At 37.6% G+C, this 288,358-nt stretch overlaps 2 protein-coding genes, 2 long non-coding RNA genes and 1 pseudogene across 10 annotated transcripts; 3 read left to right on the top strand and 2 right to left on the bottom strand.

Moving 5' to 3' along the window:
- The first annotated feature begins 26,680 nt into the window (after positions 1 to 26,680).
- Positions 26,681 to 27,585, top strand: LOC131693359 (uncharacterized). Of its 2 annotated transcripts, XR_009306226.1 has the most exons (4): positions 26,681 to 26,820; positions 26,879 to 26,991; positions 27,061 to 27,360; positions 27,418 to 27,585. It is a non-coding gene; the product is annotated as an uncharacterized LOC131693359 (long non-coding RNA). The 2 variants fall into 2 exon arrangements; XR_009306225.1 differs by having other exon boundaries at positions 26,879 to 27,360.
- A 46,148-nt stretch (positions 27,586 to 73,733) lies between these two features.
- On the top strand, positions 73,734 to 75,877 carry LOC131687417 (uncharacterized; annotated as a pseudogene).
- Positions 75,878 to 83,106: 7,229 nt separating this feature from the next.
- Positions 83,107 to 124,523, bottom strand: LOC131693351 (arylalkylamine N-acetyltransferase 1-like). 3 transcript variants are annotated; one of them, XM_058981107.1, is made up of 5 exons: positions 123,544 to 124,523; positions 120,247 to 120,486; positions 119,870 to 120,069; positions 119,743 to 119,815; positions 83,107 to 84,450 (listed from the first exon to the last, which is right to left on the bottom strand). In XM_058981107.1, exons 2-5 carry the CDS (start codon positions 120,466 to 120,468, stop codon positions 84,277 to 84,279), a joined length of 669 nt encoding a protein of 222 aa, XP_058837090.1. In that variant the 5' UTR covers positions 120,469 to 120,486; positions 123,544 to 124,523; the 3' UTR covers positions 83,107 to 84,276. The 3 variants fall into 3 exon arrangements, with proteins under 3 accessions (XP_058837090.1, XP_058837089.1, XP_058837088.1); XM_058981106.1 differs by lacking the exon at positions 123,544 to 124,523 and adding an exon at positions 123,340 to 123,523 and having other exon boundaries at positions 120,247 to 120,494; XM_058981105.1 differs by lacking the exon at positions 123,544 to 124,523 and adding an exon at positions 123,340 to 123,522 and having other exon boundaries at positions 83,109 to 84,450.
- A 10,404-nt stretch (positions 124,524 to 134,927) lies between these two features.
- On the bottom strand, positions 134,928 to 285,187 carry LOC131693348 (tubulin-specific chaperone cofactor E-like protein). Of its 4 annotated transcripts, none has more exons than XM_058981100.1 (10): positions 213,673 to 214,023; positions 213,182 to 213,545; positions 203,211 to 203,327; positions 188,751 to 188,880; positions 188,194 to 188,693; positions 188,030 to 188,113; positions 163,376 to 163,475; positions 163,118 to 163,302; positions 162,796 to 162,927; positions 134,928 to 140,170 (listed from the first exon to the last, which is right to left on the bottom strand). In XM_058981100.1, exons 3-10 carry the CDS (start codon positions 203,321 to 203,323, stop codon positions 139,981 to 139,983), a joined length of 1,434 nt encoding a protein of 477 aa, XP_058837083.1. In that variant the 5' UTR covers positions 203,324 to 203,327; positions 213,182 to 213,545; positions 213,673 to 214,023; the 3' UTR covers positions 134,928 to 139,980. The 4 variants fall into 4 exon arrangements, with proteins under 4 accessions (XP_058837083.1, XP_058837084.1, XP_058837085.1 ...); XM_058981101.1 differs by having other exon boundaries at positions 213,851 to 214,023; XM_058981102.1 differs by having other exon boundaries at positions 213,182 to 213,386; positions 213,851 to 214,023.
- On the top strand, positions 235,835 to 238,209 carry LOC131693360 (uncharacterized). Its single transcript, XR_009306227.1, has 4 exons — positions 235,835 to 235,910; positions 236,218 to 237,200; positions 237,263 to 237,373; positions 237,433 to 238,209. It is a non-coding gene; the product is annotated as an uncharacterized LOC131693360 (long non-coding RNA).
- Positions 285,188 to 288,358: the final 3,171 nt, after the last annotated feature.

The raw sequence follows: 288,358 nt of genomic DNA, 5'->3' as shown, positions 1-288,358 counted from the left end.
ATTTGGTAGGACCAATAAAAAGAATGCGCTTTTGGCCAAGGTTTGTGGCTGCTCGAATGCGTTGCAAGTTACTATTTCGACGTGTTGAACGAGAATGTGTTAAAGTTGTAAAATGTATATTATGCTGCGCTATGGAGTTATGTAGATTGTCGTGTATGAATAATAGTGTTTGTACGTCACGTAAGTGGGCTATGGGTAAAATATTGTGGGCACTTTCAGAGTATAACAACAAAGTCGAATATAAAAGTGGTTTATTAAATATAATTTTCAGGGATCTGTTTTGTAGTGTTTGTAGCTTTTTAAGGTGAGAGCTCGCTGCTCGCCCCCATACCGATACTAAGTAGTTAAGTTGTGAATGAATGTATGCAAAGTAGTAGTTTAACAGAGCTCGTTGGAGAACAAACGCTTCAACTCTCCACAAAATACCACAAGAGGATGCCACACGCTTTTCGACAAATTTTATATGGTGTGTCCAGGATAACGTAGGATCTAAGTGTATACCCAAATATTTGAAACAGTCCACATTTTCAATTGTACAATCTCTAAGTTTGGGATGATGATGTGTTGGTAAAGTTTTCCTTATGGATCGGAAGATCATGTACTTAGTTTTGGAAAAGTTTAGTGATAATAAATTTGCTTTGAGATATTGGTCGAGGACACTTAGATCGCTATCGATCGAGTTAATAATAGTATTGACATCATTGTTGGGATAAAACAGAGCTGTGTCATCAGCAAACAGTCTAGGAGTTCCAGTAAGCCTCAAGTTACCTAGGTCATTAATATACAACAGAAATAACAAAGGTCCTATATTACTACCTTGAAGGACACCGATTCCAATGGGAGCAAGGCTACTACGTTCACCATCCACAGATACAAATTGCTTTCTATTCGTAAGGTAACTATGAATAACAGAATGAGAAATGCCCCTGATACCGTAACATTCAAGCTTGGCCAGCAGTATTGTGTGGTCCAAAGTGTCAAATGCTTTTTTAAGGTCTAGGAATAGAGCACCAACAATGTTTTTACGATCCACTTCGCTCATTATTAGATCAACTAATTCAATTATAGCAGTTTGGGTGCTAGAGCCTTGTCTAAACCCATACTGAAATCGATAGAGGACGCTGTGTTTGTTCAAAAATTCTAATAATCTAGCAACAAATAGTTTTTCGAGGACTTTGTTGAAAACGGACAGTGTAGATATAAGACGATAATTATTTCAATCACAACAGTTACCTGATTTGAAAACAGGGATGACTTTAGCCACTTTGAGACAGTCAGGGTTATGTTGAAACATTGAGAAAGGATTCTAGAAAAAGCGCAAGAATTTCCTTTTAACATATTGACAGGAATGTTATCAGGGCCACTACTCTTCTTATTATCTAGGCTATGTATCAGCATAATTACTTCTTTGTTGATGAAGGACGCAAAAGTATTGACTCACGGACGCGACGAACATTACTTAAAGGACAAATGTTTGAGGTGGTGGGGATATCATTTGACAGTTTTTGCCCTATACTAGAGAAGAAGACATTAAAAGTCTCACAGACTTCTGCATTATTGTTGGTTTTTTACCATCGACAATTAGATTTATCTGGTCGCTTTTCTTTGCTAAACCAAAAGTGCTTTTTAGGTTTTTCCATAGTTTTGAATGTGGTGTGTTAGTAAGAAGGTTCTCATAGAAAGATTTTTTTACCCGTCGTTTTGTTTTTCTACCTTTTTGGATACATGCAGTAGCATTTGCTTTAGATGTTGATCCGCGGGATTACTTTTGAGACGTTGAAGGTAATTGCTCTTTATTTTTACTAGAGTAGAGTCCATAAATCCAAAGTCATCCAGGGACAGTGAGTGCCTTTCACTTTAACTGTTTTAGTTATTGTTTTCGTATGACGTTGAAGTAATGAGTTGTATGTGGATGCGATAGATTGAATAGTAGATTCCGCGTCGACAATGACAACAATTTTAACAATTTTTTTTGGTAAGTAACATTGGTAGCATTTTCATTGTTTTTTAGCAATAATCGGACTTTGGCTTCAAAGTGCTACGAAAAGTTCGAAAATCGACCAAGAAATAAAAGCTCCATTAGTTACTTGTGGAGTAATGTGAAAAACAACTATGTAAATGTATCAACGATTGGTCCAGCAGATTTTGAGTTATGATGTACACCGCAAAACCAGTTTTCGACGTGGCACCTGACTGAATAGACAAACAATCTTTGCATCGAAAAAAAATTAAGCAATCAGATTTTTTGCCGATAATACCTTACACAAACCCCTTAAGTTCCGATCTTCCGACACGATTTAGGCGATTCTTCCGAATTCAACTTTATGTGTCATTTTACCAAGTTTAGTCTCAACTTTCACAACTTCTTTCATACCCTGTGCATTTCTGTTCTATCATTAAGAATTAAACGACAATTTCTTCTACAGTGGAAATGATAATCGTCCAAGAACTGATGGAAAATTATGAATGGTCAAACAATATAAGCTTCGATATTATTTAAATAACGATCAAAATGAGAATATTTGTAGCAGATTGTTTGCCGTCATATTAAAAAGTGTTACTTAGGTTGTATGGCTTTATTATTTTATTATTATTAACAATCTTTTATTTAAGTTTGGACTCTTTCGAAAACAGTAAAAATGTAGGTAAACTTCCACTTGCTTATTGTGTTCTTTGTGAGAAAATATAAGTAGAAAAGGGTACAAATTGTAATTATATATTCTTTTCTTTTCCTCTTGTTAAACTAAATAAAAAATTGTGGTCAAATTAAACAGCTTCGCTCGTTTTGATAGCTAAGAAACTAAATCAATTTTTATTTAATGCATCTCTCTCTCTCTCATTCTACAGTTTGTTTCAAAATGATTCGACTTCTGCTAACCTGCAATACTCTTCGACGTGGCGTTTTGAAATGGGCGTGTAGCACCTTATAGATAGGACGATAAAGAATATTAAAAAAAACATTTAAACTCGGTTATACCTGTTTTTCATACGGGATTAAACTTGCTTACTTGCCCTCATATAGTTTGTGTGAAATGTCGGTCATAATATTGCACATAAAGGTCGAAAAGTTGATTCAAATTTTTGAGATGTATGCAAGAGGAACATGGTGGTCTTTTACGCTGTTTTCATTTGGCTTCAGGATGCAGCCATCTCTGCAATGACAGGTACTAACGTCTTAGACCGGACTAAACTCAGGCCTAAAATCAAAGATAGCACCGTGTGGCGGTATCAACTAGCTTCAAGCTTACCGCTATGAAAGATGTTTCGCTACTCCCAAGCATAATTATCTACTGATTCCCTGTGCAACTTCAGCTGGTTCATATCGATAACGGAGTAACAGCTAGGGGTGGTCGCACAAGCTCAAGCTCAAACGAAAATTAAAGATATCCAATAAGAATAATTAAACAAAAAATTATGATTAATCTACAAATTCTGTTCACAGTGTTTCAAAATTGTCTAATACTCGATTGTCAACAGCTTTACGTGAATGTGTGACAGTTTCTTCGACGAATGGTTGCGTCTACGTCACCAAAACCACGTTTTATAGGCTTTCATTTCTTGGCTGAATATTTCAAGAAATTTATGTGTTTTTAGGCATCCAGATTTTGTCGCGAACAAGCCTTATAAACTTCTCCGTGAGATACAGATGAAGCTATGAAGTTTTGTGACCGGAGCACTGAGAATTGACTTTTCATAAGGTGATTCATCAACAGTGCTATCTTTGAAAATCAATTAAGCAATTTTTCATTAGGAAGTAAGTAGTAGCCTTCATTTTATTATTTCCAAGTGCGTATATTTAGTCGCATTTCGTTATAAATGTTCGTTGATTTGCTGGCATTGTAAGAGAACACTTATCCACCGAGTTATGCTAATCGAGATAACATTTCTTTGGGTTGAGCAAATTAATTGGTTTGTATACTATTTGATTTGACCAACGAGAGAACTAATCTGCAGGGCATCTAATGTTTGTGCGAATACGAATGGTTTTGTCTAAGTGGCATGGTGACTGTCAAATCATGTATGAGGACAATTCGTGAGAAGGTTCAAAAAGCAGATATTTCAAGCAGTTTTATCCCCAAGTTTATTTTCTGGAGGCTGTCGTTGTCCCAATGGACTTACACAAGAAACATGGTAGATTTCATTTTGAATAAAAAAACTTAGAATAAAATAAACTGATGTGGAATTGAAGTGACGGAAAACTGTGGGTTTAAACCAACACAAAAAATGGAAAAAATGGACCCAATACGCGACTTTTTTGAAAAAGCTGGATGACGTTTACCAGGAAAGGTTTTTCTTATGTAAAATGATCTGAAAAATTGATTGCTAGTATTTACAACGACCACACGGTACGCCATCATGCCCGTTTTGCCCCAATTCCCCCTTTCGATTGAGTTTATGTTCAAAAGTGAATATATAACCTGGAAGAAAATTGAATACGGCTGACAAAAATTAGTATTTCTTATGTAATAAACTCCAGAGAATTGATTGAAGGTAATTAGAATAGTCTCACGAAACGTATACATCCATTCTACCCCAATTCTCCGCAAAACTAAAATTTGAAGTTAATCCTGGTTTTATATTTCGGTAAAAAGCTACATGCGACTAATCAAAAGCAGTAATTCATATGTGTAAAAGTCCAGTTTATCATTTGAATATAGATAGAGTGGCCGCCTGAAACGTGTGTACCCGTTTTACCCCAAGTCCTCCCATAACTCAAGTATAAAATTAAACCTGGCTCTACATTTCAGAAAGAGGCTGAAAACGGTTAATCAAAAGTAGAATTTCTTATGCAAAAAATTCTGGGGAATAGATTGAAGATAGTTTGAATGGCCGCACGAAACGTGTGTACCCGTTTTACTCCAACTCTTTCCATATCTGGAAAGTTAAACCTGGCTGTGGTTCTCGAAAAAGGGCTGAAGATGGCTGATGAAAAGTAATAATTCTTATGTTGAAAAATCCGGGGAATCAGATAAAGATAGTTATATTGACCGCACGAAGCGTTTGGATCCTTTTTTACCCAAATTCTTCACAAAACACAAGTGTGGAGATATACCCAATATTCCAGAAAGAGGCAGAAAACGGCTGATCAAAAGTATTTTTTTATGTTAAATAGTCCAGGAAATTGTTTGAAGATAGCTCGAATGATCAGACATAATATGTGTACGCGTTTCCCCCCTAATTCCTCCGATAACTCAAGTGTGAAATTAAGCCTGTCTGTACTTCTATGAAAAAGGCTGAATGTGGCTGATGAAAAGTAGTAATTCTTATGTACAAAATACCGGGAAATCGATTGAAGATAGTTAGAATAACCGCATGAAACGTGTGTATCCGTTTTACCCCAATTCTTTCCATTGCTCAAACGTGAAGTTAATTTGGCTGTGTTTCTCGGAAAGAGGCTGAATGTGGCTGATAAAAAATAATAATTTTTATGTTCAATAATCTGGGGAATCGATCAAGGATAGTAAGAATGATCGCAGGAAAAAATTGTATCCGTTTTACCTCAATTCTTACCATTACTCAAGCATGTTGTAACAAGTGGTTTAGTTCCGTCCAAGACTGTTGATATTTTCGCGTTTCGTAATTATTGTGTTTATTTATGTGTAGTAAGTGTCAAGAAAATAAATGTGAGATCTGACGGTAAATCGCCCACCATACACCCACATAGCACGCAGCCATCCATCACATGCAGCAGTTTCCACCACCCACCACGGGTAGCGCATATCGAAGGAAGTAGGCGGCTATGGAGGGTAGTGATAACCACACACCTATAAGAGCAGAATGGGGCGGAATATGTGGACACTGAGGGGTCAACGGTCGAAGTTCGAGGTGAACGACCAGGACTAAAAACGCCATTAGCCTGGTAACCACCTAGCAAAGCGGTACAGGAAAGTTGAAGTGGAAGGCAAAGTCTTAAGTTGAATATTAAAAAAGTTTTGAGCAGTGATTGCATCTAAGTGACGAAAGAGGAAGCGAATAAGGAGAAGACAACCAGGACCCTTCGGTTTACCCTTGGAAACCTCCGGAGTGTGCTAGGGCCAGACCCGCAAACCGCTATAAAACGCGCGGTATAGTTGCGACCGCCATCGCGAAGTCAGCGCCGACGCCATTCCAATCGGCATCCTTTAAGCTGCCTGGATTCGTTACCACATTCAGGCCAGCACAGCAGGGTTACCGAGGTCCATCTGCGGGCAACGAGTCCTTTACCAGTCGCCAAGACCCCGTGGCCGCCAGCGAGTTACGAGAAAACCGGCCATCAACGAGTACGACAACGAGACGCAGTAGCAGAAGGGGCCCCGAATCAACAGTAGCTGTAGTGCCGCCATCGGCACCCGAGATAGGAGTGTCTTAAGAAAGTGTGTGGAAAAGTTCACTATACAACCAGAAAAAAAGGGACATCGATATCCTGAATAAAGTGGGTTATTTTAAGGTTAAACAAGTGTTTTCTTGACAATAGTTCCCAGAGAAGTGTAGAGGGGGGTCTCATAAGTTCTGGGAGTGACGAGCCCGCCAGTTACAACGTAGTTAAACCCAGCTGTGCTTCTCCGAATAAGGCTGAATGCGGCTGATGAAACGTTGCAACCTCCGGGAAATCGACTGAAGATAGTTAGAATGACAGCACTAAACTTATATACCCGTTTTACACAAATTCTCTACATAATAAATTGTGAAGTTATACCTTACTCATTATTTCAGCAAGAGGCTGAAAGCGACTAACCAAAGTAGTTTTTCTTATGTAAAACAGTTCAAGAAATCGATTGAACATACCATAACATATTAAATGACCGCACGAAGCGTGTTTACCAGTTTCACCCCACTTCTTTTCCTTATACAAGTGTAAAATTATACTTACCCAACATTTCAGAAAGAGGCTGATAATAAGTAATATTTTATGTCAGATACTTCAGGGAATCAATTAAAGGTAGCTAAAATATCCGCACGAAACATGTGTAACCGTTTTACCCTAAGTTCCTCTCATAACTCAAGTGTGAAGTTAAACCTAGCTGTTCTGCAGCTGATGAAAATTATTAACTCTTGTATACAAAAAATCGCGTTCAGCCTGTTTCTGAAATGATCTGGAAGTTGTAACATTGTATATACATTATGTGAATAATTAGTGTAAAACGTAGCTTCGTGCGGTCATTCTTACTATTTTCAACCGATTCCCCGGAATTTTCAACATAAAAACTACTATTTTTCATCAGCCGCCTTCAGCCTCTTTTCGAGAAGCACATCCAGGTTTAACTTCCCACTTGAGATACACGTTTCGTGCGGCCATTCCAACTATCTTCAATCGATTCTCCAGATTTTTTTGCATGAGAAATACTACTTTTGATCAACCGCATTTAGCCTCTTTTTGAAATGTAGAGCCAGGTCTAATTTTATACTTGAGTTGTGGGAGGAATTGGAGTAAAACGGGTACACACGTTTCAGGTGGCCAGTCTAACTATATTCAAGCGATAACCTGGTATTTTATACATAAGAATTACTGCCGCATAAAGCTTTTCACTGAAATATAAAGCCAGGATTAACTTCAAACTTTAGTTTTGTGGAGAATTGGGGTAAAATGGGTGTAAACGTTTCGTGAGACTATTCTAATTATCTTCAATCCATTCTCTGGACTTTTTACATTTCTTATAAAAGAAATGTATAGAATTCGCTCAAACTATCAAGAATTTTTCCGAGGCCCAGAGGGCTGAGTCTTATATACCAATCGACTCAGCTCGACGATTTGGGACAATGTCTGTGTGTGTCTGTGTGTGTATGTTACGGACAAACTCTCATTCGTGTTTCTCAGCAATGGCTGAACCGATCTTATTCAAACTAATTGAAAATGAAAGGCCTTACAGTCAGACATTATTAATTTGTTTTTGATGCTGAAGTTTCCTAAGATTTCTAAGATATAAGTAATTGAATGTCAAAAAAGACACTTTTTGCAGTTTTTTTTAAATTACTGTTGAAATTGACAACATAGATAAACACTTCATACATCTTTATACGAATACCTTTCGAACGAGCTATAGTTTGTTGAAATCGGACCATTACTGAAGGAGATATTTCACGTTAAATACGGGTGACGGATTCTTGCCGTATCCCAATATCTAGAAATAAGACCAAAAACATGAAATTGACTATTACCGCCAAAACGGCTAAGTTGGGGCCAATAGCATCTTCGGAGAAGTTATTGGATTTAATATGCTCTTTCTTTTGACATTATGTTTTCACTGATTAATCCCCCTATAAGAGAGATATTTTCATTAATTATATATGATTATATTGAGATGATGTCTTCAGCAAATTTATTGCTCTTTCTTTTGTGAACAACTTTGCTGAAGACACGAAGTGCCTGTCTTGTATGCTTTAAAAGTTGTGGCATGTTATTTATCGTTCAATATAGTAATGATCCGTTTTATTTTACCAGCCGAATTTTATTTCTATGAAACGGTAAAGGATGATATCAGGATATATTTAAGTTGTCTGATTGTGTCTTGATCACTTATCAATTTGCTAGTACCTTCTGACAGCTAATTTTTTAACTTTGACCGTTTGATTGATCTAAAATATATCTCTGAAAACGAGAATCGAAATAAATGATTTCAAGTAAGAGGCAACAAAGACATTATATACTCGTCCATAAGAAACTTCTTCGAATACTGTCTACTGGAGGATTATTTATGAGGAAATCTTTTTTCTATTGCATCGAACTACACAAACTACACCATTTTTGGTAGTTTGTTGAAAGAATAATTTCACGGTTTCTTTCAAAATTTGGCGAGCTTTCTCCCATTCGTTCATTTGTTTGGGTAGTTTATGCTAAAAAAGTGTCCCAAATTAATAAGTAAAATGAAGGGGGGGGGGGGGGGGGCTGCTATGGGTGGACTGCTATGGGAGACAAAAAAGAGGCTTGTTTTCGTGATTTTTTGAAAAGGGAAAGAAACGTCCTAACTTTTTGAAAATTCATGTATACTCGTACACACATTTGGGAAGTTAAAACAAAAATTTTCCTTGGAAAACTTCGCAATATGGCGGAATAAAGGAATATTTCCTTACTGGAAAAGTGCAGCTGGTAGCTATGGATGAAATCAATGAAACAACAAAATTTCCAATTTACATAAGTATACCTTCTGTTTGTTTTTTCTGTACCCGTTTTTCCGCTATCTTCTAGAAATAATATTTTTTAACATGAATTTTTGATGCTAACGTACCACAGAAATGGTTAAAATGTTTGTTCAGTATGTTTTCTGACTTCGCACAAAGCAGAAGCAAAAAATCGCTACACTATAGCAGGCTGTAGGCACCAGTGAAGCAAACCAGCCTTTTGTGCTATATCAGTGCAAAAACAATATTATATCATTGCTCCCGGTTGCGGAGTAAAATGAGCTTGCCAAATGAAACAAAAGTGCCCATGCTACGGGATAACACGATTTCGATCGATTTTAATAAAACTCGTGTTAAACCCACAGTTCAGGAAGTGGAACAATTAGTTAAAGTTAAAATGGAGCATAATCTCACTGAAGTTACATACATTCAGCTAGACCACGTCAATAACTGTGTTTTAATCACGTTTAGAAGTTTAGCACAGGCAGGAAACTTAATAGGAATCTTTAATTTGGAAAAATTGTGCCACTTTTTCATATTTATTGATAGCAGGTGTCCTTACGAGTGCACTCATATCATTCTTAAACCTTAAACCTAAACCTAAATTCAACCAACAAACTGACAGTTGTCCGACTAAATGACGTATCTGCAAATATCTCGTTCGCCTCATTGTTAACCGGGACAGCACCCCACACAGCATGATCTGGTACTTTGTCAATCCGCTAACAGCCTGCCATCCTAAGTTTCATCTGCAAACTATGGTAGATCTGATAAGGCAACCTATAGAGTCGTGCAACTCGCATGGGTTTGGATGTGTTATTGTCCTAAAAGGAAACACACTAAAAAATGTTTTTTTCAATAGTTTCGGGCCAAAAAATTGGAAAAGGACTGAGATATAAACTCACGGTACTAATCTGCATCAGAATATGCCTTAACCCGCACATCCCTAAAGATCCCTATTGCAAAGAACAACATGCAACACGAGGTCGAATTTAATAACACCAGATTCAAGATCCGCGTGCATATAGAAAACGACATGGTGGACGTGCGTATCCATGAATTGGCACCGCGCACTAGTGAACATTACATCAAACAAATCATGTCGCAATACGGAGAAGTGGAATCTATTACGAATGACACTTGGAGATATCTTTTCACCGGCATTCCCAACGGCGTTCGTATTGTGAGCATGCGAGTGACTAAACCGATACCTTCTTACATAAATCTCGTATGCAAATCAGAGAAGGAAGGCGTAACCTATAAGCAAACAACACTAATCATATATCCCGGGCAGACTCCAACATGCCAATTCTGTAACCCTACAGCCCACTACGGGAAAACATGCGCCGAATCAACTAGTCATAACTCATCTACCACAGACAACTCTAACAAGCAGCCACTGACACTCACAGATAAATCAAAAACAACGATCCAATTAACCAATAATGCAGGTACAACGACCACGACAACCGCTCCCAAACCAACTAGCATCACCAATAAAGAAGCAAATACCGATGAAGACGGATTTACAACAGCGACCCGTAAGAACAATAAACAAAACACAAAACTCTGATCGTCAACAGCAAGAAAGCAGACCCGATGATGACATGGACGGGAACGATAACCATACAGCCCACTACGGGAAAACATGCTGTAACCATACAGCCCGCTACGGGAAAACATGCGCCGAATCAACTAGTCATAACTCATCTACCACAGACAACTCTAACAAGCAGCCACTAACACTCACAGATAAATCAAAAACAACGATCCAATTAACCAATAATGCAGGTACAACGACCACGACAACAGCTCCCAAACCAACTAGCATCACCAATAAAGAAGCAAATACCGATGAAGACGGATTTACAACAGCGACCCGTAAGAACAATAAACAAAACACAAAACTCTGATCGTCAACAGCAAGAAAGCAGACCCGATGATGACATGGACGGGAACGATAACGCGAGAGAGGGCAGACTGAATGACCACCCAAGCGGCTTCACCGCCAAGGAAAAGGATCTCAACACGGACAGGACAGGTCAACAGGATCTGTCAGGTGGACATTCTTAGACTTTTTATTTTAACCTATATTAAAAACTTAAAAGATCCACGGCTCAGTCGTGGTAACGCATTGAGCCTTGTCAAATGTCAAAATGTTTGTTAGAATCGTAAAAAAATTACATATATTGTTGTGATATATTCTTCGTTTTAGCTACCGCCATAAGTAAAAAAACTCGATTTTTCGATCTTGTCTAGCAGGTCACCTCGTTAAGGATTTGTATAAGTAGCGGATCGACTAAGATTAGACAGGACAGGTCAACAGGATCTGTCAGGTGGACATTCTTAGACTTTTTTATTTTTACCTATATTAAAAACTTAAAAGATCCACGGCTCAGTCGTGGTAACGCATTGAGCCTTGTCAAATGTCAAAATGTTTGTTAGAATCGTAAAAAATTACATATATTGTTGTGATATATTCTTCGTTTTATCTACCGCCATAAGTAAAAAAACTCGATTTTTCGATCTTGTCTAGCAGGTCACCTCGTTAAGGATTTGTATAAGTAGCGGATCGACTAAGATTAGAAAATTGTATTATTTTCTCTAAACAAGATTGAAACTAAAAGTGTCAAGTGTTTTCAACATAAGATTTCGGCTGGAAAACATTTTTGCACAGGCAAGTTCTTTTGGAAAAGGTCCACTGCCGAAAATATATCTTCCCTAATTTTTTACCTAGAGCCAAAAACAAAAGTTTTTTCGTTTCCTTGGAACGATAGAAAGCGACGTTATTTGGATTTTTCGCAAAATGGCATCGCTGAACATTTCATAAAAATCGATAAAAAAAATGCTTATTTAAAAAAAAGTGCAATAAAAAATAAAATCCTATGTACACACTAAATTTTGATTGCCGAATATCAGCAAAATTTTGCTGAATTCTGCCTTGCTGAAACAACAGCAATACTTCCAGCAAAAAATATTTCGCTGAAATTACAGCAATTCAAAACTGTCAAAATTCGCTGAACTGTCAGTTTGATTTGCTGGAACTCAAATTCTATAGATTTGCTGGTTTTCGTCAAAATAATGGGCTTTACTAAAAATCAGCGAAACAAAAATTGCAAAGCTGATCTCTTAGCAAATCCAGTTTTGCTGAAAAGTTTCAGCAAAATATTTTGCTGAAATAAAATACAAAAAAAGGTGGGTACTTCGCAGAAGAAAGCAATTTCGAAAACACTGAAAATTTCAGAACGATAAAAAAGTATTTGTTTGAGTTATATTTTCGGCCACCGTAAAAAAATGTGGTTTAGAGAAAAACACAATTAAAGTTTTAAGTACACTCAGGTTTAAAGAACAAGCGTTGCGGCAAAATTAAGAAGTGGAATATTCATATATTTTTGCCGCCTTCCATATTTGGATATATTACCCTAATGCATATTTTAGACAAATGAATAAAAATTAGATTCTTTTCAAAATTCCATTTTTATTAATAAGGGTGTGAATATTACAAAGTGCTTGGGTAAATATTATCAAATCTAAATCCTTTTTTTCCAACCACTAGCTATTGTGAGTCGAAATATGTTGCTCACTATGAGGTCTGTTTCAGAAAAAATCGATATCAAAATAATCTTTAAATTTAAATAAACGCTATTAATGATATGTACTTCAAGTATACGCAATATTCTTTCCATTTTTTAGTCCAGCACAGTCTCTGAAATTGAGTTTTTCCATACATAATGCATTGAATGAAGAACTTATATATTTTATTCACAAAGCAGTAGTATTAAGTGGATTGTCGGCTTATTTTAAAGGGTATTTTTTAACTTTTATTTTGATTTGACTTTCGACATTTTTCGTCCAATGCTAATTTGATCGATATAATATCCGAATATGTTGATTTGAGCGTTTCTCTGAGGCCTACCACTGTCCCATGTAGTATGTGTTATCAAAAACTCAATCAGCCGTATTCAATTTTCTTCCATGTTATATAATTAGTTTTGAACATAAAGTCTAATGAAAAGGTGAATTGAGGCAAAACGGGCATGATAGCGTGCTTTATGGTCATTTTAAATACCTGCAATCGATTCCCTAAACATTTTTACATAAGAAGTTTATATTTTCGATAACATCGCTTAGCCTCCTATCAAGCTATTGAGTAAAGTCGCGTTTTTGATACTTTTTCCCACTGTGCAACATCTCACCAGGCACCATCTGGAACCTTTCCGCCGGTTTTCTGTCTGTCATTGTTTTAGCTATGGTTCGAAAATTGGCTGAGAGCAAATGAAGGACGCGTTTAATAATCCAATCCACGATGACGTCATCAGTTTCAACTTTGACAGTAGCTGCGGGTGGAACTGTGTTCGATGTTTTTCTTCTTCTTGTGTTGTGTTTATTTTTGTTTGAAAATTGACCATCAATGCTATTGTTTACCAAATTTTTTGAATTGTTATTGTCTAGGTTGTTGTGATTTTTATTTAAAATGACTCATGACTGTGTAGTAGGTAACTGTGAGTCGACTGAAAAGACGTTGGAAGTTCGTTTCTTCCGTTTTCCAGCTGTGAAATGCCTGCTTCCAGCATAAGTTAGAAACCGACGAGAAAATGAAAACGTAGCCTTACATTGTAAATTGGACCATTACAATCCAACGAATACGTACATATGTAGTTTGCATTTCGTTACCGGTTGTTACCGTTCTGGTACTTTTGCCCTATAAACCGATCACGAGCAAGCAAGAGTGGTGAGAGATAGAGAGAACTTATTTACTCTCTATCGTGGTTACCAATATTATGGCTAGCTAAATGGAATAAATATATAGATATGTATCTACTTATCGTCTAAAATCACGTCAATTTTCTCTGCTATGATTAAACGTTAAATTGTATAGCATATTTTGTTTGTATCTAAATTATTTTAAAATATGAAGCACTAAAAATAAAACTAAACGGTCTACTAGGATAAAATAAATAAATATTATAACAACACATACACAAAACACACAAATTCTAAAAATCGCGGTAACAGGAAACGGATGGGAAAGCCGCGGAAAAAGAGCACTGGAAGGTGAAAGGGTTGGGAAAATGAAAGAGAGAGAGAGAGAGAGTGAGACTACTGGGCCTCTACAGCAAATATTAAAATCACTTTCGATTATACCATCAACGAGTTCAGATAGACAAACGGAAAAAGTTATAGATAAAAATTTAAAGTTTTAAAAGCAAGAAGTAGCATTGGTAGAAACTACTACACCATAGGAAAGGTAAAGGAAGACAATCTAAGTAAGCCCAGTAGTCCGTAGCCAGTTCTCTCGTTCATTCCCAGGATCAAGACCCAGCAAGTGTTACCCAGCAGCCATTGGAGTGGCTTATTGTCCGGGATCAGCGATTCCCCACAGGGTCCACGGCGTATCCTCAATCAGCGAAAAGCCATTATACGTGGCGATCATCTCATCGAGAAACCGAGAGATACCTCGACGGTTTGCGAAAACCCCACGAACGCGCGGTAGCACCGCGAGGAGAAACCCCAGCAAGCGAGGTCGCCCAGCACGCGGGGCCAGCCAGGCCCGAGTAACCCACCTTAGGGGGCAGCAACGACGAGTCCGTTACGAGTCCCCCGACAACGAGTCAACCGTCAACGAGTCACCGCCCACGAGTTTCCCACCCACGAGTCCACCGTTTCCAACCGCAATCCCGCATTCGCCGGCCGGCCCGTAGTTTACTATTCTACACACCCACACATACACACGATTGTAAGTAGATTAAAATAAAAAAGTGTAAAAGATAAGACCGTGCATTTTGATCCTTTGATTGGTGTCCATGTCCGTGAGCCGACCTTGAGCCTCCGAACCTCAAGCTCGTGCTAGCCAGCAAAAGAGACCTTTGGAGTCCACCCCAGACGGTCCCCGTGGCTCTGACCAGGGACTAGGGGCAACGTAATAGCGGGTCCTTCTGATCCGCCAAGTAACAAATGGCGCCCAACTAAAAGACATACCAATCAAGAGGTCAAAACCAAGTGCTTTAGTCAGGGAAAATTAGATTCTTGTGTTAGAGAACACTCAAATTGCTCAAATCGGTGGAAGGCAAAGTGATCGAGGGGGAACACGTGCACACTAATTTTTGGGGGAATAGCTTGTGGTTTTCCGTGTTTACTAGTGCGCGTACACTCACAAAAGGTACCATTCGTAATTGTGAATTTACCATTTAGCGGGTTTTCAATATACTTACCGATAAAAACAAAATTTCTTTAGTGGGTCTTGATTCTGCATAATAATCGAAACACAGCGAAAGAGTTCAGTTAAACGAAGCTTTATTCATTATTTATTAAAATAATACTTACCATTGACGTGAACTGTTTTTCAAAACACTCAATGAACGAAAGCTCATTCAACATGGATTTGCATTCAATGTACAAGAACTTAAATGTCGCTCATCTATCGCTTGATGAAGTAGAGCATGAATTATTGATCAGGAACATAGTTTGCGCACCCAATGAACACGAGAGTATAAAGAGAAGAAAGCTTAAAGATCGAATGAAGGAAGAGAAGAATTTAGACGCCTTTACGGTAACTTACTCGCCGACTTGGAGAGAAGTTGCGGGGGAAGTTTCCATTATATATTCAAAATCAATTATAATCAACGGATTACTAGATAATCCGAAGACTGATGCTCGTCAGAGAGAAAAGCTCAAAACGAGATTAATACACTACAGGGTAAGAATTTTTCTACTCTCTCGTGCTCCCGAAGCTCGTAGACATACGCTCGAGATTATGAATATTAGCAAGCACATTACACAGACTTTTGAAAATCATTTCTCAGACAGTGCGGTTCGTCATAAGGATGAAAATGAGAAACCAGAGCAGCTAGAACACGACATTAGCCAAGCCTTGGAAGAGGTTAGGACAGAGATTGAAATTTTGAACGAAACCGTTTGTGGAAAGGAATCTGAAGTAGAAGAGGAAGCTAGAGGGGGAGTACAAAAGAAATCGATGGAAGATAGAAAATCTGAAATGGAATCATCTGTTCACAGATCCAAACTAATAATGGAAGAATTATCTAAATATGAACAGGGAAATAAGGAAATAGCAACAGATCTGATTACACACTTCAAAGCCTTTGTAGCTCAAACTACAGAGCAAGAAAAACAGCAAAGGGAAAGGGAAATAGCCATAGAAGAGAGAATTATAAGGGAGGCAAAAGAGAATTCCGAAAGGAAGAAAAAGCTTGAAAAATTACTTTTGGATTTAAACGAAAAATTGAAAATTACACCAGAACCAAAATCACTGGACTTTCCCGACCCCCTTAAGCCGGTCGAGGATAGCAAGGATACAAAGGTTACTGGAAACACAGGCGTGAACAAAGTTAGCGACAGGGATAAACCGACTAAGAAGGAGAAACATAAGGTTTCGTTTCCTTCAGTTTCGGACGAGACTAGTAGTAATTCGGAGGAAAGCTTTAACGAAAATGAACACTATACAAACATTAAACCAAAAAAAGTGCATAGAAAAGTAGACAGAGATAGAGCAAAATCATCTTTCCATACGAAAAATAAATCTCTTACGAAAAGCTCTTCTTCGGATACGTTCGATGAACACTCATCGACCGAAAGCTCAGAATCATATAGTTCTTCCGGACGGTCATTAGAAAAAGAGAGAAGGAATCGGAGAAAGTATAGGAATACGCATCTGAAATCGTTAAAGCGAGTGCCAATTTCAGACTGGCGACTGAAATACGATGGCAAAGACAATGGACGTAAACTAGCAGAGTTTCTCAAAGAAGTCAGAATGAGATGTAGGGCTGAGGAAATTTCAGAGCGAGAACTTTTTCGGGGAGCAATCCACTTATTTGCTGGAAGAGCAAAGGATTGGTTTATTGAAGGGATGGAAAACCGAGAGTTTCATAACTGGTCTAAATTGAAAAGAGAACTGAAGCGAGAGTTTCTCCCTCCAGATCTAGATTTTCAGTTAGAGATCCAGGCCACCAATCGGAGACAAACGAGGGGAGAAAGGTTTGTCGATTATTTCCACGACATGATCAAATTGTTCCAATCAATGACACGTCCGATTTCTGAAAGGCGTAAATTTGAAATCATATGGAGAAACATGCGTTTCGATTATAAGAACGCCATGACGGGAGCAGGAATTAAATCGTTGTCCAAATTGAAGCGATTTGGTAGAATTGTCGATGAAAATAATTGGAACAGCTTCCAACGACCCTCAGATAATATTAACAAACCTCGATTTAGTCAAGTTAATGAAATTAACACAGACGCACCTACAGGTAGTGCTGGGAAAAATTTCAAAAATTGTGCAAAGAAAGACAAGTTCAAAAACGAGCAGAATCCACCTCCAAAAACAAATAAATGTCAGGACGAAGGGAAGGGGAAACAAGAAGGTAGCATCCATCCTATGGAAGGATCGAGCCAAAGTACACTCGATAAACTTGCAGAGCAGTACAAACGTCCACCAATTGGCGTCTGTTACAACTGCAGAGATAAGGGTCATCACTATGGGGAATGCTCTCAAAAACGGCAAAAGTTTTGCCGTCTTTGTGGGTTCCCAGATGTACTCACAAAAACATGCCCTCTTTGTCAAAAAAACGAGGAGAGCTCAGCTTAAGGGAGGGAGCTGGCAATGAATCCTCAAACCCTCTCAATTTAAACGACATGTCAAACAATCTACTGCAAAATGGTTTTGAACCAGTAGCAGATGATGATTACTTAACCGATCATGACGTAGAAGAACTTTTTATTAAGTTTGATGGAGACGCTAGGCCTTTTGTAAAAGTCAGCATACTAGGCAAAGATATTATCGGTCTTTTGGACAGTGGTGCTCAGAGAACCGTACTCGGTGTGGGCTCAGAAAAATTGATCAAAGATCTTAAATTAAAAATATACCCATCTGAGATTTCCGTAAAGACAGCCTCCGGAATGCCCATTGAGGTAAAGGGATATGTTAATTTACCTGTCTCATTCAATGAGCAGTGTCACATAATTTCAGCTTTAGTAGTGCCAAAGCTCAAGAGACGACTAATCTTAGGATACGAAGATTTTTGGCGAGCTTTTAATCTCCATCCTTCGTTGTCCGTAGAGGAGTTAGAGCTGAGTGAGATAATGGAAGAGAGTAGCCTAGAAGAGAATGGAGAGACAGTTCTCACCGAAGAACAGAGAAGGAAGCTAGAAGAGGTAAAGAGGATGTTTAAAGTTCAGGTGAAAGGGGGAATGCTCGATATCACTCCTGTGATATCTCACAAAATTGAGATCAAAGAAGAGTTCATGAAAGCCGCGCCAGTGAGAATTAACCCATACCCGACTTCCCCAGATATGCAACGAAAAATTAATCTAGAATTAGATAAGATGCTAGAACTGAAAGTAATAGAGAAGAGTAAAAGTGACTGGGCTTTGAGTACAGTTCCCATTTTGAAGCCTACTGGGGAGGTACGCTTATGTTTGGACGCAAGGCGTTTGAACGAACGGACGAAAAGGGATGCCTATCCCCTCCCACACCAGGATCGTATTCTGGGCAGGTTAGGATCAAGTAAATATTTGTCGACTATTGACCTTACTAAGACGTTTTTACAAATTCCACTTGATTCTGACTCGCGCAGGTATACGGCATTCTCGGTGCTTGGGAGAGGATTGTTCCAGTTCACCAGGCTACCCTTTGGACTCGTCAATAGTCCGGCTACCCTGGCCAGGCTGATGGACGAGGTCTTGGGATATGGTGAACTGGAACCAAAGGTATTGGTTTACCTCGATGATATTGTTGTGGTGAGCAATACATTTGAGGCACACCTTGAAAGTCTTCGTGAAGTCGCGAAGCGGCTAAAAAGGGCAAACCTTTCGATTAACATTGAAAAATCAAAGTTTTGTTTAAATGAGCTTCCATATTTAGGCTATATTCTCTCACCCGACGGCCTCCGACCAAACCCGGAGAGAGTTGAGGCGATTGTCAACTATGAACGTCCGTCGTCGATACGCTCTCTTCGTAGGTTTTTGGGCATGGCCAATTACTACAGGAGATTTATACTTCACTTTAGTGAGTTCACTTCTCCATTAACAGATCTCCTTAAGAAAAAACCTAAAACGATTAAATGGAATGATTTAGCGGAGCAAGCATTCATTCGTATTAAAGAATGTTTAATAAGCGCTCCTGTTCTATGCAATCCTAACTTTGACTTACCGTTTCAAATTCAAAGTGATGCGAGCGATACCGCCATAGCTGCGATTTTAGTTCAGGATCATAGTGATGGTGAGAGGGTGGTGGCATACTTTTCCCAAAAGCTCTCTCCTGCTCAGCAAGCCTATGCTGCGTCGGAGAAGGAAGGGCTTGCGGTGATTTCAGCCATCAACAAGTTTCGTGCTTACATTGAAGGATCCCATTTTGTTGTCGTGACCGATGCTTCGGCTCTCACACACATTATGAGAGGAAAGTGGAGAACTTCTTCAAGGCTTAGTCGCTGGAGTATCGAGCTGCAAGCTTATGATTTAGAAATACGACATCGGCGCGGGAGGGATAACATTATCCCTGATGCTCTCTCGCGTGCGGTCGACGCACTGGACGCAGTGGAGACGCAAGATAGCTGGTACTCCACTTTCCTACAGAAGGTGCAAGACTCGCCTGATGAAAACCTAGATTTTAAAGTAGAGAATGGGAGTCTTTATAAATTTGTTCCTTCCAAAACGGAATCGCTCGATTATCAGTTTGAATGGAAACTCTGTCTGCCAAAGGAATCACAGGAGCGAGTTTTGAAAACCGAACATGAACGGTCCCTTCATATCGGATACGAGAAGATGTTAGACAAGATCAGGAAAAAATATTTTTGGCCGAGAATGGCCACCACAGTTCGAGAGTTTGTTGAAAAATGTACGGTTTGTAGGGAGTGCAAGCCTGCAACTACGTCACAGCATCCCGTGATGGGAAAGCAAAGAATTTCCACAAAACCTTTTCAAATCTTAGCCATTGATTTTATCCAATCGCTTCCTCGTTCCAAATCAGGCAATATGCATTTGCTCGTCCTGATGGACATATTTTCGAAGTGGACTTTACTGTTCCCGGTGAAAAAGATTAGTGCTGATCTAGTTATCAAGACATTAAAAGAACAGTGGTTTCGGCGGTATTCTGTACCCGAAATCCTAATAACGGACAATGCTAGCAGTTTTTTGAGTAAAAATTTCAAAGATTTCTTGAGAGAATATAACGTGGTGCACTGGGCCAATGCTCGCCACCACAGCCAAGCAAACCCAGTAGAGCGGTTGAACAGAACCATAAATGCTTGCATCCGGACTTACGTTAAGTCGGACCAACGAACATGGGACTCAAAAATCTCCGAAGTTGAGTGTACATTAAACAATACACTGCATTCATCCACAGGGTTCTCACCATATCGAATACTCTTTGGTCACGAGATCGTTGCTAGTGGGGACGAACATCGGCTAGATGTGATCACCACTGAGATCTCTGAGCAAGACAGGCTGGAAAAAAAATTACAAATCGATCAAGATGTCTACGGCACCGTGATCAAGAATTTAAAGAGAGCCCACGAGAAAAGCACAAAAACTTACAACCTTCGCTTTCGGAAGCCAGCGCCAGTTTACACGGTTGGCCAGAAGGTATATAGAAAAAGCTTTTCACAGTCTTCGGCCGGGGAAAACTTTAACGCAAAGTTAGGGCCATCGTACATTTTATGCAAAATCATCTCTAAGCGAGGAACGAATTCCTACGAGCTTGAAGATGCAACCGGGAAGAATATAGGCATTTTTTCTGCTGCGGATCTAAAACCGGGAATCCCGGAATAGGAATAATAAACAGCATCACTCTCATTGTTAAATATGTTCATTATGGTTTTCTGATCAATATTCAATGTTATTTGTCAAGCAATGTTTTTTTTGTAAATTATAATTGTCTCAAGGTCAAAGTCAAAGTCGATGAAACAAATGAAGTTCAAATGTACTGTTGTGGTCCGTCAATTTTAAGTATCAATGTCTTAATCCTGTTTTCCGTAAACTCTAAAAGCAATCTATTCCAAAAGGTAATAGCGAGATTAAAATCACACCGATCAATGCAGACTAAACCAACAATGCAAAATTATAATCTTCGCGAAGCAGACTTTTTCTTAAACCGGTTATGCCTGCGTTACCCTCTCGGAAATCGATTTGCCTATTTACGATAGCAGCTACAACCACTTATATTCACTATGGTTGTTTTTCCACAATTTAATTTGCCAATCTTCGCAACTAAATTCACTCTAGCTCAGGACAATAGATCCCAAGCCACCGTACATCAGCCATTACAGTTCACGTTTGAGTAGCAGCTTCATTTAGTACATCTCTTGCCAGTGGATCAAAGAGAGATCGAGTCTCTTTCTCTGAACAGAAGCAGTTTAGATTATGGGGAGAAGACAAGATCAATTAAAGAGATCCGCGATAGAGTAAATGTCGCAAAATGGTTTATTTATGAACACAATAAACTATTTTGGTAAATTGACATACGAATGTCTCCTTTTGGAGATAATTTCAAAAGCTTTCAAAGAAGCGGCTCAACCCTGGGCAGGGTTAACCACAAGAAAAAAAAATAAATAAATATGATTGATTCATTTTTTTAGAGGGAGTGTGGGGTGGTGTTACCGTTCTGGTACTTTTGCCCTATAAACCGATCACGAGCAAGCAAGAGTGGTGAGAGATAGAGAGAACTTATTTACTCTCTATCGTGGTTACCAATATTATGGCTAGCTAAATGGAATAAATATATAGATATGTATCTACTTATCGTCTAAAATCACGTCAATTTTCTCTGCTATGATTAAACGTTAAATTGTATAGCATATTTTGTTTGTATCTAAATTATTTTAAAATATGAAGCACTAAAAATAAAACTAAACGGTCTACTAGGATAAAATAAATAAATATTATAACAACACATACACAAAACACACAAATTCTAAAAATCGCGGTAACAGGAAACGGATGGGAAAGCCGCGGAAAAAGAGCACTGGAAGGTGAAAGGGTTGGGAAAATGAAAGAGAGAGAGAGAGAGTGAGACTACTGGGCCTCTACAGCAAATATTAAAATCACTTTCGATTATACCATCAACGAGTTCAGATAGACAAACGGAAAAAGTTATAGATAAAAATTTAAAGTTTTAAAAGCAAGAAGTAGCATTGGTAGAAACTACTACACCATAGGAAAGGTAAAGGAAGACAATCTAAGTAAGCCCAGTAGTCCGTAGCCAGTTCTCTCGTTCATTCCCAGGATCAAGACCCAGCAAGTGTTACCCAGCAGCCATTGGAGTGGCTTATTGTCCGGGATCAGCGATTCCCCACAGGGTCCACGGCGTATCCTCAATCAGCGAAAAGCCATTATACGTGGCGATCATCTCATCGAGAAACCGAGAGATACCTCGACGGTTTGCGAAAACCCCACGAACGCGCGGTAGCACCGCGAGGAGAAACCCCAGCAAGCGAGGTCGCCCAGCACGCGGGGCCAGCCAGGCCCGAGTAACCCACCTTAGGGGGCAGCAACGACGAGTCCGTTACGAGTCCACCGACAACGAGTCAACCGTCAACGAGTCACCGCCCACGAGTTTCCCACCCACGAGTCCACCGTTTCCAACCGCAATCCCGCATTCGCCGGCCGGCCCGTAGTTTACTATTCTACACACCCACACATACACACGATTGTAAGTAGATTAAAATAAAAAAGTGTAAAAGATAAGACCGTGCATTTTGATCCTTTGATTGGTGTCCATGTCCGTGAGCCGACCTTGAGCCTCCGAACCTCAAGCTCGTGCTAGCCAGCAAAAGAGACCTTTGGAGTCCACCCCAGACGGTCCCCGTGGCTCTGACCAGGGACTAGGGGCAACGTAATAGCGGGTCCTTCTGATCCGACAAGTAACACGGTAAGTTATATATGTAATTAAACCATGAATTTGAAAGAAAGTAGTGTTAATTCCAGCTGTAGGTAAAGCAGCGGAACTCGCGGATGTGAGACACATCGATTGGGTACCCTCACATAAGCTGTTTAGATTCTGAGAACAACGATGTCCCTGAAAACATGAAAATGTACAATCTTCATATAGAAGGAAATCAAATCATCAAAGACCGCTCTGAGTTGCGTTGCTAGCAGAAAGTACATGGTAATTTTAGCAGTACATAATGAAAATGTTTATGAAAATTGTGTATGGATAGAAAAAAGCGGATTTAATGATAATGCAATACATGCCAGCTCTAAGAGCAGTACACATTATTATTCTGATAACGGCTATGAACACTTTATAAATTGTCTAAAAAATCAACATCACAGAGAACCTAGGATCAAACTAAACAGTAACCCGAGGAAATCCGAAGAAATTTTCTCTTTCGAAGATCTGAAAAAATCATCACGATCATGATCATGATGCATGAAAATCGCAGCTCTCCACCAAATTATCAAAAAATTATTTCAGACAGATTCACGGTCCGGTCAACTGCATTTACTTTATGTAAATAGTTGTACCTGTATGAAAATTTCTACTGAAAGTATCGCCCACATATATTGTCTCGTGTGACCCTTACAGTGGAAATATGAAAAGTAACTGATTTAGTGCCGATTTCTGAAGTGGGTGAAGAAACCCACACTGAACTTTTAAAAATAATGCATGGATAAAGAAATCGGACCTTAGTTTATTTAGTCACTATTTTTGAGTAATTATCCTCTGGCAAGAATCTGAGCTTGTTTAACAAGATTTATTTTCATTTCAGATGAAACACCAAGTGCAGAATGCTAAAAAGGGAACATTCCAAGTCCCTTGCGAATTATTCCTATGAAAATCGCGAGTGTCGATTATTAAAACGATATCGTTTGCAATTGGCAAGGCTACAACAACGCGTTGACTTTCTAGAAACGATACTACAAAAACCAACAAAAACGGTTTGATTGGCTGAAAAATGACCGTCGGTGGAATCGATATACTGCTATTAGCAAATATTCAACGTTGAAAAGTATATACAATTTTGTAGAAAGCAGCCAAACCTTACTATGCAATGACAAAGAATGAAGTCTTCGTAATGATATTGCAAAATCTTCTAAGTAACGTTTCATTTGATGGATATTACTCAGTGTGTGCTACAACAATTTCGAAGTATTTTTACCAAACAGTATTCGCAATGTACGAGTGCTTAAAGTATGCAATCGAAATCGTATCAAAAGATACAATCGTTAAACATACACCTCGATCGTTCAAATAACAGTTTGGGGATAGAAAGATATTTGTTATTGGTTGTTTCGAAATTAGTACAGAGATAGGTCTAATCCTAAAGCTGAATGTTCATCAAAGCGCTTACAAACTTATGCAAACAACAAAATTTCTAATCGGCCTGGCAGCAAATGGAACGGTTGTGTTCATCTCGTTCATCTCCACTACTTAGACGGGACGATGCTCTGATCGGTTTATCGTCAAAAAATATCGATTTTCTCGATATTCTCGAATGCAGCTGATGTAGTTCTTGCTGACAAAGGATTTGATATGCCCGATATAATCACATCTAAGGAAGCTACGCTAAACATTCAAACATTCCTTAGTAAAAAGATTCAATTGAAACCGTTAAATATCGATAGAGGAAAAATCACGCCGCTTAGAGTTCACGTGAATAATTGGTGTTCTGAAATTGAAATTTACTTCTCTTAAAGGAATAATTCAAGTCGACTCTTGGAGATGGAATTAATGCCGTTGATTTGATTGTACGTTTCGCTTGTATTTAAGATATTTTTTATCCAATGAACATTGCCATCGCAATAAAGCGTCGAAGATTCATTCTAAGTTGAGCAAGTACGTTTCGATAACAACCCAGTAAAGTTCAGCCGGAATCCTGCCTGATTCTAACTCGCACTCCGGATCCAGTGTCACTGAAGCCGGAATACTATTTAGAACCAGCCAGCATTCCGATTCATTTTTCGACTAAAATTACTGGGAAATACTATGAAGCTGCTTCATCAAACCATTCGGAATCCCAAATGGAGTCAGTATGGCATCCAGCTCAAAGGCAACAATCGACTCCGAAACTGGGATAAATCCTCAAGAAAATACATGAAATGTCTATTGCCGCCTGGTAAGGCGATTCAGAGGTCCTTTTTTCGCTATCCAGAAAACCTTGACTTACTGGACACAACCGGAGACGGAGACACTATATTCCAAAATATTCAGTCTCGCATCAAGTCAAACCATTTTAACCCGTAGGGCTTAGATTGTTGCAATGTAGCTGAAAACCATACGAGACCCATTCAGGATTCCGATCTCAAACCCGTCTGTCCGTCGACTATGCATGCAAATTTGCCAAAGAGCAGATTATGGCATTCACATGGGAGCAAGCAACACCATGGCAGTGTGAGGACGGGATTGCCCCTCATCCACTATAATTCATGGTCGCAACATTTTTTCGTTCATCCGCATTGAATAGATCACATGAACAAAGAATTTTCAAATGTTTTCTATAACTATAGAAATAGCAACATTGCCAGTATACGACAAAAGTTCATTAAAAAGTCAAGACAAATCAATCGTCACGGATGTTGGTAGCTCGCACAGTCGAAATACAACATAGTACAGATCAATGTTTCCAATTCCAATAACTTTTTTTATCGATGTTCCATGATGTATCAATCGATAAAATTTAATTTATTTAATAAACTTCCGGTTAGCTATTGTTAGATTTTACACATCGGAGGACAAAGAGGTACCAAGAACAGTAATATTAATTTCACCCACAAATAACAAAATGCTCTAGATAAAAACTCTAACCAGAGCTACTCTTCGTTGACCTAATATTCAGTGCAAGCTAGCAGATTGTCGCATTTAATAAAAAAAAACAAAATTATATTTATTTGCAAAAAATAACTACTACAAATCGTATTAACTAAATGCAAACAATCGAACAAAACATTGGTCGCAGTCTAGGGGCAGATCACTTTAGAAATATATAACAAATTTTCATCAAATTAGAAAAAATGCATTTAATTTCCATTTTTGCATCAACTTTGCACTCCCTCGCAAAAAATTTTGTTTAACAAACGTCCTACGCTGATTCACTTTGTTCGACGTTTTGTTGAATGTGGGGCTGATTTTTTGTAGGGTTTTGACGTCTTACACGCAACGCAAAATACATTGCACGCAACGCAAAATACATTACGAATTTCTATTTTGATGGAAAGAAATGCATTTAATTTAGCTGATTTTTAAAAATGCATCACAAGTGATCTGCCCCTAGGTCGCAGTGCAAAATGTACCCAACAATCAAAAACAACAGCTGTCATTCCACCCGCAGCAAACGGCCGGGAAGTTGAAATCGTGGATTGGACTACCTCTACCGGCGCTATATGCACCGACGGCGTTCATAACATACGTCATAAAACACCCTTTTTACTTGAAACTGTTACGTTTCGTTGTTCATGGCACTCATATGGAGATGGTATACTAGTGCCAAATACAAATATGTTAATACGGAATGCTCTGACGATTTTTCGAGTACACATTTTATAACCCAGGTACACCGATAAAGGTACAGTGTCAAAGTGACAGCATAACTTGATAAATTTTTCTGTAAACTGGCACCACTAAATCTGAAAACGTTTGAACGTATGGTTACCATAGATTCTGTTTATTATGCCGAAAATCGCAGAGAAATCAATTTCAATATTATTCGGAGAAAATATATTTTAAAGAAGTTTCAAAAATTACTTTGTAGGTAGGAATAGATGGTTGGACTGTTGGTAAGCACAGATCGTTTCCTAATTTATAAAATATACTAATGTCCACATTTCATTCTAGGCAGTTTGTTTTCGAGCTTGTAACTATTTCTGAAAGTATTCTCTTCGTAAAATCGAATTTCGTGATTGACGGAATAAGTAGCTCTTTCACAGGCGCTGTTTTACTGACAAGCGGTCACGCATGCCGAAATATGTGGAAATGTAATCTTGACAATTAAGAATTATTTCGCTTATCTGTTACAGATTCTATTCTCAACCGCTGGAAGTTTTTTGGTTTCCAAAAAAACAGCTTCACACTAGATTGTGCAGCTTAAGCATACATTGCCCATTGTCGAAGAAAATGCGTTTCTTGAGCCTTGGCCCTCTTCAGCTTGCTAGGCATGCTCTTCGGATCCTGTAGACCGCCTCCCCAGTATTTGCGGTTTTCCTCGTAGTGATCGATGAAGATAGTCTCCACCAGTTTGGAAAGATTCGTCACCTTTGAATTGTCGACCTGGGTGAATTTTATCACACTGGTAATCTCAACCTTCTTGGCAGCCAGAGGTGCAGCGGTGAATTTCTCGTCCACTATCTTTTTAGATGGCTTTTGTTCATTTTCAGTGGTATCAAAACGAGCTATGATTTTGTGTTGTGTAAAACCGTGATGGAGAAATTTGACGCAGAACCTAATTAGTATCGGTTGTGTCCTTGGAACTAGAGCCAGCCAGAATTCCAGTTCATTTCCCGGCTGGATGGGTTGGTCATTCAGCATATCGAATGTCGAGACAAATAAAGTGAAAATAGTATTATGTTTAGAATAATCTCTAATTGGTAATACCAACCGCTTACATATTCAATGTTGCATTTACTTTCGTTTTGATACTCTTACATCGATCATTGGCATTTGAAAGCCCAATTGGCTTTGATTCAGAAAATCTTTGTTATACTTGATTTTTTGAAGAATATATTTCTGGATTAGAATTGCCTACATTTACGTTCTTCATATTAATCTGTGTCCAGAATTGTAATCGTGCTAATTCCACATGAAAGCATAACTGAATTCTGGTTAATTTACGACGATTGACCAGATGATTCTGCGGCTAGGGGCAAATCACTTGTGATGCATTTTTAAAAATCAGCGAAATTAAATGCATTTACTTCCCTCAAAATGGAAATTTATATTGTATTTTGCGTTGCGTGCAATGTCTTTTGCGTTGCGTGTAAGACGTCAAAACCCTATAAAAAACTAGCCCTACATTCCACGAAACGTCGAGCAAAGTCGATCAGCGTAGGACGTTTGTTGAACAAACTTTTCTGCGAGGGAGTGCAAAGTTGATGCAAAAATGGAAATAAAATGCATTTTTTCTAATTTGATGCACATTTTTTATACATTCCCAGAGTGATCTGCCCCTAGTACTGCGGAGATTAGGTCTCGCTCCCCATGACATTTTTTTCTACGTCCGCCCCTATCGTGTACAGAAACATGTATAAGTAGACATGTTACAATATATTTAGATCTATCAAAATACTTTAATTTTGATTACGTAAATGCTTTCCTGAAATATTACAAGCCGCACGCACTATATCGTTCGACATTTCATCCCAAAGCTTAACCAAATGAGTCAAACACAAACACTTTACGTGGCTCAACTTTCTTTGCATGTACAATGCCAGCAATTCAGAGAAACTAATGTAACTTGGAAGTTTTGCTTTGCACCACTAGTGAACACGTAATATCTTCTTTACAAATCAGTCTTCCTACATCAGGACCGCTAAGGCACTTCGAGTATCGTTCGACTTCTTTCTTAACGGCCCGTATTGCATGAAAGCTAGGTTCGTATACAAGATCAATTGCCTTGTTTTAAATTGCCCTCAAAAGAAACAACCGTTCAAATGCAAAAAAAAATGGTGGTGAGCACCGTGCGTTTGGAGTAGTAACCCACGACTGTAAAACCTGTTGAAAACATTATTCTGGGATAATCCATGCATTTTTGGTTACTTAAAGGCTGCTTACCCTGCCAATAAACCAGTTTTTCGCAACATGCACAACAGTTCTGCATGGTGTGGCAGCAATTGCAATGAGGGCTTCTTCATATGAGTGTATCACTTTAACACCGCCACCCTGTATATTGAATATCTCCTGATCCAGTTTGTCTATACAATAAATTTGAAGTGAATATTATGCGTTTTTCATTTTAAAATATATTTATTTATTTTATTTTCCAGTCGTAATCATTCAAAATTCTGTTTAAATTATAATTACGGAAGTCTATTCCGCATAGTCGTTATGCGGACGTTTTTTTCTGGATCCCTACTCGAACTTCCAAACAATTTCAATCGTTATCATCGATTTGCGAAGCAATGAAGAAGGACTCTCCAATGTTGTCGGGAGAGGTTATGCTCCTACATGCACATGATGTACTTCGAAAAAAAACCATTTCAGCAGATTCCGTAGTTAGAATCCGCACCCGCATTTCCATTAAACTTTCTAAGGTATATGAAGGTGAGTCTTGACTTCGTGCCTTCCGATTTTGCGCTGCCTTTGCCCGAATCTTGAATTTGCTTTTATCCGTTTACATCGAACATCCTTTATTGAACTGTTTTGCATTTTCATCCGCGCGTCGATGGGTCTTTCTCTAGCATACCCAGACTTCTGGGCAAAACGAACGATATGCGATCCAATTCGAATAGGGCTCATTGTACGACCTGCTTCAGGTGTTTGTTATATACCTACGTACAAAAAGTACTTAATTGTAAATAGGCTTTTGGCATGTTCATATATTATCAAGTGTTGCCACAAGCACATAACTGATTGAAAAAAACGTTTACATGAAATTTCGCTCAAGGAGCATGAAAAATAATAAAATAAACTTTACTTACCATATCCACTAAAACCTGTCGCTATGTTGAAATAGTTGTTTTCGTCGAATTGCGCAATATTGCCGAGTCAGATTTTGCCACATCCGGTTGTCGAAGTACAACTCGTCTGCATCCTAAATTTTTAGACTGTTTTTTTCTTTGGAGAAATTTTTCCGTCTAATTTCGGAACGAAATAGTTTCCTCCTTGCTTAGTATTTGTTTATTAACAACTTTACGACAATTTGGCGGCATACGCCTTAACTCAGGTCAAGGAAGTAGTTAGTGTGTATGTTAGTGGAGATGGAACAATATTCTTGATGTGTTGATCCGATCCACTTTCGTTTTAACATCAAAACGATTTTTTCTCTCAACCGGTACTGCAACACTTCCCGCTTAGACTATTTTAACTATTTAGGTAGAGGTTGGATACAGATAACATTATTGCTTGTGGCACTAAAAACTGGATTCTAACCGCACTGCGCACTTACCATTCTTCCATTAAATTCTTCTCATAGACCGGTTAGTTCGACTAGTCTGTCTATGAAAGTACCATCTCTATCACTTGAAATACATGTTTTTTGACAGCTCGCAGTTTTGAGATCACTCGCACTTTAAAAGTGCGGAGTCCAGGTTGGTGGGAAGTGCGCAATATTTGCTCCAAACCAATTCTTCGCTAATTAGGTTTTACACCAACCGACATAACCCTACAAAATGAGCCGGATGAACTTCGTTTGACAATTCTCGGTGGTTTGTTTACATGGAAGTTACGTGAGTTCGAATGTAACAGATGAGCACCCGTTGCACTCGCACTCACGCAACTGACAAAGTAAACAAACCACCGAGAATTGTCAAACATGAACTTCATTCATCATGAGTTCATTCGTGTCGTCATCTTGTAGAACTCAATTATATAAACGAACTGGAAAAAATATTAAAAACAAAAGGCTCACTTTGATTAGGTAGCGATGCCAGTTTCGTTTTTTCCGACGGTTTTTACTTGTCAAGACGAATTGGGTTGTTTAATTCGCCTCCTTGGTGAGCCAAGAAACGAAAACACTTTTATATGGGACCTCGGCGTATTCAATTTGTATTTGCTAGTGCCAATATCAAATCAGTGGTGCATATATGAAACAAGCACTTTCTGTCAGATTCTCTCCGGGCTTGGCTACTTGGTCCGGATTCTTTCATTAACCTTCAAGCAATCGCACTAGTGCGCTAAATGCACTCTGCTCTGAAAATCTAGCGAAATCGTCTTAGGACACCAGCGGCTGCTCGTTCAGTGAGCCATAAGCGCGACTTCTGGAGGGTTAAAATACATTAATTTCCACGATCTTAGTACATTAATCACAAAAATACGGTGTGTTTTGTTCAAGGCATTAGCGGATTGTAGAAGTTTGGAATCGCTCCGTAAACACCATGTTGAAGCATCTCTACTGGCTCGCATTCCGTACTATCTGAAGCAGAGCTGCAAATTTTCACCAGGTTGTTTTGAACTTGAAGGAAGATCAAATCTCAAAGCATGCCCTACTATGTTCAATTCGCAGTTATTCGTTTACATCATTCATTCAAACAGCCGAGCTGTTCAATCATTTTCCATTCATTTTCGATTTCATTTACCTTGTTTCTCTGTACTGGGATATTGACTAGGTTTTTCAAGCAAAACTACTCTGAACATACTTCTTGCTGTTCATGTAAGCTTGAAAACGCAAAATATGTCAACATTTAACCTAAACTGGCCTCTACAGAGCAGATGACAACTTTGGTTGGTGAATGAAAAAGCATCAATTTGAAATGAAGACGTACGCTTCGGTTATGAAAATCCCGCCAACTTGAAAGTGAATGATTAAGGGAGGTTTTGAATTTGAATCATGGTTGGGTTTGATTGAGCTGAAAGTTGGCATTTGAAAATGAAAATTTGCACCACTGATCTGAAGCATAAAAGAAATCATATACTCCATCGAAGACGATCATCGTAACGCTAATGATGTGACATCCAGTAGGAGTCAGAAAATCTTGAATCTCTTCGACACACGTTTGGCCGTACCAATTCGAAAAGCAGGTGAGTTCGTGTAAACTGTCGAATACAAATTGACATAGCTTAATTTAATACATGTATTAAACTATACAAAACTCCTCTTGAAGGAATGGTTTTCGATAAATTTTTTTTTTGGTTTAATACGACGGGCAAGGTTATTTGAAACAATCATCATTAAGCTTATTGTTTCACCATGATTAGCCGCCGATTTATTTTTCTTTCCGGTTAAGATATCGACAATTTAGAAGTAGGTATCTCAGAAAATTTCAAATTCAATGTTTAATAATAGGCGAATTCCACTCGCCAGTAATTCGTCAGTAACTGGACGCGTTGGGTGCTTCAGCTTCGAGTCATTGGGGTTCTCAATTTTAAAATTTTCAGGATCCGGGTTCAAATGTTATAATTTTGGATTTGGGGTGCGCGGTTTTTTTTATTTTCAAGCTATTGGGTACGGGTCGGGATCGGGTTCGATAAAATTGAAACCTGACCATCTCTAGTACTTGATACGGTAACCTTATTTGTATGATGGTTCAAAAAATATCACGCATACGGTACACTAATAGACAAAATCCCGAAAATAGCTCAAACATGAATGATTTTTTCACCAATGATGCCGTTTTTCATAAATGGCAGTGTCATGACAGTCAATTTTTCACATGTATTGTATACTAAACGAATCTATATCACAGAGGACACAATTTGAATATTTTACCTCCTTCACTCCATTGCTCCTTTCTACCTTAACCCTTTGAACCGCTGGTTGATTCGATGTTTAACGAAACGCCAAAAATTGGGTGGTAACATAAATAACACTATAAATCAAACATTCAAATTACGACTCATATGTTGTGTTGTTCCATTTCAGTACTCTTAATCACACTACACCACGAAGTTGTAGACAGATGCCGAGATTCCCATAATTATGCAATTCATCGTATAACTCACCGTAACCTTAGTGTGGTATGAGCAAATGTACACATATGACATATCAGTTGTAATGAAATTTGTTTTCAATTATCACATTAAATTTAGTTTAACTTATTTATTCCGTTTTAAACTTCTTAGTTTGTTGGTAAAAGAAAATTAAAATCTAATGGTACAATCATTGTGAAAAATCGAACCATGATGCAATTTAAGTTGTAGGTACATACCTAACATATTTCATGAAGTGTACGTATTGCAAAAGAATGTAATGATAGACAGACAACTTCTACAAAACAAATGCAACATTAAGCAACACATGATTCTACATGAGCTTACAGTTTACCCTATTGACCTGTGAAAACAAGGGATCATGCGAAGTTTTGATGTCTTCACCTGTTACTTTCACACAATTATTACTGTAATCGTGATTGACCGACATAAAGGGTTGCTTGGGGGTGTTGTTCATAGTGCGGTTAAAATGCTTTTACTAATTATTTATTCAACAGATGAAATAACTTTATATCGCTATCACTGAAAGTTTATTAGAGAGTGCATTCGAGAATCACATATGTTGAATTCAACGTTTAATCAATGTTTAACCAATATGAGCTGTTCTGTTTCGAAATTATTTTATTATTTTTATTGTAGCCGATGAGACCTATGTTTCGTATATAGTATTTGCGCCAAAGTATAGAGCTCCTCTTGGAGAGCGAATATTTGCGATTTCAGTATTGCATTTTCCCGCTCCAACAGAGTAGCTTTGAGGGCAGTCTGTAATATACTTTTGTTAATGATCTGCATTACATGTCATATGAAGCATAATACTTACTCTATCTTCTCTTAGTTTTCTAGCATCGCGGGACTTTTTTGCTGCTTCATTATTACGTTTTCGTTTTTCAAAATACCTGTCATCCTTTTGTTCAATTGGAATTGGATTTTTTTCATTTCGTTGCTTACGGTTAAGACTTTTAGAAGGTATTATCAATGTGCTCGGAGCGGTTGACAACAAACCGTGTTGATGCATTATGACAGGTATGGGATGCGGCGTCAGTTGTCCTTGGAAGGTAGGGCCGAGTAACGGATGTTTTATGCCAGAAGAATTCAGGAAGATATGTTTTCCTGTACAAAGACATATAATTGTGATAATATTAGGGTGGCTTCGGGAAGACTGGCGTAATCCTTTTTCTGGGTGTAGAAAAACAAGAAAAACACAAAAGCCAAAACAACGGCGCTAAATTCTGTGAAATGCTTTACTAATGCAAACTTTTACACATACTTAATCATCTTAAAAATACGAAAATATCAGAACAAGATTGTATAAATACTGTTGATTAAACGAATTGAAAATCGTTGGTTTTTTGAAAATGCTAAAATTTAATATGAGTTTGATGAATTATTCAAAATTTAGAACCATAAGTCGTCTAACAAATGTCATTCTAGTCTACAAACAAGGAGGATCAAGATGAAACAGTTTCTAAACCTCTATAGATTATTTTCTTGTATAATATGTCAATGAAGTCAAAGAATGTGAACTTTTAAAGTGGAATAAATATTTGAAGGCTTTTTAATTTTGAAATCATCAATCAACTTCAATGAAGTGTTCCAACATAAAATAGCGCATCACTTGACATAAAAATAATAATAAACTTGGTGCCTTCAGCATAGTTGTTGATAATGTCATTTTAAAAAAAGTTGTTGAACATATGAAGGCTACATGAGCACAGCATATCGAGATATAAAACAATATTAATGAAAAAAAATATGCCAGTTCTCTTCAATATAACTTCTTTGGTAAGCTTCAGAGACTCATACCTTGAAAGCAATGTGAATTTTATTGTTTATAATCCGCAGAAGTAATTTATCAAATACAGTAATATCAGAATAACTTTGTAAAGGTTTTCTTTTACATATAGTCTACTATATTTCCTCTGAATATATGGAGTATACATGTGTTCAACAAAGTTTTTGGAAACAGCATTTTCATAAACTTTGCTGAAGACATTGAGCCTTGAGCTAAATTCACATGAAAAGTAAATTCGCTATAATTACTGCTCGGAGGATCCACCGCCAAAATTATTTTATCATGATGATGATGATGATACTCATACACCTACAAAGGTGTGAGCTGAACGATTTATCTAATAGATAATTGATATTTTTACACATGACTAAACCAGTGAACAAAACAAATACCCTAACCCCTTACGAACTGGTTAACGGTTCAGACATAGATTTTGCTTCAAAAGACCGCAACCAAATAGGCTTCAAATATTTCGCAAACAACCAGAGTCCATCAAGCAAATTTCCATCCCGGGAAGATGCTTGGTGGAATCGGGAATTGAACCCAATATCCTCAATTTTAGACAATAACAAGCAAGACTCCTCCAGCCTGACCAATATATCGCTACTACCACATACAAAGATGAAAAGTATCGAGTATGGTGGCAGTGCAGAGCCTAGCCGATTTACATCATCAACGTCAGACCTCAAACTAATCTACTACTAACCCAAGGCAGTCAAGAGAAACTCCCAACTGGGAAAATCCTAGATTGATCGGGATTGATCAAAAGATGTGTTGATTTGCGTTGTAAAAATCTTCAATGATAAAGTCATGGGTGCGTTTCGACTTCGTCTCATCAGAAACCGACACTAACTTTTTGTCGGAATAGATTAGCGCCGGCTTGACGTTAAATCCCTAAAACCAGGGATGCCAAGTGTTTTTCCAAAAAATCTGAAATATTTTTTTAAAAAGTCTGGAATTGTCTGGATGACCTAAATTCTTTAGGAAAAGGTGTATTCTTCACCGATGGGCTATATTTGTTACGTTTTTACTAATGAAACATGTTTGTATATTAGTAAATATATCGGCTTACTAAAAATTTGGTGATTGCGCTGCTAATCTGGAAATGTCCAATGCTTGATTTTCAGCATAGATCACATTGATTAAATTTGAATCGCAGAGTTTCCAGAATCTTGGACTGCAAAAAACGATGGTATGTTGTGTTTCCAGCTTTCTAAAAAAAGTGGTTAATGAAACTTATTTTGTTATTTTTCAAATTGTCTGGATAAATCTGGACAAATTCCCTGAAATCTGGATCAGACAAACATAAATCTTTATGTCTGGACGAGGCTTGAAAATCTTGATGAATCCAGACAAATCTGGAAGGTTGGCACCCCTGCCTAAAACTAAAACACACTTTATGTTTCAATCAAACGACTGGTCAAACGTGATGTCCCGTCCGAGCAGAAGTTCTGTTTAAGGACATGCTGAATAGAGCCACAAGGTGGCAGCTAAAATGGCTGTCGTCGTTTCTGCTTCTTCTTTTTATTTCATCGTCAAAATCAAAACATTGCATTGGCGCACAAGACAAAATCTTTTGTAACTAGAGTGTCTTATCTCAGATTGCTTAGAGATTGTATCACTGTATGCAGGCATGTTAGCACAAGCTGATGAATAGGTTATCTTCACGGAATTTTGATTCGTTTGGGAAATTTGTACCTTTTTATTTTTCAAAACAAATGAAACACGTGGTGCAAAAACCAGTCAGCTGATTGCTGAACGATACGCTTGTGTGCGTGCCATCTCATATCGGTATAGTACTTTCTAGCCGCACACAGATGCTGAACGTAACCCGAACATAGCCGAACATAACCGAACCTTTGTTGTGATTTTGGCATCGCTTCACCTTAAGCCGATAAGACACAGTGAAGCCGAAACTTGTCTTGGCTTAGCAGGCCTATGCGAAAGCACTATGCTATATTCTTCCTAAGGAGAAAAATTGGGTAAACAAAATTTCTCACCAGGGCGAAAATTTTTGGTGAAACCAGTCTTCGTACGTGAAGGGCACAAATCCTAACTTAATAAAGCCATGGGTGCGTTTCGACTTCATCTCATCTTATTTGAAACATAGAATGTGTATGCAAAGTTTGAAATAAATCGGTTAAGTAGTTTTTGAATGGCAGTTATCAATGGAAATCGTGTTTTTTCCAGAAAATTTCTACAAAAAGCTTCGACATCGAGTCGCTTGTAGATATTTTGGCAAGAAAAAATTATAGAATGTTATTGAAATGATGCATTATAATACACAAAAGTTTTGATCAATTCGCTACACCCAATGTTCTAAAAAATATCGCAGAAGTGTTTTTTCACGCTGAAACCCTTACCCGCCGCCCTTCCCTCCCCTCAACCATCTTAGAACAATTAGTCCGCATGATGCTTAAAACAATTGGTTTTTGATTCTATTAATTTTGATTTGGAATAATTTCTAAACAAACCCCCTCCTTTGGCTACGCCATTGGGCGTTGGCATTTACCAGCGGCTGATAAGCGTTTACATTATGCTGGTAGCATGCTGGCAGCCAGTACCAATGTAAACGGGCCATTACTAACTGGGTCATACTAAAGAGACTAGAATAGCAAAGAGACGCTATCTTAATTTAGTGAAAACAATTCTACTAGCAACCAAGCTACGGTTTACAAGCAACACTGCAAATGTACAAGCCTCACAAAACTTGTTTGTTATTATTCTGTTTGTTTCTTTTAGCCAAAATAAAAATCTACCGCGACTTCTGGAATTTGAGTTTCTCGACCAGCTAAAACATGGTTTTATCTGGAATGGAATTTCGCAGCAGCAAAACCACATTAGAACAAGAACAATTGCGATTTTTTTTATTGTAAGCGGAACCACAATAAAGAGAGGCGTGGTTAAAGTCTTGTACGTGTGTTCCTGTCTAGTGAGTTTGTAGAAAACAAAAGAGTTTTGCTTTGTTTTGCTGATTCAGAACAATAACGGAACGACTTTCATTTTAAATGTTTGCATCATTTGAATCCGTAACCCTCATGCTGAATTTCGGTCTCCCATCAAACCATGCCATTTTCTCGTTACCGTTTCTAAACACGATGATATTGTAACAATTTTGGTATGAGAATGTAGCTTTTATCTTTAAAACATTTAGTAATTTTAATGGATTGTATAACAATACTTCCAAAAACACAATACCGCAGAATGCTAAACATTTACGATTGACAACTCTCTTGTTCGTTTGGAATGACATTGACAGTTAAATTGGAATTCCAAACGAAACATGGCGTCTCTTTGTTATTCTAGTCTCTTTAGGCCATACCTCCCAGTTAAGCTCAGCCGGAAATGAATCGGAATTCTGGCTGGTTCCAGCTCGTATTCCGGCTCCAGTGACACAACCGATTCTAGTTAGAATCGGTTGTGTCACTGGAGCGCGTGTACGTGCTGGAACCAGCCAGAATTCCAGTTCATTTCCGACTGAACTTTACTGGGCTAAAGCGGTCGTTACATCGTTTTCTGACACCCTGTCAACAATTAACAATTTTCACCAAAGGGGTACGTGATAAGAATCAATATTCGGAAAAGGTACATGGAATGAATGAAAATCACGTTTTATGTTCCACGTGCGAGTAAAGTGGGAACAATATATACGACATGGGGGCAGAATTCAAAATCTGACCCGGTGTCGTAAATGTCAAGGCATTGGGCACGGTACAAAAAATTGTCATTTGTATTCTAAATGTATGATCTGTGGTAATAAATCGCACATAAAAGATACTTGTACGGCGAAAAAACCACAAAAAGTTACAAATGCGCTAATTTAAACGAAAACCCTAAATCTTGTCCTATTCGAGAAAAAAATATAAATTCTCGTTCAAAGCAATAAAAACAACAAATAATAAATTTTCCCACTTCTTCAGGTATACTTCAGGTAAACAAGTTTAAACGTGCTAATCCCTTCAAAAGACTAATACTATGTTCATACTACAGAGTTAAAACACGTTATAATAATTAGCAACAAGAAAAATGTCATCAAGATAGCGTTAAAACACGTTTTAACTCGTAGTGTGAACGTAGTATAACTTCTCTACCAATACAAGGAACTCCGTCACACCGTCCTGCAATGGTGTGTCATCTTATGCTTCAGTGCAGGTAACACCTAAGGGTGCTTACAGAGTGGCGGCGAGAAGCTGAGCTGGCGCTGGAACTGACATTAGAATGCGAGATGCGAGAAACCTGCTTGCTGCAAACCAAATGGGTGATGTCAGAGTGAAAACCGAGCGGATCGGCGCCGACTGCCTGCTTTTACTCTGACAGGCTCCATTTGATATGCTGCAAGCAGGTTTCTCGCATCTCGCACTCTAATGTCAGTACCAGCCCCAGCTCAGCTTCTCGCCGCCACTCTGTAAGCACCCTAAGGGTGCTTACAGAGTGGCTGCGAGAAGTTGAGCAGGGGCTGGCACTGACATTAAAATGCGAGATGCGATAAACCTGCTTGCAGTATATCAAATGGAGCCTGTCAGAGTAAAAGGGGGTAGTCGGCGCAGATCAGCTCAGCTTTCACTCTGACATCATCCCTTTGGTTTGCAGCAAGCAGGTTTCTCGCATCTCGCATTCTAATGTCAGCTCCAGCCCCAGCTCAGCTTCTCGCCGCCATTTTGTAAGCGGCCTAAGAGAAGAGACGACAACAGGCTTCTTGCTCTTCTTAATTTTATCAACCAGGCCCTGTCATAATTCCAAAGACAACAAGAATCCATCGTTGCCAGATTCCATTTGCCTGTTTTTCACAATTGCAGAAAATAATTGTACCTCAAATATCGACCCTCTGTCAACAATTCACAATACTAGCTGCATTTAAAAATTGATTTTTTGTTCATTCGTGTCTCTCTTAACAATACACGTAGTAATATCGTCATTCAGGGTATTTATTCAATTTGCATGAAATGTTCATGTGTATGAAAAATAGCTAAAATAAATTCAGCAGCACTGTTTTTCATCCCGTTTGAAAATATTATGAACGCTCTTGACTGGCAACACGACCAATCAGAAGTTGGCTCAATAATGAGGTTAGGACTGGATCAAATTGCCTACACTCAGAATTTTATTTATGCATCGATAGCATACTTTTCTATCTGCCTCTCGTTTCTTCTGCTGTAAATTTTATGCATTGAACATATTCGGTCTATCCACTCATTGAAAGTTTACAAGAAGTATATGCATGAAAATGCATAAAAATCACAGCAGAACAAAAGAGATGGGAATAGAAAGTATGCTAACTATGCATATTTTTGTTTCTCCGTGTACACGATTGTCTTCTCTTCTCTTAGGGTAACACGGTCATGAAAGAGAAAGAAGCACATCCTTCTGAAGCAGTAAAGAATGGCGAATAGCAACTGGAAAAGTATACTGAAAGTGTCTGTTTGAAAAGTACTTTTCGGTTCTCGTTTTATCCTGCGGCTTCTTTCCATTATTATATGCTGCCTCCAAAATTTGTAGCACTTTAATAGCCTTAGCCTATTTTGGATTTAATTTCCTTTAGAAATGTTCACTGTTAACGATATGCTCGAAGATTTTATGAATGCTAGAAACAGTTCTCCAAAGTGTAAATGGATTGATCGTTTCATTCTATTTGCCATTCTTCTCGCTCTCATAACGGTGAGAAAAGAACCACACTTCCGAAAGCATCTGACATGCTCGCGCTATTGCACGTTGAAAGAAACTAGTACAAGTGCGTTCTGCTGGTTGAATGAGAACTCGAAAGATGGTTCGTGGAATTTGCCAGAGGAACTTTATCATCTTTGATTTAGTCCAATGGATCTAGGTAGCATAACGGAAGAAAAATTGAATTTCTAGCAAGAATCTATGCTGCAGCTGATGATTGCTATGTTAAATTATACCTCCTTGTTTGATGCTTTTCAAACTGGGTGGGAATTTGCTAACAAAATTGTAATATTGAAATTAAAGTGTAATAATGACTTTAAATAATCATTTAAATTTATTAAATTGGAATGGTCTTTCATGAAAAACGTGCGAAGACAAATCTATCAACTTTTTGGGGATACATAATGTGCATACATTTTTAAAACCAAATATTAAATTGAAGAGTAAGTAATTTTATTATTCATCGATTTGATCGAATTGTTGGATTCGGTGGGGGAATCGCAATAGAGGTTAATCGCTGGATCAAACATTCCGTTATACCGTCTCTTGACACCAAGGTGATCGAGAGATTGGGTATCGAAGTTGAAACCGATCTTGGTATCATTTTTATTGCTGCAGCGTATTATATATTTGCACTGGCGAGAAAATTTCTTGAAAAGAGACTTACAAAAACTTGCAAGAAATTGGTCGAAATTCTTCATAATCGGTGATTTTAACGCCAAACACCGAACCTGGAATAATGTACAAAGCAATTCCAACGGTCAGCTACTTTTTAATGATTACTCTGCTGGTTATTATTCAATTTTGTTCCCAAATAGACCTACGTGCTATTCGTATGTAAGGAATCCATCAACAATTGATTAGGTTTTGCAAGATTTTGATTACACATGCTGACTTTGATTCTGATCACCTTCCAGTAAATTTTCACTTTCTCAAGAAGCTGTTTCCAATCCCATTACCTCTGTGTTTAATTATCACAAAGCGAATTGGAAAAGGTACAAAACTTACATTGAGAACAATTTTAATCATGGTTTACAAAATAAAGCTGACATTGAATCGGCATTACAAAATTTAAGTGATTCTATAGTTGATGCTAGAAATTTATCAGTACCTACAACACAGATAAAATTTAATACTCCTATTATTGACGACGATCTTCAACTTCTGATTCGCTTGAAGAATGTTCGAAGACGTCAATATCAACGTTCTCGTGATCCTGCTATAAAATGTATCTATCAGGATCACCAAAAACAAATTAAGCACTGATTCACACTCATAAGAAATGAAAATTTTGCGAAAGAAGTTGAACAAATCCATATTCTAAACCTTTCTTGAAAATTTATATGGTTCTTAAGAAACCTCAGAACCCAATTCCAGCTTTGAAGCAAGGTGACCAGATACTTCTTACAAACGAAGAAAATGCTCGAAAACTTGCTCAGCAGTTTGAAAGCGTCCATAATTTTAATCTCAACGTTGTGGTCCTATTCAAAACGAAGTCTTACAAAAATATGAAAACGTTTCAAATCAAGTATTGTCTCTAGACGATATTGTTGAAACAAACTATGATGAGATCAAATCCATCATGAACAAGTTTAAAAATATGAAAGCTCCAGATTAGGATGGAATTTTCAACATTCTTCTTAAAAACATAAAAATACATGGTCAAAATATTTAACAAATGTTTTGAAATAGCATACTGCCCTGAAATATGAAAAAAGCCAAGGTTATTCCAATTCAGAAGCTAAATAAAAATCCAGCAGAAGCATCTAGCTATCGACTAATTAGTTTACTCTCTTCTATTAGTATATTATTTGAAAAAAAATCATCCTAGCTAGAATGATGTCACATATCAATGAATTTCGTATTGGAGATTCACCTACCATCTCAGACGGCTATTCCACTGGAGTTGCTGTTCTAGACATCGAAAAAGCTTTCGACAGTGTTTGGCACAAAGGATTAATTGCCAAAATGTGGGATTTCAATTTCCCAATTTACATTATGAAAATAATTAAAAATTATCGTACTAACCGTAGCCTACATGTATCTTATCAGGATTGTAAATCTAATAAGCTACCCGCTAAAGCAGGCGTCCCTTAAGGGTCAAGCGTCTCACCAATACTATCACATTATTTTTACCTCTCGCTTTTCTATGATGACACTACCATTTCAGCCACAGGTAGGAGTCTTCGTATTAACTGCAGTCGACTGCAACGAAGCTTGAATATTTTCAATAAAATATTTCCACTAATGAGGCAAAAATAGAATTGATTGTGTTTCCGCATGAGCCAAGAGCTTCTTCTCTTAAACCAAATCATAACCATATTATTAAATTTAATGGTTTGATTTTAACGTGGTCAGATCAAGTTAAATACTTGGGTTTGATTTACGCTAAAGGGCTCACTTTTAAGGATCATATTGTAGAAATCCAAACAAAATTCAACAAATATATAAAATGTTTACCCTTTTATAAACAGGGATTCTAGACTCTGCCTTAAGAACAAACAATTAATTTATAAACAAATGTTTAGACTGCCAATACTATGTGCAGTGCCAATCTGGGCAAGTTGTTGTGCTACTAGCAAGAAAACGCTTCAAAGGATTCAGCATAAAATTCTGAAAATATTTTGAAGCGTCCTCCCTGGTTTAGCACAAACGAGTAGAACAGACTCGCAAACATAGAAACATTAGAAATTATGACGAACAGTATTATAAGCAATTTTCGACAAAAATAGTTTTAATCACCGATTGCACACTATATTTATTATAGTGCTGATATCCTGCTTCTCTACTCTTCCTGTTAGCTGTGTTGGAGGGTAATGCTCGTTAGGCCTATCTTTCACAGCGAGAGTTGTGCTTTTGTATTCTTTGAGATTGGCCGGGAAGTGAACTTCTATACCAAACTACAAAACCGTTACAAATGTGAAAATTTTTAACTTACCTAATGTAAACCGCTCTAAATAGCGGTGCGCATTATACTTTTCAAATGTGAGTTTATTTTGGAAATATTCCAATCAACCAGCGCTGAATTGGTATCCTGACTAGTTTCAAAAGGAAGGAATGAGGGCATACTTATCACTTTTAACTCATTGGGTAATAATAAGCGATAAATGTCGAGCGATCGCTTTGATTTACATTTCTGTTTGATTCCGGCGAATACTCATATGTTCCTTGAAGTCTACTACCAGGTCAATAACAATCTCCGGGTCAAAGCCTTGTCAGAGGTGGTAATCCTACTCATGTATAAAATTACATAAGCATAAATATGATTAACAAATTTTTATGTTATCTCTTCGGATTTTCTGATAGACTGCACTCCTTTTATACCTGTGGTCATTTTTGGTCACATTATTAGCAATAATTTCAACAATAAATTATGTTGCTTATTTTTCAGTCGTCATTTGCCAACTATACACGGTTCAAAAATATAAATAAAACGACAACAGTGAGTTTTGTAGTTTCCCATACATTATGAGTGGTCTTTCCCAGTGCATTCGGAGAATCATCCGGTTTTAACGGTATATCCATAGATTGTTTGGCACGAAAATGCTCAGATCGTGATCTATCTGCGTGGTGAATTATTTCGCATTGTATTTCGTCGCTGTTCTGCTATCTTATGACAAGCGCTTATCAAGAAAAACGATATTTAAAGTTTAAGATTGAATATCTTGATATTTATAGATATCGGAAGCTTATCAGAGAGAGCATTCGATGTTTATATGTTTTATGTAGTAATCTCTCGATTTTTGAGAAGATCGGTTGACTATATTGAAAGTTTTTACTTAAAATGTAAACCAAAGTCCCTCGCTTGCGTGTCATAAGTGTGTATTGATGATAAAATATGTATAACGTGTTACAAATGTGCACAGAAGATTTCATATAAAAAGAATGATAAATGTTTCGTAAAATTATGCGTTGTAGATCACTTTACCCAATGGTATGCTTTTCCATGCGGTAGCAGCAAAATAAGGTTACAAAATGATGATATTGGAACACAAAATTTTCACAATATTCCTCCTTCATTCGGGAAAAACAATAAATAAAAGTTGGTTTCTTTAACAATTTAGAAACAAAACAATATATATATATATATATATATATATATATATATATATATATATATATATATATATATATATATATATATATATATATATATATATATATATATATATATATATATATATATATATATATATATATATATATATATATATATATATATATATATATATATATATATATATATATATATATATATATATATATATATATATATATATATATATATATATATATATATATATATATATATATATATATATATATATATATTTTAATAGCCCGCCTCTTACCCCCACACCAAAAAGCTCACAAACGGAGCCCCCTGGTAGTGGACACATCAGTTCTCAGCGTACAAAAAAAAGGTCAGCACAACAAAACAAAGTTACGAATCGCGGAAACGCTGAGAACAAAAAAAACAATACGAGACCGACAAAACACAAAATTTGACAAGAAGCTACGGCGAGTACCCAGCGGAAAAGAATCCTTTTAAGGGTCCCATCGTAGCTTTGCAGGAAGCTCATAATAATTTAAATTTATTTATTTCTCAGCGGATTTTCACAAACCTACAATGTTTCACGGATGTGTTCAGTAGAAGAATACCTTTAGGTGGGGCAAATCCGACCGTTGGGTAAACCCGACCCCCCTCTGTTACCGAAAATCAGAAGCACTACGCGAACTAATATCAATGGTGTCGTGTAGAGCATCGAAAATAATCATAATGGTGGCATGACAGCATTTTATTAATCTACATTGAGATGTTCGAACGACAAAAAGTGTGTTTTTAAAACTTTTGATTTGACTTTTGTGCATTATTGCCTACATGATATTTCTGATTGTTAAAGTGATTGCATAAAAAATGTAAGTGGATTTAAATTCTTTGATTAAAGTCCTACAAAGTGCGTAGATGAAATTGGTTCAACCTTTTTCATAACTTTTTTTAATTGCATCGTAATGAAAAATGACGCGGTGGGGTAAATCCGACCTCTAAATAGTGGGGTAAATCCGACCGCTTTTTTGCTAAGAAAATGTTTATTTATCAAATTGAAATAGATTTTTATTGTCATTTTTTATTATTTTTATGATAAATGGTTCATAATTACAAACGAAAGATACAAAAACGTGATGATTATAGTATTCGTCAAGCAATTGCTGCGATGAAAATGGAATTATCATTACGTGCTATTGTTCGTGATTTTAGCATTCCAAGATTGACATTGAACTCCATTTTCTTCATGTTACAATTCGATAACACAACATTCATTAATTTATCATTGAAAAACGCTTTTAATCCACCTAACAGTGTGATGAGACATTTCTTATAACTCTTATCACTCTCTTCGGATATTATATCGTTTGAGAACATTTAGAACTTGATGCTTCGCGATGTTTTTGATAACACATACTACATGGGATTGTGGCAGGACACAGAGAATCGCTCAAATCAGCATAGGACAACATCAGTGCTAGAAATCTCAAACCAAATCAATGGGAAAGCGAAAAAGTGGCCCATAAAATAGACATACAAACGAATTATTGCTAATGCTCTGTTAATAAAATATCTAAATTCCTCAATCAATGCATTGTGGTGGGAAAACTGATTTTTCCTAAAGGGGTTATGTATATTGTACTGAGCCAAAAAATCGAATTTTTTTTGAATCGGAATGAAGTTTATACTTTACTCAAATTTTCAACGCGACTGAGACCTAAATATCAACGCTTTTTCTGGAAAAAAGCGATACTAGCAGTGACACCATTCAAAGAAAATCAACAGTGAATATTTCCAGACTTGGTTTTATTTCCTATTTAAGAAATATTGTGTTTTTTACATCCTAGATTGCATGATTCAGTAATCGAAACCGAAAACTTCATAAAGTATTTGAAATTATTAAATTAAAATTTGTGTTTGCTATTGAAATTGACAAAATGATAGTATCGCCCCTTTGACGATTGTTTACTTTTTCGGTCCCACCTATCAGCATTGAAGTATCACCCTTACATTTTGTTTACAATACCAATTTTACAATTGGTGGGGGTTTGGTAAAAATCGATCTTACTGCCCAAACGGCATAATTCCGAAATCGTAATTTTTGAAGTTTTAAAATTATGCAGAATCAATTATTCAAAAAATAGTAACAGAGTTCGTGTTTTTAGCGAATTTGTTGAGACTTTATTGTAGTCATGAATATTAACCTGAGAAAATTCACCATAAACACTTCTTGGACGATATACCGTCAAAATTATTTTATCAAATGATGCGCTGTTTAACGTTTGTAAAACTCATCGATGATACTAACCCTCCGAAATTGGCGGTTTCAAAATGATGTTATCTTGACCTTAAACTACTGTTTTTGAACATTTGACCTATACATATAATTGGTCATACAACAAAAATCAAATTCTCATCAAAATCGATCAGAACCTGCTAGAGTCGAATGGAAATCGTAATTTTTCATAAATTTCTCTCTTCATTCGGAAAGTGTTATCCTCGTTATTAATCATATTACGTTTTCGTCTCAACTCGACGCATTCCCAAAATGAAAACCTGTTTTAATCCATCTAGTAGTGCAATAGTGCTTTTCTCATTTGTCCAGACTACGATTCCATGGCTGGTTATGTTCAATACAATGGTGGAATTAAATATTACATGTTCAGTTCGATTTGCACATACGTACAATGGATCGACAGCCACGATCTTGAGATACTGACCGCCGCTGGTTTCAAGCGATGTTTCAGTATCACATAGTAAGATCCGGGAGGTTCGGGTCCTGCCGAAAATTTTCAACTTGTTAAGAAATTTTAAACTAGTTTTAATTTTAAAGTAGCAACCACTTACTGCATACTCCCTCCGGGCCGGTATGATTGACGATTTTTAGAGTGATTGGATAACCTTTCTATATGAGAAAGGCAAAAATGTCCCAAAAAAATCAATTTTTGTCAAACATTTTTTTTTTCGAGTTTACATCAAATCTCGATGTTTCATGCATTATAAAGTCATTTGGCATCAAAAATACAAATTTGATTTTGAAAATTTTTCATTTCAGTTTATATGGGAATTTGCTGTGTGATTGCACTCTTCAACTCGTAACTCCGGAACCGGAAGTCCAATCAATAAAAAAAATCAATTGCAGCCGATGGTAAGGTTGTACCTTTCATTTGAGACTAACTTTGTGCAAATCGATCCAGCCATCTCTGATTAACAGAGGTCACATTTTTTTCCACATACACACATACACACACATACATACATACACATACAGACATTTTCCGATCTCGACGAACTGAGTCGATTGGCATATGACACTCGGCCCTCCCGGTCGGGATTAGATTGACGAATTTTAGAGTGAATGAGAAAGGCAAAAACATTTTAGCAAATGTTGAAAGTTATGCATTTTTTTTGGTGAGCTGTTCTATGTTTCATAGACATTAAATCAATTTTAACTTCGCTTCCTATTAAATAAAGACCCTTATTACAGTACATCTCTACAAAAACGAGCTCAATTTGAAAAGAAATCTGAGGATTATGATTGATTACCCGATCAGAAAACCATATCAAGAATATATCAAAATTATTTCTCGATTTGATATTTATATCAAATAATCATATAATTTTGACATAGGTCGTTTGGAACGAATTAAGATTAAATTAAAATTATATCATGTTTTGATTCGTCAATAATGATATCAAATAATATATCATATTTATATCAACCATATCGTGTCTTTTCAACATAATATGTACAATAAAATATTATCTTTCCAAGACAGTTTGGCAGAGCTATAACAATGCCTCCAGTGATGGATCCTCCCAAGAACTGGCTCCAAATGGCATTACTAGTGGTCTTGTCTTGTAATATGTTTGAATGTAAATACATAAGAAAATGTACGTTTTGTAAAGTTACTCGCTGATTATAAATCACAACAGAGAAAATGTTTTGCTGGAGGGCCACGAAGCAACAAGTAGTTTTAAAGATTTGATTAGATGGGTTTCGGCATATGACAAGCCGAAAGAGCAACACTCGGTCAGCCTTGAAGAGGAATGGAAGCAAAACCTATATCAACTGCAGGTAAACCATTAAAGAAGATTAAAAGAGAGAAGAGCATACGAAAGAATAGAAACAGGCATTTTAAAACTGTAAAGGATGTGATGTGAAAAACAGGAACACCTTCAGAAAAAAACCAATGAAATTTTTTTTAAATTATATGCTGAGCTAACTGCGAGTTCTAACAAGTAAATTCGATGGTAATAAAAAATAATAAAATTAGTAACACAGCGAATATAAATGCATACGTTCGGGATATAAATAAAAACATATTTTTGTCATAACTCTTGCTTATTGTTACATATTTCAAATCTGTAAAAAGTCTTCAGCTAAAAAATTCTTTATACACTGCTATCATTATCTCATTTTTTGATGTTTTGCGACTTAGTTCGGTCGAACTTAACACCGACCACTTGTACTAATAAGAATAATGAATTATTTTTCACAAGAAATATTTGATTTATTAATTAAAAACAATTAAAAAAAACAGATTTTTGTGATATAATTCTGATATTTTCGGATATATTTACTCATTTAGATATAAAATATCTTAAATATCCGTCTGTGTGATACAATTATTTTATCAAACCAAGACATAACTAACATACTTTATACTAAAATAGATTGAGATATAATATGATATAACCGATACGTTTTCTTGGTATAAAAACTTGATATTTTAACAACTATCCAGCTATATTTTATATCAAACTTAGATATAGATTTTGCCGTGATATAATATCTTATTTTGATATAATTTTGATGTGAATTTCTGATCGGGTACAGAACTCTGGAATTTTCTATTGGAATGTTTTCAGGCAGGATTTTGATATTGATGCAATTAGACAACTGTGAAATCAAGACCAATAGATCAGTTACATATCAGGACCCCATTCCGACAATTTATCAAAAGTCCTCATGATGTTTACAACAAGAGGATATCAATGTACGGATCAGATAATTGTTATTGTAATATTGAATTGAATCAGTCTGCATCAATAAATTTTCAACTTCAATCCATTTTTTTTTTGGGCGTGGTGGGGGGGGGGGCGTTGTATGGTGTTAAACCCCAAAACCTTCTCTTGGCAACGCCATTGCTTGGAGTTATTTATTTCGCTTTTCATTTTCCGATGTGTTTCAGATCGATCCAAAGGTCATGAGTTAGAAAAATTGCAGTCAGAAGGTTCGCACAAATGAACATTTTTGCACTGATAAGTTATCAAGTTCCTTCCAGACAACTTGGAAGTGTTCGGTGATTATTTCTAGCGGTTGTAGATAGAAAAATGAAATACAAAATTCGTTTTATCGAAATAATGTTTGGCTTATTTCAATGGATTATTACTATATTGAACAATAAATAGGCGACAAAGAGTAATCCACAAACAACAAGCCATAACTTTTAAAGTATTCAAAATAGATATTTGAAGTCTTCAGTAAAGTTATTCGCAAAAGTAAGAGCTACAAATTTGCTGAAGGCATCATTTCGATATAATCACTTCCAAGAAAATTTGTGAAAATATCTCACTCATAGGGGGATGAATCAGCAAAAGCACAATACCAAAAGAAAGGGCATAATGCCTTCATTAAATTCTCCGAAGATACTATTGACCTAAAATAAGCCGTTTTGGCGTTAAAAATAGATTACATGTTTTTGGTCATATTTCTGGCAATGGGAAATGATAAAAATCTTTCGGCCGCATTTAATGTTAAATATCTCTTTTGATAATAGTCCGATTTCAACAATCTATAGCTTGTTCGAAAGGTATTTGTTAAAGCTATCTAAAAACATATAAATTGTTAATCTATATTGTCAACTTCGGCAAATAATTCCAAGAAACTGCAAAAAATGCCATTTTTACACATTCAAACATTCATATCTTGGAAACTAAACATCAGAATCAAAAACAAATTAATAGCGTTCATACTGTTTTTTAGTTCTTTCATTTAAAATTGGTTTGGATAAGATCGGTTCAGCCATTGCTGAGAAACACGAATGAGAATTTGTCCGTTACATACACACACACACAGACACACACACACACACACACAGACATTGTCCCAAATCGTCGAGCTGAGTCGATTGGTATATAAGACTCGGCCCTCCGGGCCTCGGAAAAAATCTTGAAAGTTTGAGCGAATTCTATACATTTCTTTTATAAGAAATGTAAAACCATGAAATTTCGATAATATCTGCACTAAATCAACCAGAAACATAGGGGGTCGGGTTTACCCCACCATTTTTAAAAACAGCAAAAATGAACATTTTCGTAAAACGCTTGTATCTCAAAATATTTCCAAGATCCGAATAAAATGCTATATATAGAAAGTTGCCCAGGAGTTTCACTTTTAATTTGGTATATAAAACGACTTGATTCGATGTAAAATGAGCATTTTACAGCCAAAACCATTTACTAGGTCGGATTTACCCCACCTTACCCTAGTGTTCTGATAAATTGATTGATGAGGTGTTTTTTAAGAATTTATTTTTAATTTTAACCGATTTTCCATACTAATTCCCATATAAACTTTTAAAATTTTGGAGGGTCCGTAGACACAACCGATCGGTACCAAAATTTGCACAATTACTAAGGGCCATAAAGGAATCAGTAAAGCCTGGTGGAGCTAAAAGTCAAAAAATGAACCAGTCTAATATACACACACACACACACATATATATATATATATATATATATATATATATATATATATATATATATATATATATATATATATATATATATATATATATATATATATATATATATATATATATATATATATATATATATATATATATATATATATATATATATATATATATATATATATATATATATATATATATATATATATATATATAGGAACCAATTCGTATCTATTGGAGACTCGTGTAGCTCTTATAGACCAATAGAAATAGGAGTGCCCCAAGGCAGTAATATTGGGCCACTGTTATTTTTATTGTATATCAATGACCTAGGTAGACTCGGGTTAAAAGGGACTCCTCGTCTTTTCGCGGATGACACAGCGTTGTTCTACCCGAACAACAACTGCCTGGATATTGTACGCGACATTGAATCGGATTTAAAAACACTAACGACGTATTTCAACGAAAACCTTCTTTCCTTGAACCTATCAAAAACTAAATATATGCTGTTTCGTTCATCTAGAAGAGCTATAGGCGTGCATCCAGACCCAAGAATGGGACAGTCTGTAATTCAGGAAACTAACTGCTTCAAATATTTAGGACTTCACTTAGACCCCACACTCTCCTGGATTGAGCATATAACATCTATAGAGAGAAAAGTTGCATCGTTATGTGGGGCTATGCGTAAAGTATGCTCTTTTGTTCCCCAGCATGTACTTCTAAAATTTTATTATGAGCCATCCACTCATTGCTGAACTACCTTGTATCTGTGTGGGGCCGTGCCAGAATCTCGAATCTGAAAAAGCTACAAACGCTTCAAAACAGATGTCTCAAAATTATTTATAAAAAACCATTTATGTACCCTACTATTTTGTTATACAATAATAATGCCCATAACATTTTACTTTTGCTTGGGTTGACTAACTACCAAACAATAATATACATCCACAATGCTTTGCATAATACTATTGCTCATAATAATCTAGAATTTACAACAGGCATTCGAGTTCACAGCACTAGACAAGCCAATCATTTATTATACTCCAGAGTATCCACGAACCTTGGTCAAAGACGCATTTCTTTCATCGGACCTAAGTTATTCAACCAGCTTCCTACTGATTTAAAGCAAATAACATGTCGCACTCGTTTCCAAGCAAAATTGAAACTAATTTTAAAAAATAAAATAGGAGAATTTTTAATATAAACTTCGTTCACCACCAATCGAGCTTATTCCTTTAGCTTTAATTGGTTAACATTTTTTTAATAAAAACAATTGATAAATGCATTTTTCTAGCAATAAGTAATAAATAAATTTAAATTATTATGAGCTTCCTGCAAAGCTACGATGGGACCCTTAAAAGGATTCTTTTCCGCTGGGTACTCGCCGTAGCTTCTTGTCAAATTTTGTGTTTTGTCGGTCTCGTATTGTTTTTTTTTGTTCTCAGCGTTTCCGCGATTCGTAACTTTGTTTTGTTGTGCTGACCTTTTTTTGTACGCTAAGAACTGATGTGTCCACTACCAGGGGGCTCCGTTTGTGAGCTTTTTGGTGTGGGGGTAAGAGGCGGGCTATTAAATATATATATATATATATATATATATATATATATATATATATATATATATATATATATATATATATATATATATATATATATATATATATATATATATATATATATATATATATATATATATATATATATATATATATATATATATATATATATATATATATATATATATATATATATATATATATATATAGATTAATAAAATGCTGTCATGCCACCATTATGATTATTTTCGATGCTCTACACGACACCATTGATATTAGTTCGCGTAGTGCTTCTGATTTTCGGTAACAGAGGGGGGTCGGGTTTACCCAACGGTCGGATTTGCCCCACCTTACCCTATATATTTCTAAAGGTATTCTTCTACTGAACACATCCGTGAAACATTGTGAAACAGGTTTGTGAAAATCCGCTGAGAAAAGTTATTAACTAATGAAACAGCATGGCTTCAAAACAAGTGGATTTTATTATTTATCATAGCAACCCTAAAGTCAAAAATTGAACCAGCCTATAATATATATATATATATATATATATATATATATATATATATATATATATATATATATATATATATATATATATATATATATATATATATATATATATATATATATATATATATATATATATATATATATATATATATATATATATATATATATATATATATATATATATATATATATATATATATATATGTACCAAACAATGTTATTGATCACAGGTGACAAGACGAAAAAATACTCTTCTTGCATTGCACATTTCGGCATACTTTCCATACTTTTTAATTTTTTTTAACATTAACAACACGTGGTGAATGTTGTTTTCCAGATAGTCAAGTCTCTATAGGAGGTCTGTTAGCAATACAAACTCAGAAAGCATTTACAGAAAAATGAAAAAATATTTGAATATTACCTTCAAATTTAAATGTTAATTTAATTTCAGCTTAGGATTGACATATAAGATATCAAAGCTTGTTCTCATTTTGTTGCGCTTTTTTTATTTTTCCTCTGCAAAACATCAAACTGAATATTGATTTTGTTATCAATAAGAAATTTCACCATCTCAATGAATTTTCCATTTACTTTCACTGATTACACATATAGAAATTCTGTTTGATGTCATGGGGCAATTTTTCTGACCAACATCGTCCCAGCATTCATATTGGAGTTAGTAATTTCAGAATATCCGCAGAAAACGATATCAGGGACCAACTAGCACAAGTCCAAGTACAAGTGTTGATTCAACCACATTCAAGAAAGGTCAGTCTGGTGAGTTGAGAAGCGTCGTTTCTCACTCGTTGACCATAACGGATTAAAATCTAGTATCTTAATGCGGCCTTTGAAGGGTTAGAGTAACTCGGTCAATCTCAGTTGAAATGCAAATAGGTTTCACACAAGGACAATTTATTTTTGGTTTATTCGTTAAAAATCTATGCCATTATGGCGAAAAAACTGAACACTGAACTGTGCAGCAAATCCGTCTTCGAGGAGGCTGTAAATGTCACCGAGCAAATAAACAACCTAACAGTAGCCTCAATCAACACAAACTGGCCAGAACCCGGGTGCTGTACGGCCAGGTGTTGACTAAATTTGACGGATGTGTCTTGATCAACGATGAAATTTATGCGATAACCCCAGGGCTCGAATTTTACAAGGCTGCTTACGTTTTCTATCAGATAAAAATTTGTTCTCGAAACAGATAGTTTAACAAGGGAACTGTTCCTGTGGCAAGAAAATCAGCATCAGCAGTTCCATGATGGCCAAATTACGTAATGGCCTAATCTAGCCAGTTGTCATAACAGCAAGGACTGGTCGACAATGGGATCCAGTTATGTGTGTGTGTGCTTTTTTGCTTCGTGGTAAAGCTTTTACGCTGACCCAGCACACGTTCAATAGTTAGACCATACTACCGATTTCGTCCATTGTGTGCCAGAGTGAGTGAACAGAAAAGGAACCGTACTCCTCGAACCACCACCATGGAGTCCAACATTTGCCCGATTCCCCGAATTCCATTTGAAATTACTACTTCGGGGAGAGGCTGTGCTCATGCACTTCACTGGATTCCAGGTCTAGTTGTTCGTGCTAGTTCGCTGGTCTCATGACCGCCATATCAGTCCTACACGGCATGATATTAATCATGCGCTCTTCTCTGCGTTGACCAGTTGGATACCGTGGTCGATCCAGTGATTCCAATTGAAGGGTGGCTTCCGGTTCACTTGTACCCTGACGACCCACACTGGTGACTTGTCGTGTTCGGTGTGGAGGTAGCTAGCCTCGACGGAGAGTTCCCCTCAAACCTTTGACGGATGCGTTATTCTTGCTTCGAGGCAGTCCGAAAAAATGCCGATGTCTGTCCGGTGATTCTGGGTGGAGGATTGCGTCCGGTTCACTGGTGCCTCGCCGATTCAAGCCGGCGATTCGCTACGGACTACTCAGAATAGTCGCCGACGGTGAATATTTTTTACTCCGACGAACAGTTCCCCGGCAGTGGAAGATTTTCCGAAACCGATGCTACCCAGGCATATGCCGAGGCCGAGGCGATTCTTGGTGGAGGATTGATTTCCAGTTCACAGGCGCACCGACGACCTTTCGCCATTGCTACTTCACGATCTACTCGAGCTAATCCCCGGCGGTGGGCCTAGCCTACTCCGACGGAAAAATTTCCGACGTCGAAAGTCCTCTCGACACTATTACCTCGATGCTGTTCGGTTAGGTGCCAAGGTCAGTCCTGCGATTCCGGGGAAGGATGACTTCCGGTTCTCTTGTACCCCGACGATCTATCGTCGACGATGCGTGTGCTCAGTCTAGTCCCCAGCGGTGGATCTAGCCAATCCCAGTCGCGCCTGCTGGTCTACCTTCTCTCTCTTCAGCAGACTGACTTGTCGAGTGCCAAGGTTGGCCCGGCGATTCCGGTTGAAGTGTAACTTTCAGTTCATCGGTGCCTCGATGACCCGAAGCTGTGTACTGCTACATTGCTGGTCGTTGCTCCTGTGACCATCTTCATTCTAACGCTGACATGATCTGAACTGTTCTGTTCATTGCATCCCATTCTTCTTTGTTCACGCACATTCTTTAGACAATATGGTTCATGTTAACATCCTCATCGACAATGGTTCTCATTTCGTTTTGCTCTTGCTTAAATCGCGGGCATTCGAAGACCACGTGCTCAGGTGTTTCCACTGCATCACTGCACGCGATGCAGTACGGCGATCTCGCGTGGCAGAACCTATTTCTTGAAACAGCCATGCCCAGACAAGAACTGTGTCATGTGGCAGTTCACTTCACCATGCGCTCTGTTCATCCACATCGACAGGCATGGATTTAGTCGATGTGTCCATCTACCGTTTACTGCGTTATCCCACTGAAGTTGCCACTTGCTTAAGGTATCAGCTCGGGCTTGTTTACGGACTCCTCTCGTGCCTCGATCCCTATAATACTAGCTGTCTTCTTCGAATAGAAGTTTTATGGGAATCGTTCCAGTTATTACGTAAGCTGCCTCTGGCGTGATAGTTCGATACGCGCTAGACACTCGCATGGCCAGTAGCCTGAACGTGCTGTTCAGCCGAGATGTATTCCTCTTCGTCTGCAGTACCGTCATCCATGCAGGTCCTGCCAGTAGTCGCCTTTTACTGCTGTTGACCGCCCAATTTATAGGCATGATCCGAGATAGTGCCGAAATCACTTTTATGCCCCTTCCACATGCTTAGTCGTTGTGGCTATTGAAGCTTAGCCGGTCGTCTATCATTACTCCCACTTGTCTAACTTCCCGCGTTGAGTTGATGATACACTCTCCGACCGAAGCTTGCTGCACTGCCCTGCGGTTGCTTATCAACACCATCTCGGTTTTGTGGTGAGCTAACGTCAGCTTCTCGCGCATCCAATCTTCCACAACATCTATCGCCTACTTCCTTTAGTGATTAGCCGATTACTTGGAGCACCACGCCGTCCGCAAAACCGACAATCTTCACGCCCCTGGGGAGGCTCAGCTTCAGCACTCCGTTGTACATAGCATTCCAATGAGCTGGGCAGGGTATTGAACCCTGTGAAACGCCCGCTGTTTCGGTTACACTACTTTTTCCGCCATCAATTTCGTAGATCAGTTGCCGATTCTGAAACTAGCTCCTCATAATCCTACAGAGGTACTCGGGAACTCCCAGTCTGTGCAGCGAATCAGCGATTGTAGCCGAACTAGCACTGTTAAAGGCGTTTTCTACGTCCAGTGTAACCACTGTTTACTTATACTGCATCATTCTACTGATTAGTGCTTCATTTAACTTCAGTTATCACCGGATAGATTTCTGGAACCAATGGCATTTTGATTCTCATCAAGTTTTAACTCTACGTTAGTAATTTTCTACATATAGAATCGCGACTCGAGCGAACCCGATCAGAATGAAATAACAAAATTACAACAGAATGCAATTTTCGAAACTTTTTGTTTTATAAATTTGGTCTCGTTAGTAGTTAAAATAACAGAAAATTTTAAAAGTAACAACTGGAGATATAGTTCTGAAACATTCGTGTTATGTGTTTCTGATCGGGAAGCGGGACACAACGTCCTATAGATGTACAACAACGAGCTCGTCGGGATTCCCAGATTTTCGTTACCGGTATCAATGGAACCACAACCCTAGAACTATACTTTGCTTGTTACTAGCAAACAATCGTAATTACGTTTGCTACCAAATTTATTTGTCTTTTACTTGGTTAAAAGAGTGTTACAAAGAACAAACCAAACTGATCAACTTGTTGATCACTTCTAAAATATTAGCTTCACACCTAGAAAAAACAGTGTAAATTTACGTCTCCTGACCCTGACATATACGAGCATCAAAAATGACTTAGTTTTACGTTTGATTTTAATTTTACATGACGTTTAATTTCGTAAACCATGTAATTTTACTCCACATACAGCGTTTGTTCTGAATGATAGGAAGTGTAATTTTATGTTATTGCGCATGTAAAGTATATGTTTCATGTAAAATTAAACGGAACACGGTAATGTTCCGTCATTTCGTAAATTACGGTTTGTTGAATTGTGTCATGTTTGCAATTACGTCAACGATAAAATTGAGATTTTTTTGGTGTGTTGTTGAAGTAGGAAAATGCAAATATCTTTTCACCAAAACAATTTATGGTCGAATAGGGGGGAGCACCTGCCCCTCTGTGCCCCTCCCTGGAGCCGCCAGTGGTCATGATCGTTTTTCGCTATATCTCAGTAATACTACGTTCACACTACGAGTTAAACGAGTTAACGCTATCTTGGTGACATTTTTATATTGTTAATTATTAAAACATGTTTTAACTCTGTAATGTTAACATAGTACAACTCAGCTAAATTTAAAAATTCTAAAACCGCCACTTCGAAGAGATTTCAAAATTCAATAACATGGCATATCTAATTCAGTTCACCCCAAAATGGTGTTTGTCATAAGATAGCACAACAACGACGATTTGTCTTAAATATTTGTTGTTATAATTTAACTCAAGAAGTAATCGTATCGTAATCGGTGGTCAAAACCAATGTTATTACTTGATGTCCAAGTAATGTACATTAGACTGGTTTAATTTTTGACTTTTAGCTCCACCAGGCTTTATTGATTCATTTTATGACCCTTAGTAATTGTGCAAATTTTGGTACCGATCGGTTGTGTCTACGGACGCTCCAAAAATTTCAAAGTTTATATGGAAATTAGTATGAAAAATCGGTTAAAATTGAAAATAAATTCTTAAAAAAATCACCTCATCAATCAATTCATGAGAACATTATATATTTCTAAATGTATTCTTCAACTGAACACATTCATAAAACATTTTAAGTTTGTAAAAATTCGCTGAAAAAAGTTATTAACTAAAGAAGCAGCATGACTTCAAAACAAGTGGATTTTATTATCAATCATAGCAACCCTGTTTTAATAGCTCCATCGTTATACAAGTGTAAACTAGGCTTATAAGCCATATTATACCACCAACCGCTCCCGTATGGCAGATGCAGCTATTCAAACAGGGTTGCTATGATTAATAATAAAATCCACTTGTTTTGATGTCATGCTGCTTCTTTAGTTAATAACTTTTCTCAGCGAATTTTCACAAACTTACAATGTTCCACGAATGTGTTTAGGAATATATAGTGTTCTCATGAATTGATTGATGAAGTGATTTTGTAAGAATTTATTTTTAATTTTAATAGATTTTCCATACTAATTTCCATATAAACTTTGAAATTTTTGGAGGGTCCGATTGGTATCAAAATTTGCACAATTTCTATGGGCCATAAAAGGAATCAGTAGAGCCTGGTGGAGCTAAAAGTCAAAAATTGAACCAATGTACATATTTGCCGTTTTCAAGAAATTGTTTGTAATATTCACCTTGCAACACGTAACACTTTTATTGTGAAACGCCATCTTGTCTGTTTTTTGCCCCTCTCATATAGCAAATAATGTCGGCATCGAGGGACGTGTGCCATATACCATTCGACTCAGTTCGTCGAGATCGGAAAATGTATGTATGTTTATGTATGTATGTGTATGTGTGTACGTGGAAAAAATGTTACTTTCTCAGAGATGGCTGGATCGATTTGCACAAATTAAGTCTCAGATGAAAGGTACAACCTTCCCATCGGCTGCAATTGAATTTGGACTTCCGGTTCCGGAGTTACGAATTGAAGAGTGCGGCCACACAGTGAATTCCCATAAAAACTGGTGCCACCAGAATATCCAAATGATGCAAAACCTATTAAAATGGGCGCAAAATTACTTTGATTAACCAGTCTAGATCAATAATGACTAACCAAAGTCGGTTCTTGCTTCCATATCAGCAGGAACAAAAAAAACCGCAAAAGGGAGGAATAAAGGAAAATTTCAAAATCGAATTTCTATTGTTGATACCAAATGTCTTCAAAATGCATGAAATGTCGAGATGAGTAAAAATTTCTGAAGTGGCCCCCCATTTTTCACAAAGTGGTGAATTTTGCAAAATATGTTGTTATTGTTTAGGTACCCCTAAACATCTTCGTGAAATATTTTGTCGATATTCGCAATATTTATAGCAGTTTTAGTTAATTCAAAATTTATGCACCTTTTTCTTATAATATTTTTCACAGCCAAAGCTTAATTTCGAATTGCACCAAACTTCACTGGTGGTTTAACAAATATTTAGTCTAGAAAATGTCGAAAAAAGGTTTAACAAATGTTAACTATTTCTACTATTTTTAAACAATTTTTCAAAAAAAATGCTGTTTTAAGTGGTTTCTTCACGCGATATTCATACCGTTTCAGTTGTAAAATGTTGCATATATTATCAGCTTTGAATTCCAAGAAAAAAAATTTGAGCAAGCATAAGGTTTTTAAAATATTTGATTTTTTGTGTTACCCGGCATTCGAAAAACAACGCGCGAGCGAAACAGTCGCTGGTCGCCACGGCTCGCTTGGACCAACATTGCACCAGCGAACCTGCCGTACTTTCCGCGACACGTTTGGACAAGTATAAAAGTTGGCAATGATGAGTTTCGTTTGACAAATGGCATGTGTCGGTCTCAATCAATCAGTTTTAGGAGACCAGGTGGTGCGATTATACTTGATACATACATACTATTTATTACTTCATCGTTTTCGTGTGTTGAAATATAGTTCTGTGGTTGATAGGTCATCCGGAAGAGTACTGTAATTCTTTGCATAAAATAAAAAAAAAACATAACCAATGTGCGAGGGAAAATCTTTTCGTTGATACGCACAAATTAAAATAAATAAAATTTGGATTGTAAATATGCAATCTAATTGATATTTACAAATTTGAAAGAAATGGTTTTACTCCACGCGAACAAGAACAGATCTTCAATGAAGCGATAAATAAACTATCGCGTATAGAGCTAGTATGTACTGATTATACATTATACATTATACTGTTTGTACAATTATAATAAAATTACAATGGTTTGATTGGACGAAGAGTGATTTCAAAAAAAAAATTCTCTATTTTGCACTATGAAATTCACGCTTCTCAGCAAAAACTTGTCCTGGAAATAGAATAACAATTGATGAAGGTAAATTAGATGGTAAATTTTCGGATGACACAGGATGTGTTACAAATGTTGTTTTCAAAAATATGTAATGAATAAACTGTTATATTAAAAGCACTGGGTATTATCGATAAGACTATCGCAACGAAACTCATTCTCTAACTTTGCATTTGATGTAGTCAGAGTCGTGGCGAGCTCCCACCAACTCGCTCATGCGAGATTGGTCTAAGCGTGCCGTGGCGACCAGCGACTGTTTCGCTCGCGCGTTGTTTTTCGCATACCGGGTAACACAAAAAATCAAATATTTTAAAAACCTTATGTTTGCTCAAATCTTTTTTTATGGAATTAAAAGCTGATAATATATGAAACATTTTACAACTTAAACGGAATGAATATCGCGTGAAGAAACCATTTAAAACTGCATTTAATTGTTTAAAAAATAGTAGAAATAGTTAACATTTGTTAAAACTTTTTTCGACATTTTCAAGACTAAACATTTGTTAAACCACCAGTGAAGTTTGGTGCAATTCGAAATTAAGCTTTGGCTGTAAAAAATATTATAATAAAATGGTGCATAAATATTCATTTAACTGAAACTATTATAAATATTTCGAATATCGACAAAATATTTCACGAAGATATTTAGGGGTACCTAAACAATAAAATAAAAACATGTTTTGCAAAATTCACCACTTTGTGAAAAATGGGGGGGGGGGGCAGTTCAAAACTTTTTACTCAGATGCGAAGTGATGTAAATTGACTTTTTTGGACTTGATTTTCGTAATTTCTCATCAAGTTACCGTGATATATTATTCCTCAGTTCACTGTCAGATTTTTCTGTCTGAGCAGCGCGATTTATGTTCATGATTTCAGGCCCTTAGTCACGATATCCATAATTTCTATTCAGGTTATCGTGATATTTTAGTCGCAAGTAGAGTGATTTGTGTTCATGATTTCAGAATCCTAATCATGATTTTTGACATTTTATTCACGAGTAGTGTGATATATATTCCAGATTTCAGGATCTTGTCCACGATTTTCGTAATTTATATGCACTCGTGATATATTCTTGAGCTCACTTTCGAATTTTCAAGTGGAATAATGTAACTCATGTTCTTGATATTCGTAAACTTTGTGAAAGTTCACGTGAAAATCTCATGACCATGTGCAGAATTGCATGAAATTGAAAATGATTTGTAATATCTTTTACATACCTCAAACACTCAATACGTGATCGTGAATCATGTACTAGGCATCATAAACCAGTTTACGAATACATGAACAATATATTATGATTTTGTGTACTATTTCACGGGAACGTATGATGAGACAAGACTTATATTGAAATCATGACATAGTGCACGTTTCCATGATTTTATAAACTATTTCACGGGCACGCACGGTCAGTCGTGACTGATTCGAAAGGAATCATGAATCAGTTCATGTATACACGAAAAATATTATCCTATTTTGTGAACAATTTCACGAGCACGAATGTTCAGTCATGACCATTTTTTAGGAATCATGTATCAGTTCACACATACATGATTTTTTTTTGTTTTGATTATAGGGGTTTTAACCTTTTATTCGCCTCTTTTCGGGTTAGCGAAATCTCTTTTGGAAAAATCTCTAACCCTATTTTTTTTATTCATTTCGTTTATTTGATAGGCACAAATGGGTTAGCTTGGCGGTGCCAAATTCTTTTGTTTTTACATTTTGGATATTTTAAAACTAGGAGGTTACAATGTTGAAATATTTTTTTTATAAAAGAGAAAAATTTTACAGCTATCTTAAGACTAGAAATAAGATTCTATATACAAGAGAGGGGGCAAAAATTTGTTTTAATGAAAAAATTTAAAACAAGGAATTCAATAGTAATAGTTTTTTAGGAAATATTTACAGTTATCTTAAAACTAACAATATAGTTTGGTACACAAAAGGGGGAACAATTATTTATGAAAAATTTCACCGGTGTTTTAAAACTAGGGATACAATTCTATTTACAAGATGGGGGACAATAGTTTTAACAAAGAGGTAAAATTACAAATATCTTAAAACTAGGAATACGGAATACAAATTTGATTTTTTATCGGATACTTATGCTTGGTCAAGATATTCAGAGGGGGGATTATTTCCAAAATCGGTGTAGAAGCAGTTGTATCAAGGACAGGGGAGAGAAGGCGTAGATGGTGACCGGGAGAGAAGAGCAAAACTTGCAACTTTCGGACAAACGGGAGATCGGCGAAACCAATTAGCGCCTCAGTCTAGTAGGTCGGATTGGCGGATGGTATTCTTCGGACCCGCGGGGAATCCTTCAAAAGTCATCGGACCTCGAGTCGCTCTCGGTTCAGTTTCCGTAGTGGTAAGGGCGACGGCGGTTACATAGTGGCAGTCTGGAGCTGATCGGTTCCACACGGCAGGAGGAAACTTCTAGAAACGAGAAATAAAAAGAGAGTGGCTAAATTGGGATATTTATCGTTTTTATGAAAGTATAAATAAGGGACATATAGGAGAAATCACGATTTGTCAGCATATATCGGACTGGGACATTGGGTGGTCTACCTCGGGCCCGAAGGGAATCCTTTAACTGAGACCTGGCGTCCAAATACCCGGCGCATACCCAGACAACGTGCTCGATGTCGTGATAGCCCTCGTCACAAGCGCACAGACTACTCTCCGCAAGCCCAATACGCCGCAAATGCGCATCTATGGTGTAGTGGTTGGACATAAGTCGGGACATTACACGAATAAAATCCCGACCCACATCCATCCCCCTGAACCAAGGCTTCGTTGATACCTTTGGGATAATCGAATGTAGCCATCGTCCAAGTTCACCATTGCTCCACGAGGTTTGCCAGCTGTTGAGTGTCCTCTGACGACAAATACTAAAAAATTCGTTGAAGCAGATTGGTCGTTCGTATATGTCACCATTTAATGCGCCCACCTTTGCTAATGAGTCGGCCTTTTCATTGCCCGGGATAGAGCAATGAGAGGGGACCGAATCAAAGGTAATCTGGTAAGATTTTTCAGATAACGTACACAAGGACTCCCGTATCTTCCCCAGGAAATATGGGAATTGCTTTTTGGGCTTCATCGAACGAAGAGCCTCGATAGAGCTGAGGCTGTCCGAAATGATGAAATAGTGATCTGTGGGCAGAGTGTCGATGATCCCAAGGGTGTACTTAATTGCAGCTAACTCTCCGACGTAAACTGAAGCGGGATCATTGAGCTTGAACGAAGCGGTGATAGTATTGTTGAAGATACCGAAGCCAGTGGACCCATCGAGATTTGATCCGTCAGTGTAGAACATTTTGTCACAGTCGACTTCTCGGAATTCATTATAAAATATATTGGGGATCACTTGCAGGCATATATTGTCCGGGATTCCATGAATCTCTTCCTTCATGGATGTGTCGAAGAATACAGTAGAATCAGAAGTATTTAGGAAACGAACACGGTTGGGAGTATATGAAGAAGGATTAATGTTCTGTGCCATGTAGTCGAAGTACAAGGACATAAATCGGGTTTGAGAATTTAGCTCGACGAGCCTCTCGAAGTTTTCAATCACCAACGGGTTCAGAATGTCGCATCGGATGAGCAATCGATATGAGAGTTCCCAAAATCGATTTTTTAACGGAAGAACGCCCGCCAGCACTTCGAGACTCATCGTATAGGTCGAGTGCATGCAACCCAAGGCAATGCGCAAGCAACGATACTGGATTCTCTCCAGTTTGATGAAGTGTATGTTCGCAGCGGAACGGAAACAGAAACACCCGTACTCCATCACGGACAATATCGTTGTTTGGTATAACCTGATCAGGTCTCCTGGGTGGGCACCCCACCATGTTCCAGTTATTGTCCGGAGAAAATGGATCCTTTGTTGGCATTTCTGTTTCAAATACGTAATGTGACATCCCCAGGTACCTTTAGAGTCGAACCAGACCCCGAGATATTTAAATGTGAAAACCTGATTGATCGTTGCACCCATTAATAGAAGCTGGAGTTGCGCCGGTTCACGCTTCCTAGAAAAAATAACCAACTCAGTTTTCTCTGTGAAGAACTCGATACCCAGCTGAAGAGCCCAAGCAGAAAAATTGTCCAAGGTATTTTGTAATGGTCCTTACAAGTCGGCAGCTTTAGGCCCTGTAACAGAGACCACCCCGTCGTCTGCAAGTTGCCTTAACGTGCATGATTTGGCAAGACAATCTTCAATGTCATTCACGTAAAAATTGTAGAGAAGGGTACTTAGACATGAGCCCTGTGGAAGACCCATGTAGCTAAATCGCGATGTTGTTAAATCGCCATGCGAAAAGTGCATGTGTTTTTCAGACAACAGGTTTAGCAAAAAGTTATTTAAAATTGGTGAAAGACCATGCTGGTGTAGCTTCCCTGACAGAATATTGATAGAAACTGAGTCAAACGCCCCTTTAATAACCAAGAAGACTGATGCCATCTGCTCTTTGTTAGCATAGGCCATTTGTATTTCTGTAGAAAGCAACGCAAGGCAATCGTTCGCCCCTTTGCCTTTGCGGAACCCAAATTGTGTATCTGACAGTAAGGCATTTGCTTCAACCCAATTGTCGAGGCGAAACAAGATCATTTTGTCGAACAACTTCCGAATACAGGACAGCATTACAATCGGCCGATACAAGCTGTGGTCGGAGGCTGGTTTTCCTGGTTTTAGGATGGCGATGGCTTGCACTTAACTCCAGTCATGAGGGTCAATGTTACCCTCAAGAAACTTGTTAAATAAATTCAACAAGCACCTTTTTGCAGTATCAGGCAGATTCTTCAGCAAGTTGAATTTGATTCTGTGTAACCCTGGGGCGTTATTGTTGCATGACAAGAGAGCAAGTGAGAACTCTACCATCGAAAAAGGTGTTTCGTTCGCGGTATCGGGAGGAGACGCGGCGCGGCACGTTTTCTGTACCGGGACAGAGTCTGGACAGATCTTCTTGGCGAAAGCGAATATCCAACGGTTTGAATATTCCACGTTCTCGTTGGTACTGTTGCGGTTACGCATACGTCGAGCCGTACCCCAAAGAGTGCTCATCGCTGTTTCTCTCATTAACCCGTCGACGAACCGGCGCCAATAACTGCGTTTTTGGCTTTCATTAGACTCTTTATTCGCCTTTCTAACGAGGCGTACTGTTGATAGCTAGCGGGTAACCCGTCTTCCCGGAAGGCCTTATATGCAGTGGACTTTTCCGCGTACAGCTCTGAACACTCTTTATCCCACCACAGGGTGGGAGACCGTCCCTGGGTATTCGCGCTTGGTACTGGTTTAGTCTGAGCTTGATTCGCACTGTCGAGAATCAAGCCAGCCAATAACCTGTACTCTTCCTCCGGAGGAAGTTCTTGAGTGGATTCGATTTTAACGGATATCGCGGTCGCGTAACTCTTCCAATCAATGTTCCGTGTGAGGTCATTCGAGACATTGATTGTTTCGAATGGTCTTGAACCGTTAGCAATTGAAATCACGATAGGCTACCGTGGGGATCAGGGATCACCTTCCACATGCAATCTAACTGTAGCGATGTCGAGCAAAGCGATGAATCCAACGCGCTTGCGCGTGCTATTGGTGTTGGAATCCACGTCATTTCTCCCGTGTTTAAGATGGTCATGTTGAAATTGTCGCAAAGATCTTGGATTAATGTTGATCTATTATCATCATGAAGACAGCCCCACACCATACCGTGCGAGTTAAAGTCTCCCAGAACTAGCCGCGGTGTCGGTAAGGATTCCGTGATATTACAAAGCGTTCGGTGTCCTACCGAGGCTCTAGGAGGAATGTATATGGAAGCAATGCAAAGGTCTTTACCTTTGATGAAAACTTGACAAGCGACAATTTAAATGCCTGGTGTCGAAGGGAGGTTAATTCGGTTGAAAGAATAGCACTTTTGATCCCCAAAAGTACTCCTCCATAGGGGCAGGTATGGGAAAAATACATTCGAAATTCATTCATCTGTATTCATCTTCTGATACATCTCATGCTACCAACCGTTGTGTTTGTCTCACGAAGTAAACGCCAGGAAGTATACACTGAGCTTGTCGCAAAGCTCATTAGCGATAGCAGCTGTGCGGCACTCAATTGACTCCCGTTCGTTCTAAGTCGGAGAGCCTCTCATTCTCTCAATATTTTCTAAGAATGATGTTTGGATGTGAGTGAATCAGATTGGAATATTATTGTCTTGGTTTGCGAGCCACTCGATGAGTCTAATCTTGATTCAATCATCATATCCAATCATTGAATCGTTCAATCGGTTCTCTATCCTTTGTAGAGGTAATATATGGGTAGAAGTGCAAAGGTAAAATAGCTCAACATGCAGGATTTTTAATTTTTACATACGCAAGCCAATCGTTTAACGGCTAGCGTGACCTACAAGTTACTGACTTTATTTCTTCTGTATCATGTTGAAGTACTTTTTACTATTTCAGTAGGGGAACCGGGGGCAAGTCCGACACCCTAACCGCAATCATTTTTCTAAAATACCACGAAGCTCCAAAAATTGTATATTCTGTGCATAATCCTTGTTTAGATGGTTCTTAACAAGATATAATTTTTTAGTGTTTCAAAAAATTGGATTCATTAAAAATTATTGGTTGCCAAAAGGAGAAAAATAACATTTTAAAAACGCTGCGGGTAAGACCGACACCCCGAAGTGGCAAGAGCGACACCCTTGTTAGCTTTCTTGTTGTCCAATTTTTTCATTAAAAATGTGTTGTGTATGTGTGATAAAGTGTAATTATGTGTATATGAGTATGTGTGATGCAAATGCATGCTTTCTGGAATATCATCGCGTAGCAAGAGGAAAAGCATACGAATTTTTGGTGTGAATAAATAATGTTCAACACTTGGTTTTCCCCATTAATCTTTTCTAGCTTTATTACCGCTTGTGAAGCCATTCTAAGAAGTAAGATCCATTCTGCAAGAAGAATTTATCCCCTGTTACTAAGATTCATTCACTTAGAAGGAACATACCCTTTTGTAGTGAGCTATCCGGTTCGTGTTATGATTTTTCGGAACTCTGTTGATCAACAATCCGGCAGAATAGATTAGAATGTGCGGCAAAATACTGGTAATTTTCAAAGCTTTTGTGCTGTTAAAACCTTAAAATGTTCCAACTAAAAATAACATCCAAGTGCGCATCAACTTTGCTTTCGCATATTTTGTTTATTTTGTGACGTTGGATGAATCTATATGGCATATATGTATCTCGAAATACTCAAAATAATCGTACTAATGATATCCTGTTATTATTGTATGATTTAAAATTTGATATCTGGGAAAAGTTATGGGGTGTCGGGCTTACCCACGGTGTCATACTTGCCCCCGATTCCCCTATTCATTAATCTGTCTATCTTTAATGCAGTTAAAATATTATCGTTACAGTTGAAAACTGGAAAATCCTATCAGCGACAATTTTTTTCTCTTTTGTTCAATGCTAATTCACGACGTGTCGGGAGTAGTGTGTTCCATTGCTAAAAACAAAAGAAAATACGATTGTGTCTGGTTGGATTTTCCAGTTTTCAACTACAACCACAATATTAAACAATGGCTTTGGATATCATGACGCACATGATATTCAAGGTTATAAAGTTCAAAAATATTGTACGAGGTGTTATAACAACCAAAGGGTAAATTTGAAAAAAAAAATGCATCAAAACATCTAAAATGATCCCAACGGAACATACCTGTAAATACTATTAAATCCTAGTCAAACCAGCAACAATCAGTTTTAAATGAAGCAATGAGCCGCGATCGGTTGTTTTATTTGATTCGAAATTCTGACAGAAACCTCAAGCCAGCCTAAATTCTGAATGTGCTTTACTGGAATGAAACCAGTTTCTTCGGTAACTACCGATCGAGCCAACCCCATATAGTTTAAAAACTCTTTAATCGCGTATAAACACCCTTAATTGCTAAATTGGACAATATCTTTTGACAAACTGAGTTTTATTGGATTCTGAGATGATTATGACTTTCATTGGTTTAGTTTTCGATAAAAATACACTAAAAAAATCAGTTTGGACAAGGAAAAGTTTGTTTCAAATAACTTTCTTTTTTTTGAAAGTGCCCAACTAATGACTAATTTTGCGAAAATAACTCCTACAACATTTTTTTGTAGGATTTATCATTTTTAGACAATAGCCATTTGAAAAAAATTGGTTAAAAAAGTTTGACCCTCTCAAAAGCTTGTCTAGATCATTTTTGGAAAAACAAAATATGCAAAGTGGCTTTTGTGACAAATTTCTCATGTACAGAAAGTTTCATTAAAATCTGAGAGGGTGCTGCCAACATTTGTTCGAGTTGGCGCGAAATTCGTCATATTATAAATGGATATGTCATGAAAGATGGATGAACTGACCTGACCATTAAAACGTTTCTGTTGGAAAAGCCTTTGCACTCCGTAACACAATTAAAACTACTTTTAGAAAAATACTAAAACAAGGTGGTCTATGTCTTAAGGCTCAATATCATCAATATCAAGTATATCATGTAGAACTTTTTTTACTCGGCTTGCTTTTTTTCATTGTAGGACTTATCGACTCTCCAAAACAAGGTTATTGGATGCGTGGTACGCAGTTTTTGAACACACTCTTTTATTTTTACGAGCACTATATTCATTTGCTTTCACACATAAATAACGAGCATAATCCATAACAATAAATCAAGGAGTTGACATGATTTTAGATTTCACGTTCAATCTTCATTTTCCAAAAATTCTTTTCAATGACTTTGGAGGTACTTGTGCCATATGTAAAACATCGAACAGTTTCAAATTTTAAGTTGCATGATCGTAGTTCTTGAGTGTAATGTATAAAACGTTCTATTTTTGGCGTAATCACCGATGACGGTATTTCAAAACCCACTCGTCAAACTCGTTCCAAAAACAAAGATAATTACAAAAATATTGATATCCGTCATTATCCCGACGAACTAGTTATGAAAAAAAGTTCAACAGACGTATTTTTGGAGTCAATACGTTTTTATGTACAACGTATCCAACACATAAATTTATTTAGTGCAGCTCTGTCTACAAATCAATATAATCTTAACAATAGCAAAACAAACTTTAATTTCGTTTTTACTCTTATTTTTCTATAATAAACAGCTGTGCGATTGCTACTACGAAGGGTGAGGAAATTACGCTCCGTAGCGGTATAATGAATTTGTTTATATAAACATCGCGTTAGCCTTTTAAAAGAATTAATTTTAAATTTAACAATTTCTATCACTTTCCAAATGCGACGATACTATCTCAAATCATTCCCAAAAGCGACGTCGAGTCCTTGCCTATGAAGCAATGATTATTATAGAAGTCATATGTCACAGACACAGTATTCAAACTGTGCTATATTTTCATGTAATTTCCCGGCTTATAATCACCAAAAGGCTTCCGAGCCGAACAAGAAGTTTAAAGAAAAATCTAATTCCTACAGCTCTGCGTAAACGATATATACAGCACCTCATACTTATTATTGGAATTACATACAATGAACCCTCTGAATGAGTCAACAAATGCATTCGATGAGTGAGCGAATTTTGATTCATCCAGAATTGAAGTCCTGCCTGTTTGCTGACGTTCGGTTCGTTTCAAGTATTTTTGCCTTTCTCATATAGAAAGGTTATGCAATCACTCTGAAAAACGTCAACCTAATCCCGGCCCGGAGGGCCGAGTGTCATATCCCATTCGACTCAGTTCGTCGAGATCGGAAAAAGTCTGTATGTGTGTGTATGTGTGTGTGTATGTGTGTGTATGTATGTGCGTATGTGTCAAATAATGTCACTCATTTTTCTCAGAGATGGCTGGACCGATTTGCCCAAACTTAATCTCAAATGAAAGGTGCAACCTTCCCATCGGCTGCTATTGAATTTTGGATCGATCGGATTTCTGGTTCCGGAATTACGGGTTTCAGAGTGCGGCCACACAGAAATTTCTCATATAAACTATAGGAAAAATTAAAAATAGAATTTTTATTTTTGATGCTAAATGTGTTCAAGGTGCATGAAACGTCGAGATTTGATGCAAACTCGAAAAAAAATTTGACGACAATTCACTTTTTTGGATTTTGGCACATTTTTGCCTTTCTCATATAGAAAGGTTATGCAATCACTCTGAAAAACGTCAACCTAATCCCGGCCCGGCCAAATTTTTTTTTTCGACTCGCATAAGGTTTCTGGATTTTAACAGGGGCGTAGTTGATGGTTTACGGAGAGGGGTTACATCCCCCTCTACTGTTCACTCCCCTCCTTTAAAAATCTCCTTAAATCACCCCTCAGACCACCACCCCATCCAGCCCTCATACCCCTCCCTTTCAACCCCATCATCTTTAAACCACCACTATATCACAAAGCATACCAATTTAAGCTGGGGAGTCGTTCGTTCATGGGACTTTCGCCCTCCTCACATACCCACCCCCGCATGACAAAATGAGTTAGCAAGCAGATAACATTTTTCTAATGCTGATTAGGCTAATGAAGTATGATATTTTTTGTTTCAAGTGTTTCACCGTCGACACGTAGCTCATCAAGTTCGTGGCTGGCATGCCATTGTGTATAAGTGCAAAGTGTACTAAGAATGTAATGGACATTTCCACAATTATGTTGAACATAAAAAGCCTTCGTTCCATAGTTTAGAGAAATGAGAAAGGCACAATTGCACCGCTAGGTGGATTAAAACAGGTTTTTAACCACTCACTTACATAGTGCGTTCGCTGACCGTTCGGAGTGCACCAACATGGTAGTGGAGAGAGGATTCATCGCATTCTCTCATGGTTCGTTGCTCCATGCTCACTATGATGATTGTGTGCGGCTGAACCAAGGATGAATGGCTATCAGATGCAATCAAACGAATGAGTGAATTTTCCCATGCCTGCATAGGGGTTTTCTCGACCCAGACGAATTATATTAAAGTCGTGGAATATGAGATTTATATCGGAAGTTAACCAAGTTTCACATTATGCGAAAGCATTACATTTTAAACTATTTAGTAAAAATTTAAAGGAATCGATTTTCGGGAGGATACTTCTGCTGTTCCACTGTAGAACAGTGATCGAATCGGTGACCTCCTTCGATGATTTAGCCATCGAAGGATTCGATCGCTGCAAGGAGAGGCATTTAGTAGTCAACTGCTTCAAAAATGTTTGCACTATAGGGAGAAAACTTATCAGAAGGCTTTTAAGAGGATCAGTAACATTGAAAGCTGTGAAAATTAAGTCCACGATGTCAGAAAATTTCATTAGTTCGCTGCTGGACTGAGTATCTGTTTGAAAAATGGGGACACTTGGGGTTTTTGATGTCCCTGGAAGTGTTGGGTACTCCTTGTTAGAATTAATATTTCCAAGTCCTGGAGCAAATTGCTTCGGCTTTAGTGCATCACTTCCGTTGGATTTATTGATTGTAGTTGGCGCACTCTGAGTGGACGACACCTTGGCACCCTTACGAGGCAATTTAGGGGAGGCTAGAGTTCTCCTCTTCCTGGATTCCCCTGGGTTAACCAACGATGTTCCCTCTTGTGGGTCGTCAGATTCTTGCTCAACGCCAGCCAAAAGAGCAAAGGAATTTTCGGAAGGGACAGATGGTGAAGCATTCTTTAGCATTTCTGCATAAGAGTGCCTCGAGCGATCCTTAAGGGAGCGCCTAATTTTATCCCAGCGCTGCTTGTACGCCGGGCATGACTTAAGAGCATGCGGAGGGCCCCCGCAGTAAATACACTTCTCAGTTTCTCCACCGCAAGCGTCATCCTCATGCTCTCTCTCGCATTTGCCGCACCGTTTTTATTGCCACAATAAGTGGCTGTGTGGCCCAGTTGCTTGCAATTGCTGCAGTTCATTACCCGCGGTACAAATAGGCGAACAGGTAGGCGAACCTTATCCAGGAGAACATAGTTGGGAAGAGCAGACCCGGAGAAAGTCACCCGAATCGAGTCTGACGGAGAATAAGTTGTCTTATCATCTTCAGTTTTTGCGGAATACAATTGCTTGCATTCCAGAATCTTCACCTTTTGAAGTGTGTTACACTTCGAGATTCGACCGACAAAATTCCGCAACATTTCTGAGAGTGTACTCGCTACATGGCACATCAGAACGCAACCAGTCTAAAATAACACTAGCTATCTTCCTCTAATGTGAAATCTTCAGTAGCAATATTCGTCTCGCTCTCGCACTGCAACGAGGATCATCATCGATCAAGCCGCGATGACCAGACAAAGTGATGAGAACAGTTGAAGTGTGTGGTTCTACTGCATGCGTCGATCGTGATACCGTGCATGTTAGAACAAACAAAAGTGGCTTGCTGAATCGCAGTTCATCCTCCGGAGAGTACAACAGGCGCCTATAAGGAAAAAAATGCAGCACATCATCACGAAATGGCTTTTAATCATACCTATTTTGCTCAGTACGAGTTACCGAGGCCAAAAGGAACCTGGTCAGCAATACGCACGGTGCTAAACGGCAATAGAGCAAGGAATCACAAAAGGCCTTCGATCAGGTATGTTTGCCTTCTTCAGACAGTTTCACGAGCCAGTGGGTAAAGGAAAATCGCCTCGCCAGAGGGCTTTTTATTTGCAGCTGTGATATTATCCTCCGATCGTGTGAAGGCGATCGCGCACATGTGCTGACCAGTGGTATCGTACTGGTGCCACCATCTTGGAAAGAACCACTTCGTCACAGCAAGCAAATTTGGTTCTTCAAAGAAAGTTACGAGTGTGTGTGAGAAGTCGCATGACACACAACGAGTGTGATATAGAGCACGGCGAGGTGCAACGGCGGTGCATGCGAGCAGTACACGTGACACTACGAAGGTGCGAGAGAGCAACGGTGCGACACACGGCATGCAGGCAGATCGCGCAACATAACTGGTGCATCGGAACGACGGCAGCGGACGCAGTGCAGTTGTTGCAGTGGGGCCCGGTAACGAGATAATTAGAGCGCTAAACAGATGTTTATAAGGAAGAACAATTGTGGAATGAAAAATAGATATAAGTATAAACCATGATCGATTAGTATATGTTTAAGTAGTTATTATCGCCTTGCCTTCGCGAGTCATGCGCACATAAGTTCAGTCTCGCTTTCTTCGTTCACTCGTCGGAGTCGAAACATATTCAAGATCTCCTCGTAGCAACAGAAATAAGAACCCTACATAGCGCGGTCGCGTAGTCCCCCTTACGAACCGTCTTTGCGTATCAGCACGAATTTGTAACATTGGCGCCCAAATAAAAAACCCACTCTCGCGTACAGTAATTTGCGAACAGTCAGGTTAGTGATCAGTGAGTAATAAATAACTTTTCGGGGGATCATCAACAAGTGCATCATCATGGAGTTGGAGCATCTCACCGCAGAAGAATTGGAATTCGAACTAATGGTGAGAACAGTTCAAGGTTTGAGAGGAAAAGATAGCAACTGGAAAATCACAAAACTATCACAACTCATCGGCAAGAAGAACAATGGAGGAGCACTTACACCTACATCGTCTTCACATGTGCTTTCGGACGTCGATAGCATATACCAGTGTCAAGCAAAATTACCACAAATTAGACAGGCTTTGGAATCAGCATTACGGAAGAAGGACGAAGGTCAGATAAAGATCTACAGGCCAAGGCTTTTACACTACAGATTCAGACTGTCTATTATATCGGATTCATTAATCACAGCAAATGCTAACAAAACGCTGGTAAAGATCGACAAAACTCTGGAAAGAATTGAAGCTTTTTTAGTGAATATGTCGGTTGTGAATTCAGAACAACAAGAGAACGACCCCGATCCAGAAGAAGTACCCGGAGATCCAGAGACTCTTCAACGGCTCAAGATCGTCCAGCTTCAATCAAGCATAAAAGAAGCTTCCCAGCAGCAACAACAATTAGAGCAGGAACTTCAGGAACAGTTACTTCAACAACAATTGCAGCAACCGACAAATCAACCCGTCCCGGACGATCAGCGTGAACAAGAAAAGCAAATGCATCAACAGCAAATGGAGCAACAGCAGCAGCAATTACAGCAGCAACAAGAGATGATATGTCAGCATCAGCAACAACTACGATAAGAACAGCAGCTTAGACTTTAACAACAACGGTAAGGACAGCAGCTTCAACAATCACTTGATCAAATGCAACAGCAACGACAGCAATTGGAACAACAATTACACCAGGAGCAGATACAGCGACAGCAAATTGAAGCGCAGCTACGAGAGCAACAAAATCAAGGTGTGTTGCGGCAAGGTTTTCAGAACAACTCCATTCCGGGACATGGGGATCCTTATCTACGAAATCAATCAGGAATGCCATAACAGCAACGTGAATTGGACAATATTCCTCCTCACTTGCGAGAGGATTTCATACGGTTTTTGGGATCGCAAGGCAGACCCAATACACCTACAATGTCGAATCTACAGGCGACTCCAAACAGATTCTCTCAACCGGTCCATAAATGGCCTTTTGAATACACTGGTCAGCCGAACATCATCCAGTTAGGTGAATTTCTCAACCAAGTAAACACTTACGCCGATACGGAAGGAATTGATGAGCAAACACTACTCCGTTCAGTTAAGCATTTACTCAAAGGGCGAGCTATTCAGTGATACACACGCTCCTACATCCACCTTACCAGTTGGGAAGTGTTCAAATCGGAAATAAAGCAGGAGTTCTTACCTCCTAACTATTCCGAGATCATCAAACAAGATCTGTACTTACGGTTTCAAGGGTCAAAGGAATCGTTTACGACGTTCTAGTAGCTGCTTTTGAAATAGTTGAACCAGCACTATCAGAGTCGGATAAACGTTTCATCATGAAATCCCATCTGAACTCGGACTACACTCCGATAGCTGCTGCATCACGAGCGATAACAGTCAAGGACTTAGTTGCTGTTTGCAAAGACTTTGAAGTGTCTCGGTCCTATTCGATTCGGGGTAGAGCTTCGACCACTCCTCGCATTCCTTGGAACAAACCTGAAACTCCGGCATTTCAGCGTCCAGTGACGAGCAGGGTGGACAATCCCAACCGGCAACTATTCAATAGACCTTTCAACACAGCGCAGGTTAAGACGCTTGAACTTAAACCAGACGGGGAAGAAGACTGGAACCCTCTTGAAATATAGGAACGCGAAGCATTCCAGCAGGGCGTGGCCATGCAGAATGAAATAACGGCAAGTGCCACGGAAGAAGTTAACGCAGTTCGCCTGCAACAAAATTGGAAGGAAAGGACAGCTACAGAGCCACAGCAACCGAGCAGTAGCGAACATCGCACAAGGAATTCGGTACCAACTATCATCTGTTGGCAGTGCGAAAATCCAGATCACACTTATCCAAACTGTCCCAACCAGAAACGATTTCTATTCTGCTACAGTTGTGGGAAAAAAGGATGCACAACACGGAACTGCGAGGCACGCATTTTAAGATGGAAGCAGTTGGAGTCAGTGAACATCTCACAGCATTCGGGAAACCGCAGCTGGGAGAACTCTCTATAAAGGACGAGAGCTCTCCCGCTACAACCAAAGTCCCTTCTATTATCGAAATTCCCGCATTCTGCAAAGCAGAATCTATCGTAATCGATCCAGACAACCAAGACAATCGCCCATATGCAGACATCAATATCCTAGGTCGTCAACTTCGAGGACTCCTGGACAGCGGTGCAACATGCAGTCTAATTGGTGGCTCACTCTCCAAAATAGCAGACGAATTAGGATTAACCAAATTTCCAGTTAACGGAGAGGTAAAAACAGCTGACAACTCTGCGCACTCAGTTTCATTTTTCGCACACGTGCCGATCATCTACAACAACAGAAACATCACCTTACCGGTGCTGTTCGTCGAATCGATGCCTTCAATTTTTATTTTGGGGATAGATTTTTGGTCTAAATTCGGCGTCAAAGCAACCATCTGTGGAATTACGACCAACCGAGATCACGAATCATCAATCTTTCGGTCCTTATCGACACACGACAAGCAACGTTTGCAAAAAGTGGTTCAGAAATTCCCAACATCACGAAACAAAGGCAGCCTAGGAAGAACAAACCTTTATTCTCACAAAATAGACACAGGGACCGCTCCTCCGTTCAAACAAAAATACTACCCGATGTCAAAATTTGTTTTGGACGATTTAAACAAAGAAGTCGACCGAATGTTGGAACTGGGAGTAATCGAGAATGCCATTTGCTGTCCTTGGAACAACGCCACAGTAGCAGTCAAAAAGAAGGATGAGTCGATGAGATTGTGTTTAGACGCCAGAAAATTAAACTCAGTCATAGTGCAGGAGGCGTACCCGATTTCCCAGATAGCATCTGTTATAAACAACCTCAGTTGGTCAAACTTTTTGTCTTCCATCGATTTAGAGTCCGCATTCTGGCAAATTCCTCTCGATGAGGAATCTAAACAGAAAACCGCCTTTACTATCCCTCAGCGCGGACACTATCAATTCACCGTGGTTCCGTTTGGCTTGTCAACAGCCAGTCAAGCACTGTCACGCGTCATGAATCACCTGTTTATTGATCTCGAGGTATTTGTCTACCTGGATGATTTGGTGTTGGCTACCGAAACGTTGCAGAAACATTTGGACCTCTTGCAGGAAATTGCGCGAAGACTGGAGCAAGCAGGACTCACAATCAATGCGGAGAAGTCAGTATTCTGCCGGGAAAGTCTGAAGTATTTGGGTTACGTGTTAGACGAAAAGGGCTGGCACGTTGACGAAGAAAAAGTAGAATCCATCAGCAAATTTCCTGCTCCAAGCACCAAGAAAGATACTCAACGATTCATTGGAATGTGTGGTTGGTATCGACGATTTATCAAAGACTTCTCGCGAACCGCCGCTCCACTTACAGAGCTCACGAAGACCAAAACAAAATTTCGATGGACGGAAGAATGTGAGAAAGCCTTCCAGACACTTAAATCCCATCTCACATCAGCGCCTGTTCTGGCGACTCCAAATTACACACAACCGTTCGCAGTTGCTTGCGATGCGAGTGACGTAGCAATAGGAGGAATTCTCACACAGGACATCGAAGGTGACGAAAAGGTGATTTGCTACTTCTCGGAGAAACTTTCTTCCTCTGAACGAAAATACTCGGTGACACAGCGAGAGTGCCTCGCAGTAACTCGATCTATAGAGAAATTCCGAGGATATCTCGAAGGAACGCACTTCACCGTCTACTGTGATCATTCGAGTTTGACTTACCTGAACACGATGAAGAACCCTACGCCTCTTCTAGCTAGATGGATTCTTCGTTTGAATGCATATTCGTTCGACATCAAATATCGGAAAGGAACTGCCAACGTTGTTCCAGACTGCCTGAGTAGAGTGGAAATTATCGACACGATAAATACTTCGTTTCCAGCATCTGCAGATCCGTGGTGTAATAACCTCATACAAGATGTTCATGCGAACCCCGGCAACTTTCCAGATTTCCGAATCGTCGAAGCACACCTGTACAAAAATTGCACGACAAAGGATGCAACTGGTGGCAGATATCATCAATGGAAGAAGGTGGTTCCTACGCATCTACGACAGGAGATAATGCACCGCAACCATGACATCCCTACGGCAGCTCACCTAGGTGGCAAACGTACGCTAAATCGGATACAACGAGACTACTATTGGCCGTTGATGGCGACGTTCTTTTGAGTTATCTCAAGCAGCGAAACATCGCACAAAAAAACTCGGAGCCAAATTCATTCCGTGCATCGTACGACAACTCCAGGGCTGCAATAACTACTTGTTGGAAGACATTAAGACATCAAAGACTGGCGTTTACCATTTGAAGGACATCAAATCAGATTGACCTTCCAAAAATCAAGCTATGTACGCAGTTGAACTGTCGACCAAGAGCGATTACGCCACAAAACCTGGTGCTGTTGACTGATTAGTGGCCCGCACTATGATTATTGAAACCCTATCGGCAGCAGTCACTACGGAATGCATACCTCTTGGATGGGGGTCGACTGTAATAACTATGAGGTTATGTGTTTCGGCTATGCAGTCTACGGTTTACAAAAACACTATTTTGTCTTTATACGACGGACGAACGACGGATAAAGACAAAATAGTGTTTTTGTAAACCGCAGACTGCATAGCCGAAACACATAACCGGAATGCATACCGTTCACGGCTTCGATCAACACATCTTTCGAGTCTATAAGTTGCTCCTGAAACACCTGGGATAAAGAAAACTCGCAAGACGGGACATGCATCGGGAGAGAAAGCAGTAGTGAATCCAGAGGCATAAAGTGTGGAATTTCAACATACCAGTCAGCCGAAACAGTTTCAGCATTCCTCACCAGAAAAAGCGTACCCGCGCTAGCCGATCGTGAGAAATCGCACCCTTCTTTGGCAATGTGATAGAGGGTAGCATAACTCACCACATCCCAGAAAAGATCACTCACTCATGTAGGGTTGCGCATATACGACAAAACGCAAGCGCAAAATGCTCTCAAAACAATTTAGTACCATTAAGCTCATACCGTACAGTATAGTATCAGTAATTGTTAGTTCAAACATTTAAATTGTATTTTCTCGGCGTAATTTCTGGCGCCCAACTCAAAACAGTAACACAGATGTTGAAGATGCGATTGGCCTAATGATTAAATAGACAGTAAGGTAGCATTAGAAATTTTCCGCTGAGATTCATAGGCGGTAACACAATAAGCTTCTTGGAAGGATCTGGCACCAGAAGGTGTAACAAGAACAATAGTTATCGTTAGCTAATAAGTCCTGTGTGAATGTACCGTGAAGTAAAGAAGCGGCAATCATCGATGTCCAGTATGGAGATTATCTGTTCGAGATTGCGTAGAGTAAGAATCAATCAGCCTCTTCAAGATCTTACGTCGACATTCACACGAAATGTTTGCGAATGCAAGCCTCCGCAAAAATTTCGTTGCCGCTTGTATGATGTTGTGTTACACTTCGAGATTCGACTGACAAAATTCCGCAACATTTCTGAGAGTGTACTCCCTACACGGCACATCAGAACGCAACCAGTCTAAAATAACACTAGCGATCTTCCTCTAATGTGAAATCTCCAGTAGCAATATTCGTCTCGCTCTCGCACTGCAACGAGGATCATCATCGCTCAAGCCGCGATGACCAGACAAAGTGATGAGAACAGTTGAAGTGTGTGGTTCTACTGCATGCGTCGATCGTGATACCGTGCATGTTAGAACAAACAAAAGTGGCTTGCTGAATCGCAGTTCATCCTCCGGAGAGTACAACAGGCGCCTATAAGGTAAAAAATGCAGCACATCATCACGAAATGGCTTTTAATCATACCTATTTTGCTCAGTACGAGTTACCGAGGCCAAAAGGAACCTGGTCAGCAATACGCACGGTGCTAAACGGCAATAGAGCAAGGAATCACAAAAGGCCTTCGATCAGGTATGTTTGCCTTCTTCAGACAGTTTCACGAGCCAGTGGGTAAAGGAAAATCGCCTCGCCAGAGGGCTTTTTATTTGCAGCTGTGATATTATCCTCCGATCGTGTGAAGGCGATCGCGCACATGTGCTGACCAGTGGTATCGTACTGGTGCCACCATCTTGGAAAGAACCACTTCGTCACAGCAAGCAAATTTGGTTCTTCATAGAAAGTTACGAGTGTGTGTGAGAAGTCGCGCGACACACAACGAGTGTGATATAGAGCACGGCGAGGTGCAACGGCGGTGCATGCGAGCAGTACACGTGACACTACGAAGGTGCGAGAGAGCAACGGTGCGACACACGGCATGCAGGCAGATCGCGCAACATAACTGGTGCATCGGAACGACGGCAGCGGACGCAGTGCAGTTGTTGCAGCGGGGTCCCCACCGGTAACGAGATAATTAGAGCGCTAAACAGATGTTTATAAGGAAGAACAATTCAATATCAATTCTTCAAAAGGGCTAATGAGATTTTTATAAACAAACTTATTTCGCTCATTACTCCGCTGTCGAGTCGAAATTCATGAAAGATACACACGAATCAACATCTTTACCCTTGGTAGAATCAATTTCAAATGTCTTCTGGGTTGAAAATATAACAAATTAAGAGAAATCAGCAAAACAAAATTTTGTTTACAAATCTTATTAGCCCTATTCTAATGTTGATATGGAATTGTGGTATGAAAAATAGATATAAGTATAAACCATGATCGATTAGTATATGTTTAAGTAGTCATTATCGCCTTGCCTTCGCGAGTCATGCGCACATAAGTTCAGTCTCGCTTTCTTCGTTCACTCGTCGGAGTCGAAACATATTCAAGATCTCCTCGTAGCAACAGAAATAAGAACCCTACATAGCACGGTTGCGTAGTCCCCCTTACGAACCGTCTTTGCGTATTAGCACGAATTTGTAACAAGTGAAGGGTCCTTAAAGCAGCCAACCCCGTACTTCAACAGGTCTTCGCACTTTAGACCCGGTTCAACGACGACCCCATCGATCTCCACAACCCTACAAGGCATATACACTTTGAATTGCTTCGTAAAACGCTCGCTGCGAGCAATCTGGTTTGCCTGGTCGAGGTCATTTACTATAACGCGTATCTTATTAGCTCGAACACGTGTTATCTGAGCTACGGACGGGTAGTTAGCAGTCAGCTTCCGTGATATTTCTAGAATATTGGGCGATTTCGTGTTGGGCCGGAAATACACCACCCAGGGTCCATTTGAACTGGCTGGGTATGTTTTAATACGGGGAGGACTGGGGGAATCAGGGGAGGGAGTAATTTCGGGTTTATCCTGTCGGGTTTATCCTGTAAATCCATGGGAATATCATTCCCATCCAATGTTACTTCGCCTTCGGCCATTTAGGCACGAGGATAACACGTGGTGTAAACGAGAGATGAAATTTATATTCAGAGGAAAGGGAAGAAGTAGAGACCGATCGGGAAAAGGGAAATGAAAGAAAAAAAAATACTTAGCTTATATAGCGGCGATTCCGGCTATTCTGGTATTCACTTCACCAGCCTGGGCACCGGCGAACAAAGACTGCCTCAAACAATGGTTGAACTTCACTGACAATATTTATTCTTATTCACTTTATGCACGGCACCAGAAAACGAACTGCTTCGATTGAGAGCTCGGAGAGTTATGATCTCTAACCCTATGTGCGGGGTTGGGAATCGAGCCCAGGTGAGCTGCGTACAAGGCAATCATACATGAATAATAATTTCCGATGTTGTGAAATAGTATTTCAACTCGATCATGTTCCAGGTGTAATAAATCATGAATCAGTTCAGGACGTATAGTCGAACTGTGAATATTGTTTCTAAATTTATGAATAAACTCACCATTCAACCTTTGGGTTTATGAATGAGAATAATAAAATTGTGAACTAGTTCTCGCACAGAAAATCGATTTGGTAATGACATGGCGAATGCTATGATTGAAGTTCACAAAACAAAAACAAATATCTCCACTAATAAAGGCGTTATGTTGGCGTTACTGATAGGAATTTGATCATAATTATAAAATGCAAGGTTTTTGTTTTGTTTTCGTAATGTTAAAACTTGATTGTTCCAATTCATGGCATTCCACTCACGATTTTGAGAACAATATTTTTCCGTGTGATGCTCTAATTTATCACTTAGGCCAGTGATTTCTCAAACCACCTTATCAGTGCAAAAGTATACAGTCAATGTAATGATTTTCAAACAAATCTATGATTGCTACTGAGCCAAATATTGAACTATAACTTACATTAAATGCATAAAATTATTAAAGAATTACATTGCGCGTTCAATGGTTAACAGAACGGATAAATAAATGTACTGGAAATTATAAGAAAGTATAAGAATCCGTTGAAGTATTATCTTAGAAGATAGTAGTATAAAGCAGAATTTGGATGCAAATAACTATCAAAAGCGAAAAATTTTTTAGGCCGCCCTTTTTTTTTAAATTTGTTTTATTTAGTATTTCAACTCGATCATGTTCTAGGTATATATATATATATATATATATATATATATATATATATATATATATATATATATATATATATATATATATATATATATATATATATATATATATATATATATATATATATATATATATATATATATATATATATATATATATATATATATATATATATATATATATATATATATATATATATATATATATATATATATATATATATATATATATATATATATATATATATATATATATATATATATATATATATATATATATATAGGTATATATATATATATATATATATATATATATATATATATATATATATATATATATATATATATATATATATATATATATATATATATATATATATATATATATATATATATATATATATATATATATATATATATATATATATAGGGGAACCCGGGGCTATTCGGACCTCCCTACGGGGCAATTTCTCTTTAATTTTTTTTACAATGCAATTATGTTTACCTATGAATTAGTTGTAAGAGACACTCCTTAAGATAGCAAAAGAAAGTAAATTGCTTTACAAAAACTTAATCTGGTATGTCACAGCTGTCGATTGGCGACCCATGTATTTTCTATGCTGTGGCGTGTGCAATGGTGTGCGCAGCCTCAAGCCGCTGAACGGTGGCTGACGGAATAGGGGGTCCGAATAGCCCCGTACGCTCATATCGCACAAAAGCGCCTCGAAAATATCTCTGTTTTCACCCAAACAAAAATCATTCCATAAAATAGGACCCTCAAACTTTCCAAAACACTATCCTTTTATTTTTTTTCTCTTTTATTTGTTGCTTTAATTACGGTTTTTCCATTATAATGTTTTTTTGTTTTGAGAATGGCAAGACAACAAAACACGTTGTATCTCCTTTCTGCATATGTACTTCCAAACACAAATTTAAAATTCCGTTTTTGAAGCTGTTGAACTTATAATTACCTGTTGATGTTATGAAACAGTTGCCAGACTTCATCAAATGCTTTGTGGTGCAGGATGGGATCTCTACTTCACTATCCATGAAATGTTAGAATTATGAATCAGATCACTAATAAAGCTCGATGTGTTTCACGTTCTTCTACTCTGAATTATATAGATTGTAAGGAAGGCTCGAAGGATTCGATGCAGCACAGTGACAACTGGTAACTAATTTTCTGAACACGCTACGGTGCTATTGCACGAATGAGGAAAACGTACATAGTTTGGCTGCTTGCATGGTTGGGTGGCAAAACATTAGCTAACATCGATTCGTCCAGCACACACGAAACATATTATTACCTTAGTTGCTAACGTTATTATCGCTCTACTGAAGTCTGATCCAGTACTGCTGATTGGTTTGTTACAGAACTTTCGAGGAAAGCACCACCCATTAGATACACATGTGCCCCTAGAAGCCACACCTTCTTATATAATTCACATTCGTATTATGTAATGCTAGCGTTGATTTTGAGGATTGTCATCTGAACTCAGAAAACATTCCATACATACTCAGATGCTTTCGAAACATGGTATAATAATATTTATGTTTTATAGTATTTTACCAATATGTATTTCTGTGCCACGATTTATATATTAGGAGTTTCAAAAAAATTTGAATATGTGTATTGTATAGCTCAACATGGATTATACTATCACTTAAAATTGGTCGGTATGTGATCTATCAATTTGTGCTTTGACGGATATCAATTAATTTTGATTTTACTCATATTATCCTGCGCGGGTAAAATTAGAATAAATTAACTTTTCCTATATTATTCTAACATTTAAAGCTTTTTAAGTTTATTGACATATTCATTGAATACTTAAAAAATCATGATCAAAATGACTTTTCTACCTAAAACATTATAAACATTAAATAATCACACGTCAACAATTTTGGCTTTTTTCCATATTGGACGACATCCTACATCCTGCTAAATACATATCATCTACTACATGTGAGATCCTCTTAGTACTTTGCTTAGTTAATCACTTTGCACATAATCTTTAGTTTCTCATGCGGTGGTTCGACAACAAAGATTTGATCTCCATTGCTGTCTAAGTAGTCGGTGTATTTAATCTCACCCTTGGTTATAAATCCAAGCGAACTCACGACGCGTTGCGAGAATGCTCCGGTGGCGTCTGTTTTCATAACCTGAAAAGATAAATTATAGACAAACAGTCGTAATAGCTCGAAAAAAATTCTAAAAAAAATCGATAAACAGGTGACATTATGCACAAAATGTGATATTGGCAGCCAAGGCAATTAAAACTATTTCAGCCGAACTTCTGGCAACAATGCCCACAGTGCTTGTCAAATGCAAAATGTAAATGAAAGGGGGAAGCCACAGTTTATAAATAACAGTTGCGCTCGCAAAGACTGAAGCAAATCTACCTATCGAACACTCAAAATGTCTACCTATCGGACACCAAGAATAACAATGCTCGAATGCGTGGGGAGTATCGTTATCATGTGATTATAATTATGAGAAAAATGCAATTATTAATATTATTCCAAACTATAGAAATATTTCACTTAAAGATATAATTATTAAAACATATATTTTGAGTTATTTTATATTTTAAATTACATAGTTTGAATGGATTGGACATAAAACTTTATTCTGCCATCGAGCGACTATCATATTTGTTCGATCGAGATTTGTACGGCTGATGAATTCGTAGTCGAAATGTCACGAAGCGGTCAATTATCTTATTTCTAATATCGTGGCAGTCTTCTTCGAAGATATTAATTCGTACTGCTCTCATGAATGTAATAAATTTTGAGGCAATATTGTCGTTGCTTTGCCTTAAGTTTGCTACATTATCTCGAAAGATTCGCTCCAGAGCAACAAAAACATATATACCGGTTCTGTCATATACAATAGCACCTCGCCGGTGTAATCTTTAAAAATAGTACTTAATAAAAAAATTTAAAAATGGATATTCACTGAAGCAAGGAGAAATACAAATCTCACACGACGCATAATTTTTCGAGACACTTTTCATGATGTATCCGGCTATATGGTAAATCAGGTTCCGTTCTGCATTATCGAATACTCGGTCGTCGAAAACTTCTTCGGTGAATTCGATAAAATCAGTCTCCTGTAAATCAAAGAAACAAGATTTTGGTAACAGTATAAAACAACTCTTGTTTAACATTGCAGATTTTTTCTGTCTTACCTCGTTAGTATCGTTTAATGTTGTTTGCGGCTTATGTTCCTTGTTTCTTCCGCTTTTTGTCAAGTCCAACAACCACTTCCTGTCATCTGTTTCATATGACGAGGAAGGTATGGCTGCCATGAACTGCGAAATTACAAGCAACTTTAGGTTGTCCTTAAATTGCAAAGCCGTGGGTAGTTTTTGCTTAAACCTCAACAGCGAGAAAATATTTTTTACACAGTTTTGTGTAAATCGTGCTGTGAATAGGTACGGATACTGCTCGTCGACCAAAAAATGTTTTTGCAGTCGTACAATTGAATTCGTGCAAAGAATAATGGATGCTTGCCACGGTTTCCACCTTTTCGCTTCACCGACCTTGCATGCGTATATGAAGCCAACATAAAATTTGAGGAAGTATATTGTTTGATTGTAAACTTCCATATCTTTTAGACTAAGAGCTAAATAAAATTTCCGTGATGTCATCACTTTGAACCATCTTCAAATACATTCGACGAACAATGCGGTCGTCAGAAGTTCAGGTTGATTCATTTCTGCGCTCATGAACCGCAGAGCTGCTGCTACGTTGTGGTTAATAAGCTTGTATGAATTGCCAACCTTCATAGCATCAAGTCGGTTACTATTAAAAAAATCCACGTCTCCGCAAGTTAGTCGAGATGCTATTTTAAGGCCTTTTCCAACTTCAAAGTCAACCAATTCCTTCAAATGAAAAATACTACATTCGAAATCAAGCCGTTTTCATTTACGATTTCTTCTGGGAGATAAATAATTTGGTTTTTAACCCATCACTGCACGCAACTTTTAAAAACGTGAGTTGTATCAGGTATCACTCTAAGGTTAGATCACTCTAAGAATGTATAACAAATTTGCATCAAATTGAAAAATGCATTTAATTTCCATTTTTGCATCAGCTCTGCACTGCCTCGCAGAAAAGTTTGTTTAACAAACGTCCTACGCTGATCCACTTTGTTCGACGTTTTGTTAAATGTAGGGCTAGTTTTTCTGTAGGGTTTTGACGTCTTACACGCAACGCAAACAATATTGCACGCAACGCAAAATACATTATGAATTTCTATTTTGATGGAAATAAATGCATTTAATTTCGCTGATTTTTAAAAATGCATCACAAGCGATCTGCCCCTAGGAGCATACCGTATATGGTTGGAACTTCAATTCAAATTTTCCCTTAATTTTCCTTGAATTGGTTTAAGAGGAGATTTGCGAGCCTTTTAGTGGTGGTGACCTGTGTATTTGATACAATACATTCATATATAATATAGGGTGATGAGCCTATTTGCACCATGTTTCTATTATCACCCTACCCATTTGAAGCCGTTGGTTAGAGCAGTGTCTGCCATCTTTGTTCAACGCATTGAGTCAAATGGTAGCGCAACAATAGGGGCACTCGATTCGAGTTTTCATTGTGGTCAAACACGAGAATTTTACTGTTTTCAACGCATTTGTGTTATTATATTGGTTCTTAACAACGAAGCAAAGCGGTTCATGTCAATTTTTACGCATTCCATTGATTGTAAGGCAAGAAATTACCGAATTAGTGAGGCACCTTGCTTAGTATCGTGAAAATAGGCTCATCACCCTATACATCAGTCTACTTTCTACTTCTGCCGCATTCAGACGTACAATCGAGCCAAGTGAACAACAGGCCTCTCGATCTAGTGTGCATTGTCTCGAGAACAAAGGAAACATCGGACTATTCTTGACATCATGAGTAAAGTTGACGAAAAAGCTCTACTCCGACCCAACGCTGCGGTCGTTGACTTTAAATTTTGTTTAAAACGACCGAGTTTTAGTGAAGTGGAATATCTTCTGAAGGTAAAAATGCAACTTAGGCTTGCGGAAGTCTTGTACCTTCAGTATCACCATCTTCGTAATGTAGTGTTAATATCATTCAACACGTTAGCAAAAGCCGAGCGTTTCGTTTTGAAGAATAACTTAAAACATGTGGTTAAAAGTGACAACGTTGGAATTAAGATTCCCGTATACATTGAGAATGATTATATAGATGTAAGGTTATATGGTCAAGGCTTCTGTCTGTCACGTTACATTTTTACGCATATTTCATAAGATAAGTCAGCAAAAACAATAAAACCATATTCTATCACAACTGCACATTATTAAGGTCACTAAACCGCACATTTTTCCTACAGAAAGTTTTTTTCTATCATGAACCGTTTTCACTTTATTGTCATTTTGATACTTCTGTCACGTTACACAATTTTCGCAGTTAGTTTGAAGGTTGCACGACTAAATAGAAAAAGTCTGTTCTGTTGGCCCCCAAATTTGCATGAAAACAGTTTTAAGTTGAAGCTTAGAAAGCAAGGAAGAGTTTGAAATATAGTTTTCCTGAAGAAAAACTTTGTTTTCGATTTTATCGAGTATTCTCAATGATCTGTCACGTTACAACCAGAATCTGTCACGTTACAGTTCTGCATTTTCATTGAAGCAAGGATATCAAGACAATCGTACACAAATCATCCTTAATTTATGAACTGAGTATTAACGGGAAATTTCATGTTTATTTTGAAAAACATATTGGTTTTGTTGAAAATAAAATTAAAAGAATTATTGAAATGTGTTAAAACTTTTGATTGTTATTTTCTCTACGATGCAATTATATTTTCAAGTTTTTTATTTGCAGCTAAATTTTAAACGTGTTATGTTTTTTGCGTTTGGTATTTGTGAGTAATTTATTAAAAGGGCGTATTTTCACTACTAGATATTTTTGTTGAAAAAAATCAAAATATTCCGAAAAAAAATTTCTTAAGAGCATTTTGCTTCGAAATTATATTTAGTATTAATATTGTATGAGAAAATAATATTTATGACTGGCATATACTAAGAAATTTAGAAGAATACTTGAAATTAAAAATGTTGTCTTACTAATAACTTCCTAATACTGCAATTATAGTTTCATCAGTTTACAGGCTTCGTTAACAAAAAAAACAATGTTTTTCTGTTATTGTACTTTCATTTTTGTTTTGTTTTTTAACAATAAATTTGTATTCTTTACATTTTTTTGCTTTTTTTTTAAATTTCACCAAAAAATATTCACAAAGAACAAATAATTCCCTAGAGCTTGCTATCATATAGTTTTGCTGCACAAATGACGATTTTCGAAAAATATATATTGAAAGTAGTGCATTCAAGATCTCATACGCCCTTTTTAAATATTACTCTTGAATAAAAATTGTTTGTTTAATATTGAAAAATACTTAGTCTCCCATACACATGAAAGGTAAAAGGTTTCATCAGAATCAAAGATGGTCACCAATATTGACACAATTGAATCAAACTTGATAGAATTGCTTTACAGCAGAAAAAATCTGTCACGTTACATAAGATAAACTGTGTTTTCTTAAAAATTAATAAAACTTTAAAGTTTTCACAATACAGTTTCAAAAAGTAGACTCAAAGTAGTAAGAAAAAAATGCAGGTTCGACATTGTATGCATGCTGTTGGTGTGGTCCACAAAACTTTTTTGAATTTTTGATCTGTCACGTTACAAGTTATTTGGTTTCCATTACTTCACAACTGAAAATAAGCAATAATCCATATTCATCAAAAATTTTCAAGAAATATCATCAGATTTAAATTAGACTACGATAGAAAAATGTGGTTGCAAGCAAAAAGTTAAAAATATGGATCTTGTTTACCTTTTTATCTCCTTACGGTCTTTTAGTCACTTTCAGGTCATGCAAGTAGCATCAACAAACTTTCATAAATGACAGACATGAAATTTATTTCTGGGATCACCATTCATATTTTTTAATATTAGAGGTTATATACATATGGAAAACAAAGAGTTTGACGCAAAAATGGATAAAAAATAATTTCGCCTGTGGTTGCCATTTTCGGAGCCTTGACCATATGACCTATTACCTCGTACCCCTCCTGAGCCAATTGCAAAATGCATGTCGCAATACGGAGAAGTAGAATCCGTTACACCTGATACTTGGAGAAACTTCTTCCCGGGTACTCCTAACGGCGTTTTTGTAGTGAGCATGCGGGTTGAAAGGCCTATACCCTCCTACTTGGCAATAAAACTCAATACTCACGGAACTACAATTATGCAAACTACGCTGTGCACCAATGAGGGGCAAACTCCTACGTGCAAGTATTGTAATCAGATAGCTCATCATGGACAACCTTGCGCGGAAGATACAGAGGAAAATGAATCTCAACCGATTGCCAACTCATCTACGGCAAACCAACCTAAAACAGAGTTTTCAATACCAATGCCTGAACCACAAGTGGTGGCCAAATTTGTGGCAGCTGTTCAGACCATAATGACAACCGCAAAAGAATCATCCAGCACCCCAAAAGCAACTGTAAGCAACTTCGGCAACGAATGCAGTAACAATGACGACGGATTTACACTGATAACAATAAGTGCAAGAAGCAGAAGCAAGGGAGAACATCTGATCCCGAACACCAAGCCAGCTTCGACCGGGACGTGAAAAACAAGAGAGAATTAAATGACCCCCCCCCCCCCCCCCCCCCCCCTGGCGCTGTTTGCCAACAGACCTCGCGAAAAAAGGTCTCCGCTCGCAATAAAAAGTTGCGCGCACGAGATCCAATTAATTAATTATTGTTTGTATTTTTATTTTTACATGTATTGTAAACGTATAAAAGATCCACGGCTCCGTTAAGCTACCGCTATGAGCCGTGTCAAATAAACGAATCAAAAAAAATAATATATACATCGTTGAATCTGGTTGGTTAGGCAAATCGAGAATCTGGATGATGCATCCGTTATTAGAATTGATAAACTCTCCTCGTCTTGACAGGTGTAGCAACTTCCGGCAGCTGTGTACTTACATTCACGGCTTACATATACTAGGCTAGCTCGTTAGAGTGTAAACATTTGACGAGAGCGCGTCATAGAAATCGTCGGCGAAAACAATTACATGAAATTCATATATTGTTTGCTGCTAACGAATGATCGGCACCTGGTAAATCACAATGCATCCAAATTCCCGATTTACGCTAATAATCACATAGATGCACTGATTATCCACTGTGTATAGTGTAATGATGGCGTAATTTACGTCAAAAATCCATTGTACACTATTTTTTCCACCGTAAGAGCTCGAATATTGTCAATTAACAACTTTCGAGAAATCCGTTTGTTTATCTCAACGATTTCTCTGACGTCACCGAAAACTGTCAATTCGCGGAATAGCAAGCCTCCATTCTGTGAGCCGTGCTTACATTGTTAAAAAGACTCGTGAAGTATACGAAAAATGTAATACATTTACATTGATCCACTTTAGAAAAAGGTATAAACTCGGGTATTAAAGGAGGATTTGAAATTCTTGAGTTGCTAGGACTGCAATACATGGTGTTAGCCCTTCTTTAGAAGTCCATCCTACATTCGTGAAGCTTCTTTCTACTAACAGAACTTCTTAAACGGCAGTGTTTCGATGTGATATAATTTGCCATATACGAAATTTGATTATGATTACACCCAAAACTCGGCTGTAATACCTTTACGGTAATAAGAAAAAAAATGCTCTAATAGCAAGACATTTCATGCTAAAACGGTCACAACAAAAAGTTCCTCAAACGGCAATACCAACACATTTAAATCTTCTCTGCGTCGCACTCATGTTTCATCAATTCTTATTCAATAAATATTATCGCGTCGGATTGTCTGGAAGTGTGTAGCACTTCGCTTGTCATTGTATTGCGCATCAAATAAAGTGAACACTATGTGGACAAAGACGAGGTTCGATTTTCTCTACACGACCTATTCCGTATTTGAAGATCGGCTCACTCTCTTCACACACTTCAAAGCACAGTCAGAAAAACGACTCGGAATAGTGGTGGGGTATTTCGGCTGGTGTTAAATTGAAATTTCTTTTCTATCACGGACGTTAACAGCAAGGTAGCGACTGCACAAAACATGAACAGTCCTTCCCGTCATGTACGGGAAGCAAGACCTATGGTTTGGATCCACGTATCCGAACCGAAGGTCCGGATCCAGACACTTGTCTGGATCTAAGCACCAGGTCTGGGTCAGATTCAGGTCCGGACTTGGTAGGGGGAAAAGGGGATGGGCTAGATCCGGGTACTGGTCCGGATCCGGGTACTGGTTCGGATCCGGGTACTGGTCCGGATCCGGGTACTGGTCCAGATGCGAGAACTGCTTCGGATCTGGGCACTGATCTGGATCCGGGAGATCCGGATTTGGGGACTGGTCCGGATCTGGCAGCTAGGCCGGATCCGGAAACCGCCTAAACTTTTTATTCCACTATCCAACCTACCCAGTAAAAAATCCATAATTCTGGCTGGTTTCGGCCAATATTGGGGCAGATTCCAGCCTGAGTTCGGTCAGAGATCCGCCAGGATTCTGGTTGGTTTGACTCGGTACTAATACTATCATAGAAATCGACCGAATTAACCTACATCCGAACAGAGCCGAGGTTGACACATACTGAAAAAGTGTTTGATTGTGTGATGCGCATACATGAACAGCAACCGAAATTCGCCATTCCACCGTTTACTACCTTTGTGGGAATATTAGTTTAATACCGCAATGCGCAATTGCGTGGTCTGTTACCGAAAAGACAATAGAATCTTACCTAAAAGTAATAGAAACATACTCGTCGGATTTTGGGTGTAGTTTTACTATTTTGCTGAATGTGCTTATAAACAAATTGTTGCTATAGATGAAATGTGAATTAATCTAATCGACCTTCTCTGAGTAAAACATTATTGACAGCCTTGTGGATTCATTTCACCTTTTACAGAAAGGTATGAAGCTTTAGATTTTATCCAAAAACGAAACCTGTATGCCAAAAATTAAATTTGGAATTTCTTTTATCCAACCTAAGGGCCCTATTCTCACAGTCACGTCACGTAGTGACTAGAGCAAAATTTTCTTCTAGTCAATGGGTGACGTGACTGTGAGAATAGGGCCCTAAATAATCTGATTTCCACTTGGTAAGAAATAATAATAATGTATTAAAGCACTTTATCCGTGGATAAATTATTATTTTTTCCCAATAAATATGTGCAATAAACAAAGATTTGTTATTTCATTTTAACAACACATTCAATTCAATATAAAGGATTACTGTAAACTGTAACCAAACGATTCGACTTGAGGTGAACATTATGGCAATCTTGTAAGGAAATTGTAACGATACACGCTTTTCTTTAAAGCAAACCTTACAGAACCATATGAAAACGACTAACATAATTGTGACTTCAATTCAAATCGTTTCGATATATTTTTTAATAATCCTGCGGAAGCACCTCAATTCTTTTCTAACTTACAATATTATATTATAACCATTCCCTATATTGTAACAATAACTCGTATCTTCATTCTATATTTTCATATAATTTTACAGGAAAATGCATTTATCGTAATATCATAAATAGACCTTAACGTATGTGGTTACCATAGCACTTATGATTTTTGTATAATCTGGAGGATTTCAGATAAAGTTTTTATTTATGCGGGATATCCAATAACAATGTAGTACCGCAAAAATTGATTATAAAATCACTATTCCCCTTATAATATGCCCTAAAATTTGTTCGAGTAAATCGGCATTTTTGAATGGTAACGTTACTTAACGACCTATTCAGCAAATGGTACAAGTGACGCTGACCATAAATGGAATAGTCAATATGATTGCCGGTAGCGTTGGTTCATCGTTTCGTTAATGATAAGAGGAAACTTCAGGGAATGGTTTTTAAGGTTGTAACCTTTCGTACCCCAAGCAAAACGCATTTCGAAACTTTCGAGCATCGATTCGTTGGTCCACTTTTGAACCCATACCAAATCACCCCGCAATAATCTAACTTGCTCGGGATTGAATATTTTCAGCTTTGGCAAGGTTTAATTCTGAGCGTTTTAGTTCTTGCCGAAGAAGCTTAATAGTTTTATTCTTTTGTTCATTTTCCATCGTAGTCGACGGATAGTTCGAAAGAGTCTGAAACTAAAACAAAAAGAAATTAACGACGTGCCACTATTTTCCGCGGAACGTCTATTGAATCCTGACTGATACGGTATCAGTGATACCGTGGATATGCCAGCTTTTGTTGTTCTTCTGACATGGACTCCACCTTCTCGACTGAACAGACAGTGGATTCAATTGGCTCTGCCCTCTATAGCAATTGGATTTGCAGCCACAAACCCCGGTACTGCTTGAGTAGCAATGTTATTGTTAGAATCCTGCAGTGGCATATAAATTGTAAAAATGTCAAATTCATTCGGCAATATGACCACACTCACAAGAAAATCATTGTCGTCATGTGAACTGATATCTAAGTTTGGTACTATTTCAAACACCGGAACAGCTGTGAGTAGTGTTAATAATCTTCCACCGACAGTGGAAATATAAAGGTCTTTCTCATAGTTAAAGTGCAGCTAAAATTTTCACAAATTTGTGTATGCATGTATAAATATTTACTTATTTAAATTTATCTTACGCTGCAAATTCGACTGTTTTCTGTCACTTCCCAATCTGAGGGTAAGTGGCAAAAATCAATCCATTTCGATCTTAGTTGCGGATCAGACGGGAACCGGAAAAAGCTTATGTTCTTTATACGATGCTTTTTATCGTATTGATTTTTACAAAATAAAACTGAATACTTCATTTTAAACTATGAAATGCACAAAATTCACTTCTAACTAAAACGTTCGGGAGAAGTCATATGAATTTTAACTAAAAATGAAAGGTTGCCAAAATTAATAAAAAACCAATGATTGATCCAGTGTTGCCAATCCTTTTTACGCAACTCTAACCTCTAAGAACGGTTGGTTTCAAAATCGTCCAATGAAGGACGTTCGTTGGACCAATTTAGACATCGTCCAAATAACCGTTCAACGAACGTCCATCGTTGGACGTTTTGAACGATTTTGAAACAATTTTTGGACGTCTCAATGGGTACTCTGGGGGAAGCATTTTTGCAGTTGTCACATTTGAAGAGGGGCGTAGAACCAATGGGGAAATTCAAGTGTACCCTCTACAAAAGTTTAGAGAAAAATCAGAAATATGTAATCAATAATCGTACATTTTATTCACATTTTTCAGCACGGGATTTGCAGCATTTACTTTATGAAAAGCTTAGTATTTTCTTAATAATGTCATTGATTAATTGGTCTTGAATCATATTTTGCAATCTATTCGTCATTTTAACACGAAACAAGCGCACAATAACTAAAACTTATCATCACCTTCACTAGAGTCGCCTAATATTTACAATTTTCGATATGGTTTTTATGAATGGTAACCGACTGTAAACAGTGGCAATTCAGATTGACAAACATTTTCGAAATATCTATTATCGGTTTCTTAAGGCTAAAATGTGGTAGGTTCTCGGAAAGTATGCAAATTAAGAAGATTTTGGTAAGGGTTTTTCCCGCGATATTTTAACCTCCACGCTCTTCTCTCGCTCGAGAATCCATATACAACTATCTCTCCCTGCACGAAACGTAACCTTTCTCATTCCGACTAACGTGCGCGCGTATGGTGCAATTCAAATGCGATTCTCGTTGGTGTGAGGAGTTACCTGATTTTTCTTTGACAGTTAAATGACGCTTTAATTCCCCTATGAGGTATATATAGGTGTGGCAGAACACAAACCAAAAATATGTAAACAATCCAGAAGCACAACGGGTCGACGTCCTAGCATTCACACGATTCAATGGGAGCAGAACGACCGGTATGACGAAAGCAAATCGATTTATTCTGTGATCACTTACACTACTCATGTAATTAATCTTACGAATACCAAAGTGGCATGTTCGCCATACCTGTATACTACATTGGCGTAGAACCACGTAGGGTGGTTCTAGCAAAAATCTACGTTTGTCTATGAGAAGGAGGGTTTTTTTTTCAAAAATCTACGTAGACTTTGATTTGATTTTTTTTCAACAGTTTTTGCAACCGACCGAGACGGTTGTGCCTCCAGGTGGAAGGTTTTGTTCTCGAGAGAGTGACGGAGTGCGAGACGCTGTATGCGTTATTGTGGGAGAGAGAGAGACCAGTTTGTTAAGTGTGAGTCGACAGTTGATACGTCGGAGGCGTGGTCAACGGCATCCTCGACAAGTGGTGTTTTGACAGCAAACCGCGGGTAGACGAATTTGCCTACCGCGGTGGCAGAAATCGACAGTGATCGTGCCTGTACACACAGAAAAAAATATAGTGTATTGGTGTCGTCGGGCAATTCTAATCGACGAGAGGGAAGCGCCACAGGTAGACCCATTTGCTCTATTTGTCTACCGCAGAAGTGGTACGACGAATAAGGAAAACAAGTGGCACCGAAAAGTGCCGCATCGACAGTGGGATTTTCGCAGCAAGCCACAGGTAGCCACATTTGTCTACCGAGGTGGTGGAAACGGAGAGAGCGCGCTTGTGGTGGTGATACCGACGAGCAGCTTAATCGGAGAGAGTTTTGAAGTGTTGCAGGTAGGACTATTTCTCTACTGAAGAAGCAACGCGACGAAGAAGAACAGCAGGTGTCACATTGTCAAACAACGGGCACCGAGTTTACAACGTAACACATGAGGTGTGTTCTACAGGTATAACAGGTATATTTTTCATTCCTTTTTGTGATAGTTTTTCTTGCTAGGTAAAATGGATGAAGAGATGGGAGAACGAGTAACAGACCCTCCCCCTAAGCCTTATGCTGAAAATGTAAATCCGACTAGAATTAAAATTTACCCAGAGTCGTCAACGGGACCATGGATTGTATTTATTAGGCGTAAAGTAAAGGCGCTAAATATTATTCAAATTTCTAAAGATTTGACTTCGCGATTCTCGGATGTAAAAGAGATCGTCAAAGTCAATAAAGATAAAATACGCATTGTCGTTGGTAGTTTCAAACAAGCCAATGCAATTGCTTCTTGCGAGCTTTTTACGCGTGAATATAGAGCGTATATTCCTTCAAAGGAAATTGAAATTGATGGGGTCATCACAGAATCGAGTTTGACTGATGATGACTTAGTTAAGCATGGGGTTGGTCGTTTCAAAGACACCATACTTAAAGACGTAAAAATACTTGAATGCAAGCAATTGCATTCAGTATCACACGAAGGAGATAAAAAAGTTTATCGACTGTCTGACTCATTTCGAGTGACTTTCGCTGGGTCTGCGCTGCCCAACTATGTCATTATCGATAAGATTCGTCTCCCTGTTCGCCTTTTTATCCCTCGTGTAATGAATTGCCTTAATTGCAAACAGCTTGGCCACACAGCCACTTACTGTTCCAATAAGGCACGGTGTGGCAAATGTGGGGGTTCTCATCAAGAGGATACATGCAATGAAAATTCAGAAAAATGTTTAATGTGCGGAGAAAACTCACATGAGCTCCCTGTATGCCCCATTTATAAATTGCGTGAGGATAAAATTAAACGATTCTTGAAGGAGAGGTCTAAGCGCTCCTATGCAGAAATGTTGAAAAATGCTACCCCTAAACCCATCTTCTTAGAAAACACTTACGCATCTCTATTTTCGGAACAGTCTGACTCTGACGGAGCGTGCGAAGGTACATCATTTGTTTTACCCGGAAATTCCAGAAAAAGAAAACAGTCTTCTTTTCCCAAGCTGCCAAGAAAGGGCCTTAAAATTTCTCCACCAATAGATAAACTGCGCCCAAAACCGAAAAATTCCGATTCAAAACCGAAATCAATTCCGCCCGGTTTTGGGAACGTACAATCCAAACAGAACACCATTACTGGAAATAATAAAATTTCGACTACCTCTGAGCCTCAGCCGGGGGTAGGATTATTGAAATTTTCTGAAATTGTTGATTGGATTTTTAAAGCATTCAATATTTCTGAACCACTAAAGAGTATACTTTCAGCTTTCCTCCCAACAATTAGAACATTTTTAGAGCAGCTGATTGCTCAATGGCCCATCCTTGCAGCGATTGTATCTTTCAATGGGTAATTCACCTCCTCCAATGAAAGATTCCATCACTGTTTTACAGTGGAATTGCAGAAGTATCATACCAAAAATTGATTCCTTAAAAATTTTGCTGCATAATTTAAAATGCGATGCTTTTGCTCTATGTGAAACATGGCTTACCTCAAACATTAATTTCAACTTAAATGATTTCAACATTATTCGCCTAGACCGAGACACCCCGTATGGAGGAGTGCTTCTAGGAATTAAAAAGTGCTATTCTTTCTATAGAATTAACATCCCCTTGTTTGCGGGCATTGAGGCTGTAGCTGTCCAAACGAACATTAAAGGCAAAGACATGTCTATCGCTTCTATATATATACCTCCCAAAGTTCAAATTGGACAACGTCAAATTTTTGAGGTAGTGGAATCCATGGCTGCTCCGCGTCTGATACTGGGAGACTTCAACTCGCACGGAGTATTGTGGGGTTCCCTCTACAATGATAATCGATCCTCTTTGATTTACAATGTTTGTGACGAATTTAATATGACAGTTTTAAATACTGGCGAAACAACACGCATCCCCAGACCTCCTGCACGTCCAAGTGCATTAGATCTATCTCTGTGCTCGACATCACTTCGGTTAGATTGCACGTGGAAGGTTGTACCTGATCCTCACGGTAGCGATCATTTGCCAATCGTTGTTTCAATTAACAGTGAATTAGGCCTTACGAATTCAATCAATGTTCCTTATGACTTAACACGAAATATTGATTGGAAAACATACGAAACATTAATTTCCACTTCTCTTGCTTCGACAGAAGAGCTACCCCCTACCGAAGAATATGAATTCCTAGCGGGTTTAATTATTGAAGCAGCAGAACAAGCCCAAACGAAATGCAATCCTGGAATGACAATAAATAGACGGCCCCCTAATCCTTGGTGGGACAAAGAGTGCTCTGATGCATATGAAGCTAAACAAGTTGCCTACAAAGAAATTATGAAACAGAAAGGGGGTATACGTGAGAACTTTGAAAATTATTTCATTTTGCAAAACAAATTTGACAGTATACGTCGTGCCAAAAAATCTAGTTATTGGAGGCACTTCGTTAATGGCTTGTCAAGAGAAACATCAATGAGTACTCTTTGGAACACAGCCAGAAGAATGAGGAATCGAAACGTGACTAATGAAAGCGAAGATTTTTCGAATCGTTGGATATTTAATTTTGCCAAGAAAATTTGTCCCGATTCTGCTCCTGCGCAGAAAATCACTCGCGATGCTCCCACAAGTAATGATTTCATAGATTCGCCTTTGACAATGATGGAATTCTCAATTGCACTCCTCTCATGCAACAATAATGCTCCGGGACTAGACAGAATTAAATTCAACTTGGTGAAGAATCTGCCTGACCTAGCAAAAAGACGCTTGTTGAATTTATTCAATAAGCTTCTTGAGCAGAACATTGTCCCGCACGACTGGAGACAAGTGAGAGTTATCGCTATTCCAAAACCGGGAAAACCAGCCTCCGATCATAACTCGTATCGACCGATTGCAATGTTATCCTGCATCAGGAAATTGTTGGAAAAAATTATCCTACGACGTCTCGACAATTGGGTTGAGGCGAACGGCTTGCTATCAGATACCCAGTTTGGTTTTCGGAGGGGAAAGAGAACGAATGATTGTCTGGCGCTACTTTCGTCAGAAATCCAACTAGCTTACGCAAAAAAAGAACAAATGGCGTCTGTGTTCTTAGACATAAAAGGAGCATTCGACTCTGTTTCCATTGATGTTCTCTCAGAGAAACTACATCAATGTGGTCTTTCACCAATATTAAATAATTATTTATACAACTTATTGTCAGAAAAGCACATGCATTTTTCATATGGCGATTTGGCAACATTCAGAATAAGTTACATGGGCCTCCCACAAGGTTCTTGTTTAAGCCCCCTTCTCTACAATTTTTACGTGAATGATATTGATAATTGTATAGTCAGCCCATGCACTCTAAGGCAACTTGCAGATGATGGCGTGGTTTCTGTTACAGGACCAAAAGCCTTAAATTTACAACAACCACTGCAAGATAGTTTGGATAATTTATCAAGTTGGGCTTTGAAGTTAGGCATCGATTTCTCTACGGAGAAAACAGAGTTGGTTGTTTTTTCAAGGAAGCGTGATCCAGGTCAGCTTCAGCTTCAGTTGGTTGGTAGAACGATAGCCCAAGTCCTGACTTTTAAATACCTTGGAATTTGGTTCGATTCTAAAGGCACATGGGGAGGCCACATTAGGTATCTAATAACGAAATGCCAACAAAGGATAAATTTTCTGCGAACAATAACTGGATCATGGTGGGGTTCTCATCCAAGTGACATGATAAGATTGTATCAAACAACAATACTTTCAGTAATGGAATATGGGTGCATCTGTTTCCGTTCAGCTGCGAACACTCACATTATTAAACTGGAACGGATACAGTATCGCTGTTTACGAATTGCCTTAGGTTGCATGCAGTCGACCCATACGATGAGTCTTGAAGTACTAGCGGGAGTTCTTCCTTTAAAAGACCGATTCTGGGATCTCTCTTCTCGTTTACTTATTCGATGTGAGGTTATGAACCCACTGGTAATTGAAAATTTTGAAAGACTTGTCGAGCTTCAACCCCAAACCAGATTCATGACAGTGTATTTCAATCACATGTCACAAGAAATAACGCCTGCTAGGTATGTTCCCACATACGTCAATATACTAGATATTCCTGAATCCACTTTATTCTTCGACACGTCCATGCAAGCAGATATTCGTGGAATTCCGGATCATCTACGCTCGCGGGAGATCCCTAAAATATTCACAAGTAAATATCAACACATAGACTGCCTTAAAATGTTTTACACTGATGGGTCACGAATCAGTGAGGCCACTGGTTTCGGTATTTTCAACAATAATTTTTCAATTTCTCTCAAACTTGCAGAACCCGCCTCTGTTTATATAGCGGAACTAGCAGCAGTTCACTATAGTTTGCAAATAATTAATACTTTACCCCCGAACCATTACTTTATCCTCACTGATAGTCTCAGCACAATTGCAGCTCTACGCTCAAAGAGGATTGATAATCACGATCCATTCTTTTTGGGGAAGATACGAGAATCTCTGAGTAACCTGACAAGAAAATGTTATAAATTTACACTAGTGTGGCTCCCCGCCCATTGCTCTATTGCGGGCAATGAGAAAGCTGATAATTTAGCCAAGATTGGTGCACTAGATGGTGAAATATATGAAAGACCCATCGCTTACAATGAATTTTATAGCGCTTCTCGACAGAGGACACTTGCTAGTTGGCAAACATCTTGGGACAATGGAGATATGGGACGATGGCTACACTCAATTACCCCTAAAGTATCAACGAAGGCGTGGTTCAAAGGATTGGATGTAAGTCGGGACTTCATCCGTGTGAGGTCTAGGCTCATGTCCATCATTATACTTTAGATGCGCATCTCCGTCGTATTGGGCTCGCTGAGGGTAATCATTGTGCTTGTGGAGAAGGTTACCATGACATTGAGCATGTTGTTTGGTCCTGCACTGAATATCGTGAAGCCAGATCACAATTAGTAGATTCTTTACAAGTCCGAGGAAGACCAATCCATGTTCCTGTTAGAGACATCCTGGCGTATCGCGATCCTCTATACATGGAACTTATCTATCATTTTCTAAAAACAGCGTCTGTCAAAATTTAATTAAATTCATCTCCTCATACTCTCATCCAAGGCTAATCATTCACCAATTAAAGGGTCCTAGAATATTTAGTTTTTAAATTTAGACAATAACAGAAAAAAAGTAAATAAATACACCCGAAAATACTAGATCAGTATGAAATACAACAATGTAAGGAAAAAAGCAAACAATAAAGTGATTTCAGTGTTAGTTTTAGACAAAGTACTAGTATAGTTAAAATTAGTCTTAAGGATTTTTGTAACGTGCTATGTAAAAAAAGAAACTGGCGTAAAAAGCTATTGCAAATGCCGTGTCAAATAAACGTATGAAAAAAATAGACTTTGATTTTTAGTTCTGATCGTATAAATGGGATTTAATGACATTTCGAAGCTAGTACACTATTGAGGTATCTACTCTTTAAGTGACCACTCAATTCGTGAAACTTTGTTTCTTGCGAATATACGAGTCAAACCCGGTCAGCGTGTCAAGCAGAAAGTTAGCAAAAGTTGAGCAAAGCGAAATTGATGCTGGCAGAGTTTCTGCGAGCATTGTTAAAATTTAGTTTAGCATTTACCCTACAAACAATCATAAAACAATAATTATTATAGTTATTACTGTTTCAACATTGTTCGATGCCAAGTTCTCACAGTAGATTTACAATAAAATTTCATGTAACAATAAATTTCACTGTTCAGCAAAAAACTGATACAGTGCATTCACATTAAACTTTACTGTTTTCGAGAAAAAAAATGTATGGAGAAAAATTGATTTTTTTAATGTTAAGATACATAACTACCCCCCTTTTTCACTGTAAAAGTCTATTTTACATTGAAATTTACTGTAAAAACGTTAAAATTTATTGTTTTTGTATTGTAGCATAACACTATAACTTACTGTAAATTATTTTAAAATTACTGTACTGTCACAGTGAAAATCATGGTTTTGTTTTGAAATTTCGTCGGGGGGCCTCGTAATTTCCAGAAAATCACCCATTTCCTCGAAAAATATTTTTTAGCATAAGGGACATGGAATGTAACTTTTAGTATAAATATTTTGCTAAAATTGATTTTTTTTCGATTTCTTTTTTCTTAAAATCTATTCTAGAAAATTGCGTGAAATTTTGTACACTTTTAGAATAATGTTTGCACCGTCATTTAAATGAATATTTAAGGAATATTTGTTTTAATAGCAGTATTTTAACAATTAACAAAGTAAACAATTTAACATATTTTCGCGTTCTCGGTGCTACAAAAATCATAAAGTATGTCAAATGACCCGAAAACGTTTACCTTTAATAATCTGAAAAGAAAATTTTGTCCTTTTGGTACTGTCCAGAGATATGAACTTTGTTGTCACGCGCCGCGCTCTTCCAACATGCGGCGCATTTCGATGGTGCCCACGATAACACACTAGCCCCAGTCCACGCGAACTCAACCAACGGGCATGCTCAAACTTGCGTTCAGCACCTTGCGGTATCTATTATTTGACACGCAACTTCCATTGTTTAAAACATCGTCAGTTCTATTGTTAAAATTTAGTTTAACATGCGGTAATTAAAATTATTATCATAGATGAGGTTTTATAATTGTAACCAATACAATACCATCAAACTTCAAAGAGGTATAACTAAAAACGCTGAAACTTTAGAATACATTGAAAAAGCACACCGTACTTTAGGTAGACTAACCATATTGTTCAGTAGATTAAATGCGGAATACAGAAAAAAAGCACACAATAGAATAAGTTGCAATTTATTCTTAGTCACCTCTGGATGGAATGAAAAGTTCGAACAGTACGTTGTCAAAGACGTTTGTACTTTGTCGTGAATATAAAACATATAAGCTTACAATAGGTGCACTAAAGCATATACGGCAAAAAACTTTACCCATTTATGTATCAAATTGCTCATTTTCGAAAGTTATTCGAGCTGTCAAAAATGGGTACTTTGTTGATTCTAACAATGGGTACTTTTTATCCGGTTCACAACCACTCAATGAGGTAATATCAATCAAGAATCAGAATATATTGGCACGATTGGCACGTTCCCCATGTAATTCGGAGATTTGATGTTATTTGTCATGTCCTCTCATCCTTTTCCTGATAAGAAAAAATAGGTGGTGAAAAAAGATAGGTTTTTGGAAAACACAAAAACCTAATTTCTTCACTCCTGTAGGAATAATGAACTCTATTGATAAAGCATATAGCATATTTTTATTAGAGCGAAAGTTTACAAGCTATACCAATGGTTTGCAAAAGCGAAATCTCGTGCTTTATCGAATTAATCGACAGTGGTAAAACTGAATCAACGAACTCAGGCGCAGTGCCTGCTTTAGCCAACTCATTCGCCCATTCATTTCCAATAATACCGGAATGACCGGGTACCCATAGAAGGTAGATAGCATTTGAAATGCTAAGTCATTTGATTTGATCTCGACATACAATTAATAATTTAGATCTCGAATACGACACACGGAGTCACGAAGATTTTTGCTTGGATTACGGTACAGTATCCACCAAGCGAATAGGATTGGTCTATTCCCATTTCACGACAGTAGAATCAGCACCGGCTCGACTCTCCACCAAAGAACCGTCAGTATGACAAACTGTCCCACCAAAGACATTCTGGCAGATCCCTGGGGAGAGTATTGACAGACACGTTCTAGCGAGACGTGAGGGGGGGACTCCCTTATAAATTACCCTGGGTTTTCACTCGCCTGATATGGGAACCATACATATATACTCATCCCAAGTAACAATTTGTGGCCATATGTGTGTGACTAGCTGCACGATCAATTGGGTTTCGGTTCAGAGCACAATATGTATAATAACTGCCCAGAAAAAAAAAAGATTTTTTGAAAACTGAATCGGCTCACCCCTAGGTCGATTTCTAGCCCCATCAAGTGTTTATATTCCAAATTTGAACCAAATCGGACATGTCTAGCTACCGGACCAACGTACTTGACGTTTGTATGGCATTTTTCAATAATTTACATGGTTAAAACCCACTAGCTCATTTTTTCACCGCAAGGTGGAACTGTATGCATCAGTTCATCACTACAAGTGAAAGAAATACAGATAGTTTTATTGCCTACAACTTTGTCGAAGACTGCTAATAAATCCAGCTTTAATTTTAACGAAGTGATTTATGAGTCAGTTTTACATGGGTTCAAACAGCGCACAGTGCTGAATCAGGCGCAGAGTAACACGAATCTTTTTGTTTGATAAATAATAATTGAGTTTAGCATTATGTGAGTCATCGTTTGGCTAGAAAATATTAGTTCTATATTTAATCGCCATCACTAACTTTAAAAAAAATATGAATATGTTCGGGAAAAATATTGAGGAATGTCTGTTCTACAACTTTGTAGAAGACTTTTAATTTCTATCTTACACTGTTAAAAAGTTAGTGTTGGCGTCCTTTATGCGGTAAAACGTAGAACTAAAATTTTGTAGCCAAGAAATGACGCACATTATGTATTAAAATTCTTCCAAATTCAGCTAAAACCAACCGTTATTCCGTAAAATAACAATGTTACCCCAACGTACTTAAATGGATTTGCGGCAATAAATTAAGAGTCAAAGTACTGCATCAGACGAGCTCCACTTGTAATCATTCGTTGCGTGAAGAGCACCAATGATGTATTAATTGGAATCATTGATTTACCAACGTGAAGACACCAGATTTGTTCTAGTACCAGGAGAAACTGGAAGTACTCCGGAGAAAATCGTTCCTGCATTCTCTTCTTCTCTTTTTCCTTCTTCTGGTAGCAAACCAGAGTAAAAAGGAGCAAGTATTTTTTGCTCCTGTTTACTCGGGAGTGACTTCCGTGTACTGGAACAAACCTACCATTAATCAAATATACATAAGGCTTGCTGTATCAAATCAAAAGCGTGCTTAATGCAAATACAGGATAATCATCGACGATACCATATGTCACATTTTGAGCAAATGTCCAAGAATCAGGATTACAACAAAAAAACTCAGGGGCAATTGTCGGTGGTGATACAGTTTTTAAAGTGTGTGTCAAAAAGACAGTTGAGTACATCATTGTTACGTCAGACGAGCATCAACCAAAAGCAGTTCTAGATAACCTGACATGAAAATCTATCGATTTCTAAAGTAGCTTATTGAATCTACTAAATTTGTTCAGTCTTGAGACATTTGTGCCAAGGCCTTTCCAACTACTTCGCTCAGAGGGTCAAATTGCATTTCTGTAAGGTTTGCGAGCCGAATTAAATGCTTCCGATCAGTCTTTGCGTCTGCAAATCCAAACTCTTCTACATGATTCTTTAAGTCTCAACCAAGGAGTTCCTTTAGATAAACGCATACCTCGGGCAGACAGCCTCTTGGTGTGCTGCTACTATGAGTGAGTTTGTTTTATCCACGACCTCATCCAAGTCACTTGGAGATTCAATCGTTGGAGAATACCCATGAAACCTAGTCGCCAAGCTCTCTTCGTAGGGGTCCTAGTTCGTAGTTATGGGATTTCAATATGTGATGATATCTATCTTGCAATACAAAAGTTATTTTCCATAGTAGTTCAGACAGAGATTTTATGGCATCAGTGAAATTGTAGCCTGTATTATTGGAACCAAAATTGCTGAAGATATTGTATATCTAGCTTCAATAGTTCTCAAATTATGGATCATCATAAAATTAGGTTTTTCTCGATAACTTTATTTCTCATCCTCTTACGCTCTTTGTATCTTCTGTAAAGTTGTTTGTTGTATTGAAACGAAACAAAGTAGGTTCCTATATGCTGAATTTAAAAAAGATATTTCAAAGTTTCAGATAATGTCGAGGTTACTTACATTTTAAATAACCCCTTAAGGATAAAAAAGGGCAAGCAACATCATAAAATATTTGTATTTTCCACTGAATTTAACACATTCCGTACTTTTGTCTAATGTGTGATGAACAGGGAAAACGTTACACTTTTAGTCTGAGTAGATAGGAAGATAATCATAGGGAGGGGATCTATTACTAGAGATTTGTCACTTTATTCAAGTACACTTGACCGTTCTGGTTATCATAAACGGGCTATTCCGCTTTCCACGTGAGCGAATTGCCTGCCAAATCATGCATTTTAGCAAACTTTGACGTCTTCTGTTTTCTAGCTTCCTCAGGAATGCCACTTATGACAAGCTGTAATCAAAAGGAAGGCGCCGGAAATCTTCTTTCGTCATCCATAACGAGGTGATAAGGTTGAGTGTAGTGCTTCCAGACACGTGATTTTCCCATTGTTCTGTCGTTTATCGCATTTTGACGCCTTTTGAATATTGTACGTGTGTTTACATCTTAAACAGAGGGGGGATCCAGGAAAAAATTTTGGGAGGGGCCTGAAATTTCGATTCTAAAATGAAAATTGTGCAATTCGTAATAAGTAATAACCTTCTTTAATCAATATCAGTTTTGTTGGTCAAGTTTGGTTTGTAATGATTTTAAGTTTGAAAATAATATAAAGCTCTAATTAAAATTTTCTCATCAGGTAAAAACATTTCAAAGAGGCCCGGACCCCCAGGACCCTCCCCCTGGATCCGCCACTGATCTTGCGCAAAAGATTTGGTTAAAGGCAGTTTTTGTACCACATTTATCACTGAATTATTGGGATTTCTATTGTAGGCTTAGACGACACACTTGAGATCCTTCTCACTGTACGGAGATCTATTTTGACAACTTTTTGCTTCGCATCGACGGTTGAACCACCCTCCTGGCACAGTGATAGCTTCCTGAAACCTCCGTTTGTTGTGGTGGTGGCGTTGTTATCAACAAATTGTTAAGCTACATTCATACTTTTCATACGTATGTCGCACAGGCATATTGCGATAAAAAATTGTTGAAATGTTTTCAATAATAAACGAACCACTATTGTTCGTTGTTCAAAATTTATAAAAGTTGCATTACGATTTGGGAATCAGTGGGTATGTGATAACCCTACTCTTGCACTGCGGTGTTGTAGGAGCTTCTGGAGTCTATAGACACATTCTTTCGTGACGTTTACAACGATTTGACGAATATGTTATAACTTGATCAAATGAACCCCTGCATTAAAACTTATTACAGATTCGGAAAGTAGACAAAATTTCGTGAAAGATTCAATCAACATAAACTGAATATAGGGTAAAGTGCCTATTTTCACCTTACTAAGCAGGGAGCCTCACTAATTCATTAATTTCTCGGCCTACAATCAATGGAATGCGTGAAAATTGTCTACCTACAATCAATGGAATGCGCTTTGCTTCGTTGTTAAGAACCAATATAATAACACAAACTGCGCTGCACTGAAAACAGTGAATTTCTCGTGTTTGATCGCATCGAAAACTCGAATCGAGTGTCCCTATTGTTGCGCTACAATTTGACTCAATGCGTTGAACAAAGACGGCAGACAATGGTCCAACCAAATGCTTCAAATGGGTAGGGTGATAAAGGAAACATGGCGAAAATGGGCTCATCACCCTACTAGAATTTGATGATAAGCCTTTTATTGAAATACGTTGGAAGATCAAATTTGTGACGCGTTGTAACGTCACGTTACCTTATCGGTCATAAAACAATCTTCTTCCAGTATATTCAGTTTATGTTGATTGAATATTTCGTGAAATTTTGTCTACTTTCTGAATCTGTAATACGTTATGATGTGGGCGTTCATTTGATAAAGTTATAACATATTTATCGAATGAAGATTCGTCAAATCGTTGTAACGTCACGAAATGTGTCTATAGGATACTGAATCATCTGATTTTAAATTCATATCATTAACTTGATATTCCAATCGACCAATATGGTACGATCGAGTGCTTAGGTGAACTTTATACTATGCAAGAGGGGATGGAGTCCTCCATAATATTATCAAATATTGTAAAAGCTTTTTCGCATAAGCAATCTAGTCTAGCATCGTTAAGATAAGATTAGAGAACTGAGTGTCTGTGCGGACGTCCTTAAGGTGTTATCATCATGTCCAAGCAATCTTGTTGCGGATGGCTATTAGAAAAAAGGATTGTGCAACTAGCCACACGATGCTGGCTCGAAAATAAGTAACAAATACTACAAATACAAACGAGATAATAATAAGAACGCTGGTGAAATAACATGATTCAATGATGAAATGCAAGCTTATACCATTTGACAGTAGTTCGTCGCTGTTGTGCTATCTTATGACAAGCGCCATTTCGCACATTTCGAGAAAAACGATTTTTAAAGTTTGAGATTGAATTTCTTGAAACTTATAAATGGTATAAACAATCCAAAGAAGACAAACGATGCTTCTATCTATTCTGTATTAATCTCTCAAATATTACGAAGATCTGTTGACTAAGTTGCGAGTTTTGACTATAAATATAAACAAAAGTCGCACTCACACGTGTCATAGGTGTGTATTGATGACAACATTTGTATGGCGTGTCATAATCGTGCATGGAAAATTTTCCATAGAAAAAAATCATCAATTATTAACTTTTATTCATATCTTTGGTTTCATTTGATCTATAGACAATCGGTGACATACATTTTGAAGTAAATGAGTCAGTAAATCTAGAAAAAATAGTTATTTTTGGTTACAGTGTTGCCAAATATGGTATATTTCCAGTTTAAAACTTAAATTGCATTTTTCTCACAATTAGTGTATTTTTGTTTTAAAAATGATGATGCCGTTGTGTTCCTCAGATAGTTTTACACATAAAAACATCTTATACATCAAGATAACTTGAGCCAATACTCAGACACGGTCATTCGAAGCAAAAATTATAAAATTTCGCAGCACGTTTTTCGCTATAGCTCAGTAATCAAGCAGAATGTCAAAATTCTGAAAACGCCACCTTCTAGAGATTTTTTAGTGATGTGACATATCTAACTCAGTTTACCCCAAAATGGCGTTTGTCATAAGATAGCACAACAGCGATGAGTTAACATATTTACTATTCACAACATGACGGATGTTAACGTAGCCACAGTTTCCTATGAAAATAAAACTGCCAATGTTTGCTGGGCACTATGAAAAGCCGATCAATTTGTACGAAAGTGTATTATTCAAACTACAAATTCAATCGAGATCACGGATAGATACTTACTGCTCTGAGTTGTCACTTTCGTATGGATTTTGTAAATATTAGAGCGAGCCTAGGGCGACTCTGATCTAAAACCGAAAACAGTATAAGACCCTCAGCAGGTGATCGTGAAATCATTTTCTTAGTGGGAGTTTGACAAAAGACCATTGAGTTCTTGTCGCTCAGTCTCACGAACACATCTGCAGCTTCCTGGTTGAAAACAATCCCATTTGATTTTGTCGTCTTTGTTTATTGTTTTCCACCAGCTAGTGAGGTAGTGTTTGTGTCATGTGACGTGTACGTTAGGGTGGGACAAAAAATAGATTCCAGCTCCGAGCAACTTTTTGGGTACCTTTTGGGTCCTAGAACATCTGTGCAAATTCTTAGCTTGATCCCTGAAACTATATTTTTGCGCCCATTGTTTAAAGTTTACATGGGATTTTATATGGGAAAATTAACTTTCACAAAAGAATTCCTCCAGGGGTCGCCCATTGCTTCCTAAAAATAAACCGTTATATGGCTTTTGTAGGAAATTTACCACAGAAACAAAGTCTCGAAAACTACGAAACGATCTGACGCTTGAGAAAAAAGTTATTAAGCTGAAACCAATTGATGCTCTAACGATTGATAAAATATTCATTTTTTCTAGCACCACTGTTGTTGGTTGTTCAATTATATGCAATTTTGTTTTGATCTTCTCTTAATGTGTCTTAATCATGTTTCTATACTCTTTGGCCACTTCGCAAAAGTTTTGAGGGATAAATTGAGTCTTCTTTTGTCAATAATAAGAGAAAATTAAAGATTTTGTATATAATTCGACCGTCAGCAGCAGTGATGCTATGAAAAGTAAAATTTTTCATAAATCTTCAGGGCATCAATCGGTTTTTGCTTAATAACTTTTTCCACAAGCATCAGATCGTTTTGTGTTCTTCTAGACTTTGTTTCCTTGACAAATTTCCTATAAAAATCAGACATCTATTGTCTTTTAGGAGGTAACGGGCGACTCTTGGAAGAATTCATTTGCAAAAGACGTTTTCCCCATACGAAATCCCATGTAAACTTTAAACCGTGGGCGCAAAAATATAGTTTCACCGATCGAACTAAAAATTTGCACAGTTGTTCTGGGAGCTAAATGGGACCCAAAAAGTTACTCGGAGCGAAATTTTATTTTTTTCATATAACCATGTCCCACTCTAGTGTACGTACATGAGCCGTAGAAAAGGCTATGTGAGCTTGCAACTTGTTGCTGTGATGCATTTTTTTCTTGAAGGGAATGAGTGTTTCACCTATTCCTTTGGTTTACCCGTCAAAAGCCTTGGCATAGTAGCAGATATTTCCTCTGCTGACGTATTCAACCTCTCAATGTTATCTACAAACTTTGATACATTTTTTAAACATTGTAATAATGGCATGATGACGTGAATAAAGTTCATCAGATGGTTCAGTGTTATCGTCATCTTGTATATATTCGAGCTGTTCTTTGTAAATCACTCTGTGGCTCCTAGAGGAAGTGACTTTTTGTTAACGTTGTGGAATTTGCACTTGACTATATCTTTCGCGCAATATATACAAGGGTCTGTTCTAAAACTACTACTCCTGGTGGAAAACTGCAAATGGGTGTTTTATTAAAGGGGAAAGTAAAAGTGTGAAAAAACACTTTTTTGCGAATTTTTTAGAACTTTGCGTGAAACAAAGTGTGTCATTTCAATAACATGGTGTAATTTTTCTATGCAAAAATATCGACAAACGACTCAGTGACGAAGCTTTTTGTACAACGTCTGTGGAAAAGACATGATTTGCGGTGTTACCTGCCATTCAAAAACTACTTAAGGTTGCACAGAGAAAGGGTAAAATTCGCAAACGAAAAAAGCAGTTTTTTTTCCACACCGTATGTCAGATCTTCATAAAAATCAATCAGCGTATGTAGAATGTTGTTACAGTACTGCTGATTCATTTTTAAGAAGATCTGACATACGGTGTAGAAAAAAACTGCTTTTTCCGTTTGCGAATTTTACCCTTTCTCTGTGCAACCTTGACCGATTTCATACTTGGCATACATTTTCTATATTAAAAATTTATCGTGAAAAATAGCAATTTTTATTTAAAATGAGTAAAAGTAAAGTAAATTTATCTCAAAAACTCAAAGTAGGGGTTAGGTATTTTTTACATAGAATGTGTATGCAAAGTTTGAATGAAATCGGTTAAGTAGTTTTGGAATGGCAGGTAACACCGCAAATCATGTTTTTGCAGAGACGTTGTACAAAAATCGTCACCGGGTCGTTTGTCGATATTTTTGCATAGAAAAATTACAGCATGTTATTGAAATGATATACTATAATGTACAAAAGTTTTGATAGATTCGTAGTGTTTTTTTCACGCTGAAACCCTTACTCACACCCCCCCTCCCACCCTTAATTAACATATTGGCATTTCTTTACCACCTATAATTTCCTCAGTTTGAACCCTTCCGTGCTAATTAAGACAGAGTCAAATTATATTTTAGAAACATTGAATGTGATCGAAGATATTTTGGAAACGGTCAAGTACGTTCAACTAAGCCGAGATGCTGACTTGTTTATATTGCTGTATATTAAATGCAATTAAAAATAAATTCAGCTTGGACAGGTACCAAAGGAAGTATGCATGGAAGAATAACAAAAGCAATTCATTGATTACAAAAAATACCATCAAAGATGGTACATTTTGAAGAATAAATAGAAGGCTAACTATAGCACATCGTTATTGTTTATATCTATTATCCCTCCGGAAGTCGCGCAAATGGCTCACTGAACGAGCAGCCGCAGCTGCTCTAAGACGATTTCGCTAGATTTCGGTTTTAGAAGCAAAGTGAATTTTGTTTTTATGCTGGCTCTGAGAGGGATTATTGAGCAAAAGTGCATCAGATATAGATTACGCAGTTCACTTATGCTCGAAAATGTAGAAGATGCCAACTTTTGCCTTCAAACTGTCGACATAATAACAAATGATTGCTTTGGTTGGTGAATGAATTTTATATTTCCTCTGCACTCAAGCATTCGATTCTGCATGAAATTTCAGTCAGTAGGAAAGTGAATGAATGAGGGAGGCGTTGAATCTGAATGTCGGTTTCGGTAAATGCAAGCAGAAATAGGTAACTGATTTTGAAATTTCGTGGCTCTGATTACCATCTTGAAGGAAATTAGTTTTCTTCCACTTCACGTTCATTTTATTATACAACTAAGGTCAATTTTCTTAAAAATGCAAAAATTATGTAAACTTTTAAAGATTTCCTACTGATCTGACAGTTTATTCGCAAAACATCCACCCCAAGCATGTAGCGCCCCCTACATATATTTTCTGTGTAAAGATGCCAATAACTTTTGTCAGCGAATTTTCACAAACTTACAGTGTTCCACGAATGTGTTCAGTAGAAGAATACATTTAGAAATATATAGTGTTCTCATGAATTGATCGATGAGGTGATTTTTAAGAATTTATTTTCAATTTCAACCGATTTTCCATACTAATTTACATATAAACTTTGAAATTTTTGGAGCGTCCGTAGACATAACCGATCGGTACCAAAATTTGCACAATTACTAAGGGTCATAAAAAGAATCAGTAGAGTCTGGTGGAGCTAAAACCAGAACTAGAACTGCTAGAACCAGTCTATTGGACAACAAACAGCAGTGGTGCTAGAAAAAATGAATATTTCATCAATCGTCAGAGCATCAATCGGTTTCAGCTTAATAACTTTTTGCTCAAGCGTCAGATCGTTTCGTGGTTTTCGAGACTTTTTTTTGTTAAATTTCCTATCAAAGACACATAACGATTTATTTTTAGGAATCAATGGGCGACTCCTGGAGGAATTATTTTGTAAAAGTTAATTTTCCTTTTTTAAATTTTCTTTGTTCCTTTATTTGGCTATGTCACTCAAATTTTCTTTTTTACATTTTAACGAATTCAATTAGCTAGAGATTACTGGGTAGGGAAAGTTATGAAAATTGGAGCCATAGTACTCAAGTGAGAGCAAGGATGTGAAGTAAACAGATCGGAAAACTAGAAGTGGCAGGGTCATTAAAACAGGCTTAATATCGTACGGGCTTAATCTTTGTCTTCTGCTAATGAGGGTCGAGCTTAGTATAGCTACGAATCACCCAAGTTCACTAGCATGTGTCCTGGTATGGATAGACGTGTCCATCTTTACCGTGACAACTGACAGTTAATTTTTCCATACAAAAACCCATGTAAACTTTAAACAGTGGGCGCAAAACTATAGTTTAAGGGATCGAGCTAAGAATTTGCACAGTTGTTCTAGTACACAAATGGTACCTAAAAAGCTGCTCGGAACTGGAATCTAATTTTTGTCCCACTCTAGTGCCCATCCGTCATACTATCCGAAACAGAGTGCGTCATATCATCCCGGACTTTATGATACAATGCGTCTCCGTCATAATAACGGCGGTGGTCAGCTATTTTTGTCCGCGTCCCTTATCACTTATTTTTATAAAGTGATTCATCAGCAGTGCTATCTTTGAAATGATCCACCTCGATTATGCAAATATTTTTTCCTATCTTCTTTTAATGCAAATAATTAAGCAGTCTTCATTTGCTATATTCTGAATTGCACATATTTTGTCGTATGTAATTTTAAATGTTCTTTGATTTGATGGCATTAGGTAACACGTATCCGCCGGTTGATGCCAATCGAGCTGACATTTCTTTAGACTGGGCAAACTAATTTCTTTCATACTATGTTGCGTTTCGGCTTCGCCTCTTCAGAAACCGACACTAACGTATTGTCGGAATAGATTAGCGCCGGCTTGACGCAAATCCCTTAAAACTAAAACACACTATGTGTTTCAATCAAACGACTGATCAAACGTGATGTCCCGTTCGAGCAGAAGTTCTGTTTATGCCCGTGATGTCCCGTTCGAGCAGAAGTTCTGTTTAATCTATTCCGACAATACGTTAGTGTCGGTTTCTGAAGAGGCGAAGCCGAAACGCAACATAGTATGAAATAAGGATTTGTGCCCTCCTGTACAAAGACTGGTTTTTACCAACAAATTTTCACCCTAGTGAGAAATTTTGGTTTTTACCAAATTTTCCTCCTTAGGGTGAAATATAGCATAGTACTAATTTCTTTGTTTGTTTAGTGTTTTATTTGGCCAACTAGGAAACTAATCCACTGGGTATTTAATGCGCGTGGGGAATACGCATGGTCTTCTCTAAGTGAATGATGACTTTTGAATTATGTGGGTTGAGGGTTGAGAATTGACAATTCGCAAGAACAATTTAAAACCAATTTGCAGCAGTCAATTCAATACGAGGAACAAATGTTTTATTGTGATATTTAATAGTTTACTTTTAGTCCATTAAATCGTCAATCAATTATATTGAACTAAGAATAAGTACTTACTATTTGGAGATGGGGGGAGTTTGATTTGTGCATGATATTAATAGCGTTTAGTAAAGCAGCATGGATATTTTTTCTGCTTCGCGTCTTCATTGTAATATCGCAACGTTTACTCGAACGAGATGGAAAATTCGAGGTTACGGGATCTCAATAAGCTTGTGATAAGACCAATAAAGGACCATTTATAAAATTTATAAATTAAGGAAAGAGCTTTGACAAATTGTGACATAAATGGGATGGGTAGCACGTCATGTGCTTTGACGAATTCGGCCGTTTTACGCACGATTGTGCCATGTATATATAAGAAATTTTATAGAACATGGACACTTTTGCATGTAGCGGCAGTAATGTGCTCCTAAAAAACCTGTTTTAATCCACCTATTGGTGCAATTGTGCCTTTCTCATTTGTCTTAACTACGATTCCATGGGTCATTATGTTCAATACAATGGTGGAAATGTGTATAACATATTCAGTACGATTTGCACATAGTACATACAATGGATCGACAGTCACGATTTTGAGATACTATTGCAGGCCACTAGACGTGTTTCATTCCCACTTCTGCTAGAAAGTGCAAAACCAATGCAATCCACCGCCCCAGTATTTTTCAATGAAAAACGACATATGTGTCGACACTGAAACACCGCTTGAAACCAGCGCCGAATCAAGGAGGAAGATCCGTTTAGAAAGTTATAATTTTAAAGTAGCAACCCCTTACTGCAAACTCCTACCTAAGCTTATACAAGCCAAAAAATTATTAGGATTAGGGATTAGGTTGACGATTTTTAGAGCGATTGCATAACCTTTATATATGAGAAAGGCAAAAATGTGCCAAAGTCAAAAAAGTCAATTTCCTTCTAAAATTTTTTTTCGAGATTGCATCAAATATCAACGTTTCATGCATTTTAAAGTCATTTGGCATCCAAAATACAAATTCGGTTTTGAAATTTTCCCTTATTCCCCCCTTTGAGAATTTTTCATTTCAGTTTATATGGGAATTTGCTGTGTTGTCGCACTCTTCAACCCGTAATTCCGGAACCAGAAGTCCCATCAACAAAAAAATCAACAGCAGCCAATGGGAAGGTTGTACCTTTCATTTGAGACTAAGTTTGTGCTAATCGGTTCAGCCATCTCTGAAAAACAGAGGTGACATTTTTTTCCACATACACACATACACATAAACACAAATACATACACACACAGACACTTTCCGATCTCGACGAACTGAGTCGAATGGCATATGACATTCGGCTCTCTGGGCCGGGATTGGCTTGTTGATTTTTAGAGCGATTGCATAACCTTTCTATATGATAAAGGCAAAAGGGGAAAAACTGAAATCATTCGGTTCGTATTAGACCACGGAGATAAAGAACGTGATAATATGAGAGAGAGTTAGCTAGTATAAGGCAATCTTTGCGTGACGTAATTTATGAATAGCCCACAATACCAATTTTCCAATTCGCTGAGATTTATACAGATTAACGCATCCCTTAAAACTCATTGTTTATGGGCCCTTTTATATCGTCGACAACACTTCCGACAGCCGACTGTCCGGAGTTCAAGTTGTTTTCAATGAAACAAACTCTCGATAAACGGTTACCCAGAGTTTAACCGCCTTAACATCTAGAACATTTATGTATCCTACAGTCAATAAACTCAAATATATTCTCAGACGCATCGCATACTTGAGGCGAATCCTGACTAAAAACCCACCCACTACCCAATCTGGGGTACTCATGGGAGTGTCACTGAGTCGGGGCCTTTCGTTAAGTAAGTACCACATCAACATTTCCTTTCTCATATCCCAAGTTACGGTAAAGATGGTCGTGGCCCAAAAGGTGGTTCTCAGGCGAAATTCTCGCTTGGACTGGATCAATTGTTATTCCCAAACAATGCTCCTCAAGTAATCTGGCTGGAAATCAGAGTCATCAGTCTACAATCTACAAAATACACCGCGCTTACGCATCGCAACGCAATGCCTCTACGTCATAATATCCCAATAGCAGTGTGCGTCATAAGATGCCCAACATTATGACGCAGCACCTCTTTTGGACGTTGGGACACAAGAAGGGTTTCGGATCTTTTGACGCATTATTGTTTTCGGATGTTATGACGCACCCTTGAATGCCACAATGTCCTGGACTTTGTGACGCACCACCCTTCAGACGTTATGACATTGGATGTTATGACATGGTGTCGGCTGTTTTAAAGACCCATCCGACAGTGAAGACTATAAACGATTGTATTCAACGTCAGTCACAGCTCGTCGCTGTTGTGCTATCTTATGACAAACGCCATTTTGGGGTAAACTGAGTTAGATATGCCACATTACTTGTCCAAAAAATCTCTACAAAGTGGCGTTTACAGAATTTTGATATTCTGCTTGGTTACTGAGATATAGCGAGAAACGTGCTGAGAAATTTTTAATTTTTTGCTTCAAATGACTGTGTCTGAGGATTCGCTCAAATTATCTTTATGTATGAGATGTTTTTTTATGTAAAACTATCTGATAAACACAATGGCATAATCATTTTCGAAAACAAAAATGCACAAACTGTGAGAAAAATGCAATTTAAGTTTTAAACTGGAAATATAGCATATTTGGCAACACTGTGACCAAAAATAACTATTTTTTCTAGATTCCCTGACTCATTTCCTTCAAAATGCATCTCACCAATTGTTTATAGACCAAATGAAGCCAAAGATATGAATAAAAGTTAATAATTGATGATTTTTTTCTATGGAAAATTTTCCATGCACGATTATGACACGCCATACAAATTTTGTCATCAATACACACCTATGACACGTGTGAGACCGACTTTTGTTTACATTTTTAAAGAAAACTCGCAATGTAGTTCACCGATTTTCGTAATATTTGAGAGATTAATGCAGAATAGATAGAAGCATCATTTGTTTTCTTTGAATTGTTTATGCCATTTATAAGTTTCAAGATATTCAATCTCAAACTTTAAAAATCGTTTTTCTCGAAATGTGCAAAATGGCGCTTGTCATAAGATAGCACAACAGCGACGAGCTAACGGACTAATAAAAACCTATGTCAGCTCAAACTCACATGGAGTGACTTTCCCTGGGTCTGTTTTACCTAACTATCTTCTCGTTGACAAGGTTTATTTATCTGTTTGACGCTTTGTGCCACGGGTGCTGGGTCACACACCCATAGTAAATAAGTGTTGGTGCCCTGTATGCGGTAAAATTTGAAGTGAGAAATCTTAGAAAATCAAAAAAAATATGTTGAAAAAATTAAACTTTTGAACGTCCTAAATCGATTGTATTTCACAAGAATCGTTCTCTATTTTTAAGACAGCCGAACTTACCACAGTGTTATTCTGACATGAACGTGAGCAGTGCAATGTTCCTGATGTGAAGAAACTAGAATAAATGGACATCTACTCACGTTTTGTTTCTCAACAAATATTTCACTTCGCTAACATAAGGCCGAATATGGCATCGCTTGAAAACAAATGATATTGTGTTAACCCCTTGCAAAGTAAATTAGATGATTTTTGTCTATTCTGGACCTTGTCCAGTGTATCCATTCGTTCCTTGGATAGAGAAATCTTGTCCGATAGCCACTAAGCAAGCAACAGTGGATGATACGACGCGTTTAGAGTTCGACATTGAACAAATTTCACCCAAAATTTTAACAGAATATACAGTTATAGAAATTTGAAAGTGATGCATTTTGATTCCGGACACCCTTTATGTGCGCGAGATACATGCGCGACAGTTTTCAAATAATCAGCTTGTTCAATATTTCGAGTGGGTAATTACCCACTCGAATAATTTCAAGTAGGTAGTATTACCCATACTACCCACGTCATTCGCCGGTCCTTGTGATAAAACTCCCAATTCCTGTTGATTGCACATAATATGTTATTGACACCCGTGGTCTATGTAATTTACCATCAAAACTTGATGCTATGTACTGCAGTGCCTGTAGATGTTCCATTTTATAACACTCGGGGAGTCTCGGCTCGACAAACAATTCTACAACCTCACATAGAAAAGTACAAAGCTAGTACTTTCTGCATCTTATGATATTGTTTGCTCCTAGAGGGTTTACTTAAGATGTATTTAGCCAAAAATATCTGAAAATTTTAGATTTGTTTTTAAATTCAACAGATAGATAGTTGCAATACGTTCATGCTGAAGATTAATGTGTGTTACCCTAACATGGTCAATCAGAGCACTACACTACACTACATACAAAATGCGTTGTCTTATAACCGCCTCTAGCGAATTGTAAATGGTAATTAGGGACTTGACCATCATTTGAATCCCACATTTAGCCAAAAACACAGGCGGTCACTGTGTCATATATTCGCTTGATACAGCAAGGGCATGACAAATGACACTCCTTGCGCGACTTGCATAATTTAGTCTGTCAGTCATTCAGTCCTTGGATCGTAGAAACACTTTGACTTGAGGACTCCTGTTTTCAATCGCCTCTTACAACTAGGGTGCAAGATCGCAGTGAATCGACTCTTGTCTGAGCCGCCGGATGCCGCACGACCTCTAGCCTGGGTTTGTCCGGAAAGAGAGTTAAAAGATTGTTATTAACCTCCTAGTGGACCACAGCCAATAATTTCTATTTTGAAGTGAATATTAGACAATACGAAATACATTAATCGTGGACAACGTGGTTATATTTGGGAACATGCATAAATTACCTATCACTTTTAGGAGTGGACAAAATGTGACTTGTTGTGACATATGGGAGAGTGGGAGTTAGAACAATACGTAACATTGTTTTACTAAAGAACAAAAAATTAAGAACTTGTTACGTTAGATGAGGAGGGAATAAAAAGATGTGTGATAATTTGTTATATGGATGTAGGGGGAGTCAATTTTGGACAATTTTTGCGTTACGTAATTTATGAATGATCCTTTTTTTGAATTGTCTTTCCCACACATGGCGTTAAAAAATACAAAAAACATGAATTTGAAACAATTCAAAACCATGAATTTAAAATTTCTCAACATGCAGAATATTTGGGGAGAGGGTGGGGGTTAGGACCCACAGGACCCCTTCCTGGTTCCGCCACTGCCTATGTTTATTAAAAAAATCTTCTATGGAGTGATGACGAAGAGAATATCGAGTGTCGAAAACTAGATAAGTTTTGAGTTGCCGGCTTATACCAATTCATGATAGTGACCAAACATTGAATTCCATAAATGTTCTTGACGTAGTATAAATGAGAAAGCATTATTACCTGAAAACCTCTTTCCAATGCAAGCTCTTCACTTTTTTTCAACAGAATCTTAGCCAACCCCTGGCCTCTGAACCTGAAATAAATTAAATTTTTATCAAAATAAAATAATTGATTGTGGACAACATACTTAGAATCGACAGACAAAATTCGTATTTCAAAAATTTTGTCGACATCGAATTGTTTGAACAGATTAATCCTATAATTTTGTTCATAGAGTAGTTTGAAGATCTTTTTGAAGTTTTCGTCATTGATGTCGTTCAGTTTATCTAATGACTTCTCTATGTCACTATTCCCATGGAGTATTCCATTCAAAGCTACACCAGCAATCTAAAAGTGGCAAGTATAAACCATTTTAAAATGTCTCTTGTTGTAACCCTACGGCACTCGCGCGAATGAGCAGCCCCTGGTGCTGAAAGAAGATTTCGCTAAAGTTTCTGAAGTTGTTGCACTAAATACAACGGCGCGAGTGCCGAAAGGTTTATAGCTTGATTGTAATCGATATACCTCGCCGTCGTGTGAAATCGCCATAATGCTAATGTTATCTTTTAGTGTAGTCAAACTGTGCAGTTCTAGCAGCCGGTGGCCTTGTCCGGGTCTAGTTAAATTTACAGCTTTATTCAGTGGCTCATCGGCGAAAAAGGTTCTTCTCAGATGATTGATCACATCATCGTAATACTTGCTGGTTATTACCTCCAAACGTAGATTTGGCTCCTTGCTACTCAGCATGATTGTGCTGCTAGTGATCTACAAAACTAATTCATGTTATTTGAACTGCATTTCTATATGATAATATTAATATCTTACATACTTCATTGAATATTTTCATTGCAACTCTAACTACGTAACGATTGACAATAACACAAGCAGCCTATTTTAGACGATTTGGTTTGGTTATGCAACAATGTTATCGTCTGCGATAACAGAATCACAATAAATCTGCCTAGGTATTCGGGAATTACTAAAAGCAAATGCAATAATAATAATATGGATATGCTAATACCTTACTTTATTAGTCAGAAAATTATTCATACTTAGTTGCGTTTCGGCTTCGTCTCATCAGAAACCGACACTAACTTATTGTCGGGTGTATATACTGGACTCCAGTATATACAATACTCCCAACGCAAGGCACTCTGTAGCGCGCCGTGGTGAATTTATTTGAAAACGCCACACATAATTGAATGACCAGTAACTGGGGTGTATATTGGAGTGTGCTCTTTAGTTAGGTTAGGTTCAATGCGGGTGCGATTGAGGATTTGATTAGTAAGGTTGTGTGAAGGAGATTATATTGGTTTATTGAAGTTTAAGCTTCTGCTGATAGTTTGATACTCGGTGCAAACTGGGTAAACGTTTCACATATCATCGTATATGCTGCCATAAACACAGTTTTATAACGATCTACAGAACCAGATTAATTGTAGGGTGATGAACCCATTTTCGCTATGTTTCTATTATCACCCTACCCATTTGAAGCAGTTGGTTAGAGCACTTGTCTTCCATCTTTGTTCAACGCATTGAGTCAAATGGTAGCGCAACAATAGGGGCACTCGATTCGAGTTTTCATTACGCTCAAACAAGAAAATTACACTATTTTCAGCGCATTTGTGTCATTATATTGGCTCTTAACAATGAAGCAAAGCTGTTGATGTCAATTTTTACGCATTCCATTGATTGTAGGCCGAGAAATTTTATGAATTATTGAGGCACCCTGCTTAGTATGGTGAAAATAGACATTTTACCCTATAACATGTGCATAACGGGATTTTCATTTTACTTATTTTGTTTGCGATATTCACATACGTGACAATTGCAGAGTTATTGCGTAAAAAATGGTTGGTTAAAGTTTGAACCTATTATAATTTAATTTATTCGTGCATGCTATGCTTAAAAGTGGCCTATTAGGTATACATATGTGTTTACTGTATCGGTTTTGTTGGCTATTTTCGGCAAAATTAAGGCTAAGAGAAAACGAAAGCAATGAAATTGAAAGACGGATATGTATTCTAGAGCAGTGATACAAATTTTCATGTTCAAATGCCAACTTTCAATTCAATCAAACTGAACCAGGATTCAAATTCAAAGCCTCCCTTAATCATTCACTTTCAAGTTGGCGGGATTTTCATAACTAAACCGTACGTCTTCATTTCAAATTGATACTTTTTCATTTACCAACCAAAGTTATCATATGTACTGTAGAGGCCAGTATAGGTTAAATGTTGACATGTTTTGCATTTTCAAGCTTGCATGAACAGTAAGAAGTATGTTCAGAGTAGTTTTGTTTGAAAAACATAGGCAATATACAGTAGAAAGATATTCACAGGGTCAATGAAATTGAAAATGAATGGAAAATGATTGAGCAACTTAGCTGTTTTAATGAACGATGCAAACAAACAACTGCTAATTGAACATAGTTGGGCATGATTTAAGATTTGTTCCAACTTCAAGTTCAAAACAACCTGTTGAAAATTTGCAGCTATGTTCTAGAGCGAATCAGTTATAAGGGACCATTCATAAATTACGTAACGCTTTTAGGAAGGGATGGGGTACGACAATGTTATGACATAGGGGGAGGGGGAGTAAGCTAGATCGTTACGTAACATGTTTTCACCGGCGAAAAAACATTTTTTTCGAGGAATTTGTTACGTAATAGAGGAGGGGGATGGAGAAATTTATGACAATTTGTTGCATGGGGGGAGGGGGAGTCAATTTCGGGCAATTTTTGCGTTACGTAATTTATGAATGGTCTCTAAACTTAGAACGGAAAACTAGGACTAGGCAGGCTCATATGGACATGATCGAGAGGAAATGTGAAGAGCCCTTTGCCTTCTGCTAAGTAGGAGTTGGGCGTTACACCCAAGTCTATAGCATGGTCTTTGATAGAACATAACTTAACATCATGCTTTACTGCCGACGGCGGCAAAAGAAACTTCACAAATCCTCGCCTAGAACGACCATGCGATCATTATTTCCTTCTTCGGAACAAATTGTGTTTTCCTCATATTTTGTTGAAAGTCGCAGCAACGCGCGATGGGTATTAGCTAGTTATTCATAAAAACAAGCAGAGAAAATCTATGAAGAAACTTAGCACCCCACTATAAGATTCACACCTTCTTTACAACCAAAGCCCCTGTGCGGTGTTTTCATCATGCTCTAATTTTATTTATTTCTCATGCTTTCATAGAAATATGTGTAAGGAGGCACGTCCGCTTGTGTTATCAGTATTGGTATACTATACCTCACTCCATAATTGCAAATTCGGAGAAAGTGAATGGGCGTGAGATGGTGTGTTCCTGCATATTGGTAATGAGTACATGGAGTGAAAATTGTAATGAAATGCGATTATCAGCATTTCGCTGTCCTGGAAAATTATCTTGAGTTATTCTTTTGTTTCCGAATCATTATTTGTGGAAACATTGCGTAAAAATCGCCATTTTTCCAATGTCGCACGTGCCTTGGAAAGTGTCGTTAGTTAAGTTCATGTTTATGGCAACTGGTCGCCAATGGTACATATTCATGATGTAAAATACATCTTAATCAAGCCTTTGATACTTCTTACCGGTAAACTTTTGTTTATTTAATTTAATTCGATCTACCTACCTTTACGAAGACCCAGTTAATGTAAATTCCTAGAATTACTATTCAGTACTACAATAGCAAATAGAACTGTCGTAGAATTGTAGATAGTGACTTCGGTAGGACTAAGACTAAACTGATAAGGGATGCTATGAGATTCGTTCTGATATCGTGAAAGTGATAGCAGCGTCACGATACAGCACCACACAGAATAATCATGACACTTACCTTGAGTTGAGCATAACATTGTTTTCCGAGATTTTAGGACTTTCGCTATATGTATATATGCAAAGCCAATCACATGTATCTTCGTTTTCTCGTTTTATTGTGAATAAACAAAACGCTTGTACTACTCTCCTATTGCGATATTTCGACCGTAGCATAGAGGACATTAGTTCTGCGGTCTTATTGGTACTTGGTTTCGATTTGAATATCATTGCTAAATTAAAGTGGCATAACAATTTCAGATGGTAGTTTACTAGAACAGTTGTTGGCATTATATCCTGTTTCAGATACACAACCAAGTATGCATGGCATATATGTAACCATTTGTACGCATGTCACGCATTTCTTGTAGTGGGATTTCGATAGCCAAACTCTTCCACCCTTGATGAGAATGATTGTATAATGTACATTCATTTGTTATACATGCACTCAATGAAATCGTATAGGACAGTCATGAACTTTCATCTACTTAGGGTAAAGTGCCTAATTTACCCTATTATGGAGTGTACCTCACTAATTTATTAATTACTCGCTTCGTTGTTAAGTACCAAGATGATAACACAAATACCCAGAAAAATGCGATATGCTCGTATTTGAGCGCAACGAAAATTCGAAACGAGTGCCCCCATTGTTGCCCTACTATTTGACTCAATGGGTTCAACAAAGATGACAGATGCTGCTCAAGTGGGTAGGGTGATAATAGAAACATGGCTAAACAAAAGGCTCATTACCCTATATACTATTCATATCTAATATGAATTACAGACATGAATATAAATTAAAACCTTTTTTCTAATATGATAATTTCCAATGACTTGTGTGTTCAAATATTTACACATACCTTTGCTTTCTTATTAGGTCTTTGATCCGCATTTCAATACTGTGTTTGTTTGTTGGCTAGATGAATTGTTTTATCTTGTAGCCCCTAGACTTGCTCAGGGTGGTGAAATAATGTTTGAGTGGATGAATTGGTAGCAGTCGCATATGCGCTAGAGGGAACTCATTCATTGAGCGGGGGGGGGGGGGGGGTTCATCCAAAACACATGCAAGCACCAATGTTGCAAACCAACATAAGGCGGGCAAAGTGGAAACGCTCACTGCAGGTTGCTCACAAGCACTACACTGAAACAAAACTCTGGTGGAATAACAATGACGAGGGCTGATAACTCCTTTTTGAGTTCGCAAGCGAATATTAAAGCTAGTGTTGTAGCTAGGTAATAAGGGCCAATACTATTTGAACTAACGCACGGTGCACTTCGGTAACATTATGGATTTATTATTAATTGCTAACATGAACTCTATAACCTACGTGACGTCACTACGTTCTACTTGCGGTTTGGGTTTTAAGTTATGCTGGTATGCTAGGGTGATCTCTGGCTAGGTTTCCGGGACTGCTGCCGACTGCTTGTAGTAGTTGAAGTCGATACTGGATATTAGCGTGTCGTTACGGGAACCAATGTAGTTGTCGTTTCTCGGAGGCAATCACGTGGATGTGATGCAAAAGCTGCCTTGTCGTGACGGAATTGACCACGTGGTGTAGGGCCGAATTTCGTCAGCAGGTGCGATATTGCTGTCGTAATAGCGTCTGAGAGCCGTGTACAATCTGTCCGCTGGTCCTTATTTGCGTTGAGTCTTCTTCACCGTGATAGATGGACTATTCAGATAGGTCTCTGATGATAATTTCTGTGAATAGAGCGACTTACGGACGTAGACCGAAGCCCGAGATAAAAAGGTTCACTGGGAACCTACCCAGCAATATTAGAAAATCGGCCACATTTCTTATCGACCCTAACCTATACCAGCATTTTATAACGTTTCATATAAATTACCTTTTTATCGTGAGTACACATTTTATTTAGCTTTTAACAAATTTCGTGCCTTTAGCTTTAGCCAATTTTACACTATTAGATATAAATTTTAATATATATTAATTTTAATTACCGAAACTGTACATATTTTAGCACTTTAACTACCTATTAAATTTTTACTTTTAACACCGTATGTATCTGTCACCTCCTTTTATTCGTAACAATTTTTATCCTTAGACTCAAAAATATTTTAAACTGTAAATAGTAAGACAATTATTAACACTGTACACCACATTTTTAAACAAATAACCTAACCAGAAAAATTTAGAACCGTCGCGCACTTCTAACTTCGTTTGTATTCATGGACAGAAAGAAGGTTCAGTATTTTGACTGAGTGTATTAAAGCGCGATCAGTGAGTCTGATTCGGAGAAATAACGAAATCACCCGAACTTTGACAATGATTGTGTTTCCGCTCAGCAGCCGTTATTTGGTCGCCTCATCCGTGGATTGCCCTCGGCGACCGATACCCTAACCCGCTGTAAACAAATACACTAAGGTTTTTTTTACACGGGGGATACGTACCGTGTAAAAAAACCGTGCAAAAAAACCGCGTTAATTGCGAAATCCGTGTAAAAAAAACCGCGTTAATTGCGAAATCCGTGTAAAAAAACCGTGTTAATTCAGAAAACCGTGCAAAAAAAACCGCGTTAATTCCGAAAATCGTGCAAATAAAAACCGCGTTACATTCAATGCAAAAGACTTAGACGATTTTAGGAAAAGGGATGATTTCGGAGTTTTATCAAAAATGTTCTAAGTCCTTTTGAAGGCAAAAGACTTAGACGATTTTTGAACAGGTTTTTTTGTACGGATTATGCAAGTAGCACGGTCTTTGCTTTTTCCAATTCCTTAGGTTTTTGGAAAAGTGGAAACGTCGGATCTTGAGGTTTCCTTTTGTCCCGCACTTTAACAATATGGTTGTTTTCGGTACAGTGTTAACGAGTAGGCACCAAATATCGATGCCTGAGGCCATTTGGAATACCAAGATGACGACTTCCGGTCTAACAGAATTTTCAATAACCCAATCAGTCTGCATATTTTCCGAGCGGGCCTAATGAGCGCATGATAGAGATGTCTGAGGCCATTTTGAAATACAACATTGAGACTATCGGCTTAGCGATATTCTGTATAACTCACAACATGGAGTGTTTTGGAACTGGATTGACAAATATGCAGTTGCCAGAGGTCTGACGTCATTGTAACACCCAAGATGGTTCTGATTATTTAGTATAAATATCCAGCGTAAAACAAAAAGATACATTTATTTTTGTATATTTTGCATTTATAAGATAAGAAAAATGTGCTCATGAATGGATTTACTCGAATTTGAGTTGGTTCGTCTGCTAGAGCTCATCGAGCAAATCTTCATGCGAGACTCAAAGTCGAATCAAAAAGCTGACATAATCAGGGGGAAATAATAAAATCAGGTCTTCGCTGTATTATTAAGGAAGGCGTCTGGTGTAAAGTGCTCAAACCGAAAGTTATTTTGTTTTACGATTTTGAAGGCAAGGAAACAATGCATCTTTTATGTAATGTTAAGCTTTAAATATGTACGTTTATTCTGTACGAAAAAAATATTTGCCTTATTCTGCGCGGCGTGTGACGTGAGACGACGAAACTCACTTTACTTTACGTGACTTTTCTCACCCGATTCTGAGAGTCGACTCGGGTGAGGTGAGATTCCTCATTGCGGTTAAATGGGAGTCTCACGTCACCCGAAGTGACTCTTCAGAATTGGGTGAAGTCACGTAGAGTGAGGTGAGATTAGTCGTCTCACGTCACACGCCGCGCAGAATAGGGTCGGCAGCCACGCAGAGCCACACATACGAGCGTTCCAAGAGTAGACGTCCAACCATTTCCACGTCGAGGAGCGCCGCGGCTAACACGATGACTCTTGATAAAATTGTTTGACACAGGAAATTAAGAAAAATTTGTAAAGCTTAGACTTGTAGTTACTCGATGAACCCAAAAAAAAGTTCGAGTTTAGGAAAATGGCTTCATGTAAACCGAAAAATCTCATATTTTTCTGTAAAATTCGTGCACTTTTCTTCAAAATAATAGAGAGAACAATTTTTTCATTCTGTTTTCTGTGGTTCACCGACAGGCTACACATATTGTGCATTTTCATAAAAAAATCAAGTCAATTTTGTGATTAGTTTTTGAGTTATCGTGTTCACCAATTTGAAAAACGCGGTTTCGAAAAAACGCTATTAAAGGATACTGCATATCAAATTGCATCACGGAAAAAATGACGTGGAAAACGATCCATTTGGTATTTTCTCTTAAAAATTTGGGTGGAAGTAGTTTAAAGTGTATTGTTCACACTGTATTTTTATCGCTGTCAGTCTTAAGAAAATTGTTGCCGATAGATTGAAATCTGCGTGTGTCACAGCAAATACGCGCGAGGAATGCATGGCTGTTTAAAACAAAAGAAGTTCAGCGTGGTCACCGAGATTGCGGGAGACTATTCTAGAGGCTCGATACTAACAATTAAGCGGATAAAAAAGAAGTCGATTTTTTGCCCACTACACCAGACGCCCCCTTAAGATGAATGAGATGTACACTAAAGCAGAGATGATGCTTATAGAGATGCGCGAAGACTGAAGCCAAAAGTTCCAATCGAACCCAAAACAACGGTTCCAAACTAGCAATGTAAACAAATATGGCAGATTTAGGAAGTAATGCGTGGGGAGTATCGAGATTGAAATGAAAAGAAATGCATGTCTGCATCCTGCATCCTCGATACATTTTGACATTGAAAATGTCTTACTGCACTATCTGGGGCAGGGTGTCATTCTAAAATCTAAAATCAAACGATGTCACGTTTTTGCGTCACTATTTTGAACGCTAATAACTTTCTTATTTATGAACGGATTTCCGTCTGGTTATCACCAAACAATTCGGAGTTAACTGAAATTATGTTTTATTGCTATAGTGTTTTTGTATTTCAATAGCACGCTATTGAAAAACAAGCAAAAATGAACAGATCTCGAAAACGTGAAAATTCCCATACATCAGTCAAACTATCCCCGGCAGCGCCGTCGATAGGGAGCAGCTTAGTGATTCAAACGAGCACGAAAAGTTATAAATAAATGTGCCGCGTGACTGTTTGAATCAGTTGTTGCTGTTTTGCCAGACAAGTAACATCGTGCCTATAGCGACTCGTACGACATATTGGAGCACCCAGCACACTACGCTTCTATGAATGACGTCATCCTTGACAATTTAAAGAATTTCATTCCTTGAGCGACTTCATTCTCCCACAGAGAACAGACGTCCATCTTCAGCATTCAACTTGTGTAAAATCTCTAACGGTTTCGAAGGTAGTTTGGATATCTAAACCAGGTGCGCTACTGTCGTCATGTTTTTTTGTGGCTGAGTGCGACAGAATTGACAGCGGTTATTCCTCTACCCAGTCAAACTAATCCGATAGAGTCGGAATCGGTTGTTTTCTTTGAGCTAGATTCCATGCTGAATCCATCCAGGATTTCGAACCGGTTCCGGAATCGATTTGACAGATAGTTGGGATAGGTTGGTGTGGCGGCGCTAGTGTTTTTAGTATATTAATTCAAATGTTTACACACGTTTTTTAAATATTTTTGTTCGATCATGGATGTCTGTTCTCTGTGATTCTCCCTTCGAACGTCGGGCCGTAAAGAACAGCAGTAGCAGTCATGCATGTTGACAATACGCTGCGATGAGTGCTGCATTTGATCACTGCTACCGCTGGGGGTGATCCGATGTAAATAGCGTGCGGCTGGAAGAGTTGGCAAACCTCAGTTAAAGCTGAATAATTGTTCCATTCTGCATGTTGTTATTGTTAAATTAAAAGTCCTTTTAAAGGTTATAACAATAAAGAACAAATTGGAATATTTCCAATCATTGACAGCGATAATCCAATTGCGCAGTTTATATTCGTTATTTGTAGCTTGCGCGTATATCGACAATCTGAAATTTGCAACAATCTGTCATTTGTTCCAATTAAATTTAAGCTACTTAAAGTACATTTCCAGGCTGAAATTGGTGAAAACCTGTGATTTATTAAATATAATCTTTCGGAAACATAATCCAAAATTCTGCAATGATTTAGAAAATTGGAGGATGTGGCAACACTGCTAACTAGCGAAAGCCGTACTACTCCTTCTATCAACAATGCGAAAGCGATAAAAGCCGATGTCACGTTTCAAACTATCAGTATTTCAAATCATCTGCTGAAGGGGAAGGTTGTTTGTTTCTTTCCAATTTTAATTATTTATCCGATGTAAGTAGCGCGCGGCTGGAACAGACGGCAAACCGTAGTTGCGGCTGACTGATTGTTCCATTTCGCATGTTATTTTTGTAAATTAAAAGCCCTTTTCAGGGCTATAACCAACAAAGATGAACAAATTTGAAAAATTCCTGACAATGACTGCGATAACCTAATTTCGCCGTTTATATTCGTTACGTTTTGCTTGCGCGTACATTGACAACCTGAAATTTACAGCAATCAGTGATTTGTTTAATATTATCCTTCCGAAACAATACAAAAATGTACAGTTATTTAAAAGTATATTGCCATGCTGAAATTGGCGAAAACCAAACCAAATCCAAAAGTCTGCAATATTATAGAAATTGGAGGATGTGAAAAATCCGCAAATATTTTTTCGTTATTCTGCATGAAGGAAGTCCTTCCATCATCAGTGCGAAAGTGATAAAAGCCGATGTCACGTTTCAAGCTATCAGTATTTCATATTAGATGCTGAAGAGAAAGGTTGTTTCTTTTCATTTCGAAATATTTATCTGATGTAAGTAGCGTGCGGTTAGAAAAGATGGCAAACCTTTTTTGCAGCTGACTAAATGTTCCATTCTGCATGTTATTTTTGTTAAACCAAATGCCCTTAGTTAGTTTAGTACTTTTCATTCCATAGCACGCGTGTTTGTGCATCCCACAAATAGTCCTTTTCAGGATTCCATCAATGGACTCCACATATAGAACATTTCAGAGTTGTTGTTAATTAAACCACCGAATATATAAAGATGCATATGTTAAACTTTCTTCATTTATGAATAATTTGATTTATGACCAGTTATTTTTCTATCGTGCTTGCAAACATTTATTTGATAGCAGGTATTTAAAGATAGATGTAAGGTTTTGTTTGTGAGCATCATAAATTTATGTTCACATTTCGGGGATTTGAATAAAACTTTTTTAAAACTTGAATTTGTCACACTACAGATTATCAATTTTAATTTAAAAATTCAACAATTATCTCTAGTGAAGAAAAGCATGCCTGTGTGTAGTTCTGAAACAGTCGATGACATTAAGATTTTAATTTGGCCACGGATAATATTGCTTGCTCATAAAACTGGCTGCATTTTCAATGTCATCGTGGTCGTGTCTTGTACACAACCCTTAATATTTTTTCTAGTGCAACGAAAAACATGTAGACAGGCTCAGTAACGTAAATCAATGCGTTTCCAAGTTACATGATTGAGTATTGTGGGAAATATTTCAAAAAAGGAATTCGCCAAGCATTCATTAAAACTACAAGTCACTCGCTGTTTACACAATATTCCTGGTTGCCAAAACTAGCAGACAAATAATTTGTAAAACCGTGCAGCCAAATTTACTGTGTTCTCGCCGCGTGTCTTTATATTTAAAACATCGTCTTGGCACTAAAATAGAAGTCACCATCTTAGATGAAAACATGACTTCCGGAATTGACATCTGGTATCTATTCATTAACGCTATTACAAAAATTCTCACATTGTTGTGGTAATTGAAAATTTTACTAAACCGAAGTAGCCATCTTGATTTTCGAAATGGTCTCAGACATTGATATTTGGCACCTACTCGTCAATCCCGTTCCAAAAATACTCATATTGATTGGGCTTTGGAGAATTCCACAGAACCGGAAGTCGCCATCTTGAATTTCAATATGGCACCAGACATCGATAACTAGCGTCTATTCGTCAATTCCATTCCAAAAATACCCATATTGATTCGATTTTAGAGAATTCCAATGAACCTGAAGTCGCCATCTTGGTTTTCAAAATGGCCTTAAACATCGATATCTGACGTTCACTCATCAATCCCGTTCCAAAAATAGCCATATTGATGGGGTTTCAGAGATTCCACTGAACCGGAAGTCGCCATCTTGGTTTTCTAAATGGCCTCAGACATGAACATTTGGCATCTACTCGTTAATGCTGTTCCAAAAGCAATCACTTCCACTTTTCCAAAAATCTTCGAAATTCTTTGCATTCAAAATGGAAAAGCAGAAACCGTGTAAATTTCAAAATCCGTGCAAAAAAACTTGGTCAAAAACCGTCTAAGTCTTTTGCCTTCATAAGGATTTTTGCTAAAACCGTGTTGATTGCGAAATCCGCGCAAAAAAAACCGTGTAAAAAAAGCCGTGTAAAAAAAAACCGTGCAAAAAAAAACCGTGTAAAAAAAAACCTTAGTGTACCACTCTTGCTAGAATGCGACTGTTAGTACCTTCGGTGGTATGGAGAGAGGATTTGCTAGTCAAAATCAGGGTCGGACTTAGGGAATGGGAACTCACAAGCGAGTCTAAGGCTCATTTCATTGTGGCAGAGCCAACAATTTGGAATGGTAACCGACGGTTACAATCTTCATGTTTTCTAATAGGATTTTGAGGTACCAGGAATTAATTTTATGGAAAGCAAAGTGTATTCTTCACATCAGAAATGTGATCTTGCTCGTTTGAGTTGAGATAATTTATTTGACGCCCTCTGCCATATTGTATGTTTAAACTATCTCCCACAATGTACCCAGACAGTGATGCAAATTTTCATTTTCCAATGCTAACTTTCAGTTCAATGCAGCACAACTATAATTCAAATTCAAAGCCTCTCTTAATCATTCATTTTCAAGATGGCGGGATTTTAGTAACTAAAACCGTACGTCTTCATTTCAAATTGATTAATAGATGTATTTTTTAATTATTGTGTTAAGATATTCGTTTTGAGTCATAATGTTTACTGCCCATAAAAGCTTAAGAGCCCCATATGGGTTTTTGTGGAAAATGAGTTATCTGTTGGTTTGTATTCTGCATCACCACTGAATCACAATGCACAATTAAGATTACCAGGTTTGTTTAGAAAATATAGGCATATAATATATGTAAAGAATATAACGAAACATGATAAGCTAAATGTAAATCGTTGACGCAATGCACGTGCTGCTGAAAAACGTGTTAATTAATAAGACGAGGATAATATCCAAAGAATTATAGCAACAATATATATATATATATATATATATATATATATATATATATATATATATATATATATATATATATATATATATATATATATATATATATATATATATATATATATATATATATATATATATATATATATATATATATATATATATATATATATATATATATATATATATATATATATATATATATATATATATATATATATATATATATATATATATATATATATATATATATATATATATATATATATATATATATATATATATATATATATATATATATATATATGTGTGTGTGTGTGTGTGTGTGATTTGGTTGATTCTGACTTTTTGCACCGTACGCAATGTTACTGCAGGGATAGCGAAATGATGTTTGGAAGTGTTGCTATATTTATAGAAAAAGAATACTTTTGACAAATAATTTTATTATTGTTAAAAGAGTAAAAATGAATGAATGAAGCAGAAATTTTGCGAAAAAGTAGAACAAGTATCTACCGTACAAGACCCATCTACCGATCAATTAACAGCGATTTCTACTTCCAACGCTCTTTAAAAAACAATGTTAAAAGGCATTTCAATTCGATCTTCGTTTTCAACTAGAATATTTAATCAACTATCAAGAAAAAATACGCAACTTTGTAAATGAATTGGAAGACAATGCAAAAAAGCCGAAAAGCCCAACAATTCTAGAGTGCCATTCACCAATCACTACAAGTAATTGATATCCATTTGCCGAAAATTCTAGGTTTATAATTTTTTTTATTAACGACAAATTAGGTCCAAACATGTGTTGCAGACTTTGTTCATTCGGTTTGTGTATAATTCACTTAGAAATATTGTCCTTGCATAGTTTTATTAAAAGTTGACTTTGAGTTAAGAGAAAAAAGCGGTAAAATGGCAACGGATTTAATACAGCATTCAAATATAATTATTTGGAAAAATATGAAAAGATGAATAATGAAAGTGTATATTGTATTGATGTTCTACGTACTATTTCTATATTTCACTTTATTAATAATTTCTAAATTCCGTGCAATATTCGAGTCAAACCAATTTCGCCGTCAAATTGATCGGTAAATGGAGGCCTATCGGTGGATGGGCTCTGCACGGTACCACACGTTTGCCGTATACGTGGTTAATTAATTTAAACAAAAATAAGACATCAACCAAACCGTAATCTAAAATTTATCAGAAAATGGTTTCATCAAACCATACCAAACACCCATGACATGGGTGTAGTATTGCAGGCATAAAATAAATTAACAAGAACCCACTTCCATTTTAAAAAATAGCAACACTGTTCGGAAGATTTCGGCAGGGTGGAAATCTGCGAAAAGAAGAATGTCGAATGAAAAATAAGAAGCTGATTGTCACTTCTTGTCTTAGGTATAACTGTGAAAAAAGCTAACCCATATCAATGTACTGGATACTAAGGTGTGGCAATGCTGTATTGATCTCTCGCTCAATTTCTGTAACTTTATTACGTAATAAAGTTCAACTCCATATATTTTTCATATAGGGTGATGAGCCTATTTTCACCATAATAAGCAAGGTGCCTCACTAGTTCGGTAATTTCTTGCCTTACAATCAATGGAATGCGTAAAAATTGACATCAACCGCTTTGCTTCGTTTTTAAGAACCAATATAATAACACAAATGTGTTGAAAACAGTGAGACTCTCGTGTTTGAGCACAAAGAAAACTCGAATCGAGTGCCCCTATTGTTGCGCTACCATTTGAATCAATGCGTTGAACAAAGATGGCAGACACTGCTCTAACCAACGGCTTCAAATGGGTAGGGTGATAATAGAAACATGGCGCAAATAGGCTCATCACCCTATCTGCTGTCCACGTGCTTTACAGAGATCGAGCGAGAGAGCAATAGCATTGCCACACCTTAGTATCAACCTCATTGAACCCATATAGCTAATTTCACTATCAAGGAAGACCGATATGAATGACTTTACATTTTCGTAGAAAATCAATAAAAATATTTAGATTTAGTTTTAAGGGTTGAACATATATATTTTGTTATATTTCGATCTATCTAGAGTTTTAATCGGAATAAAAGAAGAATTTTATTCTTCATTTTATGACCCAATTTTCTATAATATTTTCAACCTTCATTGCTATATAAACATGTAAATAAAAATCTTTCGGATGAAGGTATGGAATTAAATGGTTGAAATACGCTGGAGGACAGTATTTCACACGTTCTCGTTTTATGAACTGCCGCCTTAAAAGAGACGAAATGGCCAAAGGTATTAAAAGAATTGATGGTAATTGATTGACGTTTTCAATTTCAAATGAATGCTACAGTAACACAATCTCATTTTCGTACATTGCTATGCAAAATGCTTATATGCATTTTACAAGTAAACAATTAGTTTACGAGACATTTTATTTATGTAGAAATAGTTTACTAGACAGCATAGCGAAGATACAATAATTATCTTTGTACTACAAATGCTAATTTTTTCAAAAATGATCATAATTCTAAAGGTAGTCAAATATACACGCAATTTCATATTCCTACAGCACACATATTTTTTCAAAAATCAATTGAAATTTCTATAATAAATATTCAATGTGGTAGCTTTTGTTTGTAATTACAGTTTTCAATCGTATTGGAAAGCTGACCACTAGTTTCTGTGTGTATTCAACTTAAAATTTATCCCATTCTTCTAAATAGTAGTTTCTAAGATCATTCTCAGTATAATAATTTTTCTAGTCAGTTAATAAACGGGGTCCGCAGTCGAGAATCCATAACATTTAAACAATTATAAATTTACTCTAAACGTTTTTTGCACGCCTTATGCTTTAGGTTCTTCTCCTGATCGAATTTCCAATATCCATCATTTCTTAATAAAAATACCATTTTTCGGACGCTTTACTTTAAAAATTATTTTAAGATATTCATATTAAAATACACATTCTGATCCATCATTCCATCAATGAAGACCAAATTTCTAGCACTTCTAGTGGACATATAATACCCCATACAATAACTTCACTAAGCTGCTGTTATAAGACTTTTACGTCCAGGCCTGAGTTCGATTTTCTCCACTCGAAACAACAGCCATTTCAGTCAAAGATGTTGAATTTGGACTCGTAGACAAATTTTACAATCTTTCCAATATTCCTACAAAATGTTTCAATGTTGTTTAGTAAATAACAAATCAATTCTTTGTTCTACTCATTGATGAAGCACTTCTTGCTCAGAACACAGGCACTGTAATTATCCGTTCTCCATAGACTACGAGCCGTACCAGAGCAGACTTATACTTAAATGCTATGATTCAATTTTTTTACCAAGTATATAACATTAATTAATTACTCGATTTTCCCAAATTTTTCTAATTCAAAATCGTTTATCCTTCATGGTAAATTTTTTACGGTTCAAGTTTTTCGCAATACCTTCTCTACGTTTCGCCACATCAAAGTTTTCAGCGACATGGTAAATAGTTGGACGCAACCTTTGAACAATTTCAAAGATTTCATGAAGTGATTTAGCGTCATTTTGGTAATAATTGGTTTCCGTCCCAAAATGGCAGTTAGTTTACTTTTTTAACAATTACGTTAATTTGAAGGAATTTCTTAAACAAGTGTAGAGGAAACTGTGCCAATCAACACTTTTCTGTAGTCATAACATCTATTTTTCTAAGTAAAACAAAAAAATAAAGAAGTAACAGGTCTTAAATTACAAATTGATTGACTTTTCATAAGTGTACGAATATGAAATTGTGCCATTTTCACACCAAGTAATGATTTTTTATGTGTTGTGTACGGAAACTTGCACACTTTAGATTACAAATGATAAGAAAATGACAGATGATGATTCTACTACCACATTTACAAAACAATACCTATATTAAATAGCGCAAACATTTATGAAACAATATTAAACATATACACTAGAAGTGTACGAATACGAGATTGTGTCACTGTATAACTTTTAAATCTGTTCCATTTAATCAACGAGCACTACAAAAAACATATTCCACAACTAGTTTGGAATCTCAAAAGATGAAAAATAATTATTATATTGTATATTACCAACCGTGTTAATAATTTAAATTTTTCGATATAATCAACCAAATCCCAAATAGAATGATTATAACAATTTTCGACAATATAGTCTTTTCAAAGTGAGTTTAATGAGCTGTGGTTTTAGTATTGTTTAATATACGGAAATGGTATTATGAGAAACGGTTTTCCGGGAAGTGGTACACTCAGCGAAATAATTTTATGGGAAGTGTTATAAAAAGAAATGACGAATAACCGGGTGTTAGAATGTACTGGCTTTGCACTTCCCAGCAGAATAAAACACGATTTGTTCCAAAATGCTAGTGCGCCTCGGAAGTTTTTATCGATGGCTGCATATAAACTATAATGTGGGTTGTGATATTACTTTAAAAAAAGCTCAGCATAGCTTTGGAAAAAAATCAAAAACGTTGGATATTACCGTTAATATTTTTACATCTATATATAATTTCTTGGATCATTAGTATAAAATAATTCATGCTTCCTACTTTATGTTTACGTTTTTGATCTTTGTGTGTAGGAATGGAAAAGTTTTTAATTTATTGACATAATTAAAGGCTTATTTTTGTAATGAATAGATTAATGAAAGCGGAATGAAATGATTATTATTACTCCATTTCTCTTATTTTCATTCCTCAATGAAAGGATTTTAAAATTTCGAAAAAATCGAACGATTTCTACACTATCAGCGATAGTCTACAAAAAGTTTAAGAATACCTTACCAATACCAAACATAACAAAGGACACTCCGAATCAGTCTTTATAAACCATTTTCAGAATGTCTGCATGTATAAGCCTTGAAATACAAAGTTACTTTACGCTCGTCCGGACATGCCGCAGACTCAGGTGATTCACATTTCTAATGCCAACAGATCCTAGCTCCTGCGATAGCAAACAAAGCGTTAAGTTGCCGAGACGCTCATATGGCCCCTTCCCCGCTTTTCGAAACTTTCTTCCTTCAACTCCTTGCTCTCCTTTAGCTCTTAATATTGAAAAATATACTCCACATTCCAGTCCCTTGCTAATTTAATGCCGTTACAACATTTAACAAATTGACCTATTGTTGTTAACAAAAAAATGGGGAAAAATAATGAGCATTCGTTAAGTTTTGAATCCAATGGAAACTGGCAGTGTTATGTACAGGATCCACATTAGGCTACGGATTCTACGTTTGTGACGATAGCTTCTTCGTTTCAGTAACTCATTACAGTACAGGAATAAACTCTCTCTCACATCAAAGAGTTTCCGTAGTTCTATTTGTGATGGCCTCGAGAATACAGTCACTGTGCTTAAGAATAGATGAGATATCAATATGTCTGGTTATTCGTATATTCATTGAATGAATATTAAATTGCATAATTCTTTCTTTCATGAGCTGTTCTTCTAGATTATATATTTTCTTTTTGAACAATTACACGTTGAATGCATGAAGAACTAATCTAAGTTAATCCTTACATGCCCAACTTTTTTCTAGCGTTCATAGGGTTCAAGAAACACGAAAAACCCGCTTTGAAAGATGCTTCTTTCGCAGTGATGGAAACTGCTCAATATTTACCTTCCGGTGCTCAACACGATTCTCCTAGAAAATTTTCAATATTCTATATGCTAGGAAAAGATAGTCGAAGATACGCTTTAGCAGTTTTCAATAATAATGGAAAATAATGAAGATATATCAAAATTTCATTTATCAACGCCAACTGTCAGTATCTCGGGTGGTACTGCTCCAGCAGAGTTATATCAGACTAATAACAATAACTTCAGTTCTAAGTTCTAATAGTCCCAGTTACTAGTCTTCCTTGTCTTTGTGAGTAAATTCTGTCTAAATCAAAAGTTTTAGCAGTTTTAAAACGTTGTTGTTTACAAACAACATGGACATAAAGAAGTTGATGTACCTTTTATTTGAGTGAAGATTTCTTGAGGTATATACAATAGAATAAAATGTTGATCGAGGCTTATCAGCTTCCAGAGTAATTCATAATTTATTCCCAATTCTGCTAGACAGTGCAAAACCAGTGCAATCCACTGCCCCGATGTTTTTCAAAGAAAAACAGTAATATAATAAACTTTAAAGTTGATAAAATATGATTATTTACGTATATGTCCTTTTTATATCAGCTATCGTCAGAGTTCTATTATGAAATAATATGTTCGCAATGTAAATAAAATAAAATTTCTATTTTCTGGGAGGTTTTTGAGTTTCATCGACAATAAATAAGTATTGAAAATAAAAAACTAGTGTTCGTAGTTTCTGATAAGAACTGTTTGAAAACTATTTCGTTTGCTAACTACGAATTGCTGCACCAGGAATAAGTTCGCCGTTTTGCATTTTTTGAGCCAAAAGTTCATGGAATCCGATTTTTCCTGAATATTCCTGAATGAAGAACACTTGTTTTATTTTGCCTAAAATATACAAATAGCACATTTTTCGATTATCTAGATGACCGCTCTCACTTTTTATGGCGCGGCTACACTGTTTATCACTATGCTCACCGTCAAGTAGACCGATGTATATTCCATCAAGCTTTAGATAAGCTTCAAGAGAATTCACTTGACAAAGAACTGATTTTTAATATTTCGTAATATTTGCATTTTAGGCGGCCTATATTTTCTTCAAATTACGTCATAATGTCCTTTGAAAATATCATAATTAATTACACCACAGATCATGGCGCAATACGACTTACCTGCTTGAACGAATCATATAGGATAGCTGCCAATATTGTCCGTAACAGCCTTCTATTCATTAGTATACGGCCTAATTCTGTATAGTACAATTGATTATATTATTACCATCAATAAAAGACGTTTAGGCTCGGTTCTAAATGTGTGTAAACATTTACCACTGCTATATCAAATAAAGCTAGCGCCCGAAACATGTTTGGCAAACGTTTGTAGAAGGCGCAGTAATCTATGCAGTGTGCAGAAGTGCAACTCTCAAACAAATATATAGGTAATAGTGTGACACTGATTGCCAACGTTTACCTGTTTTAAAGTTTACCCCGGTTTTCAATGAATTTTGTTCTCGCTTAAAGGTCTGTTATCTGTGGTAATGCCCTACATAAACTGATAGTACGCATAAATTATCGCGATGTTAAATAAAAAAAATATTACATAACATTAAAACTATTCTAAGCGTTTCGTAACTTGTGAGAAAGATGTATAGTACCATACTCTTAGCTGCATATATAATGAAAATGATTGCATCGTTGTAAGCAGCAATGGCAGTCAAATTATTACTGTATTATTTTTTGAAAAATCTTAACATGCAAAAAACACATATCAGTTTTGTTGTTAATGCTTTTGATCGATGATTATCTCGTCTCCGGAACGGATGTTATAGCTATATAACCGTTTATGTGGATATTTCATTTCTTCTAATCCTTGCAGATCGCGCAAATCTTGATCAACGTAGAACAGACGCATCTTGGTAGCGGGAAGCCCGACAATACGTTCCAAACGAGCTTTTAGATCAACCACAGTCCTGCGAAAAAAGGGAAATTCCGATGTATTAAAAATTGGTGGCTAAATGATAGCCATGGGATAATATATATATATATATATATATATATATATATATATATATATATATATATATATATATATATATATATATATATATATATATATATATATATATATATATATATATATATATATATATATATATATATATATATATATATATATATATATATATATATATATATATATATATATATATATATATATATATATATATATATATATATATATATATATATATATATATATATATATATATATATATATATATATATATATATATATATATATATATATATATATATATATATATATATATATATATATATATATATATATATATATATATATATATATATATATATATATATATATATATATATATATATATATATATATATATATATATAGGGTTAGATATAAGGAAACATAATTCATTAATCATTTGATCAAAAAACTTCAAATAAATTTATGTTGCTTCAAATGTTTTTTATTCGGTATTCCATCATACTTCGAATAAAATAAAAGCGGTAATTCCAAAAAAGTGAAGATATTTTCTGTTGTGTATCTTCCGAACTCCCTTCTCAGGCGAGTATTTTGCTTTTAATGACGATCCGCTCCCTGAAAATCTTCTGGTTTCTAGCATACCATCGTGTACAACTCATTCAAATAATCTGTCGTTGTTTCAACGAAATATAATTTCGCCACCATCGCCGAGACTTCACAAATTCACGCTGCGCTGCCATCACCGGAACGCCTGTTATACCGTACTAAGGAAGCTCACGAGCGCTTCCGAACTATCATCTCAGGCGAGAATTATACTTTAATTTACGATCCGCTCCCCGAAAACCTTTTGGTTTCTAGCATGCCATCGTGTACATAACGTCCTTGCAATATGCCGGCACGCTTGGCACGTGGCGTTGGCGGTTTGCGGTTGTACTACCAAAATGTCAGAGGGCTAAGGACCTAAACCAAGAACTTGAACTTGGCTGCTGTTGAGGACCTAAACCAAGAACTTGAACTTGGCTGCTGTTGACGGCGACTACGATATTTACGTTCTGGCAGAATCTTGGCTTGATGATCGTATTACATCAATGAATCTTCGGGGATTTTTACGCGGTTTATCGTGTGGATCGAAGCGCACGTAACAGCATCCATGGTCGCGACAGGGGAGTTTTGATCACTGTTTCTTCCGCACTTGCCTCCTGTGAATATGGGGTGGATAGTTCAACAAGCATTGAAGCTGTTTGGACGAAGATTACTACGAAGACGAAGATCTACTTTATTGGAGCTATTAACATTCCTCCAGAAAGGCGGTTTGACTGCACTATTACGCAGTTCCATCTAGATACTATAGAACACGCTTCTTCACAGGCAGATGCAACCGATATGATACTAGTCCTTGGTGATTTCAACCAACCAGGACTCATGTGGGTTTCTTCTGGACGTAGATACGCTTACCCCAACCCGTTATCATTGACAACAAATCTTGCCAGCCGCTTAGTTCCATTTCCATCATTAGTTCACCACAATATGAAGAAACTTTACCTGTGAATCGTCGTAATTTTCTGATTTAGTAGCACTACGCCGCTCTCTACGTGGATGTAGATGTTGAGGTCGATCTCTAAAACCGATTACTCTTTGACTATGTTGAAAACTCCGTGCCAGAATGTTAACCTGGCCTCCCTGGTATAACGCCATGCTTTGGAATCTGAAACGCATCCGTGCCTTAGCTCTAAGTGTGTACACAAATCGACGATGCCCTATTTTCAAGCACTTTTCGCTTTTCACAATAAATTGTACAAAGGATATGTGAACCGCATCCAACAAATATTACGACAAAACCCGAAGGACTTCAGGGCGAAGGACGAAGAGAAAGAAAACGGGTCTTCCATCTAGGGTGGTCTACAATGATGGAGAAGCGACTACGACGGCGGCAAAATGCTCCCTATTTGCCAACTACTTCTCGTGTGCCTTCACGATTGATGCGCCATCTGCCATCGAACTCTAAAACGCGGCCCATCATGTTCTCGTTGGTGCGGTGGACATAGATGTATTCACCATTTCAGTACAATCGGTTCTCTCTGCAATACAGAAAACGAAATCGTCTTATGTTCCAGGACAAAGTGCTATGCCGTCAGCTATTCCGAAAAAATACTCCGATAGTTTAGCGATCCCAATGACGCATCTTTTCAATATGTCGCTTCAACAGCAAAAATTTCTCGATGATTGGAAGTATTCAGTTATGTTTCCGGTACACAATAAAAATGACAAAAGAAATATCCAGAACTACCGGGGAATCACATCGCTAAGAATCAAGTCCAAAATCTTCGAATCGCTTATCAATGAGGTGCTGTTTTTTGCTAATAAACATTACAGAAGCACGGATTCTTCCCTGATCGATCGGTTGAGACGAATTTAGTTAGCTTCACATCGTTTTGTTTAAAGAAAATATCCAGGAAACTCCAGGTGAACACGGTCTACACAGACCTTAAGACCGCTTTCGACACTGTGTACCATGAAATACTGCTAGCAAAGCTTGATAAACTAGAAGATTCTGCACTGGCTTCGATCCTAACTTGTGTCTGAATCTTCTTCTAATAATTCCGGAGTTCCTCAAGGTAGTACACTAGGTTCGTAACTATTTTCATTGTTCATGAATGATGCGGTCTTCGTTCTAATGTTGTGAGGGAAACTGTTTTTCGCCGATAACTTGAAATTTTTTCTTGTCATAAGGAATGAAGCCGATTACCGTAAGCAGTGCCTCATTGATACATTTTACAACTGGTGTCAAAGAAACATTTTGACCTATGGCGGTAAGCTTGAATCTAGTTGGTACCGCTACACGGTATTATCTTTGATTTTAGGCCGAAGTTTAGTCCGGTCTAAGACGTTAATACCTGCCATTACAGAAATGGCTGCATCCTGAAGCCAAACGAAAACAGTGTAAAAGGCCGGCTCCTCTTGCATACATCTTAATAATTTGAATCAACTTCATGTGCAATATTATGACCCATGTTGCACACAAACCATATGAGGGCAAGCAAGCAAGTTTGATCCCGTACGAAAAACAGGTCCAATCGTATTTTAAATTCCATTTTTTATATTCATTATCGTCCCATATCTAGAAGGTACTACACGCTCATTTCAAAACGCCACATCGAAGAGTTATATTGCAGGTTAGCAGAAGTCGAATCATTTTGAAACAAACCGTAGAACGAAATTTTATAATATACAATTAAAGCTGCATTAAATACAAATTGTTTTCGTTTATTAGTTTACCTGTGGCAATCAAAATGAGAGAAGTTTAATTTGCCCACAATGTTTTAGTTATTTTAAGACGAGGAAAAGAAAAGAATCACAATTTGTACCCTTTTCTAGTTATATCTTCTCACAAAGAATACAATAAGCAAGTGGAAGTTTCTTTACATTTTTACCGTTTTCGAAAGAGCTCAAAACTAAGATTAAATAAAAAATTGTTAATAAATCCATGCCATACAACCTAAGTAGCACTTTTAAATATGACGGCAAATAATCTGCTACAAATATTCTTATTTTGATCGTTATTTAAATGATATCGAAGCTTGCTTATATTGTTTCGCAATTTATAATTTTCTAGGATATCTTGAACGATTTGCATTTCCGCTGTAGAACAAATTTTCGTTTAATTCTTAATGATAGAACATATATGGGTATGAAAGAGTTGTGAAGGCTGAGACTGGACAGATGATGAACAAAAGGGGGATTGCGTACACACTTAAAAAATTTACATTTTATTTTAGATGCACATAAATGCAACGTCACAATTCACTTGAATTTACATTCAAGAACAGGTGAAAATGTACTTTGTTCACAATTCGCCATCTCCATTCAACCGAGTTCTACATCAAAAGAGACACAATATTTTATTTCACTTGTCAAAACATGTAAAATTCCGAGTTTGTACCGAACACGCATCGCGAATAGGTCGCCTACTGTTAAGCTCCGTAAATTGTCGCTTATACACAGTAGTGTCAACGACACGACCTGAAACTTCATGTAACTTTCTGATGAAAAAGTGTCCGAGTAGTTTACCGCCAGTTACCAGTTCATTGAGTCACCCCCCGAAACAGTTAAAAAAAGAATTCTTCAGCAACACTTCTTTGTTTATTTGATTTTCTGTTGCTGTATAGCAACCATATTGATTCCGTAAAGCTTTCGATTAATTCAGCGTTCTCCATGAATTAACTTATTAAATATTTAATAATAAAACAGTTGCATTTTGTACGGACGTTCGCATTGATAAGGAAGTTATTTTGAAAAAAGTTGGTGTCCAATAAATATGCCGCTAACTGCTGAACAAGCGATGCTTCAAGTACAGGTAAATCATGAGAACGAAAGCGAAATTCTTAATTTTTAGTATACGTAACATTTCATTTGGGTAGGAACGACTCCGTTCGCTTAAATCGGTTATTGTTGAAATAGAGAATGAGCGGAAGAGAAACGAACCCAACATCGTAAATGCGAGAAATAAAGAAACAATCCGAAGAGGTGCGCTTATGAAAATGCTACAGATTTCGGCTCAAACGCTACCACTCTTTGTCAGTAAACCTGGAGAAAAAAATTCACCGCTTTGTGGTAGCGTTCCGGCTGATAGTACTTACGTTGCAAAACCGGGGGTGACATGGTTGCCGCTCATGTTAAAGGTCTCGAAGATGAAGAAAATTGGATACTTGCCGAAGTAGTACAATACATCTCGTCTGCCAACAAGTACGAAGTGGACGATATTGATGAAGAGCAAAAGGATCGACACATTTTGAGTAAGCGCAGTATTGTTCCGCTTCCTCTTATGAGAGCTAATCCGGAAACAGATGGACAGGCAGTTTTCCCTAAAGGGACAACCGTATTGGCACTATATCCACAAACTACCTGCTTTTATAAAGCAGTTATTAATCAACTATTATCAATTATTATCTCTGTTCGGCGAACTTTGTCATTATAGTAGGAATATACGAGCCAGTTTTCAGAGTGCACCATGTGCAGCGGTGGTCGAACGCGTTTGTGTGACAAGGAAAATACAATAGATCCTGATACGACGTCCAAAAGATGAATGTTCAAAATGTCTGAAAAGAAATCTTTTAGTACTCGATGTACGATAGAAAACTCACACCATGTCACCTACATTTATGTATGTTGTCTGGCCCATGAGTTGCCACCGCAACCAGATTGGGGTTGATGTACTTGTAATCACCAATCTATCGGCTAAAACGCGACCTTGTGAGTGCACATGTTCAATTGGATTTTTACCTTCGATTGCAATAATTTTCTGTCCCTTTCCTGCTCCTCCGAGATTTACGGTCCACATTGGAATCGTACTAAGCTTCCCAGAGCGGAATTCAATAAAATATCCCCTGATTGTGGTAGTTTCACGATCAGTGCTGAAGATGTAGACGTTGTTAGCGTACTTGGCAGAACTTTCCGGTAATACGTGAGCTTCGTTTTTCTCATCCAGAATAAGCAAACCTTTCAAAAAGTCTGGCCCTGTCTCGTGCAGAAGAGTTATCTGCTGAATTTTGTACGGCAACTGAATGATTCCTCCGTTTACGGGTTGTGCAGTGATTGGATTGAACTGATAGATTATTCCATTTTTAGTATGTTTATCTCTACCAAGGATAACGCATTGTGCTGCCAGTGGATAGAATCGAGAAGTTCTCTGAACCAACAGTTTCATATTTTGCCCATTGCCGAAACTGGTTATCTCCGGAAGGTATCAAACCCAGTGCTGCTTACCACTGATGTTGTCAATGCCAAACATTTTACCACTGCTAGTTACAACAATCAGCATTTTATGTGCGACGGTAACTATTTGAAATAAATAACGGATTCCAAAGTGTTGCTAGTTTCATGCATTTTGTCGTGTAATTTGAAATTTGACAGTACCAGTTACCTGAGTCACTGAGGGGTAGTCAGATTTGCGATACAGTTTTGGAATGCTAGTGTCTAGTCGTGTCGTTGGTAGTGTATTGTGCCGGTTCAATCATTAGATCAATAGATATTTGGCGCCGCAAGTGATTTACTTAAAAAGGGTTGTAGTTTGGTTACTTAACAACCGAAAAGCTGTGTATATCGCTGCGGAAGCGTAGCTCAACAATTTGTGACGCCGGTGCTCGGCCACCCGGACATCGTGAGACAATCGTTCAAAAATAACCTAATTCAGAACAGCGATCAAGAAAACGTGCGTGCAATAGCGAATAGGTACAACACAAGGTGGAACGCAAGATTGAATACAAGTCTACCAAGTTCGATACAGGTGACGCAGGATTGAAAATAAAGCTTGCGAACAAGTAAATAGTTAACCGAGGCCAATGGGGCTGCATACGCCTCCTCCCGATAGGGAGGGAGGACCATCCTCTAGCCACGCTATACCTGATTATATGAACTCCGGGGATGTAATCGACACACAAACACTCTTAATGCGGGCGGTAAATGAAGAGGGGGAGGCGGAGCAACGACTACCCGCTAACCCATTCTTGATCTTTCAATCCGTAAGGACGAAACTTCAAACCGATCCCACGAATATTATATCTGCAGTCAAAGAAGCCAGAGGCATACCTCCCCGAAACGATCTTCATGGGACTAGTCCGCACCCCCGTTCGCCAACATTTTCCGACACCTATGATGTGCTATAACTGTGGAAAATACGGTCACGGTAGCCGCTCCTGCCCCAACCCGCAGATATGTCTGACATGTAGCGAAAAAACACGAGATCAGTAAAGAATACCTGTGCAAAGCACCAAATAAATGCATTAACTGCGGAGGGGAGCACTCAACCCGCCATCGTGAATACATTGACGAGCAAAATATAATTAAAATAAAAGTTTCCAATAACCTATCATTCTCGGAGGCGAGAGCAATCATAACGAAAAGAAAGACAGTAGACACTCTTAAAGAACGATTGAACCCCAACCTAGATGACAAGGACAAAACCATAAAACTACTACGAGATGAGCTGACAAAACTTAAGCAAAGTAACCTCAATCAGCAAGTGGACAACGCAAAAGATAACGAGATACGCAGCTTGAAAACCCAACTGGCGGAGACAAGACAACAACTTGAAGAGGTTTTAGGAGAACTAGCCGCCCTTCGAGGTGCATTCAAAGACTTCAGTAAACAAAAACTTGACGGAAAATTCGAAGACAGCAAGGAAAAACAGCAACCTACTATCGGTGCTATCCCAAAAAATAGCAAAACTTCAGAATAGATGGACTCCACCGACGAAAGCCAGAAAAAGGAGAGCTTCAAATAAGAACGCAAAAGGAACATGGAGCGAAATCACAAAAGGGAGGACAAATCGAGGAGTCCAATCAAGAAGAAGGCGGAAGCCAACTCGACAATGGAACAACGAAGGAATACGATAATCAGACCTAGCTCCATAGAACCCATAGAAAAATTCAACCAGTATCGAAATAAAGAGGGTACAATCACTATCGAATTCTCCGACTGAAACAGACAATAACGAACTACAAATTTGACCGCCATCAAATAGAGTTAATTCTGGATCAAGAAGGAAACATGAAACAAATATCAAACGAAATAACATCAAACCACTCGCCTGCGCTGACCCCGACCGGGGACGTTCCGGCACACCCCGATGCACCCCCGGCGGCTGTCGGCGTGGGACCATTGGAAAATCTTCAGGCAAGTACAAATAATATGTTATGTATTCTGGTTGTTGATTTTTCTCGGTGAAATTAAAAACGATACCAGTTTTCTTCGTCGTTACGTAATGTTTCGGCCTACTATGCTTCAGCCATCGTCGGACGCAAGAATTCACTCCAAACACACTCCATTCATACACATCTTTTGCCGACTGACGAACGATTTGTCCTGTTCGGCTGTCTGCATTCGCTATTCTCGCTATTTACAAACTTCACTAATTTCACCGAGAAAAATCAACAAACAGAATATAACAATTTTGCGGTGACATATAAACTATAAATAAGTACAAATAATACCATTATAATGCAAATTAGTACCCCGTTTCAAAATCTCCCAGCAGACACCCCACAAATTGGTACTACTTTCGGCAGGTATCGAGCAGGCGGGCCGACCGCTTAGGAAAAAATCACAAGAACAACAACAGAATACTCGATGGAATCGACCTTGACAACTACTCAGGCAAAGCAAACAGACGAAGCATTAAAATTGTCAACCAACGAATGCATCGGCGGACCGAACCCTCCCAGTAGCCCTACAGTGGTAGGGCAAGACGGACGAAATACCGGCCGCACAACCCACAGTTTCCGGTCACCTTCCCATCGCTACCTCAGTCCAGTAGCCGGATGCTCATGGCACCCAGTCACATTCACAGACAGAAGAAGCGCCAATGAAATCAACGGCCACACGGCAATGAACACCATACCACTCGTCTATTCGACAATTATCGGAGAAAATGCTCCGAACGAACTACCCACCAACCCCAGTTTGCCCAATTCAAGAAAGGAAATGCTCAAACCGAATACCGAAGTTTTTCTGCACCGTACTAGGAGGGTCAAGAACGAATCAAAAAAGAAGAATCCCAAAGTTAAAGAATATCCGGGTATCGTACAACCCATCACACCACCCACATCGACAATCCAATCCATCAGTACCAGTGTAACAGAACATCATAGCTTCAGATTGGCCATACACAATCCGGGGGGGGGGGGAATGCTTAATCGCCATACAATGGAACGCCAACGGTCTAAAAACAAACCTTGGAGAACTGCAGCACATGATCGCACAAACGGAACCAATTTGTCTGGCTTTACAAGAAACTCACCTACGAAAATACATGGACCCAACACCGTGGTTCGGAAACCGATACAATTGGGATACCGCTAGCGGTCCAATCTACATCAGACAGTAGGTCTTGGTATCAGAGTAGATCTGCAAGCTGAACCAATCTCACTCGACACAGATTTAATCGTGGTAGCCAAATGGATTACGTACCCTAGGCAATGTACGATAGCAACAATATACATTCCTCAAAATGTACGAGATGTCAAAGCCAAACTACCGATTTCAACGCCCACCACACGGCGTGGGGGTCATCCCGCTGCTGTCATCGTGGTAATGCAATCATGGAAGCGGTAGAGGAAGCAAATGCTGTCATCCTAAATGACGGAAGCTTAACATTCACGCGCGGCAGAACTGAATCTGCAATCGATCTAACGATCTGCTCTAGGTCAATGGTAGGCTCCTGCGGATGGTCGATCCATAAGGACACGAGTGGCAGCGACCATTACCCCATAGAGATACACTACAACCGGACACCGCCGACAACCACTAGAAGAAGACGATGGCGGTATGACCAAGCGGATTGGGCTGCTTATGAAGCAACTATAGACGATCGCCTCGATAGAGACCGACAATACTCACCAACGGAAATTGCAGAGGTAGCACATCAAGCAGCACAAACAAGCATCCCACGAACCAGTGGATTACCTCCACCTAAGGTGGTTTACTGGTGGAATAACGAGATAGCAGCAATTTTTAAAGCGCGCAGGAAAGCCTTACGACTGCTTAAAAAACGCCAAATAACCATCCAGAATGGGATGATAGGTCGGCAGACTTTCGAAAGAAAAGGAATGAGGGAAGAGCAGCTATCCAGAAAGCAAAAGCAGACAGTTGGTCAGAATTCCTTGACGGCAAAGGTCCAGAGTCCTCGACGGCGGAATTATGGAGAAGGGTAAACGCAATTAGTGGCAAACGCCGACAGAACGGACTGTCTCTCGAGATTAACGGAGTAACGACCGTGGATCCCGAAGAAATTGCGAATGAAGTAGGGCGGCATTTTCAACTCATGGCATCAGATGAATTCCTTCCGTCTAATTTTGCAAACCGCAAAGCAATTCATGATGCGACACCGACAGTGTTCACACCCGATTCCAGTCAACATTACAATAGGCCGTTCTCTGGACCGGAGTTAGCAGCAGCACTCAGTGCATCCAGTGGAAATTCCGCGGGTCTCGACGAAGTGGGATATCCTCTCCTTCGACACCTTCGGCCAGCCGGGAAAAGGGCGCTTCTAGACAGCTTCAATAGACTGTGGGAGGGTGGACCCTTCCCAGACGACTGGCGGACGGCTCTCGTCGTGCCGTTACCCAAAAAATGCCAGAGTAAGAGATCAGTAAGTGATTTTAAACCGATAAGCCTGTTACCATGTACTGCTAAAACTTTCGAAAGGATGGTTAACCGGAGATTATCAACCTTTCTGGAAGATAACGAACTGCTAGACAAACGACAATTTGCTTTCAGAAAGGGCTTAGGACCGGGTCTTCACCTGGGCTCTCTATGAGAAGTAATACACCAAACACTAAACAGCGGCCAAAATGCCGACATAGCAATATTGGATATTGCAAAAGCGTACAACACTGTTTGGCGAGCAGGAATTCTTAAACAATTACACAAAGGGGGGGTGGCCGTTTCGTGAAAGAATTTCTCAGCAACCGTTGCTTTAAAGTAGGTATTGGGGGAACCCTCTCTGAAGAATTCGTTGAAGACAACGGAGTCCCCCAGTCGATGGGCAAACTCGGTTGGCTTCAACATCGCTGTAAGCAAGAGCATTATAACCCATTGCTGTGGATCTCACCACATAGCCACTGACAGACCGGTCATTTTGAACGGATCAGTAATTCCGTTTCGGAAAGAACCAAAAATTTTAGGAGTCACTCTGGACAGGAAAATGACGTGCATACCTCACTTTCGGCAGATCAAGAGAGACTGCCAAAGTCAAAAGCGCTTAGTCCGGACGATAAGCTCGCGTCATCTGAAAAGCAATCGTAAAACCGCTCTAAACATATCACAAGCAATCATTAGTAGTAGAATCTTCTACGGTATAGAAATGACTAGTAGAAACTTAGAGGGACTCATAGAATATTTGGCCCCAGTCTATCACGGAGCGATTAGAATGGCCTCAAACTTACTACCAAGCACCCCAGCCGAAGCTGCATGCGTTGAGGCTGGCATGCTCCCCTTTCGATGGGCAGCAGCTGCGACGGTCCTCAGAAGAGCTCTTGGATTCCTTGAACGGACATCAGGAAATGAGTGTTTGCTGCAAAATATAGCCAACGATACCTACGAAAAGTACTCTGGGAATCTACTACCTATCATTGCCCGGCGGCATAGAAATTGGCCACGCTCCTGGTCGGACAGAGGTCCCAACATCGACATCAGTTTGTCGCGGAAAATCAAGGCAGGAGATTCCCCCAATGTCGTAGGAGTCGCGTTTCGGCAACTTCTGAATGGGAAATATCTTAACCATGTCCAAATTTTCACAGACGGATCGAAATCGGATGAAGGGGTTGGAGTGGGAGTAAGTGGTATTGGAACTGGCCTTGCCCTCCGCCTACCATCCTCCTGCTCCGTCTTCTCAGCCGAAGCGGCGGCTACAGCAACGGCAATCGCAAACAAAACGGAAAATATACCCACGGTGATATTCTCTGACTCACTAGCCGTACTCACGGCACTCGAATCTGGGCAATCGAAACACCCCTACATACAGGCGATCGAGATGACCTCCGATATTCTCACCACATTCTGCTGGATACCCGGACACAGCGGCATTCGGGGAAATACCGACGCAGACAGACTAGCAGCCACAGGTCGTAGAGCTAGAAAACTGATATCGATGGAAATTCCAACCACAGATATATACATCGAATTTACAAAAAAGGCGAAAGAAAACTTCACACTTCACTGGAGAGCATCGTATGGGCATCTACAAAAGATCAAGGGATCGCTGGAGACATGGGAGGACCGGAGGAGCAGAACTGAGCAGAAAATATTATCCCGGCTCCGAGTGGGTCACACAAAGATCAGCCACACCCACACCATATCTCGGGTTGATCATCCCTGCAAAACTAGGCGCACTGTGGAGGACCTGCTCGTCAACTGCAAAGAGCTGGAAGATCTCCGAAAAAATACCACATGTCTTCGTACATTCGAGAAATACTTTCTAATGATCCTGTACGCGAAGATAACCTTTTAAAATTTCTCAAAGATGCGAACTTCCTTAGTAATATATAATGGATTCCTCAACCGCAGGCCCTCCGCCGCGGTTGAGGAATCCATTATATATTACCGGGTGCTGGGGAGGTTTGCTGGCATCAACCAATACATATCTTCAAGAGGAGCCAACCTGCACAAATCTAAACAAGACAGCGGCCTGCACATGGGCCCTCCGCCACACCCGAAATGGGACGCTGGAAAGTTCTTCCATGGCCCACTGAACACCTATATCTTGACATACTCAAGAACACCCAGCGAGTGGAACTTCTATCAGACCCATTATGAGGACGAATCCTGCGCAGTATTCTAAAGAACATAAAGTTAAAACTGTTAAATGAAATGTACATTAAAATTTAAAAATCTAACGGTGAATGACCTCTGAGGTTAAAACCTAAATAAATAACAATAACAATAACAATGTAAAATTCCATTATTAGACAGCAAAATACGTCGCAATGCTGTTTACGTCAAATGTAGTTTTCATTTTTTCTAAGTGTGTAAGGTATTATCGGCAAAAATTGAACTCTTTTTTTTTGATACGAAGATTGTTTGTCTATTCAGTCAGGCACCACGTCGAAAATTTGTTTTGCGGTATACATCATAACTCAAAATCTACTGGACCAATCATTGAGACATTTCCACAGTTGTTTATCACATCATTCCGCAAGTAACTAAAACTATGTTCACACTACAGAGTTAAAACATGTAATAATAATTAGCAACAAGAAAAATGTCATCAAGATAGCGTTAAAACACGTTTTAACTCGTAGTGTGAACGTAGTATAAACCATAATTCAAAATTTCCTGCACCAATTTTGAATTATGGTTTATACTACGTTCACACTACGAGTTAAACGTGTTTTAACGCTATCTTGATGACATTTTTCTTGTTGCTAATTATTATATCACTTTTAACTCTGTAGTGTGAACGGTGTATTACACTGCATTTTGTCGAGGTGCCTCCTGAAGATTCACTGTCAATCGTCAATTCATTATCAGACAGATCGCAGACTATAGGAAGTAATTAATTGTAATTTATTATTTTGTAACCGGGATTTGACGCTTTCTCAATTTTCGCAGACGTCAGCAAAATTTCGTTGAATTGAACGTTTTAGTTATCCAAGATGTTGAAAGCTCAGCAATTTGGATTTAACCCATTTGACAGATTTACTTCGCTGAAAATCAGCTTTTGAAATTGTCAAATTCTCAGTTCCATTGCTGAACTTTTGGTATTTTTGGCTTGATTATGTAATCGTGCTGATAATTTGAATTAGCAAAGCAGGTCAGCCAAATATTATATGCATGGTTAGTTAAGTAGTTGGGTAGGATGGTATAATAAGCCCTACCAGGCTAAAATGTCAGATTTCTATTCCAAGGACTACATAATAATCTGAAGCAAATAAATAGTTGTATTTGGCATTTTTCATGTGCTGCAGAACAGCAACTGATACAAACGTTTCAAAAGATGTAAGCTTCCGCTCTTTTCTTTGATTTTATTCGAAACAGTCAGATTTGGGTAAACTGTCTGACTACTAAGTATAATGTTAGAGAAGTTCTCTCAGTCCTTGGAGTGGATAGCGCCCAACAATACAACTTTATAACGTTCTCGATAGTATGTACCATTATTAGCAAAATAACGTTTTAGTCAATTATGGATCTTAAATATTAAATTATTTCAGCTAAAGCTAAATTGTTTTAAAAACATAAATGCATCAGACTATTAAAAGGCATAAACAGTGATTTTTCAATTAACCTCATTGTACGGTTTTTTAACATTGCCGTGTATAGACCTTTCTCGTCCGATCTAACCCCCTTTTTTCTTATTTTTAATCGAAAGTTTACACATTTTTAAGAATATTTCCGTTAAAATGAGACTTTTTAGAGCTATCGTGATATTTTAATGATTTTTTAAAGTTTGAAAAATGCAAGAATGTTGAATATTTTTTTCACCTTTGCAAGAATGGTGAGACTCAAAAAGTGTGTTTGGGCAGCACTGGTTTGTATATTTTTCTTGAGTTCTTGGCAACGCGGCAAATGAAGTGGTGAGTCGCGGTACAAAATTCATTGAGTTCTACAAGATGACGACACGAATGAACTCATAATGAATGAAGTTCATGTTTGACAATTCTCGGTGGTTTGTTTACTTTGTCAGATGCGTGAGTGCGAGCGCAACGGTTGCTCATCTGTTACATTCGAACTCACGTAACTTCCATGTAAACAAACCACCGAGAATTGTCAAAAGAAGTTCATCCGGCTCGTTTTGCGGGGTTATGTCGGTTGGTGTAAAACCTAATTGGCAATGTAAACAAAATAAAGTGAACCTCTCGCTGTAGAGCATTGCATGAAAATGTTTAACCTCACCTATTTGACAGTTCAGAGAGTTTGTTTACATGGTATTGAAATGTTTTGTTGATTCGATCATAGTATGAGAAACTTGGTTCGGTTCGATGCTAAATATTAACACCTTGTGAACTAGCTCGCTCAGTTGTAATTTGTCATCATCATGCAATGTTCCGTTAAATTTGGCATTTCGACTTTTGTTGTACATGATTCGTTGAAGTTATAAACACTCATAGTAATAGACTCGCGGATGTAAAACCGCAAAACTGGCAACTAAAAAAACAAGCATGTTAAACTGGCATCACCCAAAAATGTGCAAGCTCGAACGTGCTCGACTGTATTCGATCATCTCTTTTTATCAAAATAATTTTTCAAGTTGTTCAATATATGAATCAAAAGAGAAGTTATATGTTTGATACTGAGCAACAAGAAATTGAGAAAAGATAGAAAAAAATCCAATTTCTTCAGAAACACAAAGTTGATGAAAAAGAACATAATTAAAATGCTTTTTGTGTAGTTATATTAAACACAATAAATATCTTTCTAAATAACACTGTGAAATACTAATACGTACACGAAAAGTGAAGCTTACTAAGAATAACAAAATATATTTTTTTAAATAAAATCGCAATACTTGTTCTGCTTGTTTGCATTGAATGACGTCATGCTCGTTTGGCTCCGGATTTTGACAGTTCGTTTGGCTCGATAAAAGTACCTTCGCTGGTCTATTACTATGAGTGTCTATAGTTGAAGTGAGCCATTTCTAGGCAAACATTTGAAAAAGGCTTACTCCAAAATGCAAGTTGATAGTTGATGCAAAAATGGAAATTAAAAGTGTTTTTTCTAATTTCATGCGAATTTGTTATACATTCCTAGCCCCTAGTTTTGTGCTCATATGAAATCCACATTTTGTGTGCAAACCCGAACAAGGTATTTCATACAAAAACACATGCACATGTTCGCATGTGCAACCTCCCCATTTCTCATTCTCACTCTAATCAAAACTAGCGTGGATTCTTTTTGCCTTGTGCGAATCGTTCTCGTGTACGCACCCGGTGTACGTACACGGATGCTTGAACTAGAGTTTTTACACCGTTCGCTTAGGTTCGAGGCGAACCTGTACATCGAGACGAAGCATGTTAAGGGTTGAATGCGTGCACGAAATTTTGTACATAGTTACAAACCTGTCGATATTCATGGGAGATCTTGTTCCAAGAGCAGATGTTCATGATAACTCTTGATCAAATTGTCTGAAACAGAAAATTTAGTAAGATTTATAAAGCTTAGACTTGTAGTTCTTCAATGAACCAAAAAAGAAAATAGAAAAAAGTTTTAATTTCGAAAAATGGCATCAAAAAAACTGAAAAAGCTTATATTTTAATGTTAAATTCGCTTACTTTTCTTCAAAATAATGTGGAGAATTTTTTTAATTCAGTTTTCCGTGGCTCATCGACTGGCTACACATATTATGCACTCTCACTAAAATATGAAGTCAATCAGCTGAAAAGTTTTTGAGTTATCGCGTCTGCCAATTTGAAAAATGCGGTTTCGTGAAAAATCCCTATTAAAATCTGGTCATCAAATTAGATTTAACCTGAGACGAGACATGCAAATAGCAAAAAATCGAACGTCAAATGCAGCCAGTCTATTTAAACTATGTGAAGCAGAAAGAGAGGCTATGCTAGACGAACTATAGAATGAACAGAAAAAAAGAAAACATCTATCGGCAAGTCACATTTCAGGATTTAACTTATTTTTTCTACCTTTTGGTGTAATATCAGGCCTTAAAAGAATTTGCTTGCGTTTGGTGTCCAAGTAGAAACAATATGCGCAATCATATGAAATAAAACTGTATCAAATTTTTAAATATTATAATGAATTTGACCAAAACTTTTTCTCAATGTTTACGTTTGGCAGTTAGACCATCTTCAAATTTTTGGGTAGAATTTAGTTTAGTTGTTGCAATCAATTTCATTTGGTTTGCTTTTTTGCTGAATCACAACGTTAGTCACAAAACATTTTGACCATCTTTGGTAATTGATGACCATTACAACCCATTCTAGGTCCGCTCCAGTTGCAGCTGTTTCGTCCCGTCCGGCACCGAGTCAACCGATGGTCCAGCCTGCGACGCGCTCGGCTGTTGCTACGTCAATGGCAGCCACCAGCCAGGGACTTGGATTAAAGTCAAAAATATCAGGTACGCCAGGTGGTGTTGCTGCAATCGGTTTGCCGTCGGACATTCCCTTAACCAGAATATTCAGCGGTTCCGATTCGAAGGAGGCAGCCACAGAAGCACAGACTGCTTTGGTTCAGCAATACGCTCCGGCAGGACGATGCTCGTGGAAGATCACGCAGTTCCGGTCCTGTGCACAAGAACAGGCCGATTTGACCCTGTGCGAAGGTTTCAACGAGTCGCTCAGGCATTAGTAACAGAGTCCTTGCACCTACAGCTTGTCGAGTGAGCAATTCCGACGAAACCACACCGTTCGCACCAAGTTGGATCACAATAGTAAGTGCGACGTCGAGAAGACTTCTCGAGAGCTACAAGCAATGCTACAAGATTAAATAGCAAGGTGTTTTTAACGTGACCATAGTATAACGTAGCGGATTTAGATAGATTTATCCCGCAGAATAAGATAACAAAATTACCCAAAAAGTAAGAGCTGACAGCCGAAGTGAAGAAACACACATCCTCTACAGAGGCAAGCAATAACGGAACGCAGCGTAATTCCTCACAATGAATTGCTCTCGTTAGATTAAATCCCAGGAAGTACAATTTTCATTGCATTATTTAGTCAACCGAAATTGAAGTCCTCAGTCGAGAGAGAGAGAGAGAGAGAGAGAGAGAGAGAGAGAGATTGATAGGGTAGCAGCAGCTAGGAATTATCTTTCGAAAGCTAGCAGCGGTCGTGACCAGAACCACCACCGGTGCGAAAATCAAAAAGGCGCCCGAAAAACGCGCTACGATGGCACCCAGATAACAATCCAGAAGAATCGTATCGACGGTTAGAGGAGATCTACAAAGCATATAAAGTGCTGTCAGATGAGAAAAATCGTCGCATCTATAACCAGTACGACAAGGGGAGTCTGATGACCAACAGTTTCCGAGCGGCACTACCATAACACACGGCACCGGCGACACATTTATATCCACAACATACTAATGACTTATCCTTCCGAAAAAGTGAATAATTTCACCTTCCCAATATTCTTCCGGAATGTACAATCCTTCAAACTCCTTATCGTCAATCCTTCAAACTCCTTATCGTCAGTACTGAGCACTGTTTTGCACTTGCCGGCTACATCAACGACAATGCGATAATCGGTGAAACTTTTGCTTCAATGTAACTTGAACACGAATAATAAATTGTTGAACTTGTTACCTATAAAGTTCAGGTAAACTTAACCTAAAATGAGTTGTCAATCGGGTCATATTGTTAGGACTTATCCCATGATCGAACAAACAACTGTGTACAAATCCTTATTCATCATCCAAAAATCAATCGTTTTATAAACCAAAGCTTGATCTTGTGATTCAGCATATGCCAACGGGGTTTCCATCCAGCGTCGATTGGTCAGTGTATGAACCAGGTTCCCAGTGTTCCAATCCTTATCCTTCTTGAGTTGATTTTCTTCAAGGAGCATCGAAAATATTCACCCAAGTGGAATCAAAAATTTTGCAAGTCCATGTAAACAAACTCTCTGAACTGTCAGAATAGTTAGGTTATACACTTTCGTGTAGTGTTCTATGTTTTTGACAGGTATATGAATGAATTATTTTATCATCAGTGATGCCAGGTCTATTTAAACAATAGCTTGCAGTAAAAATATAAAAGTCTGCAAATTTCCGCAAAATAAATTCAATAAATTTGACATAGAAATGTAATGTGTTGATATTTTCAATGATCAGAAACGTTGAAGGCTGGGTAAAATTAGCTGGCTTAGACTTTGTTCTGCTAAATATTCGTAATCTGCAAAAATCTGCAGCGAAACTGCAAAATTCGCAGATTTAGTAATATATATGCAGATCTGGCATCGTTTTAGTATTCCCCACAGGAAATTCTTCCAAATGGTGTAAAAATACGGGGAAACAAGGCAAGATAGGTATTCAGAATATGGGGTTAAATAAGCAGCTCGCACAATTTTTGATTTTTTCAATAGTTAGAGGTACCAAATCATCGCGGCAATATGCAGTAACGCATCGGGGATAAAAAAGGAAGCATTCTAGCATATAAAATTTTTTTACGAGAAAGGTCTATTCATGCTTCTATCTATTCTGCATTAATCTCTCAAATATTACAAAGATCAGTAGACTATGTTGCGAGTTTTTACTATAAATGTAAACAAAAGTCGCACTCACACGTGTCATAGGTGTGTATTGATGACAAAATTTATATGACGTGTCATAAACGTACATGGAAAATTTTCCATAGAAAAAAATCATTAATTATAAACTTTAATTCATATCTTTGGTTTCATTTGGTCTATTAACAATCGGTGAAATGCATTTTGAAGGAAATGAGTCAGGGAATCTAGAAAAAATAGTTATTTTTGGTTACTGTGTTGCCAAATATGCTATATTTCCAGTTTAAAACTTAAATTGCATTTTTCTAACAATTCGTGTATTTTTGTTTTAAAAATGATTATGCCATTGTGTTTCTCAGATAGTTTTACATATAAAAACATATTATACATGAAGAACATTTGATTCTATCTCCAGACGCAGTCATTTGAAGCAAAAAATTTAAAATTTCTCAGCACGTTTCTCGCTACATCTCAGTAACCAAACAGAATGTCAAAATTCTGAAAACGCCACTTTGTAGAGAATTTTTAGACAAGTAATGTGGCATATCTAACTCAGTTTACCCCAAAATGGCGTTTGTCATAAGATAGCACAACAGCGACGAAATATCCCAATTTAGCCCCTCTCTTTTATTTCTCGTTTTTAAAAGTTTCCTCCTGCCTTGTGGAACCGATCAGCTCCAGAGTGCCACTATGTAACCGCCGTCGCCCTTACCACTACGCCTGCATAGAAGGAAACTGAACCGAGAGCGACTCGAGGTCCGACGACTTTTGAAGGATTCCCCGCGGCTCCGAAGAATACCATCCGCCAATCCGACCTACTAGACTGAGGCGCTAATTTGTTTCGCTGATCTCCCGTTTGCCCGAAAGTTGCAAGTTTTGCTCTTCTCTCCTGGTCACCATCTACGCCTTCTCTCCCCTGTCCTTGATACAACTACTTCTACACCGATTTTGGAAATGACCAAGCATAAGCCTTAGTCTTAAGAACTTTTGTAACATGTTATGTAAAAAAAACCCCGGCGTAAAAAAGCTTTTGCAAATGCCGTGTCAAATAAAGGTTTAATAAAAAAAAAAAAGCATAAGCCTCCGATAAAAAATCAAATTTGTATTCCGTATTCCTAGTTTTAAGATAGTTGTAATTTCTACTCTTTGTTAAAACTATTGTCCCCCATCGTGTAAATAGAATTGAATCCCTAGTTTTAAAACACCTGTTTTAAGATAACTGTAATTTTTTCCTAAAAACTATTACTATTGAATTCCTTGTTTAAAAATTTTTCATAAAAAAATCCTTTGCCCCCTCTCTTGTATATAGAATTTTTTTTCTAGTCTTAAGATAGCTGTAAAATTTTTCTCTTTTATCAAAAAAATATTTCAACATTGTAACCTCCTAATTTTAAGATTTTTAAAATGTAAAAACAAAAGAATTTGGCACCGCCAAGTTAACGCATTTGTGCCTATCAAATAAACGAAATGAATAAAAAAAATCAACCTCTACGCCCCAAACCGTCTACTTCGCTCTCGAACATTGCTACACATCGAAATGCGTAACACTAACTACGCTGCCAATAGTCCGATTTAAGCGATGCTTCGTCGCTTCAACGAGATTGCCAAGCACTTATATTACGATAGTAATTCATCACAATTTCGACACCGTTTGCTGTTACATTAGTTTAATTTTTTTTAGTTTAGTTGATTAGGACTTTTTTTATTCGTTTATTTGACACGGCTCAATGCGTTAGCTTAGAGGAGCCATGGGTTTTTATATATTTACAAAAAGTAAAAAATAAAAATAACAATAAATTTTATTTTGAGCCTGCAAGATCCCGTACGCGCAACTTGCTATTGCGAGCGGAGATCTTTTTTCGCGTCGGGAAGTTGTGCCTTCTTTCGCCAACTTCGGGGTTATCCATGTCTGTCTCGTTGTTGTTTACGTCCATATCATCATCTATATTATTGCCATGATACTCGCGATCAGATGTTCTTCCTGGCTTTTTGCCCTTGCGGGTCACGAATGTGAACACTCCATCCTTGGTGGTAGCTTCTTCACTGGTGGCATTAGTTCTTGAAAAATCTTCACAAATTTGGCAACCGTTTGTAGTTCAGGTAATGATATTGGAGCTTGTGTGTTGACATATCTTTCTAGAGATGAGCTTTCCCCAGCTGTTTCTGGGCAGGGTTGTCCGTAATGTGCCGTTTGTTCACAAAACTGGCACGTATTAGTTTGTCCTTGATATGTACAAAGAGTTCGCTGTGTAATGGTATCACCTCCTTCTGTGTTGTACTGCAGGGTAAGGTAGGAGGGAATGGGTTGGTCTACCCGCATTCTCGCCACAAGGACACCTGGGAAGTAGTTTCTCCATGTATCCTCCGTAATAGATTCCACTGCTCCGAAATGCGACATGAATCTTTTAATTGCCACTTTGCAAGTAAGTGAAGATAAATCATGTAATTTAACTTCAATATTCCCATTATCCAAGTATACAGGGATCTTTATTTCAGCGTTGTCACAAACAAGCATGTGTTTTAGGTTGTTCAGCGAAATGAATCTTTTCGCCTGGGCGAATTTGTTGAAGGTTATCAGCACCGCATGCCTGACGTGCTCAAGCTGTATGCAGGTGACTTCCGAAAACCGAAGCTGCATTTTCACCTTCAGCAGATGTTCCACATCACGAATACTTGGTCTTATGCGAAAAGACCTGAAGTCAATGGCTAGTGTGTTAGGCCGAATAATCACGTTTTGTTGATGAGACTCAGTCATCTTGATAGATCACGATAGTATAAAAATAACGGTATGCTTTGTTCTTCAGACAATGCGCACAAGTAACTGTTTTTGCATTCGCTTTGCACTGGCTCGAACAGAAGCAGGAGCACACTGAGTATTGTGACCGATGCCTTTGAAGGTTGAAAATAGACTGATCATTAAGACTTATTGTCAGTTGAACACAAATTTTTAAATACAAACACAAATCTGAGAACCAGTACTATCTACCGTTTAGTTGTAAAATATCTGCTAAATCCATTGATATGTATATGCGAAAATCGCAATTAACCGCACATTTCAATGAATATGACAGTTATAATCGAGCAGAAAGTTTAGTAAAATATTGCATGAGACAACAAAATATATGTCTAGAGAAAATTTTCAAAAGGGCGTAAGTAACATTGAGAGCCTCTCTTTGTTTACTTTCTCTTTCGTTAATTACGACGTCATTACAACACTTTGTACTAATTTTCCAGTACATATCGAAAGCCGACGGTTTTTACTACAATATTATGCAAGGAGTAGAGCAGTAAATGTTGAAATGGCCGAGTAATGAACAGAAGAGAAAGACCTCAAAGAGAATCTCTCATTGTTACTTACGTCCTATTGAAAATTTTCTCTAGATGTATGTGTTTTGACAGCTCGCCGTTTTTAACATTAGTTTGATTACTCGCACTTCAAAAGTACGGAATCCAGGTTAATTGGAAGTGCGCTATATTTCCCAAATATGTTGGTATTATAAAATGATATTTATGTTCTCACCATTTCTCGTCTCATATTTTAATATAATTTGATGAGTCCAGTGTTCCAGTAAGAGACTCGAAAGTGAAATTGCTCCTACTTTTTGCCATATCGTGATTAATATGCATTTTACAAGACGATGTATTATTCAGATTTCTACCATTTAATTACGCGATTTTAAAATCGACTGCTTTGTTCGATTATATAGGTTTTAAATTTATGGTCATTCGCCTGTTTTCGGGTTAGAAAAATCTCTTTGGAAAAATTTCTAACCCCATGCGCGAGGTTGGGAATCGAACCCAGGTGAGTCGATTTACCATCTACGCTATGCCAGCCCTTCGACTGCTTTTTGTCTTCATTTAATAATATGTATGTTTAACCGGATTGAGGAATACTTTGTATTTACTAACCTATAGACGTCAACTGTTCGCTCTTCGCTAGAATCACCATACGTGAATGTGATTTTAACCTTCCTTTCGGGTCTGAGGTCGATGTTTACAAGTGGATCCAGTTTTCCATGAACAGCGATTAGATCAAAGTATCTGCAAAGAAAGTGTTAGATATACTATAGATAAGCTGACCAACTCTGAAGAAAAAATCCGTACACCATACCGCAACGAAGCGAAATCGCTCAGGCAAACAGTCTGCAGAGTGTACGGATTTTTTCGTCAGAGTTGGTCAGTTTAATAGACTATAGATCAACATGTCCGGCATAATCATAATTGTTCAAACCTTTCGGGACGATCACTTTCTGGTTTGTCTAGATAATACCGGATGAAGGAACGTTCGGCATCTTCTCGCTCTACTGGACCAATGACGTCTCCACCGTTAAGAACTTCGATTTTTGGCAATCGTGCAATCAGTAACTGTCGTCGCTCATGTTCAGTCGAATCACACTTTTCCCACAAAGGCCAGCACTAGAATTGTGTTTTTTTTTAATTATTGAAGCGGTTAATGAAAATTCTGTCCACACATTGTATTTAAGCATACCTGTACACGTAAATTTTTCAAGACTGGGAACCGTGTCAATCGATCGATATCGTCCCAAGAATCGATTTTTGCATTACTCAAGTTTAACAATGTCAAATTCCTGCAAATCAGAATAAGATTAACGTTAACGAAAACATTAATTAGTGTATTTTTTTATGCAACATTAGTATATTCTTGGCTTAGTTATGATATTCGAGATGCAAATATATTTGCCGTCGAACCATGGGCGCATCCAGGGAACCCGTCCGAAATATTCCACTTGCTGAGAAATGTTAAATTAGTTTCAATTTTAAATCAGTTTCAAATTCATGTTTCTGTATTCTTAAGCTCCATCTGCCAGGAGGACTAAACTGTGTCCTTTGCCATCTTTTTTAAAGTGTACACCCTGCGCCAACTTAAAGGCAAAAAAACTTTCCCCCTAGAGGAGATCTGAATCCGTGTCGCATCATTTCTACCGTACCTTGATTCTTCAACTAGACCATGCACTGCATGGCGTAAATTTGGGGCGCCAAATATTATTCAAATTTTCAATTATTTGACTTCGCGGTATCTTTAATATGAATAACGGCAAAAATCGTATTGTCGTTGGTAGTCTTCGACGCAGCCACGCAATTGCTTCCTGTGAGCTGTTTATGCGAGAATATCGCGATGTATCAGGAATCAGAATATATTGGCTCAAATGGCGCGTTCCCCGTATGTAGTCGGGGATTTGTGCCTTGCCGTGTCTTTTCATCATTTCCTGAGTGGGTGGAAAGGAGAAGGAGGAGGAAGTAGAATTGCAAGGGTGGTAAAAATAACAGCACAAAAGTATACAGCAGGTAAGTTAAACTCACGAGTAGTTCAAACCGCCTACAAATAAGCTTAAAGCTCTTTACTACATTGAATAATAAATTTTAGTATGTCTCTGAGCTTCAGTCGTCCGAACACGGTGCCGTCTATGTAAGAAAGGCTCGAAATCTAAATTGCGCTTCTGCAGGGCAGCTGCATATCAGATGATATGATGTTCCATAGTCGGATTGACAAAAATCACATGCAAATGACTCATCGCGCTGAATAGTTGCCATGTGATAATTGAGTCTACAGGGGCCGGTTAAGACCCTGGACAGCATGCCGCAGCGGAGTTTCTTTTTTTTCGAAATCACTGGGCACGGTTGTCCTAGAAACGCCTTTATTCGGCGATAGATTTGCAGATTTCTCCAATAATTGCGATGCTCGCCCTGGACCGTATTTTTTCTCTTATCCAACTTGTCGAAATTGGAAGGGCGGGCTCATGACCAACGAAGTTGGACCTGCCCTGGCCAATTCGTCAGCCCATTCATTTCCAGTAATACCGGAATGTCCGAGCATCCAGACAAGGTAGATAGTGTTAACGATGCTTAACCCTTTATAAGAGAGTGGCAACTATATTGCCAACTTTTCGTTTCGTTAAAAACGTAGGAATATGAAGTGAGAAGTGCTCCAATCTTATGAAATCTACTTGTTAAAAGTCTGGCAACTCTTCTTATTACTTCTTATTGAGATACAATGAAAAGTGTCAGATTGGTGACGATTTCCTTTTGGATAATAAAATTAGCTAGATTTTGAAAAAAATATTCTAGATCTTATAAGTTGATGATGCAAATTTGTAAAAACAACAATTTTTAATCTGAAAATTTGGTTAATGAGTGGTAAAAATTGCAAAGAAAAAAATAAAATTAATAAAAGAACGTCTGTAATCTGTGGTCTCATTATTCAACTTATCCTCAGAATCCAGGGGTTATTTACTGTTAATCAGGTAAAAACCAGTAAACCACCTTAATTTCTTTTTGAATTTCTGATTCAGCTCGATATATCTTTATATTTGCACCCAGGGATGCCAAAGGTACCGGTAAACTACATTTTTTCGGTTTATTTACATTTGCACAAGCCGTACAGCCCACTACACAGTGACATAGTAGCGGGAGGGGGAGGAGGGGGGTTGGGGACGCTCAAAGACTGAACATGTCCGGATATGCCAGGATCACAGCTTTCAGCGCCACGGTTGGTATTCCATCCGGACCAGGGGTTTTCTTTGATTTTAGTCACATCGACGCGACTAAAATCAAAGAAAATCCCTGGTCCGGATGGAATACCAACCGTGGCGCTGAAAGCTGTGATCCTGGCATATCCGGACATGTTCAGGATGCTACTGCTGAAGTCTTTAGACGATGGTAATACCCGAAATGAGGAAGGCACAGAAACTGATGTTGCTGCCAAAGTCAGGGAAGTCACCGGGCCATCCAGCCTCGAATAGACCAATGCCGCAGCGTGGCATAAAAGAATGAGCCAGATCCTGAAGAGCTACTTCCAGAGTAGCACTGCTGTACCAGACGAACAAAAGGCCAGAAGGCAATGCGAGTCGCAGCGGGTGTTACTCAGGGCTCCATTCTCTGTCCAACACTTTGGAATGGGATGTACGATGCACTGATAATATAAATTCGCGAATATAATGAATCATGCAATGCACGAATTGCATTGTAAATAGCAAGTTTCGTTCATTTCATGAACAAGAATGGCCGTATGGTGAACGAAAGCTTTCGTAAATTTTACACATTTAATATACACTGCACGAATGTTATAGTTAACAACGACATTATTTTTCGTGAATGAAATGAAATGTTTTGTTTATTTTAATAAACGTTTGTGTATATTACAAACGATTTCGTTGGTCGCACGAAATCTTTTCGTTTATATTAGAAAAGTTTTCATATTTATTAGCCTCTTTTTGTTTTCAGTCGATCTTTTGGGATGGAAGTTTGACAACATCGTTTTTTTTAATTTAATTTTAATTTAATTTTAATTTAATTTTAATTTAATTTTAATTTAATTTTAATTTAATTTTAATTTAATTTTAATTTAATTTTAATTTAATTTTAATTTAATTTTAATTTAATTCGCGAATATAATGAATCATGCAATGCACGAATTGCATTGTAAATAGCAAGTTTCGTTCATTTCATGTACAAGAATGGCCGTATGGTGAACGAAAGCTTTCGTAAATTTTACACATTTAATATACACTGCACGAATGTTATAGTTAACAACGACATTATTTTTCGTGAATGAAATGAAATGTTTTGTTTATTTTAATAAACGTTTGTGTATATTACGAACGATTTCGTTGGTCGCACGAAATCTTTTCGTTTATATTAGAAAAGTTTTCATATTTATTAGCCTCTTTTTGTTTTCAGTCGATCTTTTGGGATGGAAGTTTGACAACATCGTTTTTTTTAATTTAAAAAAATCGATGTGGCCAAATCGATATTATTGTGGTACGAAGAAATGGTCGCTTGATGAACGAAAGTTTTCGTAAATTTTATTTATTTAGTTTACATTGCACGAAAGTTATCGACATTATTTTTCGTGAAAGGAACGAAATGTTTCGTTTATTTTAATAAACGTTCATGTATATTACAAACGATTTCCTTGGTCGCATTCGATCTTTTAGGATCGATGTTCATACAAAATCATACAAAATCAACGAGCAGTTCGCGACGGCTCAACTGATTCTGTACTGCTCCAGATTCTGAATCAACTGGAAGCGAAAGAGGTTCAGGAAATCTTCCTGCAACCGGCGGACACGGATACGACTACTAAATAGTCAGACAACAACAATTATCTGACGAATAGCAACAATGGCTCCATATTGCTCTTTTGACGTGGACGGTTTGACGAATGGTGGTCGTAAATATTATAAAGATATTCGTATATAACAGCGAACGACTCGTTTGCTGAATGAAACTGTTTCGTAATAAGCCAGCGAAAGTCATTTCGTGATTTTAACGAAAAACTCGTAATAAAAATAAAACTGTTTCGATAGAACTACGAACGATCCATGATATGCACGAAAAATTCGTATATTTTATGAAAGTTGTTTGTGCGAAATTAATTCCTAGCGATTTACGAATATATTCAATCAGTGTGGGGTCTTAACACTGCGGCTGCCCAGGAAAGTGAAAATCGTTGGTTTCATGGACGATGTGTCAATAACGGTGAGACACTTGAAGAAATTGAGGTATCGGTGACGGAGACAATAGATGCGATCGAGAGCTGAATGAACGGGTCAAGTTACAAATAGCTCACTACAAGACGGATTTGTTGTTGGACAGCAACTGCAAAGTGGTTCAGCGGATACAGATCACCATCGAAGGGCATGTGAATGCATCGAAGCGTGCACTGAAGCAATTGGGAGTGATAATCGACGACTGATTGAGCTTAAACAACCGCGTTGATTACACATGCGAAATGTCGGGTCTTCATCTAGTGTTTCGTCATCGATAGTGCGATATGGGGCTCCTGCTTGGGGTGCGGCGCTGAAAACCAAGTGAAACTGCGAAAAGCTGAACAGGACGCTTAGACTGCTGGTCGTACGAGTTGCCATTGCGTACCGGAGGCAGTATGCCTTGACGCCGAGATGATCCCCATCTGCATTACCCTGACGGAGGATATCAAGTGCTACAATCAATGAAACGTCACAAACATGGGGAAGATGATGTGTATCGATTCGATGGTGACGTAGCAGCAGGAATTGGATAATACGGAGAAAGGAAATTGGACCTACCGGCTCATCCAAACCTGTCGACGTGGGCCAATAGAAAGCACGGAGAGATAACCTTCCACCTGAAACAGCTCCTACTGAGCCACGACTGCTTAAGGAGTATCTTCATCGGTGTGGGTACGCAACGTCAACACTGTGCCTGGAGCGTCTTTGAATGTCCGAGGTTTGAAATCTTTGAATGTCCGAGGAGAGTCTTTGAATGTCCGAGGTTTGCAGTGACGTGCAGAGAGCTACTTAAAACGGGAGGACCGGACATCAACCCGGATAATGTAGCCTAAAGAATGACAAGCGACGTAGAGACGTGGAACGCAGTAAACAGAGATATTATGTAGATCAGTGATTCTCAACCTGGGGTCCGCGGGCCCCTAGGGGGCCGCGAAGAAAAATATATTTTCCGAGTGCATATTGAAATTTCAAATCTTGTTTCCTAACAAATTGAAAATAATATATTGATAGCATATAAAATTGATGTTTATCTGTGGGGGTCCGCAGCAACCCAGTGTGATATCTAAGGGGTCCGTGGTACGAAAAAGGTTGAGAACCGCTGATGTAGATCATGACCGTCATACAGCGGAATGGACATCGAACAACGGTTTCGGGAGAGCAATCACCGCCAGGGAACTCTCCGCAGGTATAAGCTAGATCCACTGCCGAGGACTAGTCGAATAGACTGCAACAGAGCAGCGAGTATGAGTCGTCGAAACGCCAGCGAACCGGACGTCACGGTCCATGCGGATTCGCCAGACCGACCACGGCACCCCACCAGTTGTTCCGATAGAAAAATAACGAAAACCAAAGAAGAATCTATATTGGGAAAACTTTTTTCGCCAGAGAACTCTCCGTTAGCGTAAGCTAGATTCACCGCTGGGGACTAGACAGAGTAGACAGCAACGAGACACCACTAGTCGCGGGTCATCGGCGCACCAGTGCATCGGATACCATGCTTCACCAGAATCGCCGAACTGACCTCGGCACCTAGCTGATTAGCTCGATCTCGGGAGAACTTCTCTCGCCGGGGAATTCTCTGTCAGAGTAGGTCAGGTCCATCGTCGGGGACTAGACCAAGTTGTTCGCGAACAAGTCGAGGACTGAATGGACCATCAAGGAAGTAGTGCTAAATGGCCCAAGAAGAGAACTAAATGGCTTAAAGGAGTTGCGGTGCTAAATGGCACCGGTTACAGAGTCAAAGGGCTTAAGAAGTTGTGGTACTGAAACCAAATAAGAATCGGTATCGGGAGAACTTCTTTCGTCTGGGACCTCTCCGTCAGCTTACAATCAGATTCACTGTCGGGAACGAGACCGCGTAGACCGCGACGATACACCACCAGTCGCGCCGGGGCTCCAGCAAACTGGATGCCCTACTCTACCGGAATCGCCGAACTGACCGCAGCACCTGGCTGGTTGGCTCGAAATTCTCTCACCGGAGTACTTTTCGTCGGAGTAGGCTAGATCTATCGTCGGGGACTAGACCGAGTAGTTCGCGAACCAGTCGGAAGCTCAACGAAGAAGTGGTACTGAATGGCACAAGGTAACTGAAGGGCTCAGTAAATTAGACAGTCTGAAGTTTGCCGCCCAGATTGTCCTCGTAGGGGAGGAGCATTTATTCTATACCAACAGCTAGCTTTCCTACCTTGACTACCCAAACCCGTTCCCTGAGTTGTTGGTTTTTGAACATTTTTTCCTACTCAGAATGTTTTTGAACATTTTTTCATATATATACAAAACAAATTTCATACCCCCCCCCCCTCGAAAAAAATTCTTATTACGCCACTGCCGCTACAGCGACGTATCACTACAGCTCTCTCGCTTTGTACACTTTTCTCTGCGTAGTCAAAGGGAGAGGCCCGCACACGAAAGCGTTGATGCCGGTCGTGGCGTAAACGAACAGCATTCGTTGTCGTCGTTTGTGATTGAAAATATTAATTAGATTAAAAATATTAAAAAGTGTAAAATAGGGAAAGAGAAGCTGTACCGCTCGCGTCTGGTGGCTGTACTGGCGGCAGTATTTTTTGTCATGTTACTGCTTTGCTTACAGACTGCCGTACAGCGCTGGGCGTCCTGCAATAGCGAACGACAGCAGCGTAGAAAGAGAAATGAGAATGTAGGCAGGAAAATTACAGCCGCAGAAAAGGTAGGCATTTTGCATCCTTGTTTGCACCAATATCGTTGGAAAAACATCAAACATTACAAAGACTGACGTTTTCTAACGGGTGGTAGCACTATATTTTCAAAACAGTTTTTATTACAAAATAAATGTAAAAATATTCTAAACTAAGCGACAGAACCGTGTTTCTATTGATATAACATTCATTACTAGCCCCAAACTCTGGGCCTTATAAAGGGTTAATTCTTCGATTTGGGTTCGGCATGTATGATACATCATAACGGATAGCTGGAATGGTTAAAGCAGCTTTTAGTAGGCACCGTGATGTGTGATGTGATTTGAAGCCACCATCAGCTCAAGGTTTTTCCAGTGAATGCGGGTAGACTTACAGTAGCTCCGAAATAGTTTATCGTGAAACCTTCACATTATTGCTGTTACTAAAGGGCAATCAAAAAGGGTTGGACGGGCCCGTAAGCAGAGACACTTACGCAAACCCCGCAGGGGGAAAAGGAGGAAAAGAGTCCCTTCCAACAATAATATTCCAGTCAAAAGGTAAACAATTTCGCTATACATGCTTTACCCACCTGATGGTTTGTTTTGAGAAGGGTGCGTCAAACTCATATAAGACCTTCTGAAGAAAACAAGTTTCCTTCAATTGACTTGAGCTGGCTATCCACGTTCCCTCGTCCAGTCCTCAATTCGTATGATACCCTGTTGCTCCCATCCCTTCCCAGTATTCAATTGTTATAGTGTGTTTATAGCATTACATGTTATCAGGATAATGTATATAATGGAAATTATGAATCAAAATAAATATCATATAACAACATGCAATTAATATAACGTATACCATGAATTTAATTATGTAAATGAGCAATATAAAACAATATAGTGCATATAATGAGTAATGAAATCAAAGGGATAATATTGTTATGATAGAGAATCCATATGTTCCTGGAAATAAATGATACAATTATAGTAAAGACCCGTTTTTATTAATCTCCTGGTGTATTTACGACTGATGAAGTGTAGACATTGAAAAGCTTGGCTCATTACCTAAAATCGGGTCGTCCAATTCAAATTTCAATTTTATTTTGCATGTTTCACATCTATAACATAAAAAAGATTTGCTCAATCAAGGATATACTCGAATATTGTTAGGTGTGTCTACTAACAACCATCAAACGGATTTTCAAGTGAGGCTAACAAAATAGTAATATAATATAATATAATATAATATAATATAATATAATATAATATAATATAATATAATATAATATAATATAATATAATATAATATAATATAATATAATATAATATAATATAATATAATATAATATAATATAATATAATATAATATAATATAATATAATATAATATAATATAATATAATATAATATAATATAATATAATATAATATAATATAATATAATATAATATAATATAATATAATATAATATAATATAATATAATATAATATAATATAATATAATATAATATAATATAATATAATATAATATAATATAATATAATATAATATAATATAATATAATATAATATAATATAATATAATATAATATAATATAATATAATATAATATAATATAATATAATACAACATAATATTATTCAATATTATATAATATACAATACAATACAAAATAATATGAACAAGTTTTTCTTGTATCTATGTATAAAATATAATGTATTGTTTAAATATGATATTCATCTATATTGAGTTGTAGGATTATGCCGCTTCAACTGAAAAAAATGTAGGTTATAGTTGTATCAATTCGTGAAAAGATATCATGATCATGAGGAAATGACAATATATTAATAATAATAATCATTATGCTGAAAAAATAACTATGCTGAACAAAATAAAAGGAAAAATGTACGAAATATTAATAATACAATATACTACTGCTGTTTAGGCCGTCGTTTTCAGCTCTCGGTTCCCTAAACCTGACACTAAAGTAGGTTTAGGGAACCGAATTTATCGAATATAATGCGGATGAAATTTAGCTCCTGGATGCAAAAGATCATTTAATTTAGTATTTACTGTACGAAATTATGAATCTAACACATGGTTATCACAGTATATTGAAATATATGTAATGAATACCTAAGAACATGGCAAATTAAAAAATATGTAAACCATCTAAAGAAAATAAAATAAAGGTTATGTGTATACACCTTTACACTCTGCAATACTGACAACCCTTGCTTCAATTTTACCCTTTGTTCTTCAACTCCTGAATTGTCTCGGTCCTTTTATATTACTGTTTAAACGAAATATACATATATAAATTTTAAGAATATTTTTATATTAATAGTATAATTGAGAAAAGCAATACATAAAATAATTCCAGATATTTGTACACATAAGTACACAACTAGTGCTGTAAAACATGTGCATCCCTCGCAGACACAATCGATAGTGGAACTGGAAAATGTGACAAAAAGGCCCTTACTGAGATTATATGAACATATTCCGCTAAACCTCTCGTGAAACTAGAAAGTGCCAAAATGTCGCCTAAAATGTCATAGGCTTTTTAATACAAAACTCTAAATTGTTTTGCACAGCCTGCGTTTCATTAATCTATCGAACATGATTATTTTGACTGTACCGCCGCCTATATGTCGATTTGTCACTGGAAAGCACTATAATTTGAGAACTTGCATGCAAGTACGTTACTGCTAAAAGCTGTCTTAGCGACACGATATGAAATACTATCACCACTACATATCATCATGAGCTTGCGGTTGCGTCAGATGCTGAAAGCTTTTAAAAATGACACACATTACAGTTATACTTTCAATTTTCTTTTTGTATAACCATTGTCTACAATGCGTATTCAAATGTTGTATGGATAGTGATACTTAAAAACGAAATATATGTAATGTATGGTACTCCCTGATATATATCCGCTGCTACGTTGATGATTTCTGAGTGTTTTGCTTCCACCAATACAATGAAACATATACATTTGCACTGTATGAGCCATCATGCCCTTACTGGGCATATGCTTTCCTATCTCCTTTTACTTTGCACTAACACAAATTCTCCGCTACAGTGATTGCGACGCTGAAAATGAGAATCAAAACCACTTAAGGACATTATACATGCGAGCCACAACACAGCTGCTACGCCGCACACACCCCTCTCCCTTGCCTAACCATGTATCTGACATGAGCAAATATAAAAATACGTTTTTCAACACACTAACCTTGCTGGTGTGCCACGAAACTGCTACTTAAGGAAGCTAGAACATTTTCCTATACAATCAATCCGAGTTTTTGACGGAATGCCATCTGTAGCTCTTATTTTGTGCGAAAATATCATCCCTCTTCACTTGGGGTTTCTTTTCGAAACACTCTTATTTTTCTTCTTCTCTTTTTCATTGCACTTTTTCAAATGCACTTTATTCCCACACCACTGCAAAAACACTCGCGAAACTTTAATCGTTTACTAACAAAACTTCAAATTTTCTGCCAATATGCAGATGGCCAAAGGAAAATGCTCGAAAACTCTCATTTGTGCGTTTGAATTTTCACTTCAAATTTCAGTTTTTCTTAATGTAAACAAGCGAGTCGGTGCCTAGCAACGTGGCTTCCACATATCTTCACCTTAACTAGGTTTGTTTTAGCCGAATTTTCGTATCACTCGCATAACTAAGAGGGAGCTACATCGCTAGACTAGACAAAAAACACTTCACATGTTACATGTTCATTCGCGACGGTTTCACCTAAAATCGACTTTATTCTGAGGACGTAAGCAAAAGCATGTCCACTACCGCTCAACTCACGCACACGACTTGATTTCTGAGCAGCTTTTAGTAGGCACCGTAATGATAAAAGTTATATGTTTTATCTTGCCTTAGAGATTCGGTTCAGAAATTTATTCCAAATATTTTAACTCACTGTCACAATAGTTTCCAAAATTCATTAATCAGATTGCAACATTTGACAAGTCTTCTGCTCGATTAGAATGACACTGACAGGTTTCGTGCTCGATTGGAATGACACTGTCAGATAAATGGTAAACAAACGATTGACGTGACGAGTCTTTATTCAGAGGGATTCAGCGTCGTTCTGACAGCGATAAAAATACAGTGTAATAAATACTTTCCAAACTACTTCTTCCCACATTTTCAAGAGAAAACATCCCGATGTGTTGTTTTGTGTAGCGTTTTTTTCATGATGCAATTTGATGAATATTTATCTACCATTTGCATCTTGTTGGGCGGTGCTATTTGTTGCTATAAAAGTACTGGATGTAATCGTTGATGATTCAATATAAGATTCTGGTTTAGCTGTCGTTGCGGGTTGGACCACTGCTTACGTTTTAGCTTTCGGAGTTGAAGTCGAGATTTTTTTTTTGGTTATGGCAAAATTCAATGTATGCCCGCCGCGCTGGAGGGAATATTGCAGTTGTTTGCCTTGTCCTTAGATCGTTTGAAGCAGCGCGTTCATTCAGTTATTTTCGATTCAAATTCAACTTCATAGATTACACAATTCACTTTTTCTCGAAAATGTAACAGATGCCACCTTCTGCTTTTAATTCCACAGAGCTCATATATAACATATGAATGTTTTGATAGGTGAATGCATTAATATTGCCTCCGAGCTGAAGGCTTTAAACTCTGCTTTGAACTTCAGTCAAGATGCAGATTAAAGAATGAATAAGGCGTTGAAACTTAATCCTGGTTGCGGTTAATGCAGCAGAAATGGGCAACAAAAATTTTATACCACTGTTTTCCATAGTTGTTCGTAGAATTGAAACGTAACAGTTTGTTGGTTATATGTGCCAGTTGGTTCCATTTTCCAGGGTCACGAAGAAAGGAATGGAGTGTTCTATCCGCATTCTCACAACCCCGAACAGCGTAGGAAATGGGGAACAAATTCCTGAACACGTCTTTATCGGAGACAACTTCATCGTCTTGCGACATGAATCTACGGATAACGCCGTCAGGTGTACCAGGAAACAAATCATGTAGTCTTCCGTCGATTGCACCGCCCTCCTTGTAGACGGGGACCTTTATCTTAACTTAATCCTGTTCATAAAGATGTGTTCTGTGGTTTACCAGAAAATGCATGGACCGTAATTTGTCTGAGCTAAGGGCCTTCATTGCAGACTATCAGAGCAGAAGTTCATAGCTTTGCTGGACAAGTTCTGTTGAAGGGCCGATTGTCCTCCGCGCATAATCACGAATATTTCTGCTTGGAATACAGTACAGTATCTACCTAGCGGGTGAGAATGTTCCACTCTCATTTGACGACAGCACACACCAGCATAAAACGTTCCTCCATCAGGAAGACAACTGCAAATACTCTATTTCCTTATCTCAGCCTGTCACCGTGACGAGCAAAGAATGCAATTACTAAGTATTGCGTTTATCCAACCTGAGATATATGAAGATACCCCATGACCGCGCGTCGCGAATGGACTGGAAGGACCCATTGTCAAAAGCAGGCCCGTGCGCAAGGGGAGGGTTTTAGGGGTTCAAACCTCTCCCATGGGGGTTTTGAATTACTTTCAAAATATTATAAACTTCCTGTTCAGGGATGAAATTATACAGTGAGCCGTTTCATTCGAGTTCGGTCACTCTAGAAACAAGTCGTTGAAAAAACCAAGGAAGAAACCTCACGAAAAAGCATGACGTCAGAGAAAATCAAGATATCGTTATTATTATTTATTGCCGATGATCTCTCCATCGGAGTGACTGACAGCTAAATGGCCCGCGAAAATGGTCATCGATATCGGGAGGAATACCGCCGCCGAAAAATTCTCAGCAGCAGCTAGCAAATAAATAGGAACGACTAACGCCAAGAAGGATAAGAAACCCTGCGAAGGTGGTTGTAAAGAAATGTAAATAATTATGGTCGACATCTCTTTATCGATTCATGTCTCAACAGATGACGACATTTGCAGCAGATCTGAGCAGAGAAGATATACCGAGAAGGTTGGACAGCAAACAAGAAAAAGCATCAATGGAAAAAAACATGAACGATTAACACAATATAAAAAGAACATGAGTACAATCCCCACGGAAGCAGTGCCTACACGGAAAAAATCCGATCATGAATCCATGAAAAAATGATTGCTATTTCGTGAACTGAACGATTTACGAAAACCGTGACCAAGTTATTGAAATTATGAGTAATAAACCACGTATCCATGAAACAATTTGTGTTTCCACAAAACTAGATCGTCTAGACTATATACATGGCGTTACATTCAAATGTTTGGTTGGGTTACTGTTGTTCGCTGGACATGTTCAGATTTTGTTATGGGTCTTGTTCATAATTTAGGAATACACATCCAACAGTCAAGCGATTTTGATCATTTCCGGAGCTAATCCCCGATTTTTGTGATTTCGTATGACGTTACCGTGCTATTTTATTCATGAGTTTAATATCCGATTTTTATGCCAGGGTAGCTAGATCTATGTTCAAGATTTCATGATCTTTGTTGCGATTTTTGTAATTCCTATTCATGTTATCGTGAGTTTTCAGTCATGAGTAAAGATATTTATGCTCATAATTTCAGGATCTTAGTCTCGATTTTGAATATTTCATTAACGAGTAATGTGATTTATGTCAATGACTGCAGGAACTTTGTCATGGTTTTCATAATTTCTGTTCATGTTGTCGTAATATTTTAGTCACGAGTGGGGATTCATTTTCATTTATGTTTATGATTTCAGGATCTTAGTGACAATTTTTGATATTTTTGTCACGAGTTGTGTGATTTATGATTATAATTTCAGGACCTTAGTCACGATTTTTGTAATTTCTGTTTATCTTATCGTGATATTTTATTCTAGAGCTTACTTTCAAATTTGACACGTGGAGTAATGTGACATGATATCAGCAGTTTCATCGTGGTATTCGTAATTTCTTTTCGCCTTGGCGCGATCTGTTATTTTTTTGTTACTTTTGGGTTTTTACTCATTGTAACGTGATAAGGTGAACTGGATCATAATAGTGCGACTAGTTCGCGGTATCTTGTTCTGTAAACTATATCACGAACACGATTTGTGCGCTCAGCGCAGTTTTCGCTTTCTATCCAGACATCACACTGAACCGTATCAAATGAATAACGATGTTCGAGGTCCTAATATGTTTTTTTGTATCTACAGCTTGTATCTATTCTTGGTCGCTAGCAGCTAGATATTTCATGAAAAGTGCACGGAACAAGAGTGATTCCAATACTCCAAATTTTGTGAAATTAGTTCACGTAAAAATTTCATTATACTAGAAATCATGAACCAGTTCACGAATACATGAGTAATATGTAATGAACTTGGGAACCATTTCACGAGCACGGATATTGGATCGTGAGCAATATATTAGGAATCATGAAACTGTTTACGATTACATGAATAATATTTGATGGATTTGTGAACTATTTCACAAGTACGAATGGTAACTTGTGACTATTATACTAGATAAAATGAACTAGTTCACGACATGAATAACATTTTATAATTTTGTGATTTATTTCACGGGTACGCATGGTCAGTCGTGACTATTAGACCAGGAATCATGAACGAGTTCTCGAATACATGAATAATATTTCATGATATTGTGAACTGTTTCAGGAGCACGAAAGGTAAGTGACTAATATATTAGGCATCACGAATTAGTCGATGAGGATTGAATGGATTCATGAATAAAATTCCGAGTTTCGTGAAATAGATCACGAGAAAATATCCACAATGTTTTGATTTTGCGAACCAATGTGCCTAAATCTATGAATAATATCATGAGTCAACTGAGTTTAATGATCATAATGTTGTGCACTAGTTCACGTACAGAAAATCGATTTGGTAATGACAAGAAAACCGTTACTGAATTTCACAAAACAAAAACAAATATTTCCACTATTTCCGCGTTATGAGGGCGTCACTAAAGCGAAATTGAACATAATTATAAAACATATGATTTTTGTTCATAGTAAAAACGTAAACGTAAAAACGTGAATATTACAGAATTCATGGTACTTTATTCACGATTTTAGGAACAATGTTTATACGGTTTAACGGTGGCCCCGGATGGATGAGGATGGCAAGATACAGGAGGTTGTTTAGTCGGTAGGATTAACTACTTCAAACCAATCAGACACTACCGCTAACCAATTCCATTCCTTCTCGATAATAGACATTTACCTAATTTGTTGAGCTAAGTCGATTTGTACACAATACAGTCGTAATTCGCTGGTTGGGTCACACCTCTGTTCAACTAACGAATTTGATTCGTTAGTTGGACCGACTGACAGATGTCAAAAACTCTCCAAAGGAAACGTTAGTAGTGCAATTGCATCTATTCACATCTCTAATAATTGTCGGATTGATTGTCAAAGTAAATTTGACATAACATTTTGACATTCAGATGCTTTTTAGTTGGACAATGGTCCAACTAGCGGAGTTCCAACTAAAAAGCGGTCCAGTTAAAAAGTGTCCAACCAGCGAATCTGTACTCGGCCTTCCAGGTCTCATAAAAAATCGTCAAAGATTATCCTTTCTTTTAAAAGAAACGTAGAAAAATCAAAACCCTCCCCATGAGCATTTTCTGCGCACGGGCCAGGTCAAAAGCATTTCAGTGTTGTAAACAACATCGTGAAGCACAGAGTGATCGTGAATTTCCCACACTGATATGCATGTTGCATTTTGTGCACTGGATATTCAACTAAACTAACGTTCCTGATGTGATGATTGATAATCCATTACAAAACTATTAGAAAAAATAACTTAAGCTAATAGGTCTAAAACTCTATTTAGGAATAAATCTAACAGTTATTTCTCGCCATGCTTTCGGGATATACCCGGTATATTTTTTACAGACGATTTGTATAAGCAAAGCTGTCAACTGCCCACTTGACCGATTCAGTGGTAACCAATGTGCGCGCTAACGCCCATGAGTCCTATTCACCAGAATGTGATCGGTGAACATTTTTCAACTCCAAATCGATTCAACTTGGAAAGAGTGGGTCGAAGAGACAATTAAGAACATCTTTTACGTTCGTGACATTATCACCATCTCTGGTTTTTAAGTCGTTCATCGACAAATCTTTCAATTTTCAGAGCATTTTATTTAACCTGCCAGCCTCGTTCGGAGACATTAATGCATAGGTATTTGCAGCCAGCCTGCTCTGCGGATCTAAGATATTTTTATATGCACTACGAGCTGACCTGAAAGCCCTAGAGTCATCACGCTGATGCCGATTCCGAGCTCATATCCTTCTTCATTCTTGCAAGCCCAGCCCTTCACCAAGAAGTTCCCCTAGTCGATTTAACAGTACGAAGGGGGACAAGCTTCTTTGTAGGATGCTACTATGAATGAGTTTGTCGTATCCACGACGTCATTCCAGTTGTCTAGTTGACTATTTGTTGAAAAATATCCATAAAATTTAGCTGCCAGGTTTTCCAAAAAGAGGTCCCAGTTTGCAGGTTTAGGATTACGATATTACGATAATATACATTAATCATCGGATAGAGACGGTTCAGTTTCATTTGGATCCTGCCAATTGCCCAGCTCTTGCGAAACTCTTTCAGAGCAAAGCGTTATGTCAAACACCTCCTCTCTCATAGACCTCGCAAAAGTTCGACGGTTTCCCACATTCAGAATATGTAGATTTGTACTACTTATGTACTCCATCAGTTCAGAGCCTCTCAGATTGATGTCTGAGTTGCTCAAAATGATGTGATGAGCGTTTGCATCACTGCCGATAATGGGTGGAAACCCATTTCTGCTACAATATGATACAGCGCTTTTAAAATCATCCGAAGAAGATGACTTGTTATACGGTAGGTATGCTGAACAATATATATATATATATATATATATATATATATATATATATATATATATATATATATATATATATATATATATATATATATATATATATATATATATATATATATATATATATATATATATATATATATATATATATATATATATATATATATATATATATATATATATATATATATATATATATATATATATATATATATATATATATATATATATGAGACACGCGTCAATAGCCTTATTTACAAGAATGCAAGCATGAGGCATTTCACGTGGGTTAGTCATGCTCGTCTTGTTGTAAGCAATGAAGTGCTAAGTAAATTTCCAATATAGAAGTTTCCTTTATGGAAGTATGGTTCTTAAATAAATGCTATGGAAACTTTACCCTCCTGCGTAAGTCGAGACAGATTGATAGTTGCTGTACGTTTATGCTGAAGTATGATTTGTGCTATTCTAACCATTGTTGATTAGAAAAATGCACATTTCATTTCCAACATATAATGCACAACAACTAGGATACTAAGCAAGTTGGGATGTAAACGCATGTACCGTGAACCGGGGTGACATTGATCAATTTTCGAAGTAATCAGCACATAGTTTTAGACGCAACACATTTTTTTCTAGTTTAGTATTTTTAAACCATGTACTGATGTATGAGGAACAATATTAGGCAATCCATGAGACGTTTCTGATCAGCTGATTATTTCTAGTTTACTTCTTCTGACGTTACTCCGAGGGATGCGACGTCCGACAATGTCGTTGATTCGATCCAACATCAAACGAATCGGACTAACGAAAGACGTTTGTCGGACGCGTTTGTCTGTTCGCAGGAGTAGACTTGTTGACAGAACCCACCGCTGAATTGTCAAACGAACGTCTAATGGATTTCCTAATTGGATGGCTTTATCTGAATTTGTTCGCCTACTATTATTTTTGCAAAAAATATTTCAATTCGAAGTCCGTTTTTGAATTTCGGGGTGACATTGAAAGCCTGCATGTTCACACACATTAAGTTCTTGATGTCAATGTTTTCCATTCAAATGTTTGTTTAAACTAATTCTGAAAAGATATCCATTGTTGTATAGCTGTTAATTGGTATTGTACAAAGTATTTCCATATACAGTAAAATTTGAGTAAACAAAATTCGTATAATTCGAGTCCGACAAGAACAAAATAATCTGAAAACATTTCAACTGTTAAATTTGTTTTATTTGAGTGGTTCATCAATTATCATAGAGTTTCATCCATTTTAACACGTTGGAGTATTGAATATAAAAGAAATATTGCATATTTAATCTTGAAATAGTTTAAAATAATTGCGAACTAGTTTCACAAGAAAATGCTTTTAAAATAAGCAAGCTTTTAAAAACCAATTTGGCACATCCGACTTTAAAGAAAAATAAAAACTCGCTCGGATTTTATTACTCTTGCTAAAATCTAGGACTTATTTGTTGTATAAAAAATAGACAATTTACGAAGAAACCCCAAAATTAGGTAAAATAAAATTTCGGTTTTTGTAGGTTCTATTCCCAAAAATTTAACACTATACTCAAAAAGTGTATCTAATTAGTATTTTTTAAGTTTAGAGTACAACTCATTTCAAATTTAAATTATTGGGTAGACTATTCCCAAGCAACCAGAAGTTCGGATAATACTTAAAAAGCACGCTTTAAAGTTCACATAAAGTTCTTGACGAACTTTCAAGCTGCTTAAGCTTGAATGAATCTTGAAAGCTGCTTAAGCCTCTATTAGAACATAAAACTATCGCAAAATTACTTAAAACGAGAAGCTTATGCAGCTCCCTTATACGAACTTTTGGTTGCTTGGGTTCAGATTAAATAAGCAATCTACGAAAAAAGTTTTGAGTGATCAAAGTCACCTCAACGATCAAAGCCACCCCAGTTTGCGGTACCCATATCAGGTTTAAATGGGACACGATCATTTGATTCCCACTATTCACGAAGAAAATAATGGTCCACTGTGTCAGAGATTCACATAACACAGTAAGGGCAAAACTCAAAATTCTCCGTGCACGACTAGCATATTTTAGACCCTCCAGCCATCAAGTCCTCGGCACTGAACTATACCTACTTTCAGTTGTCTCCTACGATATGGGACCATGAACCCAGTGGCTCAATACTTAGCCGGATACCATACGGCCTCTGGGCAGGTTCGTTTGTACACATCGAAATTTGAGCATCGAAACCCAGCAAAACTTCACCGAACAGCCGAAAATCTCAGCAAACCCCCAGCCAATAAAAAGTCATCAAAATAATGCCGATCGTCGGCGAAATAATTTCGGTGTGTAGAGCGAGAGTTCCGTTGCGCAAGCATAGCACGGGTCGCATGATACTATGGATTTTCACCACGGGAACAGGTATAATCCTTAGCTGAAACAACTACTACCGACACTACACGGTTTATCTAGGGTGTTCGGAGAATAACCACAAAATTCGCATTGTCGTTGGCTGTCTTCGACACAGCCACGCGATTATTTCCTACGAGATTTTATGTGTGAATATCGCGTTATAGGACTTAATAACAGACTCGAGTTTGACTGTCGATGACCTTATTAAGTATGAGGTTGGTCATTTTAAAGCTTATTTTTTTTTATTTATTTATTTATTTGATTTATTTTATTCATGTAACGTAAGACATTTTGCTTTGTTTATTGTTACAATTTGGTGAAAGAATTCAAGCATATCAATTAATTTCTATTCTCAAATACGCAAAAGTACATTTTTTGTAAGCGTTCAGTATCACTTGAAGAATCGTCCATCAGAATCGTTTCATGAAACCAGATTCCTATTAGTAGATTCTTTAAAAGGGTCCGTGGAAGACCAATCCATGTTCTTGTTCGAAACATCTTGGCTCACTGCGATTCACTATACAGAACTATCACTTTTTAAAAACAGTAGCAATCAAAATTTAATGATATTTATCGTCCCATACTCTCACCCTATTCTCCAATCAGATTTTCCAGGATTCATTTTTTTTAATTCAGTCGACAGCAGAAAAATATGTAAATAAATATATTTAAAAATATAGGATCACAATGAAATACAAGAAGCTTGAAGAAAAGTGCAGTTTAAAATGATTGTTCGTGTTTCTTGCCCAGAAGATGAAGGCTCGAAACGTTGGTGATAGACGCAATAAAATATTATTGTAAGAAATCCGTGACCAAACGCTATCTCTTATTACTTTAAATATAAGGTCACGGCACTAAACAGCATTTGCCATTTCTCACAGGTTCCCTCCCCCTTTCTCACTCTCACTCACACTTACTCTCTCTCCCTTCCTTCGTGTTCGCGGTAACTGTCACGACTCACATATTTCTTGCTGTTTCTCTATCCATTTCTAAGTTGTGTGATAAGATCTTCTGATAACCTGAAATTTTTATTAATGTCCAATCATGTGTGTAATATAATTGTGGAGGTTTGAGAAGACAATACTATTTTTTGTCTGCCGTTACTCTGTAAAAAGATTTTTGCATTTTAGTGTATGAAAACAAGCTTAATATTGCATCCTACTTGGTAAATAAATTATTTTATAGTCCTGAGAAAATTTGCAAAATGTTTGTATTATGAGAATAAACGTTCACACCCTCAACTTGAAATGTTTAACTATGGGTTGGCAGGCGACCAAAATTAGAAAACTACATCAACTCTAATTTAATTCAGTTCTATTCAGAGCTTTTATATACACTAATTTATATTAAGAAAAATATTTGACTTAACTGCGTAATATGGATGTTTGAAGATGAACATTTTAAGAAGAGACATTCCACATGCGTTATTTAAACTTTTTATATCTGAATTGAATTTTAAATGAATCGTATGCTCAAATATGTCATGTGAAAAGTAAGAACATTTTTTTTGTGATGAAATTATTGAAAATGTATATTCATTGTATTGGTATGAACTACAGACACTTTATACACAAGATAGCGAAGAGTCCAAAATTGCAGCCAAACGGACTGTCAAAAAGTGCAGCCAAACGAGCATGAAGGTTTTGAGAGGGGAAGTACTAGAGGAAGCCCATGCAAAGCTTATGGGAGCTTCCGTGATACCAGTTTACATGTATGGTTTCTAGTTTTACTGTTTTTCTCTCCGCAAGTCTGTTATATAAAGTGTCTGTAGTATGAACTATTATGAAGAATAACGGATCAAAGCCCAAAAATATCCACGAATTAGATCCGAGAAAAGAAGTCTCCTACAGACCCCATCCTCCATGAGGGATACAAGTAAAATGTTTCTTCTATCTTATCGTTGTCCATTTTTGCTCTATACTAAATAAAATTCAGTTGATGTTTCAATGACAGTCACAATTAGTAGAGAGGCTTTGGATGTACTGTGTACTGAAACGTTTGATCTGACTACATTTTTGTCATACACATTACTGTGTAACAACAAGTGAACACGAAGGTACCATTTTCATGACCAATGTAACTAGAAACTATTCGCAGAAAATTAAGACTTGTAATGTCAAGCATGCCCATACATCAAGAGCAGTTTTATATCAAGTGACACTTTCAATGGCGCTTGCGTTTCCAACAAATTAAATACTTATCCAGAAAATTTGAACCATTTCTTTTTCGTAGTATTGGTTTGTATAGGACTCATTTATCCATATTTCCTGAACGAGAATTCCGAACGAAACAATATACACTTAGACTGGATCAATTTTCGACTTTTTGCTCCACCAGGCTCTACTGATTCCTTTTATGGCCCTTAGTAATTGTGCAAATTTTGGTACCGATCGATTGTGTCTACGGACCCTCCAAAAATTTCAAAGTTTATATGGAAATTAGTATGGAAAATAGGGTTAAATTGAAAATAAATTCTTGAAAAATCACCTCATCAATCAATTCATGAGAACACTATATATTTCTAAAGGTATTCGTCTACTGAACACATTCGTGGAACATTGTATGTTTGTGAAAATTCGTTGAGAAAAGTTATTAACTAAAGAAGCAGCATGACTTCAAAACAAGTGGATTTTATTATTAATCATAGCAACCCTGTTTGAATAGCTGCATCTGCCATACGGGAGCGGTGGGTGATAAGCCTAATTTACACTTGTATAACGATGGAGCTATTCGAACAGGGTTGCTATGATTAATAATAAAATCCACTTGTTTTGAAGTCATGCTGCTTCTTTAGTTAATAACTTTTCTCAGCGAATTTTCACAAACTTACAATGTTCCACGAATGTGTTCAGTAGACGAATACCTTTAGAAATATATAGTGTTCTCATGAATTGATTGATGAGGTGATTTTTTAAGATTTTATTTTCAATTTAACCCGATTTTCCATACTAATTTCCATATAAACTTTGAATTTTTTGGAGGGTCCGTAGACACAACCGATCGGTACCAAAATTTGCACAACTACTAAGGGCCATAAAAGGAATCAGTAGAGCTTGGTGGAGCTAAAAGTCAAAAATTAAACCAGTCTTACACGCTATAAGGATGACTGGAAAGAGAGTACATCATTATCACCTGAATGCACGGCTTTTGTTCTATAGACATGGCCTAGAAACTTCACACTATTTACATCAATGCAAATGAAAATTTTGAAAATTCTACCTGTCTCATTCACGAATCGTATTCTTTCTCGGTCGCTCACTGTTTAAGGGGTTTGAAAGCATATGTCACCTTGTCTTACTTTACTATTTCCAATTGCGCATATTTACGTATTCTGCAGAGAAATCTTTTTTTGGGAATATGTGACCAAAATGACAACTTTGTATTCCAAAAGAAATTGAACGTTCCATGTTCCTGATAACTAATTAAGGTCCATCAATAAGGTAGAAACACCAGATAATCTTAAACGACGCCACCAAGAAAAGAACAACATTTGATTCATTTGATTTATTTGATTCATTTGATTCTATTGATTCATTTGATTCATTTGATTCATTTGATTCATTTGATTCATTTGATTCTATTGATTCATTTGATTCATTTGATTCATTTGATTTATTTGATTCATTTGATTCATTTGATTCATTTGATTCATTTGATTCATTTGATTCATTTGATTCATTTGATGCATTTGATCCATTTGATTCATTTGATTCATTTGATTCATTTGATTCATTTGATTCATTTGATTCATTTGATTCATTTGATTCATTTGATTCATTTGATTCATTTGATTCATTTGATTCATTTGATTCATTTGATTCATTTGATTCATTTGATTCATTTGATTCATTTGATTCATTTGATTCATTTGATTCATTTGATTCATTTGATTCATTTGATTCATTTGATTCATTTGATTCATTTGATTCATTTGATTCATTTGATTCATTTGATTCATTTGATTCATTTGATTCATTTGATTCATTTGATTCATTTGATTCATTTGATTCATTTGATTCATTTGATTCATTTGATTCATTTGATTCATTTGATTCATTTGATTCATTTGATTCATTTGATTCATTTGATTCATTTGATTCATTTGATTCATTTGATTCATTTGATTCATTTGATTCATTTGATTCATTTGATTCATTTGATTCATTTGATTCATTTGATTCATTTGATTCATTTGATTCATTTGATTCATTTGATTCATTTGATTCATTTGATTCATTTGATTCATTTGATTCATTTGATTCATTTGATTCATTTGATTCATTTGATTCATTTGATTCATTTGATTCATTTGATTCATTTGATTCATTTGATTCATTTGATTCATTTGATTCATTTGATTCATTTGATTCATTTGATTCATTTGATTCATTTGATTCATTTGATTCATTTGAATCATTTGATTCATTTGATTCATTTGATTCATTTGATTCATTTGATTCATTTGATTCATTTGATTCATTTGATTCATTTGATTCATTTGATTCATTTGATTCATTTGATTCATTTGATTCATTTGATTCATTTGATTCATTTGATTCATTTGATTCATTTGATTCATTTGATTCATTTGATTCATTTGATTCATTTGATTCATTTGATTCATTTGATTCATTTGATTCATTTGATTCATTTGATTCATTTGATTCATTTGATTCATTTGATTCATTTGATTCATTTGATTCATTTGATTCATTTGATTCATTTGATTCATTTGATTCATTTGATTCATTTGATTCTTTTATTTCTTTTGATTCATTTGATTCATTTGATTCATTTGGTTCATTTAATTCATTTGATTCAATTGATTCATTTGATTCATTTGATTGCAAACTAATAAACGAGATCTGCAAATTAATGAATGATTCAACAGTGACATGCGTAAGAAATGTCTCATCTAACTGCTAGGTGGATTAAGTTGGTTTTTTATATTCATTTTGTTAATTTTATACATTATTTGATTTCCCATTGACATTCATTTTATTGATTTTGTATATTTATTTCATTCGCTGTTACATTCGTGCAGGACTCGAAACTATGTTTACTCCATCTCTAATTGGCTGCGTACTTCGTCTTAGTTCTGCAAACTAATGAATGAGCAAATAGTGATATGCATGAGAAATGTCTCATCCCACAGTTAAGTTTTACAACACAAATTTGCGAAATTCGATCCATTGGCTTCAAGCAATATTGCCAACATAATTTAAATGATATTATTCTACATGTGGTTGTATGGTACCTTGTACCCGAGCAAAGTGCAACATCAAAATTACAGCAAATAGACAACATATTTTGATATCAAGCATAAAATTGAAATCTTATTTTGATATCAGTTTAAACTTTTTCAGATACGACATCATATTTTGATCTCATTTTGATGTGCTTACATTTTTAGAAAAACATGTTTGTTTCTATTTCTTCGACAAAAATCAAAATGATTACTTATTTTGTTATCAATGAAATATTTCACCATCTCAATGAGTTTTCAATTTGCTTTCACTGATAGCATAAATAGTTTTCTGTTTGATGTCATAGTGCAATTTTTCTACTTTCAATTTTGATCTTTTAACCGTTAAAACGACCAAAATGATAACAACCTGAGCAATCATTCCCTACTACATCACAATATCAAGTTTAGTTCTCAATTTGTTATCAGACTCTGCTCGGGTAGTAAGCAACCAAAAAATAATAATTTGTACTACCAAGTCGCTTAAATTATCTCAGATATTGTGTAACATTTTAGATAAAATAAAAAAGAACAAACCTGAAATGTTCATGACTTTCGTTTTCCAGCTGCGAAGAGATTAAGTTTGACTGATCCTTGTCGGTACTTGACGGATATAACGATCTGAAATGCATAAACGTTATTTTATTTAAAAAAATTCATAACAGCTTTCGATTATTTATAGATATGTATGCAAAACTTACTTGATTGGACAATCCGCTAGTACCAATGATTCCAAATTTGGAAACAGTCGTCCTACCCGGCATATTTCGCTCCATGCACTGATATGGTTGCCGGTTAAGTGAAGTTTCTTCACACCAAGGTGAGCCTCGGTTTTCTTATACAAAGAACATTCGGAAGAAGTGCGATTTTGACGTTGACTAGATTGGGCAGTTTCTTCGCATTGGCAAGTTAGATTATCACTTCTTGCTTCGGAACTTTCAGTTTCACTCTCACTGTCATAGATGACAGTGTCGATCAGCACATGGGTGTATTCGTTAAGGCTTAAGTGAAGCTCTTCAAGCACTGGTAGCAATTGCAAAAGAGTCTCCACCCCATACCATTCAAGTTTTGTATTGTTTAGCACCAAACTGCGAAGTCGCTCCATTTTACAAGGTTGGGGATTTTCAATAGGACTGTTCAACCGATTTAAGCTAAGGTTTACGAATTCAACACGGGGCATGTGTGAGAGAATTCCAAAAACCTGAAATGATAAAACAATGAACACGCAATATAATGTATGGATTTCATCATCTCTTACCTCATCCCAATTTTCCAGTTTATTTTGAGCTAGATCCAGTTCCTTCACAGTACAGCATTTTCGGCGCAAGTCCTCTGGTTCGCCAGCTTTGTCAATGTTGCAGTCGTTAAGGATTAGCAACTCCGGCACACTGATTGAAAATAAAATAAAATTAATACTTCGCAGGATTATATGCACTCAAAGCATATCTAATAGCACGAGATTAAATCATGAAAAAATTTGATTGAACGGGCCGCAACACCCGTTTAGCACAAATCATTTTTGTTGAGAGATTCAAAGAAGGGTCCTGGTTTCCCAGGACATGTCCTGGTTTTGCATTGACTGTCATGGTGTTCTGGGAAGTCGAGGAAAATGCTTGATTTGTCCTGGTTTTTCTCCTGTAAGCCTAATATATTTCTATTTATTCAGTCTTCACTATGCTCCAGACCCCAGTAACGACCGACCGCAACCATAACTGCAACGTATACTCATCCCCAATCGGAATGCGACAAACAAAACTTAATATAGTCGAATCTCCCAATTGTACCTTCCGATGGTTTTTTTTAATCTCTCAAGAGTGCCTCATCAATATCGATGAAACAATTGGATTGAATGACGATTTAAGCGCTTCTTCTCGGCTTAATCCGGGACCCGAAGAATTCCCTTTTGTACCTCTAAAAAGACACATCGGCATTTTCGTGCTTCTGCTTCTACTTGAGTTCTCTTGCTAGTGGCTTTTTTCGCCTTACTGGAAATCCATTCCATAAAAAGAAAAATAGCACCTAATCAGTCGCTCTGCTTGTCAACAGTGCAGTGAATCAAACGAAAGTTTCTACCTAAAGTCTGCTGTCTATATGTAAAGTGCCAGTATTATAAACAAGCAAAGCAATCGAATAATAAATTTCGTTCCAAGCCAGTGTGAACAATAAAGCACCGTTACTTTCATCGATGCGAAATCGATCATTCATTTCAAGATGTTTGAAACTGAACAGCAAAATTCAACAGCAAATTTACAAATGCAGTATAGACTGACGGAAGTCGTCGTTATACAAGCTAACCACACTCGTTACTAATAACGTTTAAAACTTTGGCTATAACGGAATGCTACGATATGGAAGACAACATGCAATACGTCATTGAGCATGAAAATGTTAGGACCAAGATACCCGTTTATATTGACAATGATAAGATTGATATGCGTCTGCACGATCTACACCTGGGTACTATTAATAAATTTATTACAACCATCATGTCGGAACACGTAACGGTGGAATCCTTTAAGTTAGAAACTTGGAGAAAATTTAGGTATTTCCAACGGTTTTTGTTTCGTGAGAATGCGAGTGACCTATTCCTTCAGATCTGAACGTTCAATTCAAAGCAAAACGCGTGACCAAGTCTCAAATCACGCTGTGCACGTATGAAGGACAGACCCCTGTGTGCCCTACGTTGTTACACCAGAAGACACACTACGAGAAACCATGTACACAAACCTCTAACGAAGCAATATCAACTGCAAGCATACCCATCACACAGCCCTTCATCAACATCAAGTAAATCACAAACCACCGGAGTTGCAGCTCAGGCACCAACGAATACTGGAACAACAGAACGTACGCACAGCGTGAACGATCATTGCACAGTGGTCCGAATCCAGAATTTAGGATGACAAAAACATTTGTGACTAAACTACTAGCTCTAGAGATTTCATGTCTTCGGAACAAATAATCTGTGTCAATTGAGGCATCTTTTGAGGTGGGTGAAATTAGGGTGGTCCTTATTGTTTGTACGATCTGAAAATTATTTTCGAAATAAGAAGAGATAGAACAATGAAGTGTTCCGTAAAATTGTAGTACAACCTTTTTCAAGCAACTTTGCTGAGAACGTCATATTTGTAACTTTAATGGTTATAATTTTACAGCTATTAAAATGTTGTGAGATAGGGTAGCCCTAACAAAATCAGTTTTTTCGTTATAACTTTTTAAATAATTTTTTTCCGTCAATAGCGTCTTCACCAAAGTTTTTGAGCTTATTGAGACGAATATTATTTATATAGACATATTTGAGATAGCTCATTTAGTTCAAAAGTTATGAGCATTTTTAGCAAAAAAAACACAACCTTTTCAAATGTTGATATCTTAAAATGGAGCAAGTGAAATTGATTTCTTCTTTTTGCATTCGAAAGACCACAATTGATAGTATGTTTTATGAAAAAAATCTCAGAGGTCATTTTTGTTTAACTCATTTTATTTTAGTTTGAATATTGAGAATATTACTACTTTTTGTAGCATTAAAAGTAAAACGGTCAGTGTAACCTAGCAACTATTTTTAAAATAAGATCAGATAGATAAACAAAATATCAAGTAAAACTGCCCGGGTGTGGTGAAGGGCCCACTGACATAACTCTCCGAGCTCTCGATCGAAGCAGTTCGTTTTCTGGTGCTGTGCATAAAGTGAACAAGAATAAATTGTCAGTGAAGGTCAACCATTGTTCGAGGCAGTCTTTGTTCGCCGGTGCCCAGGCTGGTGAAGTGAATACCAGAATAGCCGGAATCGCCGCTATATAAGCTAAGTATTTTTTTTTTCTTTCATTTCCCTTTCCCCGATCGATCTCTACTTCTGCCCTTTCCCCTGAATATAAGTTTCATCTCTCGTTTACACCACGTGTTATCCTCGTGCCTAAATGGCCGAGGGCGAAGTAACATTGGATGGGAATGATATTCCCATGGATATACCGGATAAACCCGAAATTACTCCCTCCCCTGATTCCCCCAGTCCTCCCCGTATTAAAACATACCCAGCCAGTTCGACTGGACCCTGGGTGGTGTATTTCCGGCCCAACACGAAATCGCCCAATATTCTAGAAATCTCACGGGAGCTGACTGCCAACTACCCGTCCGTGGCTCAGATAACACGTGTTCGAGCTAATAAGATACGCGTTATAGTAAATGACCTCGACCAGGCAAACCAGATTGCTCGCAGCGAGCGTTTTACGAAGCAATTCAAAGTGTATGTGCCTTGTAGAGTTGTGGAGATCGATGGGGTCGTCGCCGAACCGGGTCTAAAGTGCGAAGACCTGTTGAAGTACGGGGTTGGCTGCTTTAAGGACCCTTCACTTCAAAAGGTGAAAATTCTGGAATGCAAGCAATTGTATTCCGCAAAAACTGAAGATGATAAGACAACTTATTCTCCGTCAGACTCGATTCGGGTGACTTTCTCCGGATCTGCTCTTCCCAACTATGTCCTCCTGGATAAGGTTCGCCTACCTGTTCGCCTATTTGTACCGCGGGTAATGAACTGCAGCAATTGCAAGCAACTGGGCCACACAGCCACTTATTGTGGCAATAAAAAACGGTGCGGCAAATGCGAGGGAGAGCATGAGGATGACGCTTGCGGTGGAGAAACTGAGAAGTGTATTTACTGCGGGGGCCCTCCGCATGCTCTTAAGTCATGCCCGGCGTACAAGCAGCGCGGGGATAAAATTAAGCGCTCCCTTAAGGATCGCTCGAGGCACTCTTATGCAGAAATGCTAAAGAATGCTTCGCCATCTGTCCCTTCCGAAAATTCCTTTGCTCTTTTGGCTGGCGTTGAGCAAGAATCTGACGACCCACAAGAGGGAACATCATTGGTTAACCCAGGGGAATCCAGGAAGAGGAGAAATCTAGCCTCCCCTACATTGCCTCGTAAGGGTGCCAAGGTGTCGTCCACTCAGAGTGCGCCAACCGCAATCAATAAATCCAACGGAAGTGATGCACAAAAGCCGAAGCAATTTGCTCCAGGACTTGGAAATATTAATTCTAACAAGGAGTACCCACCACTTCCAGGGACACCAAAAACCCCAAGTGTCCCCTTTTTTCAAACAGATACTCAGTCCAGTAGCGGACTAATGAAATTTTCTGACATAGTGGACTTAATTTTCACAGCTTTCAATGTTACTGATCCTCTTAAAAGCCTTCTGATACGTTTTCTCCCTATAGTGCAAACATTTTTGAAGCAGTTGACTACTAAATGGCCCCTCCTTGCAGCGATCGTATCCTTCGATGGCTAAGTCATCGAACGAGGTCACCGATTCGATCACTGTTCTACAGTGGAACAGCAGAAGTATCCTCCCGAAAATCGATTCCTTTAAATTTTTACTAAATAGTTTAAAATGTGATGCTTTCGCATTATGTGAAACTTGGTTAACTTCCGATATAAATCTCAACTTCCACGACTTTAATATAATTCGTCTGGATCGAGAAAACCCCTATGGAGGAGTACTTTTGGGGATCAAAAAGTGCTATTCTTTCAACCGAATTGACCTCCCTTCGACACCAGGCATTGAAATTGTCGCTTGTCAAGTTTTAATCAAAGGTAAAGACCTTTGCATTGCTTCCATCTACATTCCTCCTAGAGCCTCGGTAGGGCACCGAACGCTTTGTAATATCACGGAATCCTTACCGGCACCGCGGCTAGTTCTGGGAGACTTTAACTCGCACGGTACGGTATGGGGTTGTCTTCATGATGATAATAGATCAACATTAATCCAAGATCTTTGCGATAATTTCAACATGACCATCTTAAACACGGGAGAAATGACGCGGATTCCTACACCACCAGCACGCGCAAGCGCGTTGGATTTATCTCTATGCTCGACTTCGCTACAGTTAGATTGCATGTGGAAGGTGATCCCTGATCCCCACGGTAGCGACCATTTGCCTATCGTGATTTCAATTGCTAACGGTTCAAGACCATCGGAAACAATCAATGTATCGTATGACCTCACACGGAACATTGATTGGAAGAGTTACGCGACCGCGATATCCGTTAAAATCGAATCCACTCAAGAACTTCCTCCGGAGGAAGAGTACAGGTTTTTGGCTGGCTTGATTCTCGACAGTGCGAATCAAGCTCAGACTAAACCAGTACCCAGCGCGAATACCCATGGACGGTCTCCCACCCTGTGGTGGGATAAAGAGTGCTCAGAGCTGTACGCGGAAAAGTCCACTGCATATAAGGCCTTCCGGGAAGACGGGTTACCCGCTAGCTATCTACAGTACGCGTCGTTAGAAAGGCGAATGAAGAGTCTAATGAAAGCCAAAAAACGTAGTTATTGGCGCCGGTTCGTCGACGGGTTAACGAGAGAAACAGCGATGAGCACTCTTTGGGGTACGGCTCGACGTATGCGTAACCGTAATAGTACCAACGAGAACGTGGAATATTCAAACCGTTGGATATTTGCTTTCGCCAAGAAGATCTGTCCGGACTCTGTCCCGGTACAGAAAACGTACCGCGCCGCGTCTCCTCACGATACCGCGAACGAAACACCATTTTCGATGGTGGAGTTCTCACTTGCTCTCTTATCATGCAACAATAACGCCCCAGGGTTAGACAGAATCAAATTCAACTTGCTGAAGAATCTACCTGACACTGCAAAAAGGCGCTTGTTGAATTTATTTAACAAGTTTCTTGAGGGTAACATTGTCCCTCATGACTGGAGGCAAGTGAAGGTCATCGCCATCCAAAAACCAGGAAAACCAGCCTCCGACCACAACTCATATCGGCCGATTGCAATGCTGTCCTGTATTCGGAAGTTGTTCGAGAAAATGATCTTGTTTCGCCTCGACAATTGGGTTGAAGCAAATGGCTTACTGTCAGATACACAATTTGGCTTCCGCAAAGGCAAAGGGACGAACGATTGCCTTGCGTTGCTTTCTACAGAAATCCAAATGGCCTATGCTAACAAAGAGCAGATGGCATCAGTCTTCTTGGATATTAAGGGGGCTTTTGACTCAGTTTCTATCAACATTCTGTCAGAGAAGCTGCACCAGCATGGTCTTTCACCAATTTTAAATAACTTTTTGCTAAATCTGTTGTCTGAAAAGCACATGCGTTTTTCGCATGGCGATTTAACAACATCGCGATTTAGCTACATGGGTCTTCCCCAGGGCTCATGTCTAAGTCCCCTGCTCTACAATTTTTACGTGAATGACATTGACGATTGTCTTGCCAATTCATGCACGCTAAGGCAACTTGCAGACGACGGGGTGGTCTCTGTTACAGGGCCCAAAGCTGCCGACTTGCAAGGACCATTACAAAATACCTTGGACAATTTGTCTGCTTGGGCTCTTCAGCTGGGTATTGAGTTCTCCACGGAGAAAACTGAGTTGGTTGTTTTTTCTAGGAAGCGTGAGCCGGCGCAACTCCAGCTTCTATTAATGGGTGCAACGATCAACCAGGTTTTCACATTTAAATATCTCGGGGTCTGGTTCGACTCTAAAGGTACCTGGGGATGTCACATTAGGTATCTGAAACAGAAATGCCAACAAAGGATCAATTTTCTCCGAACAATAACTGGAACATGGTGGGGTGCTCACCCAGGAGACCTGATCAGGTTATACCAAACAACGATATTGTCGGTGATGGAGTACGGGTGTTTCTGTTTCCGCTCTGCTGCGAACATACACTTCATCAAACTGGAGAGAATCCAGTATCGTTGCTTGCGCATTGCCTTGGGTTGCATGCATTCGACCCATACGATGAGTCTCGAAGTGCTGGCGGGCGTTCTTCCGCTAAAAAATCGATTTTGGGAACTCTCATATCGATTGCTCATCCGATGCGACATTCTGAACCCGTTGGTGATTGAAAACTTTGAGAGGCTCGTCGAGCTTAATTCTCAAACCCGATTTATGGCCTTGTACTTCGACTACATGGCACAGAGCATTAATCCTTCTTCATATACTCCCAGCCGTGTTCGTTTCCTAGATACTTCTGATTCTACTGTATTCTTCGACACATCCATGAAGGAAGAGATTCGTGGAATCCCGGACCATATACGCCCGCAAGTGATCCCCAATATATTTTATAATAAATTCCGAGAAGTCGACTGTGACAAAATGTTCTACACTGACGGATCAAATCTCGATGGGTCCACTGGCTTCGGTATCTTCAACAATACTATCACCGCTTCATTCAAGCTCAATAATCCCGCTTCAGTTTACGTCGCAGAGTTAGCTGCAATTCAGTACACCCTTGGGATCCACAGATCACTACTTCATCATTTCGGACAGCCTCAGCTCCATCGAGGCTCTTCGTGCGATGAAGCCCAAAAAGCAATTCCCATATTTCCTGGGGAAGATACGGGAGTCCTTGTGTACGTTATCTGAAAAATCTTATCAAATTACCTTTGTTTGGGTCCCCTCTCATTGCTCTATCCCGGGCAATGAAAAGGCCGACTCATTAGCAAAGGTGGGCGCATTAAATGGTGACATATACGAAAGACCAATCTGCTTCAACGAATTTTTTAGTATTTGTCGTCAGAGGACACTCAACAGTTGGCAAACCTCGTGGAGCAATGGTGAACTTGGACGATGGCTACATTCCATTATCCCAAAGGTATCAACGAAGCCTTGGTTCAGGGGGATGGATGTGGGTCGGGATTTTATTCGTGTAATGTCCCGACTTATGTCCAACCACTACACCTTGGATGCGCATCTGCGGCGTATTGGGCTTGCGGAGAGTAGTCTGTGCGCTTGTGACGAGGGCTATCACGACATCGAGCACGTTGTCTGGGTATGCGCCGGGTACTTGGACGCCAGGTCTCAGTTAAAGGATTCCCTTCGGGCCCGAGGTAGACCACCCAATGTCCCAGTCCGAGATATACTGGCAAATCGTGATTTCCCCTATATGTCCCTTATTTATACTTTCATAAAAACGACAAATATCCCAATTTAGCCCCTCTCTTTTTATTTCTCGTTTTAGAAGCTTTCTCTTGCCTTGTGGGACCGATCAGCTCCAGACTGCAACTATGTAACCGCCGTCGCACTTACCACTACGGAAACTGAAGCGAGAGCGACTCAAGGTCCGATGACTTTTGAAGGATTCCCCGCGGGTCCGAAGAATACCATCCGCCAATCCGACCTACTAGACTGAGGCGGTAATCTTTCGCTGATCTCCCGTTTGAGCGAAAGTTGCAAGTTTTGCTCTTCTCTCCCGGTCACCATCTACGCTTTCTCTCCCCTGTCCTTGATACAACTGCTTCTACAGCCCCCCTCTGAATATCTTGACCAAGCATAAGTCTCCGCTAAAAAAGTTCAAATTTGTATTCTGTATTCCTAGTTTTAAGATAGTTGTAATTTTACCTCTTTGTTAAAACTATTGTCCCCCATCTTGTAAACAGAATTGTATCCCTAGTCTTAAAACACCTGCGAATTTTCTCATAAATATTTGTTCCCACTTTTGTGTACCAAACTATATTGTTAGTTTTAAGATAACTGTAAATATTTCCTAAAAATTATTACTATTGAATTCCTTGTTTTAAAATTTTTTCATAAAAAAAATCTTTCGCCCCCTCTCTTGTATATAGAATCTTATTTCTAGTCTTAAGATAGCTGTAAAATTTTTCTTTTTTAAAAAAATATTTCAACATTGTAACCTCCTAGTTTTAAAATATACAAAATGTAAAAACAAAAGAATTTGGCACCGCCAAGCTAACGCATTTGTGCCTATCAAATAAACGAAATGAATAAAAAAAAAAAAGGGCCCACTGAGCTGTTGTTTCTAATGAAGTCGTATCAATCCGTCTGAACAGCGGAGAACGTAGTGTGATGTTTGGCTAGCCATCCTAGTCACACATATTTTAATTTACAGTACTTTGTTACCTATTTTCGGAAAATTTATGAATAAGAGAAACGAAAGATGTTAAAATCGAAAAACAGATAGGTATTCTAAAGTTAATCATTCGTAAACTTAGTACGGAAAGCTAGAGCTAGGCAGGGTCATATGGGCATGATCGAAAGGAAATGTTAAGAATCGGTGGTCGATGACGACGTTTTGAGAAGGAAACACCAAAGTTGCGTGTTGGAAAGACGACAAATCGTTAAAGAAAAGATCGATCCTTCGAATTAATAAGCCATTACCCAGTGGAGGCAATTCCAATGATGGCAACGCGACAAGAAAAGTTTTTGCTGAATGGAGTTTGTGAGATCACGGATTTGAAAGCAGATTTATTGGAACGATTAGGTATCATTCTCGCCGTTTATTATTATTATTTATTATTATCCTCTATCTCCAACCCTTCATAAACTTTTGGTACTTGGTTCGTCTATCGTCAAGCATGTTCATGTCCGAATCTTTTTCAAAAACAAAAATATCAAAAAACCAACGCAATGCTCTTGTTCAACATTAATTTTTACGTAAGAAACAACTCACTTGATGTTTTTACGTTGATTAAATGTAATGTACTGAGGACGAAAGACAATTCGTTTCCGCAGAACAACACGCGAAAACATAAACGACGTCGTAACTAATACAGCTGCTTCACGGCAACAGCCGAAATGATAGTCGTCAACGATGCTCTCTACCGTGTATCTAATTCACGCAACACGAGCTACCTCTGTAATAACATTGCAAAGATACCGCCCTATACTTATTGTACACCAGTACCTGTTTGACCCCATTCTACTCTATGTATTTCTATGGTTTTCGCGAAACTTGCGGATAGACTTATTCCTTGTTTCTAAGGCCTTTTCACTGAGGCATTAGAAAGGAGGAATAAGTCTATCGGCAAGTTTCGAGAAAACCATTCAAGAAAATTTAGCAGCGTTGCCAATATTGAAGATGTATTAAAAAAAATTGCTGCTTACTTCGGACCCTATGATCTTGTTGAAAAATAGGTCAAATAATGTTCCAGATTTTTAGATCTTCCGGATGCTACCCGGATCTTGATTACTCGTGACAAATTAACAGCATGCATGGGCCTTTCGCCGCACTTAAGCAGGGTGCTAGAAAGGTTTTCCGGTTCCCAAATGGATTCTACCAAGGCTGTGACTAAAATAATAATTCAGCGGACTTTTCGCCACATTACGACGTAGTGCTGAAAAAGTTTTCCGCGGCTCAGGCGGAACGAAATACTTCTGAAACAATTTAGTAGGACCTTTATCACACTCGGGCAGTTTTATTTGATATTTTGTTTATCTATCTGATCTTATTTTCAAAATAGTTGCTAGGTTACACTGACCGTTTTACTTTTAATGCTACAAATAGTAGTAATATTCTCAATATTCAAACTAAAACAAAATGAGTTAAACAAAAATGACCTCTGAGATTTTTTCATAAAACATACTATCAATTGTGGTCTTTCGAATGCAAAAAGAAGAAATCAATTTCACTTGCTCCATTTTAAGATATCAACATTTGAAAATGTTGTGTTTTTTTGCTAAAAATGCTCATAACTTTTGAACTAAATGAGCTATCTCAAATATGTCTATATAAATAATATTCGTCTCAATAAGCTCAAAAAGTTTTGTGAAGACGCTATTGACGGAAAAAAATTATTTAAAAAGTTATAACGAAAAAACTGATTTTGTTAGGGCTACCCTATCTCACAACATTTTAATAGCTATAAAATTATAACCATTAAAGTTACAAATATGACGTCCTCAGCAAAGTTGCTTGAAAAAGGTTGTACTACAATTTTGCGGAACACTTCATTGTTCTATCTCTTCTTATTTCGAAAATAATTTTCAGATCGTACAAGCAATAAGGACCACCCTAATAGCACCCATCTCAAAAGATGCCCCAATTGACACAGATTATTTGTTCCGAAGACATGAAATCTCTAGAGTCAGTAGTTTAGTCACAAATGTTTTTGTCATCCTAAATTCTGGATTCGGACCACTGTGCATTGTGATATGCCTACTACTTCCCAAACAACTGCCAGCACCACCGATAATAAAGTAAATAACAAAGAGCACGAATACGCGATCGTGACCCGTAGACCCCACAAGCAACTGAAGCCAGGTAATCGTGAAAGCCCATACAACATTAACAGCGAGAATAGCATGAACGAAAACGATAAACCTAGAGAAAGCGGACTAAGTGATACACGAGCAACAAGAAGCAATAAAATAAATAGATTTTCAACAAGAAATAAGATCTTTACGCAAAGTAACAAATCGCGTATGCAAGATCCGATGGATATACAATAAAATTCGATTTATATTTTTTTACACATTGCTAATATTAAAAGTTCCACGGCTCAGGTAATACATTGAGGAGTGTCGAATAAAATGCGTGTGAAATATCTAATGGACTATAAACATGCCTCCACGCCAGGACGCTGAACAGCTACTAACTGCCGAGTCTAGCATCCTACCCCAGTCAAAAAAAAATCATCGAGATGGGCATGAATTGAATTTTGTTTTCTTTCAAGTTCACGCAGGGATGTCAATTTTTTCAAGCTCGGGCTCAAACTGGTATTATTTACACCAGTTTTCATATAACAATCGATTAAACGGAGAAATTTTTGGTAGCAACGGTAGGTTTTGCAGCTCTGAAATCGAGAGATAATGGTTGTCAATGGAGATTGCCAGGCATAGCGCAGGGAAGCTACTTGGGATCACTGATGTTTCTGATTTACGTCCATGTCGTGTTTTTAGTACTGAAAACTCCTCGCCGGTACTGCACAGACCATCTCAGCATTAAACGTTTGCTTATGGTGGTGTAGCAAGAACTTCCACTGTGGAATTCCGATGAAAGACTTTCTGGCAGAGCTCTTCCTCCCAGACTCCCATAACTTTTTTACTGTCCAAGCTCTGCCTGCCAATCCCCAGAACTTTTCAACTACCGAAAACGTGCGGTAAAGGCAATGTAGATTGAGAGGTATCGGGGGAAGCAGTACCCTTTCGACTGTCCTGGTTTATAACTCGTCTGATATGGTCACCTTATTCAAAGCCCCAAAACATGGCATCGCCCAAGTAACCGTGAAAATGGCATCAATTTGGTCGCTTAAAGAACAGTGGTAGCCAAGCTTGTTGGAACAATATTGTACTTAAGACCTGCTTAAAAGCCACTTGTGGTGAAATATTCGCCTGATATACTTTTTCCATCACGCCAATGAAAATATGTCAAAGCAATTAGTGTAGTGGGTAGAACCCACTGGTTCAAAGGAAAATAAAACGTAAACAGGGAGGAAAAAAAATGTTCCCGTTCTTCCTTTCGTGATCTTTCTGACACATGCGTCGTTTGAGTTTTTTCCACGTATATGGCATCCCTATATCATTTGTATTGAACTGACATAAGTCAACATCTCAGCCGGCACAGAAATTATGGGCCCCACTAAGCTCGATTTTCTTTAGTCATATACCGTACGGCATGACTCAATTTTTAGACATTTGTTAAAAAGCAAAAATATTGGATAGCTAATTGAAGAAATGTGTTGTTTTGGACATGTCGGTGAATAACAAAAACTTTACACCATGGTGCACCAACAAATTAAACGAACTCGACTGTTACAAAATTGTGTCGAATGAAATTGATTTTGTTTATTGTGGATCGACCCTAACGCGACGTTTTAGATGTTGGGACAGAAATCATGGCGGCGTAGCAGATACCTGTTTTTTTTCAGTACGCAGTACTAAGATAGGATCCGCCAGCTGACTTTTTTTCACCTCTTCTTAAATTTTGCCAATCCCGGCTGAAAATGACACAACCCTCCCGGCTAATGTTGCCAAAATATTAGTTTTGTTTCGGTTGTGTCCAAAACTTCATATAAAAATATCAAAATATTCTCTATGAACCCACTTCTTCTTTCTGGAAAAAGCAAAGTTGGTCGGGCCGCATATGGGACGTTGATATAAATTAGTCGCACGAGGTTGATAAAACTTCCTTGGCAATATCTAACAGGTGCTCTGAAATTTTTATAATCCCGTTTGTGCTCATCACAATTGCGGATTTCCATGATTTCCATTTGCTATTCGCCAACCTTCAAGCCATAAATGAGTTTTGATGTATTATTCAATTGATTGGTAGTGTTCTGATATTTTATAACATCTGACCGCGATAAAGCGCATTTCTGTCGTCTATTATTTATGTAATCGAGCCAGAGTGACCTCTATGAAAAACGCCATTGCTATCACTTTCGTATTTCCAGATTCATCAGCAAAAACACGAAGTGCCACAGATACCGATAGATTACAATACTTCGTCGCGTTAGAGACCTTCATCTTCTCAATCGAGTATGTTTTGGTTTCGAAACACGTCAGCTGTAGATAGCGGGTAGCTCATGCGAAGCTTGTTACCTTTTTAGTATTTTACAAGCACACTAAGATGATCTCGTTGGACAATATTTGAAATTTCAACATACCACTGAGGCAACGTTTGGAAAACATTATTCATCCAACTGTTAACCACATTTTTTTTAACAAATGGTCTGGATCTGGCACAATTTCCAATCGGCGGGAGTTTTAAGCAGGGTGTGGTAAGAATAGAATATTGCAAGATCATTATGCACATTTTCCTTTAAAAAATGTACAATAAAGTATTTCCATCAGAATCTCTGATTCTCCAACTCGGAATCTGAAGTGCAGAAACGCGCTTTCAGCCCAATTGTTTCTGCGCGCATAATACCAGAACTGATCATATCTTTCAAAATCTTTCCTGTGTGGTTACAGATGGATGTTATGGAAAGAAAGCGAAATTTCAAGGAAACAAAACAGCACAGTAAACATTCGTCATATTATGTTTTATATCAAAATATCTAAAAACATTTCCAATGAGGTATATATATATATATATATATATATATATATATATATATATATATATATATATATATATATATATATATATATATATATATATATATATATATATATATATATATATATATATATATATATATATATATATATATATATATATATATATATATATATATATATATATATATATATATATATATATATATATATATATATATATATATATATATATATATATATATATATATATATATATATATATATATATATATATATATATATAGGTGTGGCAGAACACACGGTTTGCTAGTGTTGGCAACCAAAAATATGTAAACAATCCAGAAGCACAACGGGTCGACGTCATAGCGGTCACACGATTCAATGGGAGCGGAACGACCGCTATGACGAAAGCAAGTCGACTTATACTGTGATCACTCACACCACTCACGTATGATTCATCTTACGAATACCAAAGTGCCATCTTCGCCAGACCTGTATATACGCCATTGCAAAGCAGTGCTGTAAAGCAATTTAATTGGACCGCAATTTAGCTTTTTTATGTCTGTATCATATCGAATGGTGTCTGTAGTGTTGTTGCAGTTCAAGGTTCCCGGGCGGCATTTATATTATGGTCTGCAAGCAAGCAAAATTGAAAAGCAACTTTCCCATTTAACAATTGCAAATCCGTTAGGTTTGTTGGACAAAACATCCTCTCCCATCAGTCCACCACATAGGCGTTTAAGTTTAAATAGACGTAATAGCGCAAAACAAACTGTGGAACAATGATGTAATGAATTATTTATCATTTTGCTGAGCCGACCGATCCACGAGGATGTTATGTTAGTAATTATCTGCTAGAAAAGATTGCGTTTTCTGGTTATTTCTACAAGGAAATAGTACACACCTTTAAAAAGTAACCGATTCTTATTTTAAATTCGCTTTTCAATCAAACTAGTCTGCTTACCTCAGTCTAGGTGGCAATTTAGGTACGAATATTGAAACCAGTGCTTCATCTAGTTTTTCTCTCTGGTCTCCCAGACCATATTTAGCATCCAGAGCTTCTAGTAACGTTGGCATTTTTCTGCAAAAAAAATTGAACGACTATGAATATAACAATTCCATTTACAAAATGCGTTTTTTTGTTTATTTTTATATGGCTTGGATGTAATCGACACAAACATTTTAACTAACATTGGAGTATGTGCCATGCAAATCGGAAAATTGATGGTTCTGAAAGTTGTTGATTACTAGTTTGCTTGAGCAGACAATCGTGATATTTTTTCTATCAAAATATTGAATGAATGAATGTAAAACTGAGAACATTGAGTGTAAAAAATTGTTCCAATAATTCGCTACACATCAGCTTAACCACGCGTACAAGTGTTCCAAAATTTCTTAATAACAAAGGAAACGCTTGTAGACATTAGCTCATCACTGGGCCGGATGAACTTGCAAAACTGAGGCCCCGAAACCCATTTACGCAGCAGTGAATCGTACTAATATGACACAATGAACAAATGTAAACGGTACACCAGTTAGCGGCAGTAAGGTCGAGTTTTAGTTGGACTGATTGGCATGGTTGTAGCTATTTGATTGCAATTACTACTTATTTCGTACGGAGCTGCGAAAGAAACTTAGTTGAAAACTAGTATCGCAGCGATTGTTTTTTTGTATTTCTATACTCATGGTCTAGCTTTAACAATGCACAGTGTTTTAAAACGTCGTTTACGTGCTCAAAATTAATAGCGTCTAAACCGTTCACTTTAGAAGTTGTTGCCGTTTTGATTTCGTATCCACAAGAGTATATCGTTCAGTGATTAATTCACCTATAAGTTATATACGAAATTTATTTTCTGAACTAATTAAGATAGAGACTTAGTGTCTTCGGCAAAGTTGTAGAAAATATTACTACAAAAGAAATTGCTGAAGACACTATATATCGACCATTATTGGTTTAAAAATTATAGAACATTTTATATGGCAAACCCCTTAGCAATAGTTTTTTCATGATAACTTTTTAAGAAATTCTCCTACCTTCTTAGAATCTTCCACAAAGTTGTTTGTCGTATCAAATCACATATTTTTCCGAACAAAGTTACTTTCCATATGTTGAATTTAAAAAGTTATTCCAAGTTTAGCGATATTTTTGGGGTGATTTCCGCCTTAAATAGCTCCTTAAGGAGCAAACAACATCATAACATACTAAAAGTACTAGCTTTTTACTTTCATATAGTGGCCCGATTGTTAGTCGACGCGATTCTCCCCGAGTGTTATGTTCAAAACAATGTGCTATCGCAGTGGCTCCATCTTTTAATGGTAAACTGCATGGAACACGTTCGCCATTAACATGCAATGTATATGATTTGACTTTCAAAAATCGAAGTGTAGATTTGGATGTGTTTAATGATGTTGATATTTTCTTTGTGATGATCACTTATAGATGCATTAATTACTGAACGACATACTCCTGTGGATACACAATCATAACGGCAACAACTTCTCCGAACAAAATACTAATTCTTATTCTATTTGATTTTTTTCTACTATAAAATTAAGGTACATTTAACTTATTTTCCAAATTCTATAATTGGGGAACTGCGGGTAAAACGGACAGGTGATTCGATTATATTGTATATGTACCCTATCATTATGGGTAACCTTGAATTATGAAACACACAGTAGGCTTGAAATGCTGTTAAGCGTGTACAATTTAAGCAAACAATGATTTTAAGGTTTATCTCTGATTTTATGGTTTATCGAAGAAAAATCATTTTTTTTGCGGATCTTTTTCCTTTGATTTCTGAGCTTCTAAGCGCGCTTCGTCTACCAAGAGGAGTGGTAACTTTTAAACTCGATATTCTCGAAATGTCATTATTCAAAAAATCGTTTTTCCGTGATCACGATTGCCGGAAAACCACTCAACCGATTTTCTTCACTTTTTTCATTTGATCGTAATTCATTTTTCTCGTACCTTAATGATTCTTTTTTTATTCATAAATTGTGACTTTGAAGATGATATTTTTTTAATACAATTTTAGCAGCGAATTTTTAGGAAAAACGTTCCCAAATGCAGGAAAAAATATCCATTCAACGAATCGTTAAGGTATGAGGAATACTCATATATTAATGGATTTTTTTGAGTCTTGGGATTTTAGTTGATCTATTGTTTGTCAATCGTAATCACCGCCAGTGCTGCGATATTTCAAAATCAGTTACCTATTTCGGCTTCTATTTACCGAAACCAACATTCAGATTCACCGCCTCCCTTATGCGTAAACTTTCCAACTGACTGAAATTTCATGCAGAATCGAACGCTTGAATGCAGAGAAAATATAAATTCCTTCACCAATCAATGCATTCATTTGTTATTATGTGGACGGTTTGAAGGAAGAAGTTCTACATTTTCGAGTATAATCTAACTGCGTAATCTATATCTGGTGCACCTTTGCTCAATTATCTCTCTCAAAACTAGCATGGAAGCAAAATTCAGATTGCTTCTGAAACCAAACATGTCCGAACCTGCGCTGCGTCGGGAGAACGAATGACGAGGGAAACGAACCAAACATTTCATTCATCGCAGCGTGCATGAATTGAATTTCGTTTCAGTTCACGCAGGGATGTCAATTTTTTTTAAACTCCACAAGAAAAGGGTTTCGAGAAAAAAGTTATAACTCTGCCAATTATCAATTTATTTTTATAAACTTATGCTTGTTTATTTCACTCAAAAATGTTCTACCAAAATATTATAAGTTTGATGTAATGAAATCATTGCTTTATGTCTTTACGTAAATTCACATTTTTCGCACATAAGGTAAGACCTAACTATTATTCACAAAAATGTATAGTTCGTGGGAATCGAGTACTGATACACAACCATGCGCTGCTAGGCCCCATGCAGAACTGACTCAGATATCACATCGTTAAAAGTTTAATATCTTCATTTAATAAAGCCGGATTGACTAGCAGTCTTCGACAAAGTTGTAGACAATTAAATAAGCTTTCTTATTATCACTTACAGTGATAATACGATACATATAGTGCCACCAAGCGGCGAAAATTCAAGCTAGTGGGTTTTCTCCATGTAAATTATCTAAAAATCCCATGCAAGCTTCAGGCACCTTGCTACGGTAGCTTGACTTGTCCGATTTGCTTCAAATTTGGAGCAAATACTCTTGATACGACTAGGAATCGACTCAGGGGTGGGTTAATTGAGTTTTCAAAAATTTATAATATTTTGGGTAGACTAGTACACATACAATTCATTTGAATTTGGAATGTTATATGTCTAAAATAACCTTGTGTCCAACTTATCTCCCCTGTCCGTCTTACCCACAGTTCCCCTTGTAAATTACATGTTCTCACAGATACTTTCGTATTTTACAAGTAGTATAGTTTACAAAATGTATGTGTGTGTCTCAGAATTCTTCGTAGGCCTTCCGCGCATTTAAATGCGGTGTACTATCTAACCCAAATCATTGACATAATCGGGACATATATTTTTCTTCTTTCTTTTTAAGAAACCGAAGCTCTTAAAATATTCCTCTTTAGTCCCTAGATGTAGCCTCATAACACTTTCTGATTATTTAATTTAAATTACCCTTAAGGGGGTCTGACAGCGCAAGGTTAAAAAAGTCAAAAGTTTTATTTTTGCATATTTCGAATATCTAAGATAAGAAAAATATGCTCAAGAAAGGATTTACTCGAACTCAACTTGGTTTGTCTGCTAGAGCCCATCAAACTACTAACTATCCATTTTCATATGAGGCTGACAAAATCGGGTCAAAAAACTGATAAAATCGGGGGAGACTAAATCGGGTGCTGATAAAATCGAGTCTTCACTGTAATATTCAATATGTACAAGTGCTAATGGGAGTAAGAAGATTACTATATGTCACTTATCAAAACAAAATACCATTCCCTGTTTTCAGGATGGTAAAAAATTATGCCTATTGCAAATATCCCCGCATATGAGATAACTTGCAACACATGATTTTCGTTGAAGTCTAATGCAGTATATTTTCATGTACTTCTAGTACATTGACTTAAAATACTTTTAATTTAATTTAATTTAGTTTATTTTATTTAATTTAAAACTCATACCCACTTGGCCTACAAACAACATCGTTTTTGAATAGCTGTAACTTTCGATTTATTCAAGCCGCGCTTACAAAAGTACAAATGGCAAATTACTCTGGCTTTAATCCTTCATTTCAGAACTAAAAGTTTCAAGTATTAATATAATTAGTATTAGTAATATTTTAAAAGAGCGTATGAGATCTTAGATGCACTACAGTGAAGACCCGATTTTATCAGCCTCATTTGAAAATTGACAGTTGGTAGTTTGATGGGCTCTAGCAGACGAACCAAGTTGAATTTGAGTAAATCCTTTCTTAAGCATATTTTTCTTATCTTAGAGATCCGAAATATGTAAAAAAGATTTTTTTTTTTTAATTATGCACTGGCAGACCTCATTAAGGGGAAATTTAAGCTAAATAATCAGGAAAGATTATGAGGCTATATCTAGGAACTAAAAAATAATATTTTAAGAGCTTCGGTTTCTTAAAAAGAAAGAAAAATATATGCCCGATTTTGTCAATGTCCCAGTTTGATCAGCCTAATATTCACTAAAGGGCTGATAAAAACGGATCTTCACTGTACTTATGATAATGAGTTGTAGAGAATTCATTCTTCTGTACGAATTTTGGTGAAATTTCTAAAAAAAGTAAAAAAATTTTTTTTTTGGAAAATGCAATTACAAAAGCAATTTCATGAGTTTTTTTTGTTAGCGCAAGCCTGAAAATAAAGGAAACTATAATTGCATTATGAAGAAGCTATCAGCAAAAAAGTATTTTTAACAACAACTTTAAGTATACTTTCTTTAAAATGTCATAGTATTTGCCAGACAAAATATAATTGTCTTATACAATGTGATAATAAATATCATTTAAAATTAAAAAGGCCTTTAGAAAAATCTACCAAAATATATTAATTTTCTTTCAATTAAAATATTAAGTAGTGAAAATACGTCTAAATTAGTCACTATCTATCATCATAAAAAAGAATTGTTGGGGGACGAATATAGCGTAGTTGGTAAATCGATTGCCTTGTACGCAGCTCACTTGGGTTCGATTCCAACCCCGTACATAGGGATAGAGATTTTTCCAAAAGAGATCTCTCTAACCGGAAAGAGGCGAATGACCCTAAGGTTAAAACCCCCATAATCTAAATATATAAGAAGAAAAAAGAATTTTAAATATGATTGATATTTTTTTTATTATGAGCGACCGAAAATAAAAGTTGCAAGGACAGAACATGCTTCGTAAAACCTGCTTCAAATATATTAAAATATGAAAACCGGAAATAAACTTCAAGCAAAGAACTTTCCTCTGTAAGAGTCGAATAAAAAACATGCTTTAATTCACCTAGCGGTGCAATTGTGCCTTTCTCAATCATGAACACGAGAATATTTGCATTGTTTATATTCATTAAAAGCTTTCAAATGCATATATTACATTTAATTATTATAATGGCATGACAAATATACAACAAAAGAAATCATTATTCGAATTCTAAAATTTTGCAAAAGAAAAAACAGCCACGGTAATATTGAACTGAAAAAAGGTGCGAAATCGGCAAAGTCCCAAAAAGTCGATTTTCATATAAATTTTTTTTCGTGATAACATGAAATCTTGACGTTACGAATACGAATTCGATTTCTGAAATTTCATGGGGTCCCACCATTGAAAAAAAAAATTGAGTTCCGGCTTTCATGGGGATTTCATATGTGACCGGACGGTTCAGTCTATATTTCCTGAATAATATAAGCGATCCGCGAAATTTATTGACATCTGTGGGGATAATATAGTTATCATTTGGGACTAAGTTTGTGAAAATCGGCCCAACCATTTCCGAGAAACTGATATGAGTTTGCTAGTTTTGAAAGATGGCCGCTTTTCCCGGGCACTTCCGGAACCGTCTATGGTGGTCAATGTAGTCAACGAAAGTTTTGTTTGGCCGTCGGTGACCTAGAACAGCAAATTTAAGTTGTTTGAGAGACATTTTAGCGAAATGTTTATCTTTTTTGCTTTCATCGGAGCATCGGTTTGAATCACAATTTGCTATGCGATCGCACGCCACAACCCGTAACTCCGGAACCGGAAGTCGGATCGGGATAAAATTTAATAGCCATTTACGGGAACGCAACATCTTTCATGTAAAATTAAGTTTGATTCGGTTTAGCCATCTCCGAGAAACCGATGTGACTGTTAATCTGAATTTCGATACTTCCGGAACCGATGATGGTTGCCAATGTGACCAAAGAGACTTTGAATGGCTGTTAGTGATCTAGTACTACAAATCGAAGCAGTTGTAGTCACCGTTTGGATAAAATTTCACCATTATACATTCATTGCAGTATTTATTAAAATCGACATTTTCTGCGTGATCGTACTCATCGCCCTGTAAATCCGGAACCGGAAGTCGGATCCATTAGAAATTCAATAGACGGTTTTCAGAGCAATTGCAATACCTTTCTATTGAGATAGGCAAAACCTTCGGTATAAAAGCCAGAACAAAATAAATACGATCCTTAAAAAGCAGTTCTTGTCAAGTTTTGCGGGTGAATAGTTTTTAAGCGAATCTTTTACTGAAGGATCTCCGTCCGATTTTTACGCTTGAAGTTTATTTCTGATTTTTATATTCTAATATATTTGAAATGCACCCCAAAAAAATCTGAATTTTATCGTTGACGTAATTGCAAACATGACACAATTCAACAAACCGTAATTTACGAAATGACGGAACATTACCGTGTTCCGTTTAATTTTACATGAAACATATACTTTACATGCGCAATAACATAAAATTACACTTCCTACCATTCAGAACAAACGCTGTATGTGGAGTAAAATTACATGATTTACGAAATTAAACGTCATGTAAAATTAAAATCAAACGTAAAACTAAGTCATTTTTGATACTCGTATATGTCATGGTCAGGAGACGTAAATTTACACTGTTTTTTCTAGGTGTGTGGGTTATACGAAGCATGTTCTGGAAAAAAGAACAATGTAAGATTTTCTAACGAAAGCTTTAAACATATTTCGAAATTTATTTAATTTACAACAACTTTTAATAATTTACTTATACACGGAAAACCGATTCATCACAATTTCAACTAAAAAATTAGTTGAGTTTTTGGTTTCGTCTAGTTAATATTTGGGCGAACTAAATTTTTGTTGAAAACAATAATCCAACGTTGTTGGTTTGATGCTGTCAGTTTCAGTCTGGACACGAACGTTTCATCCTAGCACAAAACTTAAAAAGCTAAAGCACAAAACTTGAAAAGCTACATGAGCTAAAGCTTGAAACGCTTGTCTCAGCTTCTAACGCTTGTTTTAGTCCAGACACAATTGCATATGCCGTTACACTACCTTTTCAGCCAAGACACAAACGACTAGAATTCAACTAATCTCATTGTTGAATTAAACTGCTTCATCGTAAAATACAACATAGGATATTTCAAACGTTTTGTTTCACCGACCGACGGATGAAAGGTATGGAATTAAATTGTTGAAAAATTCCGTATGTCAGTAATTCACACGTAAATATAATACAGAGTTATGTTTCTCATAATGTTATCTTTTTATAAACTGCAATCTTAAATGCGACGAAATAGCCAAAGGTATTTAAGGATTGTTGGAAATTGATTGATTTGAATTTTAGAATAAAGGTATATTTTTTTTCTATTTAGTCACAAACACTATCCAGCACTACAAAAAAAACTTCATACTTATTCCACATCTAGTTTGGAATCTCAAACGATGAAAAATAATTATCATATTACATATTACATTGGTTAATAATTGAAATGTTACTATATAATCGACTAAATCCGAAATAGAATGATTTTGACAATTTTCGACAATACTTTCAATTTTCAGTGCACATGTATTGAAAAAGATGTCAATAAAAATCATCCCTTTATTGAAATGTTTTTAAAGAAAAACTAGGTAAAACCAAAATGAGGTCAGTTGAATTTCTGTTTTTTTTGTGTACTGGTTCAGGTAGTTGCGTCCAGGATAAAACAAGCTTTCCAAGCTGAGACAACTACCTACGTGCTTAACCGTTATGCCCAGCGTGTATGAACATAGTTGCTGTCGCTACCTTGATGTATTTCAGTAAGGTGTGCATCTTAGCTACTTGCTGTCATTTCGTATGATGTGCGTCTTGAATCAAAATCAATAATAATTTTCAATAACTATTATTTGAGAATCTCTCAAAATTAAGAGAAAATTTAGTTACGTTATTCATTTTTCTGTTGAAATCAACTAATTAGGAAAACAAAAATTTGTTTTGTTATTTTTTTCATCGAATGGCTTTCAGTGTAGAATGTAAAAATGGTATTTCAATTCAAAATGCTAATAAAAATTGCTTTCAAAGTGCATTTTCTTTCGACATAAAGTGTTGCTTCGTGAAATTACGGTGTTTTCATAGGTTATTCACGTTTCTTCATCAAGAACAATATGTTTTTCAAAATAAAGATGAAATTTCCTGTAAATACGTAGTTCACAGATCAAGTACCTACTAAGGTATATTTTTTACATCTGTTACATTTTTGCATTCAGGAAGCGGTCTCAACTAGATTACGTACATATACTAACTTGACCTTAAACAGAAATTGAACATGCGAACAACAAAACCCAGGCAACGCTCAGGATGCAGTGTACACTGCGTTTAAAGTCCATATAAAACACAATGCAGTCTATTAATTTAACCCATTGAAGACTGCATGCAAGTAAATATCTCAATAATTTATTCAAGCAAATCTCTTAATAGAATGCATATACCGAACCATTACTTATTAAAATATTCAAATATGATATCCCAGCAGACGTTTCATGGACACGTCGTGTGAATCCGTCGAATGACACTTAACTGGTCAAAAGAGAAACCACCTAATAACAAGAGGGTAGAATCGATACGTTTACTCTCCATATGGAGGCGAGACAAAACAAAGAAGTTTTCAACGTAGCAATGTTTTACTCCATACTATGTTGTTCTTATTTTGCGCAGTTCATATCATAAGCAGCTTATTATTTTGACCATTACACTCCAGAATATATATCCCAAAAGCTAAACAAAGCTGATTGCTAGATTACTATATTCAATTCCCAATCGGCATTTTTTATTTCTTTAATCGTTTAATCAGCGGACCTTGCCATTTTCAACATAGAAATCAGCTGCTTGGTGTGATAGTTTGAGTATAAACACACACTTTGAAGCGTATGTAGATGGTGTACACGTTTTTCATATTAGGGTGCTGATGTTTGTAATCTATTTGTTTTCTGTTGTTCTGTCAGTAGACGATAATATTATCCAATAAGCAGCCAACTGAACAAGGACAAATGTTACCGCAAATTATATAATTGAATTTTTAATATGTATGGACTCCCAGGTTTAGAGTGTGTGACCACCCCATATTTGACAGCACTTTTTGGCTTGCTTTAAGTGAGAACGAACTGGCGTTTTTTTTGAAGGGGTTGCTGTGTCTGCCGCACCGTCAAAAGTGGCTGGCAAGAAGGTAACCAGCGAATGTAGCAACAAAGAAACATTTTCCATATGATATTGATTGATGTGGGCATAGTGGTTGGTTACTGGTACAACCACAGTTAGCATTGGTGAGTATTTACTATATACAACATTCAATTCACTTTTTGCCCACCTGAAGAAACGGCAATACGTCATGAACAAATGAGATTATACGGATTGAGCATCTTTTATGTAGAAGCGACAATTAGTTAAATGTTCGGTACGATACTTCTGTGGTAGTGTAAGTATAGAGATTATAGTATACATCTTGTCATGTTAAAATCTTTTATTTAATTTATCAATCATTTTTTATCTATGCAAATATGTATTTTTTAGTAAAGTTACCTCTGTTTCCTAAGTTGCCTCTAAATAAAAATTCTGATTTATTTTTGCAGCTCTTAATCACTACCTGCACCAATATTTTCTTTGTTTAAATATCACCACTATATAATATCACCACTGTAGTAACTATAACTGTTGACGTTTTGACTGATGCTAGTTTTGTTTTGTTCTCACTCTTGCCTTCCCCTTTGTTTATTTTCATACTAGGCTGTTGTATAACGTTGAAAACTCGTTAGTGATTTCACTTTTTTCTCTTAAATGGCGTGTTGTTCTGATATACTACAACCTATCGAGTTGCACGTTAATATCCACCGATCTTCAAAAAGCAGCTACACATCTGGCACCCCAAATTTACTAAATACACTACCTAAAAACAAAGGTTGATTTTGCCTCGACGTTTCAGTTTAACATTGAAACTTCGTCTTGGAAACATCACCGATTTTTCTTGTTTAAATAATTGAGACAGAAATAGAAATGTCATAGTAAAAACGTACTAGCAGACAGAACTGTAGGTCACGATTTGCATAACATCATATGTATATTTTCCGACGATTTTTCGCGGTCGGTGGAATAGCAGGCGGTTTCTTAGCTATTTTATTTATGGCGTCTGTTTTCACGTGAAATACAAGGTCAACACTTTTAAAACACTAAACACTTTTTGAACGATTTTACTCTTCTTTCCATGGGCTGCTTCTCCTGGGTGGGAGAGTGGGGTGTTTACATCTCCCGCTCCACTACGGTTTGGTTCAACTACTTATTAGTTCCCAAGTCGAGTACGACCAAATAGCGCACACATCTTACAGCGTACGCGACCAGAAGCAAAATAAGCAGGCGCTTGATCTGCTGTATTCGCAACACAAAATTCGATTCGCTGAACCACTGAAACACATAAGAAAGTATTTGATATCTGTGCGAGAGTAGAGAGGTGAGTATGAAGTGAATATGCCTTGTCGTGCTCTCCTTTGTGTATCGGACTCATGCATGAATCGTGAATCACCATGGAAACAAGTTTTCATGGAACGTCGCCACTGCGCTTTTATAAGTGGACATGCAATTTTGTCAAATTTCCAAATAAAATGTTTATTACATGAATAAAAGGTTTATTAAATGAATTTAATGGGTTATACACCATTGTACTCGCCAAAATTCAATATTTACTCGTGATTCTTTTTAATATAGTGGAACGGGGGGCCGGCACCTTAAGTAGTTATTTTTCTAATATATCACAAAGCTGTTTAAATTATATATTCTGTGTATACAGGTATGGGAAAAATACATTCGAAATTCATTCATCTGTATTCATCTTCTGATACATCTCATGCTACCAACCGTTGTGTTTGTCTCACGAAGTAAACGCCAGGAAGTATACACTGAGCTTGTCGCAAAGCTCATTAGCGATAGCAGCTGTGCGGCACTCAATTGACTCCCGTTCGTTCTAAGTCGGAGAGCCTCTCATTCTCTCAATATTTTCTAAGAATGATATTTGGATGTGAGTGAATCAGATTGTAATATTATTGTTTTGGTTTGCGAGCCACTCGATGAGTCTAATCTTGATTCAATCATCATATCCAATCATTGAATCGTTCAATCGGTTCTCTATCCTTTGTAGAGGTAATATATGGGTAGAAGTGCAAAGGTAAAATAGCTCAACATGCAGGATTTTTAATTTTTACATACGCAAGCCCATCGTTTAACGGCTAGCATGACCTACAAGTTACTGACTTTATTTCTTCTGTATCATGTTGAAGTACTTTTTACTATTTCAGTAGGGGAACCGGAGACAAGTCCGACACCCTAAGCGCATTTTTCTAAAATACCACGAAGCTCCAAAAATTGTATATTCTGTGCATAATCCTTGTTTAGATGGTTCTTAACAAGATATAATTTTTTCAGTGTTTCAAAAAATTGGATTCATTAAAAATTATTGGTTGCCAAAAGGAGAAAAATAACATTTTAAAAACGCTGCGGGTAAGACCGACACCCCGAAATGGCAAGAGCGACACCCTTGTTAGCTTTCTTTTTGTCCAATTTTTTCATTAAAAATGTGTTGTGTATGTGTGATAAAGTGTAATTATGTGTATATAAGTATGTGTGATGCAAATGCATGCTTTCTGGAATATCATCGCGTAGCAAGAGGAAAAGCATACAAATGTGTGGTGTGAATAAATAATGTTCAACACTTGGTTGGTTAGCTTTATTACCGCTTGTGAAGCCATTCTAAGAAGTAAGATCCGTTCTGCAAGAAGAATATATCCCCTGTTACTAAGATTCATTCACTTAGAAGTAACATACCCTTTTGTAGTGAGCTATCCGGTTCGTGTTATGATTTTTCGGAACTCAACAATCCGGCAGAATAGATTAGAATGTGCGGCAAAATACTGGTAATTTTCAAAGCTTTTGTGCTGTTAAAACCTTAAAATGTTTCAACTAAAAATAACATCCAAGTGCGCATCAACTTTGCTTTCGCATATTTTGTTTATTTTGTGACGTTGGATGAATCTATATGACTTATAACTGTCTCGAAATACTCAAAATAATCGTACTAATGATATCCTTTTATTATTGTATGATTTAAAATTTGATATCTGGGAAAAGTTATGGGGTGTCGGGCTTACCCACGGTGTCGGACTTGCCCCCGATTCCCCTATTCATTAATCTGTCTATCTTTTGTGCAGTTAAAATATTATCGTTACAGTTGAAAACTGGAAAATCCTATCAGCGACAATTTTTTTCTCTTTTGTTCAATGCTAATTCACGACGTGTCGGGAGTAGTGTGTTCCATTGCTAAAACAAAAGAAAATACGATTGTGTCTGGTTGGATTTTCCAGTTTTCAACTACAACCACAATATCAAACAATGGCTTTATCATGACGCACATGACATTCAAGGTTATAAAGTTCAAAAATAGTGTACGAGGTGTTATAACGACCAAAGGGTAAATTTGAAAAAAAAAATGCATCAAAACATCTAAAATGATCCCAACGGAACATACCTGTAAATACTACTAAATCCTAGTCAAACCAGCCACAATCAGTTTTAAATGAAGCAATGAGCCGCGATCGGTTGTTTTATTTGCTTCGAAATTCTGACAGAAACCTCAAGCCAGCTTAAATTCTGAATGTGCTTTACTGCAATGAAACCAGCTTCTTCGGTAACTACCGATCGAGCCAACCCCATATAGTTTAAAAACTCTTTAATCGCGTATAGACACCCTTAATTGCTAAATTGGACAATATCTTTTGACAAACTGAGTATTATTGGATTCTGAGATGATTATGACTTTCATTGGTTTAGTTTTCGATAAAAATACACTACAAAAAATCAGTTTGGACAAGGAAAAGTTTGTTTCAAATAACTTTTTTTCTTGAAAGTGCCCGACTAATGACTAATTTTGCGAAAATAACTCCTCCAACATTTTTTTGAAGGATTTATCATTTTTAGACACTAGCCATTTGAAAAAATTGGTTAAAAAAGTTTGACCCTCTCAAAAGCTTGTCTAGATCATTTTTGGAAAAACAAAATATGCAAAGTGGCTTTTGTGACAAATTTCTCATGTACAGAAAGTTTCATTGAAATCTGAGAGGGTGCTGCCAACATTTGTTCGAGTTGGCGCGAAATTCGTCATATTATAAATGGATATGTCATAAAAGATGGATGAACTGACCTGACCATTAAAACGTTTCTGTTGGAAAAGCCTTTGCACTCCGTAACACAATTAAAACTACTTTTAGAAAAATACTAAAACAAAGTGGTCTAATTCTTAAGGCTCAATATCATCAATATCAAGTATATCATGTAGAGCTTTTTTTCTCGGCTTGCTTTTTTCATTGTAGGACTTAACAAGGTTATTGGATGCGTGGTACGCAGTTTTTGAACACACTCTTTTATTTTTACGAGCACTACATTCATTTGCTTTCACACATAAATAACGAGCATAATCCATAACAATAAATCAAGGAGTTAACATGATTTTGTGAAAAAAAAATTTTGGCGTAAGGTAGCCCCCTTGTGGGGGTGACTTTACGCCAATTTTAGCTCTTTAGATTTCACGTTCAATCTTGATTTTCCAAAAGTTCTTTTCAATGACTTTGGAGGTACTTGTGCCATATGTAAAACATCGAACAGTTTCAAATTTGAAGTTGCGTGATCGTAGTTCTTGAGTGTAATGCATCTATTTGTGGCGTAAAGTAATCACCGATGACGGTATTTCAAAACCCACTCGTCAAACTCGTTCCAAAAACAAAGATAATTACAAAAATATTGATATCCGTCATTATCCCATGAACTAGTTATGAAAAAAAAAGTTCAACAGACGTATTTTTGGAGTCAATACGTTTTTTATGTACAACGTATCCAACACTTAAATTTATTTAGCGCAGCTCTGTCTACAGATCAATATAATCTTAACAATAGCAAAACAAACTTTAATTTCGTTTTTACTCTTAATTTACTATAATAAACAGCTGTGCGATTGCTACTACGAAGGGTGAGGAAATTACGCTCCGTAGCGGTATAATGAATTTGTTTATATAAACATCGCGTTAGCCTTCTAAAAGAATTAATTTTAAATTTAACAATTTCTATCGCTTTCCGAATGCGACGATACTATCTCAAATCATTCCCAAAAGCGACGTCGAGTCCTTGCCTATGAAGCAATGATTATTATAGAAGTCATATGTCACAGACACAGTATTCAAACTGTGCTATATTTTCATGAAGTTTCCCGGCTTATAATCACCAAAAGGCTTCCGAGCCGAACAAGAAGTTTAAAGAAAAATCTAATTCCTACAGCTCTGCGTAAACGATTTATACAGCGCCTCATACTTATTATTGGAATTACATACAAGGAACCCTCTGAATGAGTCAACAAATGCATTCGATGAGTGAGTCCTGCCTGTTTGCTGACGTTCGGTTCGTTTCAAGTATTTTTTTAACCACTCACTTACATAGTGCGTTCGCTGACCGTTCGGAGTACACAAACATGGTGGTGGAGAGAGGATTCATCGCATTCTCTCATGGTTCGTTGCTCCATGCTCACTATGATGATTGTGTGCGGCTGAACCAAGGATGAATGGCTATCAGATGCAATCAATCGAATGAGTGAATTTTCACATGCCTGTGTGTATACTCCTTGTTTAGAAGGCTCTTAACAAGACATAGTTGTTTCAACGCTTCAAACAACTAATTTCATTAAATATCATGGTAGGGTTACTGTGCCCTAATTCATCGTAGCACCTCTATTCATCCCATCCATTTGAACACATTAGTCGTGTCTGCTATCTCCATTCAACGCATTAGCTCAAATTGTGGGATATATGAGGATGCATTGTCCTCGACTTTTCGCTTCACTGTAGCGCGAGTATTTTACATTTTCCAAGCTAGATTTTTGATTGATCATTTAGTGCATTTTAGTGAATCACCTCGTCCAGGCAAACCAGATTGCTCGCTGCGGGCGTTTTACGAAGCAATTCAGGGTGTATGTGCCTTGTAGGGCAGTGGAGATCGATGGGGTCGTTGCCGAACCAGGTCTGAAGTGGAAAGACCTGTTGAAGTACGGGGTTGGCTGCTTTAAGGATCCTTCATTTCAACAGGTGAAGATTCTGGAATGACTTTCTCCGGGTCTTCTCTTCCCAACTATGTCCTCCTGGATAAGGTTCATCTACCTGTTCGCCTTTTTGTACCGCGGGTAATGAACTGCAGCAATTGCAAGCAGCTGGGCCACACAGCTACCTATTGTGGCAATAGGAAACGATACGGCAAAGGCGAGGGCGAACGTGAGGATGCCGCTTGCGGTAGAGAAACTGAAAAGTGTATTTACTACAGGAGCCCTCCACATGATCTTAAATCATTCCCCGCGTACAAGCAGCGCGGGGATAAAATTAAGCGCTCCCTTAAGGAACGCTCGAAGCGCTCTTATGCAGAAATTCTAAAAAATGTTTTGCCATCTGACCCTTCCGAAAATTTTGCTGGCGTTGAGTAAGAATCTGACGACTCACAAGAGGGAACATCTTTTGTTAACCCGGGAGAATCCAGGAAGAGAAGAAATCTAGCCTCCCCTAGACTGCCTCGTAAGGGTACCAAGGTGTTTGATTGCGCCTCAGACGCTAATCAATGGTAGGCAAGTTAATCTACGAGTAAAATCGAGCAGCATCACAAACAATCGCGAACAATCCCGCATTATATTTTTTGTACATATGATGATAACGCACGGGTAAGCAAACAATAGTAGCAACAACATTAGCAGCAGCAGCGATACGCGCGGCAATGCATCATTCTCAGCAAGCGTGAATGAGCTAAATATACAATCGCCCGATATGGAAAGGAGACGACAAACAATTGATGCGTGACATGGCGTCGACAATCATCGCGAATGAGCCACGCTTTTCTAGAACGTGTGGCGTGTAATATAAATACGCGCGTTCTGCGCATCGCAGCAACCAGTTTTATTTCAACAAGTAAAGTGTTAAGGATATTAAACAAGCGAGCCACAACATAGCTCCTACGCCACACACACCCCTCTCCCCTGCCTAACCATGTATCTGACATGAGCAAATATAAAAATACGTTTTTCAATACACTAACCTTGCCGGTTTACCACGAAACTGCTACTTGAGGAAGCTTGAACATTTTCCTATACAATCTACCCGAGTTTTTGACGGAATTCTATCTGTAGCTCTTATTTTGTGCGAAAATATCACACCTCTTCAATTGGGGTTTCTTTTTGTAACACTCTTATTTTTCTTCTTCTCATTTTCAGTGTACTTTTTCAAATGCACTTTAGTTACACACCACTGCAAAAAACACCCGCAAAACTTTAATCGTTTACTAACGAAACATATTCTGCCACTGTGCATATGACCAAAGGAAAATGTCCGAAAACTCTCATTTGCGCTTTTGAATTTTCACTTCGAATTCCATTTTTTCTCAATGTAAACAAGCGCGTCGGTGCTTAGCAACAAGCGTGCGTTCCTGGCTTCCACGTATCTTCACCTTAAGTGCGATTGAAGAGATATTCCAAATAAAGTGTAAAGTGCAAAAAGTGTTTAGGGGAGAGTGAGGACACTTGATCCTTGGGGATATTTGATTCCCTGGCCATATCTCATAATCTATACATCAAAAGTTACCACAATATAAAAAGAAAATAAAATATTTGGTCGTTTATGATGTTTTAAAAACAAATCTAATGAATATTATTTGGTGTGTAAAAGTTACGCAATATTTTAGAAAATATGAATCAAGTTATCAAGGGGATCAAGTTACCACACGTTTTTACAAAAACCTCGTTTTGACATGATTTTCAAAATTGTTCATATTACTGACAGGGCATAGTATGCGGATTTACATATTATTAATAGTTCTTACAATTCAAATTGACTGCAAAATGGCGAATTTTTCAATTAAAATTTTCATCTCATTGAAAAGTTATAAGAAAAAAACAAAAGTGGGATCAAGTGTACCCACTCTCCCCTACTCTGGTTTTCCAAAATACTTAAGTTGTTTGAGCTGGTGATTGTCCAACAGCCACTCCCACGTGCTATACCTACGTTCGATGGAAAATATGAGCACTGGGAGAGATTCAAGATGATGTTCCGGGTTGTGGTGGATCAATCCAAAGAATCCAACCGCATCAAACTGTATCATCTTGAAAAAGATGGGTGGGTAATGTCAGAGACATAACCGGAGTGAAGTAGAATACACTTTAGACCGGTAAATTCTGCTCTGGAATGAGCAATTTCTATGCGATTTTGTCGTGTTTTGCACATTCATAGTTTATTTGGAGTATTTTTGGAATTATCAAGTTGACAATTTGCAACATCTTTTGAAAATATTGTTGAACTTTTATGAATGAAGGCACGAAAACGAGTGTTTGACCATCGTCCTACTACCAGCATCAGAGAAGTAGCAGATCAGCATTTTTCGCTACATGGCGTGTACCAAACAAACCGCTCGTAAGTCCACCGGAGGAAAGGCTCCCCGCAAGCAGTTGGCAACGAAGCTATCAGAAATCGAGCGGGCCTAAATTGTGACCCAAAATAAACCACAAACCACCAAGTTCTTTTCAGGACCAGCCAATTATAAAGTAAGATATAAATGAAATTTTCCATTGCCTTACAACCTCCCTCCCCCTTTCCTCCCGGCTTGAATTACTATCAATCTTGATGATGCTGTGCGGCGGGGGCACTAGTTTTTATTATAGTGGAAAATTTAGTTTCGCGCGTTTTTCCCAAAAGTTTTTTAGCTGTGCTATTTTCAAGGAAGTTGTAGTTGAATTCAAAATAAAATAGTTTATTTCTATTGTCAGAGATGGACCTTCCAACGAAAACTAGTCTGGCTCGCTTGGAATCGAATTGTACGGACCAACCACCGCTTTTACAAAATCCGTTATTTTCAGTAATTGTACATTCTACACAACTAGTCACAACTATTTCCAATCAGCGCAAAAATCGAAGGTTTTCATTCAGTACAACAGCAGATTTTCACTTTTAGAAAAACAGGCAACATTCTGGCCGAAAATTTTGAAACGGAGCACCTATGTCGAAACGTCAGAAAACGTTCGATTTTTGTAAATTGAATCATTACACTAACCTGTCTACAAATCACACAAATAACTTTTTTATTTTGTGCCATTCTACTTGAAAGCGACGATATTGTTCACAAGTGTCTCACTTACCATCCAATGCTCTTGGCAAGCCACTTTCTGATGCTTGTAATAACAAAACTTCAATTCGATTCTTTTTCGATAAATTGATGGCCCTGAAAAGGGCCTTTTGTTTGGGCAGTGTTCGGAATTTACTTGGAGCTGGTGTATATGGTAACAGTTTTGGTGCCATCTGAGACGGCGTGCTTGACCAACTCTTCTGACAGCAGCAAACGGACGGCGGTTTGAATTTCGCGGGAGATGCTGCAAACGAACTGCTGCATGCTGATGCGGCAAACGAACTGATCGTGAACAACAGCATGCTGAGTTTTTATACCTGACTACAGCACAATGTAAGCTCGTCCTTTTTTGTGTTGTCCTCAATATGTGTTCTTCGTAGCTCCTCCGCTTCGTTGGTCGACCACATATTTTTGATAAAGAACAAAATTGAAATTGTGTTTCCAATACGGAGGTTATCGAACACTCAGGGTAAAAAGAGTAATGTAATACGGCACCTTGGTATAATGCTTGAGAATTGAAATCTTTTTTGAATGCGCCTAGTAAACACGAAAATGTAAACAACACACAAATGATAACTTTTTATTTTGTGTCATTCTACGTGAAATCGACGATATTGTTCACAAGTAGCTCACTTGCCATCGAACGCTTTTGGCATAATAACAAATTTTCAATTCGATTCTTTGTTGATAAATTGATGGCCCTGAAAACGGCCTTTTGTTTGGGCAGTGTTCGGAATTTACTTGGAGCTGGTGTATTTGGTAACAGCTTTGGTGCCATCTGAGACGGCTTGGCCAACTCTTCTGACAGCAGCAAACGGACGGCGGCTTGAATTTCGCGGGAGGTTATTGTCAAGCGCTTGTTGTAAAGAGTCGGGCGGGAGACCTCGTTTGCAATGCGTTCGAAAATGTTTAATAAATCTGTTTATGATGTTCGACGAGACTCTGGTATCTGGATGGACCTCTCTCAGCACCTTGTAGATGTAGATGTACAGTTTCAGTTACGATGCCGCAAACGAACTGCTGCATGCTGATGCTGCAAACGAACTGAGCGTGAGCAACAGCATGCTGAGTTTTTATACCTGATTACAGCACAACGTAAGCTAGTCCTTTCTTCTGTTGTCCTCAATATGTATTCTTCGCAGCTCCTCCCCTTCGTTGGTCGATACACGAGCAAATTGTGTTGAACGCGTCGGAGTGCCGTTTACTTAGTAGCTGTAATGGAATACCTTGCTGCTAAAGTGTTTAAATTGGAAGGAAATGCTCACGTCTTCAGCAGCTGGTGATTCGTAACAACGAAAAGTTGAACAAACTGCTCTCCGGAGTAACAATTGCTCAGGGCGGTGTGTTGTCAAATATCCAAGCCGTACTGCTTCCCAAGAACAAAATTGAAATTGTGTTTCCAATACAGAGATTATCGAACACTCAGGCTAAAGAGAGTAATGTAATACGGCACTTTGGTAAAATGTTTGAGAATTGAAACCTTTTTTGAATGCGCCTAGTAAAAATGTTTTCCACTTCACTCCAGTTTGTTTCTGACCATATTTGCAATTTGCGTACTAAAATAAATCATAATTTAGGGTTTAACCTAAATTGCTCTCCAGGGAGAAACAGTCCATGAAACAGAAAATGCAAACTTATTCTTTGAAATGATTTTGGTGGCCCTGTAAAGGGCCTTTTCTATAATGATACAAGTGAGTTATACCTTTTCAATTTCCAAATCCATACAAAGTGCATCCCTGCCGCTTCAGAGTATAGACGACATTCATTGAGGTTTTGCGCTTGGCGTGTTCAGTGTAGGTCACGGCATCTCGTATGACATTTTCCTGCACACAATCAGCATTCGTAGATTAAATCGGAAATGCATTTTACACCACCACGACGAGCCAGACGCCGAATTTGGTAATTCCCTGGATTTTATCACGAAGAACCTTGCGATGACGCTTGGTAGGGAACGCAAACATGATACCGCTCATTGTACCGTCCGGACGAGCATGTTGCTCGTGTGGTAAGCGAGCACCCACTGATACAAAACAAGCTCGCGTGACCTTTATATATATATATATATATATATATATATATATATATATATATATATATATATATATATATATATATATATATATATATATATATATATATATATATATATATATATATATATATATATATATATATCTATATGTATATATATATGTATATATATATATATATATATATATATATATATATATATATATATATATATATATATATATATATATATATATATATATATATATATATATATATATATATATATATATATAACATTCCCGTATGTAATGAAACGTTTACATGCTCCTTTTTGACGGCTCTGCGTGAGATGTGCTTGCAAATTGTGCATTTTCATCGCTATTTTCGAAGGATTTTCTAAAAATCCTTGTTTTGGTTTATTTATAGTAGTCGCACTAATTCCGAAATTTAATACGAAATACGTGCACGAATTTCCGATCAGATAGTACAAAAATATTGCGATTTCGATCAGTAGAACGGAAGATATTCGCATTTCAAACCTGGGAAAATTTCTCAACTGAAATTTTTGAAACGGGACCCCATATTGAAACGTTAGAAGCATTCTACTTCAAAATCACTCATCGGAGATGCTGCAGGTATAATAGACACAAAAACTAGTAGCGACGGAAACTATGAGCGGGCATAGCAGCTGCTCGAGGAAGGCTTCGAAGATAAAAGACGCATAGTTCATCTACACATTGGAGGTCTCATCAACACGAAGAAGTTGTCCAAGGGGAGCTACGATGAACTACGAACGCTCGTCGAGTCTTTTCTCAGCCATGTGGAGAGCCTTTTATTTTAATAAAACCTTTCTGAAATTAGTGAAAATTGCAGCATTCGTATTAACAGCTTAAAATGTATGCTACTTCATTTCGGTTATGTCGTTGACATTATCTACCCATCTTTTGACATTAAAAATGTCTTACTCACTATCTGGGGCTGGGTGTCATACTAAATTTTGAAAATCTCCTATGTAACGAAACTATGTCAGGTTTGTACGGTTATAACTTCGCAATTAGTTGATGGACTTCAATAATTTAGACACCAATCGATTCAGAAACACCTGACTTGAATATAGTTGCTAATTTTCGAATTAAAATTATTTTTATTTGCATTGATTTTCTACATAGCTGTATGTTTTACATTTCAAGTGATATTATACATTTGATATTTCATCTTTGTTTGTATCTGCTCGATTGTGATCTACTGTCTTGGGTATTTCTTGGCTTTCACTGCTTTAGTGTTTTTTTGAGTTGTTATAGTTACCTAAGAGAAGAGACGACAACAGGCTTCTTGCTCTTCTAAATTTTCTCGACTAGACCCTGCCGTAAATCTAATGACAACAAGTGGTCATTGTTGCCAGATTACTTTTTTATGCTTTTCACAATTGCTGAAAATAATTGTGTCTCAAAAATCGCACCTCTACCAACAATTCACAATGCTAGCTGCAATTAAAAATTTAATTTATTTTTTTTTCATGTCTCTCTTAACAATACACGTAGCTATATCGTCATTCAGGACTTTTATTCAATTTGCATGAAATGTTGGTGAGTACGAAAAGTAGCCAGAATAGATTCAGCAGCACTGTTTTCCATCCCGTTTGTAAATATAATGAACGCTCATGACTGGCAAAACGACCAATCAGAAGCTGGTTCAATATTGAGGTTAAATGGATCAAATTAGCTACGTGATTGTCTTCTCTTCTCTTAGATAGTTACTAACAAGTTTGATGTACTATAAAAATATTCTATTGAAAATCGGTTGAAGAGAAATTGAAAAATTTCACGAAAAAGGGGAAATGTGCATACACGAGGCGGCTATTTCGAGCAGAGCCGTCAATGCAGAACATTTAAGAGGTCAATCAAACAAGGAAAAAATATAAATATATGTGCTGAATTTCTTTTTTGCCTTATCATTCGATACTTGACGGTCGACGAGTAGTATACGGACGATTCTCATAAAACAAACGGCCAATAATTGCTGTTGTACTGTACGGAACAAACAGATTCTTGCGTTTGGGAAATAATCATAACAATAGTGTAGCAGATTCCGTATAGGATACGATTACCGTAAATTTTGATAGAAATGATTTTGTAAAAGCATTAATTAGCCGTGCTTTGATTGGTGGTTTACTTGTTAGCGCCGCCTTTTTGACGATGAACCACATCTGAGATAGGTAAAACGAATTGTCTATAGGAAAATGTTTTCAGTTTGTATTTGATCATCGTTGAAATCAGTTCGCTTGTCGTCGGCGACCCGCTTCGTTAGTTCCTGGAAGGAATACTCCCCGTTAGCAACGAAACAAAAGCTCTCAAAATTGCCCCCATCACTAGACGTATACAGAAGTCGCGTTATTATTGACAAGGAAACGGCGAAATAATATTCACAACAAGCGGTCCTTATTAGGACCACAAAATCGTTCTCAGAAGAATTACAATTGAAATTTCCATTTCGTGCTTTGGAAAATAACTTCCTTCTTATCGGGTTAGTTATTTTCTATAATATCCGAAAAATGTACGATAAAACAAATAAACTGACCAATTGGACGGAAGCAAGAAAATATACCTATAAAAACATTGACGGAAAAATGTTTCGGTCGTTTCTAAGTGTTTGGCAGCTGAAGTTGCCGATTTGTTTTCCAACATCAATTATTTGCGCTGTGCTGTACGGAACAAACAGATTTTTGCGCGATTTGTTGGGAAATAATCAAAACAATTGTGTAGTAGATTCCGTAAAGCATACGATTTGTTACCTTTTGTGTGTAGTCCTAAATAAGTGTATCATGAATAATATGACTGGCTCACAAAAATGGTCGCATTTTTAATGACATCGTGGTCGTGTCTTGTACACAACCCTTTAATTTTTTCTCTATTTGGAAAACAAAAACCGATATTTAATCGATCACAAATTTCCAAAAAATTATCATTTCTAGCTTAAAAAATATGGGTGGGTAATGTCTGCGACATAACCAGAGTGTCGTGACTAGACTTCGAAGTTTTAATTCAAATCTAATGCTATTGAACGTAAGGGGCCGTACACAAATGACGTAGCTTTTTTCTGGCGCTTTTTGACCCCTTCCTCCCCACTCGTAGCATTTGGTCACAAAATTCTAACCTCCCCCTTGTAAATGACGTAGCATTTGCCTACCCCCCCCCCCCCCGCGACGCGACCGTGAGATGAAAAAAATTGCATATGTTTTTCAATTCTTTTAAATGCATGTCCTTACAAAATGTTTGACGACTTTTATCAACATTTTCATTATAACAGCAAATTGCCTACAAGCAAGTACATTTCATGACAAATGTAGTGTGGATAGTTTTGTTTAGAATTTTACATGTCATAGAGCACGAAGAAAAGTTCACAATCCTGCAGCTGCCAACGATTTTAGGAAGCATAAGCTCAACTAAATTACTAAATTTTCTTTGATTGAATCCGAAAGAAAATGTAATTCAGCTGCCAAAACAAGTCTACTAGTTAGCAATATTAGCTAACTAATGTGGCAATTTAAATCCGCATGAAAAATCTTCCCATTTCTTTGCGAGCCAGCCATTTCGCGAACAGTAAAATTTACAAAATGAAAAACCGCATGAAAAGCAACTTGGGAATTGAGGAACATTAAACTGTTTTCTCTAATTAATGGGTTTTGATGCCCGTCCAAAAAAAACTTAAACTTCATGCTACGTCGCACAACTTCTGACCCTACCTTCCCCCTCGTCACACTTCATCACAAATTTGGTATACCCCCCCTACCCCCTAAAATGCTACGTCATTTATGCATGACCCCTAATTTGTTTGCCGATGAGAAAAATTCGCTAATTATTATCAGAATTAGCATAGCATTAACGGAAAATTTGCACTAATAATTCTTCACAAGTAGATTTTGTTAGTTCTGAAAAAAACTGTTTTGGCAACATTGCGGACGCGCGAGTTCACTTCTTGCTGGCGGTGATCTTCGGGGTAGCTTTCTTGGCAGGTGCGGCGGCCTTCTTTGGCTTGTTCTCTGCAGCCTTCGTTGGTTTGGCCTTCTGTTTATTGCCAGCTGCTACCGTCTTTGCAGTAACACCGTTAGCCATCTTTCGCAGCCTGTTTTTAGCGGCAGCCTTTGGTTTTTTGGCCTTCTCATTACCTCCACCACCAGCGGTTTTTCTTCTCTCCTGTGGTAGTCGATTTCTTCGGTTTTTTTTTCGCTGCAGCCTTCTTATCACTAGCCGGTTTCTTATCCGCAAAAAAGACGTGGCCAACTATAAAATGAAATACTAACATACGCGAGTCGAATAGTACTGGACAATTGTGGGACAGATAATAATTGATTACGGAAAATCAATTTTTCTTTATTCATGTAAGTTATACATCCTTACAAATCTTATAGAAGATTCCTGATTATTTTTCTGACTGATTGGTTCAAATATTGTGTATTTTGGTTAAGTACAATGAAAATCACAAACTTTCAAAATGCGACCTTCGGGTTTTTTTACGAAATTTTGAAATGGGGCTTCTATTTTGAAACGTTAGTGGTAGTCACAATAATAGTTGCCGAAAGAAAAGGTTTTCAAATTTAATTCTTTCGAGTGGAATGCTAGCGCTGAAAAAGGCTAATTTGTTTGCCGAAGACAATATTCTCCGGGTGGGAGATTTTTGTTCCATATGTTTCTGCTTCCTAACACGGAGCTGTACAAATTAATTCACGGAGAAAAATCCTAATAATCACCTTCTCTCCCGGTGTGGACATACAGTCTGTGGACATCTGACAAGTGGACAATTATTTCCGACCCAGATTTGCAGCTCGGTGCATGACATTAGCGGGAACCAATCAGGAACGAGCTTCAGTCAGATGATTTGAAATCGGTTTTTGAAGTAGAATACTTCTAACGTTTCAATATGGGGTGCCGTTTCAAAAATTTCAGTTGAGAAATTTTCCCAGATTTGAAATGCGAATATCTTCCGTTCTACTGGACGAAATCGCAATATTTTTGCAATATCTGATCGGAAATTTGTGCACGTATTTTGTATTAAATTTCGGAATTACTGCGACTACTATAAATAAACCAAAACAAGGATTTTCAGAAAATCCTTCAAAAACAGCGAGGAAAATGCGCAATTTGCCAGCATATCCCACGCAGAGTCGTCAAAAAGGAGCATGTAAGCGTTTCATTACATATGGGAATGTTATATATACAGGTCACGCGAGCTTGTTTTGTATCAGTGGGTGCTCGCTTACCACACGAGCAACATGCTCGTCCGGACGGTACAATGAGCGGTATCATGTTTGCGTTCCCGTACCAAGCGTCATCGCAAGGTTCTTCGTGATAAAATCCAGGGAATCACCAAATCTGCCATTCGGCGTCTGGCTCGTCGTGGTGGTGTAAAATGCATCTCCGATTTAATCTACGAATGCTGAGGGTATGCAGGAAAATGTCACCCGAGATGCCGTGACCTACACTGATTACGCCACGCGCAAAACCGCAATGAATGTCGTCTATACTCTGAAGCGGCAGGGACGCACTTTGTATGGATTTGGAAGTTGAAAAGGTAGAACTCACTTGTATCATTATAAAAAAGGCCCTTTTCAGGGCCACCAGAATCATTTCAAAGAATAAGTTTGCATTTTCTGATTCATGGACTGTTTCTCCCTGGAGAGCAATTTGGGTTAAACCCCAAATTATGATTTATTTCAGTACGCAAATTGCAAATATGGTCAGAAAGAAACTGGAGTGAAGTGGAAAACATTTTTACTAGGCGCATTCAAAAAAGGTTTCAATTATCAAACATTTTACCAAAGTGCCGTATTACATTACTTTCTTTACCCTGAGTGTTCTATAATCTCCGTATTGGAAACACAATTTCAATTTTGTTCTTTATCAAAAATATGTGGTCGACCAACGAAAGGGTGGAGCTACGAAGAACACATATTGAGGACAACACAAAAAAGGACGAGCTTACATTGTGCTGCAGTCAGGTATAAAAACTCAGCATGCTGTTGCTCACGCTCAGTTCGTTTCCAGCATCAGCATGCAGCAGTTCATTTGCAGCATCTCCCGCAAAATTCAAACCGCCGTCCGTTTGCTGCTGTTAGAAGAGTTGGCCAAGCACGCCGTCTTCCATGGCACCAAAACTGTTACTATATACACCAGCTCCAAGTAAATTTCGAACACTGCCCAAACAAAAGGCCCTTTTCAGGGCCATCAATTTATCGGCAAAGAATGAAATTGAAGTTTTGTTATTACAAGCATCAGAAAGTGGCTTGTCAAGAGCGTTGGATGGTAAGTGAGCCACTTGTAAACAATACCGTCGCCTTCACGTAGAATGGCACAAAATCAAAAGTTATTTGTTAACAGGTTAGTGTAATGATTCAATTTACAAAAATCGAACGTTTTCTAACGTTTCGATATAGGTGTTCCGTTTCAAAATTTTCAGCCAGAATGCTGCCTGTTTTTTCAAACGTGAAAATCTGCTGTTGTATTGAATGAAAACCTTCGATTTTTGCGCTGATTGGGAATAGTTGTGACTAATTCTGTAGAATGTACAATTACTGAAAATAACGGATTTTGTGAAAGCAGTGGTTGGTCCGCACAATTCGATTCCAAGCGAGCCAGACTAGTTTTCGTTGGAAGGTCCACCTCTGATAATAGAAGTAAACTATTTTATTTTGAATTCAACTAACTTCCTTGAAAACAGCACAGTTAAAAAACTTTTGGGAAAAACGCGCAAACCTAAATTTTCCACTATAATGGAAACTTCCTGTGCCCCGCCGCATCATCAAGATTGATAGTAATTCAAGCCGGGAGGAAAGAGGTTGTAAGGCAATGGAAAACGAAAATTTCATTTATATCTTACTGGAATATAATTGGCTGGTCCTGAAAAGAACTTATTGGTTTGTGGTTTATTTTGGGGTCACAATTTAGGCCTGCTCGATTGCTGATAGCTGTGAATTTCTCGCAGGGCGACAGTTTCTGTTCAGTAGTGATGAGGCTTCCTAACGCCAACCGTGACTGGGGCACTTTTACACGGCATTCGTTGCTTACTGCTTGCGGGGAGGCTTTCCTCCGGTGGACTTACGAGTGGTATGTTTGATACGGGCCATTTATCCACAAAGAATCGAATTGAAATTTTGTTATTACAAGCATCCGAAAGTAGCTTGCCAAGAGCGTTCGATGGCAAGTGAGCTACTTGTGAACAATATCGTAGATTTCACGTAGAATGACACAAAATAAAGTTATCATTTGTGTGTTTGTTTACAGTGTCGTGTTTACTAGGCGCATTCAAAAAAGGTTTCAATTCTCAAACATTTTACCAAGGTGTCGTATTACATTACTCTTTTTACCCTGAGTGTTCGATAACCTCCGTATTGGAAACACAATTTCAATTTTGTTCTTTATCAAAAATATGTGGTCGACCAACGAAAGGGTGGAGCTACGAAGAACACATATTGAGGACAACACAAAAAGGACGAGCTTATATTGTGCTGTAGTCAGGTATAAAAACTCAGCATGCTGTTGCTCACGCTCAGTTCGTTTCGAGCATCAGCATACAGCAGTTCGTTTGCAGCATCTCCCGCAAAATTCAAACAGCCGTCCGTTTGCTGCTGTTAGAAGAGTTGGCCAAGCACGCCGTCTTCCATGGAACCAAAACTGTTACCATATACACCAGCTCCAAGTAAATTCCGAACACTGTCCAAACAAAAGGCCCTTTTCAGGGCCATCAATTTATCGACAAAGAATCGAATTGAAGTTTTGTTATTACAAGCATCCGAAAGTGGCTTGCCAAGAGCGTTGGATGGCAAGTGAGCCACTTGTGAACAATACCGTCGCTTTCACGTGGGATGGCACAAAATCAAAAGTTATTTGTGATTTGTAGACAGGTTAGTGTAATGATTCAATTTACAAAAATCGAACGTTTTCTAACGTTTCGATATAGGTGCTCCGTTTCAAAAATTTCGGCCAGAATGTTGCCTGTTTTTCTAAAAGTGAAAATCTGCTATTGTACTGAATGAAAACCTTCGATTTTTGCGCTGATTGGAAATAGTTGTGACTAGTTGTGTAGAATGTTCAATTACTGAAAATAACAGATTTTGTGAAAGCAGTGGTTGGTCCATACAATTCGATTCCAAGCGAGCCAGACTAGTTTTCGTTGGAAGGTCCATCTCTGACAATAGAAATAAACTATTTTATTTTGAATTCAACTACAACTTCCTTGAAAACAACACAGCTAAAAAACTTTTGGAAAAAACGCGCAAGCCTAAATTTTCCACTATAATCAAAACTAGTGCCCCCACCGCACAGCATCATCAAGATTGATAGCAATTCAAGCCGGGAGGAAAGGGGGAGGGAGGTTGTAAGGCAATGGAAAATTTCATGTATAATAATAATACTTTATAATTGGCTGGTCCTGAAAACAACTTGTTGGTTTATGGTTTATTTTGGGACACAATTTAGGCCCGCTCGATTTCTGATAGCTGTGAATTTTTCGCAGGGCGACAGTTTCTGTTCGGTAGCGATGAGGCTTTTTAATGCCAAACGTGACTGGGGCACTTTTACACGGCCTTCGTTGCCAACCAGCTCCATGTCAAGGACGACGTCTCTGTACAGCCAGCATCACTGCCATGAAAGGCAAAACATTGATTTTGAACCGAATGATTAGAAGCTGTATTTAGTTACAAAATGTCGATTTTCTGAATGATATGATATTAAATCATCCCACAAGATGCAAAACGTCGTGTGGAATGCTTGAATATCGAGCATAGTGCCGAACATAATTCTTTGTTTGGGGCTTTATAGCTATAACGCCCCATATATGTCGGTCGCTGTCAAACTCCATATGATAGTATAGGGTTGCCAGGGGGCTGTTGCCAACTGCTTGCGGGGAGCCTTTCCTCCGGTGGACTTGCGAGCGGTCTGTTTGGTACAGGCCATGTAGCGAAAAATGCTGATCTGCTACTTCTCTGATGCTGGTAGTAGGACGACGGTTAAACGCTCGTTTGCGTGCCTTCATTCATAAAAGTTCAACAATATTTTCAAAGAATGTTGCAAATTGTCAACTTGATAATTCCAAAAATACTCCAAATAAACTATGAATGTGCAAAAGACGACAAAATCGCATAGAAATTGCTTATTCCAGAGCAGAATTTACCGGTCTAAAGTGTATTCTACTTCACTCCGGTTATGTCTCTGACATTACCCACCCATCTTTTTTTCGCGTGTGTGTGTGTGTGGGGGGGGGGGGGGGGTGTATGCTATCCATCAGAAATGAAAATGATGGCCTCTGCTAGTAGCACGTATCGACACAAACTGATTCATCCACCAGCCGTGTACAACTCACAAATATTTCTCGGTATTGTACAGCCATCCGTTCGCGCCAAGCAACCAAATACGAATGTTGATAGAAACAAGTCTGTAGCGGACCTATATTTAAAACTTTTCATCATTTATTTGTTCGGTTGGTGCACATATTGACGGCTCTGGCCGAGATGAGCTGAAAATTTTCACAATTTTCGGTAGTCTTTGAAAGACTTTTTGAAACAGAGTATTTTCGGTATTAATGCATGTTATACATACTCCAAATTTTAATACCACATCGCGGAACATATTTTCGATAAAATTGCTTTAAACCTCAAATCATTCTATTAAGTATGATGGAAGTTATTACCGTTCAAAATCTGACGCGGCTGCCACAGCCGATAATTTGAAACGGGACCCATATTGGAACGTTAGAAGTATTCTACTTCAAAATATTTGTTTTAACTGTCTCCGATCGATATATTGCAACTCCACTAAGTCATGTTTCAAATGCCAAAAAAACACCATACCATGTTGCACTACGAAACTCTATTGCAGAATTTTGCGCCACAGGAAGGTTGTTTAAATCAACCAACAAGCCCATCAGTCGCACGTGAATCGATCAGCAGTGACTACCTGGTAATGAGCCACTTTCGTGCAACTACTCCCAGTTACAGAAAACTCCTATGCTTCTTACGGCCGTCGTCAATGTGCGAGATCGCAACGGAGGAGTTACTTCCTACCGCGCTTTGCTGGACAACGGTTCCATGGTAAATTTAATTTCCGAATCAGAGGCGAACCGTTTCGATCTGGAAATAAAACCAGTATGTATCCCTATTACTGGCATAGGAGAATCAAAAAGTACGCCAAAGACAAAATTCTTGCAGAAGTTCAATCCAAAACCAGCAATTGCAGCACGGAGATAGAATGCTTGGTCGTTCCTAAAGTAATGGAAGTGATTCAACGAAGATAGATATATCTAATTGGGTCATTAAGCTATATATAGTTTTCCGTTCCATTCGATAAATTTTAGATCCAATAATAGTAATAAAAAACGACTTTCTTTTCTCATTTAATGATCCAAATTGGCCGATACCAGCGGGTTTTCAAATGGCGGATCCACAGTTTCATACGCCCAAACATAGCGACATGCTCATCGGTGTATCCAAGTTTTTCCGTTTGCTAAAATCAGAATTCTTCCAAATGGCCGATGACCTTCCGGATCTTCGAGAGACTCATCTTTGATTGGTTTTTTCGCAGGAGATGTAATTGTTTAAAATGTGACATGTCAGTTTAAAGTGTGATGTTTTCGCATTATGTGAAACTTGGTTAACTTTCGATATAAATCACAACTTCCACGACTTTAATATAATCCGTCTGGATCGAGAAAACCCTTATGGAGGAGTACTTTTGGGGATTAAAAAGTGCTATTCTTTCAACCGAATTAACATCCCTTCGACACTAGGCATTGCTTCCATCTACATTCCTCCTAGAGCCTCGGTAGGGCACCGAACGCTTTGTAATATCACGGAATCTTTACCGGCACCATGGCTAGTTCTGGAAGACTTAACTCGCACGGTAAGGTATGGGGCTAATGTATGGATCATGATGATAATAGATCAACATTAATCCAAGATCTTTGCGACAATTTCAACATGACCATCTTAAACATGGGAGAAATGATGCGGATTCCTACACCACCAGCACGCGCAAGCGCGTTGGATTTATCGCTATGCTCGACATCTCTACAGTTAGATTGCATGTGGATAGCGATCATTTGCTAACGGTTCAAGACCATCAGAAACAATCAATGTCTCGTATGACCTCACCCGGAACATTGATTGGAAGAGTTACGCGATAGCGATATTCTCTAAAATCGAATCCACTCAAGAACTTCCTCCGGAGGAAGAGTACAGGTTTTTGGCTGGCTTGATTCTCGACAGCGCGAATCAAGCTCAGACTAAAGCTAAGTATGCACCTCTTGCGCAATAAAATTTTCTATACAAAACCTATGCATAAAAAACGTCGCGAAATGCTCGCGAAAAAAATTTTCTTTTCCATTTCGTAAGCGGTACGCAGCTCTCGCGAAAACGATACCGAAATTTGCAGTTAGCCGAGACACGGTTCGACAAACGATAAGTTTCATATTACTTCCGCGAGATTGCGCTGCTTTCTATGCGCTGTCACTGTCAAGCTTTTTCCTTGCGAAATAATGATCAGTGGTATTATTCCGCTCCGAAGCTTGCGAAATTTTGACAGAATGCGATAAAAAAATACAAAAAAAAACAAGATTTGTGTATTTTTTGTATTATTCATCACAAGCTGTCAACATGTATAGAATTTGCTTTTGCGATGCAATCGGTCGAAACGATGGCAAGTGCTGCCGATAACTGAGTAAAAAGGCAGAGGATCAGGAAATTTATGCTCTCGTAAGTGCCTAACCTGTTTTTGGAGCGATCATTGTTTCATAGGATTTGTATTTTTCTTTTCAATACAAAAGGTAGCGATCTGAGTATCACCAAGTATAAGAAACCGGAGCCGGCGGTTGGCAGTCCGGAAAAAGAGGATGCGGAAAAACCTAGTCCACCGGCAGTAGAACCAGCGACGGTTACTCCCGTAGAAACGGCTGCACCTGCAGTTTTGAGTTCGTTAATTATGGAAATTCTGACTTTGGCTGCTCCTGAAGAAAAACAAGCTGCTAGTGGATATGGAAAAACAGCTTCCTACACGGAAGATGCAGATGCATTCAAGTAAGTTGAAATCTGGGGAAATTTTTTATTAGGACATAATTAACATTGAGAGATTGTCTTTGTTTACTTTCTCTTTCGTTAATTACGACGTCACTATAACACTTTGTACAAATTTTCCAGTACATACCGAAAGCCGATGGTTTTTACTAGAATATTATGCAAAGAGTTGAGTACTAAATATTAAAACGACCGAGTAATTAACAGAAAAAGACCCAAAAGAAAATCTCATTGTTGCTTACGTCCTATTCTAAATTTTCTCCAGAAATATCTAGTATCAGCTTTAAAATATCCATGATTCATCTTTTAGCCCGGCGGATGCAAGTTTGCTAATAAAAATTATTCTCAAGGGTCTAGTAGAATGAAAGGGAAAGCAGAATCTACAGGTGCAGCGAAAGGATCCTTCTTCGCCGCTATACTCGGTTAAAACTTTCGAAGCTTTGCATATGAAGCCGGAGCTGCTTCAGGGAGTCTATGCTATGGGTTCCTACGCCCCTTCCAAGATTCAGGAAACGGCTCTACCTGCTCTGTTGGCGTTGGTTGTGGAGCACATGATCGCCCAGTCAGTCAGAAACAAGAAAAACCGCTGCTTTCGCGCTGACAATGCTCAGTCGAGTCGATCCGTTAAAAAAAACTATCCGCAAGTGATTTGCCTTTCCCTTACAAATGAACTAGCCAATCAGAAGGGGGTAGTAGCTGCCAAAATTACAAAGTTTTGTCCGGAAATCAAATTTAGTTACCCCATCCGCGGCGAGGAGATTGTCAAAGGGGCGAAGCTGATTAATCATATCATCATCGAAACACCCGGTAAGCTGATGGACTGGAATATAAAATTCAGGCGTTCGACCTTGAGAAATTGCCGTTTGTGTACTAAACGAAGCGGGCGCTATGATCGCTGTTCTTGGCCACGTACGAGCGGGAGGTAATGGAGTTCGCCGAGTACATTTTACCCGATCCGATCGTGATTCAGCTACCGCGGGAGCAAGAATCACTAGATAACATCAAACAGCACTACATCAAGTACCGCAACTAGGACGAGAAATATCAAGCAATTTCGATCATCTTTGGTGTGATTACCATCGGACAGGCGATCATTTTCTGTCGTATGAGTATAGGACAGTTGTGATTGGCATTGTTAATCGATGGAAACAGACACGCAAAACGGCCGGCAGGATGGTCATTCGGTAGCGGTACTGTCCGGTGATTTAACGGTGGAGCAATGGTTTGCCGTTCTGAATCGATTCCAAGCCGGACTAAAGAAGGTATTGATTACAACGAACGTTTTGTCTTGGGGTAAGTTCCACCATTTGATTCTGGCTGCAGCACCAGGTTACGGAGAGATTTTTTCGCTTTAGGTATCGATGTCGAACAGGTGACCATTGTCAACTTCGACCTGTCGATGGATCAGTAGAGACGAGCCGATTGTGAAACATATCTGCATCGAATTGGACACACCGGTAAATTCGGTAAGTGCGACTCATTCTTGTGATTCTATAGATTGTATTTCTTCCCTCTTCTTTAACAGGCATCGCCATCAACCTGGTGGGCAGTGATCGAAGCATGATGATTTGCAGATCATTCGAAAAACACTTCCAGAAAAAGATGTAGCTACTGGACGCGGAGAACTCGGACCATACTGTAAAGATCGGATCGTAAAGTGTTTTTGACCAGCTACCGGTGAAAGGCGCAGGAGCTGTTTTGGGTCATACTTGTCTCGATTCTGAATTTAAATATTGTAATTTGATTTAGCTCTACCCAGTTCTTGCCAAACATTTGAAAAGAACCTAACTGCAAAATGTAACAAATTGAATTTTAATGTTTTCCATTAACAAATATCTACTCGAACACGTACATAACGCAACATTTGATTATGGAGAATTTTAATAGCAATTTCCGGATTTTTATGACCATACTGGTTATTAAAGGGCCTAACTGATTACAAAAGAGCCTAATTGATTATAAAAGTGCCTAACTGATGTCAAAAGCGCCCAACTGATTGAAAAGTGCTTAACTAGCAATGCACTCATTTTAAAAGGATTATAACGAATTAATGTATTATAACCAGGTATGCACAAGAGCGGGGCTGCTCCGTGTCCTATTCCTGTGCACTGGCTCATAATATGTCACAGCTAAATTCATTTAGCTAGGGCTTGTGCTGGTTTTAGATGAGCTAGAGCTAGCAAGTAGCACGAGCACCGATTAGTGAGAGCTCTCGCTAGCACGGTGATAGCTAGCACGCTGCACGGAGCTATTGCTCAGCTACACAGAGAAACAAAAATATGCATAGTTAGCATACTTTCTATTCGCGTCTATTTTATTCTGCTGTGATTTTTATGCATATACTTCTAGAAAGCATTCAATGAGTGGGTAGACCGAATATGTCCAATGATGCATAAAATTTACAGCAGAAGAAACGAGAGGCAGATATAAATGCCAAGCTAATAAAATTCTGCGCGTATAGCAAAGTAGAATAAAAAAAACAATGCGTTACCAACGCATATTTCTAGCTTTTTTTTTCTTTTCTTTCGTTCCATAGCTTACACTACTGCACCGTTCTAGCTCATCGGACAAGCTTACCGTGCCAGTTCATTGAGTTAACTCGTGCTAGCTCACTGAGCTCAAATTAGAATTCAGTTCATGCTTCTAATTTTCAGTGTGAAATCAGCAATATGCGAAATCAAAAGAAATAAAAGTTTTGATTTTCCAAATAGGATTATAATGAACCTAACCAAACCTTCTTTGACATTTTTCTTAATGTTTAAGTTTTACAGTCCTTTTCAAATGTTTCGCTAGAGTTCGTTTCCTTACGCTGATGAGCAAAGTTTCAGCTTTGCGAAATGTGCTTTTGTTAGAAATAGGATCTAATTCAAGGATCGGCGCCGCGAGGATTGCACAGCTTATGTTTAATTGTTATAACTTACAGTTAAATGGACTTTTGAAGAACACGGCTTTGTTTTTTTTTATTTTATTATATTGTTGAATGGCCAGTAGAGAAAATGGTGGAAAAATTGTCCGAAAGACTAACCTTGAAACAGAAGATGAAAAATATTTTGCTCATTTCCTTGTAACAATTGAAGTTAGCCACTCATAAAATTTAGATTGCACTTGGAGCGTTCTATAAAACTTCAATTGTTGCAAGGGATTACCATGTGAATCAATATTCCAAGTAGATTTAACACAGCTATAAAAACACAAAAAAATCTTAACTGATAATATATGGTTCGAAGCGATTCAAAGCGAAATTACTGGCAATATTCGAAAGCCCGACTGGGTTTGAATTTAGGACTATTTCCGAAGGTGAAAAATTGGTTTGCGTGTATTTAGTATTCAGAACCATGGCAACCATTCATGACTAAGGCACCAGGCAGGCGCTAGCCCAAAATTGAAAACACATTAAACGACTTCTAGCGTATAAGTGAAGTTCTGTTTGCTGCTGAGACATACTGAAATCGAACCAACAGTGTTAGCCTGGTGCCTTAGTTAAGTGCCACGGTTCTTAAGAGGCGACATGATTAAGTACACCTGTCATATGATGTGATGGCCGGAAGGTTAGAAAAGCAACTCCCCGCAAACATGATTGTGATATTAAATAAAAATCGCAAATGCTTAAACGTATTTAATATATTTACATTGACTGGTGATAAAAAACCTGTTTTAATCCACCTAGCGGTGCAATTGTGCCTTTCTCATTTCGCTATACTATGGCTCGGTGGCTGGTTATGTTCAACATAATTGTGGAAATGCTCATTACATTCTTAGTACACTTTGCACTTATACACAATAGCTTGCCAGCCACAAAATTGATGAGCTACGTGTCGACGGTGAAACACTTGAAACAAAAAATATTTTACTTAATTAGCCTAATCAACATTAGTTCAATGTTACCTGCTTGGTAACTCATTCTGTCATGCGGGGTGGGCGTGTAAGGAGGGCGAAAATTCCACGAACGAACGACTCCCCAGCTTAATTTGGTATGCTTTGCGATATAGTGGTGGTTTAAAGATGACGGGGTTGAGAGGAGGGGGTTGAGGGCTGGATAGGCCGGTGGTCTGAGGGTCATTTAAGGGGATTTTAAAGGGAGGGAATAAACGGTAGAGGGGATAACCCCTCTCCGTATACCCTCAACGATGTCACTATTAAAATCAAGAAACCTTATACCGATAGGAAGGTTGCACCTTTCATTTGAGACTAAGTATGGGCAAATCGGTCCAGCCATCTCTGAGAAAAATGAGTGAAATTTTTTTACACATACGCACATACATACACACAAATACAGACTTTTTCCGATCTCGACGAACTAAGTTGAATGGGATATGACGGGCCAAGATTAGGTTGACGGTTTTCAGAGTGATTGCATAGCCTTTCTATATGAGAAAGGCAAAACATACAAGACAATGTTTCGGGTTTTCCACTTCTTACCATGTAAATGACTATCACGCCAAAATACCTTACAGCTCCCAGGTTTTACTTTACCTAACTCTGCCCAATCACGGCTAAAGGAATGATAAGCATTCCCTCGGCAGCTTCAAAAGTCTCATCTCCATTGTCGCAAACATTCCCCTCATTCTTTGGCGCCGTTTCCGTCTTCATCCTCAGCTTGTTGTTTCTTACTAACATTGAGTTCCACCGATTGCGACAAATCGTCTGTATCATCTCCTGCTGATAGCCTAGGAACGAATCACTCTTATCCTGTTCATGCTCATGCTCCGTACCACGATCCTCAATTGTCCCGAAACGACCGGTGATGACCAGTACTGTCTTTACGCATGGGCACACTGGGCCAGGGCCAGAGGCCTCGGGTTTTTAGAGGCCCCCAACTTAGAATGAATATCGAATTATTCTAAAAATGACTCCTGGACTTCTTGAGATCTCACAATACTTTCGCGGCCAGATTAGGCATTTTACACTATGCCGTCGTAGTCTGATATAGTATCAATTGTTATTTTTGTAAGAAATTCCGCCTTATCAAAGATATTTGAGGCCGCCAGAATCAGGAATCAGAATATACTGGCTCAAATAGAACGTATCCCGTAGGAAGTCGAGTATTTGTACCTCACGGCAGCGTGCATTTGATGTGTTCGACTGTTTTATATGACTGGTATTGAAATAATTTCTTTAAACTTAAATTGTTATTCATTTATTTACATTTTGTATAATATTGCAGTCTAAGTGATATAGCATTTGCTTTTCGTCTTTGACGAGCTTCGTTGGTAAATTGTTGCATTTCTGTTTGTGGCTGATTATGAATGAACTCCTAAAAACTGTGTTAGTGAAATGAATTGTGTTGCTCATATTAATAGGTTTGAGTGATTTCGATGTTTCGCTAAGTTCATTTGTTTGCGTAACAATGCAGGTTTGAACATTTGTACATTCGAATGGTGAAAAGGCTATTTATTGTTATTATTAAAATTTTTTCTTCTAACTCCTTCTGCACTAAATGCCTATCACCGACACCAGAGTGGTGACTCTACCATCAAAACACTAGACTTGCCATTTAACTACTGGTGCTGTCTTTGAGATACTCATTCGTTGAATATGAAAATATTGATATTACTTATAATGTACCTGTTTGCTATCGTCGCCTCTCAGAACCGTTCGTTCCGTGATCGCGTGTACCATCGCGAAGCACTAGAGTATTTATACGTTAACGTGTTCTATCGCGTGTTGGTTTGTATGTCGCGTGTGTTAACGTGTATGTAACTTCGCGTGTATAAATTCTATATTAAAACCGTTTGCATTCGCATTTTAGAATGATCGCGCGCGAACCGTGAATCTTAATTTTTCGTGTACAGTTCAGATTCTAGAACAAAGTGGGTTCTTCCATATCACTAGAGTTCCCAGTCATGTCGCCATGGAACGTCTGGTCTAGTGGATATGAGCTTTATTTTTTGATGGCTATAACTGAATGTATGGACCTAAGTTGCTAGAATGGAGAGTAAAGGTTTCTGGACGGGACCGATTCATGATCGCGCACGTTTGCGGGTTCGCGTTTGAGACCCGTTTGCGGGTTCGCGTTTGACCGTAAGTACTAAAACGTTCACATTGTTACCGTGGACCGTCATTCTGATATTTAGTTTTCGGTGTACGGATCACATTCTGACAGGAAGTGAGTTACTCCATATCATTAGAGTTTTCGGTCATGTCGCCACGCTTGAGATCGCGTTTGAATGTTTATAAGTGCTGAGACGTTCATATGATCACCGGGATGTTATCATGTATACGAGAGCGTCGGTGTAGGTTGCGTGGATGATCGCGAAAGGCTTAAGCATATGTATGTTTGTTTACCGCGTGTATGTGACTTCGTGTTTATAAATTCAATGTTTATGTCGCCATGGAACGTGTAGTTTAGTGGATATGAGCATCACCTATGTGATTGGTCCACCTGAAGGCATTGAACTTATGCTACTAGGGTCGGGAATATGGATTTCCGGACGAAACTGATTCATGATCGCGCGAACACGGCTTTTGGAGGTTCACTCTTGAGACCGCGTTTGTGAATTTATAAATGCGAGATCGTGCGTGCTGTTGTGGATGTGGATGATCGCGAAGGACTTGAGCGACTGTATATTGACGTTTTTGTCGCGTGTGCTAGTGTGTATGTAATTGTCTAGTTTTTATTTCTATTGGTCCTTCTGAAAGCATGACTTTGGGCTACTAGGATCAAGACCAGAGACTTCCGGACGTGACCGATTCATGATTGCGCGAGCGGTGGGTTGATGCTTGAGACCGCGTTAGTAAAGTTTTTGGTTCAAACGTTCACCTTATTACCGGAGTGTTTGAATGCTGGTGAGATCGCGGGCGTTCCCATTTGTGACCAGGTTTGTGTTATCGCGAAGGTCACGTTTGTACGTTTGGAATGAGAGACTGTGAGTGTATATGAGACAATAAGCAATTTGTGTCAGTGAGTGTTAGTGTTAATTTAATATATAGCAACAAAAGAAGGGTGCCTCCAGCAGAGAGAATTAGGCCCTAAACTCACATTGTATATTATTTGACCATGGCAGTGGATAATAAAGGTCGCTCAGTTATGTACTAAAATTGATCACAACAATGTAGCTTAACTAAAAAGAAAATAATCATATCACAAAGTTTCTGTGATATAATCACTGTAATACTGCTTTGGTGGAAAAGCCCCCGAACCACATCAAAGTACAGTATCATGCTGAGGGCGGAAAAGAAAGAAATTGAGAACAATATTGTACGAATCGATGTAACTTTAGAAAATCACGTAGTCGTAATTTACTAACAAGTTGAATTTTATTGGCATATTGCTAAACATTTTTCGTATATTATCATAGTGTAGGAACTATTATTGAATAAAACATCGACACCGTCTTACTCCATCATTCCTCGTTATTGACGGAGATCTATCAAAATCATCTTCCGTTTATCGACGGTACCTGGACATTTACAATGCCACCTATAGTGATGGAAATCTAAAATATTTTCTCCATATATTTTAATTCCTACAGTATTTTTAATATTTCACATGATTTGGCTTAAATTTGAAAAATAAAACTCAAGGTGGTATAGATGGGTCCCTGATGCTGGGGATCATTTTTAGATTACCCTACCCTACAGCAGTTTATATCTGTTCGATTATATGCCCCGTAGCTCAGTTGTGCCCAGGGGCCCCGAGTGGTCTTAAGACGGCTCTGGTGATGACAACAAACACCTTACACTTGGTGCACTTCCATGCGATTCGCCCGTCGCTGATCAACCGATCCGACGAGTACCAGTAGCCATTGAGCACGACAAACCGCTGACCCCGCCTAGCCGAAATCGGTTTGTAAGCAATCTACTCGTCTGTTTTGCATCCGACATGTAACCTTGGTTGATGGCATTCTTTTCATAGTCGTCCTGCGCGAAAAAAATCAATCCTTCCAATTTTTTTTAACATGAAAATTTAAAACGGCTTACCCCAGGAGCATGTTTGCGTGTCCATTCGCTTTTCTTGTCGACCCGACCATCCCGGATCGTGCACAGGTTGGCCGGGCAATTGAACGAGCTTTTCTTGTAGCAGGCTTTCAACAAATAAACAAGAAACAGCTGATAGTACTTTTCAGCTGTCAAAAGCGACATCTAACGGCAAACGCACAGACTAGTTTTCGCGAGCAAATGTCAAAATTCCGCACGGAAGCAGGAAAAATATTTCGCGACCTCATTTCGCAAGAGGTGCATTCTAAGCTTAAACCAGTACCTGGCGCGAACACCCACCCTGTGGTGGGGCAAAGAATGCTCATAGCTGTATGCGGAGAAGTCCACTGCATATAAGGCCTTCCGGGAAGACGGGTTATTCGATAGCTATCAACAGTACGCGTCGTTAGAAAGGCGAATGAAGAGTCTAATGAAAGCCAAAAAACGCAGTTATTAGCGCCGGTTCGTTGACGGATTAACGATAGTAACAGCTATGAGTGCTCTTTGGGGTACGGCTCGACGTATGCGTAACCGAACCAGTACCAACGAGAACGTGAAATATTCCAACCGTTGATTATTCGCTTTTGCCAAAAAAATCTGTCCGGACTCTGTCCCGGTATAGAAAACGTGCGGCACCGCGTCTTCTAACGAACACCGTTTTCGATGGCGAAGTTCTCACTTACTCTCTTGTCATGCAACAATAACGCCCCAGGGTTAGACAGAATCAAATTCAACTTGCTGAAAAATCTTCCTAACACTGCAAAAAGTCGCTTGTTGATCTTATTTAACAAGTTTCTTGAGGGTAACATTGTCCCTCATGACTGAAGGGCAAGTGAATGTCATCGCCATCCAACAATCAGAAAAACCAGCCTCCGACTACAACTCGTATCGACTAACTACAATGCTGTCCTGTATTCGGAAGTTGTTCGAGAAAATGATCTTATTTCGCCTCGACAATTGGGTCGAAGCAAATGGCTTACTGTCAGATACACAATTTGGCTTCCGCAAAGGCAAAGAGACGAACGATTTCCTTGCGTTGCTTTCTACAGAAATCTAAATGGCCTATGCTAACAAAGACTAGATGGCATCAGTTTTCCTGGATATTAAGGGGGCTTTTGACTCAGTGTCTATAGATGTTCTTTCAGAGAAGCTGCATCAGCATGGTCTTTCGCCGATTTTAAATAACTTTTTGTTAAACCTGTTGTCTGAGAAGCATATGCATTTTTCGCAAGGCGACTTAACAACATCTCGCTTTAGCTACATGGGTCTTCCCCAGAGCTCATGTCTAAGTCCCCTACTTTACAATTTTTACGTGAATGACATTGACGATTGTCTTGCCAATTCCTGCACGATTAGGTAACTTGCTGATGACGGGGTGGTCTCTGTTACAGGGACCAAAGCTGCCGATTTGCAAGGATCATTGCACTTGGACTTACTTTGGACAATTTGTTTGCTTGGGCTCTCCAGCTGGGTATCGAGTTCTTCACGGAGAAAACTGAATTGGTTGTCTTTTCTAGGAAGCGTAAGCCGGCGCAACTCCAGCTTCTATTAATGGATGAAACGATCAATCAATTTAAGTATCTCGGGGACTGGCTCGACTATAGAGGTACCTGGGGATGTCACATTAGGTATCTGAAGCAGAAATGCCAACAAAGGATTAATTTTCTCCGGACAATAACTGGAACATGGTGGGGTGCCCACCCAGGAGACCTGATCAGGTTATACCAAACAACGATATTGTCGGTGATGGAGTACGGGTGTTTCTGTTTCCGCTCCGCTGCGAACATACACTTCATCAAACTGGAGAGAATCCAGTATCGTTGCTTGCGCATTGCCTTACGTTGCATAAACTCGACCCATACGATGAGTCTCGAAGTGCTGGCAAGCGTTCTAGCGCTGAAAAATCGATTCTGGGAAGTCTCATATCGATTGCTCATCCGATGCGACATTCTGAACTCGTTGGTGATTCAAAGCTTCGAGAAGCTTGACGAGCTTAATTCTCAAACCCGATTTATGTCCTTGTACTTCGACTACATGGCACAGAGCATCAATCCTTCTTCGTATAATCCCAATCGCGTCCCTTTTTTAGATACTTCTGATTCTACTGTATTCTTCGACACATCCATTAAGGAAGAGATTCGTGGAATTCCGGACCATATACGCCCGCAAGTGATCCCCAATACATTTTATAATAAATTCCGAGAAGTCGACTGTGACAAAATGCTCTACACTGATGGATCAAATCTCGATAGGTTCACTGGCTTTAGTATATTCAATAATACCATCACCTCTTCATGTAAGCAGTAGATACAGAACACTAGATTAGTATTGTCGCTGATGTTCCCATTTTTTCGCCTCGGAACATGTTTGTTTTGCTTTCGGTATATATCTGTCAAGGTATCGAAAGTCTCTCTAGTTAGTCTTTGGTCCGCACTTTTGGTACACGCAGACAAAAAATCTAAGGTTGCTTACAGAGTGGCGGCGAGAAGCTGAGTTGGTGCTGGTACTGATATTAGAATGCGAGATGCGAGAAACCTGCCTGCAGCAAAGTAAAGGGACGATGTCAGAGTGAAAGCAGGCAGTCGGCGCAGAACCGCTCGGCTTTCACACTGACATCACCCATTTGGGTCTACTTTCTACTTCTGCCCAAGTCAGACGTACAATCGAATCAAGTGAACAACAACTAGCAACCTCTCGATCTAGTGTGCATTGTCTCGAGAACAAAGGAAACATTTAATTTATTCTTGCCGTCATGAGTAAAGTTGACGAAAAAACTCTGCTCCGACCCAACACAGCGGTCGTTGACTTTAAATTCTGTTCAATACGATTGAGTTTTAGTGAATTGGAATACCTGCTGAAGGTGAAGATGCAGCTTAGGCTCAATGAGGTTATGTATCTACAGTATCATCATCTTCGCAATGTAATACTCATATCATTCAACACGTTAGCCAAAGCTGAACGTTTCGTGTTGAAGAACAACTTAAAGCACGTGACTAAAAGTGATAAAGTTGGAATTAAGATTCCCGTGTATATAGAAAAAGACTATGTAGATGTAAAACTACATGACCTATCACCACGTACCCCTCCTGATCTAGTTGCAGAATACATGTCGCAATACGGAGAAGTAGAATCCGTTACACCTGATACGTGGAGAAATTTCTTCCCGGGTACACCTAACGGTGTTCTTGTGGTGAGGATGCGGATCGAAAGACCTATCCCCTAGCACTAGACTATAAAACTTAAAACCCACGAAGCTACTATTCATCAAACTACGTTATGCACCCATGAGGGGCAAACTCCTACGTGCAAGTATTGTAATCAGATAGCACCCCACGGACAACCTTGCGCAGAAGATACAGAGGAGAATGTATCGCTACCGATTGCCAACGAATCCACGGAAAACCAACCCAAAAAAGAGTTTTCAATACCAACGGTTGCAAAATTTGTGGCAGCTGTTCAGTCCATACTAACAACTGCAAAAGCAGCATCCAGCACCCCAAAAACCACTGTAAGCAATATCGGCGATGAAGATCAAAAACAATGACGACGGATTTACACTGGTCACCCGTAAGGGTAATAAGCAGGAAAGAACATCTGATCGCGAGCACCAAAACACCTTTAACGATAGAAGAGAATTAAGTGATCCCCATGACGCAGTAGGCGAGCCGCGAAAGAAGGTCTCCGCTCGCAATAAAAAGTTGCGCGCACGAGATCCAACGGGTAATCAATAATATTTGCTTTTATTGTAAACACATGAAATATCCACGGCTCCGTTAAGCTACCGCTATGAGCCGTGTCAAATAAACGAAATAAAAAAAATCACCTATTTGGTTTGCAGCAAGCAGGTTTCTCGCATCTCGCATTCTTATGTCAGTTCCAGCACCAGCTCAGCTTCTCGCGGCACCCTAAGACACGACAAGGCAACTAGTAAGTGATTTCTGGAGCCAGCGTGGAGCCAAAATGACGTCTTCGAATTTGGCTAATGGGATACTGTTTTCATTACCACAGGGGTCATTTTGCAATGTTGGCATCATAATCAGTGCAAGTTGCCTAATAAAATAATTTGAATTCGTCAATTATGTATCGTAAATATTTAAGCCTTAAATGCGTTCTTTTAATACAACGTCTTCAAAATCGTCTAAAAATTATCGCATTGACGTGATATAGCTGTGACACAATTTTCACAAAATTTAAAAAAATGATATGCGCCTTGTGTAAGTTACCACAATTCAAACGAATTTGCAGTTCAAATCAAATTCAAACTTAATTTTGACATTACAGTGTAGATCAGTGCGTTGTTTTTTCCGTCTATGTTCAAACCAACTTGACTAAGATAATATTGTTCGTGTTGTAAGTAATCTGTGTGTTTGCAAATTGAATGTTGTATGTAATTATTGTTCAAATTATTGTTCAAATTGTAGTTTTGCCCAGAAGATGAAGGCATAGACCCATAGTTGGAACCTGTGTACATTTTTCGCGACATGTCAAGCCACCCGTACATTCACGCTCTGCTGAAAATGTCTCATGTCTCAAACAGGTTAGCTTCCAAGCCTCGATGGTTGGTCTCGTGACATGTCATGGAATTTAAATGCGTCATCGGTCTTGAGACTGGTCATGAGGATAATTTACCTGTCGCGCGTAAGGCGATACCAGTCACAAAGTTTAGGACCCTGTACAAAGATGAACATTTTGTTATGGTTTGCTTGTTTGACCTGTATCTTATTCTTGATCGTTTAAGTACCGTGCAGTGGCAGATAAACGGAATGGTAGACGCTATATAAATTCAATTATTTTGAACTTTTTCAACTTTTTGATAATAAATGTAGCGAGTTACGAGGAGTTAAAAATCAATAGTTTTAGACATTTTAAACGCACACTGGGAAGTAAATGCGTCAAAATTGAAACATTTTTAACTTTTCACAGATAAACATTGTTTGTTATTGCGAGTTAAGAGGTGTTGAAAATCAATAGTTTTAGACATTTTAAACGCACAAGGGGAAGTAAATGCGTCAAAATTGAAAAATTTTCATCTTTTCACAGATAAATATTGTTTGTTATTTCAAGCTACGATGAGTTGAAAATCAATTGTTTTAGACATTTTAAACGCATATTAGGAAGTAAATGCATCAAAATCGAAAATTTTTCAACTTTTCACAGATCAATATTTTTTGTTATTGCGAGTTAAGAGGTGTTGAAAATCAATAGTTTTAGACATTTTAAACGCACACTGGGAGGTAAATGCGTCATAATTGAAAAAATTTCATTTCTTCACAGATAAATATTGTTTGTTATTGCGAGTTAAAAGGTATTGAAAATCAATAGTTTTAGACATTTTAAACGCACAAGGGGAAGTAAATGCGTCAAAATTTGAAAATTTTCATCTCTTCACAGATAAATATGGTTTGTTATTGCGAATTACTAGGAGTTGAAAATCAATCGTTTTAGACATTTTAAACGCATAAGGGGAAGTAAATGCGTCAAGATTGAAAATTTTTCATCTTTTCACAGATAAACATTGTTATTGCGAGTTAAGAGGGGTTAAAAATCAATTGTTTTAGACATTTTAAACGCACACTGGGAATTAAATGCATCAAAATCGAAAATTTTTCAACTTTTCACAGATTAATATTTTTTGTTATTGCGAATTACGAGGTTTTGAAAATCAATCGTTTTAGATATTTTAAACGCATAAGGGGAAGTAAATGCGTCAAGATTGAAAAATTTTCATCTTTTCACAGATAAACATTGTTATTGCGAGTTAAGAGGTGTTGAAAATCAATTGTTTTAGACATTTTAAACGCACACTGGGAAGTAAATGCGTCAAAATCGAAAAATTTTCAACTTTTCAAAGATAAACATTGTTATTGCGAGTTAAGAGGTGTTGAAAATCAATAGTTATAGACATTTTAAACGCACACTGGGAAGTAAATGCGACAAAATCGAAAATTTTTCAAGTTTTCACAGACAAATATTTTTCGTTATTGCGAATTACTAGGAGTTGAAAATCAATAGTTTTAGACATTTTAAACGCACACTGGGAAGTAAATGCGTCAAAATTTGAAAATTTTCATCTCTTCACAGATAAATATTGTTTGTTATTGCGAGTTAAGAGGAGTTGAAAATCAATCGTTTTAGACATTTTAAACGCACACTGGCAAGTAATTGCGTCAAAATTGAAAATTTTTCATCATTTCACAGATAAATATTGTTTGTTATTGCGAGTTAAAAGGTATTGAAAATCAATAGTTTTAGACATTTTAAACGCACAAGGGGAAGTAAATGCGTCAAAATTTGAAAATTTTCATCTCTTCACAGATAAATATGGTTTGTTATTGCGAATTACTAGGAGTTGAAAATCAATCGTTTTAGACATTTTAAACGCATAAGGGGAAGTAAATGCGTCAAGATTGAAAAATTTTCATCTTTTCACAGATAAACATTGTTATTGCGAGTTAAGAGGTGTTGAAAATCAATTGTTTTAGACATTTTAAACGCACACTGGGAATTAAATGCATCAAAATCGAAAATTTTTCAACTTTTCACAGATTAATATTTTTTGTTATTGCGAATTACGAGGTTTTGAAAATCAATAGTTTTAGACATTTTAAACGCACACTGGGAAGTAAATGCGTCAAAATCGAAAAATTTTCAACTGTTCAAAGATAAACATTGTTATTGCGAGTTAAGAGGTGTTGAAAATCAATAGTTATAGACATTTTAAACGCACACTGGGAAGTAAATGCGCCAAAATCGAAAATTTTTCAAGTTTTCACAGACAAATATTTTTCGTTATTGCGAATTACTAGGAGTTGAAAATCAATAGTTTTAGACATTTTAAACGCACACTGGGAAGTAAATGCGTCAAAATTTGAAAATTTTCATCTCTTCACAGATAAATATTGTTTGTTATTGCGAGTTAAGAGGTGTTGAAAATCAATCGTTTTAGACATTTTAAACGCACACTGGGAAGTAATTGCGTCGAAATTGAAAATTTTTCATCTTTTCACAGATAAATATTGTTCGTTATTTTAAACGCACACTGGGAGGTAAATGCGTCATAATTGAAAAAATTTCATTTCTTCACAGATAAATATTGTTTGTTATTGCGAGTTAAAAGGTATTGAAAATCAATAGTTTTAGACATTTTAAACGCACAAGGGGAAGTAAATGCGTCAAAATTTGAAAATTTTCATCTCTTCACAGATAAATATGGTTTGTTATTGCGAATTACTAGGAGTTGAAAATCAATCGTTTTAGACATTTTAAACGCATAAGGGAAGTAAATGCGTCAAGATTGAAAAATTTTCATCTTTTCACAGATAAACATTGTTATTGCGAGTTAAGAGGTGTTAAAAATCAATTGTTTTAGACATTTTAAACGCACACTGGGAATTAAATGCATCAAAATCGAAAATTTTTCAACTTTTCACAGATTAATATTTTTTGTTATTGCGAATTACGAGGTTTTGAAAATCAATCGTTTTAGACATTTTAAACGCATAAGGGGAAGTAAATGCGTCAAGATTGAAAAATTTTCATCTTTTCACAGATAAACATTGTTATTGCGAGTTAAGAGGTGTTGAAAATCAATTGTTTTAGACATTTTAAACGCACACTGGGAAGTAAATGCGTCAAAATCGAAAAATTTTCAACTTTTCAAAGATAAACATTGTTATTGCGAGTTAAGAGGTGTTGAAAATCAATAGTTATAGACATTTTAAACGCACACTGGGAAGTAAATGCGACAAAATCGAAAATTTTTCAAGTTTTCACAGACAAATATTTTTCGTTATTGCGAATTACTAGGAGTTGAAAATCAATAGTTTTAGACATTTTAAACGCACACTGGGAAGTAAATGCGTCAAAATTTGAAAATTTTCATCTCTTCACAGATAAATATTGTTTGTTATTGCGAGTTAAGAGGAGTTGAAAATCAATCGTTTTAGACATTTTAAACGCACACTGGGAAGTAATTGCGTCAAAATTGAAATTTTTTCATCATCTCACAGATAAATATTGTTTGTTATTGCGAGTTAAAAGGTATTGAAAATCAATAGTTTTAGACATTTTAAACGCACAAGGGGAAGTAAATGCGTCAAAATTTGAAAATTTTCATCTCTTCACAGATAAATATGGTTTGTTATTGCGAATTACTAGGAGTTGAAAATCAATCGTTTTAGACATTTTAAACGCATAAGGGGAAGTAAATGCGTCAAGATTGAAAAATTTTCATCTTTTCACAGATAAACATTGTTATTGCGAGTTAAGAGGTGTTGAAAATCAATTGTTTTAGACATTTTAAACGCACACTGGGAATTAAATGCATCAAAATCGAAAATTTTTCAACTTTTCACAGATTAATATTTTTTGTTATTGCGAATTACGAGGTTTTGAAAATCAATAGTTTTAGACATTTTAAACGCACACTGGGAAGTAAATGCGTCAAAATCGAAAAATTTTCAACTGTTCAAAGATAAACATTGTTATTGCGAGTTAAGAGGTGTTGAAAATCAATAGTTATAGACATTTTAAACGCACACTGGGAAGTAAATGCGCCAAAATCGAAAATTTTTCAAGTTTTCACAGACAAATATTTTTCGTTATTGCGAATTACTAGGAGTTGAAAATCAATAGTTTTAGACATTTTAAACGCACACTGGGAAGTAAATGCGTCAAAATTTGAAAATTTTCATCTCTTCACAGATAAATATTGTTTGTTATTGCGAGTTAAGAGGTGTTGAAAATCAATCGTTTTAGACATTTTAAACGCACACTGGGAAGTAATTGCGTCGAAATTGAAAATTTTTCATCTTTTCACAGATAAATATTGTTCGTTATTGCAAGCTACGAGGAGTTGAAAATCAATTGTTTTAGACATTTTAAACGCACACTGGGAAGTAAATGCGTCAAAATCGAAAAATTTTCGACTTTTCACAGATCAATATTGTTTGTTATTGCGAGTTACGAGGATTTCAAAATCAATAGTTTTAGACATTTTAAACGCACACTGGGAAGTAAATTCGTCAAAATTGAAAATTTTTCATCTCTTCACAGATAAATATGGTTTGTTATTGCGAGTTAAGAGGTGTTGAAAATCAATACAGGTATACCTCGATTTAACATACTCATGATTTAACATACCCTCGATTTATTTCGATTTATCGTAATTTTGAAGTAGAATACTTCTAACGTTTCAATATAGGGGCCCCGTTTCAAAATTTTCTGCCAGAATTTTACCCGATTTTTTAAACGTGAATATCTGCCTTTGTACTGAATGAAAAAATAAGATTATTACGCTATCTGATTGGAAATATGTACAACAATTTTGTATCCAATTCGGTAGTATGTACAATTACTAAAAATAGCGGAAATAATGGATTTTATGAAAGTAGTAATTATCTGATCCATGATTGGTTGGTACAATTCGCTCAAAAAGCAAGCGTTGCTGGGACTGCCTCTTTTTCATCGAAAGAACTGTGACGGGTATAAAAAGAGAGCACACAAGAAAAATTCGTTAGTTTGTGTTCTGACGTTGTAAGCGTAGCAGCTGCTGCGTTTCATATCAGCACATTCTTCTATGGTAGGTAATAGATACCATGATTGCCGCCAGGCGCTGATGATTCTAATCACGAAATGACGTGACAATTTTTGTATTTCAATATCACACTATTGACAAGCAAAAATGAACAGATCTCGAAAACGTGAAAACTCCCATACATCAGTCAATCTATCCCCGGCAGAGCCGTCCATAGGGAGCAGGTTGGTAATTCAAACGAACACGAAAGTTATAAATAAATGTGCCGCGTGCCTGTTTGAATCAGTTGTTGCTCTTTTGCCAGACAAGTAACATCGTGCCTATAGCGTCTCGTACGATAGATTTGAGCACCCAGCACACTACTCTTCTATGAATGACGTCATCATCGACTATTTAAAGAATATCATTCCTCGAGCGACTTCATTCTCCCCTCAAACATCGGGTCGTAAAGAACAGCAGTAGCAATCATGCATGTTGACAATGCGCTGCGATGAGTGCTATATTTGATCACTGCTACCGCTGGGGGTGATCCGTGTAACTAGCGCGCGGCTGGAAGAGTTGGCAAACCTCAGTTGAAGCTGACTGCATGTTATTATTGTTAAATTAAAAGCCCTTTTAAGGGCTATAATAATAACAAACAATAAAGAACAAATTGGAATTTTTCCAATCATTGATAGCGATAATCCAATTGCGCAGTTTAAATTCGTTATTTGTTGCTTGCGCGTATATTGACAATCTGAAATTTGCAACAATCTGTTATTTGTTTAAATTTATCCTTCCGAAACAATACAAAAATGTGCAGCTACTTGAAATACATTTCCAGGTTGATCCTGTGATTTATTAAAAATAGTCTTTCGGAAACATAATCCAAAATTCTGCAATGTTTCAGAAAATTGGAGGATGTGACAACACTGCCAGCTAGCGAAAGCCGTACCAAAAAGAATCCGCAAATATTTTTTAGTTATTCTGCATGAAGGCAGTCCTTCCATCATCAGTGCGAAAGTGATAAAAGCCGATGTCACGTTTCAAGTTATCAGTATTTCATATTAGATGCTGAAGAGAAAGGTAGTTTCTTTTCATTTCGAAATATTTATCTGATGTAAGTAACGTGCGGCTGGAAGAGATGGCCTTTTTTTGAAGCTGACTAATTGTTTCATTCTGCATGTTATTTTTGTTAAACCAAAAGCCCTTAGCTAGTTTAGTATTTTTCATTCCATAGCACGCGTGTTTGTGTATCCCACAAATAGTCCTTTTCAGGATTCCACCAATGGTCCTTTTCAGGACCCCACATACAAAACAGTTAATTTGAATGATTCCCTTAAAATCGTTCTTTTTAGGACCCCAAATATAAAACATTTCAGAGTTAATGTTAATTAAACCACCGAATATATAAAGATACATATGTTATACTTTCTTCGTTTACGAATCATTTGATTTATGACCAGTTATTTTTCTATCGTGCTTGCAAACATTTGATTTGATAGCAGGTATTTAAAGATAGATGTACGGTTTTGTTTGTGAGCATCATTAATTTATGTTCCCATTTCACGGATTTGAATAAAACTTTTTTAGAGCTTGAATTTATCACACTATAGGTTATCGATTTTAATTTAAAAATTCAACAATTATCTCTAGTGAAGAATAGCATGCCTGTGTGTAGTTCTGAAACAGTCGATGGCATTAACGGTTTTTAATTTGGCCACGGATAATATTGCTTGCTCATAAAACTGGCTGCATTTTTATTGTCATCGTGGTCGTGTCTTGCACACAACACTTATTTTTTTCAGAGCTGAATAAATAGATTGGCGATGGGGTGCTTTGGTGCGAGAACCGCGCTCTCTTGTTCTTTAACCCTTAAATGCGCAATGTTGTTTTAAAACAACATTGCGAAAACCATCTCAAAATTATCATAGTAACGTATTAAAATTGTTAGACAATTTTGCTTTGCGCCTTTAAGGGTTAAATTATATGTGGCGTCAGGTGCTTGTACAGATAAATTCACCCCGACGCGCATTCCAGTGTGCACCGTGGTGAATTTATCTGTGTGTTTGTTTCCTCCGGCAAGCCGTAATGCGTACTGGTTGTTTCGTTGTGTAAAGGAGATGGTGTTGGCTTATTGGATATTGATAATATGATTTTCTGTTCATGATTTGATACGAGTTACTTCGGAAAGTTTATTTACGAGTTTATAGAGCATTTTTGCACTACCAGGGGAAATTTAAAATACTTGGTCGTCGGAGCAAACTGAGAAAAAGTTTTACGTATCATCATGTTTTAAACTCAGTTAAATAACGGCCCGGAAAACAGATTAATTGTATCCACATTAAGCCCGGCTTATTTTGTGTGCGGCTAAATGACACAATGTGCTTTTTACTTATTTTGTTTGCGAATATCGCGGCTACACAAATGAAAAGCTCCATTATTGTGAAAACTTCACTCTAAGATACCTGCTTGGTTAAGGTTCGAGCATATTATTATTTATGAAAACATGGGGTAAAACGCGCCTCCTAAGGAAATATGATCATAGCTTAGCTATAGAACATTAATTGGGAGAATTTAATAAATATAATTCAACCAACATTTCCCCCTGTAATCGCAATCATAACGCTTTGAAAAATGTTCAAAATTTTAATGATTCACAACAACAACGGAACAGAAAGCTCGTTGGACTAACACGTAAATTTGTTTTCTGTTGAGATTTCACAAAAGTGTAGCTTTAAATCGTCTTAGGTTATGCAATTATTAGGTTCTGTTTTAGATTAGAAAGATGGGTAGGTAATGTCAACGACAAACCGAAATGAAGTAGCATACGTTTTAAATTGTTAATACGAATGCTGCAATTTTTACTAATTTCTGAAAGGCGTTATTAAAATAAGTTATTTCGGTATTTCTAATGGAAATAGAGAAATAACGGTACAAGTATATACGACTCTCTACTGTTGCCAAATGATTTGATTCACTCTCATTATATGGTCTTTGCAGGGTTACCATATGAGAATAAATATGTTAGAATATTTTAGGTTTCGATGTACGTGTGCCGATATTTCGGTATTTCCATTAGAAATAACGAAATGGCTGGTTTTAATATAACCTATCAGAATATAGTCAAAATTGTAGCATTCGCATTAACATCCTAAAGTGTATTCTACTTCACTGCGGTTATGTCTCCGACATTACCCACCCATCTTTTTACCTCGATTTAACATACATGCAAAAAAAATTTAATGTCAATGTTACTAAAACGAAATGTTAAGAATCAATATCAATTTTATTCTGTGATCCACTTTCAATGCTTAAAGAAACATTTTTTCGCTAGATTATGTTTAAGATTCTACATACAAGATACAAAATACATTCTTATTTTGATACCGCACAGCAAAATGAATACACGAATTTGTGGTTCGAGTTATTTCCTGATAATAGTATTATGGGTTTTTATGTGTAAGCTAAAAATAGATAACTGGCAAGATATGGTTGATGGAAGGTATAGGGTGGTGACGAGATATTGGCGGACGGTGAGTCCCATTAATAGGCATTGGGGCTGTAGCAATTATTTCGAAACTGTTGGAAATTTGTAATGAAGTCATGACAGTTCCTCGATGTTAACGCACCCAACTAGAGCTTGAAAAAACATAAGCTCGATTCCTGCTAAAGATAATATCTTTTCTCAGGCTGTATTGAACAGGTGAATTTCTCAGTGCATGTGACATTTTTCAAAAAAAAAAACTTGGATCGATTCCTCTTGCAAAAAAATGCAATAGACGATAATGATGGAAGATACAAGTCTTCCGTCAATGTACGACTCCTGGTAAGCTCACGGTGTTCATTTATCAATACCGGTGTCAGTCATTACTTAATCTAAACAGAGGAAGCACACAAAAGCAATGTTAGTCCGACACTGATTGTAATTATATTCTTCATATATTACTGCGTATTCTGTATATCTGTATATATTACTCTCAACAACTGCAACGGGTAGGGAATGGTCGTTAGTAGAGATTGGGATTCGAATAAACTATATTGGCATTTGCGTACGGTTTAAGATGATCGAAGACTCTGAATACTTGGCCCCCATGAGTACCATAATAAATGTTCACGTTTAAATAGAAATCTAGGAGATAGACCCAATAAATAATAAGCTAATAAAATGTGTAAAAAAGGAGATAGATCCAAAAAAATGAAAAGAAGATTTCCGTCTTTGTCGCCTGTTACAACGTGGGAGCAGGAAACCAGTGGATCAATTCTTGGCTTTAGATATCACATGCTACGCGGCTATTTTGGTGATGGATAATAGTGACATCAACATTCCAATGAATTCCACCTCCTCGTCGTACATAACGATTAAACTTTTTTTTAAATATTTTTGTATTGTAATTTAAATGCCTTATTCATTCTGATCAGTTCGACTTTTAAACTGAGGTATTGTATCTGTCGTGTACAAAATGATTTAATCCAACTTTTTCCTTAAGGAGAACTATAGCGCTACAATGGCTCGATTTGGTTGTTTTTTTCTGTAAGTAGAACTCCTGTGCTTACAAAACTTCGTGACTAGTCGTTTGCTCGTGAACTCAAGTAGTGTTCTCTTTTTGAAATCTGCGATTATCTGACGGACAGGTTAATCTACCAAGATAAAGATGAGACAAAATAGAAACACAAATTTTCTCACTTACTAAAATTACGCATTGTGCTTTTCACAGCCCCTTGTCAAGGACGACGTCTCTGTAAAGTCAGCATCACTGCCTTGAAAATCAAAACATTAATTTTGAATCGAATGATCAAAAGCTGTAATTAGTTACTAAATGTTGTTTTCTGAATAATACGGTGTTAAATCATCCCACAAGATGCAAAACGTCGTGTGGAATGCATGAATATCGTGTATAGTGCCGAACATAATTCTTTGTTTGGCGCTTTATAGCTATAACGCCCCATATATGTAGGTCGCTGTCAAACTCCATATGATGGTATAAGCACAGACTAACAGACATAACACTATGAGGGCATTCCCTCAAAAAACATCGATCCGACAATTTTCCCAGAACACTAGCTCCACCTTTTATTCACAGTCCCAAACACTCATTTACTGGTGGGTTACCCCTCAAGTTTGGGAACAATTTTTCACTAGTGGTCTATCCCCCATATGCTTGTTCATATGCCAGTGGCGCCATACTTTCAAATGTGGTCACAGTCCCAACTACAAGTATATTTAAAATGACCGTTAAAGCGGGCGAAGCTTTGTTTTTGAGTGTTATGTCTGTTAGTCTGTGGTATAAGGTTGCCAGAGGGCAGGCTTTTCATGCACACAATGGTTAATCCAACTTTGTTGACTATTTTTATAAGTTATCCAGAGTTCTGAGAAAATTTTGCGACAAACTTTATGAAATGAATATCTATTAGAATTGGCGAATACTTGGCAAGGTTAAGATAAATATGTTGTTTGTGTTCAGAAGAGCAATCTAATTGTTTAATTGTGAATATGTAGTTTCTATGTCACTGTTAGGTGGATACAATCAGTAATATCCTCGTAAATATTTCGTGTGATGAATAAAAAAATAATACTATTCGAAAACAAATATTTCTTTCGTGTTTCGATTTTACATAAAATTCGATTTAACGTACATGATTGAATCGGAAAATGTATGTTAAATCGAGGTATACCTGTAGTTTTAGACATTTTAAACGCACATTGGGAAGTAAATGCGTCAAAATCGAAATTTTTTCATCTTTTCACAGATAAATATTGTTTGTTATTGCGAGTTACGAGGATTTGAAAATCAATAGCTTTAGCCATTTCAACTTTTTACATTACTGCGAGTTACGAGGATTTGAAAATCAATAGTTTTAGACATTTTAAACGCACACTGGGAAATAAATGCGTCAAAATCGAAAATTTTTCAACTTTCCACAGATAAATATTGCTTGTTATTGCAAGTTACGAGGAGTAGAAAATCAATAGTTTTAGACATTTTAAACGTACACTTGAAAGTAAATGCGTCAAAATCGAAAAATTTTCAACTTTTCACAGATAAATATTGTTTGTTATTGCGAGTTACAAGGATTTGAAAATCAATAGTTTTAAACATTTTAAACGCACACTTGAAAGTAAATGCGTTATAATGGAAAAAAATCTACTTTCACACAAAATTTTTATTTGTTATTGCTAGTTACGTGAAGTTGAAAAACGATAGTTTTGGACTTTTTAGACACACATTAGTAAGTAAATGCGTCAAAATGGAAAATTATTCAACTTTTCGCTATTTTTGTTTTGTTTTTCGAGTTACAGTAAGATTCCGTTTTGGCACGTTCCGTTTTTGGCATGCTCCCATTTTGGCACACTCCGATTTTGGCAACAGATGGGTTCCGTTTTTGTCAACATTCTTGTTGTACATAATAAATCTTTTAAAAATGTGCAATAGATATTTTTTGTATCAATTGACATTGCATTTGACTTTATTTCCAAACATGGGAGTCATATTAATCTTCAAAAGCCCAAATCATTTTTTTTTAATTTTGTTAAAATTGTCTTACAGTTTCAATACTTTACTGTGATAATGTTGTGATGTTTTTCGCAATGTTGTTTTAAAAAAGCGTTATGCATTTAAAGGTTAAGGTGAAGATATGCGGAAGCCACGTTGCTAGGCACCGACTCGCTTGTTTACATTAGGAAAAACTGAAATCTGAAGTGAAAATTCAAACGCACAAATGAGAGTTTCCGAACATTTTCCTTTGGTCATCTACACATTGGCAGAAAATTTGAAGTTTTGTTAGTAAACGATTAGTTTCGCGAGTGTTTTTGCAGGGTTTGTGAAAAAAGTGCATTTGAAAAAGTGCAATGAAAACGAGAAGAAGTGTTTCGAAAAGAAACCCCAAGTGAAGAGAGGCGATATTTTCGCACAAAATAGGAGCTACAGATGGCATTCCGTCAAAAACTCAGATTGATTGTATAGAAAAATATTCTAGCTTCCTTAAGTAGCAGTTTCGTGGCACACCAGCAAGGTTAGTGTGTTGAAAAACGTATTTTTATATTTGCTCATGTCAGATACATGGTTAGGCCGGGGAGAGGGGTGTGTGTGGCGCAGCAGCTATGTTGTGGCTCGCATGTATAATGTCCTTAAGTATGTTTCACACTATATGTGTCGTATTTAATGATAACAATAAGTATAGAAATGTATTGTTTATGTATAAGTAGCGGTAGCAGTGTAACTAGTGTTAGACGGAATCAATTTTTATAGTCGAATGCAGATGAATGCGCTACACCGCATAATACAACGTCACTACAAAACTTGGCACTAAATTTGCAATACATATCGAAAGCCCGTATTTAGGAATACAAAACTGATAGCTCCCAAATAGTTTACGATGTCTTTTTGAAAATGCATTTTCAGATATAGTGCACTTTATATTCGTAAATGTTGAATTTGCAAACCTCCCTAGGTGCCAAAATTTTCTGGTAAAAAGAAATAATAAATTAACACCAAACATGAATTCAGCGACGTAAAATTACCCCAATGTGAAGTTTTTATCAAATTCGGATCCCTTTTGAGGTTTTGACCGACTTTTTTATGGAAGGTGATCACTGTGCGAAGACTGAATTTGATAAACATATGAATAAAATTGAATTTTCTCATTTTTTCCTTTCATCTAATTCCATTTCACACATGGTTAAAAATCCTTGAAACATTTTTGAAGTCGTAAATTGAAAATCCAAACTTTAAAAATAAGGTTCAATTTTTGGCACGGTTCCGGTTTTGGCAACAGCAAAAAATAAAATTGTTGCCAAAAACGGAATCCTACTGTAATAGGATATGAAAATCACTAGTTTTGAACATTTTAAACGCATATGGGGAAGTAAATGCGTCAAAATCGCAAAATTCACTTTTTACAGATGAATGTTGCTTGTTTTTCCGAGTTATTAGGACTTGAAAATCAAAAGTTTTGAACATTTGAAATGCACAACGGGAAGTAATTTCGACAAAATGGAAATTTAAAAATGCGTTTAAAATTAGAGGTGTGCCCAGCGCCGCCGCGCCGGGCCGCGCCGGCGGTTGCAGGTAAAAATAGTAAACAACTCGTAATAACAAACAATGTTTATCTGCGAAAAATTGAAAATTTTTCGATTTCGATGCATTTACTTCCCAATGTGCGTTTAAAATGTCTAAAACTATTGATTTTCAATACCTCGTAACTCGCAATAACAAACAATGTTTATCTGTGAAAAGTTAATTTTTTTCGATTTTGACGCATTTACTTCCTAATGTGCGTTTAAAATGTCTAAAACTATTGATTTTCAACACCTCTCAACTCGCAATAACAAACAATGTTTATCTGTGAAAAGTTGAAAATTTTTCGATTTTGACGCATTTACTTCCCAGTGTGCGTTTAAAATGTCTAAAACTATTGATTTTCAACACCTCTAAACCGCAATAACAAACAATATTTATTTGTGAAATGTTGAAAGAAATACAATTATCTCATTTTCTATATTTCCAATTATCCGCCAAAGTACGGTATCCAATATTTTACCCATTTTCAATACCGGTTCATTGTCGACATGTCACATAACAAGCAAACCTGTTTTTCTATTGTCGCGACCGTTCGCAAACGAACATACATGTCACAGTTCAGTAAATGTACAGCCGCTTGACAAACCAGTTTTGTTTTGAAACATGTACAAATTTTATGACATGTCACGGGGAAAATGTATCGTGTCATAGTACACGCGCTTGTGTCACATGTCGCAAGAATCCGCAACTTGTACATGTCACGAGCAAACATGCGACCAGTCACCAGATGACTGGTCATAACCATGACATTTTCCAGCTATGCATAGACCTTCGAAACGTTGGTAATAGACGCAATAAAATATTATTGTAAGAAATCCGTGACCAAAAGCCTCTCTCATTACTGAAAACAAAGTGGTCGTTCATCTTTCTATCGAATAACAACAATGGCGCAAAGATTAGATTCCAGTATCGCAACGTTCTACAATAGTTTACAGCCGCAACATCGCAGATTGTACAAAAGCTATGCGCAAGCCGTCGGAAAACTGTGCGCTCAACGAAGCCGGAAAGAATTCCCGAGAAGATGTAGGAAATATGGATTGAACCCAACACACATCCAGAATAGTTTTCGCTGCATCAATGGTCTTCTTAAAGGCGCTACCCCGTACACAGGAAGTTTGCAAAAAGCAATAGACCGCTTCAAGCGAACGATCATCAACATCGAAATCAAGGACAGTTTCTATAAGATCAAACAGTTAGAAGAAACTAAAGTGTCACTCGTAAGTCAGATAACTCAGGCAACCCCTCCACTAGAGTGACAGAAAAAAATGACCCCCATCGGCCCACCCCTGAGTCGATTCCTAGTCCCACCAGGAGTGTCTGCTTCAAATTTGAGCCAAATCGAACAAGTTTAGCTACCGGACCAACGTGCTTGAAGTTTGTATGGGATTTTTCGACAATTTACATGGTGAAAACCCACTTGCTCACATTTTCGCCGCTAGGTGGCACTGTATACATCAGATTATCACCAAAAGTGAAACTTAAGAAGATAATTTTATTATCTACAACTTTGTTGAAGACTGCAAAGCGATCCGACTCTAATAGGAAAAGTTATTAAACTTTTAACGAAGTGATGTCTGAGTCAGTTTTGCATGGGGCCTAGCAGTGCATGGTAGTGTATCAGTACTAGGTTCTAACAAACTAAACATTTTTATGGATTAATGGTTAGACTTAGCTGAATAGTATGTTCGGAAGAATTGTAGTACATAATACGAGTTATGTTTTGGTTAGAAAATTGTAGTTCCACATCTGACCGCATAGATTGCGCCAACACTAACTTTAATACCTAATGTGACCTCCCCATGTACCTTAAGAATCGAACCAAATTCCGAGATATTTATAGGTCATGATTTGGGCTATCGTTCTACCAACCAACTGAAGCTGAAGCTGAGCTGGATCACGCTTCCTTGAAAAAACAACAAACTCTGTTTTCTCCGTAGAGAAATCGATGCCTGAAGCTTCAAAGCCCAACTTGATAAATTAACCAAACTATCTTGCAGTGGTTGTTGTAAATTTATGGCTTTTGGTCCTGTAACAGAAACCACGCCATCATCTGCAAGTTGCCTTAGAGTGCATGGGCTGACAATACAATTATTAATGTCATTCACGTAAAAATTGTAGAGAAGAGGGCTTAAACAAGAACCTTGTGGGAGGCCCATGTAACTTATTCTGAATGTTGCCAAATCCCCATATGAAAAATGCATGTATAAATAATTATTTAATATTGGTGAAAGACCACATTGATGTAGTTTCTCTGAGAGAACATCAATGGAAACAGAGTCGAATGCTCCTTTTATGTCTAAGAACACAGACGCCATTTGTTCTTTTTTTGCGTAAGCTAGTTGGATTTCTGACGAAAGTAGCGCCAGACAATCATTCGTTCCCTTTCCCCTCCGAAAACCAAACTGGGTATCTGATAGCAAGCCGTTCGCCTCACCCCAATTGTCGAGACGTCGTAGGATAATTTTCTCCAACAATTTTCTGATGCAGGATAGCATTGGAATCGGTCGATACGAGTTATGGTCGGAGGCTGGTTTTCCCGGTTTTGAAATGGCGATAACTCTCACTTGTCTCCAGTCGTGCGGGACAATGTTCTGCTAAAAAAGCTTATTGAATAAATTCAACAAGCGTCTTCTTGCTAGATTAGGCAGATTCTTCACCAAGTTGAATTTAATTCTGTCTGGACCCGGAGCATTATTGTTGCATGAGAGGAGTGCAATTGAAAATTCCATCATTGTCAAAGGCGAATCTATGGAATCGTTACTTGTGGGAGCATCGCGAATGGTGTTCTGCGCAGGAGCAGAATCTGGACAAACTTTCTTCGCAAAATTAAATATCCAGCGATTCGAAAAATCTTCGCTTTCATTAGTTACGTTTCGATTCCTCATTCTTCTGGCTGTATTCCAAAGAGTACTCATTGATGTTTCTCTTGACAAGCCATCAACGAAGCGTCTCCAATAACTAGACTTTGTGGCACGACGGAGACTGTCAAATTTGTTTTGCAAAATCGAATAATTTTCAAAGTTCGCACGTGTACACCCTTTCCGTTTCATAATTTCTTTGTAAGCAACTTGTTTAGCTTCATATGCATCCGAGCACTCTTTGTCCCACCAGGGATTAGGAGGCCGGCTATTCATTGTCATGCCAGGATTGCATTTCGTTTGGGTTTGTTCTGCTGCTTCAATAATCAAACCCGCTAGAAATTCATATTCTTCGGTAGGTGGTAGCTCTTCCGTCGAAACAAGAGAAGTGGAAATTAAAGATTGGTATTTTTTCCAATCAATATTTCGTGTCAAGTCATAAGGGACATTGATTGAATTCGTGAGGCCTAATTCACTATTAATTGAAATAACGACTGGCAAATGATCGCTACCGTGAGGATCAGGTACAACCTTCCACGTGCAATCTAACCGAAGTGATGTCGAGCATAGAGATAGATCTAATGCACTTGGTCGTGCGGGTGGTCTGGGAATGCGTGTTGCTTCGCCTGTATTTAAAACTGTCATATTTAATTCGTCACAAACATTGTATATCAAAGAGGATCGATTATCATTGAAGAGGGAACCCCACAATACTCCGTGCGAGTTGAAGTCTCCCAATATCAGCCGCGGAGCAGCCATGGATTCCACTACCTCGAAAATCTGACGTTGTCCAATTTGAGCTTTGGGAGGTATATATATAGAAGCGATAGACATGTCTTTGCCTTTAATATTCGTTTGGACAGCTACATCCTCAATGCCCGCAAACAAGGGGATGTCAATTCTATAGAAAGAATAGCACTTTTTAATTCCTAGAAGCACTCCTCCATACGGGGTATCTCGGTCTAGGCGAATAATGTTGAAATCATTTAAGTTGAAATTAATGCTTGAGGTAAGCCATGTTTCACATAGAGCAAAAGCATCGCATTTTAAATTATGCAGTAAAATTTTTAAGGAATCAATTTTTGGTATGATACTTCTGCAATTCCACTGTAAAACAGAGATGGAATCTTTCATTGGAGGAGGTGAATTATCCATTGAAAGATACAATCGCTGCAAGGATGGGCCATTGAGCAATCAGCTGCTCTAAAAATGTTCTAATTGTTGGGAGGAACGCTGAAAGTATACTTTTTAGTGGTTCAGAAATATTGAATGCTGTGAAAATCCAATCAACAATTTCAGAAAATTTCAATTAACCTATCCCCGGTTAAGGCTCGGAGGAAGTTGAAGTTTTATTATTTCCAGTAATGGTGTTCTGTTTGGATTGTACATTACCAAAACCGGGAGGGACTGGCTTCGGTATTGCATCGGAATTCTTTAGCTTTGGCCGCAATTTATTTGTTGGAAGAGAAATTTTAAGGCCCTTGCTTGGCAGTTTGGGAAAAGAGGATTGTTTTCTTTTCCTGGATCCTCTAGGTAAAACAAATGATGTACCTTCGGACGCTTCGTCAGAGTCAGACTCTTTCGGCAATAGAATAGCGTATCTGTTTTCTGGGACCGTGGGTTCAGGAGTAGCATTTTTCAGTATTTCTGCATAAGAGCGCATAGACCTCTCCTTCAAGGATCGTTTAATTTTATCCTCCCGCAATTCATATATGGGACATGCAAGGAGCTCGTGTGAATTTTCTCCGCAATGTAAACATTTTTCTAAGTTTTTATTGCATGTATCCTCTTAATGAGACCCCCCACATTTGCCACACCGTACCTTATTGGAACAGTAAGTGGCTGTGTGGCCAAGCTGTTTACAATTGAGGCAATTCATCCCACGAGGGATGAAAAGGCGAATGGGGAGACGAATTTTATTAATAAGAACATGGCTAGGCAAAGCAGACCCAGCGAAAGTTACACGAAATGAATAGGATGGTCGGTAAACTTTTTTCTCTTCTTCATGTGAAACTGAGTACAATTGCTTACAATCGAGTATTTTTACTTTATTAAGCAGGGTGTTCTTGAAACAACCAACACCATGCTTAAGTATATCCTCGGCAGTGATGCTGGGTTCGGAGATGACTTCATCGCATTCTATATCGCGCGAAAGTATATAAACTTTATATTCACGCGTGAAGAGTTCGCAGGCTACTATCTCGTTAGCTTGTCTAATGTTATCAATGCTAACTCGAAGTTTGTCTTTATTTGCTTTCACGATCTCTGTTACAGCAGAAAATCGTGAAGTCAGATCCCGTGCAATTTGCACAAGGTTTAACGGCTTTCCTTTCCGCCTGAAGAAAACCTGCCAAGGTCCAGAAGATCCTTGAGGGTATAATTTTATTCAAGGAGGAGTTGAGGGTGGGGGATCAGAAGAATTTTGCTCTTGTGAAATGGAGGATTCCATCTCACTATCCTCCATCTCACCTACCATACACAGTAAGTTAATTAAATACTAACACTAGCAAAATTATATTAAAATCTACCTGTCCTTCGAAGAGTTGCAGATTCACGCTGTCTCCCTCTGTCACACGCTCGGGTTGAACACAGCGCAACCACCACTACCAAGATGGAGCCGCTGTTTACCTGTGGGTCCAGGGGTATTTCCTTACTACGCAGCGTGGCTTGGTACACAAATACACAAAAGCCCGTATCTGCACTAGCACAGATGAATAAGTGCTGATGAAGCGAGACGCTTCACAAACAAGATGCAGCTCTGTCTCCCTTAGCGCCGACTGTATGCAGCGTAACCACTACCACCACCAAGGTGGGGCCGCCGCTTACTTGTGGGTCCAGAGGTATTCCCCTATTACGCAGCGTGGCTAGGTACACAAATACTCAAAATCCCGTCTCTGCACTAATACGGATGAATGAGTGATGATGAAGCGAGCCGCTTCACCAACCAGATGCAGCTCTGTCTCACTCCGTCGCAAGCGCCGGTTGTATGCAGCGCAACCACTACTACCACCAAGGTGGGGCGCCGCTTACCTGAGACTTCATTGCCTTCGCACCAACACTCGCTTATCGCGTGGTACCACCACCAAAACGACCGCTCTCGCAGCCAACAATCCTGCCTGTCTCCGCACCAACACAGCATCAAATACTGACACGGTACACAAACTTCTAGCCTATTCACGGCTTGCACAGCCTTGGTTGCTACAACCAATCAGCAAACACAACCTTTCAAGGCGAAGGCTAAAACTGTTATGAATATCGCAGACTTAGAATCTATTCTAAAGCTTGAACCCGACGACACGGTGCAAGCGGCAAGTCGCAATCAGTTCACCAACATAATTCACAATTACGTGAACAAACGAAAAAAACGGTTGCTTCAAATCATCCACTGATCCCGTCAATCATTTTTTGATCAAAGCATACCATACGGTCTTCCAAAAATACATAAACCCAATAGTCCGCTGAGGGTCATCCTGTCGTGCATTAATTGCCCAACATATAATCTCTCAAAGTATTTAGCTGGTATTCTCAGACTATCGATCAATCAGAACAAATACAATGTCCTAAACTCTTCGAGTTTCGCTCATTCATAAACAACAGAACGCTGCCCCCGAATCATATGTTGGTTTCGTTCGATGTCGTTAGTTTGTTTACTTGCATCCCCAAAGACCTGGTCATCCAAGCGGTGCGCAATAACTGCAGTTCGATAGAGAAAAACACAACCATCAAAGATGAAAAAACTTTCATAGACCTCATCGATTTCAATCTCTCCTCCAGTTATTTCGTATTTCGCGGAGCATATTACAGGCAGAAATCGGGAACAGCAATGGGTGATCCATTATCCTCTGCCTTAGCAGATCTAGTAATGGAAACATTACTAGATGACGTTTTTAAGACGATCAATATACCTATCCCCCTTTTTAAAGAAATATGTGGATGATTTGATCACCGCTCTCCCAGCTAATGAAATTGATCATGTGAAGAGTGCGCTGAATGCCTATAATCCACATATCCAGCTTACATGTGAGATTGAGAGCAACTTATTTGGACATGGTTCTGATAAGAACGGATGAGCAGAGGATTCTCACCGACTGGTACAAAAAGCCGGTGGCATCTGGCCGAATTTCACATTTTCTCTCTCTCCATCCGCTCACGCAAAAAGCTAAATACAGCCATGGGGTTCATAGCAAGAGTATTTCGACGTACAAAACCGAAAACCAGAAAAAGCTAACGATACGAGAATACTTGCGCAATAACAATTATCTCAGCACCCTTGTAAATCGACTGATCAATCGATTTGTCAACCAAAATCCCAGCACAGTATATTACCGCCCTCCCGGGAGCGAACAAACGGTATATCGATCTCTCCACCACGTAGATGCTCTCACACCCGCCCTTGCCAGGATCGTTCAGAGGAATCACAAAAATGTAAGGTTAGGTTTCAAATGTACAAAAACCAATGCAATTTTGTTTTCCAAGCTGAAAGATCCCACTCCTCTTCTTTCAAAACGCAATGTAATCTACCGTATACCCTGTACAGAATGTGACAGTTCCTACATCGTCGCTGTTGTGCTATCTTATGACAAGCGCCATTTAGCACTTTTCGAGAAAAACTATTTTTAAAGTTTGAGATTGAATAGCTTAAAATTTATAAATGGTAGAAGCTTTTCGGAGAAGGCATTCGATGCTTCTATCTTTTCTGAAGTAAACTCTCAATTTGTGCGAAGATCGGTTGACTATATTTACAGTTTTTGCTTAAAATGTAAACCAAAGTCGCTCACATACGTGTCATAAGTGTGTATTGATGATAAAATATGTATGACGTGTCACAAATGTGTACAGAAGATTTCATATAAAAATGAATTATAACTGATTCGTAAAATTATGCGTTATAGATCACTATGTCCAATATCATACTTTTCCCTGCGATAGCAGCAATATCAGGTTACAAAATGATGGTATTAGAACACAAAGTTTTTCCGATTTTCCTCTTTTATTCTGGAAAAACAATGAACAAAAATTGGCTTCATTGACAATTTAGAGACAATGTATATCAAACAATGTTATTGTTGACAGGTGACTAGACGAAACAAATGTTCTTCTTGCATAATCCATCACTACATTTCGGTTTACTTTCCAAAACAAGTCGAAATCTCAAAAGGAAATTTGTTCAATAATCATGAATATATAAGCCAACCATTCCCAGAAAAAAACTATGGTAGGAAAAGTTTTGGTCCCGAGACAAGAACCTAGCTAATGCTTATGGTTGATCTGCATAGGAATTACCTATGTCATCAGAGACATCTGTTGGCTTGCTATAAGCTTTTCGGCTTATAGCAAGCCAACAAACTAAGAATGTTGTCTCTTTTTTCTTTGTCATAAGATAGCACAACTCGATCACTCGAGAAATTGGCGCTTGTCATAATCGTGTTTCGCTATATCTCAGTAACCCAGCAGAATTTCAAAATTCTGAAAACGCGACTTTATGGAGATTTTAAAACTTAGTAACATGGCATATCTAACTCAGTTCGCCCCAAAATGGCGTTTGTCATAAGATAGCACAACAGCGACGACATAGGTTTAACTACACAACAACTCAAACAGCGCCTGTCTGGCCACCGCGGTGCACCGATCGCTCATAAAACGGTACAATGAATTCAAATCTTCAAGCAGCGAGCGAGAGACAAACAATGTAGACGAGCTTAAAAAGACAGCGCTAATGGTTCATGCCATTGATAATGAGCACAGCTTTGATCTATCAAAAACAACAATTTTAGACCATGACAACCGATTACAAGCTTTACAGATTTTGGAAATGTGCCACATTTTTAGTAATGGTTCAACAATTAATTTCAGAACCGACACTAATAATTTGAATGCAGCATACTCTGGGGTGCTACACTCTCTCTCTCTCTCTCTCTCTCTCTCTCTCTCTCTCTCTCTCTCTCTCTCTCATTAAGCATAAACTTCGCTCGCTCTCTTCTGCCCGTTTCCTATAAGTCAAATTATTGCTGTTTCAACTTCCATCTGTTCCATACCTCGATACTGTTTACAACATACACTTGCATTTTGAAACGTTTCATTGCTCAGTCTGCTAGTGATGTGTGCGGGGACCGTCTGTGTAAGTTGCCACAATTCAAACAAATTTGCAGTTCAAATCAAATACAAACTTAATTTTGACATTACAGTGTAGATCAGTGCGTTGTTTTTTCCGTCTATGTTCAAACCAACTAGACTAAGATAATATTGTTCGTGTTGTAAGTAATCTGTGTGTTTGCAAATTGAATGTTGTATGTAATTATTGCACCGACAAACTGACATGACAACTAGAACGATTTCAGTGAAAATTTTTGGCAAATAATTTAAACTCGGAACAGTAACTCCATCTGTATAATGAGTTACACATCATTACTTAACGTGTCTTTCGTAAAAGAACACTAATGTCCTCTAGTAAAAGTCTGGACAAGACATATTCAAACGAGCAGAAGTTTTTCGAATTCAAATGGGCGGAGCATCGTATATTAACGTTTTAAGTAGAAAGTATTGCACGTTTCATTGGAAACGTGTCGTTTAATCATTTTGAGGCGACGCATTGAATTGGCGCATTTGATAATAAATGCTGAAAACGTCAAAAAATATGCATTACCCAAGTTTAATGTATGCTAATTATTTACTTTAACTGAATTTCTCAATAAAACTGACTAAAACTGTGCTTCTAAAGTTTCAGGTTTTTGTATGTTTTTTACACAAAATTGCACCACCTTTTATTAGTGTCCTTCCATAAGAAATACATTGCGATGAATCGTGCGCCGAATAGCGCTGCGAATCTTGCTGCGACGAAAAATAATCGTCGTGTCTCCTTTGGAAAAGCACGGTATTGCGGTATTGACTGGCTTTGTTCTCTGGAGACTCCATGAAAAGTGAATCGAAAAAATTGAATCAACTTCAAGTCGGTTCCGACAGCATGAAGTAACAAGTTACTTTACGCTCGTCCGGGCATGCCACAGACTCAGGTGATTTGTATTCTAATGCCAAAAGATCCTAACTCCTGCGGTAGCATGCAAAAGGTTAAGTCGCCGGGAAACTCTAAGCTTGCTCAAATGACCCTATTCCACGCTTACTAAACTTTCTTCCCTCACATCCTTGCTCTCCCTTGAGTACTATGGCTCATAATATACTTCACCTTCCAGTGTCATGCTAATTAAATGCCGTTACAACAACTTCGGGATTTATTATCACATTGCACATCGGACCGTAGATCTTTCGCCGAAAATGCAGTGTATGTCATTTGCCCTGATTTACCTCATATTTTGTCAAATATTGTTTATATATATGTTTACAAAATTGATTCAGCTGTTTATCAAATGTTCAACAAAACTAGAACATATATTTCTAAGGTTATAGTTTCCTTTAACTATTTCAAGTATAGCCAAACTTCTTTGAGCCAAGTGCCTTGAAACTATGGTTGTCTATTTTCTCTTGTCCAAACTTCTACTGGAGGAACTCTAGTTACATAGAGTAGCTTGGATGATTATTAGAGAGTTGACTGAAAATTTCGTAACTCGTACTGTCAAACGAACGTCCGTTTGACAGTACGAGTTACAAAATTTTGCGTCGACTCTCTAATAATATCTTGCCAAATTTGAAAATACAGTGTCATGTCAGTTTGTCGGTGATTATTGTTCAAATTGTAGTTTTGCCCAAAAGATGAAGGCATAGACCTTCGACGCGTTGGTAATAGACGCAATAAAATATTATTGTAAGAAATCCGTGACCGAACGCCATCTCTCATTACTGAAAACAAAGTAATCGTTCATCTTTCTATCGTATATAAATATATATATATATATATATATATATATATATATATATATATATATATATATATATATATATATATATATATATATATATATATATATATATATATATATATATATATATATATATATATATATATATATATATATATATATATATATATATATATATATATATATATATATATATATATATATGTATATGTATATATATATATATATATATATATATATATATATATATATATATATATATATATATATATATATATATATATATATATATATATATATATATATATATATATATATATATATATATATTTATATACGATAGAAAGATGAACGATTACTTTGTTTTCAGTAATGAGAGATGGCGTTCGGTCACGGATTTCTTACAATAATATTTTATTGCGTCTATTACCAACGCGTCGAAGGTCTATGCCTTCATCTTTTGGGCAAAACTACAATTTGAACAATAATCACCGACAAACTGACATGACACTGTATTTTCAAATTTGGCAAGATATTATTAGAGAGTCGACGCAAAATTTTGTAACTCGTACTGTCAAACGGACGTTCGTTTGACAGTACGAGTTACGAAATTTTCAGTCAACTCTCTAATAATCATCCAAGCTACTCTATGTAACTAGAGTTCCTCCAGTAGAAGTTTGGACAAGAGAAAATAGACAACCATAGTTTCAAGGCACTTGGCTCAAAGAAGTTTGGCTATACTTGAAATAGTTAAAGGAAACTATAACCTTAGAAATATATGTTCTAGTTTTGTTGAACATTTGATAAACAGCTGAATCAATTTTGTAAACATATATATAAACAATATTTGACAAAATATGAGGTAAATCAGGGCAAATGACATACACTGCATTTTCGGCGAAAGATCTACGGTCCGATGTGCAATGTGATAATAAATCCCGAAGTTGTTGTAACGGCATTTAATTAGCATGACACTGGAAGGTGAAGTATATTATGAGCCATAGTACTCAAGGGAGAGCAAGGATGTGAGGGAAGAAAGTTTAGTAAGCGTGGAATAGGGTCATTTGAGCAAGCTTAGAGTTTCCCGGCGACTTAACCTTTTGCATGCTACCGCAGGAGTTAGGATCTTTTGGCATTAGAATACAAATCACCTGAGTCTGTGGCATGCCCGGACGAGCGTAAAGTAACTTGTTACTTCATGCTGTCGGAACCGACTTGAAGTTGATTCAATTTTTTCGATTCACTTTTCATGGAGTCTCCAGAGAACAAAGCCAGTCAATACCGCAATACCGTGCTTTTCCAAAGGAGACACGACGATTATTTTTCGTCGCAGCAAGATTCGCAGCGCTATTCGGCGCACGATTCATCGCAATGTATTTCTTATGGAAGGACACTAATAAAAGGTGGTGCAATTTTGTGTAAAAAACATACAAAAACCTGAAACTTTAGAAGCACAGTTTTAGTCAGTTTTATTGAGAAATTCAGTTAAAGTAAATAATTAGCATACATTAAACTTGGGTAATGCATATTTTTTGACGTTTTCAGCATATATTATCAAATGCGCCAATTCAATGCGTCGCCTCAAAATGATTAAACGACACGTTTCCAATGAAACGTGCAATACTTTCTACTTAAAACGTTAATATACGATGCTCCGCCCATTTGAATTCGAAAAACTTCTGCTCGTTTGAATATGTCTTGTCCAGACTTTTACTAGAGGACATTAGTGTTCTTTTACGAAAGACACGTTAAGTAATGATGTGTAACTCATTATACAGATGGAGTTACTGTTCCGAGTTTAAATTATTTGCCAAAAATTTTCACTGAAATCGTTCTAGTTGTCATGTCAGTTTGTCGGTGCAATAATTACATACAACATTCAATTTGCAAACACACAGATTACTTACAACACGAACAATATTATCTTAGTCTAGTTGGTTTGAACATAGACGGAAAAAACAACGCACTGATCTACACTGTAATGTCAAAATTAAGTTTGTATTTGATTTGAACTGCAAATTTGTTTGAATTGTGGCAACTTACACAGACGGTCCCCGCACACATCACTAGCAGACTGAGCAATGAAACGTTTCAAAATGCAAGTGTATGTTGTAAACAGTATCGAGGTATGGAACAGATGGAAGTTGAAACAGCAATAATTTGACTTATAGGAAACGGGCAGAAGAGAGCGAGCGAAGTTTATGCTTAATGAGAGAGAGAGAGAGAGAGAGAGAGAGAGAGAGAGAGAGAGAGAGAGAGAGAGTGTAGCACCCCAGAGTATGCTGCATTCAAATTATTAGTGTCGGTTCTGAAATTAATTGTTGAACCATTACTAAAAATGTGGCACATTTCCAAAATCTGTAAAGCTTGTAATCGGTTGTCATGGTCTAAAATTGTTGTTTTTGATAGATCAAAGCTGTGCTCATTATCAATGGCATGAACCATTAGCGCTGTCTTTTTAAGCTCGTCTACATTGTTTGTCTCTCGCTCGCTGCTTGAAGATTTGAATTCATTGTACCGTTTTATGAGCGATCGGTGCACCGCGGTGGCCAGACAGGCGCTGTTTGAGTTGTTGTGTAGTTAAACCTATGTCGTCGCTGTTGTGCTATCTTATGACAAACGCCATTTTGGGGCGAACTGAGTTAGATATGCCATGTTACTAAGTTTTAAAATCTCCATAAAGTCGCGTTTTCAGAATTTTGAAATTCTGCTGGGTTACTGAGATATAGCGAAACACGATTATGACAAGCGCCAATTTCTCGAGTGATCGAGTTGTGCTATCTTATGACAAAGAAAAAAGAGACAACATTCTTAGTTTGTTGGCTTGCTATAAGCCGAAAAGCTTATAGCAAGCCAACAGATGTCTCTGATGACATAGGTAATTCCTATGCAGATCAACCATAAGCATTAGCTAGGTTCTTGTCTCGGGACCAAAACTTTTCCTACCATAGTTTTTTTCTGGGAATGGTTGGCTTATATATTCATGATTATTGAACAAATTTCCTTTTGAGATTTCGACTTGTTTTGGAAAGTAAACCGAAATGTAGTGATGGATTATGCAAGAAGAACATTTGTTTCGTCTAGTCACCTGTCAACAATAACATTGTTTGATATACATTGTCTCTAAATTGTCAATGAAGCCAATTTTTGTTCATTGTTTTTCCAGAATAAAAGAGGAAAATCGGAAAAACTTTGTGTTCTAATACCATCATTTTGTAACCTGATATTGCTGCTATCGCAGGGAAAAGTATGATATTGGACATAGTGATCTATAACGCATAATTTTACGAATCAGTTATAATTCATTTTTATATGAAATCTTCTGTACACATTTGTGACACGTCATACATATTTTATCATCAATACACACTTATGACACGTATGTGAGCGACTTTGGTTTACATTTTAAGCAAAAACTGTAAATATAGTCAACCGATCTTCGCACAAATTGAGAGTTTACTTCAGAAAAGATAGAAGCATCGAATGCCTTCTCCGAAAAGCTTCTACCATTTATAAATTTTAAGCTAATCTCAAACTTTAAAAATAGTTTTTCTCGAAAAGTGCTAAATGGCGCTTGTCATAAGATAGCACAACAGCGACGATGTAGGAACTGTCACATTCTGTACAGGGTATACGGTAGATTACATTGCGTTTTGAAAGAAGAGGAGTGGGATCTTTCAGCTTGGAAAACAAAATTGCATTGGTTTTTGTACATTTGAAACCTAACCTTACATTTTTGTGATTCCTCTGAACGATCCTGGCAAGGGCGGGTGTGAGAGCATCTACGTGGTGGAGAGATCGATATACCGTTTGTTCGCTCCCGGGAGGGCGGTAATATACTGTGCTGGGATTTTGGTTGACAAATCGATTGATCAGTCGATTTACAAGGGTGCTGAGATAATTGTTATTGCGCAAGTATTCTCGTATCGTTAGCTTTTTCTGGTTTTCGGTTTTGTACGTCGAAATACTCTTGCTATGAACCCCATGGCTGTATTTAGCTTTTTGCGTGAGCGGATGGAGAGAGAGAAAATGTGAAATTCGGCCAGATGCCACCGGCTTTTTGTACCAGTCGGTGAGAATCCTCTGCTCATCCGTTCTTATCAGAACCATGTCCAAATAAGTTGCTCTCAATCTCACATGTAAGCTGGATATGTGGATTATAGGCATTCAGCGCACTCTTCACATGATCAATTTCATTAGCTGGGAGAGCGGTGATCAAATCATCCACATATTTCTTTAAAAAGGGGGATAGGTATATTGATCGTCTTAAAAACGTCATCTAGTAATGTTTCCATTACTAGATCTGCTAAGGCAGAGGATAATGGATCACCCATTGCTGTTCCCGATTTCTGCCTGTAATATGCTCCGCGAAATACGAAATAACTGGAGGAGAGATTGAAATCGATGAGGTCTATGAAAGTTTTTTCATCTTTGATGGTTGTGTTTTTCTCTATCGAACTGCAGTTATTGCGCACCGCTTGGATGACCAGGTCTTTGGGGATGCAAGTAAACAAACTAACGACATCGAACGAAACCAACATATGATTCGGGGGCAGCGTTCTGTTGTTTATGAATGAGCGAAACTCGAAGAGTTTAGGACATTGTATTTGTTCTGATTGATCGATAGTCTGAGAATACCAGCTAAATACTTTGAGAGATTATATGTTGGGCAATTAATGCACGACAGGATGACCCTCAGCGGACTATTGGGTTTATGTATTTTTGGAAGACCGTATGGTATGCTTTGATCAAAAAATGATTGACGGGATCAGTGGATGATTTGAAGCAACCGTTTTTTTCGTTTGTTCACGTAATTGTGAATTATGTTGGTGAACTGATTGCGACTTGCCGCTTGCACCGTGTCGTCGGGTTCAAGCTTTAGAATAGATTCTAAGTCTGCGATATTCATAACAGTTTTAGCCTTCGCCTTGAAAGGTTGTGTTTGCTGATTGGTTGTAGCAACCAAGGCTGTTTGACAGTACGAGTTACAAAATTTTGCGTCGACTCTCTAATAATATCTTGCCAAATTTGAAAATACAGTGTCATGTCAGTTTGTCGGTGATTATTGTTCAAATTGTAGTTTTGCCCAAAAGATGAAGGCATAGACCTTCGACGCGTTGGTAATAGACGCAATAAAATATTATTGTAAGAAATCCGTGACCGAACGCCATCTCTCATTACTGAAAACAAAGTAATCGTTCATCTTTCTATCGTATATAAATATATATATATATATATATATATATATATATATATATATATATATATATATATATATATATATATATATATATATATATATATATATATATATATGTATATGTATATATATATATATATATATATATATATATATATATATATATATATATATATATATATATATATATATATATATATATATATATATATATATATATATATATATATATATATATATATATATATATATATATATATATATATATATATACATATATAAGTCAATGTTTGTAGGTATATGATTTATGGACTCCGAAACGACTTAACCGATTTCCGCTGTATCGATTTTGTTGACTATTTGAGACTAAGAGAAACGAAAGCAATGAAATTGAAAGACGGATAGGTATTCTAGAGCGAATCAGTTATAAACTTAGAACGGAAAACTAGAACTAGGCAGGCTCATATGGGCATGATCGAAAGGAAATGTGAAGAATTCTTTGCCTTCTGCAGAGTACTCTGCAAAGATCCCGCTTCAGTTTACGTAGCAGAGCTAGCTACAATTCAGTACACCATTTGGATCATCGACACTCCGCCCACAGATCACTACTTCCTAATTTCGGACAGCCTCAGCTCTATCGAGGCTCTTCGTGCGATGAAGCCCAAAAAGCAATTCCGATATTTTCTGGGGAAGATACGGTAGTCCTTGTGTACGTTATCTGAAAAATCTTACCAGATTACCTTTGTTTGGGTCTACTCTCATTACTCCATCCCGGGAAATGGAAAGGCCAACTCTTTAGCAAAGGTGGGCATTAAATGGTGACATATACGAAAAACAGAGACACTCAACAGTTGGCAAACCTCGTGGAGCAATGGGGAATTTGGACGACGGCTACATTCGATTATCTCGAAGGTATCGACGAAGCCTTGGTTCAGAGAGATGGATGTGGGTCGGGATCTCATTCGTGTAATTTCCCGGCTTATGTCCAACCACTACAAGTTAGATGCGCATTTGCGGCGTATTGGGCTTGCGGAGAGTAGTCTGTGCGCTTGTGACGAGGGCTACCACGACATCGATCACGTTGTCTGGGCATGCACCGGGTATTGTGACGCCAGGTCTCAGTTAAAGGATTCCCTTCGGGCCCGAGGTAGACCACCCAATGTCCCAGTTCGTGATATGCTGGCAAATCGCGATCTCCCCTATATGTCCCTTTTTATATTTTCATAAAAACTATAAATATCTCAATTTAACCCATCTCATTTATTTCTCGTTTATAGAAGTTCCCTGTCCTGCCTTGTGGAGCCGATCAGCACCAAAGCGCCAATATGTGACCTCCGTCGCGCTTTCCACGAAATTCGAAGTTAGAGCGACCCGATTCTCCGCAGGTCCGATGAATCCCTCCCGTGTCTTGACGTCTGGCTAGCCTGAAGCACTACGTTATGTCGCTGATCTTCCGTTTGCCCTCTACCCTACCACAAAATAAAAAAAAATGAATGTACATTTCAACCGATCTAATAAAAGTTTTAGATCTGCGAAAATACAATAAAAACATTGTTTTAACAAATTATTATAACTGCAAAATTTAGATTTATAGGAAAAATTTACTTTTTAGAACACTCGATGCTAACAAATTAGCTACGCTGTTATTTTTCAGTCGCACTTCACTTTTACAATTGTTCTGGAAGAAAATAGAATAAACATTTCTCACGGTATGCTACGTTATGTATTTTAAAGATAATATGCAGTAGGGTGGGGCAAAATGATCGTTTTTTCAGCACAGCACTTTTTTGGTTCCTTTTAGGGTCCCAAATAACTGTGCAAATTTTGGGGTAGATTGGTTTTGACCCGGCGTAGCGCGTTGCGTTTGAAATTTGTATGGAAATTAGCATGGGAAAACCTACTTTTTTGCATTTTCAATTCTACAGACTGCAATCATTCCTACAGTATGCCAAAAATTAGATATAAGTGTAGTCCAGGACATGCTGAACAACTTTGCCGAAGGATGTATGGTGTTAGAATGTCTCTAAAACAAGTTAAAGCTGTTCAAAGTTTGATAGATCGAAATAAATGCCAAAAATCATTTTGTTTGCCAACACTGCGGGTGTATCAATGATATTTTATATAACATATAAACATACCATCATATATTTTAAATTTACCACATTGGTACTTTTGGATGAATTATTCAAAAGCCTTAGCTCAATTTCATGGGCGTAGGTAGTTGAGGATTAAGGCGTAGTGAGGGGCGAGGGCGGGTTTATCTCCAATATATAGTAATTTGAACTTAAATAACTGAAATATTGTCGAGTTGGAATGTTCAGATGAATAATTTTAAAACATACGCTCGGTTGGTGTGGTTATGATTACGTTTTTCCATGTAACAATGCCCTACCCTAATATGCAGTTTTGGGACAACAATACGGAAATAACCATTATTTACATTTTTTTCATGTCTGTTTCAATAAAATGTTAAAGAGAACATTTTATTTTGTATCTAACAACCTATTAATCATTGAAATCGGTTGAAAAATGCCAGAGTTATTCATTTTTCTCAAAATGGAAATTTTCTCACATAAACTTTTAAGGGGACTGCCTCATGTAAAATTTTCAAAAAGCCATTTTTTTCTCGATTACGTATACAGGGTGTTTGGTTCATGGTTAAGAATCTCTAGAGAGGTAATAGAGGATCATATTTGAGAAATATGTGCACGTATATTGTATTTGATTCCGTAAACTCTACGACTACTATGAATAACGAAAATAATGTATTTTGTGAAAGCAACAGTTATCTGCGCTGATTGGTTCGTACAATTCAACAGAGTATTGCTAGGACTGCCCCTTTGTTATCCAATGAACTGCGACGCACGTATAAAAATGTCACACAAGAACACAATCGCCAGTTTGCTTTCTGACCGCGTAGTAGTTATTACGCTTCATGTCAGCTTGAAGTAATATATTTCATATCTTCCGCTGTGCATCTTTCTAATGATGCACCGGCGGGCCAGTTTCATGCATACAATGATCACACACCTTTCGGTGCTAAATGAACGGATTTGGAGTGTGTGGTGGCTATGGGGTGGTTGCGTGCGAGACTCCGCTCTCTTGGTCTTGGTGCGCTCCACAGTGCACTGCGGTGGGTATATACTGGAGTGTGACCTTTGGCTAGTTTTCTTCTGACAAGCGGTCGGAACCGTTTAACAATTTGATTAGTACTAGTTGTAGTGTTGTGTAAAGCAGGGGCGGCGAAACACTTTACGCTCGAGTGGGTAGAAAGCATAGGGTGAGGGGTCCATTAGTAAGGATTTTTTTCTCTTTTCGTAATGCATTAAATCACGTTCGTTTATGCAAATGAAATTGTGGTACATCGATGTTTTCAAATGTGTGTAGTGCGAGATATATACGTTGCACATCTTTTTTTTAAATGGTTTAAAATTTCGAGTGGGTAATTACCCACTAGGCTATTTTCGAGTGGGTAGTACTACCCATACTACCCACGCTTTCCGCCGGCCCTGGTGTAAAGAAGTTTGTGTTGGTTTATTGGAAACTGATATTAGTTTCTGCTGATAATTTGATACTCGGGGCAAACAACGAAAACGTTTTACATAACATTGTACACACACCAAATTTTTTTCGCCAGATGCCAGCAAATTTTTGCTGAATTTGTTTCAGCAATACAAGATTCGAAAAATCAGCAATTTGAATTGAACCTATTTGACAGATTCTTTTTGCTGAAAATTCAGTAATTCAAATTGTCAAATTGACAGCGTAATTGCCGGATTCTCAGTATTCCGGACTATATCGCTATAAATCCGATATTTGCGCTATCAATTTGACAATTTGACTTATTGAATTTTCAGCAAAGCAAATCTGTCAAACAGGTTCAATTCAAATTGCCGACTTTTCGGCATCTTGCATTGCTGAAACTTTCAGCTGATGAAAATTCAGCAAAATTTTGCTGAAATCTACAACCAAATTTTGGTGTGTATGCTTGTATAAACACAGTTCTATAACGATCCGCAGAACCAGATTAATTGTATAATTGCTGCATATGTATGACTGGTTTTGTACATCCACATTAAGACCGATTTATTTTATGTGCGGCTAAATGACTCAATGTTCATTTTATTTATTTTGTTTGCGAATGCCGCTGCTCAACAAATGAAATGCTCCGTGAAAAGTGATGTCCTGGTACTACATTCGTTGTTGGTTATTATCATACGGGACAATTGCAGAGTTATTGTGAAAATTCCACGCTAAGAAATCTTGTTGGTTAACACAGAAAAAAATATTTTATTTTAAATTTATTTTCATGCACATATTTGGAACATGAATATAAATGTAAAATTAAGTTCCACCACAAATATACACGACTTGCCGTGCTTTCTTCAACAAATTTCATATCAATTTTACACGTTGATTGAAAATTACAGTTCCATTAAACGCAACACCAATGCACTTTAAGGTATTTTAATCCAATATTGCTGTAAAATAAATGACATATCACACGAATGAAATCAAATCAGGAGCTTTTTGATGCTCCAAATGAGTGCATTAATTTTAACTTAATTTTCAAACAAATGTTCGGTTAATGAATCGTTTACATTCGTATGGATTTACATGTCGTTTAAATTTCAATATTTTTTGGTGTGAAGGTTTGAACATATTATTATTTATAGGACACTCGTCTTAACTCTCTAATGCTGACATCCCACGCGCAAATGCCCTTCCACTAGCTTTTATGTTTTGAATTTTGCCACACAAATGTCTGGGTACACCATACATACGTTTGAAATTTTCAAGGTAGAACCACGATTCAATTTCCCAAGTAACCATAAGCATTAAGCCATTGCACTATATTAGTTATACATTTGCACTAACCCTAAAACCCATTAAGGATATTCATTACAATGCATTAGAAGAGAGTCAATTACGGTTTTAAACATTTTATTTTAAAATTTTTCCTTTTTGCTTATCATACCGAAAGGAAACATGAGAAATGTTTTTAAAGCCATGGCGGACAATGACAGCCAACTGATGCTTTTTAATAACATTAGTAGTGCCAACATAAGGCTTTTAAATTTGACATTTGTGCGCTGGTGTTGTATAATAGCATTAGTACTGCAGTAACGAGCTGTCAATCTCAGCACAGTAATAGCACTTGGTATCTGGGTAGAGTTGGTATCACTGATTAATTTTGATGGAGATTTTTCGAACAATGTGAGAGCAAACTGCTTTTTTCAATTTCCAAGATGGCAGCTTTTCCAAGGTTTCTCAGTTGAACCTTATGCTAGATTCATTCTATAATCTTGAAGAAAGGTATAGATCTCGCATTTTTTTAAAGCATCAATAAGCATACTGTCAAAATTTAATTTGAGAAGAAATTTTGGACAAACCATTAATCGCCGAAAATAAACCACAGCAATAAACGAGTTACGATTTGTCCGGAATTTTATCTCAAAGTGCATTTTGACAGTATGCTTATTGGCCGTTTGCAAAAAAACACGCATCAGAGACATAAACGAAGAGAAGTAGAATACCCTTAGGCTGATAATTCTAATGCTGCATTTTTTACTGTCTTTTGTATGATTGCATTTAATTCAGCTATCAGATATTGCTGGTGAAAATCCCGCTATAACGGTACACGAACTAAGCGCAGATCACTTGTGATGCATTTCTAGAAAACAGGGAAGTTAAATTCATTCCTTTCCATCAAAATAGAAATTCATAATGTATTTTGCGTTGCGTGTAAGACGTCTAAAACCCTTCAAAAAATTTGCCCTACATTCAAGAAACGTCGAAGAAAGTGGATCAGCGTGGGACGTTTGTTAAACAATCTTTTCTGCGAGGGAATGCAAAGTTGATGCAAAAATGGAAATTAAATGCATTTATTTGCCTCGGAACAGTTATGTTAATTTTTTTTCCTGAACCGCGTATTTAAGTCTTTCTTTGACCGGTGAGCTCGCAGTTATTGAAGATGTTGGTTCCTTCTTTGATTCATGGAAGAATTTGTTAAATTTTTATATAAATTCTTACTCCTTTTATTGGGGAGGATAAACAATGCGCACTTTTGACCCACCGTAGTTTTTTAACTTATTTAATTGTTACGAAAATTACGGAATGTTTTTCATAAAATTAAATATATCTCACAAATAACCATATGTTAAAGATGTTTAGAGTACTGTAGTTTTACAGATCCTGATTTATTCAAACCAGCGAATTTGTGATCCTCAAAATTCAAAAATTTAAATCAAAGCAGCGAAAAATGGTCCTTCCCCCTTAATTTCAAGCCGCTATACATTCAAATCTTTCATGTTTATATGTGTAATCAGTTGACTTAATAATATACTAAATTCATACATGTTTCCAGGTTATAGTGGTTGTATCCTTCAAAAAGTCCAATGCGCACTTTTCCCCTCCTTAGGGTGCTTACAGAGTGGCGGCGAGAAGCTGAGCTGGCGCTGATGCTGACATTAGAATGCGAGAAACCTGCTTGCTGCAAACCAAAGGGGTGATGTCAGAGTGAAAGCTGAGCGGATCGGCGCCGACTGCCTGCTTTTACTCTGACAGGTTCCATTTGATATGCTGCAAGCAGGTTTCTCGCATCTCGCATTTTAATGTCAGTGCCAACCCCTGCTCAGCTTCTCGCGGCCACTCTGTACGCACCCTTACTCTATACTAACGACGCTGAATCCCTCTGGATAAAGACTCGACACGTCAATCGCTTGTTTACCATTTATCTGTCAGTGTCATTCCAATCTAGCACGAGACCTGTCAATGGCCCTCGTTCCAGAAGGATTCGAAGCGATTTTCTTCGGAATGAGGGCTTTTGACAGGTCTCGTGCTCGATTGGAATGACACTTACTGATAAATAATAAGAATAAGATAGAGATGGCGAGTCTTTATCCAGAGCTAAGACAAGACGTGACAATAGGGAGGGCCGTTTTTGTTCCAATTTTACGTCAGAATGTTCCAGCTCCTGATTGGTTATTTCTGACTTTTTGCACCGTACGCAATGTTACTGCAGGGATAGTGAAATGATGGTTGGCAGTGTTGCTATATTTATAGGAAAAGATTGCCATTGCTTTTGACAAATAAAATTATAATCGCTAAAAAAGAAAAAATGATTAAATTGATCAGAAATTGTGTGGCAAAGTAAAACAAGTATTTATCATGCATTTACCGTATATGTGGTTGATTACCTTTAACAAAAATAAGACAGAAACCACATGATAATCTAAAAATTTTCAGAAAATTGTTTCATCAAACCATACTAAACACCCATGACATGGAAAAACCGTGCCCTTCATCAATATAGTAGAATAAAAATACAAAATATTGCCGGCATAAAATAAATTAACTAGACTCCATTTTTATTAATAAAAATAGCAACACTGTTCGGAAGATTTCGGCAGGGTGAAAATGTGCGAAAAGAAGAACGTCGAAGGAAAAATAAGAAGCCGATTGTCACGTCTTGTCTTAGATCCAAAGGGATTCAGCGTCTTTACTCTATACCATAACAAGAGGACTATAAGCAAAATTGAATCGCAATCAATGCAATATAACGGAATACATCATACACCTTTTGCATGATTGCGAAAAGTGCAAATTTATTCGCTACTATCGAAAGTATTGCAGACGTAATAGGTTACGGGGCTACAATCTTTATGATAGAAGAATGAGAAAACGAGGCAATCGTTGATGTTACTTTATAAGGAAACTTGAATATAAATACCTAAATGTAAGACTGTAGAACTCCTGTTCAGTCCATCCAAAAAGACGAGGCACCCACATGGAACTGACGTATATCATCACTATATGTAATAAGGTTTTAAAATCACGAGTAATTTAATCACTTGCATTGATTTTTTACACAAACGCCCAACGAATTGAAATAATATGATAAATTTGTTTTTTTGCAGTTTTCATTTTGACATTGCAAGTTCAGCACAAAAAATCTCTGCATGCTTGGATGTCGCAGTCCATGAAAATATTTTTGCCTAGCAATGGAATTGAGAGACAGAAAATAAGAGGCGGAAGGTGGACAATATTTCATAAAAATAATACTAGTTGTATTTGCCAAAACCCTCATAACCCTCAAAAAAGCCAGATAAATTCGTGACGTCAAGAAGCATCGCTTTCCAGACCCAGCGAAAGTCATATTTTGGTCGTTTTATCAGTGAGAAAATCGAAAACCCGAAAAGGCTCGATCATTTCTAATCCTAATTACAAGTTCATTCAAACTAGAGAATTAAAACCAGCCGGCCCTCTGAGCCTTCTAACATTGGGTTAAGGTTCAAAAAACTTTGAGTGAGCGTGTGTAAGAATAAATCCCTTGCTAGTAAGTGTGAAAAAATGTACACATCTTTGCTTCTGTTTAATTCATATAAAACCTTTATTGTGTGAGAGATATTCTATGCCCACCTGCGATGTATTATCTTGACTGATGCATTCGGTCCCGTGTAGTTTTGTACTGGAGCGTTACCAACTTTACCGAAATGAAGCTACGTGCCAAACCTAATATTTCTTTTCTTGCTAATGTTCCACATTCCGTCTACAACGACGTACAATAAAAACGTGTTTTTTTGTTACGTATTGCGTTTTTACTCGTTCGTAGTTCCTTTTTAGGCCTATCTCGATATTGCTCACACTCTGCTGTGGGTTTCCCCACAGGATATGAGCCAAGTGCGGAAAAGTGCCGAACTCCTAGAAAAAGGTTTTGTGTTGTAGAAGCAATTCAATTTTTTATACAATTTGATACTCGGTTGTGAGCTTGTGAATAACGGACTGTGCCAAGATTGTTTTTCCTTAATTAAACCAAACCAAATGGAGCCCCTGGAAACATGATGGAGTAGCTGGATGTATATCTAGGGTTCCCATGTTTCCGGGTTTGACCTGGAGAGTTCGGTTTTTGGGGCTCATCTCCGGGGTTTATATCAATTTCTCTGGGTCTGGTGAGACAATAGATAATTTTAAAGCACTGAATTTATTTGTTTCAAGCCAGTTCCTCCGATGTTAAATCTGGCTGTTGCTGCAGCGGTCCTTACCTGTTCGCCAGTGAGGAGAGCATTGCTAAGTTGTTGGAACCTCCTTGGCAACTACAGTAAGGAATGAGCACCGCTAAGAATTCCGAAAGATACTGCAAAGTGCTTCCCATACGATACCGCTTTTTTATTATAGAGGTTTTAATCTTAGGGTCATTCGCCTCTTTTCGGATTAGAGAAATCTCTTGAAAAAGATGGGTGGGTAATGTCTGCGACATAACCGGAGAGATGTAGAATACATAAGGAACACGTTCTTCAAATATGTTGATACTCATTGGAATTTTCGGACAAAAGGTGATTTGGGAGAGGAATATTTCAAATTATTCTTTACAAAAATGATGGTGGTCCTGAAAAGGGCCGTTTTTGTTGGCGTTGTTGCCTTAGTGAGGGAGATGGCTAACGATGAAATGAATTGTTAGCATGAGGAAGTCGCATAGTACTGGCCAATTGCAGAACAGATAATTGATTCCTGAAAATCAATTTTTCTTTATTCATGTAAATTATACATATTTACAAATCTAATAGAGGATTCCTGGTCATATTTCTGAATCATTAGTGCGAACATTGTGTAATTTGGTTAAGTACAATGAAAGTTACAAACTTTCCAAACTCGACCTTATGTTCCTTCCGAAATATTGAAATGGGGTATTAAACCGTTAGTCGTGGTTACAATAAAAATATGGGTGGGTAATGTCTGTGACATAACCGGAGCGTCGTGATTTCAATTCGAGACGTTAATTTAAATCTAATAATATTCAACAGAATCACGTTTGAATGGGAAATTTTCAAATAATTTTCATGGTAATAATGGTGGTTCTGAAAATAACCTTTGGTATCGGCGGTGGTGTTGATGGTGATGCGCTGGATCGTCGGATATATTTGGCATGATAGTTACGTGCCTGGCGAACTGTTTTGTAGCCTCGAATAAAACAACAAGACTGGCTTCTTCGGGTACAATTACGGCTGAACTTTATAAGCTCAGCTCGACTTTGAAATTTTGCACAATCTCACGAATCAGACACTGGTAAGGCCATTTTGTTTGCTACTAGCACGGAACTACACAAAAAAAATCATTTAATGCAGTTAGTTCACGGAGGCTGCCAAAAAGCTCGAATAGAAGCATGCGACTTCAACGTTTCTCTTAAACACATGCAATTGAAGCAACACTGATCACTAGAGGGATGGTGAGGGAACACGCACATTCGTTTTGGTAATACTGATAATAACAGTAGAAAGGAATGGAAAAGCAGTGCACGAAACGAGCGAGAGGATAATTTAAATTTTTGTTCCGTGTGCAAGCTACTTCTTTCCACACAACGTATTATGTTGCTTGTTGAAAATTTGTTACACATCTTAAAATGAAAGTTTCAGTTTAACTCTCACTAGAACACAATTGATTGGTCCTGAACAGAACCGTTGCTTTTATTGTAATTTACGCCCACTCCCAGCGGACACTGTGTGTCAGTTTGATTTCTTTTGCGAGAAAGTTACGTACTTGGCGCACTATTTTGTATCCTCAAACAAACCGACCAAGTAGGCATCACTGGCTTCATTACGGCTTGTAAGCGTAGCTCGACTTTGAAGTAATACACAACCTTACAAACCAGACGCTGGAATGTTAGCCAGCGGATTAGTTGCTCCGTTGCCCTTTAGTTGAGGCGAAATACTGGCATGGCGACAGTTTCTGATCGGTAGTTGGTTGCGATGGGCCACCAGTAGCTGGGGCACTTTTGCGGACCGTCATCATCGCCAACTGCTTTCCTCCGGTGGACTGGCTGCTTGCTAGTGCTTGAACGAATACGAACGATGAGAAAAACCGACCGACCAATATTCATATATGAAAACACGAGAAAGCACTACTGTCGATCTCTCGCTCGTTTTCGTACCATTCCTGTGCCTTTCCTTTCCGTTCAGCTACCAATACTAGCATAACCAAAACGAATATTCTGTCTTTCCATTGCCTTCAATCTAGTGGCCAGTGCTAGCAAACTTGCATGTTCAGTTTTTCAATAACAACATTCCAATAATA

Source organism: Topomyia yanbarensis, chromosome 3 (assembly GCF_030247195.1).
Source record: "Topomyia yanbarensis strain Yona2022 chromosome 3, ASM3024719v1, whole genome shotgun sequence".
Classification (NCBI taxonomy): domain Eukaryota; kingdom Metazoa; phylum Arthropoda; class Insecta; order Diptera; family Culicidae; genus Topomyia; species Topomyia yanbarensis.
This window is presented reverse-complemented; position numbering and strand designations above follow the sequence as displayed.

Bases quoted from the DNA above. Each gene is read 5' to 3' on its own strand.
- LOC131693351 (XM_058981107.1), bottom strand. From the start codon at position 120,468: ATGCTGAGTAGCAAGGAGCCAAATCTACGTTTGGAGGTAATAACCAGC. The intron at 120,070-120,246 runs GTATATCGATTA...TGCCACTTTTAG, and splicing joins CGATTTCACACGACGGCGAG to ATTGCTGGTGTAGCTTTGAA. The intron at 119,816-119,869 runs GTATGTTGTCCA...AATTTATTTCAG, and splicing joins ATTTTGTCTGTCGATTCTAA to GTTCAGAGGCCAGGGGTTGG.
- LOC131693348 (XM_058981099.1), bottom strand. From the start codon at position 285,097: ATGATATACGTCAGTTCCATGTGGGTGCCTCGTCTTTTTGGATGGACT. The intron at 163,476-188,029 runs GTTTGTTCTTTT...TCTGATTTGCAG, and splicing joins GAAAGTCATGAACATTTCAG to GAATTTGACATTGTTAAACT. The intron at 162,928-163,117 runs GTTTGAACAATT...CTTTCTTTGCAG, and splicing joins GAAAGTGATCGTCCCGAAAG to ATACTTTGATCTAATCGCTG.